Genomic DNA, 276200 nt, shown 5'->3' with positions numbered 1-276200 from the left:
TCCAGCTTTGTGTTTCCCAAGGTTTGGCTCTCTGAGGCTGAGACGTGGGGTTTTTGTTGTTTGCTTTGGGTTTCTTTTCCCCAGGACACTCTTTCTTGTGTTCCCACTGAGGAATTTCTTGCCTTGGTTCTGGTTCCTGGGGAAGTCTGAGGAGTTTCCCTTTCTGTTAAGGCAGCTGCAATGTCCGCATACAGGCGATGCTCTCAGCCCACCCCAAGATGTGCTGCAGCAGGGGGAGCCTTCATTCCATCTGCCTCAAACAGGAGGCAAAAAAGTAAGCAAGAGCCACATCAGCACCTGAAGGAGTGGGGCAGTTCCAGGATTATTCTAGCACATGTGATAACAAACTTAATTATTGCTCTATCAGCTGCAGGAGCTCTGTGCAATTCCTGTTGCAGCCACTGCTTACCCAGGTAATAAATAGAACCGCTCTGTCATGGAACTGTGGGGTGCTCGGATGTGTGCTGGGGAGCTGAGGGCTGCTCAGTGCCCACACTTTCCATCCTGGCACAGATACCCATGAGGACAGAGCCCGGCGTTCCTGGACGGGCTGGGTTTCTGCGGGAAGCCACACACCGCTGAGCTCTGTACACTGTGGGCAAAGCCACTTCCCATGGGCAGCCGGGCTGGACAACGCTGGTTTTACACCGAGATTGTAATTTCCCAACCACAGAGATGCTTGGGAGGGTGGAGATGGGAGTCCTGTGGTGGGAAGCCCCGGCTGCTTCGTTGCGTCTGGGATTCCTGGCCTGAGGTTCCCCAGCGCCGCCCGAGGGCTGGGCAGCATCAGGGCTTTCCAGCCCAGGAAGGCTCCTGGGATGCAGGGAAGTGGTCTGTTCCCAAAGCGACCTGGAAACTAAAACATGGTGCAAACAGGGGCTGACACACGAAAGTGAAAACTTGGGAGGAAACCATTGCTTTTTATATTTTCTATTTCATTTTGTTTTCTTTCGCTTTCTCTTATTATTTTCTGCTTTAAAAGAACAATAATAACTAAATAGACATTAAACAGACTCATTTTCATGAGGTCTCCCCAGTAAGAGATCCATCTGGGATTGACCCAAGCCAAGTACAACACCCCACACTGGGCCTTGCTCAGCCTCATCAAGTTCTCATGTGCCCACTTCTTGAGCCCCAGCAAACTGCTGGGGGTGCACCCAGTCCTACTGTCTGTGTCATCAATAAAGATTCTGAAGAGCATCAGACCCAGGATGGAGCCCTGGGGGACACCCTTCATGACCAACCTCCACCTAGACATGGAGCCATTGACCATAATGCTCTGGCTGTGACCATCCAGCCACTGGGATCCTCACCTGACAGCCATGACTTTTTGGATATGATGGAGACCAAACCCTAAACACGTGCTGCTGTGGTCCCATTTCCATTTGCTGGTGCAGATGGTAGCTGGGACACAAGCAGGACAGGTCTCCTGGAAGCCCATGGATAAAGTAAAGTAGAGGCAGAAGATGCTTTGGAGAGCCTCTAGGAAATAGCCATCTGGATAATGTTGTGGTCTTGTTTCCTCCCAGATGACTTTTCCAGCCATTGTGCTTTGCTAGGTTAACTCCAGGTCAAGCCTCAGCAACTCAATGGGGAGATGTTCTGGGCACCTGCAGGAACTGAAGTGGCCTTTTGCACGTTGCCAGTCATTGGACCCTCAGCAAGCACATGTACAGCATGTCCCTCACTGTGTGCCATGGCTTGGGTCCTGTTTTCTGATCTGGACTGCGATGGAAGGACACTCACTCGCTCCTTTCGCAGCCTTCTCCCATTCCATGTGTAGCTGGTAGAGGACAAGCCAAGACCTTTCTTAATTTGTCACCAATTGCAGGCAACTTCACAAAGCTGAGCTCTGTTGCGCTGTCATGCTCTGGCTGAAAACAGCTTTGATCTGGGTGTTTAATGAAGACGTTAATTGATAGCACGTGGGGAGAAATTTGAGCTGCTCAGAGCTGTCTTCCAGCCCCTCAGATCCCAGAGCCATCATCCCCTTCAAAACAAAACAGAAGAGTTATTACAAAACAAATCATGTTTGTATAGGCGCTTAAAAAAGTCCTCTCCAGCTCTGCTAAGCTCATATTCCTGGCAGTGCTGAGCCGGAGACACCATGTGCACCATCGAACACCTTCAGCCAATTAAACCAGCATCCACGTGAGGAGGAACAAGGCGCTGCTGTCCTGGTCCCATCCTGGCCAAGGCTGGCTGAGATGCGCCGTGGGGCCGTGGGGTTGCTCCTGGTAATGTGCATCCTCCACAGCCAGGATGCGGAGGAGCCCGCAGCCCCAGCACATTGAGGAGCTGGAGGCGTATCAGCGCTCGGCTCCATGCGTTCTGGCAGCCATGGCTCGCTGCAGATGCTGTCCTCCCTGCCCAGACGTGTGCAAACCCCAGGCAGCGCCAGGCCCCGCTCAGCTGGAGCGTGCACCCTTCCGGACACGCTGCTTCCCCAAGTGCACAGAGCATCCAGCTCTGGCCTTGGCTGGCGGATGTGCTCCTCGCAGCCGGCCTATGGGTTGCCTCGTGGCAGCCAAATGTGGCCCCACTTCCTGACTCTGTGATCTCGCCTGGAAGTTGCTCCAGTTCCCTGCTTCACAGAGGTACCTGCAGCCCGTCCAGCCATGGGAGAACACCAGGCTTCGAGACCTCTCCCCCCTATCAGATCGAGTTGGAATTGGCTGGTGGACTCAGAAGTTATTAGGAACAGACACCCCCAGACAATGTGATTGCACAAGCTTCATTTCCTTAGAAAAGCAGGCCAGCAGAGTAGGAGCCTGTCAGTAAACATGTTGATTCCAGGGGCTCTTCTGCAGCGTGCAGGGAAGAGCACAGCAATGGCACCCAGCCCACACCTGTGTGTGCTGCTGAGCGGTGGGGACATCAATGTGCAACAGGACTGGCCATGTTCGAGCCAAAGGTGCCCATGGCTCCTGGCAAATCCCAATAGCCTGCATACCCCAGGGCAAGCAGAGCAGGTGGCACAGTGAGCTGATAGTTCCTGTGGCACACGGTGTGTGAGAAGCACCACTGGGAGGGCTTGGTCCCATCCCACTTGGGCACTCCATCATGGCCTTGGGTGGCTGAAGTGCAGCAACTAAGCCACAACCCATGCTTGCACCCCAAGTCCTCCATGCTCCTCACTCAGCAAGGTGCAGGAGCAGCAGCTCCCAGCAGCTCTGCAGCCCAGCCCTGCTGCACAACCCGCTTCCACCCAGGGCTGGGAGCTGCAGGGATTTTCTGCCCATTGGGGCCGCGTGCCTCCTGGCCCGGCACTGCCGCCTCCCCTCCGCCGGGCTGGAGGACAATCTCTTGCAACACTGGAATGCTCTGAAGTCATTACCTCCCTCTCTAGAAATTTTTGGGGTCAGAGGACATGAGTCTCAGTAATTGTCCAACAACGTCAATGGAGCTCCGTTGATTTACACCAGCTGAGGATCAAACCCCTCCCTTTCCTCTCCCATATTTAAGATATTTTCCAGACTTCAGACACATTCAGAGGAGGGAGTTGATGACTCTTGGGTTGTTGAAGAGGTTCCAGCTTTGGTCCTGGCCTGCCTTAGCACGATGGTGGCTACCCACACTGTGCGTTGGCTGTCGTTTCCCCCACAGCCTGCTCAAGGACATCCCTGTGTGCCCTGGCACTGCTCTGTACCACACTTTGTACCCTCGTGGCTTCTCTGCCCATCCAGCCATGGTGAGGTCTGGCTGACCACAGCCCCGCAGGGACACCCTATCCCTCCATGAGCCCTTTCCCAGCAGGACTCTGTAGCCATGGAGGCAGTACCAGGAAGGGTCCCAGCCCCACACCAGCGCATGCCCAGCATCAGCAGTCCTGCACAGCACCACTGAGCTCAGGATGAGCCCAGAGAAGAAGCCCAAGCTGTGGGCCACCTGGTCACAGTGAGAGACAAAAGCACCCGAGAGCACTGCGGCAACATCAGCTTCAGCACACAGCAGTGAAAGTTTCCTCTGAGCCCAGTGTTTTGGTCTGGGCAGCTGAGCCAACGTTGAGGGGAAGCACAGTTAATATTGCTGATAGCTGGATCCAATTTATAAGGCGCTCAGCAGAGACAATCATCAGGGAAGGAGACAAATAATCTTCAGGCAATTAAATTTAATTGTTCCATCTGAAGATTATTTATCTCCTCGCCTGATGAATGTCTCCTCGAAGCGCCTAATAAATTGGATCCAGCTATCACTGATAGTGACTGCTTTCCCCTGGCAGAGGGGAAGGGTGTGGAGAGCAGAGCAGCGCTCAGCTCTGTGTGTTGCTTAAGATCTGTCACCTCTTTTTAGCAGACTTGAAAGTGTCCGCAGGCTTTATCAGTGCTCTGCCTTTGTGCAGAGAGCTTGGCAGCCCCGGGCTGGAGCGTGCAAAAGCTCCTGGACAAGGCGCGGGATGGAACGGGATCCCACAGGCTGGGTTTTAATGTCAGGCACCAGCAAGGACTTGGAAACCTTCTGTGTGTCTGTCTGTCTCCACTTCATTATCCTTGAGTCTGGCTGCTCACAAAGAGGGCTTCGAGGAAGCCTCAGCTCGCACCCTACCCTCCTATTTCCCCAAGTGGGATGCAGAGCTGGGTGCAGGTGGTCCCGCTGTGCCCTTCCCTCCCACCACCAGCACTCTGCTGCCCTCGCAGCAGCCCTTTCCCTTCTGGCTGTTGGCAGCCATTGGCTGTTGGCTTTTTGGAGATGCTCAGCTGACCCAACCTGCGCCGTGGGGCTGCCCAAGTGAGGAAAGACCGAAGGCAGCGCAGACAGGAGTTTTTGGAAAGGGCATCAGTGGGGGCGTAGAGCCCCATCCCAGGAGCTGCAGCACAGCACAAAGACCTTCTTTTGTCATCCTGTCATCACCTGGACCAGGAGCTCTCCAGGCTCATCTCCACCACTGCTGCACACAGGCTCGGGGCCGCAGCCTGTGGGTGTTCCGCGGGCGCGTGTAGCGTTCCACAATCAGGGCTCTATTCGCCATCCAACGGCTGAATAGTTCAGTAGTATTTAATTACCATACAATAACTGTCCCATTGAATTTGATGGAATACATCATTTTGGAATGCTATTTACAGTGCTAGTTTTCTTACAGAAATCCATGTGTCAGAGCTTTCACCATTATTATAGACTTTAAAATAGGCAGATGTGCCTTTCATGGCCAACTGCATGTTTTATTAATGGACTAGGACTATCAGATGTGCTGTAAATCATGGGACTTAGCCACCAGTCTGCTGCTCCTCTCCCCCAGAGCCTCAGGGTGAGTGAACTCAGCTCCCTGGAGGGCAGCAGTGGCCACTGGGTTCGTGCTCCCACCCTGATGGATTCCCAACCCTCCCGGAGCAGCCTGACCCAGTGCCAACGCTGCTCTCCTCCCCACCACCCTGCTCTCATCCGATCCCCCTCTGTCCCTCCCTGCCTTCTGTGGCAGAGGGCAGGTGAAGCAGAGCAGGGATGCTCCAGCATTCACATCCCAGAGCCTGTCCCAGCAAACCCAGCCAGGTGCCAGCATGGAGCCAGCATCTCCACGCTCCCACCTGAACCAAACGCCCTCCTGCCCCATGCAGCCTGGGCAGGGCTCCCTTAGGTGCCACTGCTGCTCCTAAGGCAGCAAAGTCACTGCTGGTGCTGTGATCTAAAGCCTGGCCCCGTGCTGGTAGGAGTTCCTGGAAGGTTTGTGCCCAGCTGATGACAGAAGTGCTCGGTTGCTGCTATCAGGGAGCACAGCCAGCAAACAGAACTGTTAAGGAGGGGTCAGGGTAGCCTGGGCTGTGGGTCAGAGGCAGGGATGAATTAGTTGGAGAAGGAAGAGAGGAAGATGCTGCTCAGTGCCACCCTGCAGAGAGAGCATGTTGGCTGCAGTGCTACACAAGCAGCGGATGGGAGGATGCTGCCTGCTGGACTGCTCAAAGGCAGCTGCAGAATGGCTGCACACTCCATGTATCACCGCAGCCCTCCTCCCTGGCTGGCTCCATGGAAATGTGAAGCCTTGGTCAGGCTGCTCCCAGAGCCATCAGTGTGCAGGAAAAGGGATGGAGAAAGAAGAAAAAGCAGTTGTGTGTACAGATGCCACCTTTGGAAAGTGCTCAAGGGCCTGGAGCTGCCACGGGCACGGGGAGCCATGGTGGTTGTGGGTGAGGACGGCAAGGGGAAGGAGTGCAGAGTGGTGCGTGGCCATCTCCGCTCCGTGCATCTGTAATGATAGCACTGGACGTGAGCACAATGCTAAAATCCTAGATCTGTGCGTAATGCTCCTCTGGGGACAGATGTCCTCTCTTGTTTTGTACACTGTAAATGCAACATCAGTCCCAAACCCAAATGATTCCCCCCATCCAGCACCGTCCCGTTCCCCCCCCCCTCCCATCAGCTGCAAATGGCACAGATGGCTGGAAAAAGAGAATAGCTATTTTTAAAAAACAACAACAACAAAAAAATCCCCAACCCTGTTATTTCTGCATTTTTTCTGCGTGAAGACACTTCCTTCCTTCCAGGAGAAATCAATCCAGAACCAAAGTGTTAACCACTTCCCAGCCGCTTCCTCCACACAAGGTGAAGCCACACCAGCCCTGGCAAACATCCCACCTCTCTGGGCACTCTTGGCTCTGCAGCACAGAGCTGCCCGGCCCCCCAGGGATGATGATGGAGGTGGGCAGCATGAGTGGAAGGAGATGCTGCTGGAGTGGGCTCTGGTTGTCTGGCGGGAGCACAGAGGAGCTCAGTCTGCAGTTGGCTTCCCAGAGGATCAGGAGGTGGATGCAGCCTGGGCAGGGACAGCCTGATTGCAGCACGAGGGGCTGGAGCGGATGGTGGCCTCACGGACGTGCCTCCCACACTTGCTGGTGTTGAGCATCGCCTGCTCCTGCACATGTCCTCCTGAGCCCAGCTCTGCTGTCCTGCAGATGCTTTGGGGTCTTGGTGAAGGCAATAGCCCTGCAGAAGGGCGGTCACCAAGGGCAACCTTCCCCTCACCAACCAAACCCACATTTCCATGTGGACAGAAGGGACAGGAGGGGCAGTGCCCAGGCTCTGCTGCAGGCCCTGAGGGCTGCGAGGTGATGAGGCTGCCCAGGAGCCTTGTGGGGGGCAGGAGAAGGCACAGAGGTGAAGGCAGAGGGATGTACATAGTCCTGGTGCAGAGGGACAGGTTGGGTGTGGGGTGATGCAGGGCAGAGGTGGATTGGATGATGGCTCGTAAAGGATTCTGCTCTCAGGATGGACAGAGGAGGCTCCAACAAAGCTGTGCTGAAACCCAAATCAAAATCCTGTGTCCACTCAACTGCACTTAAAGCACAGCTGCACCAAGAGCTCCCCCGGGTACTGAGCCTCATGTCTCGGTGTGGAGAGGAAAGGGAACCCCAGGTGATCCTTGTGCTGCAAGGGATGGCTGAAGGCTCACAGCCCCCGGGTCCTCCTCCTGCTGCTCCAGTGGGGACTTTCAACACCTGAATGGCAGCAGTTTGCACCACTGCTGGGCAAGAACATGGGGCAGCTCCACCACCCCTGCCCTGCACCCCGAGGTTCCCATGTTGAGTCCATAGGGACAGGCTTCGGGTGAGGGGGATTTAGTTGGGCTTTGGGGTGGGGGGGCTGTGAGGAATGGGGGACTGTGGGATTTGGTCCATGTAGGGACACAGGGGCCAGTGCTGGGGGGGATGGGAGCAGGACCTGCTGTGGGAGCCGGGGACAGACCGAGGTGCACCCGGGGCTTTGTGTGTGCAGCCCGCACAACAGCTGCCGGCAGTATGGTTGGCTCCAAAGCTGGTGTTGACAGTCCTTCACTTTTATGGGAACTAAATTTACCCAGACACACGCAAAATCAAAAAAAAAAAAAAAAAAAAAAAAGGAAAGAAAAAGATGGGGGATTGGAATTAAAATAAATTGCAGCAGTGCCAGCATCTGCTCCTTTGTGGTGCAGTCTGGGTTACGGAGAGGGGAGGAGAAGTCCCCGAAAGGGAGTAGCACTGGTGTTTACTGCAGCTCCGATCCCCCGTTTGCAAGCAGTGTGTTTGCACCGTGTTGCCTCAGGAATGCCAGACATCCAGGGTGCCAAGGAAATGTACCCTCAGGGTGGAAAATGAAAGCCCAACCATTTTCCATGGCTTGGTCAATGGGTGTGTGTGTTAGTGTATGGGGGCAAGGATGCACTGTGCTGTCATAGGAGAGGGGTCTGCTGGGAGCACAGGGGCTGTGATGGGAGGAGAATGTGACTGTGGGGGCCTTTCAGCTCCTCCTTCCTAAAGCTGCCCTAAAGGCTCTGCTGTTTGGGGTTTCCCTTGGGTTGATTCCTCGTGTTGCAGTGAGCTGCCCCCTGCACGTGCAATGCAGCGGACACACAAAGCAGGGCTGGCTGCTGCGCTGGCACCGACGTTTTGGCCCTGTGCTTCCAGGGGGCTTCGACTGGAGAAGATCCTGGAAAACATGAGCTGCCCTTCTCAAATGCAGCCGTGCCACATGGGCGCCTTGATCTGCTTGGGTACTCCAGGAGCGCGCACCTTCACCAGGCACCGCATGGGCATTGCCCTGCTGCTACCCCGCTGCCGCCATGCAGCTGATGGAAACACAGCATTGCTTTTAACTATCTCTGCCACACTCATGGCCACTTAGTGCTGTAAGCACACTTTGCAGCGGGACAGCAGAGTGTCAGCGCTCACCCGCAGCCCCCGGCGCTGCAGATGCGGAGCTCCCAGTGTTGCCAAAGCAAAACGGGGCCCAAACAGCAGCGGAGGGGAAAGTGGCGCTGGTTCCGTGTGCGGCTGCAGCGGGAGGCATTTGGGGTGAGTGGGCACAGCTCTGGGGACTTCAGCTGAGCTCTATTTTTAGCCGCCTGCCGTCTGATTTTTCCAGATGACAACAAGTGCTGCGCTCCTCCTAAACGCTGAATTCTTCTCGGGTGTTTTCGGTTTTGCCCCTAATTTTTTAATTGAAAGGAAGATGTTGAAAACAATTAGTCACTTTTACAAACTGTAGCCAGCATTTCTTTTGCTTCCTTCAGCTGTGATGTGACCGGGGCCAGCAGTTCTGCTCAGGGCGGAGGTGGGGAAGCTGGGTGACTGGCGCTGATTTGGCATTCAGTGGGTGTGTGAGATGGGTGTAAATGGCCCCAATGCGGCCGTTCCTCTCCCAGGAGCTGCAGCAGCTCTGGCACGAGCCACAAGGTCAGCGGGAAGAGCTCCCGTCCTATGGCAGGGTTGGGGCCACATCCGCAGACTTTTCCCATGGGGTTTGTGGGTGTTGGGTTCCAGCAGCTGGAAGGGGCCCAGCTGCCCTATTGATGTCTGCAGAGCAGCAGCCCCAGATGCACAGAGAGCGGGACAGGCACGGTGCGGGTCAACAGGCACCGGGTGCCCCTCTGTGCTGGATGGGAGTCCGTGTGCTGCACAGGAGGAAACCTGCCAGCAGAGTAGCTGTGGCCTGGTGCATAGAGTGTACCTGCAGATACATCCTATGTACAGACATGGAAATACAGAATCGTCATGCAATGTGTGTTTTTAGTTATAGTTGGTCTATGTATCAGTATAGGGACAGGTAAAGGTGTAGGTGTGTGCAGTTATAGCTCCAGTTTTGTGGTTATCATTGAGTTACATATATAGAGTCATAGAATTGCGGAATCATGGAAACACAGAATTGTTTGAGATGGAAGGGACCTTTAAAGGCCATCAGGTCCAACCTCCTGCAATGAACAGGTACATCTACAGCTTCATCAGTGCCCAGAGCCCACCCAGCCTGGCCTTGGATGTCTCCAGCAGGGAAGCATCCTCCACCTCTCTGGGCAACCTGTGCCAGGGCCTCACCACCACGTTATCGTAAAGAACTTCTTCCTTATGTCCAGCCTAAACCTTTCCTCTCTTAGTTCCCCCTTGTCCTGCCACAACGGTCCCTGCTAAAGAGTCTGACCACCTCTTTCTTACAGCCCCCTTTTAGATACTGAATGGCCCACTTCTCTCCTGCTCTGCAAGGAGCTGAGGGCTCTCATGCACCATGCTGGCTCACAGCAGCACTGTTCTCAGTGCACACAGCTCCCCAGTGGTGCTGTCCCACCCCATCCCAGCTCCCAGAGCCATGCAACGCTGCAGGAGTTTCATTTTCATTTGGCCGTCTCCCAGGCTTCCAACCTGGCCCAGAAATGGGAGGGACCTGAATGTGTTTAACACGTCTATGACGGGTCCAGTAGCTGAGCAGCACCACGGGCTGCCACCCCCGAGCATCCCCGGCACAGAGAGACTCCACAACCCCCCAGACACCGCCCTGCGTGTGTTTTCAGCCTGGACAAGTCGAGATGCCAAGGGCATCAGGAAGCAGCATCCCCATCCCTCTGCACGCCGTGAGGCGGGGGCTGCAGCCCTCCCGTCTGTTGGCCGCAGGGACGCGCAGGCTGCGGGCAGCAGGCACGCTCCCGTGCGGGACTTCAAAGCGGAGCCCTTTGTGTGCGTGCGTGTTGGCTGCTCTCCCCTCGGTGCGGCCGCTCTGATAGATGTGACATCACCTAGAGACGACGCGGAGGGATGGGACCCCGCCATTGTCCTCTGCTCCGGGCGGCGATGTCCGTCTCCTAGGAGGTGGGAGCCGGCTCTCGCAAGCATGCTTTCATCTCCCTGACCTGCCCCGCGCCGCGAGGGCGCTTCCCAAGGCTCCGGCCTGGGGACAGGCATCCTCACAGCACAGCAGAAGGGACACGAGTGAGAGACAGACACGCTCACAATGTTTAAAGACATCATTAAATGCCCCCAGCGCCCCACCCCGAGAGCCGGCACTTGCCAGCTACACCCATCTGTTGCTTTTCATCAAAGGGAGCTGCTCCTTCCCGAGGTGCAAACGGTGCCTCCGAGGTGCAGTGGTTGTGATGGGGACGTGGGACAGAGCACAGGGAGATGGGGCACACTGAGCCCTGCGGAACATGGACCTACACCCTCACAGTGCAGGGAAGGCTGGAGGGCAGGAGGAGGACGACTCTGCCTGGGGGGGTGATGGAGGAAGGTTAAGGAACTTCTTTCTTTCTGCAACCACCCAAATGCTGTGGCTGCTCTTTCTGCAGCTTTATGGGCACCTCAGGCAGTGGCTGGGCACTCCTTGACTTCCCTGTGCCACAGTGGGACCAAAGATGGAGGGCAGCGGGGGATGGTTCCCCACCACCCTGGACCTTTTCCCAGCTGCCATGGGGGAAATGAGCCCAATCCACCAATGGAGGAGAACCTCCCACCTCCTGCCTGCAGCCTGGGGGACCTGGAGGTCCAAGCAGAGGTAGCCCTATTGCATCCCTGCAGTGGGAGTGCAGAAGATGCACCTTTGCCCAGAGCATGGAGGAGGAGGTGTGGGCTGGTGGTGGGATCTCTGGGACCACCAGGAAGGTGGTGGGGCTGAGGCAGGACATGCATCCAAAATCATGTCTGCATGCACTCAAGAGGTAAAAGGAGAGGCAGAGAGGACTGGGACAGGGGTCTGAAATGAAAGGCAAAGGGATTGCTCCCATGATTTTGGACCATCCCTACAGACCTGCTGCTGCTGGGACCCTTCCCAGTCCCTGGGCATCATCACTGTGAACAGGCAGATACGGTCTGGGCTCTGTCGTGCTGTAAGTTGCATGAACAAGGACATGAGAAGTGATATCCAGCTCTGTGCCCACACTGCTGCACTCCGAGTCCCACAGCACATGGGGTGGCCAGAACCCCAACTGTGCTCACGTGTCCCCGAGGCATTTTGCACCTGGTCCCCAGCAGAAAGCCTGCAGAGCAGAGGGACCCCTTGGGGCAGAGAGCTGAGAGCTCATGGGACAGAGGTGTCAGGGCTGAGCAATGTCAATCTGCAGTGTTTGCTGTTGGGATTAGCTGGTAGGGGAAGTGTTTCTTGGAGAGGACTGGACTCAATTATCAGCACATTGTTAGCTAGCAAGGAATGCCCTAAGCTGGGAAGCTCTGAGTCGGTACCACAGCCACTGCTAACAAGGTGGGCTACAGCTTGCCCAGAAGATTCGTGGTTCCTGATGGTCAGTGCAGTTCTCTGCAGTATGAGGGAATTGAGCAATTGCTGCTATGTAACACCATGAACATCTGGCAAGAAGCAGAGGGCTGGTGCCTGCCTATGGCACTGGGGAGGCTGCTGTGCAGGCAGTGGGGAGGAGGGAGCCAGGCACAGTGCACAGACATCAGATGGGTTTGCTCAAGGGTACCAAGGAGCTCCAACCATGTTGATACTGAGCTGGGAACGGGGACTTTGCACGAGTCCCTTAGATGAAGAAAACGATAGCACAAAACGATAGCTGGGTGTGCTTCACAGAAGGAAACGTTTGGTTATGAAGCCGTGCTTCAGTGATGGAGAACACAAGCAGAAGCCTGAGTGAGATGGCCTAGGGTTGGACACTGCTGGTAGAGCGTGTAGGTGTTCCATAGCAGCAACGGGCAGCCAGATTCATCTGGAGCAAGGCAGGAGGAAGCCTCGCCAGCCAGGGTGAGCTCTCCAGGTTCAGCATGAATGGAATGGCTGTGGCTGGTCACTGAACTCCAGAGAAGGAGATGCAAAATGACACCTCAGAGACAAGGGCTCTCCCAGCTTGGCTAGAAATGGGTCTTATGGGATGTGACATCACTTTCCAGCCTCATGTATGGGCATTTGGTTCTGTGAAGATGCCAAGACCACGAGCTTTGTCCTTACAAGTCTGCACAGAGTTATGGGCGCTTCTGACATGGCTGCTGTGACAAAACTGCAGCTGATGAGTGATTTGTGTTTATTCCTGTCATGCCAAGAGAACTACGGGTCAGGGGAACCCCACCACCACCCCAGTGATGGGGCCTTCACAGCACTCACTGCCATGAGGATGCATGCAGTGATCCCTCTGTCTTTGGGAGGAAAGATCCAATGTTTTACATCACTTAAGTGTGGGATACTGGGGCAGGGAAGCAGCTGCTTGGGCAGCGCAGGGCTGCGGTGTGGGGCTGCGGTGCAGGAATGGCAGCTGCAGGAGCCACCCGTGCTGCAGCGGGCTGTAATGCAGTGAGGCTGAGGAGGCTGCAGCACGGCAGAGCTGGGAGAAGCCCTGGCAGAGCTGAGCTGCTGCCCTTTGAGGTGATGATGTCTCTGGGTTTTGATTCCCAGCAGGATCCCGAGCCCTGGCCCTGCCTGGAACAACCCGTGCAGCTCTTCCCTCCCGCTCCTCTCCATCTGGTCTCTCCTGAGCTTCTGTTTTGGACACTTCTGCACTTCCCGTTCCTCCCCAGCCCCTCGCCCTGCCCTCCAGGGACAGAGCTACAGCGCTGCAGGGGCGTGTGGGCAGGGAGGGGGGGATTAACCGGGGAGCAGCCCTAACACACGCCAGTGGCTCTCTGCAGTGCGGGTACTGCTGGCTGCTGCTGCCAGACTGAATTGTATCTGAGCTTCAGGGGAAAAAAAGGCCACGCTGCATCTAGAACTGGCTTTAAAAAGGATTACACATCAATACCAGCCACCCTGCTCACCCCCACCCTCCGCTGCCATTGTTCTCTCCAAGGCGCTGCTCTGACTTTGATGATGATCACTGGCAGAGTTTCAAAACGATGTATTATAAAATCTTCAAAAAAAAAAAAAAAAAAATCCAGTTGCCATAACGTAATGCAGATTTTTGTCACCACTCCACAGCTTCTGCTTTCAATTTCCAGTGAGGGGGAGAGACTCGGTCGCAGTCAGATGGAGACCAGCTCGCATCCCCACCCCGTGGGCCCCCAGGCAAAATCCCTGGAATTTGTTCCTTACTGTTTGAAGGCAAAGCCGAGGGAGGAGAGTGAGGAGAGGAGAGATGGGGAGCAAGAGGAGGTGCCAGCCCAGGATGGATGGCTGTGACCCCGGGCTTTGCTCCTGAGCTCCCAACCCAGGTGAAAGTGAAGCCTCTTTCCGGAGCCTGGCCAGCACAGCACACCTGAGCAGGGACAGGAGCACTGCAGAGGAGCCAATTTCTGCTGCTGTGGTTGTTCTTCAAGGTTCTGAGCAATGATGAAACATCTCAGCCCTGATTTAGGCTTTTGATGCTGTGTGTCTGTCTGTCTGTCCATGCTAAGGACATCTCCATCCTCAGACCCAGCATCCATCCTTGCACGCACCAAGCACCTGCCACACTGTGCATTCACTTCTGGACTTGCAGTGGACAAGCACAGCAGCTGCCTGCCCCATGCAGGCAAGGGACTGGGAATGTTGGCTTGGAGCAGGGCAGCTGCCCTCATTTTAGGGTGAAGGCTGCAGACAAGCCCTTCATCCTGCCCTACTGCTGCTGCAGGTGCCTGCAGCACAGCCTGGGTCCCCTGTGTAAGCTCCAACTTCAGCCAAAGTGGGACCCTGGTCTGTCTGCCTGCCCAGAGCCACTGTACCCAGGACCACAGGAAACTCCTCATTCTGGCTGCTGCTGGCCTCAGCTGGTGATCCTCACCCCTCTTTCCCTGCTTGGCTCCCAGAACCATCCTTGCTCTCTGATCCTAAAAGAGAGCATCTTTTCAGAAAGCTCCGAGCCTCTGCAAACAGGATTTTACAAGGCAGTGTCCCCAGCAGCGAACACAGCCTTCCTCCCCACAAACATCCCAGGAGCCTTTCTGGTGTGAGCTTCACTTTGTAAGCCAGGCCAATCTGATCGGGAAAATCCTGGGGAGAAAAAGGCACAGAGCCCTGGGAGGGGATGGAGGGATCTTCCCATAGTCAGCACTCAATGAGGACATGGCAGGTGTGCTGTGGCCAGCAGCTCTGCAGAGGACACCCCGTGTCACCCACAGCACCCCTTGTGCCATCACCAGCCATCGGGTGGCATTTCAGGGTCGGCTGCTTTTGCCCCTCCATTGGTGCCCAAGGCTGCAGGAAGCCCCCACACCCCTGGCCGTGTTCTGCTCCTCCCAGCCACCTCCTCTCCTGCTCCAGGCGGGGGAACGGGGCTCCTTTTGCTAAAATCTGATTCCCCTTCCCCTTCTCAGCGCTGCCGTGGCATCCCGTCCTCCCCCAGTAATGAGCTGTTGTCTTGTGCAGCATTGAGAGCTAAGTAAGCATGAAAAATTGGAACAATAAAGAAGCAGTTCTGGGACAGCAAAGCCCCTTGTTTGACAAGGCTAATTCCACACCCCCCAGCCTCATTTTCTTTCAGCCACCTTCCCCCTCCTCGCTCCTCCTTTATTAAATGAACTGGCTTTTATTGGGGTGGAAGCTGGGTTTCCTTTTCCCCTCTCGCCTCCCCCTCTGTTCACATGTAATTTGGAGAGTTAATCTCCTCAGGCAGGAAATGTTGTTTCTTTCACTCTTTTTCTCCGGTCCTTTCCTTTTGGCTCTTTTAATTGGGGCCCGGACCCAGGCACCATCCGCACCGTGCCACGCAGCACTGCTGCACCCCTGCACCCCTGCTGCATCCCCCTGCGGCCGCCTGTGGGCTGAGGACATTGGCTGATGATTCCCAGCAGCTGATGATGTATCCTGAAGGGTTCGAGATGGAACCACACCTCAGCATCTCCCCAGCTCTCCAGCAGCACTGAAGCGCTAAAGGTGCTCACCCATAATATCTCCTTGCAATCGCTCTGAAGGACACAACACTGTGAAAAGCTTGTGGAAAGTCTCCAGAATTTCCTTGATGCCTTTCCCTCCATTTCTTTCAAAGCAACTAATTCAGTTTCAATGAAAAATAGAGGGCTGGGTCTCTCCTCCCACCCTCTGCCCGTCTCGTTCCTCATGCTGACAGTGACTGAGGGTCAGCTCTGTGTGTGCGTGGGGCCCGCGGTGGGCACAGTCTGTGCTGGTGCTGATGAATGGGCTCTCAGTGCCTCTAACCATGACAGCGCAATGGGATCCGATTGCTCAGCATGTGCCAGATGAGGACTTCCTTTGGAAAAGACAAGTCAAACTGCCATCGGTGCTTCAGCTAAAGGCTGAGCAAGAGTAGAACTATAGAGAATTCTATGGACAAGGAAGCTGCAGGAAGCTTCACCTGCTGCTCCACCTGCAGCATCCCTTCGCCTGCACCCTACACCCAGCTTGGCTGAGCCCACTCCGTTGCTGGGTGTGACAGTTCCTGCTGACCAGAGCCAGTCCCAGCTTCCTCTGAGTCCTGCTGTGCTGCAGACAAGGGGTAGTGCCGGGGACAAGGCTCCCAGTGCTGCACTGTGGGGCAGGCAGCGGGGCAGCCCAACTTTGGAGGCTCCCCACTCCTCCTCCACTCTTCCTGGCCCCGGTGGCTTTCTGGCAGCCGAAGTTTTTGGATTGTCTCTTGGCACAATTTGTCACTCCCAACAGGGCAGCGGTTCATGCTGGGAGGATAACTGTCCTCCAGTTGACTCATCCCCTCTGGGTAACCTCTGGTTCCTGCTGCTGGAGGATGAGGATGTGAAGGGCTGCGTATCCTGGAGCTGCCATCCCTGCTCTGCCAGGCACACGTCCTGCAGCAGACGGGGTGCAGAGGGGGCCCTGCCTGCCCTCCTGGCTCCTGCCCCACATTCTGCCACGAGCACTTCATCATGGCAGCCCTATGCAGGGTGGGTTTTTGAACTAGACACTGTGTAGGATTAGGGGCTGGAGAGAGCAGCAGCACAGCCTGGTGTGACAGCGTGGCCTCGTGTGTTCTCTGCATGACATCTGTCATGGGGACACCACATGGGGACGCTTGAGGTGCTGCATGGGCTGATATGTCCCACCTCCAGAGCAAAATATGAGGCCAGCACACACAGGAGCAGCACAGTGGGGACATCCCACCCAGACACAGCCCTACAGCTGCCGGTGTGTGGGCAGGGCAGTGTCACAGGACACTCAGCATCACAGGACACTCAGCATCACAGGACGGGCTCAGAGGGTGACGCTGGGCACAAACCAGACCCACTGCAAGGAAATGAGAACACAGAAAGCGGCACTGGGGCTCCTCCTCGCAGCCCCGGCTGAGGACCGACAGGGTTAACCCGGCGGGCTCCGGCGATGCCACGCTCCCAGCTCACCGCCTGCCGCTCCCCCGGCCTCCCGCTGCCCAGCAGAGGGCTGAATGGGGAATTAGCCGTGCCGGCGCTGAGACCTCTTAATTAGCCATTCTTCTGGCTGCGCTGGGGCCGGGGGGGCACGGGGAGACCCTCAGCACCCCCAGCTGTGTCCTGGCCCCGCTGCTGGCGCAGCACAAAGGAGCCCAGCGGGCAGGGCCGTCAGAGGGCACTGGGGACGCCAGGACCTGTCAAAGCTTGTTTCCCACCTTCCAGAGCCAACCTTTTCTGTCCCGGCCTGGAGACAGCCTGCCTTAATTGGGCTGAAAATCTAATCATTTGTACCTCCGGGCCTGGGAAGGGGGCAGGGGGCTCGGCCTGGGAGGGAGGCTGGGAGAGATGAGAGAAGTGGGGAGAGGGAATGGTGCAGAAAGGGAGAGGTGGGTGGGGATGGGGGGAGATGGGGATCTTGGGGGGGGGGGGGGGGTGGGGTGGGGATGGGGATTGCATGGGGGTGGGATGGGGATGAGGGTGGAGATGGTGATGGGGATACGGATAGGGGTGGGGATACAGAGGAGGATTGGGGGTGAAATGAAGACAGCATGAGATGGGAATGGAACAGGAGTGAGATGGGGGTGGAAGTGGGAATAGGAGGGTGGGATGAGGAAGGGGTCAGATGGGGATGCAGTGACAATGAGGCAGGAGGGGTCTAATCTGAGTTCCAAGGAGTGCAGAGGTTTATGGTGAATTTGTGACCACAATATATATATATATATCATACATTAAATGTCATTACTTTCAACAGAATAAATAAATCAATGATTTTAGATAGATAGATGGATAGGTAGATAGGTAGATAGATAGACAGGTAGACAGACAGACGTAGATAGATAATACACCAAAACCCCACATAACTGAGTGACTGAAGGGGAAGAGAGCAGCAAAATAGGCACTGGTCACTTTCCTCTGTCTCTGTCTGCACTGATAGCTCAGCCCAGGCTGCAGCTCCCACCTCTCTCACCAGCACGCAGTTGGAGGTGCTCCATCTTGCAGTGGGGCAATGGCTGTGGCAGCTGCTCTGCCCTTCATCCCCTGGCTGTGCCAGGTACAGGAGCACTGCCATAGCCTTCCCTTTCTATCAGTGCAGGCTGTGGTGGCTCCCCGAGCCTCAGACTCTGATGTGCCGGCCGCCGCTCAGCCTCCCTCTGTAAATCTGACTGATCTCTGCTCAGAGCCGTGTGTGTTTCTGGCCCACACGGCATCCTGTGGCAGCGAGTCCCACCATGTAATTACCATCATGTCGGGCAGTGATGCCTTTGGCCTGCAAGGAACCTCGGGCAGCTCAGCTCATTCATTCACAGTTTCTCCCTGTAACCTCAGCTTCCTGATTCCAGTGGCACTCAGTGAAGCGCTGGGCTCCTGCAGGCTGTGCAGCACAGCTCTTGGTTTTACTGCATTATCTCATTCAACACGTTCTTTGTAAGCTGACTCGGATAATCCCGGGGCTGTCAGTGCTTTCCATGGCGAGGTGCACCCAGACGAGGCACATCCAGTTCATCACTCACCCACTGGGCAAAAGCTGCAGCCCGCAGAGATCGAAGCCCTGGTTTCACATCGTTGCACTGCAGAGTGCAGAGCTGTGTGAGCTCCCTCCATGTGCTCCCCTCTGCTCAGAGCATCCCTGCAGGCAGCAGGAAGGGCTGGATGGCCCTGAATGCAACGTTTGAGGTGAGCAGAGCGCTGCTTTTTGCTGTTGGATGTGGAGGCTTTGCCCGAATTTAGGTTGAATGGATGGCTGGTTCCACTCCAGGGAAAAGAGAATCGTCTGGGGAAGTTTCATTTCGACATCAAAAAATAAAAAAAGAAATCATTCATATTTCGGTTTCGAAACAATATTTTGAGAGCAGATCTCGCTACATTTTTTGTGTATATTTAAAAGAGAAAATTAAAACCAGAACCTTAATGGACCATTTCCATGTGAAAAGACCTTCTAGAGGAAAGAGAGGAAGTGCTCGTTTGGATGAGAAAACCCAGAGCTTTTCCACCCGTGACTTTGTGTCTCAGCCGCGGAGCCCGGAGCTCTCAGCAATGAAGGATGAGGCTGTAAGAGCTGCACTGTGCCTGGCTGTGCCTTTCAGTGCTGCTGTCTCCAATGCATCCATGCAGACAAAGGCCCCGCAGTGGCTGTGCTGTGTCCCCATGGCTCTGCTCTCAGGCTGGTGGCAGCCTGGCCCCGCTCTGCTCACACTGGAGGCAATGAGTGACAGAGGCTGCTGCTGCTCCGTGTGCCTGTAACCCAACCTCCAACAGGATCTGGGAAATCTTACAGTGCTTTAAAAAAATAAGCAGCCGACTGGATCCCGATTTATGGGTAAATATGGGCAAAATGCAAATGCCTTCCATAGGGCTGCCCATAGCAGCAGGGCTGGGTGTCCCTGGGTGGCTCTGGCAGCAGTGGGGGGCATGGAGTGAAAATCCCAGTGCTTCGGGCTGCTCACTTTGGTCAGAGCTGATGTGAATGTGGAGCTGTTGTTCAGTGCTGGGCTTTCTCAACCAGGAACTTGGGGAGAATTTGCCACCTACCCCCAGAGCTGCAGCTGGCTGGATGTGCTCACCTGTAGGGACTGCACCCACCTATAGGGACTGTATCCACCTGTAGGGACTGCACCTCCTGTAGGAGACCCAGCCTGTGCACAGAAGGACCTTTGTTGGACATACAGCCTCATCTTCCTCAGCTGAAGTAGATGGATTTTGCAGACTGGAGTGAGAATAACCAGGGAAGCACCTGCAGCAGTGAGGTTCCTGGTAGCAAGGCTATGAAGGAAAGTAGGAGGCAGGATCCTTATGGTGCTGCTTTCTTTATGCAGCAGACAGAGGCACAAGCCTGGCTGAGATGCTCTGCCATAGCACAAGGTTTAACTCATGCTGTTTAGGTAAGCCATCACACTTCACTTGTGGTGAGCTGGGGGGAAGAGCTGGACTTCGGATGCAGCGTGGCCATTCATCCTGTACCCTGTGACCGCAGCACAGAGGTCTCCCAAGTCAGCTGTGCATTAGGCAATGCCAACAAATCAGTCTGTGGAGCTGAGTGCAAGTGGCTGAGCTCTCCAAGCTCTCCCTGTGCACCACAGCACTGCTGGAGCTCTGTCCCACTGTGTCCTGGCTGTCACCAGAGCTGGAGCTCTCTCGGCTGCCTCTCCATTGCACAGTGGTAGCAGCCACAACCTGATGTTCCCAGGAGCATCACTCAGGAATGGTGGCCCACATCCCCCAGGTGTGCTCTGCCCCTTTTATTTGGGACATTTTCAATAGCAATCTGCCCTGAGCAGTTCTCTGCCTTGGAATAGTGCTGACAGCGACTGCCACGTACACCGTGACGTGGCAGCATTGCTCCGTGTCAACACATGTGGTGACAGATGTATGCCAAGCGGGTAGAAATCTCTGAGCTCCGTGGTGTTGTTGTTTTTTGCTGCTGGAGTCTGTCCAGGGGCCACCCCGGGTCCCTGCACAGAGGACTCTCCCCAAGGAAAGGAGGCTGAGTGCTGTGGACACATGCAAACAGCCCAGCTCCCGAGGGCTGCAGGGGAACAAAGCCATCCCACAGAGACTTGTGTGCTGGAATTGGCTCACTTGAGGGCAAAACCACAACGGTCCATAGCGACTGATGTGTGAACAGCAGGATATCAGCTGGGAGCCGCACAGAGCTGCCCCCTCTCCCCATTGCAATGTCCAGACCTGCCTGGAGCTGCACAGAGGCCACCAGCACGGCTGTCAGCTGGTGATGTGCTCGCTACTCATGGGCTGAGAGCGACAAGATACAGCCTCCTGCCCAGTGCAGCCTCCCAAATCACGCTGGGCGTTACCTGGTTTGGTTTTCCAGACTTTTGGCCCTAACAAATTGGACATAATCAACCCCAGGCTGTAAGGGAGGAGGGAGGCATACCCCCTTGGACTTCCTTGCATGTAACAGAGATACGGTCGGTTTTTCTGCAGCATTCAGTACATCTGGTGCAACTGGAAGTAGGCCAGGATCTGGGCAGCCCCTCAGCTGGGACCAGAGAATCAATTGCTGGGCTCTCAGGGACAGCGGGGCAATGGGGCTGCAATGGGGGACAGCAGCATGGGAGGGCACGATGCTATCACCAGCACTGCTACCACGGGTCTGTGATACAGCATTGCAGGGCTGTGATGAGATGGGCAGCCAAAGTGCTCACAGAAATGATACCTATGGATGGTGTGTCTGTGTGTCCCACCTGCTTCCCGTCCACTTGACGCTTACGGTGACATTTTTGCCCCAGGGTAATCTGGACAACTTGAGGCACCTGATTCTTGCTCCTGAGCTCTGGTACACAGCAGCACAGCAAGGCACGGCCCATTCCAGCAGGGCTCTGCTGTGTCCCCTGGCACTGGGCTCTGGCCACAGGGTCCCTGCTGCTGGTGGGGAGCTCTGTGGGTCCCTCGTGGCCCTCTGCCAACCACTTGCCATGGCAGACTGTGAGAGCCATTCCTTTAGACGCACTGAGGAGAGCAGGGTAATGTATTTCTACTGGAAAATAAACATATCTCTAATGAAAACCTGGTGCAACATCACTGAGTTCTTTTTTTAAGTGAAGATTAGGGCTTTCGTCCTGTCAGAACCAAGCCTTTCCCCATGCTTGCCATGACAGCACATCAGCATTATTTCTCAAGCATAAAGAGAGCCTGACAAACTTAAACAAGCACATAGAAAGCAACAGAAAACCCAAAGAAGATGAAGGACGTGACTGGGAGTTGGCTCCTCTCCTTCTCCTTCTCCTTCTCCTTCTCCTTCTCCTTCTCCTTCTCCTTCTCCTTCTCCTTCTCCTTCTCCTTCTCCTTCTCCTTCTCCTTNCTTCTCCTTCTCCTTCTCCTTCTCCTTCTCCTTCTCCTTCTCCTTCTCCTTCTCCTTCTCCTTCTCCTTCTCCTTCTCCTCCTCCTTCTCCTTCTCCTTCTCCTTCTCCTTCTCCTTCTCCTTCTCCTTCTCCTTCTCCTTCTCCTTCTCCTTCTCCTTCTCCTTCTCTTCTCCTTCTCCTTCTCCTTCTCTTCTCCTCTTTTCCTCACACTTGAAGCTTTCCTGTCCACAGCTGGAGCAGTAGGAACAATTTCTTGACAAAGACAAATTTGCTCTGCCTCTTTACCCCTGACATTTGAGTTCCAGTAATGCCACCTGAAACAAGCTAGAAGGTGAAACACCTTTTCAGTGGAAAAATGTAGTTGCCAAGACAGTATCTCTGGTGTTTTACACTTAGTAGGAATGCACGTCCTTGAGGAGCCTGTCAGAGGGCACTGCTTAAGTTCCAACTGGGAAACAAAAACGCTGTTCTTTTAACATCACGTCTTTCTTGCTATAAGGAATTGCTTTGATAAGGCTTCTCTGTGGGTGATATATGGCCTTTCCAACTTCAGATCCTTCAGTTAAAGGCTGAACTGTGAGCTGGACTGCACAGAGAGCAGCAGAAGGGAGCGGATAGGAAGTGACAGCACCACTCGGCCTGCCAGCCGTGCACACAGCCATGGACACGACTGTGCCCCAGCACCCTGCTCCCAAAGGGACAAGGATGGGCTGGAGCCTCAGCAGCCACCTGGGAGGGCAGAACAAACCCTTCCATGTCCTGTCCAGGGCTCTGTCATTAGTTCTGTCATTAGTTCTCCACCTTGAAAAGCTGCTGGTGGGAGGTAGGGGTGTGTGTGTGTGGCAGACCCAGCCCTGGCTCTCTCCCCGCACCTGAGATGTGCCAGGCATCACTTTCCCTTGGATTCTGCCTCCAAGAAGGGTAACTTTTCCAGCCTTTCCCCCCCCACCTCCACCCAAACCCCACGTGCTCCCCAGGGGATGTATCAGTGGGGCACAGCCATGCCCAGAATGAAGCCACCTTCCCCTGCTGCGAACGATGGAGATGCATGTTTATAAAAGTCCGGGAGACAGCTGAAGGAATTAAGTTACTCAAGTGCTTTGGGATCCTTCAGGATGAAAAATGCTGTATACATGTCGGATTTTACTCTTACAATTACAGTCAGATGTTAATCCCCTCACCGGGATTTGCTAACACGGCCATGCCAACAGCAGTACATCTCACTGAGTAATTGCCCCCTTCCTGGCGCTCCCCGGCGCTGCTTCTCAGGGCTGTTTGCTTTAATTCTGACACCGCTGAGACCCCCCCCCTTGGCGTTCCCAGCCCACAGCGGGCGGCAGAGCACACATCTGTGCTGCCAGGAGGGCTCGGGTTCAGCCACCACCTCGTGTTGGGCTCAGGGAGTTGGCAGTGGGAACACTTTGCTGGTCGCACTCTGTACTGAGGGTGGACGATAGCGACCACTTCTGTGAATTGTTTTACTGGAGATCTGCACTGTTTGGTCGCTCTAAGTGCATCTGTGTGATCTGAACGGGTGAGGGAAGGGGCAGAGTTCCACAAAGCAGGGCAGAGTGGGCAGGAAGGCTGAGCAGCTCCATACTGGAGGCTCTTGTACCCCATGCCGTGAACACCCCTGACCACCCCAGGTCTGTCTCCCATCACATCACTCGAATCTCTGGCTCAGAGCTGGGATTTTGAGCCGTTCTTTGGGGGTTTTGTTCTCTGCTCTCTCCCAATAGCCAAACTGGGCGTTTCTGGGATGACAAAGAGCCATGACCAGCTTGCGTGTGTTGGTTGGCACCGGCACGACCTCGGTGGCAGCTGCAGCCCCCAGCGCACCCAGTGGTGCCAAGCACGTCGTGGCGAGAAGCTCGTAGGGCAACGCGCCGTCCCGCTGCCCCCCGGCCCCACGGGTCTGTGGTTATCTCACGCCTCTGGGAGAGAGTGACTGGCACGGGCAGGAATGTTCTTACACTGTCAGCCTGGAGGAACCAGCTGTGTGTCCAATTTCTGGACGGGGTTCAAGCGTGAGCTCAGCGCCGAGCAACGTGGAGGTAAAGGAGGTAAGAAGGGTTTGGGGTTTTTGCCACCCTGACGCTCACCGGGCTCCCACCCCGCCCGTCAAACCTCGGAGGCCGCGGGCGCAGACCTCCCCGACAGGTCTCCATATCCCCCCACCCCCCCCCAGCGAGGAGAGAACCGGAGTGCTCGGAGTCGTGGGGGAGCGGTGGGATGGATGGAGGGATGGATGGAGGGAGGGATGGATGGATGCTGCGGGGCTCCCGGCGGGGTGCGCGCGGCTCCGGGATGGGAGGCGACCGCGGGGACGCTCCGTTCCGCTCCGCTCCGTCCGGCCGCTTCTCCCGGCGATGGGGCGGCGGCAGGTGGGGCGGGCGGGGGGCGGCGGGACCCGGCGGAGCGAGCGGGGCCGCGCTGTCACTCAGCGCGAGGCGAAAGTGACAGCGGGGGCGGAGCGGCCGAGAGCCGGGCGCGTATTTAACTTGGGCGGCGAGCGGAGAGCGGCAGAGCGCGGCGGGCGGGCGGCGGGACCGGGGCTGAGCGGCGGAACCGAGCGGAGCCCGAAGCGAAGCGGAGCGGGGAGGCGCCCGGAGCCGGATGCGCTGAGCGCGGCGGGGGCCGAACGGCGAGCGGCCATGGGCAGCAGGGCGTGCTGAGCCGAGACCAGAACGAGCCGGGAGCGCAACGCGCCGCCGCCGGGGAGCCCCCAGCCCAGGATGCCCCGGGGGGCCGCGGTCCGACCCGGCCGCCCGCTATGAGGAGGAGCCCCGGGGGGCCGCGGGCGCTGCCGCCGCCGCCCGCCGCCGCCTGAGCCCTTGTCCCGGCGGTGCCCGCGCAGGGGCCGCCCGAGCGGACCGCGCCGTCGTGACCCTCCTCCCCGCCCCCTCGGCCGGCTCGCCCGGCTATAAAGGAGGGTTTTATTCTCGGGCTCCGGTCTCACGCCAAACCCTGTCACACCGTCTAGACGAGCTGTCGTGGGGCTCAGCCCAGCTGTCACCATGGCGATGGAGACGAGTCCGCTGTGAATTTTGGGGGGAGAGCGAGAGCGAGCGAGAGCGGCGGCGGAGGAGAAGGAGGAGGAGGAGGAGGAGGCGCGGGAGGAGGAGGAGGAGGAGGAGGAGGAGGAGGAAGGCTCGGCCGCCGCCGTGCCCTGCCCTGCCCGCCGCCGCCGCCCGCGAGGGAGGCACGGACCCCCCGGCGCTCCGGGCCGCGGCTGGAGCCGGCCCAGCGGGGAGCCCCGGGGAGCCAGCGGCCGCCGAGCGCCTCAGATGCGTCTGTCACACAACGCCGGCCGAGCTATTTAAAGTAACGGGCCTCGCCGGACTTTGTCTCTGCCTATTTATGAGTCCCCGGGAGCTGGCCGGCGCCGCCGGGCATTGCTAGGAGCCGCGCCGCTGCGCCAACCCCGCGGGGCCGCCAGCGCCGAGCCGGGGGCCGGGCCCGCCCGGAGCATGACGGCCATCGGGGCGCTCCTGCTCTGCTCCTGCCTGGGGCTGCTGCGCCCGGGAGCCGGGCAGCCCTTCCTGCGGCTGCGGCCGTCGCCCAGCGACAACCTGCCGGTGAAGGACATCGTGGAGCACCCGGACCCCGAGTACGACCCGAAGGAGCAGGACCTGGACGAGCGGACTCTGCGCAAGAAGCTGGGCAGCCATTTCGACCCCGGCTTCATGGCCGTGGCCGTGCCGGGCCCCGTCAACGCCTCCGCGGGCGCCGAGGCGGCGGCGGGGCGGGCGAGGGCGGCGGAGCTGCGGCGGCTGGAGCGGGGCGGACCGCGGCTGCGGGTGGGCAAGAAGGCGCGGCGGAAGGTGCTGCAGTGGCTGTGGGCGTACACGTACTGCCCCGTGCTCTACACCTGGAAGGACCTGGGCGTCCGCTTCTGGCCGCGCTACATCAAGGAGGGCAACTGCTTCGCCGAGAAGTCCTGCTCGCTGCCCGAGGGCATGTTCTGCAAGCCCGTCAAGTCGGTCACCAAGACGTTCCTCCGCTGGCACTGCCAGGGCTGGTCCAGCCAGAAGTACTGCACATGGATCCCCGTGCAGTACCCGCTCATCTCCGAGTGCAAGTGCTCCTGTTAGCACGGCCCCGCTACGCCCCGGCCCTCGCGCTGCTCTTTTGCTCGGCCGCATCTTCCGAGGGGGGGGGGTCGTTCGTCCGCCCTCCCCCTCGGGGCGAGCGCGGGGCGTGATGGGGACGGGGGGTCGGGTCTGGGGGGAGGAACCGGGTCTGACTTATTTTAATGTTATTTTATTTGAAAGGGGGAGAAGCGAACCCAGGAACTGCAGGGCAGGCCAAAGGCACAGTAAAGCACTACAATCAGATGTCTATTTTTATACGTATATAGCCTTCTAACGAAAGGGAAATGAAATAATAATAATAATAAAAAAGAAAAAAAAAACCCTAAAAAAAAAATAAATAAATCCCAGCCGTGTAAATAGAGAGATTTTAAAGGAAAGGGGGAAATCGCAGCTGTCGTTGTTTTTTTTTTAATTATTATTATTATAATTATTGTTATTATTATTATTTTAAAAGCATAGGACCACGTTTTAAACCCGGCCCCACCGAACCCGAGCGCTCCCCCCGCCCTGGGTGGGAGGGGGACCGGGAGGGGGGCACAGATATCTTGTCAAGATGCTTTTAACGGTGGGAAAGGAGCAGCCCTGGCGGGGCGGCAGCGGCCCTGAAGGCGGCCGATCCTCCGGGCTGTGTTTTCCTCTTTTTTTTGTCTCCTTCAGACGTTGTCATTGGCGTTCCGGCTCCGGGGGGAGGGGGGGGGTTAGAAGAGGGGGGGATATGGGGGGTTAAGTGCATAACAATGAATTAAGGAGGGAGTTTTAAAGAGAAGTACGGATCTATGGCAGAGTGGAACCGTTGTTGTTGTGTGGGAATGCGTTTAGAGTCACGTAGGGATGCTACAGGGAACCTCTGTGTACAGTCTATTTATTTTTAACGTTTGTGTATAGGAAAAAAAAAAAAAAAAAAAAGACCTAGAGATTATGCCAGAAACTATTGGAAATGTTTACTTGAATATTCCTTTCAAACAAAACCAAACACATATCAATGTAAATAGGAGCTATCAGTGATGGAATCGTTTTTAGCAATAAACTTTATCTTTGAAGATCGGCGCCCGCAGCCCCACGGGGTCACGCAGGGAGTGAGGGCTGAGCCGAGCCCGTGGAGCTGCGTGGGGAGCACCGGGCTGAGCCGGGCTGCGGGAACCCCCAGCGGTCACAGCGGGGCAGCAGCGCAGCGCGTGGGGCAGGAGGTGCCGGCTGGAGCCGATGGGAGCTTCCCGTGTTGCTTCGCCATCCTGGGCTCCTGTGAGCGCTGTGGCTGGAGGATCCGGCTCTGGTTGAGGATCCCAGCCCAGCTCATCCGGCTGCACGGCCCTGAGCCTCACTACAGACCCGGCTGCAGCAGGGAGGGATGGACGGCAGCCCCGTGTCTGCTGGGTGCAGCCGTCACACCCACATCTCCCCATCGGCGCTGGGCTCCGAAGCAGCATCCATCCCAGCCGGGTGATGGCACCGCTCTGCCCGTGCTGCAGTGGGAGCTCCTGGAGGCCAGCAGGGAGCAGCCTGGACACTGCTGCCATGGGGGGGCTGTGATGCACCACCAGCTGTCTCCTTGTGTGCTCCATGGGGGCTGATGGTGGCGAGGGGAAGGTCTGCGCCGTTCTTTCCTTGTGTGTGATCTTCCCGATGTCCCTGAGGAACAAAACAACACCGAGGTGTCCCGTGCATGGAGCCCATGGGGAGGCAGTGGGATGCTGGCTGGGGTCCCTCCAAGGGGACTGGGGTCTGTTGAGCCCACCCAGGGCTGGCAAGGCCTGAGAGGTCACACTCAGAAGGAGAGAGGTCAGAACAGGAGGAAGGAGAGGGCTCTTCTGATGGGCAGGGGCGAGAGGTGCGTGGCTGCCCTGCAGCTGGTGTCCCAGAAGAGATGGTGCTGTCCCTATGGAGCATGTGACCGTCCCTATGGAGCAGGTCTGCCTTCCCACGGGGCTGCCAGCAAAGGAGCAGGGACGAGGGGACGTGGAGGGCAGGGTGGAAAGGAGACCTCGAGACAGCAATGTGCAAAACATCAGGGGCATTTGGGAGAGGAAGGGGAAAGCTCATTTTGCAAGAGGAACAACATCTGTGGTGTGGGGGCCGAACATCTGTAGGAGGGAGCATGGGGGAAGGGCATTCTGGGAAAATATTTCTGACATAATCCCAACAGTATCTGGTGTGTTGAGATTTGGTTACAAATGGCCCTCTAACGTCTTTGTGCGTTTTGTTCTGCTGGTTCCAGGGGCACACAGAGACCCCGGCTTTGTGCTAACCTGGGAAATAAACCATTCGCTGGACTCAATGGCTGAGTTCAGTTGTGTGGGGAAGGGGGGCGGGAGCGGGGAAGGAGAGATTTGTGTGAACGCCGGAGAAAACTGGCCTGAAAGCCTCAGTGCCATGTGCTGCTGGGAGGAGGGGGCTGCCCGCGTCCCGGGGGAGCGCATGGTGGTCCCGCTCGAAGCGGCGCGATGGCTGCGGGCAGAAGGGAGCGTGCCAAGCACCGAGGTGCCCCACGGCTCCCAGAGGGCACGGGAAGGGGCTGGGGGTGCGGGCGGCCGGGGGGGCCCACGTGGGGGTGCGGCGTCCTTTGCTGTCCGGGATGCGATGAGTCGGACGTGTGACAGCCGGGCTGTGGGCGCAATGGCTCACCCGTCCCTGAGCCTCAAAGGAGAGAAAGACAAAGGGGAACGAGCCCGGCTCTTTGGTGCGGTCGCTTCATTGTCTCATCAAGCTGCTTGTGATTAAGGGACGGGCTGGAGGGGAGAGGGGGCACAACAGGCCTCCGTGAGACCCGCGGTGCGGCGGGTGCTCGCTCTGCACACGTGGTTCTTTCCCCCCACACTGCGGGGTGGTGACCCGGAGGGAGAGGAGCCCTGAGCTCCAGGGCTTGTAGGCTGGGCCACCCCTGTCATCGTGTTGGCAAGAGGTGGCTGTGGCCACACACGTGCAGGCGTGCACACACTGGGTGCTCTGATGGCACCTCTGGCTGCACAGTGCCTCACTGTTGGGTTGATGCCGCCCTCGCCCTGCAGAGCTTTGCAGTCAGTGTCCTTCCGTGCTCCAGGCGACATTCCCACCTCTGGAATGGCCAGCCCTGCACTGCTCCCCATCTCTGCGCTCACCATCACGGACTGTGATTTCCAAGTCAGTTTCCAGTGCTGGTGACCACAGTGCAGCATCTGGGACACACAGCAGCTGAGCCCCATCCTCCTTTGGGCAGGGCAGGGCAGGACGCACAGGGGGGGACCCGGCAGCTGCCCTTTGTCACAGCAGGGAACCAAAGGCGCCTTTTCCCTGCTCAGCCAACACTGGCACCGTGGTGTTTACCTGCTCCAACCCCGTGTGCTGTGTTATGCAGTTCCTGTGGTTCCATCACCTCTGGGTCTTCCCCCCTTGCAGGGCTGGCTTGGAGCAGAGATCGCTTTGGGTTTGCTGAGGCTGCCATCACTGCTTTGTAGTGACCGGGTCCCCCTGACACTGAGCACGTGGCCTTTTTCCTGCTTCTTCCCCAGTTCCAGATGATCCCAGCTGCAGGCACGGTCTGGTTTGCTGGGTGAGAGACAGTGAGAGCTCAGGTTGTCTTCTGACATTTGAATCAGTGGCCTGGAGTACTTTCCTCTTTGCTTTTCACATCCCATTTGGCTTTGTCACCAGAGCAGGTTAACTCTTTTGTCTCATTTCCCAAGGCTGTCTCACCCCACTTACCTGTGCCAACTCACCCCCTTTAGCTCAGCTCTGGGCAGACCTAGGAACACCATCTCTGTCGGCACTCTGGCTTTGCCAAGCTGGCCTGAATTCACAGGGCTGGGGCTCCCAGGCATCTAATGCCAGCTCCTGAGATACCCGGCTCAGGCTGGGTGATGACCTAAGCCTACCATTCATCATTCCTAGAAGAGCAGGCAAGCAGTCTGCAGGCAGCAATTGGCCTCCTTTGAACTTTCAAGCTGAGGCTAAAGAGGGATTTTCCCAATTCCCACGACAGCAGGCAGCAGCCAGCACTGACACATCCCTGCCCCATGGGAGCAGGCAGCGGTGGCCTCTTGTACCACCATCTCCCCTTGTCTGTTGGGTTGAAGGGTGTGGGCTCTGCTCCTGCAGCTCAAGCCCCCTCGCAGGCTGTGTTCCTCCTCCCTGCTCCACAGTGCTCCATCACTCCCTGTGTCTCCACGTGCAGCAAACCCAACCATGTGCCCAGTTGCTTCTGGACAGAGCTGTGCACAGACCCCTCTACCAGCCAAGAGGTTCTCTGGGGCTTCACCATCGGTCACCCCAAAGGCACCAGTTCCTCTGCAGATGAGCCTCCCTTTCCTCTGACGACTGGAAGCAAATGCTAACAGCAAGGCCACCCAGGAGACATGGCTGCTCCTCAGTGTTCGCTGCCTGTTATTCTGCTTAAACATGTCAGATGTGCCATCAAGGAGAAGGGAGCCCATCACGTGGCCCCCAGGAGCCCAATCCAAGAGGCAGAGCGAGGCAGAGCAAATCACAGCTGGTGGGGAGGATGCGCTCGCAGGAAGACCATTGGCTTAAATGGCTCTTTCAGGCAGACGGTGAATGAATCCATTCACAAAAAGCAGGTCCAGTTTGCAAACAGCAAACCAGTCCACAGCTTTTTCTTCATGCGCCGGATGAGCCTGATGGGGAGACAATGGAGTCCTGGAGCAGCTGTGTGGGATGTGGCTGGTGCAGCCGTGCCCGAGCTGTGCATAGATGCAGGGATTTGGGGAAGGAGGATTGTGGCTCCCTCCTCCTGCAGGCCCTGCACTGCTCCTAAGGCAATGCTGTGCCCTGCTCTGAGCTACCTGGAATGGGGTGCACGTCTTTGAGAGTCGGGGACCACCACACAGCACCACCAGCACAGGCACAACCAGCCAGGAGTGGCAAGAGGTCTGTTCCCCACGGCCATCACGGGGCCCTGAGCAGGTTGGGTAGGAAACACTGGAACAAATGATGGGTAAGGCTCCTCCTGGGATCTGGAGGCTGGGGGTGAGTGGTGCCACACGTCCCATCACAGCACACAGCCCTGTCCAGCTGTCCCATGCACCAGACCAGAGGGCAGGTGACCAACTCAGTGCCCACCCCCGTTAATGAGGGTCCAGGTCTTTCTCGCCAGGAAATCCTCTCAACCCACTACAAAGTTTTCTGAATTCAACAACAACAACAAAACCCAACCATCCAGGGCTTTGGGTCTGGAGCTGCTGTGGGCATGCACTGAGGTCCTGGAGCCCCCACAACCAAGCAGCAAGTGCACCCAGTGCTTCCCAATCTGCAGAACTGGTTGTGCTGGAGATCCTGTGTGAGGTAAAGCTGCATCTCTGAGTGCCAGAGCAGGACAGGGAGCGGGCAATGGGCCTGGGGGGATCAGGGGGGGGCAGGGGGCAGCAGCAGCCCTGGAGAACTCTTTGTTGCAGATGCTGGGGGCTCGTTGGTGTCAGTGTGTTTCTGGGAGCGTTGTGCAAGAGCCACCGGATCCCTTTGAGGCTGTTGGTGTCCTCAGGCATCGCCTGGTCTGCTTCCACGCCATTAACTGCCAAAAGACAGTGGCTCTCCAGGAGGTGGTGCTCACAAAGGAGCGGGCAGCCAGCCCTGGCTCAGCTATGCGTTCTTGAGGCCGTGACCATATTTCATTCTAGGGCTGAGATGAAGCATTAGGCTGGACTCGGCGTTCTGCTCTTTTTGACCATATTTTAGGAAAGAACCTCCTTTGCCTCCTCCCTTCCCAACAGGAACCGCAGCCAACAGTCCTGGAGGACGCCTCTTCCACCCAGTGAAGGCGGGCAGCAGGTCAGCACACAGCAGTGATGCTGGGCACTGATGGCTGTGAAGTAACTCCTTTGTGAAGGGGAGCAGAGGGGATGCAGTTTTTCAGCACCCTGTGGGTACCAGGAGGTGCTTTCTCAGCCCAAGCTGCCACTGCTGAGCTGGGCTGCACTGCAGCTCAGGATTAGGGTTGGGGTTGTGCTGGGCTTGATCTTAGGGCTGGGATGAGAGTTAAGAGTTGCAGTTGGGGTTGGGGTTAGGGCTGGGTTTGGAATTAGGGTTAGGGTTGGGGTTAATGTTCAGGTTAGGCTTGGGGCTTGAGTTTGGGTTGGGGTTGGAATTTGGGTTAGGGTTGGTCTTGGGACTGGGATTAGAGTTGGGTCAGGTTTTGGTCTGAGGTTACACTTGGGGCTGGGATTAGAGTTTGGTTTGGGGTTGGAATTAGGGTTAGGGAAGGCTCTGCATCAGAAGGGTTGGATTTGGAGCACGGGGTCCCAGGTACTGCCCTGGCACAGGGCTCCTGCTGGACTAAAGGGCCGGCTCGGGCACACTGGGAAGGGTCTGCGTTAGAACTGGGAACCCCGACAGGGCTCCTCCTGCCCCAGACCTCTGCTGGGAGCTGGCCGGGCAGACAGACCGGGGAGAGGGGACGTTCCCTGCGGTTCCGAGGGCCCGGCAGCCCGGCACGGGGCAGCGGGCGGACGGACAGACAGACAGACAGCACCGGGCTCAGCGCGGACCGGGAGCCGCCGCGGGGTCCGTAACCGGGGGGCGAGCGCCACCTGGCGGTCACGGGTGGGGGGAGCGAACCTAGGGGGGCGGCCCCACGCTGAGCCGGGAGGGGGGTCGTTAGGAGGGATTTCTGCTCCCAAAGGCTGGTCTGGAAGTGGGGCTGCACGGGGAGCTGGTGGCGGCTGCCGACCCTGGAGGTATTTAAGAGCTCTGGACGTGGCGCTCAGGGATGTGGTTTCGTGGTGGAGCTGGTTGTGTTGGGTGATGCTTGGACCTGATCTCTTCCAACCTTTATGATCCCATGGTTCTGTAAAGCTTTGAGGCCGGGTTGGGCAATGGATGTTGGATACACGTTGGATCAGGGTTCATCTGGACGCTTTGCCTTCTGACCCACTGCCAGCATTCCAAGGGGGCCCATCTGGCCTGCCCAGCCTCGCTGGAGCCAATGCATCCCCTCCCTCTGGCCTCTGCAGCAGTCACTGGCCAACAGAGAGACCCAAGAAGCCCAAAGCACTGTTACAGCTTTCCTCTGAGCTGAAGCGAATTTGCTCATCATGGGGAGTTTTAGCGTGCCTCAAATATAAAGGCTTCCTGAGGGGTCTGAGCAGCCCTCCATCCTCCCAGTGGGAGTGGTAGAAGAAACACACCAAAGAAGCCCTACATAGAAGAAAGGAGATATCCACCATGAGTGCCCCGAGTGAACCGGGATACATCAGAGCCCTTCCATCTTTGTTGCCTGCGCTCCAAGTGTCTGCACACAGTTGTTGTCCTGGTCCAGGTCCAGCCCTGTTGTCCAGCTCAGTTACTTCAATAAGCCTTCAAATTGCTTAACAAATACCACACGATGTTTCAACCCTGAGAATTTGTACTTTGGGCTCAAAATGTGATTTATCTTCATCTGCGCCTGAAAGATTTATCAGCCCCAATTAAGGGAATGGTTGCGCTCTTTCAAGTGTGGTTCTAGTCAGAAAAACCAAGTGGAGTCTCCTTTCATTGAGGAGGACGTGGGGCCAAACCAGAAGGAAAAATTGAGAAACCTTTTTCTAAAAAAATCCTCGTGTTTTTTGGTCAAAAATTTGGAAGTGTTGCTGAATTTAGAAGCTTTTGACCAACTCTGGAGCGAGCCAGGAAAGAAAGCGTGAAAATCCAGTCAGGTTTTGTTGCTCTGTTCTTCATCAGAATTTCATCTTCTGATGCAGTTTTTCATTACAAAATGCCGGCTGGCTGGCAGGGTGCAGCACATCTGCTGCCCGACAAAGGCCATCTTGCACTGCAGGCTTCCAGCCCTTTGCAACAAGGTTTGGGGATGCTTCTGTAGATGCACATGTGCGTGAGAATGAGAGCTTGGCGTGCTCTGGGTAAACATGGTGAGACATGAAGGCACACCTGGGCATGAGGAGCCCTGGCAAGGATGGCAGTTTCTACCATAAAACCTAATGGGCCCACAGATCCAAGCAGCCCTGCCATGCACCTTCCTTTCCTCTTGCCATGGCACTGAGCTTTGAGGGGCAGACTGGCCCTGCTGTGCCCTGGGATCCATTGCTGCCCAGATAGGAAATCCCAATGCCATGGGTGGCTTTGGAGAACGTGGTGTCCGCTCTGCTCTCTAAACTGCCCTTCAGCTCGATCCCCAAAGACAGGGTCAGATAGGACCGAAGCTGTTTGATGCAGTTTGAACTTACAGGATCACTCTGGACATTCAGATTATGAAGCTGATGTGGCAGTGACCTGAGGCAACAAAAGGAACCACGAGGTCATTTCAGGACAGATGCGGATGCAATCCTTGCCCAGTAAGTGCAAGAATCCCTCATCATCTTGCATGTGTCAATATGTGTTGCTTTGTTTTCTTTACTTGTTTTCCTTTTCCAAAGGGTATTCTTTGTAATGAAGCACTTTCAGTGCAGAGTTTCAGGGTGAGTAATGAAGGAGTGCTGTGCTGTTCCAGCCATAGGTCTCACATCAGATGTTCACAACAAAACTCCAACCCTCTTTGAAGCCGAGAGGGTCCCAACCTCAAATTCAGCTGCCTCTGAGTGACCAGGTTGAACAAAAGCAGTGCTGTGGTATCTGCTGCCTCGAGCTTTCTCCTGGACAAATGGGGAGGATTAAAGTCACCTGTGAATGAAGTGATGAATGAAGTTTTCTTCTCACCAGATGCCCCTGTTTGGCTGTTCAGTGCACTCTGGGAACTTGGGTGGGAGTCCAAAGCCTGATCCCAAGCTCCAGCTCCTCAGGTCGGGGCTGCTGGGAGACATCTGCAGCCCAGGGCTGAGAAGAGGTTCCCAGGCCTGTTCGGAAGAAAACTGTCGCTGCCTGCTTGGCTCCAGAGCTTGGATGGGAATTCCCTTGTTTTTCATGAGCAGGCTGAGCGGTCAGCACATACCACGAGCAACAGTCAGAGGAGCAATAAATAGCCTGCCCAGACCAGAAGGAGACAACCTGTTCAGACTGGGCCGCTCATCCCTGCGCCGGGCAGAATGAGTCCAGCTCTGCGTCAAGGCGCCGTGTGTGCCGAGGGGAGGACGCCCAGTCTGCACCCAGCAGGTCGTGCAGGAGCAGCCATGGTCTGCACGTCTGTCTGCACGTCCCAAAGATGTGGTTGGCGGCTGCGACGGCTGCCTTTGTCCCAGCAGGACGTCTCCCTCCTGCAGCCCAAGCTGTGCCAAGAGGTGGAAGCCATCACAGCACGCTGCGCTTCCAGCCCTGCTTCCCATTTGGGAGCACCAGCAGAGCGTTCTCCTGTGTCCCAGCCGAGCTCCCAGCTTTGCTCATTTTGCTCATTCTCCAGGGAGAAGAGCACTTTGAAAATGTTGAGGTTCCATAACTCATCCCAGGAAGACCCTGTTTCCCCAGGTGATGTTTCTAATGCCACCCATAAGATCGTGGGGAACGGGAGAGGCCCCATACGCTCAGCAGGCCCATCGCTTCCTGCTTCCCCATTCTCCTCTTTGAGGTCTAAACCAGAAGCAGGCATGAAGGATGTTCCCAATGCTCCAGGCCAACGTTTCCTCCTAGTCACCTCGTGCCGAGCATCGAAAACAGCACAGCCAGGGGGTTGTGAAGTGCTCTGAACCTGAAAAGTGCTAACTAAGGAAATAAAGCACAAGAGAGTGTTATTAATAAATGCCAGCCGCCGTTATATAACTCCTAATCATGAGCTGTGTCTTTTGGCCCCCATTGTTCCATTGTCAGGCCCCATTATCTGGGAACTCGTACCCACCGACCACAAGAAATAGCCTGGGCTCTGCTGGTTTGCAAACTTTGTTGTTGGAAAGCTTTTCATGCAATTGTTTTTGCTATGTGCTATTGCCTTCCTTATTGTACAGATGTGGGTGTGTATCGCAGCCCACACCCTCTGTCTCTTGCCCCAGGAAAACTGAAAATGAGCTGATCAGTCTCAACGAGTGCTTTCCCTAAGAGTTATCCTTAAAAACAACTAAACTCAAACTAAAAAACCTCTCCTTTTCCTGAAGTTCAGCTTGTGCTGGGGGAAGATGCTGGCCTGCAATCCCAGTAGAATAAAGACTGCACTTTATCCTCAGAAGAGGTTCCCTGCAGGACTGGCAGTGCCCTAGTCCTGCCACAGGGTAGAAGGGAGCATGGGGTGGCAATGGCTCAGGGACTCATTCAGAGCAGGGCATCTCTGCCGCTGTAGGGCTGGGCTGACCATCTTTGGCCAGAGCTTGCTTTCTGCCCTGCTTCTTCAGAGACCAAAAGCACACTCTGGAGCGCAAGCCATGGGCTGAGATCCAGCAGTACCCAAAGAAGAGCAGGAGGGCTGCTCACACTCTCCAAGTCCAACCCATCTCCCCCACATGATGCTTTTCCTTTCCAGGCACCACTCGTCCTTCTGGATGGGGGGATAGAGTCCACCCTCAGCAAGTTTGCTGATGATATGAAGCCAAGAGGAGTGGCTGACACACCAGAAGGATGCACTGCCATCCAGCAAGACCTGGACAGGCTGAGAGCTGGGCAGAGGGGAACCATAGGAAGTTCAGCAAGGGCAAGTGTAGGGTCCTATATGGTGAGGAATAACAGGAGAGGAGAGGAGAGGAGAGGAGAGGAGAGGAGAGGCAGGAAGGTAGCGGAAGAGGAGAGGAGAGGAGAGGAGAGAGAGAGGAGAAGGAAGGAGAGGAGAGGAAGAGGAAGGAGAGGAGAGGAGAGGAGAGGAGAGGAGAGGAGAGGAGAGGAACAATCTGCACAGAGAGGTGGTGGAGTTTCCTTCTCTGGAGATATTCAAAACCCACCTGGATGATTTCCTGTGTGACCTGCTGTAGGGAACTGCTTTAGCAGGGGGTTGGATTGACAACCCCCAAAGGTTCCTCCCAACCCCTATGATCCTGAGATCCTGTGACTCTTCAGGCTCCACCCTCACACTTTCCAAAGACCTGAAACAGACCAACAGGGTTTCCATGCCCCAATGGGGATCACAGGGGCCTCAGCATCACCTTTGTGCTGGTCAGTACAGAGGGCACCAGCTTGGGAAGCTCTGCAGCCCTGGCGCTGGCTGTTAGTTGTGCTATGGCAGCTGGGGTTGGTAGCGCTGTTGCTTCCCCAGGCTCAGGTTAGAGCCGACCACACTGAAAAGTGGTTTTCTGGTCAACACAGAGTTTTTTTTCTGATCTTTTCCTGGGTTTGGGAGAGAAATTCTAAATCAGAACCAGAAAATGCTGGTCCAGCAGCTTTTGGTGTGCAGTTTCCGAGGCCTTTATTCCTCTATTTTCTCTACCAACAACATGTTTTAAAAATCAGTGCAGTTTTTTTCCCTCTCTTTTTGCTGGAAAACCTGAAATGACACAAGGAGCTAAAAATAGTAACAATGCCCAACCAAGTTTTTGGTGTTTTTCAATCAGCTCCAATGCAAACTTCGCTGTTGGCTGGGGAAGAATTTGTTATTTTTCTGACCAGGGTCTATATTAGGTTCATGAACACATCCAGCCAAAACGGCCGAGGAAAGCCACCGACCCATTGCTGAATGGTTTCCCCTGGAGCTCATCCAGCACCTCACACCTCCAGCAGCAATGGCCACCGAGCCCTGCAGTGCTGCAGGGATGGAGGCAGAAGTGAGGAGCACCACCCAGCACAGCAAAGGGACCACAGCACTACGCTGCAACCACGGAGAGGTTCCTGAGCTGAGTGTGTGACCAATGTCCCATGCAGCGCTTTGCAGCGATGCAATGGTGCAGAACATGCACGGCCACCACCTGGCAACTCCTCGCCTGCTCCTGTCCGGTCAGTCCCAGTGTTTTCTCTTTAAGGAGCAGGGCTGGAGGTTGTGTGTGCTGTGCGGATGGCTCAGCAGCCCAGGAGACCGCTCTCCTGGGACCTCTGCGTGGCACAGAGACGTCTACCTAACAATTGAGGGAATATTTTCCACCCAAAGAATCCATCTCGTGGTCCCCTCTTCATTTGTGACACAAGGGAAAATGTGAAGCAGCCAAGACGCTTGAATCACTGTCCCAAACAACATATAATGAACTCATAAAATCAAAGGCAGGGTTTGTTTCAACCCGTGCTGCCAGGGCTCCTTGGACATTGTCTGGAATGAATTTAAGTTGTTACAAAACTCTGTCTCTATGTGTGTGTCTCTCTTCCCCCCAGCCCGTCTTGCTTCTCTTCCCCCTCACGCTCTGCTTTCCTCTGATCTTTCCCCTTCTTCCCCTCCCACCTTTCCTCTCCCTCTCCTGACTCCCCTCCCCAATGTCCCCTCCCTCTCCATCTCCCCAGCCCCACTACTCCCAGCTCCCTTGGGTTGCTGGCAGGACACCCCCAGCACTGCCCAGCCTCCTTCCCAGGACAGACCTGAATGAAGCTCCAGAGCTGATGAGCAAGGATGGCTGCTCAGTGCCATACTGCCATGCCATGAGGCTCCTCGGGGCTGTACCACAGTGGATACTCAGCTCCATGCTCAGGGGTGGAGGCTGAGGGTCAGTGACCACCCCAGGCAGTGTCCCAGGGCAAAGCCCAGGTGCAAGAGCAGCACCAGCCCTTCTGTGAGCACTATCTGGTGCTGTGCTGGAATGGGAGCATGCTGAGGTGGGATATGCTGGGATGGGGCTCTGCAGGGCATGAGGCTGCTGCTCCTTCCAGCATGCCTGCGAGAGAGTTCTCATCCTCCTCCTGCATCCTCCTAGGGATTACTCTCAGCCCTACAGCCTACCTGTGTGCCAGTAGACCCAAAGAGGCCAACAAAGCAGGCACTTGGATCCCACCAGCACTTTAACACTCAGGGATTTGTTGACATCACGCTGCTGCTCACAACCATGTGGACTCAGTAGCCACAGGCTGCAAGCAGAGAGCACAGGGCTCTGCCAGAGGCAGCAGTGGAGAAGCCACTGGCCGTGATGCTTTGGAACATGAGCTGCCCTCTCCACAATGCCATGCATGGCAGTGCCACACTGTGCCTGAGTGCTTGAGGGTCTCTGGAATTCCAACCTCAGCCTGCCCAGCACTGAAGGTCGGATCGGTTTGGAGCAAATGGAACCAAACCTCATCCCTGGCCATGGCAGAGCCCTGCGTGAGCTGCTCCTGGCTCACATAGGACGGCTCCATCCACCAGGCTCAGGGACCAGCAGCACCGGACAGCAGGGCTTCTGTGAGGGGCTCTGCAGTGGGAGCTCTGGGAATGCCCCTGCAGCATGAGGAGCATGCCGTGCTCCAACGGCAGTGCCTGCAGCCACTATCGGTGTTGGACAGCCACTCTCCAGCACCATGACGAGCTCTCAGCACAACTCATGTGCCAGCAGGGTGCGAGGTAGGGGGACATCGCCCTGCTCCTGCAGATCTGGGGCTGATGGGCACTGCTTGGAGACCACAGGGGGTGTCCCCAGCCCCTGGGATGCTGAAATTCATTCATAGAGCTCTTGTTCTTCATTCCAGTGCCGAGGTTTGCTGACTGCTCCAGGCCTGTGGGCAGTTTCTGGGCCCCTGAAGAGCAGCGCTCATCCCTTGCAGCTCATTGAGGCGTCCCCCAGGAGCAGCCCTTGCTCTGCACCCACGCAGCCCCACTCAGCGATCACCCAGCTCTGCCCCCCGCTTAGAGCAGAGGTCCCGGGGACTCAGACAGCGGGGGAACAGCGGCAGCGCCGCGCCGGGCGGAGAGACCAGGGAGGCAGCCCGGAGCCGACAGCGGTGAGACGGCTCCATCTCCTGGCAGCGCCGGGGCTGGATCTGGCCTCGAAGCGCCTGCACCACTCGCCCAGGTGAGTTGGGGATGAGCCTGGGCTCGGCTGGAAAGAGGCAGATTGGCGGCTTGCTGCTCAGAGGGCGGCAGAGAGAAAGAATGAGGTATGAAAATAATCCTTTGTGCTCGCTGCTGATCCAAGCTGTTTCTTGCCAGGCCTGGGACTGGCCGCTGGGCAGGACAGGGCACACTCACTGCATTCAGAACACGTCTTCCCCATGGCTGTCAATGTGAGCAGAGACACACGGGTCCCTTTTGTCACATTGTGGCTCTGGAAGGGCTGCAGAGCTGTGGCTGCTGGGACGTGTGTTGGGGGGTCACAGGGCACTGCTCACCCACCTCTCTGAATGTCTGTCCCAGCCCATCACCCCCCTCCCTCATCAGTCTTCAGGACGCCCAACCTGTGCTTGTTTTTATGTACCTCTGAGCTGGGTGGGAAGGGAAGAAATCTGCTCTGCAGAGGTGATGCTGCACCTTGTTTCTTTTTTCCCCAGTGTTCATTGTACATTTTTCAGCCAACAGTCCCTGTCCCCATTGGGATCTGGTTCTCACTTCTGCTCATGCTTGAAAATGGGTATTTATGTCAGCAACAGCTTGTGGGTAAATGAGAGCTGGGCCCCAGCAGCTCAGTGCTCCCCTGGGAGGGCAGAGGCAAAGGCACGTTCCCCTCTGCAGAGCTCTCAGCTCTCTGCAGTGCCATGCTTCATTTCCCAGGGACCGCAGGGGTGACCTGCACACAGAAGAGACCAGGTGTGGGCACAGGCTCTGAGCACAGCATGGCAGGGAGATGTGTGTGCCAGGAGAACGGCAGCCTGGCAAGGGGGAGGCAGGTGAAGGGCAGAGCATCCTTCAGAGAGTAAATGGCACAGGGAGAAGGGAAATATGGCAACTGTGGAATCGCCCTGAGGACAACCTGGTGACTAAGGTAGGATGCTTTTCTCCCACTCACTGGGACAGCAGCCCGCTGGGAGAAGCAGCAGGACGGGTCTTCCTTTCTGGCAGCAAACCTCTCCTTGGGAAGAGAGGAAAGGAGCGCTCGGGAAAGGCGGAGAAAGGGGAGGCAGGACCCCGCCTGAGCCCGCACCGCGCGGAGCTTTTTCCCCGCACCTTCTTCCCCCGTCCTGGCCGGGGCCGCCCCGCAGCGCTGCTCGGGGGATGCGGGACCAGCAGAGGGCGAGCGAGCGCCGTACAGCACCGGGAACAAGCGGAGCGGCGCTCGGTGCGGGACCGCGGCCCCAGCGCTGCCGGCGGGGACCGGCCAGGGAGCTGACAGCTGGGGGAGCACCGAGGTGCCGGCCCTGGGCTCCCTGCTGCCCTCCTCAGCACCCCGTGTGCCAAGCCCAGATTCACATTTTTCTCTCGAGCCCTTGTCTATTCCTGGGAAGAGGGAATGTGCAGGGAGCGGTGGAAGTGGGGAACCAGCTTCTGACTCTTTCATCTGGGCTTTTGCTGATGTGAGGTCTGTGCACAGCAGCTCCAGGACTCCCCACACAGAGTCCAACCTCTCTCATGTCACCTGTGGGTCCCAGGACAAGGGAGTCGATGTTTTCCACTGACTGTGAGAACAGAGACTTTGGGAGGTCACCCAGCCTTGCTCAGCACCACACTGCATCAACCAGGCCAGGCTGGCTCAGCGTCATAGCTCATGTTTGTGATAGTCCTGGTGTCTTCTGTCGGGGAAAATGCCTTCAGATCAGTTGCTGGGATAAGTCCAGCTTTGTGTCTCGGAGCTGTGCTCCCTTCTGCCCCTTTTCTCAGCCATTCCACTCCATTTCCAGGCCCTTGCACAAAGTCCTTCACTTCCTCGACATCCTCCTGCACCACGCTCACATCTGGCTCACACACACTGGCCCCATGTTTGCCTCCCCTGTCGGTTTTTGCACTGCACTGCTGGGGCTTTGCAGCTTGCAGCCTCCTGGCTGCCCAGATCCCAAAGAGAGACAGCACAGAACACCTACAGCACCCTACTTTGGGAGTTCCGAGCTTCCCCTGTCCATCTCCTACTTCTCTTCGCGGTCACTTGGTGGCTTTGCCCTTGTTTATCCCTGTTCCCGCTGCTGGGGAAATACACTCTGTGCTACAAGGCTGCAAGCTGCAAACAGCCTTTCCCCTGGGCCTTGCGGCCAGCTGGGGTCTCCTCCTCCAGCATCTGCCAGCCCGGCGGGGGAGACCCCTCCCCTGCAACCTGCTTCCCCGAAGCAACAGGATGTGGCTAACCGGCTCCTTTGGGAGCGGGTGATGCGGGCTGGGGCCTGGCGCAGGTGGTGCAGCGGGTGGGCAGCTCCAGCCCCGCGCTAGCGCCGTGCCCTGCTCACTGTGCCCTCTTCGGTCCTCGCGTTCGTCGCAGCGACATCCGCGGGTGGGACGTGGGGGTGAGCCCGGAGACCACGCTGCCGTGAGCTCAGCCTCAGTGGGCTCAGGGAGCAGGGGGATCCAGATCCAGGTTTTCTGCTCCCCTCCACCGCCTCACACAAATGCTGATTAAATTAGTTTCACCCCCCCACACACACACACAGCCGGCACTCCTGGAGTCAGCTGGAACGCAGGTGGCCCGGGATGGCTGGGGGCAGGCAGCTGCTGGGGGGCCCGGGGCCGCCGCGCTGGGCAGCCCGTGCCAGCGGAGATGCCCACTTCCCTCCAACCTCCTGCCCGACCACCACGGGCCGAGCTCCGGTGCGGCAACACGTGAAGAGCCCCCGCGTCACGGGACGGAGCCGATCCTGTAAGGAACGGGAGGCTGCTCCTCGCCTGGTAAATCCCTCATTGCTTCTGCTCTGGGAAGCAGGGGAGGATTACGAGCCGCTTTCCTCGCAGGGCGGCTCGCAGAGCGCAACCCGCTGATGGGCGCACGTCGGGCAAAGCGCGCTGCCGGCGGGGGGAGAGCGGAGAGAGACCCGGGGCGCCGGGATTGGGGGGGTGCGGGGGGGGACAGCGCGGCCGGGCGGCAGGTGGGAGCCCCCCGACGGGGCCGGCTGTCCCTGCGGGGCGGCCCTTCGCTTCTCTTCTCCTCCTTCCCTTCTCCTCCGGGTCCGCCGCGCTCCGTTCCCAGCCCCCGTCCGGCCCCTTCCCGGCCCGCTGCGCTCCCGGCGGGGCGGCCGCGGCGGCGGGAGGGCGGAGGCAGGGCTGGCAGCGGCGCGGCGGGCGGCGCACACACGCACACACACCTCCCTGCATGTGATTAAATGGCTCGAAATCTGCTTCTGATTTCCTCGGGGAGGTGACTTTTCCCTTCTTTTCAACCCGGGATTTATTGGAGCCTTTTTACTCCGCTTCCAGGCAGCGGCCGGGACTCGGCTTCTCCGCTTCGTGCCTTTTGTTTTTTCTTTGGTGGATTTTCTTGTTTTTCCCCCTAAATTATTATTTTTCCTCTCCTCCTTCGCTCGTTCCCCGCCGCCCCCCGAGCGGACACGGTGGAGCGGGCGGGAGCTCGGCCGGCTGCGGGCACAGCGCTGGGGACCCGCCCGCAGCGCCGGAGCAGCGCTCCCGCTCCTCGCTATTTCGCCTTATTTTGCTTTCGCTCTTTTTTTTACTTTATTTTCTTTATTTCCTGGAAAATTCCTATTATTGCTTTTTTTATTTTTTTTTCCCTCTTTTTCTCTCTTTTTTTTTTATTTTCCTGTTGCCATCAGCCAAGGGAAGGGGAGCGGCCCCGCACTGCCGCCCGCGCTGCTGCGGCGGCCCCGGCTCCTCTCGCCTCCGCGGCCCCGGACCTTCCGGCGGACCGAGCCCGTTACCTGCCCGGCCGCGGTAAGCTGCTCCTCCAACTTCCCGGCGCGGGAAGCAGCTCCCCGCGTCCCTTCCCATCGCTCCCTCCCTCGCTGCCTTTTATTCCTCCCCTTTCGCCCCCATCCGCCCTTTTTTTTCCCTCCCCCGTTTCATCCTTTCTCTTCGGGCTCGTCGAAAAACGGGACTTTCTCCGCGGTGCCCGCGCGGGTCACGGCCGAACCCCCCGGCTCTGAGCTCCGCCGCTCCGCGCTTTGTCCCGGCCCGGCCCCGCGGAGGGGGAAGGGAGTGCCCGGCGCTGCGCGAAGCTCCGCGGCCTCGCTGCCCCCCGCGCTGCCGGGAGGGACCGCAGCGCCGACCCCCAACACGGGAGCGGTGCCCGGTTGCTGCGGCCACCGAACGCCGGCAGCTCGGCGGTGCGGCTCTGCCCTGCTCGGGGATCATCGTCCTGCACGGTGGAGGGGGGGTTCCCCTTGGGAGGGGGCTCCCGCGGGCTGCTCTCAGCTGTGGTGCGTTAGGGCTGGAGACCCCCCGATCCCCTCCCCCCTCGCCCCCACCGTGCCTTGGCCCCACATTGCAGCTGGGGGAAGAGCTGCCCCTGCACGGCGCAGTGTGTGAGCGGGCAGGGAGAAGGGGAGCCCGGCTGCGTTCGATGCTTTTCCTTTTGCCTTTCTGTCCCAGAGCTGCTGCTGAACCCTCATTTTTTCAAAGCTCCATCCCTCCCACGGCTTCCCCATGTCGCTGGAGGGTGGGTGGGTGGATGGATGGAAATACCTTTGCTGGGATAAGGACTGGCTGCTGCGCTGGGGATGTGGTGCTCGGCAGCCCCTTGCACGGCCTGGCCCTCACCATAATGTGAGCAGGGAGGTGAGGGAGGCCGAGGATGGAGCAGTGCGTGTCCTGCCAGGCAGCACTCGTGTGTGTTCAGCTCTGGTGTGAGCTCAGATGCGTATGGGCAGGAGGTGAGATATGAGCTGGGCTGAGCATCCCCACCTCTGGCCGTGCTGTCTGTGATGGACCCATGGTGGTGCTGCGGGTACCCCGGGGTGTGCAGCCTCCGGACAGCCAGGCACAATGCAGGTCCTTCTTCCCTCACTGGATCCACTGCTGCACACCCCCGAGGTGAGGAGGGGCCGCAGCTCCCTGTCATCGTGCAGCAGAGCCGGGGCCTGAGCCACACTGCAGACACCCTCTTCGAGGCGGTGTGATGGATGGTGGCACCTTTCCTTTCTGCAGTATTCCCGTTATAAAACAGAGGGAGCTGCTGTGCTTTTCTGACCGCCCGGTGGAGGTCCTGCTGTTCCAGCACTGGGTGTGCGGTGCCGTGGGATCCTCATTGCTCAGCGAGGTGCGCTGTGCAGCAGGAAGGCAGCAGGGCTGTGGCGATTGCAGGTGCCACTTTGGCTTTGGCAGGAACCAGAGTGAGCCTGGAGGGAAGGGTCTGTGTGTGGGGATGCAGCTTCTGCTGAGGAACCTCGCAGAATGCAAGGTGCCAAGGAGCCCACCTGGAGGGTGCTGGCGGCCAAGGGCTTTGGGCATGGCGTGCTGAGGGGCTCCTTTGGACAGTAGCTGAGGTGTAGGGCTGGGCAAGGGTCCTGGGAGGAGGCAAGCAGCAATGCAGGCCATGGATGTGCATTCCCAATGGGGCTGCCTCCATCTGCCCTCTCCAGGGAATCAGCACCCCTGCCTCCTGTTCCCCCACCTCCCAACCAGGCCCTGCTCCATAAGGAAGCAATTATTCTGTGCCCCCACAAGTCCCTCCCTGAGTCTGCGCAGGACATTTAGGCTCAGTATGGAAATGCGACAGATTTTCCATATTCCACTTTGCCCCGTGATGTTAAAAACGTACGTGACAGCCTCTTCCAAACGCTGCAGACTTGGCACTCGGTAAGAGCAGTGTGACACCAGGGCCATGAAACGTGGTACCCATAGCCAGAGAGAGAGACAACGAGAGGTCAGAGTGCAGCACGCTTCCGGCCCCGTTGTCGTGAGCCACCCCGTACCCAATGTGAGAGATCTTTCAAAGCTGGCCAAATGTTCTCATCTCCGAATACCATTTTAAATATTCATCCAGACTATTTTCAACATCTGTGCCCGGCATGTTGTGAAAAGGCAACAAGGGCCGTTATGGAAACCAGATCACTTTATTCCCATATGGAGTGGAAAGGGCAGGAGCTGTGAGGGCTCTGCGATGGGGCCGAGCGCCCGTGGGGAGCGATGGGAGGGTCCCCTCTGCCCGCAGTGTGTGACAGAGAGAGCTGAGTGGTAGCAGAGATGAACCAGCGGGGCAGCATAAAGGCAGCTGTGCTCTCTGCTCCCACAAGGCTGGGGCTCAGTGGGCTGCTGTTGAGTTGGGTGAGGAGGAGATCTGCGGCTGGTGCTGGTGGGAAGTGCTCAGCCCAGTTTGCGGTGAATTTAGTGTCACAGTGAAGTGGGCTCAGCCACATCATGCCACAAGGCTCCCCAAAGTGAGGGGACCAGCTCTGCCCAGGGCTGTGGGGGGCACCCCATGGTCCCAGCGGGTCCTCCCTGAGGGCAGCTCACCCAAAGCTCCCATCCCAGAGTCTCTGACACCTCCGTGCATGTCTGAGCGGCCTTGGGGTGGTTTGGGTGGACTCCTTTTTTTTTTTTGTTTTTGATAACCTAGGAAATCTGGGCTCCATTCCTCCCTTTTGTAACGTCAGACTGAAGCTAATTCAAGCCAGGCCAGATGCTGACCACAGGTATGCCAGTGTAAATTTGAATGGAGTCGCTTACGTCTTGCTTGGCCTGGTCTGAATGGAGCTGCTTCTGTCTGATGCCAGAGGGACTGAGGTCAGAATCTGGACCATCCTTTCCTGCGTGCGGGGTAATATGTATGCGTCTCTTGGCACTGCTGGGGTACCGTATGGCTTGTGTAATGCTGCCTCCGGCCTGCCAGAGAGCATTGCAACAACTATCGCCGAGCGCCTGCTGCGGGAGCACGCTGCCTTGCGTCGCCCACATGAGCCATGTGCACAGCATGGGGCACGGGAAGCCTGAGGGGCTGCAAGGAGTGAGCAGCTCTGCATGAGGGAGGTGGCTGTGGGTCTGTATGCATTGACAGCCCCCTGAAATCAGAAATGAAGGGGGAAGAGGGAGCTCGGCCAGGACTGTACTGTGCGGGAGCCACAGCCACGGTCCTGGTGGGCGGCTGCTCCAGTGCCCACAGCTCCAGCCTGTCCCGATGCCCACAGCCCTGCTGCGGCACGCTTGCCTCTGCCTCACTCCTTCCTACCCAAAAGCCAAGCCTGGTCCCAGTGCGTGGGGTTTTTCCTTTCCTTTTCAATATTTCTCCGTTGTGTTTTTGTCCTAACAACACATGGAATGATTTATCCGTGTCCAGAGCCCAATTTGGTCCTGGTGCATGCTTCTTGTTGGGGGCCCAGAGCCCCCAGCTGGCACTGGCTCAGCACATACAGAGGGGCCCCACGGCCCCCCAGCTCATGGAACTGGGCAGGTGCCCCATGGGTCTCTCCAGCAGCACATGTGGCCATGGGGCAGAACCCCTCATCTGTTCAAGTCCCCTGTGCCCTGATGGATGCTTCCATCCCTCACTGTGCTGTGCTGCAGGGAGCCTTGTGGGGCCGACTGCCCACATCTCTGCCCACACCCAGCAGGGACTGGGCACGGGGCTGCCGGGGATAGGGCTGGGTGAGCCCAATGTGCTTCCCCTGCCCTCTGTGGGCTCATTAGCCAACTGTGGCAGTTGTCGGCCATGTGTTAAATGGCATTTGCCAGTGCACAGCTCGGGCCTTCATTGCACCCTGTAGTGCTGCTATGGTGGCTGGGCTGCGGCGCGTGGTGTGGCCATTGCTCAGGCTGCTCACAGCTTCCCCGCTGCTTTAATTGGAGAAGGCTGCTCCAGCGCCGCAAAGGTCCTGGGATCAAATCTGGCTAATAACCGCCTTCCCTCCCCTCCCCATGTTGTTCCACTTAATCCTATAATTGCCTCTGCAAAGCTGCCGCGGCCTCGCTCTGCTCCCCAGTGACCCCAGGCCCGCTGCAGGCACCGGGGTCAGCGCTGGGAAGTGTGTTCTTCCCGTGCCGCTCACCTGCTGCACCTGCCTTCGTGCATCCGGGCTTTGCACTGAGGCTGATGAGCACCCAGCCAGCACTAGGAGCTGTTTTGCATCCAGGCCCAGTGCACCTGCAGTACAGTGCCCATGGGGGAGGATGGGGTGTCTGCATCTCCCCATTGAGCTCCCAGCATGGCTGCAGGCTGCGCAGAGCCACGGGTGCTCCTGGCAACGCTGCTCTGGGGCTCAGGGGTGTGGAGATGCCGTGCATAGCAGCTAATTTTCAAAGTGCAAAGCACTTCCGAGTGTGAAGGCATGAGGACTTCCATCCAAACCGCACTGCTGTTAGCATTCCCCATCCAGAGGAGTGAGGAAATCACCCACCTCAAAAATGCAACCGCCACTGGGGAGGAGCGTGGCCACGGCAGCAGCTGGGACAGAGGCTGCGGCCTCAGGGAGGGCAAACCTTGTGTCACGCTCCTGCTGGAGCTGGCGTCGTGTCCTCACCCAGCTGGAAGGCATGAGGGAACCTCAGTGTCGCCCTGGGGCCATGGAGGGCCAAATCCATCCTGATGCAGGGTCAGCATCTCTGCTTGGATGCTTTCTTCGGTGCTCAGCCGGCAGCGTCTCCATTAGGTTTGAAATGAGGGCACCGAAGATGGGAAATGGAAGGGGGGCAGGTGGAGCTAGGAGAGAAATACCCGCTGCCGGGCCTCCCTGGCAGCTTGCCGGCAGCCCAGGGGTCACGCTGAATATGCATAAAAGGGAGCAGATTGCAGCTGCCCTCCTCTCTGATGCAGAGGTGAGACCCGTGGAGACCACCGGCCCCGGCTCCCTTTCAGTGGGATAATGGGGTGAGCTGCGCATGGAGCGTGTGTGCGTGTGTGTGGTCTGGAGGATGATAATGATTTCCATTCACACGGTGCCTCTGCAGTGCCGACACGGCGCTCGGCAAGCGCCAGGGCCTGGCTCCCCTATGGCTGCTCCCCAGCTTAGCCCCACATTTTGGGCACCGGAGCACAGTGTAGGGCAGGAAGGTCTCTGCTGTGGGTGTCATCCCACGGGATATCCATCCTTTCAGAGCCGTCCCCATGTGACGTACAGGGTTGGGGGTCAGGGTGGTGGCTGCGCCCCATCCGTTCCCTCCCTGGGGCAGGAGGGGGAGTTCCCTGTTCACATGGGATGTGAGCAATGGGAGAGCTGGGAGCTGGTGGGAAGGATGGGGCTGTTCTGTGCTCTGCGGGTCTGTGTGCGGCTGGTGGGGCACCTCAGCAGCATGCACTGGGCAGGTGTGCTGCTGGGCGATGCAGGCCACCAAGCTGGCTGCAGACACTCCTCTCCCATCCGTGGTGGTGGAGCAGAGGGAAGGGCCCGTCCGCAGTGGGGAACTCCCTGGGCACCGGCCGTTGCCCTCTGCCAGCTGCTGGCTCAGGGGCTGCAGAGCTGGGCCTGGCCGGGCAGGGAGGAGCTTCCCTCATTAGTGGTTTGGCAGCCTGGCCGGGACAAGCTCCCTTCCACAGCAAAAGGAAAATAACAGAGAGCAATAGAAACAGGGCTGTCCCCAGCAGCAGGAGCGTGCTGCTGAGAGCAGCGCAGGGGCTGAGGACCAGCACTTAATTACTGGGAGTGCAGCACAGAGCCCCAGCCATCCTGCAACTCTGTGCTGGGGGCACAGGGGTTGTGGGGGCTCCTCCCCTGTTGGGTAGAGGCAGCAAGGCCAGAAGGAGCTCCTGGCAGTGGGAATGCTGTGGCTGTGGGGCAGTGGGATTTGCAGGGAGGTCGGCCACCGGCATGCAGCCAGCTCAGGGTCAGCAACAAGGGAGATGTGTGATGGTCCACCTCGCAGAGAGGCAGAGAGGGATGGGGTGCTGACCCCAGCAAGCTGTGACAGTGTTGTGGGGCTAAGTCCCATCCCCATGCTATTGCTGTTGAGAGCTTCAGCTCAGGGGCATCACCTCATGCATGCAGGGCTGTGCATGAAAGCCTGATGACATCCATGGGTGCGAACGTTCCCATCCTGCCTGAAACCTGCAGGATGTCTGTGTGGGAAGGGGCTTGTTCTGACCTCCTCCTTCCAATGCTGTCAGTAGGGCACCTTGAAATGATGCTGTGGCAGGGCACAGTGTGGGAGGACATTTGCAGCTCAATGCCCAGGTGTTGAGCTCATCCCTGCACCCTGTGCCCCCTGCAGGGGCTGTGCCATGCTATGAGTGCTCCATGCCATGCCATGCCATCCCTCACTCTGTGCTCTCACCCCAGGGAGGATGGAGGCCCCACAGCTCCTGCGCCTGCTGCTCACCACCAGCGTGCTGCGCCTGGCACAGACCGCAAACCCCTTCATGGCTCAGCAGACACCCCCAGACCCCTGCTACGATGAGAGCGGGGCTCCACGCCGCTGCATCCCCGAGTTTGTCAATGCCGCCTTCGGGAAGGAGGTCCAGGCTTCCAGCACCTGTGGGAAGCCCCCAACACGGCACTGCGACGCCTCGGACCCCCGCCGAGCCCACCCACCCGCCTACCTGACCGACCTCAACACCGCCGCCAACATGACGTGCTGGCGCTCCGAGACCCTGCACCACCTGCCCCACAACGTCACCCTCACCCTCTCCCTCGGCAAGAAGTTCGAGGTGGTCTACGTCAGCCTCCAGTTCTGCTCACCCCGGCCGGAGTCCACCGCCATCTTCAAGTCCATGGACTACGGCAAGACGTGGGTGCCCTTCCAGTTCTACTCCACGCAGTGCCGCAAGATGTACGGTAAGCCCAGCAAGGCCGCCATCACCAAGCAGAACGAGCAGGAGGCTCTGTGCACCGACGGCCTCACCGACCTCTACCCGCTCACCGGTGGGCTCATCGCATTCAGCACGCTGGACGGGCGGCCCTCGGCTCAGGACTTCGACAGCAGCCCCGTGCTGCAGGACTGGGTGACGGCCACCGACATCCGGGTGGTGTTCAGCCGCCCCCACCTCTTCCGGGAGCTGGGGGGCCGCGAGGCCGGCGAGGAGGACGGGGGGGCCGGGGCCACCCCCTACTACTACTCGGTGGGCGACCTGCAGGTCGGCGGGCGCTGCAAGTGCAACGGGCACGCGTCCCGCTGCGTCAAGGACAAGGAGCAGAAGCTGGTGTGCGACTGCAAACACAACACCGAGGGGCCCGAGTGCGACCGCTGCAAACCCTTCCACTACGACCGGCCGTGGCAGCGGGCCACCGCCCGAGAGGCCAACGAGTGCCTGGGTAAGTGCCCACCATGCTGCCCACGGGGCAAGGCCAGCGGGAGGGAGCACGGGGCCAAGCTGTGGGTGCAGTGGGGACAGGGGTGAGCATCTGCTGCTTGTGCCCCACAGGATGTGTGGGGTTGGCAGTGAGCACTCAGCCCCCGCTGAAGGCGTGAGGGTGTGTTTTGGGACATCAGCACATGAGGGGAGTGGTGCCTACTGGAGCTGCTTGTCCTTGGGGTAAGGCAGAGGTGGGCATTGGGTTTGATGCAAGCAGCTAAAACCTGGCAGGGGTTAAGCAAATGTCTGAGCTTTCCTATTTCAGCATGTTATTGTTCACAGTCGGTCTGACATGGTGCTGTGCTGTGGGCTTGGCTCATCTCTCCTTATAAAGCTTTGTGCAGGTTAAAGGTGGTGTATCCTGAAGGAAGCTTTTCACAAATATCGACCCCTTGTTGCTCTCCTGCTCTGCTCTTGTGTCTGTTTCTTTGGGGTTTCTGTGAGGCTTTTGCCTTTTGTCCATGCAGGTGGGGGATGCCAGAGCCCCACAAAGCCCTGGGAGAGGGAGGAACCAGCTCCTGCCCTGCCTGGACCCCCGCCCGGTCCCAGGGGGCCGCAGGATGGGGACAAGGGAACCGCGCCATCAATCAGCCCCCGAATGGCCCTCTGGATGTGCCAGAGGTCAGGGGACCTGTTAGTGTTGGTGATCGATGGCTTGTTGAGATCCCAGCTGCCAGCTTCAATATAAGTGTGTTAGCAAGGGGGAAAAAAAGAAGGCTAAAAAAGCTAAAAAAGTTTGCTGGTCCAAAGGGGCAGCCTGAGCCATTCTGCAAAACACCTCGCACCCTGTGAGAGTGAGTTAGCCTTGATGTTTCCCCACTTGCCCCAGAACATCACATTTTGGAGCAAAATTTGGAGGTGGACCAAAAGGAGGACTCCGGCCCAGCACCCCTCTGTCCCATGCTGCACCCTGCCCTTCATTCAGCCCTATGGGATGGGTGAGCAGAGGAATCCAAAGGGCCTCCCTCAGCCGGGTATCACTTCTGGCAGATGAGGCTGAAAAGATAAACGAGGGAGAGAAAAGAAGAGCAGGGAGGAGGCGGGGACACGGAGCGGTCCCTTCAAGACACCCTGACAAACCCCACACACAAAGGCTCGTAGCCAAGCTGCGTGTGAAAGTGGTTTTTCCTGTTGATTCGATCCCCTTCTTTCTCCCTTTTCCCTCTCGGGCTTTGTGCCCTCTCTGAAGGGACCTGAAAGAGCTCCTCCATCACACGCCTCCGAAGGGCTTAGCGGCTGAAAGCTGGATTAGCTCCCCGAGCCTTCCCCTCTGTGCCTTTCAACAATGACATCTCCCCAGCCAGCACGAACAGACGCAGCAATTAGCACCAATTAAAAGGAGAGGCCGCCCGGGAAGTTCCCTTTGCTCAGCCCAGGCTGTGGGGTTTCCGACTCCATCCCACGCCCCAGCCCTGTGCTGCCCTGTGGTGGAGGAGGAAGAGGAGGAGGAGGAAGATGGTCCAAGTGCCCCGGAGTGCTCTTCATCCCACGTGAGCAGCTGGGGATGGAGTCGAGGGGCTGGTGCAGTCTCTGTCCTGTGCTCCCTGGTGCTGCCCATCGCTGCCCCGAGTGGGGCTGTGGGCTCACCCAGCTCTGGATGGGGGATGAGGGGAAGTCCTGCCCTGCAGTGCAATATAGACATGGCCAAGTGTGCATGAAGGGCTGGGTCAAAACAAAGCTGGTACATCCATCCCACTGTCCTGGGAGCTTGTGCAGCAGCTGAGCTGGGCCATGGAGTGTGGAGAAGGATGGAGCTGTGGGCAGGTGTGCACTGTATTTAGGGGAGCACACGAGGGTTCCCATGGGTTCTGCTTTTCTCATGTCACAAGAATTTCCACTTCTCACCGGTGCTAAAGGCAGGGATGTGTGTGTCATGGGGGTGCTTTGGTGTCTGCAGGGAGCAGAGTTGCTGCCATAGCTGTGGGATCAGCTGCTGGGCTGACAACAGTGGTTTTGCCACACTGCCAGCTTGGCACGAGGGCAAAGCCAGCTCCACGCTGCACAGTGCATGGCCCCATGCCCACCGTGCTGGCTGCAGAGCGGTGCCATTGTACCCCGGGTACAGCCGGGCCCTCCCAGCCTCAGGGATGGGCTCAGGGAGGGGAGATCCCCACAGAGGTGCGGGCAGGAGCAGGGTCATGAGCCCCCCGCCCCCCCCGGGGGATGCATTAGCGCTGTTCTGGCAGCCCTGCCCTGCCCTGCCCTCCGTCCCTTCTGCTGCTCCCGCGGAGCTGCCACACAGAGCCCGGTGCCCCAGTCGGGGGGCTGTCCCCAAGGCAGGGGGGAGCGGATTAGTGCAAAGCAGCCACTGGAAGTAATTGATCCACTCGCTGGTAATGCTGGAGCTCTTGTTCCCATTGTCGCCGCCGCGGCTGGAGCGCCTTTCTGCCCGCGGCACAAAGGGGAGACCCTGCTCCGGGAGCAGAACCTGTCCCGTGGAGCACAAGGACAGCGCTTGGGGCTCGCTTTGATGCAGGCTCTGTGTGCTCCCAATGGGGCCGCTCTCCCTGCGCACCGGGCAGAGGAGCAACCAGGAGCTGAGGACATCAATCTGGGATGCCGGTGCATGGAGTGCTGATGGGATTTGCAGACCCCCCTCTCCTTCATTCATCCCTTCCGTCCCCCTCTTGTGTAAGCGTTCCTGGTTTTATCTCAGTGTTCCCGATGCAGAATTCCTTCAGAAATCCCCTTTTTAAGCCCAATGAGCTGACCTGGCTTCCTTTACACTGGTGCCAGGCAGGAGGTGGCTCTGGGAGGCGGTGAGCAGGGCAGCAGACACCCTCCCCCCACCAGCATCCTCCCTCTCCAGTGGCTGTGGGGCACTGGGTGAACTGGGGCCAGGGGTCTGCCTGCAACCGAGGGCATTAGCGCTCAGCTGGGAGCCCTGAGCCCTGCTCCTGGGATGGGCTGTGGCAGTTCAGCCTCATGCCACCCTCACTGTGTGCTCACAGACCCTGGGGTGCTTCCTGGCAGCCAGGTGTTGAGCCGTGCTGCTGTGCCATCCCAGTTGTGCCACCCCTTCCCTGTCCCCATCGCCATTCCACACAGGCAGGGAACAGCCCACGTGTTGGCACTGGGATCTGGGGCTCTCCTGCCCTGCTCCTCTCTGGGGCTGAGGTGCAGCCGTCCTGCCTCGCCTCCCGGCTGGGCTCCCCTCCAGCCAAAGCAGGGGCGTAGCTGAAATCCGCTGCGGGTTGGCAGCAGCAGCCGGTCTAGGGTTTCGCTGAGCCAGCTCCGTTAACTAATCGCTCCCAGGGAGCTCGTGGGGGCGGCGAACCCCCTCATGTCCTGCTGGCACCGGCATCTGTTGCACGTGTGCTTCCCACGCGTGACGCTGCCCATCCCGTGTCCCTCGGGGTGTCCCCAGCCCTGCACTTCTCCCACCATCACCTCGCTGCTGACCCGAGGGGAGCTGGGGGGGAGGAGGTGTTGGGGTAGCCAGAGTTCAGGCAGGGGTTCAAAGCCTTCAAAAGGGGGACAGAAGGAGGCCCCGTTTCAAGGTGTTGACATTTAATTAGTCTATTATCGCAAATTATTAGATCTTGTGATTGTTTAATTGATCATATGATTGTTTAATTGGGCATACTGTACAAGGGCAGAAGCAAACCACCACGTAATTAGCCCCAAACTGTGCAATTAAATTCTTATTAATACCCCAAACAGCGGGGAGCATTCAAGCCTTTAATTAGTGATTAACAGGAGACAGACAGAGCTTGCAACCAAGTCGGCTCTGAGAACAGCACAAGCATTTAGCACAGTGTGCGGGGGACCGTCCGCTCTGATTAGCACTGCATGCCCAGGAGTGCAGAGCCTCTCCTGTGCCACACTGTGACCCTGTCCCCATCCCAGCATGGCCAAGCCTGGCCAGATCCTCATACTGAGGTCCCCACAATGGCCAACATCACCCTGTTGCCCTCGGAGCAGCCCTCAGTGCTGGGGCAGTGCAGGGGTGGCCCTGGGGCTGTTGGGGACATAGCACACAGCAGCAGGGCAGCGAGCCAGCCCCTGGCCCTGCTTCAATGCCACAGAAAGGCCGGGCTAGTTACTCCATCACCAATTAAACTGGGGCAATGAGGGACCTGCGATGGCTGAGGTGAATCATTTACCTGATTTTCCTCCTCCACTGCACCCATGTCCCTTCTGTTTCCCAGAGGATGCAGGAGGTTGCAGGGGCCCACGATTTCTCCTTCTGAGTGAGCAAAGCAAAAACAGGGTCCATTTGCCCCAGAATCTCTTTCTTGCAGGTGCCTCTGATCGGCAGCACAAGCCACCCAGGCCAGCTTGTCCCCCAGCCTGGGGACAGAGCAGCAGCCTGTGCTCTGGTGCTGGCCCTGTGCAGAGCCTGGCAAAGCAGCTGCATCTCTGCTGCACCACATCCCCACTGTGCCCCCTGCATCACTGTAATCCTAGTTGGGAACTGGGAGTTGGTCCATGCCTGGTGCACCAAGTCAACAAGCACAGAGTCAGGGCCCACATGAAGGTCTTTGTTTAATTCTGCACAGAATCGGGTGCTTGCTTCTGAATGTCCCAGCTCCTGAGTGGGTAACAACTGGGGTAACATCCCCATCACACCAACACCACCCCCATCACGCCAGCACCATCCCCACTCTTCCAACACCATCCTCACCAGCAGCAAAATGTGCTGCTCTTCCTTCAGGCACCACATCCCACTGTCCAGCCAAGCACGAGAGTTCACCCCTCCGACACCAGTAACAAGTGAGCTGAGAAGGCACAGAGCCCAGGACGCACCCACTGCCCAATGGAGTGTCAGTGCTGTGCCTGTCCTGGGATTTTTACACTAATCTCATAATGTGAAGGAGCCAGGGGTGGGCTGTGTGGGGCCGTGCTGGGGCTGGAAGCAGGCTGGGCTGCTCCAAGGGGCTCCGGGTTCAGGGTGTGTTGCTGCTCTCCCCATGCGATGCCAGGACTGTTTGATCTGTGCAGGCTGAGGCTCCTGTGTGCTCCTGGGCAGCCCAGGGGGGGTGAGCGGGGGAAACTTCACACAAACGACCAGCAGGCCCAGCAGTTAAATCTGGGCTGACACGTTAATGAATTTCACAGTACGCCTGGAAAAACTCTCACCCAGCCTCAATTTACCAGCATGAGGAGGGGGCTGGGGGCGGGCGCTGTGTTTTGCCAAAGGAAATCTTGTTCCCATTATCTTTTTGTGAGAATGTTAAACAGGAACTGGCACTGCTTTCCCATTTTATCTCGCACACGTGGAATCGGGCGGGGGGGTCTTCACTGTTCCTGTGGCTAATGAAAGAAATAGCGTGCATGTTTGCATCGGTGTGCACGTGTGTGGGGGCACGTGCATGTGTCTCTGTGTGTGTGTGTGTACATATATGAACACACATGCTTGTGCACATGCTTATGACGTGACCATACGTGCCCACATGTGAGCGCACGTGAGAGTGCACACATACTTCTGCACATTTGTGCGTGCATGTGTCACTGTGGGCTTCTGAGTGTGTGTGTGTGCAGAGCAGAGCCTTAACTACGAGCAGTTTGGGGGCTGTGCTGCTGGTGCTGAGGCTGAGATCCTGTGGGGCAACAGGCTGCAGATGCCTGGATGGTGCTGCCTGGCCAGCACTGCCAGCCCCCCCTGCCTGGCTGCACCCCTCTGTCTTGCCTTTGGCTGAGCAGCCCCGTGCTCCGTGCCCACATGTGCCCATCCTCCTTCTCACTGACCTCCAGCCCTGGCCCCTTTGGGAGGCAGATGCTGCACATCTGGATGGCACTGGATGGCCCACACTTCTCCTCACCTCCATGAGGAGACCCCATGGGGTAAAAGCCATGCCTGCTGCCCCTGTTCCTGCTGACCCTCTTCTCCTTTGCAGCCTGCAACTGCAACCTGCACGCCCGGCGCTGCCGCTTCAACATGGAGCTGTACAAGCTGTCAGGAAGGAAAAGCGGCGGCGTTTGCCTCAACTGCCGGCACAACACGGCTGGGAGGCACTGCCACTACTGCAAGGAGGGCTTCTACCGGGACCTCAGCAAGTCCATCACGGACCGCAAGGCCTGCAAAGGTAAGATGGGAGCGATCTGCTGCCCCGAGGGAATGGTGGGGGATGGCCCCGAGCCCAGCATGGCTGTGGGTGCCCAGATCCAAGGGATGGGGAGGGAGACCCATGGGAGCAGGTGGCTGGGGGAGACCTCTCTGCCCTACGAGGAACTGCCCTCGGCCCTTGCACAACTGCAGGCACAGCCGTTGGTGTTGGGTGCCGGGGAGGCGTGGAGCTGTGCAGGTGCTGCAGAATTGGCAGCTTGCTGGGGATTAGGCTCTGACACCAACATAGTCTTGGCTGTAGATAAACTTGGAAGTCTTCACAGTGTGTCACAAAAGGATTTGTGGTGCTTCCTCACCTTGGGAGGGCTGGAGTGATGCTGGCAAGGATTCTCTTCTCCCTGCTGCGCTGCCATGGGCGCTGCTGATAGTGGCTCCATCTGTGGAGTGCTGAGCAGTGCCGCCCATGGGCAGGGTGCATTGCCCTGAGGCACCTGGGAGCCGTTCTGGCTCCAAACAGGGAGCAAAGCCCAGCCCCACAGGACCTGACTTGTGCCAAGCCTGAGGCTCTCCTCTCCCAGGGCTGCCCTGCCTTATCTCTCCTGTCCAGCCCTCTCCGTGCAGCCTCCATCCTCTGTGGAGCCTCCAAACAATGGTCCCATCAGCAGCTGTCAGATAACAAAAAGCCACCTTGACCATCCCGTTGGACTGCCGCTGCTGTGCTGACCCCACCAGCGGGGACGGGAGCTTTGCCGTGGTTTCTCCAAGGCCAGGAACTCACCTCTGATCCCATTTTTCCAGCTGAGATTGCAAGTATCTCCCGGAAGGGAGGACGGCTTCCCCTCTGGCAGTGGTACTGCACAGATAGCAGGGAAAGCTGCTTCCGCGTGCACTGGGGATGCGTTGGGGTGGCGGTGGAATGCTGCCCAACCCCCAGCCCATCAGATGCCCTCAAAGCAGGAGAGCACTTGGCGGGGTCTCTGTGTGTTTACATGGGACCTACAGCAGCTGCTGATGCTGGTGTTGTGCAGCAACTTTGTGGTCATAGAACTGAAGTATTTGGCTTGCAGGGCTCCACGGAGTGCTGGTTTCATGGGTAGGTTGGGCTTGTTTGGAGCCAGAATGCATCCAGTGTTGTCATAAGTAAAAACCCTTTGTGGTCCATGCTGGATGAGCCACCTTGGCTTCTCCTCATCCTCAAGGGCATTTGTATTGGCAGTAACTATGCTGGTACTAACAAGAATGGCAATTACAAGGAAAATGATGGAAATACAGAAGGTGTAAGGAAAAGGGAACTCACCAGAGCTGAGACAATCCTCCCTGGCAAGCAATCTCCAAGAGATGCTGCCTCAGTGAGGGTCAGCCCTTAAATGAGGTCTCAGAGGAGGTGGAGTTGAACTCCACCCCTCCAGGGAGCACAGCTACATAACTTTCACCTGTGCTCCCACAGCTGACCCCACACTTGCCTCAGCTGATTAATCAGTGGTTCACACTGTGATCTCCCATACAGCATTGGCAGAACAAAGCAAAGGGAAACCAGCTTTGGGCACAGCAGACCCACAGCTGAACCCCAGGACATGAGTGTTTCCCATTGGCAGAGCTCATGCATCATTGGGGTGACAGTGGGAGAGGAAGAGGAGGATGCAGGATGAGGAGCACATCCTGAGGGTCTGTACACCACATCATGGGTAGTGCTCTGGTCCTCAGGAGTGCCAGGCAGGCTCCAAGGATCCTTGCTGGGATGGCCCCGTTTCCCCACTGTTCGAGAGATTCCATGTCTTTGCACATAAGAAGGCTGAAGCAGAGGAAAAGCTGCTCCCTTCCCCTGCAGCGTGCAGCAATTCCCCCCAGCCTCTCCAGCCTCCTGGGACTGGAGACAGCCAGAGGTGGGGTCATAGCATAGACCGAGGCCATGACTGAGCAGCTGTGGGATGGGGTGGGATGGGGTGGGATGGGACAGCAGCAGCCCCAGCTCCTGCTGCAACACAGTCAGGCTAGAGCAGTGCAGCACAGTGGCCTTTTCCATAAGGATTTCCCCATGCTGGAGCTGTGCTCAGTCTCCCCTCATCCCCAGGGGTGCCCCCAGCCCCAGGCAAGAGCCCTCCATGTGCAGGAGCAGCCGGGCAGGCGGCAGCCTCATCAGCCTGCGGTTTCAGGGAAAGCCCTGAGTCATTTCCTCTGGAGGGCAGGCAGGGGGCTGCCTCAAATGGAGCTGCAGTGAAGCCCCCAGTCTGGCTGCTATCCCCACATCTGGCACACGTGCACACTCCCCCCACCTTGCATTCCCTCTCACCCTGCCGTCACCCAGTACTGGTCCATCCGGGGAAGAGTGCTTACAGGATGAAAGAAAAAAGAACCAAAGAAACAGGATTTTGTCAGATGCTGCAGACTCAGCGCAGCCTTGAGGCATGAGCGTGAGCTGGGTGTGGGTTTGTGGGACCACTTCCATTGCGCTGCCCTGTGCCAGGAGCTCTGGGGCAATGTCCCACTCATCCCACAATGCCTGGGGCTGCAGGGGCATCCTGGGGCCATGGGGCTGTGAGGTGAACATGTGCATGAGGTGCTGAGGGCCCAGCCAGTTTCTGGACACAGGCACTAAACTGCAGGAGAGGTTCAGTGTGTTTCTACCCTGGCAGAGGCTCAGATATCGTCATTGCTCTGGGGCTGCAGCACCCAGCTCAGCAAGTGAAGCCACTGACCCCAGTGCAGCATAGGAGCGGGGTGCTGCAGCACGGTCCCCCTGCACAGAAGAGCTCTCCTGCAGGTCCCCGTGCCATGCAGGGCCGTGGTGCCACTTCCTGAAGGCTGGCAGTGCCTGCGAGTGGTTTTGAAATGCTGCAAAGGCTCAGCCCAGCCAGATGAACATGTGCACAAAGCCTGTCCCCCGCTACGGGGCATATGTTGGAGAGGATCTTGCAGCAGAGCAGTGCCTGGTTCTGCAGAGCCAGCTCCTGGCTCTGTCCCAGGCATCCAAGTCAATAATAAAATCCTTCACGCTTCTGTTCCTCTGACCATCCCTCCCTCACAAAGCAGAGAGCATTTCCCCTTTCCTTGTGTGTATGCAGGAGTGGATCCATGTGGATCCATGCCCTCCAGACTGTGCCTGCCCCAGGACATGGAGATGCAATAGTTTGGGCTCATTTTTTCCAAAGCTATAACATGCACCTGCTGCTTTGAGTACCTGCACTTCTGCAAGGAAAAAGGAGAATAAAAAGCAAGGCCCATGGGAGCAGGTCTGGAGAGCATAGAGCAGGGCAAGCAGAGCTGCAGGCAACCAGTGAAGATCTTCATCCAGCGCTGGTCCAGGGCAGCCGTGGAGCAGCCTAACAAAGGGAAATGTTGGAAGAAAGCTCAGCTCATATTCAAGACTTGAAATGGTAGCCCAGAGGCCGGCATTATCACAGCGTGAGTTATTCAAACAAACCCAAACTGTTTTATTAAATAACAATTCAAGTATGGTTCAACTCTGCTGGGATTCGAAGATGGGCACAAAGATGCTCCCTGTGGATTACATCTGCCTGCATCTCCCATAACACCTGGTGGAGTAGGGGTGAACCCAGCAGTGGCCACCAGCAGCCAGCAACCAGCCTCACCACAGGGCACTGCAGCATGGAGGAGCTGGGAGAGTGAAACACACAGGACAGTGTGCAGGATTGATCCAACGGTGGTAATTGGAAAGTCAAATAAAGAAAGGCTGTGCATTAATCCCCGTGATTTAAAGAAAACTGTAAAACGTGAGCTTTCTCCAATGAAAACTGATGAAGCAGCAGCAGCTAAGCCTCAAGAAGCACAGCTACTCTCGATATTAGGCATTAGACATGATTCCTGGCAAGCACAGCTCCATAGGTTAAGCCTCGGGCTGGGTTCTCCTTCCCAGCACCCAGCGGGAGCTCAGGCATTGCGGGCAATGGGCACAGAGGTGGGGGCACATAGGGGTCAGCCCTGGGAAGAGAAGGGGCACAGTGAGACACAGCAACCTGCTGGGACTGACCTGTCTCTACTGGACATGGCATGAGCAAAGGCAGCTCACCTGCTGCTCCAGGTAAGGTGTCGAGTCTTTGGAAGCCTTCTTCACAGCACAAGGAGGATCCAGCTGGATGAACTGGATCCTGACCGAGCTGAGATTTATGGACCTGCTTAAACTTTACACCGGGAATACACAGCTGAGACCGGGGAGATTACGCACAGAGTGTGAAGCTGAGCACTTGCATAAATCTCGTCTGGACGTGAGCCTTCTGCCATAAATCTCCCAGGGCACAGACCAGCCCTCGCTGTGCACACAGCCTGTGTGCAGTGCCCATGACAGCCCACCTGGCACTGCGACCCTGCTTGGGCTCTGTGTGCAGCCTCATGCAGCAATTCAAGCCTTCCTGGTGGCAGAGACAAAGCGGTGGCCACTCTCCAGGAGCAGCCATACCTGCCAGCTCCTCAAGGGTACCTGTGCCCCCCCGAGCCTGCACTGAAAAGACACTGCGGCACATTGTTAGCCCCAGCCCCAAGGAAATGGCTGCAGGTGGTGCTCATGGCCACAACCGCCCTGGAAAGAGCAAGGCTATGGCTGGAGAAAGGGCCCTTGCTCCCCGCTTCATGCCAAGGCTCCCTCACTCACTGCCATTTGTTATCACAGCTGAGCCCCCAAAATATCCTTGTCAGAAACACGTCCGTTTCCAGCCCCAGCCAGGATCTGATAAGGAGTGCAGCATCTGGTCCCCATTAGAGGCTGCTTGCTCTTGTTTCTCGCCGTGTAGGAGAAGCCTGGGGAGCCGTGCCGTGGTGCTGCGACCAGTCCCATCTGGTGAAAATTAGGGAAGCGATAACATCGGGGGGCTGTGGGGATGGGTGGGGGGAGATGTTTTTGTTTTGCTTTGGAATCACGTTCAACTCTTACACCGATGGAGGCCAAGATAACCCCCTCCAGCTTGTAGCCAGGCCCAGCCTCGGGCCAGCAGAGGGAGGGTCCTTTCCTGACAAAGCATTGTCTCCTTCCTCCTGCATCCCTGGCTCCATCATCCAGTATGGGTATCTCCATGATGATGATCTGCTTCAGACCCATCCCAGGGTTGGAAACCAAATTTCCACTCAGCTCAGGTTTGGCTTGTCTCCTGGGGAGTCTGTGATGGAAGGCCATTAGAATAGCATTTTCCAGCATGGGCTTGCATGAGATTGGATGGGTGTTAGGGCTTATGAGCCAGGGCAGCATTGAGAATCATAGAATCCCTGTATGGTTGGGTTAGAAGGGACCTCGCAGCCCCCAGCCCCACCCTTACCATGGGCTGGCTGCCCCCACCATCTCATCTGCATAAGGCCCATCCATGACACCTCCAGGGATGAGAACCCAGAGCTCTGGGTAGCAGTGCCATGGCCTCACTGTCCTCCAGGTGAAGGATTCCTCCCAGCATCTGGCCTAACTCTCCTCTTTTAGTTTAAGACCATTCCCCCTTTTCCTATCTCTACCAGAAGACCCACTTCAGGCCATCCCAGAACAAAACAAGGCTCAGGTTGATGTACCAACTCCATATTGTCTCAGCATTATGGAGAGGAGGCTCAGAGGGCATTCCCCCATGGGCTCACCGCACTGTGCCCTACAACTGGCAGCAAGTGGCCAGCCCAAAGTACCACAGACAAGCTGTGGGCTTGTTCCATGTGTTGCCTCCCGTATAACCAAAGACTTTCCTCCCTTCCCTGTTCAGCCTGTGACTGCCACCCAGTCGGTGCTGCCGGCAAGACCTGCAACCAGACAACGGGGCAGTGCCCGTGCAAGGACGGCGTGACCGGCCTCACCTGCAACCGCTGCGCCAAGGGCTTCCAGCAGAGCCGCTCACCTGTGGCCCCCTGCATCAGTGAGTCCTGCACCAGATGAAGTGTCCCCAGGGGGACTTAATGACCTCTGTTATTCATGGCAGGCCCCCCCAGTCTGTGGTCTTTCTTAGTGGGCTCCTTAGAGGTGATGCACTAAATCCCCTGTGCACCCCATTTGAAGAGGGCTCTTGTCTGTCTGCCTCCCCCAGATCCCTCCCCAGCTTCAGGCAGACCCCAACACTCTTGGTAAAGCTGACAGGGCTGGGAGACCCCTCTGTCTGGAAAGAAAAGAATACCCATGGTGGGCTGGGAAGGGGAGCTGCCCAGGGCTGGGGACCCCTTTCCTTAAGGCATTTCCCCCTTTCTCTTCCAGAGATCCCTGCAATCAACCCAACTTCTCTCGTCACCAGCACGGAGGCACCTGCAGGTAAGTGAGAGCCCCAACCCTGCCTGGAGACACCACCTCCACCCTCTGCCCCACAGCACACCTATCAGGAGTGCCAAACCTCTCCAAACCCACATCAGCAGCCACAAGGCTGCCTATAGTGAAAGAATCAATAAGGGTGGAAATCCTCAGTGTTTCTGGAAAGGGACCAACAAGCCTGCAGAGCTGCTGACACAGGGAGCACCAGGGCTGGCAGTGCATGGGCTGTGCCTGGTTCTCATGGGACCAGGAGGTACATTCAGGGCCCTTAGGGTCTGCAGCAGGCCAGGGGCTGGGGTCAGGTGTCTTTCCTTGCTCTGGCTTGGGTATGTAGGGTGATGGGGGTGGGAGTCAAAGCTGCTCTCCAGCTCGCTTTGCTTTCTGGCCATGAAGCATCCAAGCTGGAAATGCCAGAGAAGGGGCTTAGTTGAAAGGAAAATGGAGTGGATTTGAGTGATTTTGTTGTAAACAGAGAGGGGCGCGTGGGGCAGAGTTAATCAGGGTGACTCCCTCCGGTGCTTCATAAATAGATGCATTCTTAGTATCCTGTCTGCAGGATTTTCAGCTGCATGAAAATAAATGGCACTCAATGGAGATCCTGGCATTCACTTTGTTTTGGTGGAGCAGGTCTGTGTTCAGCAGTCCAATGCTGTACCTGTGCCTTCCTTGTTGGAAGGTTTCTGGCTTATAGCTCCAGTATATTTAGTGCAACACAGCCCACCTCTGCCCACAGCCTGCACCAGGGACTGGGGCCCCTCTGGACCCTCTTGGGGTGACTGGGCATGACCAGGGGCTGTCCAGGGCTGTGCACTTCCCCCTACCCCCCTCCTGCTTCCTGCACCCCTGCTACCTGCCTGGAGCCCCAGAGCCCCCTCCCCTCCGCCCCACAGCAGGTGCACCTGCAGGAACAGGGGGACATTGTTCAGGGCTGCGGCTGCTCAGGTGCTTCCCCACCGCCACATCCCGGCCCTGTCTGCATCCGGGCTGTGTGCTGACATTGCCATCCCGTCCCCACGTTTTGCTCCCCAGCCCCTCACAGCCGCTGGGGTCCGGCTTTGATCCCTGCCCAAACGCTGGCCAGCTTTACAGCAAAGCGTCCTGCCCCCATTTCTTGTAATTTTTATTATTATTAGCCCCAAATATTTTCCACTTCGCAAAAAAATAATGGTAGTTTAAAAGAAAAAAACACCAACCTTGTTCCCCGTTAGTGGAATTAACAAAACGAGCAGAGTGCAAAAGAGGGCTTTAAAGGAATTCAAAGTCAGCAGTAAAAGACTTGCAGCCGTAACACCTAATTAAGTTACATCTCTCTTCAAACCAAATATTCCTTCTTTTTTTCTCGAGGCGCAGAGAAGTCAACCAGATGTGCAAACTCACCACCCCCTGCACCCCCTCATCCCCCAGCACTGGGCATCCCACAGCCCTGTTGGGGACATGGGGCTGGGAACAAGCCTGGCTCAGTCCTGCAGTGCATCGAGGCCCACGGGCAGACACGAGTCTTCTTCGTTTCTTTCTTTCCCCCAGGTTTCTTACATAAGTGGAGCAGGAATTGTTTGTATTTTTGAGGGACATTCCGCAGGAAAAGCTGAGGTTAAAAGCCCCCAAACGAATCCCAAATTGTTAATCCCAAATACCATTTCTGGCTTTTCGGAATCACAGTTTTAAGCTGTTAATCACGAGCAGGAGCCCAGGGCAGTCATTGTTTTTCCTCCTTCTTTTCTTCCCTTTCCTTGTTCCCAGGCACAGAGCTGGCGGAGGGCTGGGGCTGCCAGGTTGACTGGGGCTGCCCCACAGCTCAGCACCCCATAGCACATCGCTGCCCCATAGCCCGGCTGTGGCGGGGCTGAAGGCAGGAGGGTTTCCATGCAGCCTTCTCCTCCTGGCCCTGCATTGTGCAGTGCTGGCTGCTACTGCGGTGGCTTTGCTCTCAATCCCCGTCTCCAGCAGCGGAGGGGACCGCGAGCCCATATGGTCCTGTGTGTCCTTGTGAAATTGTAGCTTGGCTCTGGCCAGATTTGCAAGGAGCTGAAAGCGGCCCCAGCGGGGTTTTCCCTTCATAGGAGCCTAAAGCGTGGCCCGCTCCGAGGATGCTGCACACTGCCAGCTGCAGCGTGCCGTGCCCCCAGGCTCTGTCCCCACTGCCACCAGTGGCTCCATCCCTGTGCACAGCTCCCAGGAGGGGATGCGACCGCTGGGCACTCTGTCAAGCTGCAAGAAGAATGCAATTAATCACTGCGGCTGCTCCTCCTTCCCTTTATGATGCCTCCCCTCGTTTCCCCTGAGAGCATTCTGGTTTCTCCAAGAAAAATCACTCCAATCCACAAAACGTGTTTTCTGTCTCTGCAGATGACTCTATGGTACTTCAAAACCATTCTAGTCCAGAAAGGCTCAGCCCCACGGGGGTTGGGGGGTCGGTCCCTGGCAGTGCTCCTCAGTCCCTTCTGCCTCTCCATAGTCCCTCCTGTCCCTGTGTGGTGTCACAGCGTGGCTCAGTGGCACTGGGGATGGAGGAACCGCATGGGGACAAGGATGGGGATGGGGCGGTTATGGCAGCCCAGCCCAGGGGCAGCGCAGTGGGGCTGAGCCAAAAAGCAGAGCTCACCCCACTCTGCCAGGAATTGACTTTGTGCTGAGCAGCTTCTGTCAATGGCAAATTTGGAACAGGCAGCACCAAGTCCCCACTGAAAGGGAGCCGAGCAGAAAGGGCAGTGGCAGAGCTCAGGATGAGTTTGTGCTTCTGCGCTTCTTTCTTTCCTCTTTCTCCTTCCCCCCCTTGGCACAGAGTGCTGTTATTTCCCCACCATCCCCCTCCATCGCCAGCGATCGCTGTGGCAACCCGCAGACAAAGGCTGCTCAGTGGCTGCCCTCTGTCCTGGGACTGGTGAGGGCTCTGCCAACTGGACTGAGAACCTGGGAGAGGGAGAGAAAGGAAGAAGGATGGGCTTAGAAAAACATGCCATTTGGAAAGAGACAAATTGAGATGTTCAAAGGAAGGTGGCAGGGACAAAGAAAGGAGGAGAACCGGGCTGCTTCGGGCAATTGTTGGGATCAAAGCCTTTGGGGAGAAGGAGAGAGGCATTCCTGGCCTGCCCTCCCTCTGCTTGAGATGCAAATCTTAAGCCTTTAGAAATGCACAGAAAAAAAGCCTCCTTGAGGACATGAGCCTCTGCCCCAGCATGGGGAGGAATGGCAGGGAGGGATACTGTGAACAGGGAGGGATGCTGCGGGGAAGAATGGATGCTGCAAAGGAGAGGGGTGCTGCAGGGAAGGAGGGATGCTGTAGGGGGGGATGCTGCCTGTGTGGGTGTGTGCAGGAAGCTCAGAGTGGTGACCTCCCTGGCCGTGCTTGGTCAGTCCCAGCAGGACATGCTTGGGAAGCAGGGAGTGACTTCACCTGCTTCTCCTGTTCCTAAGCCCCCCTGAGGGCTTTGGGGTCCCACAGAGGACACTGGGACAAGGAAGCCCACTCTGGACATCATGACACCTTTGCCCACAGCAGGACAGGGCCCCACACACAGTGCTGTGCCACATGATAAACCCTCTGTTGCTCCTTTGCAGACTGTGACTCCTACTGCAAGCCAGCCAAAGGCAACTACAAGATTAACATGAAGAAGTACTGCAAGAAGGATTATGGTAAGGATACCCTGCATCCCCAGGGCCAGCAGTTCCATCAGGAGCTTGCAGAGCATCCCCATCACCTTCCTCTCCCTCTTTTCCCTCAGTGGTCCAAGTGAACATTTTGGAAATGGAGACAGTGGCCAACTGGGCCAAGTTCACCATCAACATCCTCTCCGTCTACAAGTGCCGCGACGAGCGGGTCAAGCGTGGAGACAACTTCTTGTGGATCCACCTCAAGGACCTGTCCTGCAAGTGCCCCAAAATCCAGATCAGCAAGAAGTACCTGGTGATGGGGATCAGCGAGAACTCCACCGACCGGCCGGGACTGATGGCTGACAAGAACAGCCTGGTCATCCAATGGAGGGACGCCTGGACTCGCCGCCTTCGGAAACTGCAGCGGAGGGAGAAGAAAGGAAAATGTGTGAAGCCCTGAGGGCCTCGTGCCCCACACAGATCCCAGCCCAGCTGCACACCCAGACCGTGCCCAGAGACTCTGTACATATATATCGTGTGAACGGACTCTTCTGTCTATAGTGTATATTTTGGCAATGGTTCCCCTTTGTGTGTGTGTGCGCACGCGCGCGCGTGTGTGTGTGTGTGTGTGTGTGTGTGTGTGTCTCCTTTGTCAATGTGTATTAAAAATAAGGCAGTAATGACAAACCTTTAACGAGGAGCAAAGCAGAGGGGGGTCTTGAAGGAGCTTGAGGGGCTGGTTTCTTGCTCTGGGCATGCTGCTCCTCACCCTTCTGTCCTAGTCTCTCTTTCCCCTTGAACAAAACCTTCAGCCCAGTGCTGCTGTCTGAGCTCACTGCTCTCCCTGCTGCGTGCTGAGGGCCTGGTCCCTCTCATGCGCTGCACATGTGCTGCTCTCAGCTCTCCGTGCCCCTTTTCTTGTGCAGCAGAGACAGGAGGTCAGTTTCCAGTGCACACACGGACTGGCTGGGTGGAGACCATCCAGCACTGCAGGACCAGCCCCAGGAGCTCTGCAGGGAGAACCAAGTGACCTTTCTGCAGGCCTGATCCTGCAGGACCTGAGCTTTACACAGACTGGTGCTGCCGCCCAGGGGCAGGACCCATGGAAATCTTGGGGACAGCCAGCGTTGTTGGCCAGCACCTCACAGAGCTGTGCCCAGCAGGGAGCAGGGGGCTGCCTGTCCTGGTGCGTGGTCCAGGTGACCCAACAGGAAAGACCTGCAGATACCCACGCTCTCCTCTCGTGCCAGCTCTGCGTGCTGCTGTGACCTTGGCCGTGCCAGGGATGCAGAGGTAGAGGTGGCAGGAAGACAGAAGAGCTTTCGCTGACCAACCTCCAGTCTTTTACTTCTTCTTCATACTGTATTAGTCTCCAGTTCAAACAGACATCAGTTTCTTCCCATGTTGAGGTTATAGTGGTCTCGGCACAATAAACATGAGTGGAAATAATAGTTGATCTGACAGTAGATATTCCTTTCCATACAAATCTTGCCTGTTTAGGAAGGCTGCAAGGCTCAGCAAGCTGTTGCAGCCTGCACTGCAGTGAAGATTCCATGCTCCCCCAAAATCCACTCTACACTTACTGCAGGACAGGAAGCCCCAGGTTTTCCTTTGGCACCTGTCCCCTCTTCACCTGAAGTCAGCTCCTAAAGCTCTGGGAGGACTTTGGTGTTGGCAGCTGCTGTTTGGGTCTTACCCTGCCCTCAGTTCAGCCCCCAGGACCAGTGATCCCAGCAGTGTCATTTGTGCATCCTGTTGGGGCCCTGCACTGTGCAGCTCAGCACCACTGCACAGCTGCCATCACATTAATCAGAGCTGAGCACCAGCTGCAGGCAGGGACCCACATCTGGGGGCCCAGAAGCACTGCCAGGGCTGCCCCGAGATGTGTAACTCCCATGTGTCTGCGTGCCTTTTTGTCACCTCTTCCCATTTGCTTTGTAACTGTAGCATAGCACCAGGTGGAGCAGACCCAGGAGGCCGACAGGATCATTTTGGGGACCCCTATGTGTGTTTGGGGGGCTCTGCTGGGCTTTCTGGCCTGCTGAGATGTGCAATATACGTACCACCTGGGGCACCCATGAAAACTGTGTCAAACATGTACAAAGAAAAGCCAGCAGATGCTATGGACCACAGTGTAACATATATATGTACGTTTGGTTTTTTATGATTATTTTATTGTTAATTTTTAATAACACAAGTCTAATAAGTATCGACTGCCTAATTCCATATCTTCTCTGTGGGTGATGGGAAGCCAAAGGGCTTCAGGGTGTTCTCGTGTCCAGCTCTGGGTGTTCTATGGGTGTCCCATGGGTGTCCCATAGGTGCTGCAAAGCCATCGCTTTGTGCTCTCCTGGAGCAGGCTTAGACCCCACGCAGAGTCTTCCAGCTCCAACTCCAAGAGCCGTAGCCGAGCAGAACAGGAACACTATTTCTTGTTGTTTATTTTATTTAGTTACTATTTTTATAGGATCATTAATAGTTGATGTCATTATTTCATCATTGTTCATAATGCTAATATTCAAACAAAGCCACAGTTAATGCAAGGCACAATCAAACTGAATTTCCAGTAGGCTTTGCTGCTATTAGAGGCAGAGTGATGGGGAAAGAAAGAGGGTAATAAGCAGCCGACTGAGCAGCTCCCACCCAGGTGTGAGGCAGAGCTGCACCAGGAGCAGCAAGACGGCCAGGCATGTTTCTTGGGATGGGTTCCCTGTGCAGCCCACAGGGGCTTCTCCTGGCCTTGTACAGTCAGCTGGGGCAAACTGTCTCTGGAACAGGCCAAGTCTGTGAGCTTCCCCCTGCTCTGGGACTGAATTGTGCAGCTGGTTGAAATTTTTCTCATTTTAAAACACTGATGGACATTTTTTGTCACGGAAAGCCGGAATTTGGCCAAGGAAAGAAGCAAAATGTGAGAATACTACAAGAGAATTTGATTCTCTTTTTTCCATATTCTCCAGCCAGCTCCAGTCATGAGAGATCATACGAGTGCTGACAGCTGAGCCCCGACCTGAGCAGACGGGCAGGCGGACAGCAGGACAGATGGATGCAGGCACAGCGTATTCCCATCCCTGCTCCCATGGCTCAGTGCTGTGCTCGGGGCATCACCGTCACCAAGCAGAGCTGCTCAGCCCCTTGTTGAGAGCCAGGTGAGCACTCAGGGATGCCCAGGCTCCTCCAGCACTGGGACACGCAGCTCACAGCCAAGCTGTGGGCACTGAGCACTTCACCTGCCTCCCACTTCCCAAAGGATGCTTTCCATGTGTATTCTCACACTCTTTCAGGGCATTTTTTACATCAGAGTTACTCACCATGTCACCAACACGTTTGTGTGCTCACTCATTCATCCCAGCTATCTGTTCATCTTTACCAGGGCGTATTTTGGTGTAGCACTCAGCATCCCATGCACTGTCTCCAACAGCAGCTCACCCACCCTGGGTGCAGGGAGCCAACCCCTAAGAGGGGACCCCCCTCTCCTGGAGCGGGGAGCAGGTCGGGCTTGGGGAGGCAGCTTCCCACGGCAGCCACATGGGGGGAACATGCGGAAACCATTATTGGATGGGCTGGCCCACACCGTGTTTTCCTAAGGAAGAGCTGAAGACGGAGAACGGCTGAGGTCAGCGGGGCACCATCTGGAGAAGCCCACTGGGCCCCTCCTGCTGGGGCTTCCCACCTCGACAGCGACGGTGAACAGCCACAAAGCAGAAGAGGGGTCCCTATGGTCCCCGTGATCCCTGTGGCCCCAATGAACAGGAGATCCCAGGCCTAGGGCACAGCTGCAATGTGCCAGTATACAAAGGCTGTACCACAGCCATGGTGGCACGAAGCAAAGGGACATGTGTCCTCCAGGGAGTGGGGCCAGGCCAGCACAGTTCCTACTTGAGCAGCAAGACCGGTGCTTGGTGACATGGGCTCGGTGACAAGGGCTTGGTGACAAGGGCTTGGTGATACAGACTCAGTGACACACTGTTTGGTGACATGGGCTCAGTGACATGGCTCAGTGATGGACTCAGCCTCACTTCTCTTCCAAGCTTCCTCTGCAGAACCCTGAAGCAGCCTCAGCCCTGGTCCATCCTCAGGCACGTGTAGCCCACGCAGTGCAGGGCTGGCTGTGCCATGTCCCAACCACGGTGCTGGCAGTCACAACACAGGACTGGCCCCTCTCTGCTGATCCGCCAGCCGGTGTCTGTTGTAGGGAGTCCTCTATTTACACATCCAATGTGAGACTCAAATAAACGGCCGATTTTTTTTCATCTTGGACAACTCTCAGTGCCCCAAACGCTCAGAGAACAGACCTCTCTGCTGTCCAAATAAACACCAGCCAGTGTTTCCCCCACGGAGGATCCGTGCAAGAGGAAATAATTGTCTTTTGTTTATGGTGAGAGGCGGGGAGGTGCAGCACTCCCAGAGAACGGCTGGAGCTGGGGAGAATGAGAGAGGGGTGCCTGGTGGAGAGCCGGGGTCCCAGGGCAGCGTTCAGCCCCACGGAGCCCAGGGGTGCCTGGGGTGGGTCCTTGCCCACAAAGCTGGACTGGGTGCCATCCCTACCCATCCCACTGCCTTCACCCAAAGCCTTTAGGCACGGCCACATCCCTTCCTCCCAACTTGCTCGGTGTCTGCAGAGAAACCCTACCCAACAACCTGCCGGCTCACGTGGGGAACTTCCCGCGCCCGTCCCTTCTGCCAAATCAGCTCTCGGGGAAACCGCGGGCCTTTGTCTGCTGCGGGCGATCCCAGACTTTTCCCTGGCATCCACTGGGACGGCCATAAATCTCTGCTACTGCCTCGGAGTCGAACATTTCCTCCGAGCCCCATTATTAATTTTCTGAAAGATCTCATAAACCCCCAGATGGAAAAATACGGAGATATTTGCACATGTGTCGTAAAACACATTGCCCATCTATTTCATATGGATGTGGCAATATATAAAACATACTTCGGGCATGAGCCAGGTTTCACGGTATTTAAACAAGGCAGCATGATGTAATTGGAATTTACAGTGTAGAAGCAGATTGAAGCTGGGACTCGGTTGCATACCATATATCTTCGACCTCCTGAAAATTTGGCCTGCTTTATGACGCCAAATGCCTTTTGTACTTGTCACCTACATTCTAAGCAGACGAACGGCTCCTTATGTGAAATATAATGGTTGAAAAAATATGTTTTTTTTTCCATCTGAGTCTCACGGCCTCTGAGATCTGCCCCATCCCAGCTGCCCAAAGGTGAGCTGGCAGGTGTCAGCCCTCCTCATCCCACCCCAGCCCACCATGGGGCTGTGGCATGGCCATCCCTGGGCTGTCCCTACTACAGGCAGCCCAAGCACAGGCAGGCCAGCACAGAGATGGGGCTGAGGTCCAGCAGCCTGGCTCCTTCATCAAGGCACGTTCCTTCAGGCATTTTGGGGCTGGGGATCTGCATTTGTTCTCCTCCTGGGGGAGGTCGCCCCAGGGCAGCACACACGGTGATGTAGGTGCTGCTTACGGCTGGGTGAAGCTTTCCATGGAGTTGTCCAAATTCAGAACTTCCCTTCCTCAGGAATTTTTGAGAAATAAATAAATCAAGTCATTCCCTTCCGGCAGAAGGAAAAGCCCTCCAAAAAACGTCAGTTAGAAATAATCCAAGTGATTTGTTTGGAAAATGTTGAAGCATAGGTCCTCCTGAGAGCCAGGATGGCCTCTCAGCCTCGCTCTCCAGAGCCAGGAGCCGGAAGCCAAGACCCCCGTGCAGGGCAGGAAGCCGGACACACTCCCAGCCCCATCCCCAGGACAGTGGCCACCTGCAGCCAGCACTGAGCCCACCTGGGGCCATCGCTGGGCTGGGCTCAGCCCTGGTGACACCAAACCTGGCAGGGACATGAGGTTTGATGTCATGGGACTGGTCCAGCCATGCTAACTTCCCTTCTCTGGAATGAGCTCCCCTGGGTTTGTTGGCGCAGCCTCACACTGGATGGAGGTATACCATCAGCCTGCTCCTCTTGGCTGAATGCAGTGCTCATCTAATATTTTAGCTCATTAATTCTAAGGGAAGGCAGCAAAATGAGATTTTCTTGCACTTGCCTCCACCCCCACTCCTCACCACACCTTTTGTCAGGGTAACTTTGCAGATGTGGAAAGAGAAGAAAGCAGATGGTTTAAGCCTCTTGGCTCTATCTAAGGAGTGCACAGAACCCCACTGGGAAGGGCTGAGCTTGCCAGGGAGCACTCAAACCCCAACAGCGCAGCTCTGACAAACGGCTGCAGCCAGACCTGACGGCTCAGGAGGGGACAGGGCAGCTAATGGGAGACAGGCACCATGCTCATGATTCTCTACATGAAGAGACTTTGGGCACTGCAGCTTTAGGACTTCAGAGGCACCTGAGGCCCCATCCTGCATGGCACATTACTGGTACTGATGCTGCAGGGCCAACCAGAACAGAACCTCAGCAGGAGTCAAGAAACGTGAGAGCGATCTGTGCCTCTGCATCTCTGGGTCTTCCTTTCACATTCTCACCACCCTCCTCCATCTTTCTGCTACTCATCCCTCTCACCTCTGACCTCCCCCTCCTCCCATCACACTTTCCCTTTTCCCAAGTCTCTTGCTGTTTGGCTGCTTGTTCTCCCATTCCCGTCAGTGATGATAAATCACCTCTTCGGATGAGCGTCATCGACATACCAGCCCCATCCTTCTCTTGACCTCCTTGGCTCTGAGCCACTTTCAGAAGGTAAGAACTGGACCCAATTATGCTGGAGAGGAGATCACCAGTTCACCCAGTGAAACAACCTGGCTCAGCTCCTATACCCCCAGACTCAGGCCCTGCCTTTGCCAGCCCTGCACACTCCTCACAGGCCACTCATCTCTCTGGCCATCATCATGCCATGGATCCAAGTGGGGCACCTCATGCTAAAGAGCTGGCCACATTCACGTACCCCCTCAGTCTCCTGCTCTGCCTTACCTTGCTCCTCCTCTCCCTCCCCCAGCACACATCTGCTCACACAGTTCCAGAGAATTCGTTTCATCTCACCATTGAGTTGTTCCAGAGAGTTAAAAGCCTGTCTCCCTTGATTTAGTGAGTCAAGAGTGGTTGAGAGGGAGGGGGGAGCAAAAAGAATGAAAGAAAGAAATAAAATAATGAAAAAAAGGTCTCGGGAACATCTGGAGTTGCTCTTAAGCAAGACGCAATATTCTCGGCCAGATGTTGAGTGACTGGACTCTACTTGGGAAACATCAACACGTCAGACGTGGAAATCCCACCCTACACCACCTTCCTTCCTTCCCTCCCTGCCCTCTGCTCTGCCTCCTGCTGCTGCCACAGAGGAGAAAGGGGTGGTTTGGGGACCAGGTGTCACCAGGAGGCATTGCTGATCTGCAGGCTGAGCTGGGTGGGATGGACATGCCCTGCACAGAGCATGTTTAGGGCACAGCTGCTGCTGGTCAGTCCGTGGGGGTGACACACAGGTTGGGGCTGGAGGCTCCATGCAGCAGTGCTGGTCTCTCCCGCTTGGTGAGCTGCCCACTTGTCGGCTCTCTGCATCCTCCCAGGGCTCCGCCTGCTCACTGCCTCCTGCCTGCAGACGCTGAGTAGTCAAAGCCAGAAAAAGCATCCTCTGCCTCTTCAGGGCAGGGACGAGCTTAGCCAACACGTGGATGAAAGACACGGGACCAAGAAGCACGTCTGGGTCTGTCTAGAGCCTTCACTGCACATTTTTCCATTTCCTGAACAAAAGAATGACAGCTGAAGGCACAGGAGTCACCCCAGCCTTGGGGCTCCCCATCCTCCCACGGTCCTGCAGCCACATTTGCAGAGAGATGGGGCAGACAGACCCCAATGGAGGCACCTGGCACAGTGCAGCCCTCAGCCCTGCGAGCCTCACTGGAGCTGGAGCTGCTCCTCATGGCCACATCTGTCCCAGCCGCCCAGCAGAGCCTGGTCCTTGCTGTGACACTGCATCACTGCTGCTCTGATATCAGCAATCCCTCCTGCAGTGCACACTCATTTCCAAACCTGAAGGAAGAGGGGATCACCAGGATGTGATCTGCATTGCGGAGCAGCACATCAGGTTTTCCCACCTCCCCCCCCTCCCACCAGCACTCCTTCTGCACTGCCCCAGGAAGCCTCTCCCCCACCTTTGGTGGCATGGGGCCAGCAGGGCACTGGGGACACACGAGTGGGGGGTCCCTGTGAGCCCTGGGGTGTGGGGATGGGGCTGGGGGTGCTGTGTCGGGGAGCAGCCGGCCCTGCAGTAATGACAACCAGGTGAGCGGGTGGCGATAAGCCCCCAGGAATGTGGCGGCGGCAGCTGTGGGCCCGCGGCTCGCTCAGACCTTGGATGGGCCAATTAAGTAAATAGAAAATTTGGAGTGCGGGATCAAAGCCGGAGCGCGAGGGCTTTATTTATTTGGAAAAGGTCAGATTATATTGGCAGATGTGTTAAAAGAGAGAGGATAAAAAAACGTTCAAAAACATTGGCCCTGATTTGAGGTTTCCTGACAGGCGGGACGGGGCTTTTCTTTCTTTTCGGGCCATGGGTGGGTATTGAGCTGGCAGCTTGCAGAGGGAAGGGCGCATCCGGCCACTGCGCCCACACTGCTGGGCTGCCTGCCCTGTGCCCTCAGCCCCCACCCCACGCACCCATCACAGCCCCAGCCCCATCCACCAGGTCCTTCTGCTGAAGCAGGTCCCACTGTGACACTGAGGACTTGGTGGTGGCCACCCAGGAGGAGCTGATGGGTTCTCCCCAGCAGCACCAACCTCAAGTGAGTGCCAGGATCAGTGCCCCAAGGTGACAGCCACCATGTCTGTCCTGAGTGACCTTCGCATGACGGCTCTGGGCTTTCCCAGCTCAGACAGTGGGAAGACAACCTGAGCAGTGCCACAGGCAGGGCAGCAGCCTGCCTTCAGGATCGCCCCACAGCTGCCAGCAGCTCTGTGCTGTTCACCACATCACCCTCCTGTGCCATGTGCAGGGGTAAATGGGGATGCTTGCCCATTGGAGAGCCAGGGGACATCTCAGTGCCATCAGCACTGCCAGTGGCACCCCTGAACAGCAGCGTGACCTGAACCGATGCCCAGCCTGCTCACTGGATCTGCCGCAGACCACACCAGCAGGGCAGATGGCACCTCCCACTACACCTCAAGCCCAGCCCACAGGACCCTGCATCCCCGAGCTCTGATTTGCTTCCCAAAAACACCGTGAGGTATCAGCCGGGGAAACTGAGGCAGGGCAGAGGGAGGGGAGGGGGGGCACGGGGTTGGGCTGCGCTCCCAAGGTGGGGAGGCGGTGGGAGGGACCTGCAACAGGGAAGAGGAATGCACTCGCCTGGGCAGGAAATTGTTGGGCTCGGTGAGCGCAGGAGCCGCCTTCTAAGAAAACAAGCGGAGGCCGAAAGGCAGCGGGGGCAAAACACAGGCAGGGGGAGGAGGAAGCAGGCTCAGGGGGCAGGAATGGCAGTGATGGGCAGGTGTGCTGACCCCATACTGGGCGTAGCAGCTCCTTGCCCCAGCACGGACAGGAGGGGAGCAGGGCAGTAGCCCAAAGGGACAGCAGCCCCTCTCCAGGCTTGGCCCATCTGTACCTCAGTTTGCCCAACCTTAAAACCCAGCAGCAGCCACACTGTGCCCAGTTCCCTGTGCTGAGGCTGTCACTGCCCAGCCAGTACAGTGCCCGCTCTGCTGCAGGTCCCCAGAGGTACCTGGTGGGACTCCAGTCAGGTGCATGGCCACAGGGGCACTGCTGGGTCCTTCCTGTTTCATTTATGGGCCGAAGGGATCTCAGCACCTCTTGGAAACTCCACTGGCATGTAATACAATATCTGGCAGGGGTGTCTACGGCTTTATCTGCAACAGATCAGGTTGGAGCGAAACCTTCTGAGACAGCATCTGGAAGTGGTTTAACCTTCGCCAAGTTTTGCATGAAATACCAATTTTCCACCCCTTTCATTTAGTTTATTGAAATTAGGAGGGGAAGCTCCCCCTCCCTCTTCCTACTGCTCCCCCACCCCCGGTTTCTCCTTGGGGGCAGCTCAGCTTCTCATGTTGTTGCTGGAAAATCCAACGACATCACGGTGCAGGGTCCCCAGCCATGGATGGGTGCAGGGCACGGGGCTGTCGGGTCATGCCATCCTCGTGCCAACATAGAGGTTACTGAAGATGGGTTGCAGCCAAACCTGGCTCTTCCCCCCTGCACTGTGTCCTTGGCTCTGTGTGCAGGTGTGCCAAGCTGTGAGCACTCACAACTGGGAGCTGGGAGATGTGAGCAGCTCTGCACACCACAGAGCTGGATTCTGTGCTTGGCTTCAGTCTTCTGGGGAAACAGATGAGCTCCCCGTGTGCTCACCCTGAAATCTTCCTTTAGGGTTTGTTACCTGGAACAAGGTGAAGGGAGGGGATGGATCAAGCACACAGTCTGAAGCTCTGCTCTGCCCAGCCACCCACCAGCCCAGTCCCGGATGCCCTGAGGCTGCAGCACATGTGTTGCATTTGCAGGGGACCAGCAGGTGTTTGTAGGATGAAGTTGGCACAGTGGCCATGGGAACACATTTGCATGTGTTTGCACACACAGGGTAGGGGTTGGTGGCAGGAGCTTCTCATCGCTGGCACAAGCAGCAGCAGTATGTTGTCCTTTGGGAGCATGGATGGGGACAGGCAACTGGCCATGCTGCCAGCAGGAGCAAGGCTCAGAGTGGCAATGAGTCCGTATCCTGTAGCAATGTGGGAAGTGCTGAAAGCTGGGAACCACAGTGTCCCAGCAAGAAACACACCAGCTCTCTGGGTGTCACATGCATCCCATGGTGTGCCTAGGGCTGGCTCAGCAAGAGGCAACCAGGCCATTTGCCAGCCTGCAGCTGCCCCCAGCGCAGGTGACCACAGCGCTGGGACAGCTTTCATGTCCTCTGCACGTCCGAACACCATCTGTCCCCTCCTGGCCACTGTGGAGCTGCTGCCAATGCTCAGCTCCTCATCCTGCAGCTCCACTCCTGCAGCAGTGGGTTTGGGGGAGCAGGAGCTCAGCAAGGGCTCAGCAGTGTCCCCATGTCAGGGCCATGCTGTCTCCTGGCCCCAGTACAGCACAGAGGCAGGAGCCTGTCCCACTGGACTGTGTGGTCCCAGTGTGACTTCAAGAGCCTCCTCTCCCTCTGCCATCACCTGGGTCCCAGCTTTGCCAACAGCCTCCTGCATCCCTGGAGAGGGACAGGAGGCCATTAGGTTTCAGCTGGCATGGGGCCACACGGAGCCCGGCTGCCAGGCAGAGAGAGGAGGGGAGGCTGAGCCAAGAGTGAGGGAAAAGGTGCAGGGGAGGAAGCATGTGTGTGCTCAGGGTGTATCCACCCATCCCCTGTCCATAAGAGATGCAGGATGGTGCTGTCCCCATGTGCCAGCAGGGCTGGGCTGGCCGGGATCAGGGCAGAGCAGGGGATGTACTGCACTGCATGCGGGTGGAAGGGGATTCAGGACCCATCCCAGACTCCACCACACACTGCAGCCTGTGTGTCCAGCTGTGCCCCTGCCAAGTGTGACTGGTCTGAGCCATGGTGAGGGATGTGACCCATGGGATGAGCCCTTGTATACCCAACCCAGACACTGTGCCAGGTGTTTCAGGTAGTGGGAATTGTCCATCACCACTGCCAATGTCAGGACAGTCTTCATGCTGCCAATATCCACCTGCCTGTGGGGGAGGATGTCCTCAGGGTCCCCCAGGAAACTGCTTCAGAGTGGGGATTTATAGTAAAAACCAGACTCACTTCAACTGGATTTCAGCTGATGCTCAAATCCCCAGCACGGGCTCCAGGCCCTGGCCTTCAGCATCTCCATGGTCCCTCCTACATCTCTGCAAAGGTAACACGTCCCGTTATGGACTTGATCAGGTACCACCCATGAGGGCCTTGGGACAACTCCTGCCCTTGCGTAGAGTCCATCTGTGCTGGCATGGAGGTTTGCAGGCAGGATATCCCCTCCATCCAGCCACCCCACCGTACTTTCTCCTGTCCACTCAGCAACAGATTGGTCCCTTGTCCCAGCATCATCACAGCAGCCAGCCCCAGTCCTCCACTGGGATCCTCCATCCCCATCTCCCCCAGTCCCAGTCACACCTATTTAATTAAAGATGTGATCTCATTAAATCAGTGCTGAGCTGTGTGTGCAAACTGCTCTGACAGTTTACAATTGGCTCATTTCCACCACGCTTCACCCCTTTCTTTTTTTTTCTTTCTTTTTTGGCTCGGTTTCCAAAGAAAACGAAGTTGGTGCAAACATGGTGTCTGTGGGTATGTCTCACTTTCCAGCTCTGTGGCTTGAAAACATCAACTGACTGCACCCAAATTCAGAGAGGGAAGGAGAATCTGAAGATGCTCTGTCCCCACGTGTGCCGTGTGAAGGAAGGAGCAGGATGCAGCAGGATGCATAAATGGTCGTTTTGTGGCTCACTGCTCACCAGCTCTGAGAACAATTCTTTCCTTTCTTCTATTCAAAGTTTTGCCCCGCTGGATGCTGCTGAGATGGATTCCCCACGGGAGCAATTCAGAACAAAACCCAAATTTTGAACATTCTTCCCACTCAGTAACAATAACCAAGAAAGAGGAAACAGCGACCACAGAGTGGCAGCACAAAACATGGCCAGTGCCAGGGAGATGAGCCACCTCTATGGATAACACATAAATCCTGCCAACGAATCAATAGTGCAGGTGTTTTCTAGTATGCATCTCTCCTATGGGACAGTTTCAACCAAACTCACATGGCAGATGACAGCTGCATGTGGATGCAGAAGACTTGGCCGCAGCCCCCAAGTCCTTTGTGCTCAGCATGGACCCAGTGGGGCTCAGTGTCCCAGCAGCACCAAGGGTGCAGCCAGCAGGAGCAGCCACAGCAATGCACCACCGTGTCCCTGCACCCAGCAGTGCTGCCAGGTGCCAGCACCCCCTGCTCACTGCTTGGCCGCCCTCCCCAGCCCCCCCAGCCCCTTCTTGGCCGTGTGTTTGCTGGAACAGGTGCGCACTGCTCCCCCCTTTTTTTTAATTAGCCGATAAAGAATGCGTCCTTTTGAAGCAGATAGGGGATTCCTCACATCCCTGGCATTGCTGGGCTGCCTGGCGGTAACCCTATTCCAGTTGAAAGCTTTCTGCACCGGCCCACGGCTGCGGGGCCCCCAGTTCTCACCACACCTGCAGGTCAGCCCTCACGCCCACCCGCCCGGCCACCCGCGCAATTACCCGACGTGATGATTAACGGGGATATCTCCCTGCCAGCAGCACATTGCCCTCGTCCCAACGTGCAGGTGGTGTGGGACCCCTCAGTCCCTCCCTGGCTGTGTCACAGTGCTGTGCTGTCTTGTCCCTGCCCTCCCCAGAAATGAAGCACTGGGGCAAAGCTCAAAGGCTCAGCTGTTTGTGGTTCTCCTTCCAGCCCTCAGGGTATGTTCTGGAGAGAGAAAACCTAAGCAAGGAGGTTGGTATCCTGCAGGAAGATGCTCAGCTCCCAGGTCACAGCAGCCTGGAAGCCCTTGGTCCACATCAGGACAAGGCTGCAAAGCCTGCATATCCCTACTGCATTCCTATGCATGTCCTACATCTCAGTGCATCCCCTCCCTGCATCCCAATGCATATCCCTCTTGCATCCCAGTGTACATTCTCCTGCACCCCAATACACATCCTCCTACATCCCAGTGCACGTGCTCACTGCATCCCACAGCACACACTTACTGCATCCCATCCTCCTGCATCCCTGCGTGTGTCCTCCTGCATCCCAATGCACATCTTCACCATATCCTGATGAACAGGCTCACTGCACCTTAATGCGTATCCTCCTGCATCCCAATGAACATCACCCCTGCATCCCGATGCCTGACCCTCTGCATCCCCATGCACTGGCAGCCCTGTGCACAGCGTGCCGGCGTGCTGAGGCAGCGTGTCAGCACAGCACGGCTCCCATCTCCATGTGCTGCACGTTATATTGCGGAACCAGTAAAAATTATTTCGGTGTGTGCCTGTGTGGTCTGAAGCAATGCCCCAGCCTGAGATAACCTAAGCACAGGAAGCCCTGGGCTGGGCTTTAAATCTTCCTCCCTTCACCATGTCCCAGACAGAGACCCCCAAGTGCCTCACCCCTCACGTGCCCTCCGTGCTGGGGAGGGGCTCAGGGACCCCAGCAGTGACCCCCGGCTGGGCTGAGCCCTCGCACCACCGCGGTGACGGCATTCAGAGCCCACTTTAAATCAATTGCTGCGCCCTGGCAGCTCTGTTTCCACGGTCCCATGTTATTCTTTCATTCAGTCATGGGCAGAATGACTCTGTTTTCCTTCGGCAGTTTTGGTTCTTTTTCCCTTTTCTTCCTTTCTTCCTTTCTTTCTCAGGGCGAAGGATGGCGTCAGAGCGAATATTCATTTCCACGGTTCCAGCTCATTGAGAACAATACCAGCAGTAAACAGAGGGCAGCATTCCTCAGGAATGTGAAGCACTCGCCTGTGGTTTAAAATTACTAATTTTTTTACAGTCAAGAATATATATTTTTAGAGGCTTTTAAGGACAAGCCAAGTTCTGCTCCCCCACATTGCAGCACCCCCAACCACAAATGCATGTTGGGTGTGACAGGCTCGGCAAGTCAGGGCTGATGAGCTCAGAGCTGAATGGGGAGACCCTGGTCACTACCTGAATCTGGAGCTTGGAGGAGTCAGAATTAGGGAAAACAAAGTGCTGCTTCATATGCATCAATCCCTGTCTCTTGCTGGGTAAAGCACAGTGAGGTGTGCCCGAGGGCTGCAGCACCTGGTGGCACAGGGATGGTGCAGGTGGCCCTTGCAGAGATGGCAGCCATCCCAGTGCTGTGCAGCAGGACCCTGAGCAGTCAGGTGCTGCTCTCCTGCTCCAGCCGAGACCTCCATGGCTGCTCCACTCCCCGAGCAGCCCACAGAGCCCCCCCTGAGGAGGCCGTGTACCACCAGAGTCAGCTGAGGACGTTCGGGCTCACAGCTCCACTTCGGAAAGAAGCAGAGGAGGGAAGCATTGTTTTATGAGAGAAATTGCTTTCACATCCCTGCCCCAGCAGGCATGCACACATCCTGCCCCTGGGCTGATTAGCTCCAGATCTGAGTGCTCTGGCTCAATGAAGACCCCGGTCTCTTGGCCCCACACCCCTCACACGGCCCTAAGCTGACCCCAACCTTCCCACAGGGCCACGCATCCCCAAAGCAAACACAGCACTGCTCGTGGGGAGCAGCTGCAGTTTCCCCATCTGGATCCTCTTTGCAGCTCTCTCCCCAGTATGTTGCCGATCATGAGGAGGCTGAGCAGAAACATCCTGGTCCTTTCTCTTTGCTCCATGTTTCCTCCACACTGAGACCCTGGATCTGGAGCCCACGCAGCCTCCTGAGGGTACAGTTTGCTTCTATGGTCCTTTTACAACAGTCAAACTGCTTGAAGAGTCACAAACCATGAAGGAATATGGCAGAATCCCCATAAATCAAGTAAAAGGCATAGACGTAAAACTAGGAAGACATTTGCCTTTTATTGTCTCCTTGGACAGGCTTCGCATTTAAAGGCTTTTGTCTCCTTTTTATGGCTTTTAGGGTGGGCTCCAAGCCAACAGGTACTTTGTGTCATTGCCCTGTGTTAAATTGTGTCATGTAAAATTGCACTGAGGCTTGGGAACAAATCATGAGCTGAGAGGACGGTTCCTTAGGTGGAGGCAGAAAGCTGCAATAGAGCCCATAGCCACACTGTGCAGGTGCAGCAGGAGCAGTGGGCAGGGATGTGGCAGGGGACACACAGCCACCAGAGCTGAGCATGCAGGGCCAGGGTCTGCCCAGGTTCCCCCAGGGATGGGGCAGCAGTGAGGGGTGTCCGTAGCAGCAAGGAGTGATCATAGAAATGAAGGATAAGCACAGCAGCAAGGGGTGTCCATAGCAGTGTGGGATGCTTGCAGCAGATTTGCCCACCCCCTTCGAGGGGTGAGCATTGCACTGCGATGACCCACAGCTTCAGGACAGGCTGTTCGTGACATGGGGCTGTTAGCTCCATAGCAGGCATTGAATTGAATGTGCTTTTTGTGATGCTTCCTGCTGACACCAGGCACAGGCTCTCCGGATGACACAGCTCTGCTCTCCCACCCAGCGTCCCGCTGCTCAACCCACATCTGCCCTGTGATGTTCCCTGCCCTCACCTGCCCCTGGGACTTCTCCCCACTGCAGATTACAGTGCTGCAGACAGGCCAGGAGCTGGACATGCAGCCATGGCACACAGCAGTGCTGTGGTCAGCCAGTTAGGAAGAGGACACTGTTTGAAGTCAGGAGGAACAACATTAAATATGTTCTCTGAAAGGCTGACAGCCCACTTCAGCATTATCCAGCCAACCTGGCCTCTCCTGTGGGGCTGGGAGCCCTGCAGAAACCCAGGGTTGCAAGCATTGCCGGGCATTCACAGAGGTTAAAACTGCAGCCTCTGCCTTCCCAGAGCCCATCCTGTGCTGGCAGCATCAGCTTCACATCTCCCAGCACTGCCCAGATATCATCTGGAGGGGGGGGCAGAGGGATGCAGAGCCTCTACCCCTCTGTGTGTACCCCCCTAATGCAGCTGGGGGCACAGGGATGGCCTGCAGAGGGGCAGCGGCAAGCGGAGGGTTAACAGCATCCTTCCCACCCAGCGAACGCTGTGTGCCAGTCCTCCAGCCATGTGTTTGAAATCCTTTCTGCTATCTCCTGAAAATATTTACAGTACATGCAGATAAATTAGCTGCAGCGCTTATTACGTCTCCCTGGAAATATATACAGCAGTTAAAGATGTTTAAAAAAATAGCCGAAAGCCGTCTCTTTACTATATCTGGAAGATATTTCACAGCGAGGGGAATTTACAGGGCCGGGTGGCAGGGAAATCGCATTTATTTTCACTCGAGTAGAGAAAGTTAAAGGACCCTTCAGTTGAGTTTATTTTCATCTCTGCTCGCAAGACGAGGGCCAAGCTGTGCTCGGGGAGGAGCTCAGCCCCACGGCTCAGTGCACAGGCTGAGCCTGCTTGCTTCCCAGCAACACAGCCCTCACTGCTCCCATGTGCTATCCCTGTGCCCAGGCTGCAGGCCTGCTCCTGCAGAAGTCCCCTGCTATAGGGTGCAGTGTTGTTGGGGAATGCATCTCCAGCCCATGCTGCACCCATGGCTCATTGCCTGGAGGTCACTGAAGCCCTGGGGATGGAATCCAAGGCTCTCAGCCCTTCTCTTTGCACTGCTTCCCCAGCTGAGGCACCTGCCTTAGAGGCACTGAAGGTCCAGCTTCTCCAAGTCACCCTCTGGCTCGAGGCTGCTGACCCGGCGTCGAGTGACAACATCTTCTGTGCCACTGGCATCGAGCTGCTGGCCTTGACGTAAAAGGCTTTGGGAAGCCATGAGCTGATTCCCCTGAGTCACCCGCTCCCTCCGGCTGTTTTGAAATTCATATCTAATGAGTGGTTTGGGTGAAGGAATTCTGCAAAGATGCAAACAATCACTTTGCCAAAACAAAGAGAGCCAGAGCTGGGCTTATAAACATATAAATCATTTCTAGTTTTTAGTTTGCAAACAAGATACTTGTTTCTTCATGTGGACTTTGAAGAGAGCAGGGAGAAAGTGCTGAACCGGGGGGGAGCGGGCAGTGACCACAGCCAGGGAGCAGCAGCCCCTGGGCCACCCCTGCCTCTCCCCAAGCCGGGCACTGGCACCACTGCACTCCTGAGCTCTCCATGGGAAGGAGTCCTCAGCAGTGACCTGCAGCAGAGTAACTCGTCCAACAGCTGGTGTTAGAGCAAGGGATGTGGTGCTCCAGGCAGAGCAGCAAAGTCCCTGCTCTGCAGGCAGGAGGGTGCCAGCCAGGCCAGCAGGCACCAGGAGGTGGTGGCAGGGCTGGGAGGGAGGTGAGTGATGCCAGCCAGCAGCATACAGCCCCACAGCTGGGCTCCGAACCATCGAGAGCACTCTGACAGCCTTCTCTCCAGCATCTGTTGGCGATTTCATTTCGTTGCTGGGTGCCCATCACAGCCAAGGAGCCGCCCAGCAGCCCCAGCTCCTGCTCCTGCCAACAGCTCTGTGCCTGTGGCAGTGATGGGGACAGAGAGTAGCGCATGGGGGGCAGCAGCAGAGGGGCCACACTCACAGTCTCTCCCTGCAGCACACTGGGCCTGGGTGGTTTGCACATCACTGCTGCAGCCATCAGTGCAGAGGACGGCTTCACTGCAGGGCTGGTTCAACTCTCTGCTTCATTGTACATGAGTGATCCAGGCTGGTTTGTTGAGGGACAAGAGGAAAAAAGCTGTGGAGCACTCAAAGTCACATTGAACACAGCACAGCAGAAGGGAGCCCACCTGTCTGCAGGCTGCCTCAGGGCAAACACTTGGGAAACCACGGCTTCCATCAGGTCCATTGGGCTCAGCGAGCACAGCCGCAGCCACACCATGCAACCATGAAGGTTAATTGTGGAAGCCAGCACTGCCATGCTGCTGTGGGAGCCGAGCAAAGAGCAGCACCAGGGAAGAAGCACCAACATCCCAAGATGTCCCCTGGTGCCACTGGGATGGGAAATGCAGGGGGGAACCTGAACCTCCAAGCAGGGCCCACTTCCATGGCCAGCGTGTGCTAAGTGCATTTTTTCCCAAATAAAGTGTTCTGACTTGGTCAAATTTGAGTATATTCCAGGGACACGAGACAAATCTCAGCCTCTCTCCCTTCCCTACTTGCCAAATTTCAAGCTCTTGCTTCAAAAGGCAGAATTTTGAAACAAAATAAGGACAAATGCTTTATCTCCTCGTACCCTCACTCCTGGAAACAGCCTGGCTCTCTGGATGAGATTTCCCCCTTTCCCCCTCAGATTTAATAAGAAGCCACAACCCACCCTGAAATATCAGCACCCAGCCTGGAATGGTTTGGCAAAGCCTCCAGCAGCCCAAGGCAGAGTTTGATACCAGGAAGCACCAGGGAACATCCTTAAAACTCGGGGGCATCTCCAGCTCCCACCGCAAGCACATGGATCCTGTCTGCAGCACACTCACAGCGCTCACTTTATTTATAGGACGCCGTGTAGGAGCCTCGGCCTTCCAGGGGCTCCTTCTCCTTTTTTTTTGGTTTGCGGAAGCCGGGCAGATAACTAAAGCTGTTCCTCACTTTCACAGCAGATAAGCTAATTGTCGGATGTGCCCTTTGAGATAAGCGGATCCCGGGTTTACGAGGGAACATGTGTTCTTGGGAAGCGCCGTCACCGAGCCCTGATGCAGGCGATAACCCACGGGTGTGCAGACTCCCTTCCTTGGGAAGCACAGGGCTCTGCTTCCAGCCTGCCCTTGGCCATGGCACGTGGGCTGGCCACAGGAACAGCTCCATGGCACATTTCTGGGACGTTCCCCTACCTCCCAGCTCTGCCACCCCTGAGCGAGGATTGGCCTTGGTACAGACCCTGCAGTTTGTCTGGTCAGCCTGGGGGGCACCTGAAGTGTGTGCCAAGCCATCCCCTGTGCACCAATGCCTCGTCTCTGCCTCATTTCTGCCTGGTGGTAGTGGGGGGAAATAAAGCCCCAAAAACTTTATAGCAAGGCAAAGGCAGAGCACTACAGCCTATTGAAACCCATGACAAAAACTCAGTGACTTTATGAGGGTCAGGCCAGGCCAGCAGCTCCAATGACTCCCTGATGGCACTGCAGGGTGTTGAGTTCATGCTGTGAAGCAGAGCCACATGGGCCCATCAGCAGTATGGCAGCAGTACCCAGCTCCCAGAGCCAGGGATGCTGGGTTCAGCCCCAGCATCATCGCTCATAGCCATGTCCACAGAAGAGGAGCTGTACACTGGAGGCACCCCACACCTTGCAACCTATCACCCCTATCCCCATCAGCTCCCCAGGCCATGGCGAGGACATGCTCCCTCACCCCCCAGCGGGACAGCCACCCTCCACTGTCCCTTCCCTCCCCCCGAACAGCCATCACTCACCAGGCTTTGATTATGGCCACAAAGGAGCCTTGGAGGAACCACGGGGAAGCTGGAGGGAGGCAGGCAGATGATGAAAGAGCTGTCAAATGGGATTAAACAGTAACCGTCTCCCCTACTGCTGGGCAGCGGGAAGGGGGACAGATTGTACTGGATTGTAATGCATGAGCCCTCCTGCTGCTGGAGCCTGCCAGGCCCGTCCCCTGCAGGCTGCCGGCCGGACCCTGCTGTGGGCAGCAGGACAGCAGGATCCATCCCTGGGGCTGAGGATGGAGAGCTGGGGCTGAGGGAGCAGGGTGCAGGAAGGGTCAGCGAGGAGCTGCTGGTGGAGCTGCCCTGGCCTTGGGCGAGCAAGGTGCAGGATGCACATCAGGGATGTTCTCTCTCCTCGTGTCCTCCTGCAGGTGCTGAGAACCCTGTCAGTGGGCCCCACAGCACCAGGAGCAGGGGGGGGATGTCACAGTGAGCAGAGCCATCCCACATACAGCCCTTGCTCTGATTGACCCATGTACATCTTGGCCTTCCCAGGGGGAGCAGCACAGCGGTTCCACCCTGTGCATCACGGTGCCACCAGCCCTGGACTTCATGCTGGTTCCTCAGTCTCTCTGCAAGATCAGACACATTCATGCATCAGGGGCTGCAGCAGCCACAGGGATATTGACACAGACCACACCATCCTGGCACAGGAGCTCATCACTCCTACAAGCCTTGGACAAGGAACCCTCAACCCAAAACCACCACAACCTCACCCTTGCACCTTCCCAAGCAGCTCCACCATCCCCTCCTGGGGCCATGTCTCATTGCATTAAGTGACACAGAAGGGCAGCCCTTCCCCGGTGGTCACACAGAGCCAGCAGTGTGGGTACAGGCTGAGCAGGGAGGGCCGGGTCCACACGGGCGGGGGGCACAGGGCACCTCTACCCCAGCATCACCACCCTCAGCTTCCCCGGGGCACAGAGTGAGGCCATGCACAGCCCCTGCCCCCCGCCGCCCCCCGCCCCACTCCGCGTGGAGCCCCCAGACCCCCCTCACCCCTCGCACCAAGTCCTCACCACCCACTCCGCCAGAGCAGCTCCAGTTTCTCACAGCACCCTCTTTTCTGAGCCATTCGTCACGGCCCCCTGCACAAAAGCCAGAGAGAGAAAGAAACAAGGAGTAGGAAAAGGAAGGAAGATAAAAAAGGGAGAGAGAGAGAGCGCGAGCAAGAACGAAAGAAAGAGGGAGGACAAAGCGTGAAAGGAGCCAGGTCTGTCGCTGAGCGGGAGCAAAAGGGGAGGAGGGGAAATTATTAAATAAATGAAGCACCTCGGCAGTTTGGGGGGCAATGGAAGACAGGCCGACCACAGCTGAATGTTAAATGCCTGCCACACAATCAGTCCCATTTTGTGAAGAGAGGAAGCTCTGTGCAAAGACCATCATGTTTATTCATGCGGAGCCCCGCTGGCCCCTCCCACCCTATTGTCTTTGGGTATCAATCACGGCGGCCTTTATTTGGGGGCATCTGTCTGGCCCGATGAATGGCCGGGTGACGAGCGGGACTGCGGGGCCGGGAGCAGCCGTGGGGCTGTCCCCTCTCCCTGCAATGGCAGCACACGAGGATCCATCCATCCCTCTGGGCTGGCGGCCCACCATGGAAACACGGCGTCCCATGTCCCCGCTGCGCCAGGCACAGTTGGGAAGGTGGAAATCCTCCTCCCCGTGGTGTACGGGAGCAGCAGGAGCCCCACGGTAGCCTGGCGAGGTCTCAGACCAACAGTCAGCCCAGCTGTGTGCAGAGCCACTTACAGCAGAGAATACTGGATGTCCCTCTGCAACTGGGGCCAGTGCAGGATGGGGACACAGGGCGGCTGGGCTGGCACAGAAGGGTTGGCTTTCCTTCACCTGGTGCTTGGGGCAGTCAGTGCACAGCACAACACACTGGGAATGGGAGGCAGGAGCAGGGCTGGTCTGCAGACAAAGCCACCACAAGATCACCTGATGGGAAATTGAAGCTCATCAAATTCAACCTTGAAACAGCAGCCACCAGGAAACAGAGAAAGAAAGCAGAACAGAACAGTCAGGCAAGGCAGGGGTCCCGTCCCAGGCACTGCTGTCACCCAGCTGAAGGGTCCAGGGTCCCTGACACAGGTCCCCATGGCACTCAGAACACCCAGTCCCCTCCTGCATGGTGTGGGGCAATGCTGAGCCCCACAGCTGGGAAGTGTTGAATCCATGCCTCCCCAACACAGCTCATGCCCAGCACTGGAAGAAGCTGGCTCAGCAAACTGCAAGTGAGTTCTATCCAAGAAAACATTTTTGGAAGGGCATTTTGTCATTGGTATGAAAGCTGCCTCGCAGCCATGTCACAGCTTACAGCACAGCTGCCAGCTGCACTCCCCTACCTCTCTGCCATTCCCAGACCTGAGCAGAAGACACCACCGTCATCCACCCCAGCTGCTCTACTCTACCTTGCCTGCCTCTAATGAGATGCTTCCTAGGTCGTCATTCGGACAAGTTGACTTTGGTTGAAAGAAAACCAGAAGGAAAATCCTTCCAATCCTTCCAGCTTCTGTAATTGAACTCAAATTGCTCAGCCTGCAGCCAAACACCCCCACGGCCACGGCCATGGAGCAGAGAAAGGATTGCCTTGCTCCAGCAGGGATGGTTCCACTACAGTCTGTTGCCCAGCATGCGCACTTAGCACCTCAGGGCTGCGATGGCAGGGTGGGCAGCACACGGGTAAGGGGTTGGGGTCCCCCTGCTCCCTGCAGGCAGAGGACCTGGGCTGCTCCCAGCTGCCCCATCGCTCCACTTGTCCCCATGGTGGAAGAAGTGTCATCGGCAGCGCAGAGTGACCCGTGTGTAAGCAAATGCCATCAGCTGTGAGCACCTCCACGTGCAGACACAGCCACATGTGATAAGATCCGCAGATACACAAACATGCTGCCGGGCAGACATTTAATCAAGTGAGGGGAAGAGCCCCAGATGCCCAAACTCGCTAACAGACAGATGCAAACACTGTGCGAGACACCCACAGCTGGGGACATGTGCATATACACAGTCAGACACATCTGTATACAATACCTCATTAAACATGGGCAGCGTACAGCCCCAGATTAGCTCTGGCTGGGCTGCGGGCAGCGGGCCAACCCGAGATCAGGGTTCAAACTCAGCTCTGACAGCCCCGAAGCCTCACGGGCGGCTCTCGTGGCATTCCCATCGCCCCACACCCTCACCGGGACGCAGCCTGGGGCCGAGCAGGGAGCGGGACGCTGAAGCACGGACGGCTCTTAAAGCAGATTTTGACCTTCTGATCCTATGACTCTAATTCCCCGTCGCTGCCCTGTGAGGGTTCCCGCAGCCGAGCCCGGCTCCCGACACGGTGAGCAGCGCACGCAGTGGGTGCCGGGTGCCCCGTCCGGCTGCCGCCCCGCTCCGCTCGCCCTGGGCGCGCCCCCGCCGCCCCGCTCCGCCGTCGTAGGGACTCTGCTGCCACCTCCCCGCGCGTCCGAGAAGCGCAGCCCCGCGGGGACCGGCCTCGGCGGGGAATCGCTCCGGCTCCGTGTCACCCCCGGCCCCTGAGAGCCCCGACGGGCGGCTGGGCAGCACTGGGCACGGGGGAGTTATGGGGCTGTTGGGGTGTCCGGAGGCCGGCGGGAGGATCGAATCACATCCAGGTGGATGCAGAGCGGCCGTCCTTCAAGCACACCCACTGCTGGGACAGGCTGCACCAAGGCGCGGTGCCCCAAGTAACGGTTCCTGCTCCCCATCAATCCCGAGTGCCACTGGTGGCTCCAAGCAGCGCTTCTCACTCACAGATGCCCGATGGGCAGCAAACCCCACACTGTGCACCAGGGAGAAGGGGGGATGGACAACCCCACGGAGCCAAGTATCAACGCCAGGCCTGGGAATGAGGAGTGTTTCCTATCTTCATTGTGTCACTGAGCCCTCGGTGGTACAGAGCAGCAGCGAGATGCAATTACTGAGACTAACTCAGCTGCCTCCCACATGAAGGAAATAGAACTGGTCAAAGCCGGGGAGCTCGGGAGGGGGCAAAGAGAAAATCTTCATTATTTGTCCTAACGACAGCGGGGCTCACACACACTGTGCACACACACACACACACACACAACAAACAAAGCCCAGATGCACACTGAGCTCCTCCAGCCATGCCTTGAACAGCTCTGGGGAGGCCCCCCTGCTGTGCCACCCCACCGGCACCCGCTCACACACCCGCAGGAGCCGATCCCAGCGCCAGGATCCCGGCCGGCCGCTGCCATCCCCATTGTTTCAATGTAATGAGTAGCTAACGAGGGGTGACCTTTCCTCCCAAACAAAGAAATAAATGCAGGGGTGGTGCTGCTGGACGTGCCATGGGCGAAGCTGTGGGGTGGGCGTGCAGCAGCACCGTGGTGGCAGCAGGAGGATGCTGGCTGTGCCTGAAGGTGCCAAGTGCTGCAGGACCCACACACGGTGTGTCCAGTGATGCCACGTGGGTAGGACCCCTCCTCCAGCACAAAGGGCACTCGTTCCTGTGCCAGAAAACTGGGGGGGGGGGATATCATAGGGATAGAGCCTGGCCTGCACCCACAGAAAGAGCTACAGCTTGGAGTCCAGAGACCTCTTCCCCATGTCTCCCCCCGTCCCCCAGTGCCTCCCTCAAGGACAGAAGCAAAGGGTCCTGAACAGCCTGGCTGAGCTCTCCCTGTGCCCCACGCCCCTGGTGGGAGAAGCCTGAGGCACATCCAGCCCAATGTGGGCATTTCAACCTGGGCTTCCCCTGCTCAGCACCCACCTCTCTGCAAACTGGGGAAGAAGAGCAGCCCCGATGACCTGGGACCAGAGGCAAGGACCCCCAGTCCCACAGAGCTGACCCACAGTGAGATTCTGCTCCTCAGTTTGGCACCCTGGGCTCACCATGTCCCCAGAGGGCAGTGATGGCCACAGAGCTCTGCCCTGCAGCTCTGAGCAGCAGCCAGGCAGCACACACATGCCAGGAACCAGAGCTGATCCTCTGCAAAGTGCAGACCTTTGCTGGCCAGCACACGACTGACTTGATGTTGAGTCTTAGGCACGAGTCCAAGCCCTGTGATGATACTAAGCAGTGTCTGATAATAAAATCAGCACTAGACAGCAGAGCCCATTTGTTTCAGATCAAGGGGATTACCAAGATTTTTACAGGTTTGCTAACAAACAGTGGATATCTGTGTGGAGTCGTCTGGACCAAACCCATCTTTCATCCAGAAGTCTCCCCACAGCTCTGACACCGGGAGCCAGGGGAGCTGAGTATCTCCTTCTCTTAGGAAAGCCTTTTGGTCATCCAAACAGGATTCAGGGCTTAAAAATACATGTAAATCTCTCTTCAAATGGTATCTAAAATGTACAGCTTTGTAGCACTTCTGAATGTTTGGATTTAACTCAGAGGACCGAAATTACTCCTTTCCAAAAGGAAGAGGTGTAGACAGGGAAATGGACCCAGGAGTGTATCCTGCTGCACAGCTCTGTGCTGCTCCTTCCACCGTCACAGCCCCAAGGCAGGTTTCCCACCTGCAACACCCACACTTGGCAGATGAACAGTTCGTAGGTGCAGAGGAAGAAGCTGCTCACGCAGCCAGTCTGGGGCGCTTTGGTTTGGGTTGGTTTGGGTTGATTTTCCTTTTTCCTTTTTTCTTTTTTTTGAGGGTTTCTTTTTATTACTTTAGAGTTTACGAGCCTTCAGGCCATGCTACTATCACGTTTTCAGGTTTCCACAGTCTTTAGGAGCTAAAACCTTCCTTTTCCTTGCCAAAACCCCCTCAAGCACCACAACCCCAAATGCCGAATCTCACCAAGTCTCTCGCATCCCTTTCGCCTTCCTGCTGCCTCACTGTCCATTTTACAGGCAGCAACCAAAGGCACAGCGAGACCCAAGGCTCTGGGGCACCTGGAGGAGCAATTCCTATGGGGACAGAGCATCCCCTCCCACTCACCCCCCAGGCCAGTGCCTACACTGACAGAGGCTGCTCCCAGCATGGCCCTGGGGGACCCCAGCAGCAGCAGGGAGCAGGGCAGAGCCAAGGCTGCCAACCACACGGCATCCAAGGGGTTAAGAAAACCAAACCTGCCACAAGAGATTTGAGCAGAAACTCCACCAGAGACCTTGAAATCCTGTTAATTGATGCCACACATGTGCTGCGTTTAACCTCTGCCCTTTGCTGTAATAGTTTACACAAGTGGCACGAAGGCCGATGCCTCCTGATGCTCACAGTGCTGGGGTGGGTGGGAAGGACCAGCTCCTGCCCACCCCCCCTGGATGGCACCATGCTGTGAGACCCTGCACTGAGCTCTTCCTCCTCCTCTTCCTCTTCCTCCTCCAGGACAGCTCTGTGGTGTTGAGGTCCTCCACCCCAACACTGCTCATGAAACCTCCATCAGGGATTCCAGCCCTCTGACGCTTGAGCAGGAAGGAGTCTGTCACAGTGTGCAGGCAAGTCCCAGGCAAAGAAGGAGTTCAAGTGTCATTATTGAGTTATTTGCAACAAAATCCACACCACGGTCTCCAGGGGAATGGAGCTCCCTCTGGGCATCGCCCGGGTGAGCAGCATCCCAGTTGTGCCGGGTTCTGCATGTGGTGGGAGTGTGGAGAGCTGCTGCTGCTTGTGGTTAGCAGCAGTGCTGTGGGACCAACCAGAGCGAGGTTTGCTCTTTATCACGTGGGAAAGAGACTCTGGAGTCAAGGCTGCAAAAAAAAAAAAAAAGATCAAAAAGAGTCATGAATGTTGTTAACCCCTATTATAGCCAGGGAAAGGACGGAGTAAAATGGTCCTCCCAGGTTTATCCATCCATCCAAGTGAAATCAGCCCAGTGAAGAGACCAAGGTCTCAGGTGAAGAAGGAGCTCTGACTCTGCTCTGTATATTCAAGTGCAATAGCAGCCCTCGACATGGAGCTTCTGGATGCAGGGAAGCAACGTGCTAGGAGGACACTCTGTTACCATATGACCCAGCAGCCAGGTTTGTCAGAGATGCTCTGAGCAATTTTTGGCCCTTCACCCCAATAAACACAGCTCCCCATGGGATCAGTGTTCAGCACGTGGAAACCTGGACCTTCCACAGCTCCTGCTTGGACAAGGAAACGAGATAAAAAGCAAAGAGGCCACGTCCCAACTGAGGCACAGCGGGAGATCCACCAGCAGGTGCAGAGCAGCAGCGGGATGGTGGGGCTGCTGGGTGCCATGGGCATGGGAACCCTCAGCAGGGATACGGCCGGGTAGGAAACCATCCACGAGCAGCTGCCAGCACTGCTCGAATGTGACATCATGAGAGGGAGACCAAGCAGAGAAACTCAGCCCCAAGACAATCAGCGAGGCCCTTATTTTATCTTCAAATGTTCCTGCATGCAGCCATTAAAGCTGCCCGGCCAAAATCCCAGAGACAATTCTCTTTGAACGGCCGCTTTGTCTGGTAACTTTATTTACACTTTTGATGCCAATGTTTATCCACTCTTTAAAAAGCTATTCAGAGCGTCTCCCAAATTAACTTCAGATGTGAGTGCAATGGGAACATTCCCTACATCATATTTCATACACTTTCGTGTTATTTAATTCTTGGAAACTCTTTTTCTTTTTTTTTTTTCTTTTTTTTTTTTTAATATAAAAATATTTTTTAAAAATTCTCCAAGGTTTTGGAGAGTGTAACCTCTCCCTGTGTGGTCTGCAACAACTGGCTGTAAAGCTCCCTCCTAAAGTTCACCAACTCCATTATAAATCGTCTCCTTATCTTACTTATTAGGTTTCTGTTTTCACCGACACACATCCTGGATAAGAAAGTTCTCCAAAGGACCTCCACCACCAATGGGTCTGCAGCAGCAAGGGGAGCTCTTCCAGGGGTGGTTGGCATGGTTGCCTGGGGGAGAAGGGATGGGGTGGGATGAGATGGGATGGGGTGGGATGGGGTGGGGTAGAGCAGGATGGGGTGGGATAGGGCTGGACGGGGTCAGATGAGATGGGACGGGATGTGGTATGACAGGGTGAGATGGGGTGAGTGGAATAGAACAGGATGGGGTGGGACAGATTTGAATGGGATGATACTGAATGGAGTGGGATGGGATAGGATGTGGTGAGGCGAGGTGATAACATCACTTGCTTTTCCCCTTTTTGCCACAAACCATCCCTCACTTTTCAACCTTTTTCCCCAGGATACCGTGAGAGAAGGAACCCAAACCTGGTAGGGCTGCCCAGAGACCCATGGCCAAGTCCCTGGGGATGAGTGGGCCATGGGCTCTACTCTGTACAGAGGCTGTGGCCCCGTGGTGCCCCATCAGCCCTCATGTTCATGAAGATTTGGGACAGGACAAGCAGGGGCTGGAGGAAGCTCCTCCAGGATGCACTCACAGCCAGGACAGTCTTTCCTACACCCACCCTGCATGTCTGACACAGATCAGGCCATAGCAAGCAGTTCCTCACTGGTGGAGGCCCCTCACAGCCACCACCATTCATGCTAAGGGCAGCCCTGCAATCTGCAGCAGAGCTGGCACCGGGACCCGCCACGGGTCGGGCCTTGAGCTGCGGCTTTGCAGCTGTGAGGCAAGTTAGAAAGCTTCTTCCCAGGGGAGTGATTTTCGGAAGAATCCAGTAGACAGCTTGAGACGGCCTCCAAAACCATCCAGCACAGCAAAAATCCTGTGCTAAGCCGCCTGCATGCAGATGTGACACCCGCTGCTGGCTGTGCCCCATGACTCTCCCTGCCCGCTGCCCCCAGGAGGGGTGCAGGCAGCCCATGGGCCACAGAGCACATCTGCAAACAGAGGCTGCTGAGCCAAGCCGGAGCAGTGTCCTGTGAAAACCACCCCATCTCCTGGGATGCTGCAGCTGTGAACAAACCTCTGGACAGGACTGAGAAGGACCTGATGACAGCAAAGGGCTTGGACAGGGAAGAGGGAATCTGAGACGTTGTATTATTTGGACTCATCAGCAAGGCTTCCATGCGGTTAACACCCGCCCCGCTCCAGCGTCAGGACCCCGTGTGCCAGACAACATCCATCCCTGACCTAAAAACCAGGGCTGGGAGAACAGAGTGTGGCTCTACCATTGTCCCTGCTGCATTGCAAGGGCTTTCCTGAGCCCACAGGGAGGAGGCATGGCGGTGAGCCCATGGCCATCACACACAGCTCACCTGGGTTGGACAAGGAGACATCCCCAGAGCAGCCAAGGCAGGAGCAGAGCCTGGAGGAAGGCAGGGGAGGTGCAGCCCAGCCCTGCTTACCCTGCAGGTGAGGCTGCAGGAAGGGTTTGTCACCTTCCCTCAGTGACAGGGACACCGAGAGGGTGGTGCTGCATCCTCCCAGCGGGCCCGGAGACATCCATTATTTATGGAGCACTTGGGGATGCTCAGAAGCGAGGCGCCACACAAGCATGAAATGTCATTACAAAGGATATGATTTAGGGCTGGGAAGGGCTGGGAGGGGAGGGGGATCCAGTTTGCATGGAAGACTATACAAAATAAATCCTGTCCGAAAGGCTTCCCGCCTCCGCAGCGGAGAGCGGAGCTGTATCAGCCGCCCTGTCTCTGCCGTGCTCTCCTTCTTCCTTTTAGAGGCATGAAGGGATTTTTTTGCTCATCTTTGTTGCAAGACTTGCTGGTTCCCGCCAGCTGATCCACAGCCAAGGAGAACGTCAAGGAAGGGGGCCGGGAGGGCTCCAGTTCTGCTCAGAGGTGGAACCTCACTGCCACCTCTGCCCTGTGCCGAGCCACCAGCAGGCACAGGGGCAGCACAGGGACACGGTGTGGGTGCTGCTGCCCACACACACTGGTTGGGCAGGCAAAGGCATCGCAGCACACACGTGTGAGCCCAGGTCTCTTCCACAGGGAGAGGACACTCCAGGAAAGCTATGAAAATCATGTTGCTCAAGCCCTTGGCTGCCACAGATGCACAGATGGGGACCACGCACGGCGCGAGCTGGCCGGGATTTGGCCATCCTAGAGCTACCCACAGCCATGGTCAGCAGTGGGGGGCAGGGCAGGGAGCTGGGCTGGTGGCTCAGGGTGCTCTGGGTTCACCCATGCACAATCTGGGGGTGCCCTGGGACAGGGCTTGGCCTCGCTCCAACACTAGAGCAGGAACAAATTGAAAGGAGGATCTGTGCGGCAGAAAAAGGTTCCTGGAGATGTCTGTCCCCGTCTGGCAATGGAAGAGGATGAAGCTGCAGTCTGAAGGCTTTGCCAAAATTATTACTTTTTAATTTTACAGGAAATTTCAAGGGGAAGATTTCTTTCTCAGCTTTCCCTTGACACCTTCCCTCTCCCCCCACAAGGCAGGTAAGCACTGAAATGATGTTTCCAAAGGAAATATCTTCTCCCCTCTGCCTTGCATTTTCTAGGAAGGAGAAGAAAGGAGAGATAAATCTACAGGAAGGGAAAACTCACTGAAATGAATTAGCCTGGAGCAAAGTCATTGGGAAACGGTCTGTTAAATGAACAAACAATAGTTTGCTGTTCTTCTTAAACTTCAACTCAAACCGGCCCTGCAGAGCCAGTGTTCCTGGGGAGAGCGCATCCTGCTCGCCCCTCTCCTCCCCATGCACCCTGCCCCATGTCCTCAGCTGACCCAGGCATCTGACCCGTGCCTTGTCCCAAAGAATGGATCCCCTGCTGCATTCTGGGCTGAAGGTGACCTCTGTGTGTCTCATTTTCAAACTTGAGGTCCTGTATAGGAGGGTGGATGGGGCTCTCACCAAAATTCAGATGGAGGAGCACATCCTTCTCAGCCTGTCCTGATGAGCTCAGCAATATTGCTCAGTCCCACAAAGGCTCCTTTGCTCTCCCCATGCCAGTTGATGGGTTGGCTGGCGTTCTCCACCAGATCTGAGGGCAGGCAAGGAGATACAGCCCTGAGCCCAAATACATCCGTGGTTTGGCCTCAAGTCAAACAAGACGAATCCCAACCCAAAGGTGGCTTTCATGATGAATGTGTGACCCAGGCTCACTAATCGGAAAAACAAGGGTATAATCCTCAACATGACAAATATAAAACAAAGGTTGAGTTTAAAGGTTCAGGGTCTACAGAGCAGCAAAACCGAGAGGCCCCAAAGTTTCCGAGTTCCTGTTGGCTTTGGAGAGAAGTCCATGTCTCGGCAAGTTCAGGCTTCTCCAGATCTTCTGGGTCTGCAAAACTTGTGTCAATGCTCTCCAGAGAGCAGCCTTGCTCCCACGATTTCCGGCATTTCCTGGTGCGGGAAGCTCTGGGAAACACTGCAAGAACAGCCTTTCAAGAAGTATTTTGGCACCTTTGCTTCCAGAAGGGATGTAGAAAGTACAAAGGCTGCAAAACCTAAAAAAAATATAAAAAACTAAAAGCGGAGGAGGGGAGTTAACCAAACGTTTTCAACTGTTAGCAAGTTTGCCTTGGGGGGTGGGGGAGTCAAACTGGAGGTGAAATCTGGGGAAGCTGCTGGTTCTCCAGGAATCTGAGCATCCATCCATGTGCAAAGCCATGCCGAGGCCCAAGGGGCAGTGAGGAGGGGTGGGATGTGAGCATTGCCAGCCCTCACCCACACAGGGCAGTGCGAGGCCAGGAGTCCAGCTTGCCCCATGCAGACGATGGATTCCTGACGGCCGTTGGGATGAATCCAGGATGATGTGGTTTCCATTAAACACCCAACTGTGTGTCCCCAGCCTTGCAGAACCCTTTGGCTCCCGCAGAGCTGGACAGAGGTGTGCCCTCGTGGCACTGTCCATTGAGGGCTGCTACCACAACTCACTGCTAATGGCAGCAGCACTGAGCAAAGCCCAGGAGCTGGCTATTAGGAAAGCAGTCCCAGCTGGCACTGTCGCCCTCCCAGAGGCTCTGGGGAGTTTTGAAATTCTACAACAATGGAAAATTCCTTCCTCTCTCCCTCCAAAAAGAAAAGAAATGAAAAGAAAAATAAAGCTTGTTTTGGGCAAACTGAAGCATTTTTGCTCCACTTCCGACTTTCCTTGATTTTTGACTTTCCCATTCTGCCTCAGACAACATGATGCAATGGCACATTGCAGCAGAGTGGCATTTCCTCTCAAACCTGTGCTGGAGATGTCCTGTCCCGAACCTGCTGAGTCGAGATATTCTGACACTGCCAGACAAAAATGGAAAGCAGGTTCCAAACCGAAACCCAGCCTGAGTTGCTTCCCAGAGCGCTCTGCTCACAGCCAAACCACCCCCTTCCCAGCATCATCCCATCAGCACTTTGCTGCCCTTGCAGCACTTCATTTCCACCGAGATACTCCATCAGCATCCATCATTTTGCTGATGAGCCATTCTATGCTCTGCTCTCCTCCAGATCCCTTAATTCTCATATTTGCTGTACCAAAGCTTGTGCTCACAGCAATTGGTGACATAGGCTTGTGTATGTGTAGGAGATGTGTGACAGAGCTTAAAGCCTTTGTAAAGGCAGCAAAACAGTCCTGAGAGCCCCAACTGGCAGGGAAGAAGCCAGGGAGGAAAGCTGCTCATAGTCAGAATGAAGGCTTCTCACCCCAGCAGCTCCTGCAGGAGACTGCCCATGCCCACATGGAGTCCTGCCTGCAGACCCCTGCTCTGCACTGCTGGGGAGCCTGCCTGATCCTCCCCTGGCTGGCCAGTAGCACCCACAGCTTCAGAACTCTTTTGTTGGAGGGGGGAAGTGACATACGTGATCCAAATTACGGACACAAAGCCCAAACAAAGGTCATAAAATTCAATAATTAACAGAGCAAATAAGCTGAACACACATTAGGTCGCACATATTAGGTAATGACAAGTAGTTCACAATAACCACTTCTGAATGGACCTCACCCAATATGCATTTAATTAGGCTTTAATAAAGCAACAGCATGTTCTTAAAGGCCAATTAGAAACATATTCACTGAGGTTTAGAAGCTATGTAATAGATGCCTGTAGGAACCAGATACGTGCTGATTACATAGCTATTAATCCTCAATAAAGGGCCTAATAATCATTTTGTGCTTCAGGAGCAGGCAGCTGCTTTATTAAATCTTAATGAAACACATACTTGGGAGCTTTCCTTCAAAGTCAGCCCACGCTATGAAGATGGGCTTAGAAGTGGCAGTCTGCTGAGAGAAAAGACCCCCTCCTCGCCACCACCCCTGCCATCACTGAGCCATGCAGGCCAGCTCTGCACAGCGGCTGCCCCGGAGCATCCAGGAAGGCAGCAGGGAACTCCTCACCCTGCAGCACTGAGAGCCTGGAAGAGCTCGGATGCATTTCTCCCTGTGCTGAACACTTGCTCACGCAGAGATCTGCACAGCTCACAGTAGTGCTTCAAGCACAGGAGCAAAGCCCCAGGCTTGGCAGGATGCATGCTGCTGCTTACAGCAGAGCACCAGCCCATGTGCCCAGAAACCAGGAGATGCAAGTCCCTTAGAAAATGCCACCAGCCCCAGCAGTGGTCGCATCTTTGGGATTCACAAGTGCCCAAAAAGAAGCCAGGCTGCAGCCATCTCCCACCACATCCCTTGGCAAAGGAGGAGGAGCCGCTCTGGTTGAGGGTCTCAGCCAGGCAGGCAGCGGCATCCTGCTGCATAACCTGTAGGATCTGGTGTCAAAGTTGGTCTAAAATTTGCCAAGCCATTAAAAAGTCCCCAAGGACACACCCAGACAAGACGTGCCCACGCCTTTCCGACAGAACTCCCTCGGAAAGCCAGAAAAACTACGAGATGGGCTTAAAAACTGAAAGATTGCAAAAATTTTTAATAAACACCCATCTGTTTCTTCACCTCCTGGTTTCTGAGCCCTCTGACTCATGATTTTGGGTTTTCCACAGCGGCTGGAAAATTTCCTTCTGCAGTCTGTGGCTCCTGTAAAGGCGGATGGTGTTTGGGAAGCACAGCGATACGGCCGCACCTCACTGCACTGTGCAGCCCCAGCCCAGCGCTGTGTGGGCATCACAGACAGTGTCCATCCACCTTTAGGGCATCTGTCTCACCAGGAGCAGAGCCCAGCACCCTTCATTCCATCCCAAGGCTCATCCCTGTGCAGCCAAATATGCCCAAATCCATGTTCCCCAAAATGGGAGCCCATCCTGCCCCATATCCTGGTACTTCATGCACCATTCCCATCAACGCTACCCCTGACCCACAGCCTAACCCTAAATCTAGCCCTAACCCTACCTAACCCAAGTTGCCGCAGCCCATCTCCAGCCCATTCACCACTGCCTCAGCTCAACACCCAGCTGGTTTGTGTTAGGTGCTGCCAGACCTCACTCCTCCACAGATGGACAAAATCACAGCATCTCCAGTGGTATTAATTAATGTGTTTTCACAGAAAAATGAGAACATCTTTCCAACCTCGGCAATGAGTGAATCTGCTGCACAAATTAGCCCTAATAACAACCCCAAGAGGCTGCAGGAAGCTGTAGAAACAGCAGCCCGGGGGGGAATCAAAGAGACAAGGTATTTTGCTCTGCTGTTTCTCCCAGTGAAGAAAAGCCAGACCTGGCCCCGGTGCAGAGCCCACCCTTCCCACAAAGGGATGGAGGGTGGCACCTGGTGGGAGCCCAGCTGTGTGAGCAGTGCTGGGAGCTATCTACCTCCTTCATTGGTAATGCCCTGGGTTAACCAGACACACTCCCTTGGAAGCATCACCTCTGCATGAGAAAACTGGGCAAGAGAGAGACCTGGTGTGACAGCGACCAATGTGGCTCCATCAGATGGGAGTGGAGCTGCTGCCCAGAGGCAGGTGGGTGGTTGGGCTCTGTGCTTTGCAGCCAAAGAGCTCAGGGTGGGAGCAGAGCCCCAGGGCTGGGCAGAGCCTCTCCCTACTTTTGGGGAGCCCTGCAGCCAACCCAGCCTCGCCTGCCCACCGCTCTGCTGCTCAGCAGCTTTCAGGAGGAAATCACAGCTTCTGCAGAAGTCCTGTTTTCCCCACAACAAAGTCCTGGTTTTCCTCCAACAGTTGCACCTCACGGAGCCAAACCAAGATGCTCTGAGGTCAGCTTGGCACTAACCCCCTCACAACCCATCTTGCCATCCCGCAGAGCACACAGTGGTGGCACAAGGCCCCTGACGTGCTGCTGGGATGCCCTACCGCAGGGCTGTGTCCAGCCTGACCATGGACTTAAGTGGAAATCACCAGAGCTGAAGTAAAGCCTTCCCAGCAGCAGTCAGCTGCCCAGGAGGCCCAAATCCCTGTGCTCAGCAGCCACCAACACAGCGCAGCTCATTGATCCCACTTTGAATCAAAGGCAGCATGCAGTGTGGTTCATTCAGGGCTGCTCAAACAGGAGCTGCATGGAGGTGTTGCGGACCACCACAGGGCAGCCCCAGGGTGGGGGTGGTGAGGAGGGGCGAGAAGAGTTTGTCAGATGGCAATTAGCTGCAAGGAATCCCCGAGCCCTCCACAGCTCCTGCTTGCTGCCTCTGGCCTTGCAATAAACCTGCTGCTGGTCTCCATTCCAGGTGGCCAGCTGTTCCTTATTTCTAAAGCCCTTTGCCTTTGACTAATTAATCAGCTCCAAATGTCTCAGTATGGCCTGCCTGAGCGGGCGGCCAGAAACACAGTGTTGGGATGGAGCCCTTGTGCCGTGGGGCCGGCAGCTGCCCCACCTCCAGTAGAGGAGCCACGAGCAGAGGTGCTGCCAACACACCGAGCTCTGCTGCATCCAGTTCAGGCTCTCTTCCCTTTGGAAAGCCTGAAAAGAACCAATTTTTACTTTTACGACCTTGGATCTGATCTTCACAGAGAAGGTGCTCCAAGGCCATCTGTGCCAAGACGCAGTTTCCCAGCAGAAGAATGAAGGAAAACAAGGGAAAGCTCTTTGATCTTTATGTGCCTGCTGCTTTGAGCTAAAGAAGCACTGAGCATGAAGCTGCACTTCACATCCAGGTTTGTGATCTCTGCTCCTGGCAGCGGCTCGTCTCCTCCCTCAGGGAGCAGCACAGAACCCCTCACCCTGCCAAACAGGTCCCCTTGTAGCAGGCTGGGGGCTGATCCCAATTACTGCCTACCTTAGGCAAGGGGATATGCCTCAGTGGTTTTCCTTCCCCCACACAAAACAGAAGGGACATCTCCTGGTGAGCCTCTTCCACGTCTCTGGGTGGGAAGCACTCAGCGTGGGGTTCCTGTGCTCACAGCGCAGCCCCTACAGATGGCACAGGGTCCTCCAGCAGCAGGGAGCTCAGAGGATGAGGGATGCCAACTGAACAACAGGCTTCTTGCCATCCGGCCCCTTCTGAACAACTGAGAATCGCTTGGGATGTTCAAATGGAAATCTGGGCTTTCAAGATTTCCTGGTACCCCGGAGGATGCTGGTGCTGTGTTTGCTCATCTCTGCTTTGAAGCCCTGGCTCGTCCAATGCCCAGTGGTGGCCAGCCTCCAGAAGGCAGGATTTCCCTACCCAGTCCGACATCTGGTTCCAGAGGTGATGAGCAAACTTGGAGCAAGACTGTCAGATGTGACATGCCTTGGGCTTCTGCACAGAAGGCAGGGCTGTCACCACAGCAGGAACACATGGAGTATTCAAATATCAGAATGACAATCCTGTGCTGCTGCATGGGATAGGCCATCTGAAAAACAGCAAGGGCCACAGCCCATAGAACCAGGAGCTCATTGCACAGCAGACATGTCTAAAGAGCTTCCTGCTGGGGTCAGCCTGCTCCTGGCCTTGCTGCACCGCAGCCGCTCACAGCTCTGCTCCAGCCTTGGCTGTATTCAGGGTTTTAAGGCTTCCTCCTGCAGAGCCATTTGTTTGTGCCAGCCAAGTTGCTCAATAGGATGACACACAGACCCCACGGAAGGGCTGTGCAAATGCTCTGCCAGTCCTCCTGGCAGGAAGAGCCCTCTTCTTCTTCAGGACATGAAAGGGCTGCCTTAAAGTTGGACCAAAAGGGTTCCCACATCGCAATTCCCCCATTTCCCCAGGGAAAGGGCTGAAATACTGATGAACACGAGGCCTGTGGGCTCATTGCAGCAGTGACAGCTGCGGAAATGGAGGGGATTTGGGAGCCCCGGGCGGAGGTGAGGGGCAGCTGATGGACGAGGTGATAACGCCTCGGCAGATGGCTCCAGGGGCTGTGCCACACTCACAGGGCGTAGACAAAACACAGAGGTGAAGCCCAGATGTTTAACTTCAGCATCTGGATGTGATTCCTAAACAGAGACGCTCACATCTGACTGTTCTGACTGAAAATAAATGGTTTGTTTGACCTTCCCTGTAGCCCACCCCAATATTTTCTGGGTCTCTCCTAAACATGCAGCAGCTGCTCCCCCCTCACCAGGACTGGTGAGTATCAGATGAGAGCTGTGCATTGTGCCACGGGAGGAGCATCGTGGTGTGCAGGGATACCCAACTCTGGGGCACCCCGCATCTCCCCTCCAAACCAGAGGTGCATCCCTGCAGCAGTTCCTAAGCCGAGGGGATGGAGCTGCTCAGCATCCTGTGAGCGCTGGGAGAACCCACTCAAGGAGCTGCTCTCTCAGAGTGTGTTTAAGCAAGGAAGTCCCTTTCAGATGGGATATCTGATCTTGGATCAGATGCAGCACGTGTCAGTGACTCCTCCACACTGCTAATAAGTGGAAATGGTAGGCGGTGGGTGGTGTTGAAGTTGACAATGAAGATAGTGATTAGTGATGACGGGCAGTATCAATTAAGGTTAATCTGCCTAATAGCCAAGCCTGAGAGTAGTGTGTGTGACTGATGGTGACAAGCTGGAGAGGCCACAGTGACCACAGAGATGTAAGACAATGCTGGTGGCACACAGAGCAAACAAGTGGTGACACAGTAATCTGTTACTTGGATTACTTGTAATACCGCAGGCACAGCTGGCACTGAGCACACTTTGCTTCTCCTGTAGGATCAAACAGGCAGCACTGATGGCCATGAGCAGAGCCATGGGGACCTCTCTCCAGTGGCTTCCATTAGAAATGGGGTGGTGACTCAGTTCTGACCACCCAGTCTGGGAGCTGGTGGCCATCCAGCAGCAATGAGCCGGGGCTGTGGGTGCACTGCAGCACCCAGCCTCATCCCCAGGGGTGCTGCAGGGGTCTCTGTCCCCCTGCCATGCTGGCCTTGGAGCTTTGCAGCACAGTGAAGCAGAAATGCTGGTGTGTCCCACTGCCAGGAAGGCGACGTGTGAGAGCCAGGCCAGCCCACAGGGACAAGGTGATACTTCACATGGGCAAAAATAAAGGGCAAAACATGTCAGCTCGCTGCGATAAGGGCAGTCACACAAAGCAGGCGCTGCTCACAGAGCAATATGTTAACTGTCATCAAGCCTGGGAGCGCGACAAGGGCCAGAGCCTCGTGCCCATCAGATTTACTCTGTTGAGGTCAAAGCAGGGCTCTGTGAGCAGGCTGCCAAGGCCCGAGCACACACAGGCGCCGTAGAGTTGGTCACATCAGCTGAAAGCCACCCAAGTGTGACCACAGCTTCACTAGTGCTGATACGTTGCGGCTGAGCTGCAGAACTGCTGCTAAGCCTGAAGCTCTGCACCCCAGGCACTGCTCCCCAAACCTGCTGGTCGGTGCTCTGTGGGTAACATCAGCAGGAGCTGACCCCACACCCAACCACCCCACAGAGATCCAGGGCAAGCTGTGACTGGGCTCCAGCCCCACAAGCTGCTCCATCAAGCCCCAAGTCTACAGCAGAGCCACAGCCCTGGGATACCGGTATATCCATGGGCATGGACAGCACAGCCAAGCTCGGAGCTGGAGCTGCTTGGGGCACTCCCACCATCCACACACACTGATCTTATCAGCAGCCTCGAGACTCCACCACAGCCTTGTCTTGGTTTTTAATTTGCTCTGGTTTTAATTTGGGGGGATTTTGTTGTCTCTGGTGCTGCAGCCCTTGATGAGCACGTGCACCGGCGCACACGCACACGCGGGATTGCCAGACTCAATCACACACACGTTTGCTCGCAACCTCTTGGAAATCTTTGGATTTGAACCAACTTTTCTTTTCTTACATGCGTTTGTTGTAGTCCAATATTTATAGTTTATTTAAAATAAACGGCTCCTTATGTTCCCTGCTTCCTGCTGCCGGGGGGGGGTAGGGGGTGGGTTCCCTGGGGTTGCTGTCTATCTGCTGAGCTGTCTTCTTCTTTCTTTCCTCCACCTTTTGATTTTTTTCTTCCTCTTCCATAAACATTTTTTAAGCAGATCCCACCCTCGCCAGGCACTGCTGAGTGAGCAGGGCTTCGTGGGGCAAAATGCTGGAGAGGGATGAGGAGGAGCAGCAGGAGAGCGGTCTCCGGACCACGAGAGCCATGTGTGAATCCAGGTATGAGGACATGGAGCAGGACACAGGGCTGCAGCCGGGCAGGTAGGGCTGGCAGCAGTCCCTGCACCCACCTACTCCTAACCACATCTGGGCTGTGAGTGTGGGGCAGCCCCCTCCAGGAGTACCCATACAGAGATGGTCAGGCTGTGAGTCCAAGCAGGATGCTCCCATTCTGCCCCAGCCAAGACCAAGTCTCTCTCTCTCTCCACGGAGAGACTCCCACCTCCCTCCCAGTCCTTATTCCCTTATTTGTCCCCACTGACATTGACCTTCCAAGGACCCCAAACACAGGACTGCAGACCAGTGGTGCAGCCTGAGGCCAAGCCTGTGTGGTTGACCAATGCTCTCCTCTCAGCCCAGATGCTCCCAGCTCCATCCCTGCATGAATGGACACATCACAGGGATGAGGGCTGCCCAGGAGCACTGAGCACCCCATGCTCCAACACAGCTGAGCAGGGGGGCAAGAGAGGAAGAGGAAAAGGGCCCCTGGCTTCACTGATGAGCCTGAGCAGGCTGCTCCCCTCCATAGGCATAAGCAGGGGTCAGGGAATCCACAAAGGAGCAGCCCCAGCAGCCCACAATAACCTGCAGCAGCTCAGGGCATGAGCTTGCAGGGATGTTGCTGGAGCATCCCTGTTGACAGCAGGAGGACAGAGGGATTAAACCAATGTTTGCATGGCCTTTTACTCCCAGCAACCTCTTGGCAGCTCTGTCTCCATCACTTGGGCCGACAAATCCCATTTGTTTTGGAAAAGCTGTTTGTTTTCTAAGCCTCTGCTGCAAACGGAACGTTGTAGCTGTGAGCGATCCGGCGCCTGCATGAGCTGACACAGCGTCCGCTCCGCAAGAAAAGGGCAGAGGAAACCATGGGGGATGAATGTTTCTAGGGAAGGACATCAGAGCTGATGTGAGTCCTGCCTGCACAGCAGGGCACTGGGGCTGCCCAGTGGTGAAGGGAAAGGGCTGATCCAGAGCAGGTGGTGGCTTTGAGCAGCAGGATGTCCCCTCTTCTGGTCAGCCCCTTGGGCTCCCCATGCACGCAGGATCCCACAGCCCATGTGTAGGATCATACCTTGCCATTTACATACAGTCCCCAAGCTTGCAGGCTTGCAAGAGCTCTTTCTTTTTTCCAGTTCCTTTTCTTTCTCTTTTCCTCTTTCCTTTCCCTTTTCTTCCTCTTCTTTTTCCACTTCATCTTCCTCCTCTTCTCATTCCCCCCCTCCTTTCTGGTCCAGATGTATGCAATCCACACAGAGCACATTCGACTTTCACACACACGTTAATCATTTGCTGGCACCATTTGGGATCAGGGCTACGGCACATGGGCAGAGCAGCTCATGGGGCTGTGCTGGGGCATAGGAAGGAGGGACAGCAGCACAACCCTCAGCCCCTGGTGCCTCATAGCACTGCAAGCAGTAGGGCTGGGAAATGGCTGCAGATGCTCCTTCTCCCAGCACAAGGAGCCCTCAGAATGGTGTGGGGCACCCATGTGGAGGGGAGCTGCAGCCAGAGGGTTGCTGGAGCCCTTATGAGGGCAGGGACAGCCAGTGGAGCCTGGCAGGCAATGAGGAGGAAGGACAATACAAGGACAATACAAAACACCATTTGTGCTCCTGGCTGCTGGCTCCCTTGACCTCCCCCATGCCACAGCAAGGCTGGTATTCAGGAATTAATTGGTGTAATTAAAGTGTGGCATGACTTTGCCATGGCCTCCAAATGAGGTGGCGGAGAGCCAGTGCCTGCAGGCAGAGGAGGAGCCCCTCGCATGCAATTCTCCATGTAGAAAAGGGCAGATCTTGGGCAGCTCCAGGGCATGAAATCAGCATAAAGAGATTGCTGGGAATAGTGCTGGCCCCATAACACACATCCAGTGAGATGCTGCATCCCATCCTGCCACAGCCACACCATGGGCAGGAGGTGCTGGCACTGCAGTGAATAGTGCCTGGGGTTGTGCCACACAACCAAATCTCTGGCAGCTGTGCCCGCAGGTTGAGGCCCCTCACCCCAAAGCAAACACTAGGCCAAGTGCTTGCCACCACGGTGCAGGAGGAGGGGAAGCAGCCACTGGAACCCAAAAGTCCACCAACAGTTGGGGCTGTCCTCATTCCTCCTTCCCAAACCCAGGGACTGCTTCTAAAGCCAGACACAGCCAAAGCCATGCACCAGTTCCTCTGCCTGCAGAAACCACAGCTCCCATGTCCTGCACGCTCCATCTCATCGCAGCAGCTCGCCAGACACTGCGGCTTGGCCTGTGCCCCATAAGCACGCCTGCGGCTCAGGGTAAACAAACAGCCCCTCCAGTGAGGCCACTTGCCACCGTGGCCACTTGGCTGGCACGGCCGTACTGAGAGGTGCCACAAGCCCTGGCCCTGCGGTCACTGCGGGCTCAGCTGCGTGCACTGTCTGCCATCACAGCTGGTGGAGATAGGGTTGAAACAACAAACAAACAAGAAACATGCACGGCTTGGCTAGGCCTACACATGGGAAACAGAGATAAGCAGCTCCGACAGTCGAGTCCCAGTGAGGCAGCAGAGCAAGGAAAGAGGGCAAAAGAACTGCTGTGTGCTGGCTGGGGGAGGAGAAAGGAGAAAGGAGAAAAGGAGAAGGAGGAGAAGGAGAAGGAGAAGGAGAAGGAGAAGGAGAAAGGAGAAGGAGAAGGAGAAGGAGAAGGAGAAGGAGAAGGAGAAGGAGAAGGAGAAGGAGAAGGAGAAGGAGAAGGAGAAGGAGAAGNAGGAGAAGGAGAAGGAGAAGGAGAAGGAGAAGGAGAAGGAGAAGGAGAAGGAGAAGGAGAAGGAGAAGGAGAAGGAGAAGGAGAAGGAGAAGAGAAGGAGAAGGAGAAGGGAGCACTATTCCTGCAGCAAATTTTCCTGAGCAGTGCTGGCTGCTGGGTCTCAGCCTTTAGCAGATCAGTGTTGCCAGCTCCTGGTCAGCAGATCAAGGCACACAGCTCGGGTGGCACAGCCGCAGTGTCTGCCCATGGGCAGGAGCAGCAGCATCCTGGTCACGGTTGTGCTGTGGGCCCTGGGGCACAGTGCCCAGCTGTGGTGTGAGGCTGAGCCAGGCAGCAGGGGCAGCCCCGTGCCCCACACCGCAGCCAGCTCCAGCGGGGGCCATGCAGCACACTGCACGCAGTGGTGAGAGGAAGGGCAGTGAATCATTAATGCGCTGCTAGAGCCTGCGATGGAAGCCCCCAGGCACCTCAGATTTGCATGAGACCGCACAGACTCTGGAGCCCGGGTCTGCACACCCGGCACACTGCGCTTTCCCCTGCCCAAATACCTTCGTGCTGTGCCCTGGCAGGAGCTGCAGCCTTGTTACTCGGGCTCACGATGTTTTTCTAAACAACTGATCTCACAAGTGCCGTTTGGAGCAGAGCTTCTGCTGTGGAGCTGGGACTGGGTTATTTCCACAGCCCCGATTCTTTGGAAACTGCTGAAGCAGGCGAGAGAATAGTTCACGGTCCCCTTGAACGCACCCGACCTCCCCGGAGGAGCTGGCTGAGTTCGTGGTTTGAGCAGGAGAAGACTTGCGCTTTATTCCCAGCTCTGCCACTAACTCACTGGGTGGCTTTGAGTGAATCACTTCCTCCGCCTGTATTTCCAGCTGGGAAGTGCCGGGTCAGCGGCCGCCCCCGGCCGTACCTGGCTGCCTGCAGCCCAGCACAGGGCACGGCACCCACGCAGGGCAAGACGTGGGCTGGCACCTCAGGCTGCACCAGCTGCACAAAGGACGCTGTGCCACCATCCCCTCCTGTCTGCGGGTCCCTGGGGCTCACCTTGTCTCAGGCACCCTCGCACTGTCCATTGAGGGCAGAGCAGCTCTCACATCCCCTCTGCACCATGTGCCTCCTTCAAGAGATTTGGGTCAGACTCAGCAGTGTCTGCAGATGCTGCAGGAAAGAGAGAGCTGGGCTAGAAATAAACTTGAAGCGTTCTGGATCACTGTGATGAGCACAAGTTGCTAAAGCTGCATAACTTCATCTTCTAGGCTTGCACACTCGGCACAGAGGCTCTGCCCACAGCCATTGGGGTGCTGCCCCTGTGCCCACTGTGCTGGGTGTGCAGCCCTCAGATGTTTGGGGTCAGGATCTTCTCACAGACCTTCTGAGGCGTTATAAGGGGACAATGTGAACTCCAGAAATGCTGATAACGCCGGGTAACGCCATAAGAAGGCACAGGGAGGCACCGGGAGCCTGGAGCCGGGCAGCACGGTTCCCATACACGACCTCCACCCGAGCACGGGGGAAGCACGAGGCTTTGCTCCCCTCCCGGCTCCAGGCACGAGGCGCTGCGTGGTTTTGCTCCGGGCAGGCGAAGAGCACCCTCTGCTGCTGCAAAGCGGCCGCCCAGCCGCCAGCCTGGGCAGCGAGACGTTGCAAGGCCCGGCCTCGCTGCTGCGTTCGTAGTCACAGCAAAAGGAAGCTGATAAATCCGCTCCCTAAACGGATTTGCATTTGGCATCTCTTTCAACAAGGGCAACGAAAACAGTCTTTGCTATCATATGCTATCATTTTACTAATAAAAACAGACCACGGTTGCCAAATACATCCAAGCATCTCAAAGTGTTCTTTCAATTAAAGAGACACTGCCAGATTCAAAGCGTGCGCTCTCAGCTCACACACCGGGCTGCGTCGAGCAGCGAAGGACGCGGGGTGCGCTCGGTCCCCACGCTCAGCTCCATGCACACACGGCTGCCTGCACACGGACGTGTCTGGCTCCTGCTCTGCTCCTCCTGCAGCATCCTCGGCACAGCGGCCGCTCCAGGCTCAGCTGCAGCGAGGAACCCCCAGGGCTCAGCCACGCACCTGCCTGGGAGAGCCGGGCTCTCACCGGAACCAGGACGGCTGTGGGGTCTGCGGCTGCAGCTGGCTGCGTGCAGGGCCAGGCATCTCGCAGCACAGCCCGCTCCTCGTGCTGCTCTCCCACGGCCACGTTCTCTTTCTGGGCTGCTCCCACCTGTGGAGAGTTCAGTGTGTGAGACTGAAGCATGGAGCTGAGTTTGGGAAAGAGGGAACCTGCACCTGGGGGTGCACAGCAGCCCCTCCAGAAGAGTTCTGGATGAGAGCAGCCCCACGTTGCTTGGGCTTCACCAGCCTGGCCTGGAGCTCTGAATCCCCTTGGGGTGCTGGGCAGAGTATGGGGGGTTCTGATCTTGAGGCAGAAGTGGGGACCAGCAGCATGGTCTGTTCCTGGGTCACTGCCTGGTGCCAGCTCACCATACAGGGAGTCATCAAAAAGCAGATGTTGAAAGGGCTCAGTCTGACTGTTCTTGTCCCTGTCTGCCTAAACCTGTCTGCATACCTTCACACTCTGCTGACACGATCTCTGAGACCTGGAAAAGCTCCCGCTTCCCAATGCCAGTGGCTCAGATGTCATTTGGAGGTGCCCCAGCCTCCGCTTGGCATCCAGGAGGACGTGGGGTCCCAGCTGCCACCTCCCCCCACTGTCCATGTTCCTGAGGAGACAGAACCCCCACAGACACCCTTCTGTGCACCCACAGAACCATAGAACAACAGCATGGTTGGGTTGGATGGAACCTCACAGCCCATCTGATTCCATTCCATGTGCAGGGACAGCTCCCACAGAGCAGGCTGCCCATCCACTGTCATGGGCATCTCCAGGGATGGGCACCCCCAGCTCTGGGCAGCAGTGCCAGCCCCTCACCACCCTCTGAATAAAGAATTTCCTCCTCACATCCCACCTAAATCATCCCTCTTTTAATTTAAAGCCATTCTCCTTGTCCTGTCAGGGCTCCCAGCCTCAGCTGCTCACAAACAGGCTGAATTTGGGGCAGGGGAAGGGGGATTGAATCCCCCACTTCTCACCCCTCGAGCAAATCTGGTCAGGAATTTTCTGTCACTGTTCTTTTCCTAAAGAAAAACGTGTTTGTGCCCAGCCATGCTTCTCAGCTCTGTGACCTTTAAGGCTGACTGTCTGCTGGGAAAGCAGGAAACAAACAGATTGGTTTGGTTCAGTTTGATCCGACTCAAAATATTTTTGGTCGTGGTCCTGATCCAAAGTGTTTCATCTCAGTTCAGTTCCACATTAATCCCTAATTCCCTGGCAGGCTGTGCTGCCAGCAGCGCTGTATGGGATGCTGCTCCCTCCCAGGGCCCTGCTCCTGCATGGAGCACAGCCTGGGCCAGGTGTGCTGAGAGATGCTGGGGTCCCCGAGCAGCCCTGTGCCCACATCAGGACACTGGCTGAGATCTCAGTCACTACACAGGCCCACAGCTCAGCAGGCTCCTCAAAAGCAGCTACTCACTGCTGTCTCTACCAGATTTCCTTTGCTTCTCTCTGCTCTGGGACTGCCTTCTTTCTGTCCAGCAATTTATCTGTCACCTTGTATCCCTGGCGCTGAACCCCTATGCAGATCATGTGTGCACACTGCAGGACCCCAAGCCCTGCGTGGTCAGATGCTGCCTGTCCTGAGGTCTCAAGGGGCTGGCAAACCCCCATGGAACATTAGGAGGGGGAGGCTCATGGTCTGACCCAGTGGTGATAGGAGGTCCATCCCTGCAGCTGACAGCATGGGAGGAACCCACACGGAAAGCTAAAGTGGGAGATCACCTTCTGTCAGACACCATCAAACACACCCAGCACAGAAAGCTCCCCCAGATATATACCTCCTCACACTGGAGTTTGGGGAGAATGTGTAATTTCCAGGGCTACAGAGGACATGACACAGAAGGCAGACCTGGCACAGCAGAACTCGTTGTGCTGCTTCTTGCTGCCTTTCTTTTGGTACTGCCACTGCACAAAGCAGAGGTTAACACCTGGCATCACAGTGACCAACACACCAGTACCTAATGCAAGGAAATAGCCTCTGTCTTGGGAGAGCAGCGTCCAAAATGGCCAGGTAGCATTTAGGATGCCCAGGCCCTGGAACTGCAGGAAGGACCACAGCTTTCTCACCCTCTGAGGCAAATTTTGGTGACGGCCTTTTCCCAACTTCACTAAATGCTCAGCACACAACCCAGGGAAAAGGACTGATGTCAGTGAGTGATGTGGCCACTATTGTGCTCAAGCCGCTCCTAGGAAGAAGCACCAAAATAATACAAGTTCTCTGTTTATCTGACACTGGCCAAGGGCAAAGTCAACAAACAGCCCTGGGATCTCTCGGGGGACTTGAAGCCGACAGCCCCGGTCTGCCCAGAATGGAGATGGGATGCATTGACTTTGGCAGCACTGGCTGCTCCACGCTGTCATGTCAATAAACATCCCCACAAAGACATCCAAAAGAGGTGAATGGTCGTGGGACGTGGAGGGGAATAGTGTTTGCTAGAAAGAGTCAAGAGTAGAACCAGCCTTATAAATAATAACACTTCACCCTACAGTGTGCTCATGAATAAAGAGAAGGAGGAACTCGCTGAGATTGGACGAGTCTGACACAACCTTCAGCTGCTTGTGTTGGGGAGGGAGGCTTGTTTCCAAAGAAAGGGGGTTGCCAAAATGCAGTCAAGAAGGAAATGAGCAGCATAGGCAGCAGGGAAAAGCCAGGCCATGGGCCTTAAAATGCACGTCACAGCACAAAACAGACGGCAGCTTGTGAAGGTCCCTCTGAATGGCAGCTGTGTCCGCTGCATATCAACTGTTTGCCTTTAGTCTGAGATCACCCACAAGTGTACTGAGAGTGCACTCTAAGTCATTCATAAAGACATGAAACACCACTGGTTCCAGCATTGTAAAAGCACTGAATTTCTTTGCCTCCTCCATGTCCTTTGTTTCTGGGCCCTCTACTACAGAAAGCAGCAAGTCCAGCCACTCCACAGTTTTCCTTTTGCTGCGGGGACACTTAAAGAGGCCCTTCTCTGCCACATCTGCTGAGCTTTGGCTCTTCTTACTCCATCCCTGGGAGCTCAGGCAATGCCCTGCTGGTCCCTGCAGACAGTTCTCCCCTGTGCCACCTTCCTGTGGGAGCTTCCCCTCAAGTTCACCCCCAAAGCCCCACTCCTGCACCAAGGAAGCCCAACCTTGCCTATGATGTGGCTATTTCAGTGGATCCAGTGAGGAGAGAAAGCCAAAGTTATGGCCCAGTCTATCTGAGGGGGATCAAAATATCTCAGCTGAACGTTTGCCACAGAACCATTTTAAGAGCAACAATGCCCCCTGCCTGTCTCCATCCCGGAGCTCTCTTTCCATCCATTTCTCATGCTGCAAATGAGTAGATTTAGGACTATCCCCTTTCTCATGCCACAGCCAAGACGTGTTACTCCTCATTTAGGGGAGACAGATCTTCCAGGACTGGATTCTGTTTTGACATGACATAGAAGAAAAGTAGCTTTACCAACGTCTCAGTGGCACAGACAGAGCCAGGCTCCGCTGCAGACAAGCCCTGCAGAGCCCGCATTCTCAGCAGCAGCCAGAAACTCAGCTCCTTCTGTTTTCAGTTGAATAATCCATACCAGTAACTTCTTGTCTCGGCTTTAAACTCATTCACCTTCCCAAACTCCCATAGTGCCAGAGAGAGGATTTTCCTATGAACGTGACCTGAGTGTTCAGCATCTCCTGGCTCTCTCAGGACTGCACCTTGTCTTGACTGACTGCTCTCCCCAAGAGGAAAGAACAAGTAAAGAGGGAGGAGAGGCAGGTCATGGCACAGAAAGCGGCCTGCTGAGTTGGAAAGAATCAGATATTTGTGGAGATACTGTGCGCTGTGCTCAGGCCACAGCCAGCATCCCCAAGCCAGGATGCTCGAGCGCCCTTGGCCGTGCTGAGGAGCAGGACAGCCTTCCCTGTGGGCAGCTGTGCCCCTGCAGAGCGGGGTGCAAGAGCTGCCAAAACCATTCTCTGGAGAGACAAGGGCTGGGTAGGACCGCAGACATCGCTGGCGCAGTGGAAGGCAGGAACTGGGAACCTGGAACAACGGACTGAGAAGCCCAGCAAGGGAAGAGCGTGGGGCGATGAGTCACAGACTGAGCGCGAGCACAGGAACAGGCTATCATGCGGTAACTGCGTCAGCGTTGCAGTCCATGTGCATTCGCTTAGTCCGTGCAAATAAGGTCACTCCAGCCAGCTTAGTGCGGTTCCGTCATGTTGGCTAACTCGAATTGACTCGCATGTGCCATGGATTAAGGGCGTGCACAAAGATGCCCCCCGCTGTCAGCTGATATATGGCAGAGATTCCTCCGTGGTAACTTGTCCGGTCTGTCTGCACCTCCAGCTCCATGACAAGCTTCATCAGTGGGATGGCAAAGCATGAACAGAAAGCTCTCTGGGCTATAATCATGTAGGTATGGAAGCCAGTGAGGTAATGCTCCACTATGATGAGGACCCATCCCATGGCATTCCTGCCTTCCATCTTGGGTGTGCCTCCTCCAGCAGCACAGCCTCCCATCTTCTCTTCCTAGGCTGGAGCCTGTTGGGCTTGGAGATGGCTGCTTGACAGAAGTGCCTCGTTAGGAGGTTTCGCAACAAGCTCCCTGTAACTGTGTTAAGCGGCCTGCATCATCTGTTTTGACTTTGCTGGATTTGTCTGTGTTCAATATATTTCTCACAAGGGTCCCAGTTCAGCCCTCATTGACGTCAATGGGAGTCAGTCCATTCCCTTCAGTGAGAGCAAGAGCTGTCCCTTGGTGCTTGTATCTCGGCTGTTTCATTTCAGTGCCCAGCTCCGTACACCCTCCTACACCAAGGGCTACCTTTCCCAGCCCTTAAGCATGGCTGGCAGCTCCAGCCTCTTCCTCCTGGCTGACAGATCCTGGCCTGGCTCACTCCTCATTCCCTGACGCTGTACCTCTCTCATTCATCCTACATGGCTTATCTTGATTTTCTGAACACCTCCATCTCCGCTGGACCCTCACCAACATTTCCACTTCTTAAACACTGACAAAGGAAGTTTTGTTGGTTGGTCTCTCCACCTGGGTGATTTCGTCATCCTACAGCTCTCTCATCCACCTGGGCAGTGAGGAAGGCTTTCACTCCATTTAGTTCCATTTCTGTATCATTGAGGAGACTCAATGAGCACTTCCCATCCTAGCTTAGATCTCTGCATGGGTGACTATCAAAGAGGGAGGCTGGACCATCACCAGGAGTCCAAGCATCCGGTTTCAACACCTCGCTCTGTTATGGGTTCCCACTGAGTCTTTGGTCAAACCACTCAAATTCTTTTCTCCTGTGAAACTGGGAATCGTGCTCTCCTCTCTCCAGTGGTTTTTCATGGTGTGATGTCCTCATGGTACTTCTGAGAGCACTACTAACATAGCACGCAGAGAACTACGCATCCCCGAGACTTCCCAAGTGAGCACCACCACAGCTTCTAAAACACTTCAAAAATGGGCAAACAAAGTCACAAAATATTAGCTGATCACCCACTAGATAAACCTTTCAACACATCTGGGGACTGCCAGGAAAGAGCAGGAGAAAGCACGCCATGCATGCATTGTTTCAAGCCTTTTCCTAGAGCATTCACTCCAGCAATGCCGGGGAGAGGATCCTGCGCAGGGCAGCCCCGTGCTGTGACTCAGTGTAGCCTTGCTTACATTCCCACGTTCACCCTGGAGCTAAACTGTCTGTCTGATTGACGTTATCCCAAGGAAGATCTAGAGTTAACGGCAGTAAAGTTCTTCAGAGAAGACGTAGCTCATGGAAGAGGGAAAAAGACAAGGAAAGAGGGAACAACGGGAACACTTCTCTGTCCCCATGACAGCTGGGCTTGGCTGTGGCTGGCTCCAGCTGTGGTGGTGGAACAGACACTGCGTGTGCTTCTGAAGCTGCCACAAAGCATCCCAGTGCCAAAGATGCGCCCCAGGGCAGAGCGGGAAGCGGGAGGGCTGGGCCCCATCGCCTGGTGTGGCTTCGAGGGTGGGAGATGGGTTTTATCCATAACAGAGATGCTTCTAGAAGGGGACCAGCTGCCTGTGGGCTTCTGCAGAGAGGAGGGAGTACGGCAAATCATCCACACAGCACTCAGTGCCAGGGGAATGGCTGCAGGATGTGGCTCTGTCCCACTGATGGGCAATCCCTGAGCATTCAGCCCCAGGAGCAACACCGTATCCCATTATATTTAGGGACAAGTAGAATAAGAGACGGTGTTTGAGAGCTGGTAGTGCGCAGGTAACCCCACATCATCTCCCTTTGGAGTTGCAGAGACTGGAGCACTCACACAGCCCCGGACAGAGGGCAAAGCATGGGGAATGGCTGCCAGGGCCAAGGGCAGCTAGCAATGCCCTTCCTCTGCACTCTGTCAGCACAGCCACCCTGGCAGGGACGAGCAGGGGACAAAGATGTGCTGCATCACTGCTGTCAGCCACAGAGGAGGTGGGGACGTGAGGGGGAGAGAGGAGGAGGGATGGAAAAGGTGAACGGTGGCTGCCAGAGCCTGGTTCAGGTGGAGCAGGGCAGAAATGGCAGCGAATCCACTATTTACGAGGAGCAAAGTGTTACAGAGCACAGCTGGGCCTGGACTACCTTCCCCAACACCACGGCCTGCCAAGCTCCTAATAAAACCCAACACAGGTTGACTGGGGTTCTCCCACTGCTCCCCCTCCCAGCTGGGGCTCGCACCCCCCAGCACCCCGCAGGGCTCCCACCCACCCCACAGCCTAGGGCATCCATGCCCATGCTCTGCCTGCCCTCTGCGGCCCCACCTCACCGCACGCGCCCCGGCCGGGCTGGAGCACGCCCACAGCCTGTTGTTGTTGGTTTTGGCTCGGCGGTAGCAGGCTGCTTCCAGCAAGAGTGGTATGAATAATTGCCCAATTAACTGGAGGAACTTCCAGATGTGTGTTTGCTTTCATACCCGTCCAGCCCCCCTCTATCCCACGTGCCTAATGCCGTGGAGAGCAGTGGGAGTGGGAGAGCCAAGGCTGCGCGGGCAGGTCGAGCCCGCTGCCTGGCTCTGCTCTGCTTTCCATCCCCACCTCCCGCTCTTTAAATGGGGAAATGGTCCTTTTTAACGACCCTGGGGAGAAAGAAACTCGCTCTGCCTTCCAGAGCTTGGCTGTGCACGCCAAAAGCCGAGCAAGCAGAGAAGAAAGCTGATCCCATGTTGTGATTTTTATCAGGTGCACATACAGTGAACCCTCTCAAGACAGGTATTTCTGCATCTCCCCGCCTCCCTTCCTGCTGAATACCCTCATGCTCCACAGAGGTTTGCTATCAGCCAAGCTGCTTTAACCCAGCAGACACGCTCGAAACATTTTGGGATAGCAGCTCTCTGCTGCTATGGGATCCTGCCCAGCACTGCCGCCCATCCCCTTGGCACTACCTGAGCCAGGGGTCTCCCTCCAGAACCTGGGTGGAGATTTGACCCAGGCGTGGGTTGTCTGTACCTGGGTGAGCAGACAAAGGCCAAGAGGGGGCTCAGATCCCACTGGTGATGTGAACTCCCCACCATCCCTCACTTGCACAAAGTGCCCAGGGGGCGGCTTTGCCCTTCCTCTAATTTCAGCACTCAGATTGGCACCTGAATAGTTCTGCTGCTTCAGAAACAGAACCAGCTCCAGCACTCAGGTCCAACGAGCCAGTCCACTTGAGAGGCTGTGGTCTCTCCCTGCTGCACAGCACAGATGGAGCTTAAAGGACAAAATTACACCAGATGGCAAACTTTGAGACAGTTACTGTTTGGGGAAATGAATGCCATCCAAAACACGTCTCTGCCCAACTGTGGCATGAGTGAAGCAACTCCAGCTCAAGGCAACTTCCCAGACCAAAACCTCAGCCCTGGGACCCTCGAGACAGGATGGCCAGAAACCACAGCAGGAGGGTGACATACATATTTGAAAGTGGCATTAGCTTGGCACTGTGGGCATCATGCAGACTCAAACTCCCAAGGCTCAGTCTTGCAAAGCTTCCAACACAGCAAGCAGAGAGCACCAAAAATGTGTAGCCCCATGGCCCTGGCCAGAATTCCACCTCAACATCAGCACATGGGTGCATGCACTGCACAATTGAAGCTGAAGGTTCTTAAAAGCTGTCCATAAGAGCCCAGAGCATCAGAGCCTAGAGGCAGGGGAAGGTGGCACATGCATGAGGAAGGCCAGGTATGAGATGTGAGGGGTGAGACAGCACCAGAGATACAAAAATGGAGAAGCAGATAAGAGCCCAGATGCAGACAAAAGTGTTTATCCTAAGAACAGCAGGGTCTTGCAGCTGTACCCACTGCAGTGCTGAGCCTGCTGCCCACCTCGCTGCCCTCAGGAGGCGGGGGAAGCTCTCGGGCTGCACTCTGTGCTGTAAGGGTGGAACAACTGGCTTCCCCTCCACGGCCATCTCCCACCCGCCGCCCCGCAGGGCTCTAAGTGGGCTGTAAATGTTTTCAGCATGGCACTTTACCAAGCACAGGCCATAAATTACAGTCCCGTGCCGATAATAAGTCAGGTAATAGCAGCACTTTTTTGTCCTGCCAACCGCACAAAAGGTTGGCAGAGGGGAGGAGGAAGGCGAGGGAGACGCCTATTAGCACCAGGCTGGATTTTATGCGAGATGGAAAGTGTTTGTTCAGCTGGAAGCAAGAGCAGCCCTTAACCCAAGAGTGTACGGTAATGAAAACAGCGCACGGAGGGGAGAGGGCAGCGGCACAGAGCAACGATTCACCACCAGCACAGGTGTGAGGGCTGCACGGAGCAGAGCCAGGTCACAGCACCCACACAGCCTGCCTGCACTCTGTCTCTGTTTCACACCTTTGGGAAGCACTAACTGTGGGATCTGCTCTGCCTTGTGGGGGAAAAGAGACAGATCCCAGAGCACACAGAGCTACAGGTTTGAGTGTGGAGCTGCCTGCCCTGGGAAACCGAGAAAACAGACAAGTTTGCCTGGAGACCCCGCAGGTCAGCAGGCAGCAGCTGCATGGGCAGCAGTGAATCGCCATGTGCAAGGTCTCTCTGCAATGAGCTTTCCTTCTCCAGATGCTGCAGAGGTGATCAGGAGTGTCCCAAAGGCACCCAGCATCCAGAGGTATCTGCATGGATCCAACACTGTACAGTATCCAATGCAACAGCAAGACCTGCAGCCAGAGCCAGATGTTTAAGAAGCAACCATCATGCATTTCAGAATCCTTGACATGAAACTACTTGTCACCCACAGCTACACCCCTCTCATGAAGGGCAATTATAGTCATCCAAAAGGAAGGACCTGAGTCTCTCCCAAGGAACCCCTGTGTGTGGCAAGAGAATCACCTGTGACCTACCAGCTACCAGGAAGCACAGTGCTCACAGATCTCTTCTTGGAGCCACAGGAACGGGTGCTGCCCATACAAGCAGTGCTCCTGACTCCATGCTGTCACAGCCTCTGGCACACTCCCAGTTGAGCAGGTTTGAATCCATGCTGGAAGGAATATCGACTGCTCTCCCATGGGAGGGCTGCAGCTCTGACTGCTGCAGGTGGACAAGAATGTGATCTACACCACTGGGCAAGCATCCCGTCAAGATGCCAGCATGCGATAGAAAAGGATTTGCTTAATTGTCCCACGGTAATTCCCAGTTTTACCCACAGGAGGTCACACTTTGTCGGCCTTATCAGCTTTCAGTGAGATCAGCCCCGTGCAAACCGCGCTGCTGAGGACCAACCAGCTCAGGGCTTGGCTGCTGTCCCCATCCGAAGGGTGCCAGCCCCTCTCCCAGGCTGACAGACACCCATAGGGACAGCTTTCCTGCACCATGATCCAAATAAATGGCTCAGCATGAGCTCATCTGTTATGTCTTCAGAAATACAGAACGAAGCCATCTTCAGGACACAAACCCAGAGGAAAACAGGCTTTGCTAAATGCTGCATTTGTGAAACTGTTTATTTCATGCCATGTGAAAGTCTGAATCACAGTTCACACTTTAGCTGACACGTTCCTGCAGTCTGCTGTGTCTCTGCATGCTTTGTCTTCCCCACAGCCCATCACTCCCCTGATCCATGCACACACCACGCCAACATCTTCACCCTGCCTCAGTTCCCCTTGAGAAGCTCAGGAACTCTTGCCCTGCCTGTCCTGCCTCAGGACTGCCACCTGCCCACACAGCACACAGAGTATGAGTACAACAGGGAGAAGATGCTATAAATACTGAGGACAGATGGAAGGCTTTCATCCTCCTGCAGAACCTTTTCTAGCACTGCCCACATCTCTCTCTGTTCCTGCAGCTCTCTGTCTGCTCTCACCCTTTTCTATCACCACTTCCCTTACTATCTCAACTTACTTTGCCCTCAGCTCTGGGCAGCAGTGCCAGCACCTCAACAACTTTTTACTCATTTTTTAATGAAGATTTTCCTCCTGACATCTGATTTACTTTTCCCTTCTTTTGGTTTAAAACCATCCCCTTGTCCTATCACTGTCTTCCCATGTAAAAGGTTGGTTTCCCTTCTGTTCATACACTCCTGTCAAGTACTGGAAGGCTGCCATGAGGTCTTCTCAGAGCCTTCTCTTCTCCACGCTAAACAAGCTCAGCTCCCTCAGCCCTTCTTCATAAGGGGCCACCAAATCCTCCTGCTTATTTCCCATGCTGAAACAGAAAGCAATGCATGCAACATAAAAAAACCCCATTTTGCACTAAAAAGTAAAGTATCCTGAGATGGCCTCAGCACTAAAAGAGATCCTGGGGTGGGCAGGCTGCTCCATGACAGCTTCAGAGCTTCCAGAAAGCAAACAGGACCTCACTGGTATCCAGCAAAGGGCGCACAGAGCTCTGTTGCAGCAGCAGGAGCACTGAGTGTGACACACCACACAGCTCTGCCACATTGCTGCTCCCTGCCATGGGAACAAAGCTGGCTGATGGGGGAAGCACAGAGGAATGAGAGAAGCCCCCCATGCCCTGCTTATACCCGAGCTGCCAGCAGCTCAGCTCCCCAATGCTTCCCATTCTGTTATCGCTCCTTGTTTCCTCGCAGCCTTTGCGGTTTCTGCCAGACTATAAACCTTCTGGGAAAGGATTCCTTATCTGTTTGGCAATGGCCCGCACCACCACGCTGTGTACATTATGGCGCATATAAAAGATTACAGCTTTATTGGCCACTTCAGCGTCCTGCACCAATAACCTCAGAGCAGCAGTGAGCAGCACACTGCCACCAAGCCAGGGCAAACAAACAGTGCAAAGCCACCGCTCTGCGAAAAGAGCTGATTTCCAGCCTGATTGCAGGCTTTGCAAGAAAACAATCACATGGACACTGAGCACCAAACAACTCAAACCTATAAGTGTCCATAAAGCAGATATTATACACAGCAGCCATCACACCCAACAGCCATCAACCAAACAACCACCACAAACACAACAGTTGTTGCACCCAACAGTCATTGCATCCAATATGGCCAGCAAACATCACAGCCAATAACAAGCACTATACACAACAACCATCACACAACAACCATCACACAACAACCGTCACTCAACAACCATCACACAACAACCGTCACACAACAACCATCACACAACAACCACTCACATACAAACACACACAAGCCACACAAAACCCATCAACAACAACCATCACACAACAACCATCACACAACAACCGTCACTCAACAACCATCACACAACAACCATCAGACAACAACCATCACACCACAACCATCACACCCCACAACCATCACACCCCACAACCATCACACCCCACAACCATCACAACAACCATCACACAACAACCATCACACACAAGTTGTTGCACCAAACAGCCATTGCATCCAATAGTTATCCCGACCAGCAAATATCACACCCAACAACTACTGTACACAACAACCATCACATCCAACAACCATCACATCCAACAGCCATTGCATCCAATAGTTATCACAGCCAGCAAACATCGCACCCAACAACAACCACTGTACACAACAGCCATGGCACCCAACAACCATCACATCCAACAGCCATCACACCACAACCGTCACACCCAACAGCCACAGCAATGAACACCCATCACACCGAACACCCATCGCACCTCACACCCCCCATCCATCCCCCCCACCCAGCCCACCCGTTTCCCGGACCCGCATGCGCACTCCCGGCCCGATGCTTGGGCAACTCGTGCGCATGCGCGCGGCGCCCCCGTGGCTGTGATCGGGTGGGTGCGGGTCCGTCCGTGCGGCGCTGCCGGGAGCGGCGGCGATAGGGGAGGTAAGGGCGGTGATAAGGGCGGTGATAAGGGCGGGGGGTCCTGCCGGTCCCGCTGTCCTGCCGGGCAGCTCTAAACCCGACCCACTGCGTGGGGCTGAGACACGGGCCCGGGGCCGGGCTGGGGCTCGTAGGGCGCCTCGCGGGGTCCCGGTGCGGGGTCGCCCCCCGGGCTCCGTAGTTCTCGCTGTACAGCGCCGCCTTCATGGTCCGGCCGTAGCGCGGTTGTGCTGCTCTGAGCCCGGCCATAAGCTGGATGCTCGGAGCTGTCTCAGCAACACGGCTCTGCTGCCCGCTGGTGTCGGTGTCCGTGTCCATCCCGGAGCCGCTCACCCAGGCGGGGATGCAGCTCCTCGGTTCGGGGGTGGCGGTGGGTTGGGCTGGAACAACGCGGCGATGGGGACCGTGACCCGAAACCGGCAGCGTTTGTGGCCGGGTCCTGCTGCAACTGCGGCGTCTAAAAGCAACTGTGGCTTAACTGCAGGCCGAGCTGATGGCTGCAGTGTGCGGGATGCTCCGAGCACAGAAATGATGCAGATATTAGCAGGAAAAGGGATTCCCTGCTGGAACACTCTGCTTCTCGCAGTGGCCGCCAGGCATCCCGTGTAGATGGTTGCTTTGCAGAAGCAGCGCTGCTCAGCGGTGTCTGAGCGCTGGGGCAGGGCGCTGTGTCAGCTCCTTGTTGCTCCCGAGCAATGTGTGGTGCTTACATCATTGATCATTAGTGAAATGGCTGTGGGTTTTGTTGCACAGCAGGCAGGAATCCTGCTGCCCAATGGCTTTTCTTTCATTAATATTTGAAAATTTGCAGGTGTTTGTGCAGCTCAGGTTTGAAGGCGAGGCAGAGCGCTTTCTGCTTCTCTTTCTCACTGTTAATAATTAAATGCTGCCAAGTAAATGTTTGTAACTGGCTGCCCATGAACCTTGCACATCTTTAAGCACCTCTGCACATCCCGGCCCTCTCTTTCTGTTGCAGCCTTTGATTACTTCCCTTGGTTGGGTTTTTCTTCATGCTGTAAACTTGAAGCCCTGGCACAGCCCCCCTCTCCATCAGTGCTGTTATTTGGATTGTAAACTGGTGAAAGCTATGGCTGCACTAAATTAACGAGCCCATAAATTCAGGACAAGCAAGCAGGTAAAGCGAACCAGTCCACGCTGCTTATGTCTCTCAGTGTCTCCAAGAACAAGGTTACTGCAATCTGATAACACTGCCCTGGCGTTTGTTTAGATCACGGGTGCTTTTGCTTCAGTGACGAAGCTGCTGGTGACAAACAAATTACAGACCATAGATTCAGTCCTTGCTGTTCTTGTGGCTCTTCAGAATGCATCCTGCTCTGTTAGGTTGGAGGAGCTGCTAAAGCTGCTCGTGTTTTGCTGTGAATGCCTGCTCAGAAGTAGATGTGGTAGAACTTGAATTAAGCTGTGTTCATTGTCTGGAAGAAAAGTGGCCATTTTCCATTTCTATAAAGCCTCAAATTGTGGCTGAGGACTGAAGTTTCTCTTAGAAATCCAATGCAAATATTCAGCTTTGTGTGCTGTGTCATTTAGAATGGTGGTTTGCAGGAGGGTTTATGTAGGTATTGCTGGCCTTTGGCCGCTGCGTCCCCTTGTACTTGACCAGGCAGTCACACGACCTGTCCGATATAAAAATAGAGCTAATTGAGCTGTATTAATGATTGACTTGTGTGGGTGGCTGGAATTATGAGCTGAAGGCATCCAGCTGTGGACTCAGCTGTTTGGAGTTCTCTGAACTAATACACGAATGTGCTGTTATCTGTGTTGCACCTGCACTTAGGCTTCACCTTATCTCATTTATTCTCCTCTTGCTTAAACTTTCTGAGTTTGAAGACGGCTTCCTGAGCTCTCTAATGTGTTGCAAAGCACCACGAGTTGTTGAGGGAAGGAAGTCCATAGGCTGGGTGTATTAGTGAGCGTGTTGAGTTGTGCTTGGTGTGTATGCTGGCAATAGGTGCATCTTGCATGTGGCTGCACTGGTTCTGGATTGCCTTGTTAGAATGTGTTCAGGAGGAAACAACATAAGGAAGAAGTGACTTGTCCAGAATGTGGCTCCTTTCTCAAAGCTGCCCATTTCACACAGAATTAGTGCCATTCCTGTAGTTTCATGGATCAAAACATGGGGCAGCACTGGAGAGAACCAGCAATAAACTACAAAGAGAATGTTGGCTAAAGGCATTTATTACAAAGGTGCACCAACAGTAATCCTGCTTGTGGTCTGAGAGACTGGATAATGTGGTTAATTAGCTGCTCTTCTGAATTGTTAGGGTATCTGTCCCCTTGTTCTCTGTTCTGTGAAGGCTGGGAGCCATGCAGAGGTTTGGGCAGATGCCTTTTAAAGGTTACAGAGGCCACTGAGGCACTTAATGCATGTGGATGCTGCCCACTGCATCACTGGTCCAGTTTTAACTTCTGTTTCCATACCAACAGATCCAGCAGATGGGTGGAAGTTGTAAGATCAATACAAGGACAAGCTCTAAGGTGAGGGGTAGTAAGATCCTTGCTTATTGGGGTTCATTTGGGACAAAGACTATTTGAACCCCAAAGAGTATGAGAAACCAGTGGGGTTTTGTTACTGATAGACATTGGCCAGGGCTGTGCTCCTGAAGCTGGAGCCCAGCTCATGCTGTACACGGTGCCTGGGGCGATGCACGAAGAGATCGAACTGCATTTAACTCATCAAAGCAATCCATCAAACTCACATCCTCTGCTGAAAAGGATCGTTGCTCCAAAGTGCATCGGCATGGTGCAAATTGCTTTGCTGTGCGTGCAATTAGCTGGTTGTGTTCGGCTTGTTTTGTTGCTAAGTGGTGTGTTTAGTTTTGTCTGATATCTTCCTAGCTAATCTGTGGAATGGGAAATCACTGAAGCTGTAAATACAACCAGATGGGAGGTGCTGGGGGAAGGAAGGATAGCACTGTGACATCCAGTCTTGCTTCCAGACCCGTGTAGCAGAGATGTCAAGGTACACTGCTGTAGGCCTGGACTCGGGGAACCAAAAGACGCACCCAAGTATTGGGTAGGAAAGACTTAAGAGTGTGCTAGTCACTTTTCCTCAGCAGCTTTACCAGCTTAATGTACTGCTTTGTTCTTTGGTGTATGAAGTGAAAACCTCAGGTGTGATTCAGTGTTGCCCAGGGATGGCAGAGCACGCTGTAGAAAGCATGCAGAAATGTTTATTGCGCGTTTCTACACGTAGCAAAAGGTGCTGGGAAAGTGGTCTTTGTTAAGAGCAGTGTAGCAGTGCATGCTTAGAATGGGATCATAGGATCACAGGATGGCTTGGGAGGGACCTTAAAGGTCATCCACTGCCAGTTCAAACCTTTTCTATACTGAATGATGTGTTTCTAACTGGTCCCTGATTGCCACACTTCATTGCTCAACATTTTATACAACTGCACTTTTCAGACATCTTCTGAAAGTAGCCCACATAACAACAGGAAGAAAGAGGGGAATGGAATGAAAATGTGGCTGGGCTGGGAAGCCAAATGTTTCCTGACAGTGCAGTCACTGACTTGAAATTAGGCCAGCTCCAGTTCCATGGCCAGTGTTCGGTTTTGAGTGATGATCTTTATTTCTCTGCTTCACTGCTCTGATCTGAACTTGGAAAATCTTTTGTCTGTGCTGCAGCCATTTTGGGTGTATTTTCACTTCTTCTGTTTCCCTCTTGCTGTTGGAGCTGGTAGCTCCATTAGGGGTTCATAGATTCAGCAACATCAAAATTGTGTGGCAGCTACTGATAGCAAAGTTTGCTCTTTTCTGTGCTGGTTCCTGTCTTGGAGAAGACAGTCTGATTAGAAGGGAGAATGGGGTCTTTCCCATAAAGAGGCACGTTCAGCTTTCAGGCTGTGCCAGTTTTTTTGTTAATATTTTGAATCTCCTCCGAGGTTCTTCACAGTGTCCCAATTCTCTGCAGCTCAGCACTGAGCCCTTCTGTTACCCAGGGGTCACCTTAGAGGACACTCACTGCAACATGTTGCTGGCTTCTCTAAAGTTATTTCAGCAAGGGGCAGAGACATTTGTTGTGTTGCAGAGGTATCAATCTCAGTGCCTTGTCTGTGTATTTATGCCTATATTTCATTCTGAACTGTCTAATCCCCTACTCTGTGTGTGACAGCTAAGTGGAGTGGAGGGTAAATGAAGGTTGGGAAGGAGTGGGAGAAGGGAAGGAGTGGGAGAAGGGAAGGAGTGGGAGAAGGGCACCACAAAGGTTGGCTAGAATTCCTCTAAAGTTTCAGTCTCTTCTCAGGCAAGTAAATGCTCCCATTTGGAGTCCTGCTGGCTTGTAGCTGTTGGCACAGGGTCAGGAGCTATGCACCATTACACTGGAGCACACTAATTCTGTTGGCTTTGCTAGCGGTTAAGAGCTGCTTTAGTGACCTTGACAAAGCCTGTTTGCTTTGCTGCCTTCTTTTAATTCAGGTCTTTGAAAAACACGAGCTGACGGACGTACAGGAACAGCCAGCAGGTTTATCCCAGCCAAAGTGTGTGTGAGAATGAAAGCTCTGATCAGAACTTCTGTTAGTCTCGTTTCTGACCCTGTGCCACTGACCTCAGTGAGCTTCCTGAGGAGCTCATCACATTCAGTAGATTCTGGAATGGGAAGAAACTTCCAGAGGGGAAAGTGTTTGTTTGTTGCAACCTCTAAACATGCCTTTGACTTTGAGTGATAGAAAGGAGGAAAAAGAACAGCCCAGGTGTCACGCTGACTGCCTCATGCATTGACTCATAGAGGTTTTGCTCAGCTCTTTCTAATAGAAGTACAAATGGCTCCCAAGGGATGATGGCAGTTGCAATGGAGATTCCATCAAGTATGGGATTGCAAGTGTTTCTACACTGAAGTGACCATGAACTGTGTGGTTCAACCTTCTGTGCTTTATTCACTGCCAATTGTCATTTAATTTCTTTTCTCCACAAGGATGTTATGTAAAATGAAAGATAAATTCAATTAAAGATAATTAATTTCCCTTGCGATTCCCAGGTGAAGAGTGATGGAAAAGCCTGAACTCTCTCAGAGCTGACATGGACTCTGCATCAGACTGATGTCCTACCATCACTGCCTCTGAGTGCCCTGTAGACATGCTCATGGACAGACAGTGCTTCCAAACACTGTAATACGCCCTGCTTGCAGAAGTGAATCAAGGACTACACGTTACCTCTTCAAGAATTAACTTTAAATAAGAGTACAACACACAGAAATGGTGAGCGCTTCTCTATTGCTCTTACATTTTGTGATGTAGATTTTTTATTAAAACAGATCCTTTGGGGGTAACCTGAGAAATATTTCCAAGAACAAGAGCCACCCCTCAGCTGTCTGTGAGAGGCTCCTGTGTGCGGCTGGCAGCCTTCTGACTAACTTAATTAAACATAATTCAAATGTGGGTATTACTGGGTGCAGTCACCCTGTTTTTGGGGTCCCAGGTATACTTCAAAGCAGGAGTCAACTAGTAGATCATGTCATTGTGTGGTCTGAGGAACTAGGAGCTGGTGCCTGATCTTTCTGCTCCCGTTCATGTTTCACGTTCTCTAACGGTGGTAGCAGGCCCTCTAGAGGGTGATTTGCTCATCGACATTTGTATAAGATCAGAACCATGTGTCCAGTGCAGTGCTCAGGAGGTTTAAGAGGTGGTTTCCTTAATCTGTTCTAAGCTGACGTGAGCCTGTATTGCTATTACAAGGATGGTTCTGCCTTGCGGTCATCTCTGCACTGGCACACTGATGTTGAGCTGGCTGCACACCTTGCGTATCCAATGGAAAGGAAAAGAGGACCAGATCAACAAACCAATCTTGGTGATCGTGTGGCTGCATGAGAACCAGTTGCAAATGTGGAGAAGCAGCTGCGAGTTACATGGTTGTGTCTAGCACGAGTTCAGCATCTCTTTTCACGAGCTGCAGAGTATTGGAACAGTTTAAGCTGCTCGTGAAACTGCTTACTGTTAGTATAAGTGGTGTTTACTTCCCCAGCAACTTAGGAATAGAGACTGCAAATGGAATAAACTTTGCAGTGTGTATTTCTGAGTTGAATGCATCTGTTCTCTTCAGTGAGAAGTTACTGTAAAAGCCCATGCCTCTGCTCGGGTCTGCCATTAGGGAACTCACTTCATGTGCAGGTGTGCTTAGAATCCATCAGTGAGTTATTGACAAGCACTTAATGAGAATGGAAGTGAAGTTTAGCTTAAAAATAACAAAAATGATTTTTAAAAGAGAAGAGCGAGTCAAATGTATTCTTGTGTTCCTAAAGAAAACAGGACATCGTCTCTTATTCAAACATGTTTTTAATTATTTTTTTCAGAAAAAGCCACAAGTCATTTAATGATCACTTCTCATAGTTTTTCTCCTGTTCTTCCCTTGGAGTCATGGATGAATACAACCGCTTTGTGGACTGGGACAAAATGGATGTTACTGTCCAGAGCCAGGATATAAAGGAGCTGACCTGCACAGAGTTCCAGGAGCTGAAGCAGCTGGCCCGGCAGGGCTACTGGGCCAAGAACCATTCCCTGAGAGCCAAGGTGTACCACAAGCTGATTAACAACATCCCGTGTCGCACAGTGACCCCAGATGCAAATGTTTATCGGGACATTGTGGTGAAGATAGTTGGAAAACGTAACAGTAGTTCCCTTCCACTGCCAGAGTTTGTGGACGACAGCCTTGTCCCCACGTACTGCTTGAATGCAGAAGGCATCGGGGCCGTTAGGAAGATTATACTGTGTATTGCAAATCAGTTCCCAGACATATCGTTTTGCCCTGCTCTGCCTTCTGTGATAGCTTTGCTCCTCCACTACAGCAAGGATGAGGCAGAGTGCTTCGAACAGGTTTGTCGCATCCTTGCTTGCAACGACCCATCCAAGCGTCTCATCGATCAGACGTTCCTGGCTTTTGAGTCCTCCTGCATGACTTTTGGGGACCTGGTGAACAAGTACTGCCAGGCAGCACACAAGCTGATGGTGGCCGTGTCTGAGGACGTGTTGGAGGTGTACTCTGACTGGCAGAGGTGGCTCTTTGGAGAGCTGCCCATGGTTTACATTGCTCGGGTCTTTGATGTGTTTCTGGTGGAGGGTTACAAAGTTCTCTATCGTGTCGCGTTGGCTATTCTGAAGTTCTTTCACAAAGTCAGAGCTGGGCAGCCCATGGAGTCTGACAGCGTGCAGCGGGATATTCGGGCTTTTGTGAGAGACATTGCTAAGTCGGTGTCCCCAGAGAGGCTCCTGGAAAAAGCCTTTGCCATCCGCCTTTTCTCACGGAAGGAGATCCAGCTGCTGCAGATGGCCAATGAGAAAGCCTTACAGCAGAAGGGCATCACAGTCAAACAGAAAAGGTAGGGGGCTCTCCACAGGCAGTTCGAGTGAGCTCCTCAAACATGAGATCCTGAGGATTCCTCACTGATGCGTGGTCAGCCTGCCCTGGGTTGACTGATGGGGAAGGAGAGCTCTACTGGTGCACTTTCTCTGCTGACTTTCTCTCTGTGCACTTGATTAGAAAAAGTCAGCAGCACCAAATTAAGTCTTGCTGGGGTTCTAGCTGGAAGTGTGGTGTATTTATGGTTATTTTTTTAGAGATTTCCTTCATGTGCTGAAATTCAGAAGAGCTGTCGTATCCTTTCTGAGAATATTAGTATGTCGTTCAGCAACAGGATGAAAGTTAAGCAAGAGCTCCCATTGCAATGAAGGCTGGGCTTAAGTTGGAAGGGACCTTGAAGATTATCTATGTCCACTCCCCTACCCTGGGTTGACATCCACGAGATCAGGCTGCTCAGGGCCCCATCCAGCTTGGCCTTGAAAGGTGATGTAGGGCTATTCTTGCTCGTAACAGAGGTACATTCCAAGCAAAACTGATTTAGTTGGTAACCATGTTACTGATGAAAACCTTGTATCCTCTCTCAGCTACTTTTGTAAACATATCAGAGCTTCCCACCATCCCTCGGCTTGGCAGCGCTGTGAGCTGGGCTCACTTTGGATCCTGCTGTGGGTTGATGTGGTTTATGGAGAAGTGAGCTTTCCTCCAGTGCTCAATAGGACGTCAGCTTTCTTGTCCAGATACGCACTTGGCCTCTGCAAACAGATGAGGGATTATTTTCCAATCCAACAACTGAGCGGGTAGCGAAAAGGGGAAAAAACAGAAGGGAGAATGTAGAAAATGTGTTAACAGAGCTTGTCTTTGTATTTCCTCTTACTTGGTGATTCAAATCAAACTGTACTTTTGTTTCTTTCTAGGCTCCTTACGTTCACTTTGTCAAGGCTGTAGAAAATCACTGATCTTTTTCTGTCTTTTTTTGTCTTCCTCCTCATCCATTCTCCTTCTGTCAATCCCATCCCCACTGCACCCCTCCTGTCTGCAGTGTTACATCTCCAAGAAGGTAGGTTCCAACACTTGGATCTCTGCGCTCTGCTCGCTTCTTCTATCCTTGCCTGGCTTTTACTCCAGAGCTGTCACTATTGCTAATGCTGGGGCAAGAAAAGCAAGGCAGCAATTACAGCATCAGATTGCTGCGTAACAACTGCATACGCTCTTACAAAGTTGGTTCAAAGCACCTGCAAAGTCGTGAGACTGGGGGGTTGTGGATGCAGCTGCTCAGCATGGTGGTTTGCATGTGGCAGCGCACATCTTTATGGCCCAGGATGGAAAAGCTTGGTGTTAACATTCAAACCAAAGTCATCCCAGTGCTGGAAGAAAAACTGGTACATGGTTGGTTGGTTTGGTTTGGGGGCTGTGGGTTTTTGTTGTGGGGTTTTCTTTTTGTCGTCCCTGTTGCTTTTTATACTGTCAGGTATTGCCCATGTTCAGACCCAGCGTGTGCTGGTGCAAATTTATGCAAGGCATGCTTGATTTATTTTTTCTTTGCAAGCTTTCTGCAACTGATTGAAGGGCTGTTGGACTGAACCCAACTTGGCACACTCCTGAAAGAAACTCGTCTCGTTTTATACCACTTTATACTTATTTCTAAGTGGAAATTCTTCTGTGTCAAGAAGGTCAGAGCTACTCAGCCATGCAGCACTGTTGGGTAATTAAGGCATTCATCAAGTCTTGATCCAAAAAGCATTTCTCCCAGAACAAAAACCAGTGATTGTAAGACCCGATAAGCAGAGAACTTGCAAAGAAGGGACTGTCCTGTGAGCATTGAGTCCCACAGATGTACGGCTCCAAATGAACGCCACTGGGACAATGTTGGGCCTTGTTGCAGGTGCCCTGGGTTAACTTCAGTGAGAGATACATGCTAATATTTGTACTAACTTATAAAATCAAAGTGGGACTAATTTCCATGTGTTTTCATGTCTGAAAGAGCACCTTGAGGGCAAATTCATCAAAGCGTGTTTCATTTCATATACGGCGTGTGGAGGATTTTGTGTCCGATCAGTCAGAGTGCTTTTAATTCCAGCCAAGCAGACCTGTGAATTCCACTTGTTATTGTACCACCGTTACAAGATTCTGAAGGCAGCAAAAAGCAGAAATCAATCTGTGCTGGGAAGTGGGGAGTTCAGGGCTGAAGGGGCCGGTGTGGATGAGAGCAGTGCCAGCAGCCAGCCTGCAATGCTGGCTTATGTTTCAACCTTCAACACCTGCAGCTGACAGTTAATGACTGAAAGGAAATGTATCACCTCCACCAGGCCTTTACACACTTAAATTGTGCTGCTTTCTAATTCGGTAGTATCTGGTGGTACTTGGATTTAGAACAGTTGTCTTCAGAACAGATGTCTTCCCAGCATCCCAATAAGAAACAGACTGCTATGAGCACTAAGGGTGAGGGCTCAGTTAACTTGTTCAGTTCTGATGGTAGTTTCAGGGCTCATCTCCATGCTTTGCCAGTCCAAATCCAGTGTGCTCGGCTTTGTTTTCCACTGGATGACTTTGAAAGGGCTGTGGTAGCAATGGCAGCTAAGCTTCATTGTCAGCATCTGGCACGAAGTGGAACCTCTCATTTTGTGTGCTGTTCATTTTCACTCATGTACTGCTTGAAACGCAGCTGCCCAGCTGAAGCAGATGGTTTTCAGTGTTAATAATATTTTCTAAGGTTAACAGAAATGTTGCCAATAAGGAGAGGAGGAATGAAGGTCGGGTACTTGTAACCCTAGTGGCAGTTTTCTGAAAGCCATCAGATTTATGGAGCAGTGCAGAATTTGTTTTGGAGAGGACTGATGTCAAGGGGGCTGGTTTCAACACTGGATTACATTTCCAGTCTTAGGCACCTATGGCTGTGATTTATGATGGGGAAATAAGTCATTTCATACAGAACCCTGCAGCCGAGCTGTGACCCAGGTTTCACTCACTGAATGGTGTTCCATGAATCTGGGAGGAAGGAAATGCAAAACTATCCCCCAAAAATGCATGAGACCCTGAATTGGAATATTCTTGCAATTCTTCCACGAGCTGAACTGCATGCACAGCAAACTGCACAAACCTTGGTGCAACTAATTGCTGCTCGGTAACGTAATATCTTGTGCGAGTCCATCTGTCACTTATCCCATGTTCTTGGCTGTCACATTTGCATTTTAAAAGTCTTTAACATCACTCATGAATTCAATAATGCTCGTTTAATCCCCAGGCTCCAAGTCTGTGTGTTTATTGAAGCTGAGAACCGAAGGCTGGTTGAGATGTTCTGCTCTTATTGCTACTTTTATTACTTTTTGAAAGCCACGAGTCAGTTTTCATAGCCATGTCAGGTCCCCTTTGGGGATGGGGGTGATTTGCAGGGTGAGTCCCTGGGGTTCCTTCACTTCACCTGCTCAGATTTTGTCTGCATCCGTAGGGCTGGGAACTTCTTCACTTCTTAATTAAGTGAAGTTTTAAGGTGAATACTGCAGACTCACCAGGGTGAGTCTTAATTAAGTGAAGTCATTCATAAGAAAGTGCTTCCAGTTGGAGAGACTTTGCAAAAGCTTCAAATATTTGGCTTGGATTAGCATTGCTTAGCATAATGGTGCTGATTCCTCTAAGATTTCCGAGGGTTTTTCCCATTCCATAATACAGGCAGCACCGCAGAGGGGAAAAGATGCTCTTTCTCTTATATTTTCTGTCTGTTTCTACAGGTCTGTTGTTCTTTGCACTTAAGTACCAGCACTGGTAAGACCAGCTCACACAGCACATTCAGGTTGCTCTGTTCAGTGTCAGGGTCAAGCCAGCTGCCTCACTGTTATGCCCTCCGTATATACAGATGCAGGCCACAGCTGCCATGCAGAGGTGTTGCTTCAGGTGTTCCAGTAAGGATGGGTCACTTCTTCCCAAAGACCTTGTTAAACTGCTGTATTTTATATTCTTCACTAAATCGCGGCCTTCTAATCCCGTGGGTCGGAGCTTTGGGTACTGACATATCTGCCTTTAGGTCTTTAGGTGTTCAGCCCTTGTTGCCATCCAGTAACTGGTCTGCTGCTTGGGTTCATTCATTGTGTCTCAATGTTTTGTGCTGTGTTTCTCAGGCAGAATGTGCACTTGGCCGTCCACGCAGAGAACTTCAAGTCTGAAATTGTCAGTGTGAAAGAGATGCGAGATATCTGGTCGTGGATCCCAGAGCGCTTTGCTCTGTGCCAGCCCCTCTTGCTCTTCACCACCTTGGAGCACGGCTGTAGTCTGAGCAGGTAATGGCAGCTTCCCCTGCCCTTCTTTAGGGCAAAAAAGCTCCTGTAGCCTCAGATGATTTTTTTTGCCATGCCATCAGCTGAAGGAGGGGGCGGTGCCTGAAGTGAAGGTGCAAATGTGCTGCAGTCGGTGTTGGTTGTTGAGAGCTTATTTTTGTGTGCTTTGCACTTCAGGTTCTATTCTCACAGTGAGGGACATGAACCTACTCTTCTTCTCATTAAGACCACAGCAAAAGAGGTGAGTGAGGTAAAAGGCGACTGAAGAAGGTGGGTTCTGAGCAGTTGTGTTGCAATACAACCTTACATGCAGCAGTTCTGAACAAGCTGGAGTGGCTCCAGTGTTGTTTTTCTCTTTGTTTTTTAATAATTGCATGCTTTAATTTATTCTGCTTGTTGATTATGGGACTATATGTTCTTTGGTAAGTCTTGTAAACTAGATTTTGGCCTGCTGTTCTTCTTAAGTAATGGGGGGTGATGGACTGTAGCCACACACTGAGCTCTTGGACAGAATCTTAGTTACAGAATCGGGAGATGCTGTGGAAATGTATAAACTTGTGGTTCACAGTAGCTCAAGGCTACTGTGTGCTAGCACAGAATGGTCAGCCAGAACTGCTTATACTGTGACTTTGGATGCTAAAAAGAGGAAGTAATGTCAACGCTTGCAGCGTTTCTCCTTTAAGGCCTCAGAGATGTAAAATAATTTATGAAACGCTTGGTATTTGCAAGGTGCTCCCCAGCAGATTAAAGCAGTTTAAATCTATCTTTAGCTATAAGTACTTGTGCTGCCTTAATCCACTGATGCAGAGCTTTTGAAAATCGACGCTTCAGTTCTGGACTCTGCAGCGTTGCTCTCAATTGTTGAGACACACTTTGCTCTTCCATGGAGCTTCCATGGCATCCTGACTTTGCTGTTCACTCCAGGTCTGCGGTGCTTTTCTGTCCACGGACTGGAGCGAGCGCAGGCGAGGTGGGAACAAGCTGAGTTTCTTTGGGACGGGGGAGTGCTTTGTGTTCAGGGTGAGTATGGTTTCCTTGTTCCTGCCCTGCAGTGAGGCATGTGCTGTGCTGGTGGGAATAACTCACGCTTCCCTTCCAATGGAGGAGGCTGGATTAATGTACTTCTAGTTCCTGAAGCCTGCCGAGCACTTTGGATTGGATGGAGGAAATGTTACTTTTCAGTTTTGTGCTGAGCCTTTTTTGCCCGGTGCTCAGAGTTCTTTCTTACAAGTTTTGTTACAGTAACTTGGGAACCACTGTGCTGTTTTTTCAGTCACTTAAAAAGCAAAGATATGAAGAAAAGACAATATCCAACCTTAGCAGCAGTTTGGTCCGATCTTCACCCCAGTGGTGTGGGTGGAATCTCGAGGGGTTCGGGTGTTGTTTTCCCTGCAGAGCTCTCTGCACTGTTATTATTTGCTGACAGAAAGTTCTGTTTTTCTCCTCACCTGCACAGCTGCAACCAGAAGTGGAACGCTACGAGTGGGTGATCATAAAGCACCCAGAATTGGCTGCAAGTGGTTCTGAGCCAGAAAATCATGCCTCGCCAGCTTCCAACACCTTGTCCTTTAGAGGCACCCCCTCAGACCCATCAGATCGCCTTTCTCCCTTCTTATCAGCTCGGCACTTCAACTTACCATCCAAAACAGCTTCCATGTTCATGGCTGGCAGCAGTGAATGCATCATTATAGGTAAGTCAGTGTGAGAATCTGAGGGTCCATTCCACACCAGCTCCTGTCACTCCTATTAGATGAGAGAGTCCCATTTAATTACCATATATGCATTTCAGTATTAGTAGTACTATTTGTGTTATTATTTAGAGAGAAGAGTTGGCAAAGCCTGGTATTACTCAACAAGAGCTTTCCTTGGGAATGTGCATTTTAAGTAAGATTTTTGATAGTAACTCGTAGCTTTAAGCACAGCAATACCTTCATCCTGCATAGTGGTGAGAAGTGGTTCTTGAAGAGGAACTTAGTTTGCACTGAGGACTTCGTTCATAGGGTAGAACGTGAAGCACATTCATTCTTCGGAGCTGTATTAGATCTGTGATGATACTGACTTTGGTGAAAGCCTGCTTAGTGAAGTTGTCATTTAAATGGTGGCAGATATAGAACTGTAGTTGTCCTTGTGCCAGAAAGCTGGACTTGACACACGTTAGGAGTGCAGCCAGCCCAGTGATTTTATCAGCACCATCAGATGCCTGATGATTTTCCACTTAGCAGCACATGCAGTGATCAGCCATGAGTTGGGCAGAGTCTGTCTGAGTTTTCACTTTAAAAAGATGCTGAGATAAGACTTGTGTTCATTTCTGCTATTCTGGCCTCATGAAGCGTTCCTTGATATCCATTGAATTTGGCAGCATGTTTTTGCATATAATGTCTTTTCAAACTGTAATCTTTGAAAACTGACATGATTTCCTTGCAAATCATGCCTAGTGACTTATTTGTCTGAACAAAGCAGTGCCCATCTGTCTGGTTTTTGTTCAACTCTCGCCTGTTGGACATGCCTGATTTAGGGCTTCTGGTGTTGAAATCAGCTTGTATAACAGTTTCTCATCCTAAAACATGCAAAGACAGCTTTAAACTCGGGATTTTCTCTTCCCAGGAGGTGGTGATGGCCAGGCTCTGTACCTCGATGCAGACCTGAACCACGGAAGGACCAGCCACTGCAACACTTTCAACAATCAACCGCTGTGTTCCGAAAGCTTCCAGATCTCTGTCTTGGAGGTGTGGGGCTTCAGGGACACCGTGAATGGCTGACAGGACTATCGTTATTCAGCTAAACTTTCAGTCGTCGTAGGATTCCCAAGGCAAATCGTAATGCAGGAGCCAAGTTAGAACGTAATTCCCACTGGACTCAGTGTTCCTTAGTAATTACTAAGCAGTGCACTTGGATGCAGGGCTTAGTTGTTTACTCTTATTTAAGACAGGTGAAAGTGATGTACCCTCTTAGCTCCTTAGATTGGTACCTCTAGAGACCCAGTGTGGCTGGCTTCAGGTGTTGATATTAGGTAAAAGTGAAAACAATGTTATTTCAAACAATCCTAAATGTATATAAGTCCGTATCAGGGGACAGTTTTGCAGTTCACCACAGTTCCTCAGAGGTGCTGAGCTGCCTGAGTTGTACTGTAGAGCATCTGGCCCAAGCCAGAAATATCAAATGTCCATTTACAACAACACTGGAGACCTCAGATTTGACATAGGGCAGTAGTTCTTAAACCACTGCCCCAATGTGAACAGATATTGTGCAGACAAATCGTGAGTGCCACTGGTGTACCATCAGTATCGTTCTGGGAGTCAACTATGAAGGAACTGTGATTGCTTGTTCCCCTCCTGCTCGTACCCGAGTCCTTGATACATTCCAGTTGCATCTCTGAGAGGAGGGTGTCCAGACTGGGCAGTGATATCTCAGAGGCTTGATTTTGTTTACATTCCTATTTCATATCAGTATAATAGCTTCAGACTGACTCAAGTTTCAGACAGCTGGAAGCACAAGATTATGGAACAGTGCTTAGATACATTTCTTTGTCTTTTGTGGAAGCTGAAATGAAACATTAAAAGTATGATTAACTGTGCGGATATCACTGAATGTTTAGGGAATTAAGCACTGGGGTTCAGGAGCTTTGTGCACCCTCCTCAAGTAAATGGAGGTATGTAGGAGGGGGATCTTCTGTGCAGCATTACTCTGGGAGTAATGAGTTTCCCAGGAGAACTCTAGGTGACTTTTGTTCCATATCACAAGGAGGGAATAAAGTGCTGGTGGTTTTTTTGGCTGTTTAATCCAACGTCTATTGCAGCGGGGAAAACAAGATTACTGCTTACAACTGAAGCCCATGGAGGGTAACACTAAAAATTTACAGTGATAGAATATCAGTTGGGCTGGACAGGGTCACGTTAACATTCAGAGGTCACAAGTCAGACAGGTTAATAGTGCTGGCTTGTACAGCTTGACAGCAAAGAAAACACCATGTGTCTTTGCTTCATGCAAAGAGGGTCAGCAAACTTGTCAAAAATGTGAGTTGCTTTTTAAGGTGCCATTCTGAATGTGTTTGTTTTCTGAATAACTCCTTGGAATACCTGATTGTGTCTGCAAATCCAAGATGTCACCTTGTGCCCCACATGTATTTTCCAATTATGTTCTTTCTCATACAGCTGCTGTAGGTTTACTGGAAGCTCGACTGAACTGGAAGGGTTGGTATTGTTCAGTTGTGGATGTTAATGGGGGGGAGCCTTACAGTCAGACCTGGTTTTGATGAATGCTGGCTCCTGCCTTTTTTCCAAAGCTGGCAGTGTCATTTTGCACTTGGCAGCATCCCATCATCTTCCTGTGGCAAATCAGCTGGAAAACATACCACATTTAGCAGGATCTCTTAAACAGAGCTGGGATTTCTTAACTGTGTCCATATCCACCTGCAGCAGTGATTTTAGTCTATTGTAGCATTCTCCTCTTGCAGTCATCCTGCAATGCTGGTGTTGTCTTCCAATAGCCTAAATAAGCTGCAATAGTCTGGCAAGATACATTGTACAGAGCTCTGTTATCGTCACACATTCCTTAGGTCCAGTAAAAATGGTTTGTTTTCCAGTGTAGATATTATGTTTCCTTGTGCAGATATTACAGTTGTGAGGTGTCCTTGAGGAGCTGGACTGTGAAGTGACTTTCTTTGCAGTAGCAGAGAGGCGTTTTTTGTCCCTGCAGATAATGGTTGTTGCTGACCAAGTGTCTATCAGCAGTCCGAGTCGTTGGGCCAACAGTTGATGTGTTCACGTGCAAAACCCTCGAGATAGGCTGCAAACAAACAGCCCTTGGAGAAAATGGGTACAGTGGGTGCCTTCCCAGAAGGTCTGAGCTATCTGAAGTGCCCCAGCTGAAAAGTGCTTTGGATTCTGTTACAGCTGCCTCCATGTGCCCTCCATGTGCCCTCCTGCCTGCTTGCAGTCCTGCTGGTTTCAGTGTCAGCAGGAGCGTGGCTGTCCCTGCAGGAGCTGCTTGATGTGAAGATGCAGAGCTGAAGGCTGAGCATTGGCGGCCACGGTTCTCCAGGAGCAATTTGCTTTCCTGAGGAGCTGGTTTTGTTTTGTAATGCTCTCTTGAAGGCAGAAAAGAAGAAAAACTCCTGACGCTGGCAACTTGCATGTATTTATAAGAGGCATCAAAGTTGCTTCCAGGCCACAGGAACAGGCTGCACAGGTTTCCCCACTAGGTTCACAAGCTGCCATCCCTGCACTTGGGCATGATCTGTGTTCTCATGGAGGGTGTTTAAGGCAGGAAAGGGGGAAAAACTTCAACTTCTGTGTTGGGATAACTGAAGGCAGATCGGAGGGGCAGGCAGTGCTGCTCTCTGAGGAGTTGAACATGAATGCCAATAAGAAAGCTGTGTTTTGCCATGGGAGGAGTGGGACTTACATATCAATCAGCTGCTGTCTGTGTGTGTGCTCTGAAGTTTTTGCTCTTTCTTCTTTGAAATACATCCACGTTTTTGATGGGGAGTGAGCTGACCACGCTGCCCATGCAGTCACTGTCACCATGATGATGCTGCAGTGAGTGGGGACCGGAGCTCAGCTGCTGCAGCCAACACCTGGGGCACAGCTGTGGGGCAGATGGGAGGCTCAGGACCCCCACTCACAGCCCAGGGTTCCCTCCTGCCAGCTCTGCTGTCGTGGGTGTTGTACTGAGCTGTTCAGAGCTGAGATGAGTGTGTTATTGGGTGATGTGCTGCCAAAGTGCCGCCCTGTGTCGGTGATGTTTTGTCTTGTATTGGATTGCATTAAAAGGCGTTGGACTGCAGAAGCCACCGACCTCATCCTTCAGCAAAGCTGTCTCTGGGTTTGTCCTTCCTGTAAACCTCCTAACAAAGTGATCTGCTAAAGCTGAGAAATAAACCATTGGTGAAAAAGAGTTTGCTGAATTTGCAGAACCCATTCGTGCCGTTTCTGTGCCTGGTGTTCACTGCAGGGAAAGCCCGCGGCCAGCAGAGGTTCCCCTTGGATTCATCATGGTTAGGAAAAGCCATTCCTGCTCCTTCCATCACAAACAGAACCAATTCTACAGCCCCAGAATTGAGTAAACGGAGACCATTGGAGTACCTTTTTCCTACCATAGACACAGGGGCAGGGCAAGGGGACAAGCAGGAGGCTTCTTCTAGACAGTCTCACTCTTGGAAATCACATTTAAGCATTAAGGTCTGTAACTCACCATTTGACAACTGCATTAAAGGCCCAGTGCCTGCAGAGCTGAGGGGGTGAGCTGAGCAGCGTGGGTTGCTGGCTCAGGACTCTGCATCTGCTTCGAAGTATGTGACCGTGGACCTGAGAGGAGAATGGGATGCTCGGCTGCAAGGAGCAGTGGCAGGGCTTGGTGGGGTGGCAATGGCTGTTCATCGCTCCTGGGCCCCTCAGCTCTGCTGTCTGAGGCTGCTTGTCTCTCCATTGCAGAATGTGTGATGGTCTGATCAGTGAAACGGCCCATCCTTCAGCTGGGTGATGGCTGAGGGCGTTCAGCCTCTGTTCTGCTTGTACCTCTTGGGCAAACACAGATAAGGCTCCAGGAGTGTCTGCCCTGACCCTGCCTGCATTGCTTCCTGTTGCTGACTCAGCTCTGGTTCTGTTTGTTGGTGATTCACGTCCCTCTTTATGGCTGAGGTGTCCTCCCAGAGCTGTGCCCTTCATCTGCCATTGACAGTTTCTTTGGTGGTCTTGGAGCCCTTCTGATCCCTCACAGCCACACCAGGTAAGGAACCAGCCTGGGGAAGCCCTGTGGCAGAGGGGAACCAGCGCTTGGTCCATGTTGCCTTCCCAGCCCACAGAACTTGGGCTCTATGTGCTACAGAAGCTCAAAGCCTGACCTCTGCCTGTCCCTGTCTGTGTCTGGCCCCACATGGCCCTGCCAGCCATGACTCGTGCTGTCCCGCTGGCACTGGCTGGTGCAGGGCGTTCCTCTTCTTCAAGTGCTTCTCATTGCACTGAAATTCTGCTTCCTTCCAGGCCCTTTGTACTAATGTGAATACCCACATCTGCTTCTGTGATTCCCCACACGGAGAAGCCCCGTGCTGTGCTGCAGGAATTGCTTCAGGCCCCTTTCAAGAACCAGCACGTGGGCTCTGAGCACGCCATGGCTTGATGGACTCCTCATCCTGCTGGTGCTCTGAATGTCAGCCCTCCACAGACCACAGTGCAGCCAGTTTGCTTAATGTGAGCCTTGCAGAGCACCCACCTGTCCTCCCTTCAGGAAAGCTTTGGGGCTGAGACTTCCTAAGTCCCTTCAGCATCCATTTGCTGGGCTCTGCAGGGCAGGATGTGCAGGTTGGCACTGCGTTCTGTGGGCTCCTGCATGCAGAGCTGGGAGTGCCCCATAGAGCAGCTACTGGGCAGCACCAGGGCAGCCCTGCCTGCCCAAGCAGCACCACGCTGGCAGCTCTGGGTTTTGCTGAGACAACGCCTGCAGGTTTCCTACTGTCTTTACCAGGTTCCAGCAGTTCCAGGTGCTGCCTTACACTGCACCTATAAGAATCTGCCATACTTTTACCAGCTGTCCATATCCCATATCCTGGCTGCTCAGCTGTAGCTCCTAAGTAACAGTGCCATTGTTTGGGGCAGAAACAGGAGGACAACCCCTTAAAGCTGGAGCTGCACCTGAGCCATGCTAGGGCTGTGCTGCTGTTTCCCAGCCAGTGCTGGCTGCAGGAGGAGCAGTTCAGCCTCCAGCACTGCACACACTGCTCGGGGATGGCTGCAGGTGCTGCTGAAGGTGTGGGTCCTCTTGGGCCAGCTTCCTTCTCTAAAGGGCCCCATCACTGTGGTGTGCAGAAATTGCAGAAGTGGAAACCATGGAGGGGAATAAGTGACAGACAGGAAGTGTGATGGTGATGTGTGTTTGACACAGCCTGGAGGGAAGTACGGACAAGCACAAAGGTTTCTGAAGGGAGAGGAAAAGCCCTTCTACCCCCCGGACAGCCCCGATGGGTCTGGAGCTCTGATGGATGTTCTGTGCAGGGTGCTGGTCTGTATGGGAAAGGAGCTGTGCCCTCCTTGGGCTCCTGCCCTGCCCATGGGGGTCTCCAGCTGCTGCCCCCTTTGCCCAGGGTCTGGGGCAGCCCAGAAGGAAAGGGAAGGGCAGACCTTGGCAGTAAGTCAGTGTAAACAAGTTCCTTTGGCCTGAATTGCGCCTTATGACCTCTGCTGCCATCCGTCTCTGGAACAGCCAGAACATGCTTGCAGGGGCTGGATCCGTGTTTCCTTGTACACAAGGGACGGGGACACTGAGCAGCAGCAGCACCAGCCAGCTCCCCTCCACCGTGCTGGTTTTGGAGGCGAAGGATGCATATAAGGCTTAATGGTTAATCTGCATCGCGTGAGCTCAAGGAACACGTGAAGGTTAAGAGAGGCTGGGAGCTCATCTGTGCTCGTCGTCCTTCCCCCAGCACGGAGCCGTGAGGCCGCAGCCCTGCACTGGGCAGGGACTGAAATCTCAGCGCAGGAGCAGGGAGGGATGTGAGCTGGGAGCCACCCCCGGCACGGGGAAATGCTGCAGGCTCAGGGAACAGGGAGGAAGAACCGCGGAGCGTCCGCACAGCGCGGCTGTGGGTTCAGGTTGTGCCTTCCCCTGCTGGTGAGGATACATCGCATGGTGTGAATGCATCGCATTGAGCACCGAGCTGCTGCTGCCCTGCATCCCTCAGCATCACGCAGCCCTCCGGGCCGTGCCGGCTGTGCTGTGCCGTGGGGACAGGCAGCAGACTGCGCCAGCCCGGTGTCAGCGCATCAGTTACTGATTCACGTGGAGCCACGGGGGCGTTCCGACAGAACGAGCTATTCCTGCAGGGCTCCATGTGACCCTGACTGTGCCGGCTGATGGGAAAAAACCCTGTATGGAAGAAGCAGCGCACACCTGACGTGGGCCTCAGGCCCTGCGTGTCGCCCCGGTGCCTGCCCAGCTCAGCCCAGCTGTGCACGATGCAGTGATGAGCACGAACTGTGCAAGTCCCAATGAGGGAGGAGGAGGAACCAGGCCTGGATTCTGCTTCAGGCAGCCCTAGTGTGGCTGTGGCAAAGGGGCTCAGAGCTGCAGTGCTGTGTGCAGCCTGGAGCATCATCATGGCCATTTCCCAGCTGAGGACACGAGGACCAGCCCAGCACGGGGCTCCTGGGGAGGCCCATGGGTGCAGGGCTGGGCACTGCCCCACGCTGCAGAGTCCTGCTGGCACAGCACTGGGACCCCCTGCCTGCTCCTCACACAGCAGGGACACTGTGACAGCCCCAGGGTTTGTAGCCCTCTGGTGCTGCCATGTTTATGGGATGTGGTAAGAGGAAGAACTGAGTGTTGTCACACACATCCCATATTTCCACTGAGTCTCCTCCAACCAACCCTTCCCCTTTTCTGGCCAGCTCTTCCTGTGTGATCCTTTGTCATCCACAAATGGCTTTTGCCCTTTTCACCCGCATCCCCTGAGCTGTGCCATGTGGGCTGCACACTGTTGAACACTCCAGGAACGTGGGGAGGCAGCTGTGCCCATCCCCATGTGAGCCAACCTTACAGCACAGCGCCCACAATCTCCATTGGGCATTAGAGGAGACACCCAGCTCACAGCACTCTGCCTCTTCCAGCAGTGAAGGCACTTGGCCATCCTCTTCCAAAGCCCCCGTTCTGAGCTCTGCACAGCCCTGTGGTCAGCACTTGGTGGGATCCTGCCCTGATGTGGCCTTGGGCTCCCCTAGGAAACCACAAAGCAGCACGAGGCCAAGAGAAATAACAAAACCAAACAGCTCCTGCTCTGTTTCAGTTTCTCTTTGCTGAATGAGGTGATAACCCAGTGCTGTTTATCTTGGCTCCCTGCATTGCTTCCTTTGGGAGCTCTGGAGGCGTGGATGCAGTGCAGAGCTGGGAGCTGCAGCTGGGGCAGAGCCGTATCCACAGGAGGGGAATGGGGCTGGGGGTGATCTCTGGGAATAAAGCAGCAGGGGTGGTGATTCCCATCCACGGGGAAGCAAAGAAAAACTGTGATATGGAAAACAGAGAGAAGAGAGGAGCAGGGAAGCTCTGAGCAGCAATGAGATGGTGGTGCAGTTGCATGAGATGGGATTGGATTCGATTAGAGGCATCAGTGCACCTCGTGGGGATGAGCAGGAGGGGACAGCCCAGGATGGAAATCAGCTCTTGTGCACAAGGTGCCCAACCCAGGGAGCAGAGCAGCGCTGTGTCCCTGGAGCTGTATGGATGGCACTGTGTGACTGCAGCACCACGGGGCTGGGCTGGGCACCCTCATGCCTGCAGCCCTGGCAGCAGTGCCTGTGTCCCCTCCTGCAGGAAGCAGCACAGGGAAGCTGTCTGTTTGTTTTTAACCAGCGATGGCCCAGGAAGGATTTGTCAGTGCCAACAGCCCCCCGGGCACCGTGCAGCCAGAGCCAGGACAGGCCATAAGTGTTTCCCCCATTCAGTGCTTCCATAACCCAGGGATGAGCAGTGCAGAGTGGGGCTGGATACACTCAATTTACACTCCCAGTGCTGTGGGAGTGTAAATTGAAACGTTTGGGGGGGAAGTACATTTAAAAGAGCAGCAAACATCCCTTCAATGAATCAGCACTTTGTACTTTCTCCCCACAGCAGGGGCTGCCTGAAAGGCACAGGGGGAAGAGCAGCACACAGCCCTGCTGCCCCCACCCCACACAGCATCACCCCCAGCACCCAAATAACGGGAACCAACCCACTACCAACCGCTCAGACAGAGCAAGGCCTGTCCCTGCCGTAGCTCTGGCACCACTGCGAGGCTCCTGCTGCTCATTGGGGCTGCTGGAAGCTCTCAGCAGCGATGGCAACCAGTGCCATGGCAACAGAGCAAGGGCTGGGCTGCCAAACTACAGCTCCCAGAGCACAGTGCTCAGGGACAGCAGGGGGGAGGCAGAGGGATGAGGGGATGGAGGAGCACATGTGGGTGCTGCGCCCTGGGTGATGCTCTGTGCCATCAGTTCTCTGCTCTGAGCGGGCTGAGAGGTGGCTGGGGAGTAGCAACGAGGCACGGAGGTCCTCGGGGGGGCAGGGCAGGGGACGTGGTACAGCGGGTGGGATGCGATAAGGGATGAGATAAGGGATAAGGGACGCAGTACTGGTGCTGCGGGCACCGCCGGGCACGTGGCTCCGAGCTCCAGCTGGGCGCGCCGTGAGGCCACGCCCCCTTCGCGATGATGGGCGTGGTCACGTGAGGACACGCCTCTTATGCAAATGAGCGCTGAATCACGCTCGGTGGGACGCGGCGGGACCGAACCATCGCCGGGGCGGGGGGGGGAGACCGAGCGGAACGGGGCCGGGGAGCGGCCGAGCTCCGTGATGGCGGCCGGGATTCGATGCCCGTCAGTCCTCTGTGCACAACCTGCCGTGTGACAGCGGGGCACAACCCGCACTGTGACAGCGGGGCGGGGAGCGGAGGGGCCGACCCCCCCCCCAAAGCGTGACCCGTGGGAGCGGCCGGCGGTGGGCGGTGCTCGGTCACGTGCCGGCCGCCATTTTGTGCTGCGGTCCATCCGTATATAGGGCGGCTCGTCCCGCTCCGCGCTGTGCCGGGATCCAGCTCCGGCCGCTCGTCCCGCTCCGCCCATCGCCGCTCCCCGCCCGCCGCTCTGCCTCCCTCCCTCCCTCCCGCCCACCCTCCCTCCTCTCCTCCGCCATTTTGTGGCCGGCCGCTGCCTGCGGAGGACGGCGCCGCGGCGGAGCCCCGTTCCCTGCCTGCCCGCTCCGTGCCCCGCTCCGGTCCGCCCGGTCCCGCAGCCATGTCGTCCGGCAGCACCCCCGAGTACGCGTCCTTCTTCGCCGTCATGGGCGCCTCGGCCGCCATGGTGTTCAGCGGTGAGCGGGGACGGGGGGGCACGGCCGGGCTGTGCAGTGCGGTGCGGGTGGGGGGGGTCGGGGTCCGGGCGGGGGCGGATGGAGGGGCCGGTTCATCCCCCCCATGATCATCATCATCATCATCATCATCCGGGCACCGGCAGAGGGTCCGCGCGGTGACGTCACCGCCGGCGGCGGAGCCCCCGCTGCCACGTGACTGCGGCGCCGGCGGGGATCGGGGCTGCGCTGTGCCGGTACCGCCCGTAACACCGGTACCGCCCGTACCGCTCCGTCCCGATGGTAACACCGGTACCGCTCCGTCCCGATGGTAACACCGGTACCGCCCGTAACACCGGTACCGCCCGTACCGCTCCATCCCGATGGTACCACCGGTACCGCTCCGTCCTGCCGGTACCGCTCCGTCCCGGGCGGAGCCGCGTTGCGCTGCGCTGACGTTTCCCTGGGGCTGCAGCGGAGCCGCCCAGTGTTACGGTGCCGGTGGTGCTGGATGATGCTGCCGTTGTTCCACCTTCCCGTCACGGTGCCATAAAGCTCCGCCGGGGGATGCTCTGACCCCGCCGTGTGTGGGCTCAGCCCCATTGCAGGCAGCGCTGTGGGTCACAGCCCCGTGCTCTGCGAGGTGCTTCTCCCCCCCGATATGGCCCGGTATGGAAAGCACCGATATGACCCGGTATGGAACCTGCAGGGAGCAGCTTCTGCCCCAAAGCCTTGGCGTGCTCTGCACACACACACACAGTGACCTGCTTTCCCATGGGCTGCTCTGTCCGTGATCCACCCGGCGCAGTGAGGAGGAGCCCATGCGCTCATTGAGCAGCAGCTGCGGCTCCAGTTGCATCAGCGCTGCTCTCACACCCAGCTTTGATGCTAAGGTTGCCTCTGAGATGGTATCTAGGTCTTAAAGGCAGGCTGCTGGAGGCTGCTCTTGGTTAGAGCAGCAGGTCGAGCTGTGAATGTGCAGGAGATGTAAAACATTTAAGGGCAGCTGCAGCTCTAATGCTGTGAGCACTGCGGGCTGGGCTCAGTGCTGCTCTGAGCTCACAGCTCAGCATGAAATAGCTGTGCCCGATGCTGATGGCACATGGTGGCAGCTGCAGAGCTCAGCCATCAGACGTGAGCTTGACGCTGCCTGGGATGTGGCTCACGCAGTGCAGGCTCCGTGCCCACCCTCCTGCCCACCAGGAGCAGGAGAGGGAGACAAAATGGAGCTGGCAGATGAACGCCTTTGGCAATAGCACTGATTAAAACCTTCAGTGTCTGCTTCCCCAAGGAAGCACGGCGTCTCGTTCTTCCTGCAGAATCCTGCTTAAAGCAGAAGAGCACTGTATGGCATTTCAGTCTTTTGTGCAGGTTTGCTTCAGTGGAAACCTTGGTGAGGGCTGCAATGTTGAGTCAACCAAATGAGATATTTCCTAGGAGCTGCAGGTCTGGTAGTGCTGTATTGTGGGGCTGCAGGTCTGGTAGTGCTGTATTGTGGGGCTGCAGGTGACGGGGGGTGGTTTGGGATGGGTAACTGAGCACCCAAGCTGTACCAATGAGGGTTTGGTCACTGTGCTGCTGCTGGGGCAGGGCTGGGTTCAGGTGGCCAGCAGCCTGTTGGGCCTGAGCACATGTGAATACAGCAACATGTCTGAAAACAGCTTGGGAGCAGAGAGCTGAGGCTGCACGGACAAGCAGTGTGCGAGGACCTGATCTTGCTGTGGATGGGTGTTGAGCAGCACAGCAGTCATGGCTGACTCATGCTGTGTCTAAAGATCAGCGTCGTGCGAGGCTGCTGATTGTATTACAGACATGTTTCTAGTAAACATGGTCAGGTTTGACACTGTCCAGGCTAGTTTGATGTGAAAACAGGCGACTTCAAGCAGTTCTGTTTGGTATTGGAACATTAACAGCTGATGTAGAATAGATAGCAGAACTCGTTCTGGTCAGCTTGTGCTGAGGGCAGCGAGGAGCACAGCAGGTTGTGTGACCTTGGCTGTCCCTGGCCTGTCACTGATCACAGCCTGCTGTGGGAGAGAAGATTCCTCTATTTCTTATGTCTAAAACATGTGGCTGGCTCAGTGTCAGATGCTGCTGAGTGATTCAGTGAGAGACTTTCCCATGTGATTTCTGCATGCCAGAAATGGAGAAGCACAGCATTGAGCAAAGCTGCCCGTCAGCATACAAGGCAGCTTGCCCAGAAGGGTGGGATGAACTGGGCTGCCCATCAGGTCCCCACAGTGTGATAGGAGCCTCACTGGGGCAGGTGATGTGATGCTGCTGTGCTGTTGGCATTGGGAAGACTGCTAATGAGGAGGACTCCAGCCAGCAGTGCGAAGGCAGCCCTGTGTCCTACTTCTCATCACTGCTGTGGAGCTAAGAAAACTCGTATTTGGAGCTGGGGCCATGGGTGTGCTGTGGCTGTGGTTTATCTGCTGTGGCCCCTGTATATACACATCCTGCCCCATGGAACTGCTGGCTCAGTGTGAGCTTGGTGCAGCACTGCACACTGATTCCTGGCTGCAAACAGCTCCTACCCCCGAGGGCAGATGATTCCTGTGCTTCCTGAAATACTGTTCATGGTGAGCGTGGGGTTGGTAGAGGAGGGTGTGAAGGGCTCTTCGCATTGCTCTGCTGTCTGCAGTAGAGAGCAGTATAAAATAATGGTTAGCTAACAGCAGGTAAAATGGTGGACTCCCAACACAAGTGTTGGAACAGGAGCACAACAAGCAGTGCTGCTGCAGGTGAGTTAAATGAATGGAAGGCATAAATAAGGGCGTGATTTCTGTGCTGTAAATACCAGTGTCTGGAACATCCAAAATCAGATTCAGAGTCGTCATAAGCAGAATCTTCACCATTAGCTCTGTGGAGCTGGGCTGAAGCTGCTGTGCTGCTGCTTGTGTGGTGGCTTCCAGCTGTATCAGCTGGGATTCCCATCTGGCCCCAGAGTCATTGTAGACTATGGAATCTTTGGGCACTTTCCCTGTGATAGAACTTCAGTGCAGTTGTAGTTAAGCCGAACGCTGGTTGCCTTGGGACCTCTTAATCAACTTCTTTCTTTCAGTTCCTAAAATGAACCTCTTTCATCTCTCCGGAGCCTGGCTAATTGCAAATGGTGGTTGCCAATTAGAAAATTCTAGAGCTCCATCAGGCTGTTCTGTGGTACTGGAAACCATGGGACCACAGAACTGTGCTTCTCCCTGCAGCTGCCCTGCCGAGACAGTAAGGCAAGACCTGCTGACATTGCTTCCTTTGAGTGGTGAAACTTGTGAGCACAAGGAAGGCTTCAGTCTTATCACATGGGTCTGAATGAGATGACCTTGGTTTCCCCAGGGGCTTCATAGCTATGGCTGCTGTCTGCTGAGCACTGTAAGCTGTTTGGCCAACCAGCTGGCATGAGAAACAACAGCTCTGCTAATCTGTATTTGTGGTGGAGTGGTCCGTCTGCATGTGAAATGAGTGGTCTGAGCAGTGGGAGGGAGAATGATGAGGATAAGGAGCAATAGGGCTGGCTTGTGGTGGGACCAGTATATGTTGCTGCTTGCTGAGAAGTACTTGTATGGCAAGACCTATTCCCTTTGTCACAGCTTATTAAAAAATATACCTGGCTTGTGCACTACACCATACACTGCATGCAGGGTGCAGCTGCAGCCATCTCAGCTGCTTGGACAGCTGACTTACAGTCTCTTTGGGCTGTCTGTTCTGGAACGTAACCACAAGGAGCTGGTATCTGCGAGCTCAGAGTTCTCACACTGACTGAAGAGGAGCACGTTGCTCATTAGCCCCTTATTTGATATTCTCATGTCTTCTCATACAGTCAAGGGAGAACAAAGAAGATGCTGTGCCCAATGCTGTAGTAGGTAATGCAAATCAAGGACTGCAGTGTCTGCTACCTGGAGATGGGCTGCAGCTGCTCTTCAGCTCTGCTTTCTGATGCTGTGTGGGTTCCAGGTTCTTCTGCACTCATGTGGCTGCCCTGTGAAGGGGCAGTTGTGCACCACGGGGTTTTGCCAGAACAGCTGTGGAGCATCTGTGACCATGACCTGAGCTGGGGCAGTGTTCACTGAGCCTGGCATGGCAGGGCAGGGGCTGTGCTTGACCCAGCTGTCACCTCGAGCAGGATCCTGCAGAGGCGAGCAGCCTGCTCGAGGATTAGCTTCAGGTGAACTGCTTCCTGCTGTCTGGTAGAAGGCGATGCTGCCTATTGCACAGGACAGCTCATTTGGTGCCGGATTAATTAGAAAAGGCTCAGGGTGCACGTTCTTATCCTGAGTGGTCTTTCAGTCTTGCCATGATAGTGAACCACATTCTGTCTCTCCGGAAGTTTGACTTGTATCACTAATCCAAGGAAGTTTGGCTTATTAAGTGCTATGGGAATTTTTCCTCTGCCACTGTTGGGTGGAGATTCATCACAGCTGCTTGGACTGCAAGACATCAACATACACCATCATCCTCTATGAGAGTGGTTCTTTGACTTGAAGGCTCCTGGTGCTCAGTGTCAGTGCCCATTGCTCTGCAGAGATTGTCCATGTGTATCTGCAGAGTTGCACAGAAACAGTGTAAGGCTTTTGGTAACACACTCTTTGTGCATGGAGGGGTGTTGGATGAGGTGACTTGCAGCTGGCCTTGCAGGGTTAGTGTGCTTGGTGTGTGACCTGAGCACTGCAGCTGTAGGTTGGTGCTGACACTTGTGCTAGCACTGGCCTACACCACAGTTGATCTGAGTCCTTATGGTGCTGGAGTTCCAGTGGAAGCCCTGGCTGTGCTAAGTCTGGTCTTCAGTCCTTCCTGCAGCCACTGCCTGCATGGCATGTTGCTTTCTGGTCTGTGCTTCATTTCAGAGCTGTGCTGTTACGCTGCTTCTGCTCCTACCTTTGGTTAATGGAAGTGTCACTTTGCACATCTGTGGTCTCATGAGAGTGTGTTTTGTCCTTGGAGCAGTACTAAAGCAGCTCTAGCATGATTTCAAGGCATTACCCTACAGAAATCCTTCAGGTCTGAATTACCTTTGAAGCAGGTGTATTGGGAGTAAGCATTGAATGATGTGTGAACCTGTGTTGCACACCTCTGAGCTTCTGAATGGCGCAGTCTCTGGTTATGGGCAGCATGGCTTCTTCCCCAGGTAAAGTGAGGTGGCAAAGTGCAGTTCCTTCTGCATCATCACTGAGGTGTCTTGATAGCTGCTATAAAGGCAGTGTTTGCTCTGGAAGTAATGTTCCAGCCTAATTGGCCTGTGTGTTACAGGAGACTGAGCTGTGTGACTTGAGAGCTTAGTGGAGGTGCAGGGATCTCTGGTGTGAGGCTGCCGGGCCGAGTGCTGATAAACGCCAATGGGGGACAACCAGCTGTTCAGTGCCATCTGTAAGTGCACGCTGTGCAGCAGCTCAGTGCCACAGTATGGGCTGATGTTACTGATAAATGGCCTGGACAAAGTCAGATGTGCTGACAGTGTCTGTTGCCCAGGTTTTTGGAATAGATAACTAGAAAGTGACAGCTGAGCTCCACCTCCCCAAAAACTGAGTCAGGCTGGCTTTCTGTAAGTGGTATTGTGAAATCCATTCCTGTAATCCGCTGCCATGTTAATTGCAACACCTCCAAGGAACCTCAGATTTGGAGGAAGTAATGACGGATGCAGTTTCGAACAGTGAACTTCGCTCCCTTTGCAGGGCTCCCTTTGCAGGCCTCCTTAGGGAGAACTGTGGGAGCTTGGGCAGAACTGGCTTCAACTAAAAGCCTTGGCTGGAAGAAGGTAACCTGGATGTTGATTCCACTCACCCATTCCTGGGTTATTCCATTTAATCTGAAAGGTTCCTAATTCAAGCCAGAGTAATCTAGATGTACCGAGGGGTAGACATGTACAACTGGCTTCACTGATATTGTAGTTAAGTGTCTGCACTGAATTCCAGGCTTCACCTACCCAGGCAAGTGAAACCTGTCTCCTGGTTGCAAGAAGGCTGCAGAACTGATGGAGCAGGCTACTTGTGAACTGCATTGAGCAGTTCTTTACGTGTCTCTTTATAGGAAAGACTTGAAAAGGATCCAGGTTATGGGAGGTTAAAGAGCTTTGTTAATGCAGCACTAATTTGTAGTTGATGAGGCTTTCCTTTCCAGTCTTTAACTAAAACCACTTCTGGGAGGGAGTCTTATGTGATTGTAGCACTATAACCCTTACTCTGATGAACTTTGGGTGTGCAGAGCTGGGAGGATTACCATTCAGTTCTGGGCTGCTTGAAGTTGGCTTTAACTAGATAGGGGAAAATGGGAGAGTGGGGAGCCTAAACCTATTCCTTGCTGGTTCTGTCTCAGCTGCTCATCATCTCCCAGTGGTGCAAACTGCAGTCCAAAGGTAGACTTCCTAGTGTACTCCAGAGTAGGGCTGAAACAAAATGGGTCTTTCTAAATACTTCAGAATCACAGGGTGAGCTTTTATGAGGCTGTTGGAAAGCTTTCAGGTCAGAAGTAGCTTTTTGAGGCAGTTCTGTGGGGGTTTTTTAAGCCATACTCTGTTAAAGGCGATGAGCCCATGTGCTGCTTTGGGTTTGTGTGCTGCAGGCTGCATGTTCAATGCCTCCCTGGGTGGTGTGAAGACTTTTAAGGGTGGGGGGTGGTTGTGGCTGTCTGTGAACTGCAAGCTGTGCTGCTCTTCCTGATTCCAGTGGTTGGGTTAGCAAGTGTTTGGACCTGAGTGCTTCATTGGATGGAGGTTCTGCATGGAAGGAGGGAGTTCTTTCTCCAGGAAACAACGTGTAGTGATAATATGATCAGCCATTGCTATCTCAGAATATATCTGATGAAGCTGTGTGCTTCATTCTGAGTCAGAGCATGGGGCAGATACCTTTTTGTGGTAGAGAAGGCCTCATGTGGGATGACACAGAGCAACTTGTTAAACACTGGGTTTGTTTAAGAACTCAAAGTTCAGTAGCATTAAGAGCTATGGCTTTCAATCAGGCTACATCCTGACGTACCCAGAGCATGCTTTGCTACATTTCTCCTAAATTCCACTGAGTAGAGCCTCTGCATTCTTGGCTGTTGGAAGGCACAGATGCCAAGATAACAAGTTCAAATGCAGACCTAAATGGGGAATGTATTTGTGCCGCAGTGCTTGCCCTGCTGTGCAGCTGGCTGCTCAGGGATGTTCTATGGCCAGCAGTGCTTGAACAGCAGTGGCTTCGTTTCAGGGCTATGGGTAAGTCCCCATATTTCCCCCATGCTTTAAGGGAATATGCCTGCCTGACAAACCAAGGAGTCAAGTGACCGTGTTAGGCCTGCACAGTTCTTCCCTGTGCTGACTCAGCTGTTCTAGTGCTGCAGTCTGACAAAGGCGGTATTATTTGGGGAACTTCCTCATGTGTCTTTTCTCTTGCAGCCTTGGGAGCCGCTTATGGAACTGCGAAGAGTGGCACGGGTATTGCAGCCATGTCTGTCATGAGGCCTGAGCTCATCATGAAGTCAATTATTCCTGTGGTCATGGCGGGTATTATAGCTATCTATGGCCTCGTAGTGGCGGTCCTCATTGCCAATGCTCTTTCACCAACTATCACACTATTCAAGTAAGTTCTGTGCCTGTGGGTTTTGTTGAAATTGGATGCTGTGGAATGGGTAGATTTTGCATTAAGCTCTCTAGAAAGTATGGGATCCCATAAGTGCTGAATGTTCCTAAGTTGCCCTCATGAATACCAACTGGATTTCAGCTGTCCTGCCTTGTGCCTTAGCATCAGCAACAGGGATGTGTTAGCTGATGAGTCAGAAGCAATATTGTGAGATACAGTGTCATGGTTTCTGGCTCCAGAGAAGTCGTGCAGTCAGGGGTGGGGACCTGGGTATATTCAGTGGTGTCACATTTTGGAGATGGAGTGTGCAGGTCTTCTCAAGAGTTAATCAAGCTATCTGAATAGCTTTCCTGTTGCCTGGGAGATGCAAGTGAATAATTAATGTTGCTTGCTTCTTTACATGCTGGTAAATCAATCCTCAGGCTATGCGTTGTACCTCTATACCAGCTATAGTCTGAAACTTCATCTGCTCAGCTTCTGAGAATAGCTGGAACTGGCTTGACTGATGTCAGAATAAAACAATGCTTCTGAGGCCTAACAGAGCAGGCAGCCGTGCTGCTGTACAAGTGATAGCAGATGAGCATTGTGATTGGCTGAGCTGTAAGCCTTTATCTAAGAAATAGCAGATGGATGGAGGTGTTCCTTTGCAGTTACCAGGTGGTCAGACCCCAAGGACTAAGCCAGAGCATCCCTGACTGACCTGTCCATATTAACTGCATGTGCAACTCTTGTACTGCAGGAGAATTTCTCGCTAGTAAGTTCATCCTGAAGATGGAAGGTGGTGTCCTGTTGCTTGCCACTGAAACTCTTTTTCATCTGTCCTACAGGAGCTTTCTTCAGCTGGGTGCTGGCTTGAGCGTGGGCCTGAGCGGTCTGGCTGCTGGCTTTGCCATTGGCATCGTGGGTGATGCAGGTGTACGGGGAACGGCACAGCAGCCCAGGTTATTTGTGGGCATGATCCTCATCTTGATCTTCGCTGAAGTCTTGGGTCTGTACGGCCTCATTGTTGCCCTTATCCTCTCCACAAAGTAAACGTCGCAGTATGATGTAAAGAGATGTAACAAATCAACATTTAAAACAAAACGAAGCTCCAGAATGGAAATGGTCTCTCCAATGTGTACAGTTGTCCCAATTTGGTAGTTGATCTCTTGTAAATGCGCGATGTACGTTAGTGACTTGTCCGTCATGTGTGTAATTCAATATTAAATTGGTTGGGCAGCCCCAAGCCTGCTGCGTGGCTTGGGGTGGCCTGCGTGCAATTTTCCACCCATCGCTGTTAGTACTTTATGTATAAATATGAACTAGAAATGTAATTTTTCTCTTCACTGGATGTTTATTTATAAAAGACTTGACATGTTCATACATCTATGGAGCAAAGATTTTCAATTTCCCATGCTATATATATTAACCTTATATATAGGTAGATTACACTGTGGGGTCAATTGTAAGTGCAGAGAATTCCTTGGATGTAACTTTGATTCTAAAGATTGCTGTAGTGTCATGGTATTGGAGTATGAGAATCTTGTGTTTTATTACAGCAATTGTCCGAAACACTCCCGTGTTTCAGTAGTAACTGCGTATGCTCTGGCATCAGAGTTGTGCACCCACTGTTGGGTTACAAACTTATACGATGTTTCCAAATAAAACTTCCTCACTACATTGCTGTGACGGCTCCTCTGCCTCTGATTTAACGCTTCTGCTGCTCCTCTGGGGAGAGGAGGGATCTGGGGGGGGATAGGGGGCAGGGATGGTCTTTGAAGTGACTGAGTGCTGTGTTGCTGCCTGCTTAAAGCATTCTTTTTTCTTCCTGGGCAAAGAGTGTTAGATGCTGCTGCTGCCTGGACTGTGCTTTGTGAGCAGGATGCTGGGCTGCTGCAGTGCTGTCAGCTCAACCTCTGCCTGTTCAAGTGGTGATTTGCTGTGCATCACAGCTGTCTGCAGTGGGTAAGGGCACAAACTGCTGTGTGACAAGGAATAGGAGCTGCTGAGCGACCTGGAGGCAGTGTGTCCTTCTGATTGCTCTGCAGGAGCTCGGCTGGAGGGGAGGCTGCACTGTTAGCATGAATTGCTGTTAGAGTGCTTGAACGACTCATCAACAGAATGGATTCACTTAGGGACTCATACTTCTAACTCAAAAATCAGGAGCCTTCAAGCTGAGAAGTGAAGTCAGACTTCTGTGAAGTCTGCTCTCGCAGCTGGAAAGCACTGAAGCAATATTTTCCTGGGGTTTGTGGGGTCACGAAGCAATGCTGGAGCTCACATGGGAGCTGTGTGTCAGACCTTTATGAAGCTGGTATTTGCACATGTTATCCAGAGTGCATTTGGGCAATACATGGCCTTAATTTAAAATAGAGAACAGAAAAAAAGCTTTTCCTGATTCAAGCAAAAGTGTTTTTGTGATATGCTTAGATATGTAGTGGCATCTTGGTAATCAGATTAAGCTGGGAGGTCTGGAATGATTTACCTGCCTGACTGGGAGCGCTGGTATGGCAGAGCTGTATCTCAGGTACAGCCGTGCAATAGGCAGCTCTGCACAACATGGAGAGCAGTGGTCAGAGCTCTGCAAGCTACTGAGCATCACCACCCTCAGCTTCTAACCTGGTAGGAGCGCTCACCAGCCTAGGCCTGGTACAAACCCCTGCACCTTCAGAGCAGCTTCTCTAAACTAGGGACCACTCAGCAGCATTATCAACAAATGAACTGGTTTGTTGGCTAAAAGATGTCTGCCTGGGTTCATGTGATGGGCTGTCAGCTGCTTGGCTCCGAGCTGGAGTGAACTGTGGCTTTTGTGTTTCAAGCACATTGACTGCAGGGCACTCAGCGATGCTGTGGTGCTTGGGGGTACAGAGATGTGAGCTGGGTCATGGGAAGCCCTGCCTGTCTGCGGCAGGATTGGATGGGAAGGAATTCACTGACGATTCTTTTGCTAGATCTGAGCGCAGTCCCATCCACCAGGGCTTGCCTTTGCTTTGGCAGAGCAGAGCAGGCAGCCCCAGCCCATGGAATGACAGCCTCGTAGAGAGCCTGACTGAAAAGAGGTGGCGTCTGCTGGCGCATAAATAGTTCTGTGTAATGTGGCAGATTGCGCGCACTGCAGAGTGAGTCAGCCCTGCAGAGAGAACAGAACAGAATGGCTCTGCAGCAGCAGCAGCAGCAGAGGGTGATGTCCATTAGCAGTCAGTTCAAGCTAGGTGAGGGCGAGGGATGCCCGCTCTCCAATGCTGTCAGCGTAGGCAATGCTCTGGAAGAGCGTGCTGACCTTTCTTTGTCAGTTTTCATATCTCTGGGTTTTTTTCCTCACCGATTGCTGTGCTTTTTAAAATTATCTAATGCTCTGTTGTAGAAGCAGAACCCACCCAGGTTGGTCAGAGGCTGCTTTGTAGGGCTGCTTTAGTAAATCCAAATGCATCTGAAAATTAATTTCAATAAAGCAACTCCTGTTTGGAGAATCGTAGAATCACAGAATGGCCTGGGTTGAAAAGGACCCCAATGCTCATCCAGCTCCAACCCCCTGCTGTGTGCAGGGTCACCAACCAGCAGCCCAGGCTGCCCAGAGCCACATCCAGCCTGGCCTTGAATGCCTGCAGGGATGGGGCATCCACAGCCTCCTTGGGCAACATGTTCCAATGAAGCTCCTGCTCCTCTCCCCTGGGTACCTGGTTGATTGGGATTGAGCAACACCAAGCAGAATAGCATGAGCCAAACCAAGCAGTAAGAGCTGCAGAAAGGTGTGTACATAAGGAAAAGCTGGATATGCCCTTGAACATCTGGATCCCATTTCCAGCTTTCCTCCAGTTTGGATGTGATGCTGCACAGTCTCTGCTGCAGTTTTGTAGTGAAATGGAGGCGGCACTTTATGTCGGTGATGTGGATTGAGCTGTTTGTGCAGTGTCCAGCTTCATTCTGAGAGGACGGGGTGACAGGATGGCAGCAGAGGGTGATGACCGCCTTGGTCCGATGGTTTTGTCTCTCTGGGGCTGAGGACTAAGCAGAAAATCCCGAGTACCCAGGGTCAGCCCAGATTCCAGCCCACAGGTATGAGCAGCATCTCTGGTCCCTGTTCATCAGAACAATTTTGGGGCCTCTTTGGGAATAGAAAAATGAGAAACCAAATCTGCATCTCCAGAAGCATTTCTTTTGGCAGCAGAGCTGGCCCGAGCCCTCCTTGCTCTGGTACCTGTACCTCCATTCACCTCCATGGTGAGTGCTCCCCCACTGCTCCAAACGTGCTGCTACAGCCCTTCCTACAGCGAGGCAGTGAATCTGATTTGGGAATTGAGCCAGGTTAAAAATAACTTGACCTGAAAAAGAAATGATTTGCTAAGGGAAAAGCGAGTGAAGCTACAGCTTGTGTTTCCCTCAGCCTGTTACTGGGGCAGTGGGGAGAAAGAGCATGCAGCTATTATAGGAGAGTGAGATTCTTGGTGTGACAAGGCGGGGTTGGTTTAATTCTGTGAAATAAAGCATCCAAAGGGATAATCCTTAAGTGGGGCAGATGGGTCACATGAAGTTGGGCTGGGTGACGCACCCGCAGCACTGATGAGGCAGATTCCCACACCTGATGTCTCAGAACAGGCTGTTCTGTCTGTTCATCCCGCAGTACGGGGGGAGGTCAGGGCCAGCTTCCAGTGTTAGCATTCAGTGTTTCACTTCTGGCTCTCATCGTAGGTGTTTTGCATCCCTTTGTAGCCAGAGGGTTGGTGAAGCTGTAGGCAGGGCGGACCCCATGGCAAGATCCTTTACAGTGGACATTACCACATATAAATACCTGGATGATTCTTCCACTGCCAAGGAAAAGTGCCATCACAGGCCTGTCAGCATGTACGTGCATGTGGAAATGCCCTGTTTGGCTGTGGCCATTTGGGTGCTCTCTGTGCCTTTTGACATCTGAATTCAGCTGCTTGGAAGGGCGCTTCTCCCCTTAGAAAGTAATTGGCCTGAATAAACAGGCCTGAGATACATTTTTAAGATTCACTTTCTAATCTTCTGGTTTTGGGGTCTCTTCAGCCATATTAAAGCCACAATCCATTCTCACTGCCGTGCTGCTGGGTGCCCTGAGGGTGGATAACTCAACTACCTGCCTAAAACCCACCTGGAGCCATTCCTAACCTCACGTTCCCAAACCAGGCTGTGTGTTTATCTCGGGATAAACCAACATCATCCTCCATTGGAATCCACTGGAATCCTGCTGGCACTAAAAGGCAGCTTTGTTGCACAGACAAGCACTGACATATGGAATAAGTACAGTATTAAATGCTGATCTCTACATTAACTTCCTGGCCAGAAGGGGATGTTCCATTCACAGACCATTGCATCTCACTGCATTTTTCTTTTCTCAGCGTGATTCATCAGAGCAGCTCCCATCAGCAGCCTGCTCACACAGGGTCCTTGGGAGGTAATGAACTGCATAGACACAAGAGTGTTGGTCAGACACTGCTGCAGCAACACGGAGCAAAGCAGACATGGAGGAGTGAACACAGGGTTTGGTGGGGATGCTGCTGTGATTAGAACCAAGCACTTTAACATGATGGTGGGCAGATCTGCCCGCAGTGATGCACACATAGAAGGTGGTTGGTGAGCACAGCCCAGGGCTGCAGTTACAGCACACGATGCGCTTTGTGTTCTGTGCTGCTGCAGAGCTGCCCGATGGCTGCAGGGCAACGGCTGCAGCACTGCACTGCACTGCACTAGCAATGGCTGCAATGGCTGCAGCACTGCACTGCACTGCAATGGCTGCAGCACTGCACTGCACTGCAATGGCTGCAGCACTGCACTGCAGGGCAATGGCTGCAGCACTGCACTGCACTGCGATGGGTGCAGCACTGCACTGCACTGCAATGGCTGCAGCACTGCGGGCAGGTCACAAGGACGTTCAACACACAGTTATTTATTCACAAACCCAAAGGCCATTAGGAGCCGCTGCTCCCTCCGTCCGACCTGCAGCCCTTTGAACTCTGACACAACACGATGTGTGTATCACCGCCGTGCCGTGTCGCTGTGGGCTCAGTGCTGCCGGTGGTTACACACGGACCCGGCGGTACCGGACCGGGGGGCTGCAGCGTGCGGAACAGCGACCTCCCCAACATGGCGGCACCGCGCCGCCACCTCCCCAACATGGCGGCGCCCCGGGGCCTGTCACGTGAGGTGGAGGTCACGTGAGCGGCGCGGCGTTTCTCCGCATCCCGCTGCCCTTTACCGGCGGTTCCGGTCGCTGCTCCCGGCTGCGGCCTTTGGTCCGCGCGTGGTTCCGGGGCCGGGAGGAGCCCGAGCTCGGCCCGGCCTCCACCCCGCGGTGCTGTTCTGTGCCGTGCCGTTCTGTGCCGTGCCGTGCTGTGCTGTTCTGTGCCGTGCCGTGCTGTGCCGTGCCGTGTCCGCCCCGCTGCAGTTCCGCTCCCCGGGCCCGGCGATGCCGTCCAACAAATCGGTGTCGGATTCTCCCATCGTACAATTCACCAACTGCCGCATCCTGCGGGGCCGCCGCCTGCAGCGGTGAGTGGGACCGAGTGGGACCGAGAGGGACCGAGTGCGGCCCAATGGGACCGAGTGGGGCCGGGGGGCGGGGTGTGAGCGTGGGATCCCCGCAGGGACGATCTGTGGGTGCGGGACGGGACGATCCTCAACCCCGAGAAACTCTTCTTCGACGAGAAGGGCTCCGCCGACGAGCGGCTGGACTGTCACGGCTGCATCATCGCCCCGGGATTCATCGACGTGCAGATCAACGGTCAGTGAGCTGCAAACCGCGGCCCCTTCCCCTGTGCCGGGGGGATGGATGGTGTCGGTTGGGTTTGCAATCACAGAACGTCGGGGATACGGGCTGGAGGTGCTGCTGGAGCCTTTGTGCTTCCAGGTTGTGCCATGTTGGATTGCTCTGCTCACCCCAAGTGCTTGTGCAGTGTTTTGGGGTTGGGAATCATCAGGTGCAGCCCTGGCTGGACATGGGGCTGTTTCACAGTCTGCAGCTTCACCTTTGCTTTGTCCGTGGCACAGGAGGCTTTGGGGTGGATTTCTCCCTGGCTACAGATGATTTCAGATCAGGGATCGACCTGGTCAGTCAGAAGATCCTCTCCCATGGAGTGACCTCCTTCTGTCCCACCCTGGTGACGTCCCCTCCATCCGTGTACCACCAGGTGAGCGACTCTCTGCCCCTTATCCTTAGGGTGATAAAGAGCTGAAGGCTGATGCTGGTACAAGAGGCCAAGGCTGGTTCTGCAGCCTCATCTTCAGACAATGAGACATCTCCCATAGCGGATGAGTTGTGGACAAAAGGAGCTGAACAGCCCCATGTTTCTTGCCCTTAAGCTTTAGAGCACTGAGGCAGCAGTGTTTCCCAGGCCAGCAGGTAGCTGCCTTGCACAGTGGGGTTGCAGTTTGCTTTTCCTTTGTGAGCTGCTTGGCTTGTTGTCCTGGTGGTGCAGCAGCTCTGTGTGAGCCCAAGGTTTGAGTTGCTTTGGCAGTGCTGTGTATGTGAGGTGTCTGACAAACCTCTTTCTATAGATTCTTCCCCAGATCGATGTAAGAAATGGTGGAGCTCACGGAGCTGGTGTCCTGGGTAAGTGATTTTGCCACCGTTCTGCGTGGTGCCTGATCATCCTTCTCCTTCTTAAGGAAAAGAAGCTGTTTTAGGAGCAGCATGGTTGGGAGCTGAAGCTCTCGTGGTGGCAGGGATACATTGGTGGGCACAGACCTGCTGTCTCCCTGAACCTGCCCACAGCTTTTGCTGTGCGCTCTACCATCAGCCCTATGGGGCTTGAAGGAATGATGGCTGTGGGGCTGGCCGGTGCTGCTGTACTGAGCTCTGAGTTACCTGAACTCTTCTTTGCTGTGGGAGAATGGCAAGAGTGTAGCTGGAGCAGGATGGACATGGCGGGTTTCTTGTTCCTTGGTTGGGAGAGGAAGAAAGATGACTCTGTTCCCCTTTGAGCAGGGGCTCACCTGGAAGGGCCATTCATCAGCAAGGAGAAAAAGGGGGCACACCCGGAGCACTGCATCCGCACCTTCGAGGAAAATGCCTTCCAGGATTTGGTTGCCACCTATGGGTCCCTGGACTGTGTCCGGATTGTCACCCTGGCCCCAGAGATCAAGAGGAGCAGTGAGGTGATCCGGGAACTCACCAAGCGAGGCATCTGTGTCTCACTCGGTAAGGGCTGGGGAGGCAGCTCAGTCTGTCTGTGTCACATGCAGCATGGCTCAGGGCTGTGATATCTTTAATGGTGTCTCTGTGGTTGGGCTGGGTGGGATTTCCTCTAGTCACCACTTTCCTGGCCTCACTTGGTGCTGTGAATCTGTCACCCTGCCTGCAAACAGCAGGTTGGTGGAAGGGCTCCTGTAGCTTTGCACAAGGTAGTTCCCGCTGGTGCTGGGAAAACACAGGAAAGACCAGCAGTCATCATTTTCTTTCCTTCTTTCCTCCTGTTTTTTTCAAACATTCAGTTTAATAAGGATGTAATTCCAGGCTGACTGCTGGGAAAGGTTCAAACTCTGAAGTTCAGCTGCTTTAGGCCTTACAGGTGATGTTGTTTTCCAAAGGTTGCTGTTAAGTCTTGATAACTCCATTATTCAATGGAGCAACTGCAAGAGCAGTTGAACCTCTGCCCTTTCTTCAGGTGAAACTGAACCCAAATTCAGCAGGCTATTTGTGCAGCAGAGGTCTCTTTTCTCACAGTCACATAAAGGCAATCAAAGAAATGCAAAAGATCTGCTGTCCCTGTTAGGGAAAACAATGTTTTCTTTCTGGATCGTGTTTTATCAACATAGCATGTCTTGGAAACGTGCCCGCTGTCTCCCTGCTCCTTTGACACCTCTCTTATAAAGCCTTGAAATGGCTGAGGGCAGCAGAAAGGCACGTCCTGGGACTTATAGCCCAGCCAGAAGGCAGCTCTCCCCAACGCCTCTGGGAACCGGGCAGCTGTTGTGACTTGTGTGACTCTGGGAAAATAAATGCGGAGGTGGGCAGGAGAATGATGCAGTGGTCTCTGTTCCAGGTCACTCGGTGGCTAATCTCTCCCAGGCTGAGGAGGCTGTGCAGCACGGTGCTACCTTCATCACTCACCTCTTCAATGCCATGTTGCCGGTGAGTTGCCAAGGCTGTTTGTCCTGTGCAGGCATTCCTTTCAGTGATTCCTTTCAGTGCTTTCTCTCTTGCTCCCCACAAATGCTTATTGGCATCGTCAACTTGTTTTGTACCAGGCCTTGCAGTGGGATTTCAGCACACAACCTCTGTCTTCATGTTTGTACTGCCTGACTTAGAGTCAGAGCTGTAGCAGTCTCTTGAAATTGGAGGGGTTGCCTGGTTACATTGATAATGGATGAGGTGCCCAGCTGCCAGGCACTGTTTGATAGTGATGACAGCAGGAAGGGTCTCAGTCTGCAAGTCCTGGTGTGACACCCATCATCTTTTCCTCTCCCACTTTGGGTAGTTCCACCATCGTGACCCCGGGATCGTGGGGCTTCTGACAAGTGATAAGATTCCTGCTGGGCGGAGGGTCTTCTACGGCATGATCTCAGATGGCATCCACACCAACCCTGCTGCCCTGCGCATCGCCCATCGAGCCCACCCCAAAGGTAAGCCATACTGCACCAGCGTGGTGTCACCAGCATCACAAATGCTCATCTCCCATGGCTCCCATGGCATGCAATCTTGATGTCTGAAAGAAGTCCTATTCCACAGCCTGTCACCTCAGCTGGATGTGGCTGGAGATGTCTTGGGACCTCTCAGGGAGGGTTGGCATGGCACAGTGCTCAGAGCTGCAGTGGGGTTAGTTGCAAAGCTGCTGCAGCCTGTTCCCTTGCATTCCTCAGGCATGGTGCTGGTGACGGATGCTATTGCTGGCATGGGGCTGGCATCGGGTCGGCATACACTGGGCCAGCAGGTGGTGGAGATCGATGGGCTGAACACCTACATTGCAGGTAAGTGCCTCTTGCAAAAGAGCTGGACAAGGTGCTACCACTCGTGCTTGTTCCTGCAGAGCTCAGCACACCCTGCAGTGCTTGTCAGCGTGAAGCAGCGTTTGTGCTGCATCTGAATGTGTCTCCCTTCAATGCCAGCACAAACACTCCTGCCTCTTTGTTACTTCTCAGCAGTGGCTGAGAGCCCTTCAACTTGCTCCTCCCGTGACCCAGGATTTCTGCCCCTTTGGGGTTCTGCTCACTGCTGTCCTGTTCTCTCCCAGGCACAAAGACCCTGAGCGGTAGTGTGGCAACCATGGACACGTGTGTGCGACACTTCCTGGAAGCCACAGGTGGGTGAGCATTGCCCATGAGCTGTTCCTCCCTGAGAACAAGTCTTGTTCTTGCCAGCTGTGTCTGCCCAGCCAGAGGTGTCCCCTCTTGTCCACGATATGAGGAGGAGGGTTGACATCAGTGATACTGGCCTTGGAGACAAACACCTTTAGGAGGGATGCTTCATTTTAACCTGCAGCACTAATTAGGGTTGAACTGTTCTGCTCTTTTCTCATACCTAAAGGTGAACGACTTTCCCCTCCCCATACCTTAAGTAGGTTCTCCTTTTCCTACTGTCTCCCTTAGAGATGTTTCCCCTCCCAAGCTCCAGCCAGCTGTGACTGGGTCTCCCAGCTCCTCCTGCCCTTGTAGTGTTCAGGGCAGTAGCAGTCAGATCTGTGTTAGTGCTGTGCTGTACCAGGACAGGACATAGGCAGTGCTGACAAAGACACTGGGGCCCTGGGCATGGGTTTGGTTGTCAAAAAGGTCCCTGCAGTGCTACTAATTGCCTTAGCCAGGGACTGGGGCTGCTCTGCTGATGGGGCTGTTTGCTGCACTAGCGCCTCTTCCTCTTCTGTCTAAGGGTGCTCAGTAGAGACTGCACTGGAGGCAGCATCTCTGCATCCTGCCCAGCTCTTGGGGATTGAAGACAGGAAGGGGACCCTGAATTATGATTCTGATGCAGGTACTGTTATGGGGATGGTGGGAGGGAGAGATTCTGCATGCTGGGGCAAAGCAGGGCCTGCTGCAAATGCAGGTTGCATCTGCTGCTTCAGTGGGAGCTCTGGGGATCCTCGCTCTGCCCAGGATCTGCTTTGGACTTTTTGCTCTGGTGATTTTTTTTCCTGTGGTGCTGGTGGTATTTCATGAGCCTTTTGGAGAAGCTCTCACGTCTCAGATGAGCGGAGCAAGGATGGTTCTACACTGCAGTCCTGCCCTGTTTCTGGAGTGGGGAGAAACTCCTCTGTGTGGAGGCAGCCATAGAGCCCAGCTCCTCTGAGTCAGCTTTAGCTGCCCCAGTTGCTCTTCCTCTGTTCCTCTGATGGCTGTTCCTTTTCTCTCCTATCTGGTGCAGATTTCCTGATGCTGGATGATAGTCTGCATGTACAAGCCACGTACATTGCAGGAGAGGAAGTCTGGAGACGGGAAGCCTTAGGCATGTGACACTGGGCTCCTCGTGCCTTCCTCGGCATCCTGGCACTGTGATTAGCAGCTTTGGTAACCACCCCACTTCTCTTTTCTTGTTTTGTTTTCCTTTCCTTCCTGCAACTCCCCTGAAGGAGCCTCATACCAAAGAATTGTGTTTTCCAGCGCAACTACTGCTTCCAGTTACAGCCATGCCCGCAATGACTCTGTTGGTGCTCAGTTGGTGGAGTGGGGAGAGCAGGCAGATCTGTGTCAGGAAGGATTTTCAGTCTCTGGAGAGACCTGAAAGACTGCGCAGCTGTCCTGTGTGGAGTCCCCAGACAGAGGTGCTTACGTGTCCATCTCACAGCAGTGTGAAGCTGTCCCAGCCTTTGCACTGTGATGCAGCACACGACCTGCCTGTGCCTAAGGCAGACTCAAGCCATGTCCATCCCTCTCCGTGCTGTCTTGCTCCTGGGCAGCTGCAGCTGGCAGGACGTCAGCAGCCACCAGTTCAGCTGGCAGGTCTTCCCATTACAAAGATTCTGTTGTGGAAGCTGATGACCACGTTCTGACTGACCGACTCTCCCTCTTGTGTTCTCTGGATTGAGGCTGGTACAGCTCACTGACTCGGTGCCATTTTGGGGCTGTGAATCAGTGTGGGCTGAATCCTCAGGGCAGAGATCAACCCCAGGGAAACGAGGCATTGCTGCTCCTTTGTGCCTTTTTCTCTGCACGGGTGTTGAGCCCACAGTGCGTGATGTCTGCAGACATTTGCCATCGTCCCCCAGCAATCAATGTTCCTCTCGGCTCTGGGTGCTGCCTGCCTGGGCTCTGCAGGCTCAGGGCAGCCGCTGCCTCCTCCAGCCGTGGGTGCAGCCCTTGGGCTGCAGAGGACACTTGTTTCTGATGGGCAGCTCATGGCTGGGGGGAGCCCTATGGCTCATGGGGAGCTGCAGACACGTTCCGGCCTTTCAGTGCCGTTGCTGGTGGCTCGTTACTCCTGTGCTCGTTATTGTCTTCGTTATCTGGATGTCATTTGGGATCGCCGTCGTACATCACACCTGCAGCCCCGTGGACGGGGCGATGCGGGAGCGGCACCCGGGGCCGCGCTGCTGCGCTGCGCCTCTGGGCTGTTGGTGGGGGGAAAAAGCAACGTGAATAAAAAGTGTTTGAAAAAATAAAAGGGAATCAAAGCAGGACGGGATACGGGGGGGGACCGGGCTGAGGGTGCGGGCGGAACCGACGTGAGGGCGGAACGGAGGCGCAGGGCGGAGCGGGGGCGCCTTTAGGCGGCGGACAGCGGTGCGGCGTGGTTTGATGCCCGGGCTCAGGCGGTGGGAGCGGCGCAGGCCGCACCGTCGTGCCGGGGGAACGTGCTCGGTTCCCGTTCACTCGCGTTGTGAGGCTCGTCCCGGCCATTCACCAACAGGACGGTGCCGTGAGCCGCAGCTGGAGGCGGATCCAGGCCCCAGCCCCAGGTGCGCGGCCTCTTCCACCACCTGCAGCCACTTCCCGGCCTTATTCCCTTTGCTATCTCTAAAGAACACCGTCCTTTGGGCCCGTTAGTTCCAGCCAACATGGAGCGTGCTGAGTTCGGTGTGGTGCAGGTTCCAGCCTTGGAGAAGCCAGAATCGGCTCAAACTGCAAGTTGTGCATCCATAGAGGATGGAAGCCGTGATACATTGAACATCTCCAAACCAGAAAGTGCCCCTGGAGGTAACACAGCGATAGAGAAACCAGCGTCAGATGGAGCTGCACAGAAGAAGAAGAAAAAGAAGAAACAAAATGCATCTGTCAGTAAAAAGAGCACGGAGGAAACTGAGATCAAGGGGAAGGCAAAGGTGGAAGCGAATGGATGCCAGAGTAAAGATGCAGCCCAGCAGGATGAGAGCTCTCAGGTATTGAAGTATCGGTGGGGCCCCATAATTTAAATCCTTCAGGGAAAAAGGAACAATGTCAGTGCACAGATGGGCAGTTAATGTTAGTGAGCTCTTGACTTGCACGTTTACCAGGTATGATGAGTTACTCATGTAATGCAGGTGATGCAAATCCCATCCCATTCATTGGAAAGGAGACTGCTGTAAGGAAAAGGAAAAGGGAGCATGAGAGCTTTTGTGCTTTAGCTGTAGGATGCAGCTCTTTTGCTTTCCTTCCCACTGGCCGGTTTTGTTTGTTAGGACCCATCTCCTTCCATCTTTGTAGGCTTTGTCTCCTTCATCTTCATGCATTTCTGGTTGAGCAAGCACTGGGCTGAGACACCAGGGCTCAGCTTCTGATTTTGCCCGTTGCTCCCCCTTGGATTCTGGGCAGGTTTTTGGGTAGCATTTTGTTAATGATTCCTCTCATCCATAGGTTGAATTGACAGCTTCTGTCTTATGTTCCTGACCAGCTTTCCACTGTGTGATCTGAATGACAGCCAGCTGTTAAATCCATCAAACAAAGACATTGAATTGCAGCTAAACATTTGTCCAGTGTTTTAAGTTTACGCAGTGAAAATACAGGCAATAGGGAAGTTGTATTGAAGCCTGGAATCTCCAGAGCCTGAAATTCTGGATAGTCCTTTATCCTTTTACAGATGGATTTTCTCCTGTGTAGCAATTGCTGCTCTAATTTTGGGGTGGTTTATTCATTCATGCTCCCTTTGTTTCATCGCAGTCAGATGACCAGCTGCAGAAAGAGGTGGATTGGTGTGTGGAGCAACTGGAAATTGGCCTGAAGACACAGAAATCCACTCCCAAGCAGGGTGAGTATTTCTGATAAGTGATATCTCCCTTGCTGGAGGGTTCAGGTAATCATAAACTGGGGTGTTTCTGCTTTGTACTGCTTCAGTCGAGGAGGCTCTCCGTGCAATCAAGACGCTGCGCAGTGACAAGGCTCCACTGGTAAAGAAACGTCAGATCATGAGAACCATATTTGGAGACTACAGGAAGAAGATGGAGGAGGAGCTGTGCAAACAGCTGAAGCTCATGCTATCAGGTAAGAAAACTTTGCATGCAGGGGGAAATTAAAGAGGAAGGGACTTTGCTCCTGGCCTACTCACAGCTCTGCAGTGTGGGAGCTTGCTGTGTGAGGTGCCTAAAATCCTTTCTTGCTATTTTCTCCCCTCTTTAAGATGCAAAATCTGCCAAGATTGTGGAAGTGCAGAACAAGAAATGCCAGGTCATCAGGAAGCGCTCCGGAGCGTGCAGGAAAAGCCAAGGATCAGCAGGATCCCCTCCGGAGTCACCCAGCACACCTGACACAGGCACAGTCAGATTCACAGTTTCTCAAGAAGAGTTTCGCTTTAATTTCTTCTAGGACAGCCTTTTAGATTGAAACCATGGTACAGACTCTTCCAGAGCTCCTATAAACTTAAGAAGAATGCTTTGCAATGGAAAATGTTATTGAGGAATCTCTGTTTTTCTCCTAAGGAAAGGATTTGCCTTCTGAGTGCCTTCGGAGGTGCAAAACAGGTCTGTCAACCTGGCATGTGAGCCCAAGACTCAATCTACTACAGTAATCCTCTGTGCTCACACTGTTACAATGTCACTTTGCAGCATGGAGTCTGGAAGGCCCTGGTTTTTTTGTTAACTTAAGAATGTCTTTTATACTGGGAGCTTCTCCCACTCTCCTATTGCCTTTAAATAGAGCAGGCTTTTTTAGCAAGTGAGGACTTGCTAAAACATGCATGAAAAGGAACGCTCTGTAAAGAAGACCCAGCTTCTGCAAAGGGACAAGAGGGGAGGCAGTGTAAGCACACTGGCTGTCTGGGTGTATCCATTCCACCTGACAGCTGTGCAAATGCAGCTTCTGGTGTCAAGGAAGCACAGGGCAGTGTGTGTAATAGAGTAAAAAATTTCAGAATCTGGGAGGAAAATGAGTGAGAATCATCTTTGCTCTTTCATCTGTTTAATTGGCAGGCACTGATTTAGAAGAGAACAGCAAATGCTGATGCATTCCAGCCTAGGGATGTTAGAGCAATTGTTTCCAGTCAGGAAAAGATTTATGTTCCTGAAATCAGCTCACTTTGAAATAGCTCAGTTACAACCAGCAGCGACTCAGAGGGTAACTCAGCTGTATGCTAAACTTCGGGTGGTGCTGAACGGCGAGAGCCCAAAGGTTCTCTTGCATTTGATTTGTATTAAATCTTTGCTTTCTGATCAGCTGAATGTTTCTCTCCTCTGTCTCTGGTCTGTGTCAGCCTGTCAGCCCATCTCCTGTGTTCATGCAGAAGTTTTTCCCCACTCAGCCTAAAAAAGCTGGAGGAACAGAAGTCCTTTAAAAGGAAACAGGGTATTGGATGGCCCTGCAGTGCAGTGCTTTCCTTCCTTTTTATAGTCCAGTCAGTCATCCTGTATGAGGAGCAAGAAATGGAAGGGTTGGCAGATTCCAGTGTGTGCTGAGAGCAGCTGAGAGTTGGTGGGAAACACTTACAGAGAAAGACTTGGAAAAAAAGCCCCAAACCTCGTGCTGCCTACAAACAGAAACGGATTTTATTACTAAGAGGCCTTTTGCATCTGCCAGGGTATTTTTTTTGTTTAAAATATGTTAAATTGGGACTGTCAAGGCAGAACGAGAAACGGAACATGAGTAGCGTGTGCAGTGAGTAGGACTATGGAGAGGAGACAGATCTGGAAGCCAGTAGTTCAGCTGATCCTCGTGGTTTGCTGGGAAGCACTGCAGGCATTTTGATGCTGGAACAACCGGTGTTCATTTTACTTCCAGGATTAAGCATACGAAAGCTGCATTTTTCTCAAACTTATAATGTTTTCATGCCATTTTCTAAGGTCAGCAGTGTGTTGTATATGACCTCAGGACTGCAGTTCTTTCCTTACCTTGCTGGCTATGCAGAATATGCCCAGGAAATAGTTGTGGCTGTTTTTCCTTCTCTTTTTCCAGAGGAGAGCTGGTGAGGTGTGGTGCCTTCCTGTGCTGTGCGAGGCTGCAGGAGCATTCTAGGAAGCATTCTCACACATTCTTGCTTTGGGCTCTTTTATGCCCGTATTCACTATTAGAACAGTGATACCAGTGAGATGAGTGTTCAGTGTGACAACCAGCCATGTTATCTGCGAGGAAAGAGGGGAAAAAAAGCTATTTTCATAGGTGAGAGACTGCTGTGGTTTTTCAGAGGTTTTCATATAATGACTTGCAAAGCCTACACATATTCCTTTTGCAGGACTTCTTTACTGCCATGCTTGACCTGGGTTACTGTTATTAGGGTCAGGGACCTCGGTTCTGGGAATGAAGTGAGGAATTTTGGAGTTGTTTCAGTGGCAGAAGAATGAGACCGAGTGCATTAACACACAGTGGCAGCAGCGGGATGGCTGCAATCTCTGCTCCTTTTAGGCTTGGCAGCCCCATCTGTAAAAGGATCCCCTAGCAAAGGTTAGGAAACGCAATCCCATTCCATGCAGACCCTGACTCTGAGGGGAGAGCGGTGCTGATGGCTGATGGCTGCCCTCCCACCTCACAGGCTGGCCCTGTCCTGGCAGCTTTTTGTCCGTTTCCCTTTTGGCTGTTAGCTTTGGTTGGTAAGTTCTTCCAATCCCCTCTCAGGCTCAGTCAGTGGAAATGCATTTATTGGTCCCTGGGCTGCCTGTCCTCTGCATTGAGCAGCTGGGGGGCAGAGCCGCTGCAGAGCAGCCTACAAAGGCTCTCCAAGGGATCCCCACTGAGTGCAGCTGGAACCACCTCCCGAGGCCTGGGAGCCCCTCTCCCAACAAAACCCGGCCTGCTGAATCTGTAACTCAAGGAACTGATATCCCCTTCTGACAGTTGTTTGTGGAGTGCTGGGTGTGCACTGTGGAGGTGGCATCTCATGACCCCCAAAGGATAAAGCAATCAATGATCTTCCACAGGGGAGGAAAAATCCAATCCTATCTTATATTCTCTTTGAATTAGAAAGAAGAAAACCTTACCACCTCAAGCAAGAGAAGAACTCAAATCCCACGTAAGGAGAAAAGATTTCTGACGAGTAGTAAGCATTGTACCTGCAGTGTCTTAACAAACCCAAGGAGGAATACTTCTGTTTTCAGATATCTGGGGTATGACGGATGATCCTCTGTCTTCCTGCTGAAGTGATTTTACTCCAAGGACAAAACTGTTCTTTTTTCTTTGCTTAAATTTACTTCTGCTGTCCAGCGCTGCTTTCATTCTTGGAACCGAAGGAAAGTCTGCAAGCCACATTGCTTTAGAAAACTGAACTTTGACATTACGTTATTGCGGTGCTTTGATTACTGGCAGCAGCCCTTTCCCGTGGATACTGACACACCTGCAGCGTTTGGCACATCTGCCTTTTTCCCTCTGAGTACATTGACAAGCATTAGCCGCCGAGATGGAAGAAGTCTGGGTTGTGTATCTGTGCCTGATCTTGTTTGTCATTGTGGTTTTTCTAATGAAGCGTAACCCGCACGTGGAGGAGGTCAAGAAAGAGCTGGAAAGCAAAAGCCCTCCACCTTCCTCTTCCTTCTTTCCCAGTAATGTTGGCAAACAACTGGAGCACACCCAGGAGGAGCTGGAGCACTACCTGGAGAGGTTAACCCACGTCTTCTTCGAAACAGACGCCAGGAAAAGGGAGGGTCACCATGACCAGAAGTCCCACCATCACCAGCACAAAAGTGACGATGCTACATCTGAAGCTGTGGAGCATTCAGGAAAGGAAGCAGCTTATTCTCCACATCTGGCAAGCCACACAAGGGTTCAGGTACGAGGCCAGTCCAAACCTTCAGGCCCCAGCAGACCTACAGCTTCTGCCTGGGAGCTGAGCCTGTGGAAATGCACAGCCCATAAATTTGGATGGGGAAGAGGTGGGGGGAAAGCCTCACTATTTTGAAGAATAACAGGACTTCCATATCCATATTTCTGCAACACTGAGCAGTCATTGAGAGGAGTCTGTGTGTGACATTACTTTTATATACATTGCAAGTGTAAGAGGTTAACATTCACATTAGTATCTATGCATGTGTGTGTATCTACCTAAATAACATTCCATCCTGTGTGAACAGAAACGGGTTTCATTCCTTATCTGCAGAAGTGATCAGGCAAATTTTTATCTATGAACATCTCCCACCTTTCCCACCGGCCATTTTGCTCAGGCCAGGATATGGCCCAGCTGGGTACGGGAGCTCTGCTGACAGCTGACCTAGCCCAGACTGATCACACGCTATTGAGCCATGAGAGAGACTTGGGTAATTTTCTGCTTTGCATGAAGGTGGTGCACACTGTACTCTGAAAACATGAGAGTTGCTATTGGCAACCTGCAAAATTCTCTTGCTTGGCCGAGGCACTAATTTAGGGAATGGAACAAGATGCATGCCTTTATATTTTTATCGTTATCCTCATTGCAATACATCAGATTGTGCCCTTGAGATGACTGAGTTGCACGGCAGCTATGCAAGGCTGTGTTACTTTATGCCAGCAGCTGTTTATGGTCTTCATTCTTGAGACACGTATCTTGCAGTGCCAACACTGCGCTGTGTCAGTGAGCACGTTCTGGGCCCAGGTGGGAACTGCGGGACGAAGCCGTCCCCTTAGAGGAGAGATGGACCTTGATGTGGGTAACCACAGCCTGCCAAAGAAACAAGAGACAGGTTTGTTCTCATAGCATTGAAGGTGCTGCTATAAACAGCCTTTCTGGGGAGCCAGGCAGCTCCCCGTGAGTCCATCAGACCTTCGTCAAGAGCTGCCTGAGCTATTTGGAGGAATCAATGCATCCACTTGGAGGGAGAGAGGCAAACATACGAAATGTGAGACTGTAGTGCAGAACGCATGAGTGGAGGCAGTAATTCCAGTGGTTATTTATTTACTGGCACCTTTCATTTACTCGAGCCAATGCTATTAGTTTCATTAGATCCCCGGCAGATCAAAAATAGCAATGCTTTTTCATATGAAAACACATCGTTGCAGAGTAACATCTTCCTACTTAAGTACGATGGAAAGCTTTTTGACGTCGCTTGGAACAGCATTAATGTTGGGAAGGCAGTTCTTAATTATGGCCATGCAAAGTGTGCTGGGATGGTTCTGGAGCAGTATTTGAGTGCACATGGTTCCCCAGGTGCGTGGTGTGATGGAGGTGTCATTTCTGTGCCACACCAGAGCTGGGCCTGGTTGGACTTATGAGGGCTTTCCCCTCTCCTGGGCCAAGGAAGGACCTGCTCAGGGAAGGAGCAGCATTCTTTTCCTTCCGAGCATTTCTTTTCTCTTTCAATGTGAGTGTAGGTTGGTGGGAGGTGCCAAGTGAGGATCTCTGGAAAATGAAATCCTCAGTGTTGTCTAGCAGAGGTAGGATGGCTTGCAAAAAGCTCCTTTAGGCATCGCATCAGCCTTAAGCAGCCACATCCAGAATTACTGCTGGCTTTCCTGCCCGGTTCTGAGAAAGCAGGCAGCTGGTGCTGCTGGAAGTGGCACAAAACCTGCTTTGACAGAGAGAGAAAACACCACCCAAGCAGGCTGGGCAGGCATTCAGGTGCAGACCTGATTGAGAATAACAGAAGTGGTGCCAGCAGGAGACCTTGCAGATTCTTTAGAGGTACTGAACTTATTAAATAGATGCTGATCAAGTTGTGGTTGGTCACTCAGTGCAGACACCTTCTGGTATCCACTGGAGAAAGCTCTCCTGTTTTTTAAACAGGTGTTCAAAAGGATCTAGGGGTGTCTGCCCTTCATTGCGCTCATCCAGCCCTTTGCCTAGTAAGATAGAACCCGTTTTCTCATGAATTTCTATTTGGTTTTGCACGTGACTGTACTAAATGAACTAAAAACCATTTCCAGAGACTCCTTGTTCTCATGGAGAACTTATGGCAGCCAAAACAGAGCGAGTGAAGAGTCAGAATTAATGCCATAACGTGCAGGAGGGTGGGATGGGTGAAGGTGGGACAGAGCAGATTGTGCAGGAAGAATGTATTCCAAGGGCTTCCTGCTTCATCGAGCTAAATCAGAGCGGGGTCAGGCTCAGGTTGTTTTCAGAAGCAATGAAAAATGAATGGTAACAGATGGCAAAGAGGCGTGGGCCTCCTACTTGCTGGTAAAATAGATCGCCAGCCAAGCTGGTGCTGTGAATGGGAGTGAATGTGTTCCTGTTAGGACAAGGCAGAATCTGGAAGTCTTTCAACACAGCCACAGGTTTTAGAAAACCCTTGGTGGGGAGCAACTTGTTACATAGTCTGATAATTATAGGACATAGGAGATGGCTTTAAACTGAAAGAGATGAGATGTGAGGAGAAAATTGTTTACCCAGAGGGCGGTGAGGCATTGGCACTGCAGCCCAGAGCTGTGGGTGCCCACTCCTGGAGGTGCCCATGGCCACAGATGGGCTCTGGGCAGCTGAGCTGGGGGGCACAGCCCATGGTGGGGGGGGGCAGGGGCTGTGAAGGATGGTTTTGAGGACTTTGTGTAAGTAAATTTCAGCCTTGGTATTAGCTGTAAGCTGATTGTATTGTAAATATTGTAAATGCTATCATTTGGTATCACCATCACATTTTGTGGTGGGGCGTCTTCAGTCGTGTGATGTGTGATAAGATGATGAAAGAATACGTGGCCAAATCAGGAAATAATTCAGTTATTTAAGGAAAGGTTAGAAAGAGTGGATATTATTTGATGGAAAACCAATGTATGTTTGATAGATCTGGTTGTTTGGACGAGGTATTGGTGAGATCAGGCAGGCAAGGTGGCAGCAACAGCAGAAAATGACCATAAACAGGCAAGCAAGGTCTTACTATCATACCAATAATAATATCAGCATGGCTTTATCCTACTGGCATGTCAGTTTGTCCTCCATGCTCCTTCCCCTCTGTGGCACAGCACTGTGTAGTAGGGATGCCTGAGCTCCTGATGGAAGCAGGCAGTGCAACTCATTTGGAGCAGCACTCCGCTCACACTAATTAGCTCAGCATTCTCCTTGCCAGTTATTTTGGATTGCTTCCGAATTGCTGCCATAGATTTTTCTCATGTTTTCATGAGAGGGGCAAAAGTGGCCCATATATCTCCCTAATTGCTGTGGCCAATGTGCCAGCAAAAGAAAAAGGGCCTTTCCACTAAACTCAGGGTTGTCAGGACATAGTTGTGTCCCAGAGAGAATGCATCCCCTTTAACCCCAGATCAGTAAATACACCTCCTTTCCATCTGATACCTGCTGGAGTCCTGGCATGGCTGTCCATGCCATACCTTTTTTGCAGACGTGTGTGGGATCATGTGCTCGGATAGTGTTGGTCTTTGTGCCTTTGGACAAACGTCCAGTTCAGTGTCAGTTCAGAAAGCATCAATCTAAATCTCAAGTGCATCTGGGGGAAAGCCAGATGAAGAGAATAAGGCCAAGGCTCTTCAACCTGAAGGACGCAGGGCAGTGAGCTGGGGATGATGGTGTGCTAGCTCTGTTTCCTTGCAAAACTGTAAGCATTCAGCAGCCCAGCCTGAAGGGATGGGTTTCTCCAGCCCTGGCAAACACACAAAGTGAGCTCACAGATAAACCAGCAGCGCCATTTGTTCCAGCCTGCATCACTTCTGATAAACCAGGTTTTAAAATCTTCTGGTCATCAGAAGGGAATCCAGCATGGTTGCTAGCTATCCAAATCACCGGAATGAGCAACGGTACCAGAATGTGTAATGACAGATTTACAGTCGATCGTGTATCAGTCCTCGGGTCAGGGACAGCTGAAGGGCTTTGAGAGAAATGCTGGTGCATTGCAGGGGGCTCTAAAGGAGCACGTGGGTCTACAGCAAGATGTGGAGCCAGGTTGGGTTAAGCCCCTTGAGGAACCACCATAAGCCCAAAGGTCGTTTCCTAGACAGGATAAAGACTTCTTCTGCCAGCGGGACAAAGATGCCACTTTCTTGGGATGGATCAATCTGAGCCTCCCCATAGTGAACAAAGAGGGCTGACAGCAGGCAACTGGGCATAGGAAGATCTGTATGTTAGTTTAAATCACTCTTAAGTTGTTCTAAGTCATTTTTGCTTTGCCACCAGCCATATGCCTTAGCCCAACTGACTGTGGTGTGTTGAGATGTGGTCGTTTGTTCTCTTGTAGTGAGTCTGAGGAAGGATGGAGCAAAAAACCTCTTGTGTTTGGCACAAGGCACATCTGTGGGTGGCAGCTCCTTGACAGGCCTGAGCTTGATTCTATAATGTCTGCTCTGCATCAGACGCCCTTTGGGATTTAGGAAGCACAAGCTGCTGGGAGCCGGGGCAGCCATAACCACATAACACCACATCGAGTGTGAGGGAAGCGCTAATCCTGTGTGTAATTGCTTGGCAGGAGGAGTTGCTGTGGTTTCCCTATAAACTGTTTGTGCCCAGGGGAGCCAGCAGGTTTGAGTCCTACAGCAGCAGCTCGTCTGGCCCTGTGCTCTGCTCCTCCTGCTGCTCTTGTTCAGGCTCTGCTCTCTGGGCATCCTGGTGTTCCTGTGAGGCTGTGTCAGGGGGCAACGTTTTGTGGAGCAGCTGGAAAACCCACAGCTCTTGAAAGCTGCCTTGTTTCAAACCAGCCTTAGTTCCAGCATCCCCTCTGCCCTCAGCCACTGCCTGCCCCTCCACCTGGTGGTGCAGGGCTGCTGTGGGCAGGGTGCTGGTGTATGGGCAGCCCGGCCAGCACAGCATTGAGTTACAGTCAGGCCCCCGCAGGAATGCAGGGCCCTGCCAGCGTGACCCGTTCAGATATCCCAACCAACATTAGGAGCCATTGGCCATCTTTAAACCAGATAGGTCAAGTTAATGTCACAGCACAGCTTTGCCAGTAGGAAGGTTTCTGGAGTGCTTCCTGGGGGAGATAGCCGGGTTTGCTTTTCCTGTTTGTCCTGTATTTTTCCATTCCTTTGTTCAGCCGCTCCTTCCCTCAGTTCAGCACTGATTGGAGTTGGGAAGGCACCAGGTTTGGGATATTGGAGGGCAGTGGGGAAGCCCCAGTGGGCCAACTTTTCCCTGGGCTGCTCAGATGGCCTCTAGGGGTTGTTTGAAGACCCTGCCTGCTACAGGATGAGCCAGTGAATAGAAAGAGACCTCTGGAGAGCAGGCAGCGCTCGATGAAAAGCCTGAGCAGCAGCAGCAACTTGTCTGGGCACCCAGCAAGTCTTCTCAGCCTAAAGATCTGGTTCTGATCAAGCTGCTTGTGCCTGCCATGCGAGTAAAGAACATGACTCCTTGCACCAGCTCCCTGCAAGGAAACTCAGTAAGCCACGGCTGTGCTTGGAGACAAGAGAAGCAGATTCAGGAGTGGAGCACAGAGATTTATTTTACAAGCCTATGAGGAGTGACCCCAAAGGGCGCCCGCCTGTGAGCTGACCCGAAATGCAAACCCGCTGTTCACAGCATCAGCAGGCAGGCGCTGGGCTCGCAGCTGATCCGCTGTAATCCATAGGCTCTAGGAAAACAATCTAACACATCCTTATCATTAAATACTCGTGTGAGAGCTCGGGAGCCACTTGTATCCCTGTTCCTGCTTTGTAGCTGCAGCAGAGTTTTGCTGGCAGCACTCAGTGCTGTTTGCTGAGGGAGAGCAAAGCGTGGCAGCTGGCTGCAGCCCTGCATGTTTGTGCCTCCCTTGCTCCTATGCAGCCCTCTTCCTTAAGACACATTCATTTCCAAGCTGCCATAAGCAGGATGAGCACAGAACATGCAAGGCACAGTCGAGAGCCCAGAAGGTATTTTGGGGTTGGTTAAAAGGTGATTTCTGTGTTCAGCTGCTCTGTGCCCAAGGGTGAATCTGAGCTGCTGCAGTGGGGCTGCAGTGTAACGAGGGGCTGTCAGCAGCAGAGGGCACTGACAGTGACAGCAGCATGTGGCTGACATGGATGGGACCAAAAATGATACTTGCGTGTAGAGTAAAGCAACTTAGAGATGTGTTCTTTTCTCCCTGGATAAAGGAAGGGATTCTTTGTTCTGATCTTTTGAAGTCAGTGGGACGGTTTCTTTTATTATCCCAAACTACAAAGCCCCAAACGCTCACCACCTGGGGATCAGTGTCTGTGTTTCCAAGTTCTGTGAAGCTTCAAATGCCATTTGGCCTCATTTCTTTTCCCAGTTCATCTTCTTCTCTCTATGCTGTGGCTGCTGAGTTTGTCGTCGTTCCTCCGTGTGCATGTCAGCCATGCCAGTGGTGTCTTTTGGAAGGATGAGCAGTGGCTGTTCTTTGCACTTTCACCCAAACTCTGGAGCATGCAGTGCCAATTTTTGGGTCTCTGAATGTTGCTTTTTTAAGGAAAAAAAGATCTGAGAAGGACTTTGCTCGGGATGTGGTTGCACAGCAGCATAACTGAAGGACTCACTCTGGATGGGATGGAGACCACTTTGCTGGGTGCAGCAGCTGAAGGCAACTGAGAGCAAAAGGGCTCCAGCTCTGCTCCTGTGGTGCCCGTGGTCTTGATTGAAGTGATGGGGGAAAGCCCCAGGGCTTCCTGCTCTTCTCTCAGAGCAAAGGGACAGGTGAAGGAGGCACCCACCTGAGGTTGTTATTCTTTTTTGTTTGTTTTGTTTTGTTTCTGAACAGGAGAGAACCACTCCTCCTGGAAGCACTGAGAATATTGTGGAAGAGATTGGTGAGTTGGGCCAAACTCTGAGATTGTGCTTTTGCCATTTCAACCAGAAGTGATGGGGTGAAACACTCCTGGCTTTGCCCTCTCGTGCATGAACATCTGTACTTCCAGCCAACTGTTCAGGCTCCTTCCTCGTTAGTGCTCAGAGTCCAGTTGTGAGTGCTGTGCAGTATCTGGTAGGCACAGGGGGTGTTGCTGATTTCTAAACCAAAGTTTATCTTGTCCCCATACAAAGAGGCCCTTCCTTCCTGTGGAAGTGGTGAGATCACAAGTTGAGTCCTCAGTGGGCAGATCTGGTTAAATGAAGGAGGGCTTCCCACAATGGGCCGCGTGGGGTTCGTGCTTGTCTCAGCCCTTCAACAACCTGTGGGTTCCCAACCAGCCCTCAAAAACATGCAGTCGACACCTACCTTTGGTGGCAGCTTCTGGAAGCTTTAGATGTTTTGCTACTATCATCCACAAAAATGTTTTGTTGTTTGTTTTTTAACAACATGAAATAACTAAATCCATGTTTTGTTTTAGAAGAAATCTTATGTCGCTGAGAGAAAAGCATTTATCAGTACCAATATATTATTAGTGCAGATGCTGTTCTTACAAGGAAAATATTGAAACCTTTTCACCTCCAAACCTACTTTGGCCTCCTTCACCTCCCCCTGGGTTTGGTTGTTCCCCCTTTAGCGTTAGTAGGAAAACACAGTGGGTGATTCGCACTGGACGCCTGCACTTGGCATCCCACCTGTTTGTGTTCTAGAAAGATGCAGTCACTTGTGAATACCAGCGTTGCCTGTTGAACCATTTAAATACTTAAATAGGTATACTAGTCCTATTGTGAGCATCCTTGCAAACGCTTACCTTTGGTCTGCAGCATCTCTAGAGATGGATCCTCATATCCCAAGGAGCCCCTCACCAAAAGCTTACTGCAAAGCCGGCTCTCCAACCAGCTGGGCCATGTGTTGAATGACTTGAGCAGCTTGCCAGCAATTTAGTATTGTGTGTGTTAAAGGGAAGGAAGCCCTCATAATTTTAATTTCCTCTGCTTTATCGCACACGGGTGAAGCCACTTCACCCACTTCCTTCCTCCTCATGTAAACCCTGCAGATTTATGTTTGGAAAGCTCAGCTTATTTATATACAGACTTAAGTCACCTGCACACGCATTTAACACAGTAACTGTGTGTGCACCATCTGACAGTGGTGAAATGTGTGTGCGACACACAAAGCACAGGCACAGATTTGCAGCTCACCAGTGAGCCAGGAGGAGACAGAACAGCAACGCACTGATGGCAGCTCTCCAAAAAGGGGCCCATTTCTGGCCATTCTGTTTTGTGCTTTTCTGTTCTGCCTGAACCGATGTGAGAAACAGAGCAGGTGAGGCACTTCCCAGGAAAGCAGGAAAGACAACTTCAGGTGCTGGAGGAGGGTGTGCTGCACTCATCAAGCCAGATGTATTGGCCAGCATGAAGAAGAAGAGAGGCCAGTGATGTGGCCATGGAGCCATTTGGTGACCATTCCTCTGTGCGCACATAAGGACAGTGAGCGTGCTGGAAGCCAATGAGTCCCCAGCTCTGCCTGCGTGGGGCCAGATAAAATATGGCTGCAGAAACCCCTTCTGGTTCTTGGAGAGGGTGTGGGATGTGATCTCCCTGTGCTGTGCAGTGATTGTGATTTCAGGAGGTCAATGTGCTGGGTTTCCAAATGTACCACCCCACTGGAAAATCATAATCAAGCTGGAGAGGATAGAGGTATTTTCAGCCAAGGATAAGGGTCAGTACAGCATTTACATGGGATGCAGCACTAGAGTCAGCCATTCTTAACCTCCTTAGCCCCACCAGCAGCTATTGCCACACAAACCTCTGCAGGGCCTGCTGAAGACTTCAAGGAGCTTATCAACAGAGCTGTGTCTCTCTTTGTCCTGCTTCCAGAACAAGCGGTTCAGGAGACGGTAGACACAGATCCCTATGCGAGGAGAAGACAGCACCCGACTGCTTCCAGGAGATACCGTGAGGGTCACTGGTAAAGACAGCTCTCCGTGCGCACCCCTGTTTTGGTTGTAGCATTCCTTGCAACCTCCTTCCTTTGTTTTCTTGCTCTCCTGGGCTCTGTTTCTGCTAAGCTCAGATGTGTCCTCGAGGGGTTGGGGTGACAGGAGAGCTGCTGGCATCTCCTGGTGTTGTTGGTGGCTCCTATTGCAGGAGAGGAGCTGCAGGAGTGGGCGAGGGAAAGGTGATGTTGTGAGAATGGGGGATGTGGGGGAACACAGAATAGTCCTGGGATATTTCTCCTCCTTTGATGTGTGGCAGGAGCCCAGGCCACACAGGAGGAGAAGAACTGAAGGGCAGGTGGCACCATTTCCTTCCTTGATGTGGGCCAGTGAAGAAAGGTTTTCATGAGTGACCTGAATTGCTTGGCATGTCAGCAAGGGTTCCCATCACTCACTCTGTGTCCTGTCTGGGGAAATGCAGTGGAAATGGAGGGGTCTTTCCCAGTGCAATGCCTCTGGGTGGCAGCTGAGCCCCTGATGGCACCCAGCATCTGGCCAGCATCCTGCTGGGCTGCAATGGCCATGCAAGGCACTGCAGCTTGGTCTGCCTTGTCTGAGCTGTCCTCCGTTGCTGTGCAGACATGCTGGGAGTTGTGCTCTGGGTACAAATAGGAAAGGCTTCATTACTGTGGCAGAGCCACTGCACGCAGGCTCATCCCTCAGTGTCTGCCATGCAGATGGACCAGAGCTGAATGGACTGAGAGTGGGCTCAGCCCTAAATTTGCCATGACCCAGGTGGTGGGATGGGGAGTAATCACACCTATGGGAGCCCCAGGTGTGCTCTCACTGTCTGTACAGCTTCCTGGCCACTTTGGGTAAAATAGGAGAGCAATGTGGATAATAGCTTTGTGCAAACAAGAGAAGAGTGTGACCTTGTACTGTTCAGCCACTAAAAAGCACCTGCTTGGGTTTCTTTTTTTCTCCTCTGTTTCATTACTCAACATTTAGATGCACTCAGAGAACACTTCTGTCATCCACAGCTTGGGGGAGCTCGGTTTTGCACAGCCACACTCCATTGTCGTGCAGTTTGTGGTGCACTACCTGTATGCAATATATTGTATCATATGCAGCATGTGTGTATGGTATGCATGTGTAATGATACAGTTTAGCCTTGTTTTGGCTCTGCAAAGTAAGCCACCCCAAATCCTCTGTCAGGGCAATTTAGAGCTGACATAGAGCCCCTGAGCATCAGGTTATCTTGACAGCTGAAGTAACCTTCCTTAGGCACACCAAGTATCTGCCAGTTTATAATTAGAGCTTTCCTTGGCAGCTGCACCAGTGCAACGTCAGCTCAGAGGAAGGTGGGGAGAGTGGAGGAGGCTCTTGGTGCCTCCCAGCACACTGCAGAAAAGGCATTCAGAGAGCCCACCTCCAGGAGGCAGTGAGCTGGGAAGAGGACGTCTCTTTCTATCAGGGCTTCTGATTTGCTCATTCAGGTTGCTGATTTGCTCATCTGCACTGCCACAGCTCAGCCCTTGTCTTATTCATTCAGGTGTTAAGTCCAGCTTGGGACACTGAAGCCATTTGGGTTTTACACCCATGCAAATAAGATGAGAGTTCAGGCTGGAGCTGTCAGTGTACAAAGAGCTGTGCAACCAAGCAGGCAAAGAGCAACCCAGTGGGGTTCTGGCTCTGTCCCCTTCCCATCCCCAGTATGGCAGTCAGGACAGAGCACTACCCCAGCCAAGCAGTGGGATGCTGCCAGCAGGTTCTCACTTTGCTCCCCATGATCTGAGCTGCCACGTCCTTAGGCTATGATATATCAGTAGGTCTCACCTGCAATCTCTGGGCTAAGGACCATTGCTCTGCTCTAGCAAGCATCCTCCCTGCAAGGGTGGTTCCATTGGTTTGTTTCTGCTTTCACTTCAGGATGCAATTGTTTTCCCCTCAGTAACTGCATGTTTTTTTTCTGTTCCTTTCCTGCAGGCGTGAAACAGCCAGCCAGCCTGAGACCGACAGCACTTAGAGCAGTTGCTGGTACGTGTCCCTCCCCTCGCTGCCCATTGCCTACAGCTCCATTGTGGGGTTAGGTGGCCACAGCTTGTGACACCCCTCTGCTGTGGTCATTACATGTGAATGTAACAGAAACAGAAATTTACCTCTATAGCCATTGCTGTCATCTGCCTTGAAGTGAATCTAGCCCTGCAGTGGGGGTTTGCTCCTGGGGAGCAGTTTAAGTGCCCACCAGCAGTGCCTGGTCCCATCAGAGCTGCCCCTGAGAAGAAGCAGAGCCCACCCTCAGCAGTGGCCTTGCTGGGTTTGCCTTCCCACCAGGACGTGGCCCACCAGCACGTGCTCCTGCTCCTCCTCCTGCAGTCTCTGTGTGCTTCCTCTGTTTCTGGGTACCAACTTAAGTCCAGCCTCACTCTCTCTCCTTCTGTTCCCCAACAGCTCCGGTTTCCATGGCGTGTGGTGGCAGCTTGCAGAACTTAGCAGCATTGCAGCCTTCCTGGAGGAGACCTGGAGTGAATCAAGGGGTTTGGTGGGGGAGGGAGGGGTCAGGGCATCTTTATGGCATACCCGGGTGAGGGGAGGAGGAATACTCAACATTGCAGTTCCACTTTAGATAGGGCAAAGAGCTTGCCCTGTGCTGAGGCCAGGTCAGGTACGTTTGTTGTTTCTTGAGAATAAACACTCCATCTTGTTTGTAGAGCTGCAGTGTTGATCTAATCAGGAATTCACTGGCAGCATCCAGCACAGCTGCTGGGGCTGGCAGGCATTGCCCTGCACCAAGAGAAAAAAGCAATGCCTAAAAACAGAAGGCAGAATCTCAAGAAGCACCAAATGATTTGGCCTGGCCAGTTTCTTTTTGACTTAGGCACTGCAATAAGTGCCTGTTTCGGGTACCTTGCAGAATGCAAAGCTATTCCAGGACCTGAGGACATCGATAGCTGGCAGCTGCCTGGCTTGACCCTTCTGGCTGAACTGAGATGGGGTTTGCACACACACTGACACCGGGGGCTGGCAGCACGTAGCTCCATCAGGGGGTGCCGGGCAGAAGCTGTTGCCTGCTGCTTCAGTTCAATATCTGCAGATTCAGAGAGGAGCCAGTGAGTGTTGGGGCTTTGGAGGGTTTTCCCTCTCCAAAGCCCTCTCCCATATGGCAGAACTTGAAAGTCAGAGAAGTTGGATGTGACCAGTGACACTGGGAGACAATGACAGAGGCTCAGTGGGGAAGAAGAGTAAACAGTAGGTAGAAATGCTTTGGGTGCTGATCTGTAACCCACTAAACCCCATCCACTGGCTTTTCAGTCCCTTCTTTGCAATGTAAAGGCTGCCCCGAAGGCCTTGCAGCGCTCCCTCATCTGCTGCGAGTGCTTAACATCCTTGTGCTTCAGTCCCTGTGATATTTAGTAATTTAGTCTGCCAGGAAAAATAGAAAAAAACACCCCTACAGATCTCACAGTTGACAGCCATTCCAGCCAGCAATGGGGGAAGGAAAAAAGCTGAAGTGGACAAATAGTGAGGATTTCCTCGGGATTCATCTAGAATGGATGCAGATGAGCAGCATAAAGGTGCTGGAAATAGCCTCTAAGCAGACAATGGCTGCCAGGGTCGCCCTGTGAGTGGTGCTGCCCTTCCAGGCAGACTCCTGGCAGCACACACAGCCTGCAGCTCCTGTAGCTCTGCCCCAGCTCACCCAGTCTTCCTAAGGCCCAACATTTAATCCTAAGGGTGGGAAGCGTGTCCTCACTGGGGCTGCAAACTCCAGCCTGAATACTTCACCTTGCCCCTCGGATGAGCACATAACCCCTCACCCAAGCAGCAAATGCCTGACATCTCTCAGCCTACAAGGGACAGGCCAGCAGCCCTGAAAGCGCTTTGCTGGAAGCAGCACGGAAGTCTCCAGCTTCAGGAGGGCAGTGCATGTTAGACTTGCTTGCGGAAGTAGCTTTAGAAGCAGCACACGCAGCAGCCTGCGCTGTAGAAGTAGCAGTAAAATGAAAAGATCCTGTGAACACAGGGAGGAGCTCAGAGATGCCTCTGCTGCAGCACATACACGGCTGAGCACAGCTCAGCACAGCTGGGTGCTGGCACAGGCTGGGGACAGCCAACAACCTCACACCTCCCATGGCCATCCAGGCACCGGCAGTTGGGTACCCTGGCCTTGCTTCAGGGTGCCTGGAAGTCTTCCCAAGGCAGCCTCCAGCAGCACGTGTCTGTGTGCACAGCAGAGTCAGCCCGTTCCTTGTATGAACCATGCGTGATCGGAGCAAAACCAATAAACACTGAGCTCTTAGTGCCTCCTGCCTGCTGGAACTGCTGACCTGAGCCTCTGTGCTTCACCTCCCCACGTCCCCTCCCACTCATTCCATGTCCCTGGTGGCACCTTGGCCGCCTCCACGCAGCCTTGGCTGCGCACAGTGCCCATGTCACCAGTGGGACGTGGTGCAGTGTCTGTCACCTCAGCCATGATGTGGAATTACCAACAGCAACAAGTACAAAACCACGACACCCCCCAAAGCAGTGGGAGCTCAAAGCTTTCCCCTCGTGCTGTGGCCCATTAAACATCATTAACTATGAGCGTAAATCCGCTTCTCCCACCCCAGTGTCATCCCCAGAAGCGCTGGCACTTGGTCTGCTGTCCCATGCAGCATCTCAGCTGAACCTCCATCTGTTGTATTCTCTGGGGGGCTGGTGGCCATTCCAAAGCTGCACCCACACCCACTGAGATCTTATTTCCTTTAAGAGCCAGTTCAGCCCTTGCTGTGCTCTGCTGGAGCAATAGGGAAAGGCTCACGTCCAGCTGCTGACACTGAGAGCCAGCTATGCATTGGGAAGGTCACCATTCGTCAGGAGCCATCACGGACATGATGAGGCGGACATGGCGGTGCCCATAACGGCACGGGCCGCCCACAGACCGTGACAGCAGGACAACATGGATCCCCTGCCCGGCCCCTTTAAGGCGCCCACCTCCCCTCCTCCCCCCTGGTGACGTCATCACTGCTCGCCACACGTTCGCTCTTCCCGCTCGTTCTGCGCCAATCGCGCGCGCCGGGCCCGGAGCGCTGAGAGCGCCGAGGATGTGAGTGTGTTGGGGCTGAGCGCCGTGCGGCCATCGGCCGCCATCGGCCTTTCATCCGCCTCCATCCGCCTCCATCCGCCCCGCCGCCGCTTCGGGGCGGCACCGCCGCATCTCGGGGCTGCCCAGGGGAGCGGGCGGGAGCCGACGGAGGGGATATGGATGGACGCGGGGGATAGGGATGGCGCCGCGGCCTACCGGGGGCGGGGAGGAAGGCGGGAGGCCGGGCCGGGGCGGAGCCGGGGCTGAGGCCTGCAGCGGAGTTGGGGCCTGGTGGTCCCGGCGCCCGGCAGCGGCAGAGCAGCGAGTCGGGAGCGACCCGCGGGTCTCGCTGTGCCCGGCGTCGTTCCGCAGCCTGAGAGCGGCTGAGCCCCGGCCGCTCTGGGCCCCGCGCTGCCATGAGCTGGGCCGGGGGCGTTGAGAGGAGCTGCCGAGCGGGCTGACCTTAAATCACGCGAGGAAAACTTTGCTATAGTTGTTGTTCATATAACTATAAACAAGCTGCCGTTGCAGGGCGCGCCTGCCCTGCAGGAAGGCTGAGGGAGAGCCCAGGTCGTTGCCTTGGCTGCAGCTCTCTGTAAGAATAGGTCTCATAGCTGACTGTGTGCAGGGAATGGGCAGCTTAATAGAGTGCCCCGAGGCCGGCTGGGCTGGGCTGGGTGCTGCACAGACACTGAGATGTTGGGGATGTCGGGTTTGGTTTCCATTCTTGGAAGGGTGGATGTTGCTTAGAAGTTCCTTGTGTTGTTTTAATGTGCTCATGCTGCGGTGTTATTCTTTATGGAGGTGTGTTTTAGTGAATGCCTGAGCACCTACAAGTGAAAGTGCCCAGAGGCTGCATCTCCCAGGCTGATCTTTCCAACTAAAACTGTCCTGGGAAAGGTCTGTGTTCATTGGGTGAAAGAAGAACACTGGTTACCTTAAGGGCTGCCTAAAAGCAGCCTTTCACAGGAGGTTGCTGGATGTGTAAGCAGCATTTGGCTGTTTAGTCTGGTAAGTGCCAGCCCTGTGGGTGCACACAGGAGTGCTGCTGATGGTGCTGTTTACATGCAGCTCTTCCCAGCTCTCCAGCAGCAGGCAGGACATTAGCAAAGCACTTGTTGGGCTTCTGAGCTCTCACTTCCCATCTTGCAGAGAGGTGGAACTGGGTGATCATTAGAGTATGTGATAGATGCAGCCCTCTCATAGGAAATGTTTGGAATTGAGCTGTCAGAGTTCAGGTTTTACATGTAAACAGTTAATAGTTACACATGCAGCACACTGGCACACACGTTCATTCTCTTCCAATAACTCATTAATGTATGTTCGTGTTCCTCTGGGCATGCACAGTTACACTGAGGGTGGTTGCTGGTTGTATGCCCACTTACTTTGTCCCCATTTTTCCACCATCAGTTCCATCACTGACATTTTTGATTCACCTGGAGCTGGTTTTCCCCAATTTTGCAAACGTCCATTGCTTCTTAGGCCATAATGGGCAACTTCCAAAACAACGTGTGTGGAAATCCAAGGAAAGCGTCCTTGCCCCTGGTGAAATACAATGACCAGTGGTCTGTCGTGACTCCAGTGCTGCTTATGAAGGGGAATTGAGAGAAAACAAGGCTGATCACACACCAGGCAAAGCAGAAGTGGAGAGTTTTAGGACTAGTGCTCATTGATTCCTTTTGCTGAATTAATATATTGCTCCTCAAACTAATATACTGATCTCTGTTGCTCAATGAACCAGCCTATATTGTTACTCAGCAGCCATCTCTTCCTGCCAAGCATGTGCTTTGCTGCACAGGGTGACTATGGAAGAAACCAGAGCTTCCTCTGGAGATGAGGATGTTGTCAAGAGGCAGGAGCTGCATGTGTGCCGTGTGTAGGAGATGAATGTCCTCTGTGTGCCTTCAAGGGGAGCACATAGCGAGGGTCTTTTGTACTTCTGTGAATATCACAATTTGTAACTTTAAACACGCATACAGGTCTGTATTCCATGAAGGTTGAGCTGGCCCAGGGGCTGGATGTAACTGCCATGCAGTGCTGTGCCTGGCTGCAGTGCCCTGGAGAACACACTTGTCCTCTGGTGTGCTGCCACTGGTGCACAGCAGCTCTGCTCTTCTGTGTCTGTTCATCTTGTTTCTGAACACTCTTACCTTGTCACTTGGCTGCTCTGTTGCTTTCAATTAGGGGTCACTTCTCAGAAGCAAGGGGTTAGAACTGAGATTTGGCACAAGTGAGGCCTGTTTTGCTTTGGATACCTCTGAAGGGGAAACAGAGTTAATGGGAATTAAAAAGAAGAGTTTGCTGGGTCTTAAAGAAAATAACAAAAAATCCAGCACTAGGTAATCATTCCAGATTTTCAAGGCCTGCTGGAAGCGGGGATGCTGTAGGGTACTGGGGCTTTCCCAGTGAGGGTAAGGAGTTGAAAATATCTCTGTGGGTGAACTTACACATGACAGTAAGTTCTGTGTGCTGGACCTGCTGTCCGCAAAGCTGCTACTCTGCAATGTAACACATTTTCCTTTTTCCTAAAAAGCTCGAACTTACCTAATGCTTTAACTCTGCTCTTTTGGTGTCTTCAATTACATTTAAAGTTCAGTGTTTTGTGTTGCTGTTCTGTTCCTTGTTTGAGTGTGTTTTCCATATTAAACAATCCCTTCTGCCATGTATTCTTGAAGGGCTCCCTCACCAACCAAACGCAAGGATAGGTCTGAAGAGAAATCAAAGGACCGATCCAAGGACAAAGCAGCCACTAAGGAATCGGGTGAAAAGGATCGTGGTCGGGACAAGACGCGCAAAAGGCGCAGTGCTTCCAGTGGGAGTAGCAGCACCAGGTAGCTACCATTACAGGCAGTAACAAATACATGTTTTCAGAGCCACCTTTTGCTGACTTCCACACGGCTCAGATTTACACAACCTTTGAATTGCATTGGTCACAATGGAAAGATTAAAGGAAGGGGTTTTGACCGTTGTGAAGTATGGTGGAATTAGTGAGCTATGGAGAGTCGGTTTTCATTGCTGTAACTTGCAGTTGCTTTCTGTCTACCAGGAGAAGAGCTTCAGCCATTCTTTTTCTGGGTATTCCACTCATGTTTTGCTTCCTTTACCAGGTCCCGCTCCAGCTCCACTTCCAGCTCAGGATCCAGTTCCAGCACTGGTTCCAGCAGTGGCTCGAGCTCCTCTTCTGCCTCAAGCCGCTCTGGGAGCTCCAGCACCTCACGCAGTTCAAGTTCCAGCAGCTCCTCTGGATCCCCCAGTCCGTCCCGACGGAGACATGACAACAGGAGGCGGTCCCGCTCCAAGTGAGTTCATGTTGTCTTTAGGAATTCCTACAGAGCAGGTTCCTTGTGCAATACAAGGTTGTGATCAAACAGATTTTTACCAAGGATGGTCTGCATTCTCCGTAACTTAGAGATGTGAATTTTGTTAGAACAGGCATGTTTCTATTAATGGCAGTCAAAATGGATGCCAGCTTCTAGTTCTTGTCGTCTTGTTTCCCCTGAAAACTGTGAATGTTTTCATGTCCAAATCAGGTCCAAGCCACCGAAGAGAGATGAAAAGGAGCGGAAGCGGCGCAGCCCATCACCCAGACCTACAAAAGTGCACGTTGGGAGGCTCACTAGAAACGTCACCAAGGTAATGGCATGTTCTCCTGTAATGCCACGCAGGTGCACCCCTGTGGGCGTGTGTTGGTGGCTTTTTTTAAAGCCTTCAAGGTTTGTTTTGTTGCTGGTGTACTGCCAGCACATTGCTGTTGGAAATGCTTGCTTTGTGTCCAAACTGATGAGCGTGGAATGCTTCAGTAGAACTTCCTCAAGTCAAATTAACTGTGGGCTTGTGTAATTCAGTAGTGTTAAAAGTTCTGTCTGCCTTATTGGTACCCGAGAGCTCCACCTTCCTAGGAAGAAAGCTGTAGAAGTCAGTACAGCAGTAGAAATCACCTGGGAGGCATTAAGGACACCTGGGGGGTTCACCAAAAGGAGCTTCAGGAGAGCTGGACTGGCTGGAGTTGTCTTTGCTAGAATGTAGTTTAAAGGTCTGCAGAAATACAAGTTTAGGGTGCTGAAAAAATGCTATTTAAAAACACAATATTAAGAATTGCACCTTAAGACTTTCTAAGTGAGGACACAACTTCACTTTCCTAAGGTCCCCAGGAAGGTTTTTACACTAGTGCAGCTTTTGTAGCCTGTGGTGGTGTTCAGCCAGTAATTCTGTTAAGGATTAGAGTGATCTGAAGTGAAACAGACATAGATGTCAGTAGAGGATGTGGTAATCTCAGTGTCCTTTCCACACCTGATCAGTGGAATATATCTCCTGCAGGTGGCATTGATTCAAAGCTGATGTGGTGCTGTGTGCTCTGTACCAGCCAGAGCTGCTCAGTGATAGTGCTGTACATCCTTAAGTTCTGCTCTTTTTTGGCAGGATCACATCATGGAAATTTTTTCCACTTATGGAAAGATTAAAATGATTGACATGCCAGTTGACAGGCTAAATCCACACCTCTCTAAAGGCTACGCTTATGTGGAGTTTGAGAACCCAGATGATGCTGAGAAAGCCCTGAAACACATGGATGGAGGTAGGTGTCAAATGCTGCAAGGAGGCTGAGTGCTTTGAAAGAAGTTTTTGGATTTGATGTGAAAATGAGATGGAGATGATGGGCTGCCTTTTGGGGAACTGATCTGACGTGCTGTCATTCTGTTTTCAGCCCAGAGGGGCTTTTGTATGGTCTCAGGACAGGTTGAAAAGAAAATACAGAACTATTAAAATGATAGTTTTGTTTTTTTTTTCCAAACAAAATATCATTTAAATCTTTGTGAAAATCCTTCCTGATCCATGTCTGGTGGGATACTTGGTGAAGAAGTCTGGTGTGTGTGTGGTTTGGTCAGTATAACTTCAGAGTGTAGTGGAAATAGGAGCACGGGGTCGTGCTGCTTGTGTCAGAGCTGTGAATCGCTGTCACTTGGTTTGTTGGTGCTGGCAAACACTAACTTTATTTTTGTGACTTTCTGAACAGGGCAGATCGATGGGCAGGAGATCACTGCCACAGCTGTACTGGCACCACGGCCCAGACCGCCGCCTCGGCGCTTCAGCCCCCCCAGGAGGATGCTGCCCCCACCCCCCATGTGGCGCAGGTCACCCCCTCGCATGAGGAGAAGGTGAGAGCTGTGGCATTTCTTATTTCCTTCTTGTTGTAACAAGAATTTGTCATGAAGTCCCAGTGCCAGGACAGCTTCGTCTCATTGGAGTTGATTGTCCACTCCAAATGACAGTTCAAAACAAAGCAGTCACCTTCTGGGTGTCAGTTGAACTCAGATTGTTCTTAATATTCCATTCCTGGGACCTTGGTGTCACACTGGTGGCTGTACAGACTAATTGTAGCACTTTATCTTTAGAGCTGAGCTTCCTGTGAGAAGTGTCTGTGGTGCTGTGTGAGCTGTGTCAATACTGAACAATATTTCAGGAGCCAAAGTCTCAGATGAACCTTTCAGATCGAGGAGAGTCTGACTTAGAACAAACTTGTTTGTTTTGTGTGAAGCAGAAAATAAGATTCTTGTCTATTCTTTGGATATGAAGCAGCCTTTCAAGCTGTGAAGCAGAGGGTGGTAGCTAGAAAATCCCTGCTGGGATCTTGCTGTTTAAGTTGCCCTTTTGCTTCCTGCGGTTTGCTGTCTGTCGGATCTTTCACAGTGGTTTATAAGGGGGCGAAAGGAATCAATGAGCAGAGGTGGCAGGTGAGGTGACCTTCCTGGAGCTGCTCCCTGTGCCCTGACAGGAACTTTCTCCTCCTCCTGCCAGGTCTCGCTCCCCGCGCCGCAGGTCTCCTGTTCGCCGGCGCTCGCGGTCCAGGTCTCCGGGACGAAGGCGCCACCGCAGCCGCTCCAGCTCCAACTCGTCACGATAAAGCAAAAAAAGAATGGACAGCTTTTTATTTTTTAACTTAAATTCCGCGAAAATAAATATTGTACCTTTTTTATAATGGGTCTAGGAGAGGAAGGGAGAGAGGGGGAGAGAGAGGATGCAGTGGAGGTAACAGAGAGGAGACGGCAGCAGCTCCCGGCCATTGGGCAGCCTCTGCTGCGGGGCTTGGAAGTTTCCTGGCATTGAATTGGCATTATTGACAAACAGCCTCGATTTTTATGTTTTAGTTTTGTTTTTTCCCGGCTATAAACCCACCGTGTCCTGTGCTGGTTGTGCGGGGCTGCTCTGGCCCCTTTGTCCAGTGAGTTCACAATGCTTTGTGTGCTGTAAGGGTGAGCGTATCGATCTCGAGCTGTTTGGAAACGCTGCAGAACGGGACAGGGAGCCTCAGGGCTGGGACTGAGCGGCTCGAACAGATCACAAACCTGATCACAGACCTGATCCTTGAGCTGCTGCTTTATTCCCAGTCCCAAATAATGAGTCGTTTGTGCCCATTGATGTCCTGCAGTGCTCCTGGTTGATGCTGCACCCTGCTGAACGCTGCGAATCTTACCAGCGGGTTTGTAGCTGCTGCCCCACTCGGTCCCATAAGGAAACAATGCGATTGTTCTGCTTTACAAATCCCATTAGCAACTGATGGGCAACCACTGCAAGGCAGAGGGGGGGCTTGAGGCCGTGCTGCTGCCTGGGGAAAGGCAGAGAACCAACCACCTGTTGTACAGTCGATCCTATAAAGTCTTTTTGTTGTTTTTTCTTTATTTTCGTGTCGTTTTGTATGACTTTGTAGCCTTCGGGGCCGCGTTGTGTTTGTACTTGTGTAGGACGAGCGACTCGAATAAAGCAGTAGGGTTGAGAAATCGGGGCTCCTGCGCCTTTAAGAGCACAGTGGGCGGGGCTTCTTGCGGCTCCGCCATTGGTCCCCGCACGGCGGCGGCCGGAAGTGGGCGTGCCGTCCATCATGGCGGCGGCCTTGCAGAGCGCTCTGCAGTCGGCCGGGCCGTGCCCCGCGGTGGAGGCGGTGAGCGCCGTGCGGGCCGCGCTGCGTGAGATGGGGGATAAGGCGGAGATCGGGGACAGGGAGCGGGCACGGCTCGGAGCCTTCATGAGGAACATGGCGGCGGGGCCGGAGGAACCGGCTGGGCCGTGGAGGAGCCTGTTCCTGGAGGGGCCGCCCGACCTCGCTCTGTGTGCGCTGACAGACGGGATGGACGGAGCGCGGTCAGTGCCGGGACACGGGGCGGGGAGCGGGGACACGGAGCGGGTTGGAGTGAGGGGATGGCGGGATCCATGGCAGGCGGGGCCGGGGCGATGCCGAAGCACCAACACTGTGTGAGCTGCTGCCCCCAACCACGGCCGGGAGCACGGCCGGGGTCGGGCTGTCTCGGGGCAGCGGTGATACCTCAGCAGCCGCACGCCCGGCTCCGTACGGTGGGGCAGTGTTAGCACAGCTCCGTACCGCGGGGCAGTAATAACACAGCTCCGTACCGCGGGCCGGGCTCTCACCGCCTCTCTCCTCCTGTAGCCCCCGCTGGCAGCTGACGGCGCTGCCCGACGTTCTGGAGCAGTTCCTGCGGCGGGGCCGCCTGGCTGCGCTCATATGGGAGCTGTGCCAGCCTCACACCCGGCCCGGCTCGGCCGAGCGGCAGGACGCGCTGCTGGCTCGGATCGTGTGTCTGCCCGACCTGGTCGGTAACAGCCTCCAGGGCCGCAGCCCCGCCGTGTTCTTCCCGCAGCGCTATTTCCCTCTGCTGGGCAGCGCTGTTCTCCAGGTGCTGCACAACGTCTCCGCTTCGCTCAGAGGTGAGACTGCAGGACTGGGCCGTAGAGGCGGCTCCTCTGGAGTGTTTTGTGCCTGGACCCCTCGGTTGGTGCTCGAGATGTAGATAACGGGTGTTGTGGGGCCTTAAGGTCATTTTCTATTGTGAAGTACGTTGTGCTTAAAAGAATAAAATACCAGGAATGAGACCAAGTCCATTAAAAGTCCATTCAAAGTCCTGCTGAAAGCCACAGTCCTGGGAGCTGTAAAATATCCCCATCCCTTGCCAGCATTTAGCAGTGAGCTGTGCTGAATGAAGCATGTGGAAGACCAGCACTGAACCTACCAGTAGTTCACTCACTGTTGTGCTGAAGCAGGACTGAGCTACTTCAGTGCTCTCACTCCAACTCAACATGGATAATGTTGGGTTGGTTTGTACCTGAAGTCGGGTTAAGGTGGGGGGAGATTGAAGTCATATCTCCAAAGAAGAAATTTTTGAGACTTTTCAGACTTCTGGCCTTGTAGGTGTGTGTGCTGCCTTTGGTTGATGCTGGTGATGATCTTGTTAAGCTTCCATCTGCTTCATTCCAGGTGGCTCGGATTGCTCCGTCTCTTTCATTTCACATATTCTGGGAAAGGTCTGCGTTCATGGGAGACAAAGTGAGTGTTCTACCTGCCCTGGGAGTTCTGAGGGTTTTCTGTGGGTCAGGCTGCAGCACAGGCTGCTCTCTGCTTTCTGAGGCCACTCAGCTGCAGATCTGATAGGTGGTGATGCTCCTTTATCATCTCATACAGGTGTGATGTGTTCATATCTCAAAAATACGTGACCTTTCTGCCCTTCCCCTCAGCTTTCCACTTGGGCCATAACTATTAAGTGTGTAAAGATCTTTATGTCTGCAGCTGACCTCGAGTGCCATTGCAGCAGTTCTGCCCAGCTGATGTATTTCTCTCTTTTCTCTTCTGCTTCAGAGGAAATTCTGAGCGTTTTGGTGCCCCCCCTCACAGATCTCACCAAGTCTGACTGCATCTGGCAGAGAATATGCTGGCGGTTGGTTGAATGTGTGCCAGACCGCTGGATGGAGGCAGTGGTCCTTGGTTTTGTCCAGAGAGCACCGGGGTAAGAACTCTGTTTTCCTCCCTGAGGCAGAGCAGAGGCTGGAACTTTGCCACGGATACTCAGAAAAGATGCTGGCACACACAGGCATGTGGTCAGTTTCTTACAGTGCTATTTCCTGAGAGATCCAGGGGCAGAATTGCTGATTGTTCCCCCTCAGCTGTTCCTGCACTGTTCCTTACAGACCTGAGCCAGGACATGCAATGAAAAAAACCTTATTTGCAACCACTGCCTGGCTCTTAACATTTAGAGGTGTTTGCTTCATTGCAAATAGCTGCTCGAAGAATCCCACGTAATGATAGGCAGTGTGACAATGACTCCGTAGATTCCTGATGTTTTGCTGTTGTTTTGCTAGGGCAGATGTCTTGTCTCGGTTGCTGGGGAACCTGGTTGTGAAAAATAAGAAAGCTCAGTTTGTTGTGACGCAGAAGATGCTGCTGTTGCAATATGGCTACACGGTAAGGGCTCTGTGCTGAACAGCAGCGTAGCAGTGCCAGTCTTTCCCACAGTACCAATTTGCTGTTGTTGGGTTATGTTTTATTTAGTTGAGCTCCAAATCTGTTCTGTATTTGTCTGGTCTTGGTGGTACAGGTACTGTATTCCTGTCCTGATTTTCCATATGTTTCATCAGCAATTGCATGAGTTGCTTTTTAGTTCTTCTTTATTTTTACTTTTATTTTTAATTAGCTTTTCTGTTTGAATGTTGCCAACCAGTCCTTCATGTTGGGAAGTTGAACACGATAAACATACATGTTCAGCACTGCTGGATGCTGACTTTGTGCCCAGCTAAAGCAAGACCTGTGGTTCTCATTACAGACTGCAGTGCTGCAGAATCTTCTTGGCTATCTGGCCCTGGATGGTCTTCGTCGTGCCTTATTGATCAAGGTGAGGTTAAGTCGTGGTTTTGGTGAGGTGTCTGGTTGGAAAAAATTCTGCCCTATGAGTGTGTCCACGTGGTGGGGAGTTTTGGGGCTTCCTTCAGTCCCTCTTGTTGCTCTTCTGACTTACATGTATAAAAGATCTGTTTCAAGCTGGTTTGGATAAACAAAGCTATTTATACTTTGAATCAGGTGCTGCAGGAGCTGTTGGAGACCTGGGGCAGCAGCAGTGCAGTGAAACACTCCCCAGTGGAGCAGCAGCAGTATATTAGTAAGGCCATCCTTATCTGCCTTTCTCACCTGAAGGAACCCGAAATAGAGAGCTGCAGACAAGGTGAGCTGGCAGCAAAGAGGAGCAGATGTGTTTAACAGAAAGTCTGACTGGGAAGAGATGATGATCTTGTTTCGGTGTGTGGGTAAACAAGATGTGTGGCCTTGTTTTTCACTTGTAGGAAGGTTGACTTGGATGACCTGTTTTGTCCATTTCAGGCTGGAGTTCGTTCTACTCCATGAGGCCTCTTATTGCCTCGTGATGCTGGAGTTATAACCTGTTTTCTCTTTGGCAGCTGCTGGCTTAGGCCCTTCTTACCTTTCTGCCCTTCACTGGATGACCTCTAAGGCACACATGTAGCTCTGGCGTTGTTTATGTGCTGTCTGTGTTCTGCAGAACTTCTCACGAGCATGATGGAGGGTGTGAAGTGCCACCTGGACAGCAGCCTGCCACAGATACGGCGTCTGGGGATGATAGTGGCAGAGAGCATTAGTTCAAAGATAAACACGGATGGGCCCGTCCTGAAGTTTCAGGTAAAGGTTATGGTGAAACTTATCTTTGTATGTGGGGCACAGAGGAAATACAAGTTTAAAGCCAGATGAGCTGGAACATTATCACAGACTCATAGAATGGCCTGGGTTGATAAGGCCCTCGATGCTCATCCTTTTCCAAATCCCATTTGTTCTTTAAAAGCCTGATTCATTCACCTTGTTGCATTGCTGCTTATTAAATGTTTTAAAGATTATAAATAACATTGAGACAAGGTCTGACCGAGTGCTACCATGAAATACAGGGGGGAAGATTACACATGGCACAGATCTCATTGCAGCTTAGTACATTATTGCTGGTAGTGATTGAAACAAAAGGGATTGATGTGTGTTCAGCTGATGATCCGGACCCCATCTGCACAGTGCAGAGCTCTGGGTCAGGTGTTGCATGCTGGGTTTGCCTGCCGTCTTACAGTGCAGTAACGCTTGTTCTCAATGTCTAGTATGAAGAAGATGATGAAGCAAGAGAACTGAAGTCCCTCCTGGTACAAACCGCACCGCTCGGTGTCCTCCCAGGTCTTCCAGACAATGAGTAAGATGTTGCTACTCTTCCTTTCCATGTAGCAAATACAGAAAATGTACTGAGTAACTGGAAAAGTTATGTTTGATTTTATGTCTTTTTTCCCTTGATCATCTTTAGGGTCTGTGGCTGGAAATGATGAGGTGTTTGATAGTGAACTTTTTAGTTCTCATTCCTTTTTTGTTGATCATTGTCCTCCCCTTCCACACAAGCCATTTTGCTGCACTACTGAGGCTTCAGGGCTCTGATGGCACTGATAGCTTTTTGCTGAAGAATACAGACTGTCACTGTATTGCTTTTATTGTTTCTCATTGCTTACAGCAGGAATGAGAACACAGATGCTGCACTGCCACCAGTATTGGAAAGTGACAGGAAATCACCTACAGCAACAACTCAGGTGATGCCGGATGAAGAGTCAGATGCTGAGCTTGACAGGTATGGGGCAAGAAGCTGGTAGGAAATGGAAAAGAAATAGTGGGTTCTTAAGAGCAGACTTGGAGAGAAGGGAGCAAATTTTGTTCTTAGCAGAACGAGGGAGCAGACCTTGTTCAGCTGAGTGGTATTCAGACATCATGTAGGAAACTGTATGCAAGAATGCTTGTCAATAGCTGGAGCAAAGCCACTGTCAGGTACAGCCATTGTACTCATTCGGATTGATTGGCTTATGAGACATTTCTGGGATTTATTGATATTTTATCATTTTATCATTGGACTTGTCTTATCCTGGCTTTTTACAAGTATATAAAGGAATCTCAAGGATCAGCTTTGTGCCTCTGGGTCACCTGATCCCTACCTGCACTTGGCCAGGAGATCCACTTAGAAGTGCTCCTTCATTGAGCTTTGAGTCATTCATGCAGCTTCCCAGGGTGGGCTTCAGCCATGCTGATCTGCATTGCAGTAGTAGTGGTGTAACAGTGGTGTTTGTGCTGCTTCTTTACTTCCTTGAGGTTAGCTGGGCAAAGAATTGCCTTCCCACATGGGCTAACTCCTGCCTTTAATTTGCTTACAGCGATGATGACCTTATACCTTATGACATGTCAGAGGATAAAGAACTGAAGAAGACTAAAGCTCCAGTGTATATTCGAGACTGTATTGAAGGTGTGAGATTTGGGGCTGAGTCTTCATCTTGTTCTTACTGTTTTGGGGAGAGTGCTCTCATTAGGTTTGTTTTTATCAGAGCCAATCCAGAGAAGTTGTATTTTTCAGTTATCTGGGCTCAAGTGCTGAACTGTTGCTCATAAAGAGCTGCAGTCTGGCTCCTAGAGCTGGTTGTGTGCTGGGTCAGCTCTGCCTTCCTATAAAAAGACAAACTGCTGTCACAGGAAGGTTGGGGTATATACCTGAGCAGAACCATTCCATTAATATCTTACCTGCCCTCTGTTTGCCTGCAGCCCTGACAGGTTCTGAAGATCTGGACAAATGGGAAGAAGCTGTCAAGGCTCTTGAGAGCTTGGTTCGAAAGAATCCAGCAGCAGCAAGAGAGGTGAAGCAGTGTGAGCTAATAATTACCAGGGGACTCTGGTACAGGGTTATCTTTTTGCCTTTGTGAGGAGATTAGTTTCCCCAGCAGAGCAACCCGTGTTGCTACTGTGTGTCTGAATTGTGAGCTTTCAGCTTGGGAAGGGAAATGGAAAGCAATAGTTTCTTTTGAGCTGAGGCTACAGGGCACAAAGAAGCAGGCAAAGGTGAAGGCAGCAGTGTGGCACTGAGCAGCTCCAGCACTGAGATACAAATGTTTGCAAGTAGACCTTGCCAGTCACACAAATGTAGCTCACTAATGAGGGAGCAGGTAGGATTGTACTGTCAGGATTAAAAGCCTGAGTGAAAGGAACTTAGGACAGAGAGGCTGAGATGATGACTGCTCACAATGACCTGGCAGAGAACACCTGAAATGGGATTTAAGCCATGAATTGTAGTGACATGTCTTCCTATCTCATGATGTTAGCATTGTCCAAAAAGCCAAAGTGGAAAGCGAACGTAGATAGAGAAATCAGCTTAGGGTTTTGTTCTGTGTTTTGAGAATTCCATCTTGATGATATTGTTCTTAATGTGTTATTTCTGCCTTGTGAGTAAAGGGTGTGTTGTGGCCTATGTTATTCCCCCTGTGCTAAAGCATTAGAAGTGGAAGTGGATGGTACTGTAAAACCTGTGAGAAGGATAACACCTGCAGTGACGGGATTCCCTTTGTCTCATTTTGAGCAGGTCAGTGTGGAGCTGGCAAAGATCCTGTTGCATCTGGAGGAGAAGACCTGCCTGGAAGGCTTTGCAGAGCTCCGTCAGAAGGCACAAGTGGCTGTTTTAACCACTGATCCAATTCCTGTTAGTCCCTCTTACTGCTTCCTTTTCTCCAGTTTGAGGCACAGGCAGAAATTGAAGGAGGTGGAGTCTTTTGCTGGTTTGGTAAAAGCAGCTTCACAGAGTGTGATGAGCTGGTTCAGGTCTGGCTGTGCCTCAGGGGTGGGCTGTGCACTGAAGGGTCTGGAATGGATAACAAACAACAGAAAAGCAGAAGCTAGTTTAAGAGCTGTAACAGGCTAAAGGACATTGTGTGCATGGGTGTACCTGGTGAGGCAAATTCAATGAGGACTTTTTGCACTAAAGAAAGATGGCTTTATGTAGGAGGAAGCTGAGGCATGCTGGGCTTCTCTAAAAGAAGCCTGGTGTTTGTAGTCAGCTGCCATGATGGTTGTTTGGATTCCTCTGTGTCGGGGGGAGAGAAGAACGGCAAAGTCCCATTAATTGTTTGCTTCCATTGGGAGAATTGAGATGTGGAAGTATTTGATTTCCCCTACTCATAGAGAGCTCTTCTTCCCTCATCTCAGGGTCCTGCTGTTAGCTGTCAGGAAACCGGGCATTGCCTCAGATGAAGAATTTAGAATGTTTAGAATGAGTAGAAGGGCTGTTCGCAGGCTGGGCTCACTGCTCCTCCATCTTTCTGCACAGGTTGCACAGTACTTGACCTCCCAGTTCTATTCTCTGAACTACAGCCTACGTCAGCGCATGGACATTCTCGATGTAAGTGCTCTCCTCTCTTCGCTTCCCACTTCTGTTATGTCTTTGTTGCACCAGTGCAGTGTCCCTAAGATGTAATGGGATGCCTTTTATTCCTTGTAGGAGAGGTGAGGAGGAAGCAAGGGTGTGGGAATCTCTTAGTTACTATTTGTGCCCGCCATTCCTCTCTTGATCTTAACTCTGTTGTATTTGAATTAGCAGCAATTGTTGCCCACAGAGTGGAAGATGCGTGATGATCTTTAGCCATTAAGCAGCCGCTTTCTCCTGATGTGTTGTCATTCTGGGATCTCTTTGCTTTTTCTAAGTCTGTGCCTGTGGCTCTTTGTGTGTCATGTTACTGTGTCTGAAAAAGGAGCTGCTGTTCTGTTTCAGGGCAGAGTGACTGACTGGACCATTACCTCAGTATCCTCTGACTGGGTTTCAATTACTTGCTTTGCAGTTAATTCTAAACTTGTGCCTTTCTCCCTTGCTGTTCCTGTTGGTTTGGGTGCAGGTTGACTTGTTTCCTTAGTACAGAGATTATCCCTGTTTTAACACATCCCTCCTTTTCTTCTAGGTGTTGGTTTTAGCAGCTCAGGAACTGTCCCGTCCCAAAGGCCATGGGAAGACCAAACATTCTGTTGCCCCAACCCCTTGTATCCAGCTCCTGCCTGAGAGTGGCAGCTCCAAGGACTGGAGAAGAATTGTTGATGAGAGAATCAAAAGCAAGACAAGGAGGTTTGCTAAGGTGAGGCCATGGCAAAAACAAATATCAAATCCAGCAGAAACTGGGACAGTAGAGGTTGCTGTAGTTTTATCTGGAAAGAGCAAAATAGACGTGAAACTGAACCCAACCAAAGGCAGGACTGGATAACTTAAAATTTCAGTTTCACTTTAGCATTTTGCTCAACTTTTTTCCATAGGAAGTACCAAACCCTGTATTCCTGTAGGAAGAGAATGAAAATAAATGTTGGTCTCCTTGTCTCTCATTGAAGGAGAGCTCTGGCTGTTCTTTGCATGTTCTGAGCTTGTCTGGCCACTGCAGGGAGCTGTGGCTGCACCTCAGAGATCCCAGAGCATCCTCCTTCAGTGCAGCTGCATCTGGAGTGGACTGTCAGCCTTCCTCTCTCTTTCAGGGAGATGAATTATTGCCAGTTTCCCAGGTCCCGTAACTCCCTGCTGGTTCATTGTGGAGGACTTGCTTTCCAAAACTCCATTCTTGTTTCTTATACATAACCCAGCAGAACTGAGATACACTCTAGTGAAATATTTGGATGTGTGAGAGGATCTGAAGTGGGGAGTGAGGTGACTGGCCTGGAAACCAGCAGCCATAGGTGTTCAGTGAGCAGTAGCTGCCAGTGGGATGGCAGCAGTAGATGAACGTAGAACTGTGGGTGCTGCATCCTGTGTCTAGACTTTATTTTTCTTTTGGACAGGGTCAGTCTCAGGCGGAACAGCCTTCTGGTCCAAATGAGTTCAGTTCTCTTGCTGGACACTTCTTTTTTCCATTGATCCAAAACTTTGACAGGTGAGTGAACACCTTGGGATGTGGACTTGACAACTCAAGAGCAAGTAACCTCTGAGCAAGCAGCTGTGGTCTGTGTTGGGGTCTGTGTGGGACAGTTTGCTCCTCACAACCACCCCAACCATTCCAGAGATCATCCCTGTCGCTGTTTCAGAGCTGTATCTTGCACTTGCAGGCCTTTGTCAACGTTTGATCTCCTGGGGGAAGATCACTTTGTCCTCGGAAGACTGGTCCACACGTTAGCAGTCCTGATGTACCTGGCTGTCAACACCATGGTAAGAAAGGTGGTGTGGAATGAGTTCCAGCCTAGGAGCTCACAGGTGCTGTTGGACACAGCAGTGGGCTCTGAGGCCTGCACTGAGTTTGGGTCACTGTGCTGAGGAGTCCTTGAAGGGCTGAGAGAAGATGATCAGGAGGGAGGTGTAGGATTCAGGCTTCCCTGCACTTCCTTCTGCTTCTATGGGAAGTTGAGCACATCAGTTCTTTTGGCTGCCTCAGTTTTCTCTTCTGTAAAATAATTGTTAACCCTGGCATTCACAGCTCTGTGTATTGAGATCCAGTTCTTCGAAGTGATGTGACTGTGAAGGCATTCAGTGTTTGTCATTATCCTGTTTTACAGGCAGCCACTGCAATGGGAAAGGCACTGCTGGAGTTTGTCTGGGCTCTGCGTTTCCACACTGACTCGTGAGTTGTAGCTGTATACATTTGTTCTTAATGATCCCCTGTGAGCTGGTGGCACGGCCTGGCTTCATCCCAGTCTAACACCTGGCTGGGAATGCCAATGACTTCACCCATTCTTGTCAATGCTGACCTCAGGGCTTGTGCTCCTTTGAGCATTTGTAGAGCATGTAATGAAAGGATGGCTTTAATGTTAAGCAAACAGGTATTTAATTGGCATCTTCTAGTGTGGAGGTACAGTCATTACCTATAAGAAGCATGGCATGTTTCTCCAGCTATCCTTGTGATGTTTTCAGCTGAAGAAGCTCAGGGAACTCCAGCATTCGACTTAGAAAGAGATTAAGACACGTAGGAATTGTAAACACCCAATTTCTGTTTGAACCTCAGACTTTCCCAGGTCTCTGCGCTGTGCTGTGCACACTGAGCCCCAGTGTGGCAGGGGCTGCCCATGTGAGCAGCATCCCAGCTGGTTCATAATTACACTCCTAAGTAGTAGGAAGGCAGCAGTGGTTACTGTAATCACAAACAGTAGAAACTGGAGAAGCCTTGAGGGGAGCCATAAGAAGCAGCTCAAGGTAGAGCAGGAAGCTGCAGTTCTGACTGGTTTGCCTTTCTCCATCAGGTATGTGCGCCAGGGGCTTCTGTCCTGTGTCTCCTCCATTCTCCTCAGTGTCCCCGTGGAGCATCTGCTGCAAGATGTGACAGAGGAACTTTTGGAGACTCGGTCCTGGCTGGAAGGTGAGATGTGATGGGCAACGTCAGCGTCTTCCTGGTCATGCTGCAGTTTGCATCTCTTTAAAAGTGTGGCTGCAGCAGTAAGTGTGTTTGTGTCGTGCACCACACTCACGTGACAAACACTCACTGTTTGTCTGTAAGTCTGGGGCAGGTAGCAGAGCACACCATGTATTGTAGGGGTATCTAAAGCATAAACGTGTGTGAGGCATCTCCAAGTGCAACTGTCCTCACACTTTAGAACAGTTGGCACACAAATATCCCAGGACATGCTGTGCACTCCCTTCTCTGCCTGAGCCTCCATGCACTCCTTGTGGAGCTGCAGAACACTGTCACGTTGCACATTACAGCCAGGCTGTGACGTACAAGGCTTACGTGGCTGTTTGATGCTATGTGCAGGTTCTATAGGAGGAGGAAGAGCCCCATCTCCTGACATCCTATTGCTGAAGGAAATAACAGCCCGTGAAAGAGAGCAGCTTGTGCTGAACAATGTGTGCAGCCTCCAGTTAAATGGGTAGTGCGCAGCTTGAACTGCACAAGTGCGTGGTTGCGTATTGCAGTGTGCTGCGAGCACGAGAGGAAATGATGCTGTGTGATCTGTGCTCCTGGAGCCTGCACTGTTTTCTGCGTGGCCCTTGTGTGACTCCCTGCCTTGATTTCCTTCACCATTCCCCCTCTTGGTGAGCTGGCTTCCCACGGGGAGCAGGCAGGAAGCAGCACTGACACAGGCAGCCTCTGATCCTCACAGGTTGCAGCTCTGTGGCCTTTAAGAGAAAGAGCTGCCTGGTGGGGCCAAAAGCTTTAACTGTCCCCATGACATGGTGTGCTCTGAAGAATCTGCTCATCTCTGCTGTTAACCTCCATTTCCAAGTAAAGCCTTTCCAGGCATGCTGTGCCCTCTTTTCAGAATGAGGGCAGTGTGTAGCCTGGTTTCAATGAGTTGGAAGGAAGAGAACAGGGTTAGCAGCATCTTTTATGCCTGTAGGCAGCGTAACGGGCTTTTCATGTGGTTCTGATGCCTAGAAATAGTGCGATAGATGCTGGTGGGAATGCATGAGCTCACATGGTGTATCCAGAAAGCTTAAAGAACACAGCTCTGCTCCACGTGCAGCCAGGTGTCATTTAAGTGCCATTTAAAACCTGTGTCCTTCTGGAGCCTCCTCCTGAAGCACAAATTCCTGGGCTGTGGTTTTGCAGTTTGTTGTTGGACTGTTGGTAGGAGTTTTCCCTGGTTGGTTCTGGGCTCCTCTTTGCTGCTCCTGCAGATGAGGGCAGGCTTTGGGGAGGGACCTGCCGTTGTGCCAGTCAGGTCTGAGTGGATACCTGAGCATTTCTAGGAAACTCCAAAGGCAGCTGCTGAGGAACTGAGGGAATTTCCCCCCCCCAGCCTTGCAAATGCTGCGGAGCTGACCTGGGTAAGTTTATTGAGCTGGGTGTATCCTGGTGCCAGCCCGTTCAATGGCAGCAATTCAAGGTTTGTGCTCGTGCATTTAGCAGCAGTGCCAACATCAGTGTCTTAGCTTATGAGCTTGCAGTAAGGTGTCTTGTAGCCTTCCCATTTTCTCTTTCTATAGAGGGAGTGTGGAAACACCGCAGTGAAGCCCTCCCGGAGTTTATAAATAGCTCCGCTCAATCTGAATGAGTCATGTGTTTGGGCTGACAGTGCTGGGCTCTGAGCACACTGCTTGTGCGTACAGGATATCCTTGCACAGGCTCTCTGCTCTTCCAGGCTCCCCCTGCTCAGACATCCTGCGCGCATCCTGGTTTGTACTTTGCAGGCTCGGGAAGGGCCCCTGAAATAACAGCTGCTTGAAGCAGCTTCATCCCCTCCCTTTCGTTCTCCATAAAGCATAAAAATGTACCAGTTTAGCAGAAAGAAAATGGTGGTAAAGGAGGAGGCCTTGAGGTTCCTTTCCTCCAGTGCTGTATCTGCGTTTCAGGAGGGAGCACTGAGCAGTTTAGCAATTGCAGAATGGAGACACTGGGCTTCTGAATGTGTGTGTTTAACTGCAGCCCGTGTTTGTGCTGGTTGGTGGACGGGCTGCAGAACCTTCTGGATGGCTCAGGGGGAGAAGATTGAATTCTGGCATGGCAGATGTTTTGCTGCTGCATTGATGCTGCTCTGTGATGGTCTGTGAAATGTTACAGAGAAGTTGGGAGAAGAGCAGCACGTTTTAAGCTTCCAACTTAACCTTGGTTTGTTCCTTCGCAGATGTGGTGGAGAAAGATCCAGATGGGGACTGCAGGAGGTCGGCCTTACAGAACTTGCTACTAATGGAGAACCTGAAGAAGAAACTGGAAGCTGCCCCTTCGTAGCTGAAGGGTGAGAGAAATGACCTTAACCTCATCCTATTGCCAGCTGGATGTGTGTAGGCACTGCTGGGGCCTCTTCAGCGGTCACCTGGCTGGAGAAGAGGAAGAAGGGGGAAGGGTGCAGTGCTGTGAGCCAGCGAACCCGACTTGACATCTGGACTTTGTAGTGGAGGCCAATTTAGTGAGCTATTGCTATCCGGTACGGGGTGTACAGATGCAGGAAGGTAGGAGCGCGCTGCCATCCTCCCCCCGCCCCCAGCCCCCACCCCAGCTATTTATAACCTTGGCAGGTTTGAATGCTCTGCTAAAAATACAGGGAAGATCTCATAGCAGACTTCTTGTCAGAAAAACAGGAGGGCTGGAAGCAGCCACTTACCTCCCAGGACTGTCTGTGACATCCCCTGACAGCGGCTGGTCCCATCTGTGCCAGAAGGAAACTTCAGTTCTAAAATGCAACTTGTACAGAGCAGTGAGGAGCTCTGCTGGCTGTAGGTGACCCTGCTCAGAGACAGGTGGGCTGCAGGACCAGATGACATCCAGGGGTCTCTTCCAAACTCAGCCCCTCTACAATTCGGAGGCATATCCAGCTTTCTTGTCTGGATGGCCCTATAATATTTAAATAAAGCTTTGAGGGGGGAGCCTGCAGGACAAGGGCAGTAGTTTGACTCTTGCCCAAGTTCCTGGCCCCTTTTGCTGTCTAAGGAAAGAGAAGTAACGTTGGCACCTGCAGCCGAGAATTCAGGCTGACAAACCCTCAGCTCCTCAAACAAGACCTGAACTGACACTGCGCAGCTTTTTTTCTTTCTTTATTAAAATACAAAAGCTGAGGTTGATTCCAGGCTGGGTTCAGTCTGCTACTTGTACGCAGCGTTTAAAATCATCCACCACTTGGACACTGTTGCTTGTAGAGTCAAGCAGAAAAAAATAAATGTCTTGGTAATAACCAAAAAGTTTGTGGCAGCAGCTGCCTGATCTGTGAGCCCTGAAGAGCACAGAGTAAAGGAGCAGCGCTCAGGTCAGTCGTGTTGCCGTTGTGAGGTGTCAGGGGCCTTCCACTTCATCAACCACTTCTTCTTCCACATCCTTGTTCTCCACATCGCTGTACTGACTTTGCTCTGGAACCAAGGCCTGGCTGATGGGAATGCCTGCTCCTCGGTGAACCGCCTCAATCGTCTGCTGCTTGATGTAGTAAGTCAGGTTTGTGCATGGAATTATCTTCCGCATCTGCTCCAGGTACTGGTAAGCCTAAAGGAAAGCACAGAAATCACCTACAGCGCTTCCAGAGCTCCCAGCAAAAGGGGGACAAGCTTCCATCCTCAATGCCTGGCTGAGATCTTCAGTTGACAGAGTGTTCTGGTGTACATAAAGGTGTACATAAAGTTTGGGCTCTTCAGCATGTAAGAACTGAAATGTAACTTACCACATGGAATTCCTGCACCTGTAAATAATGTTCAACCAGGAATCCCAGGATGTCCCCCTGCCGGATGGTGCTGTCAAGGTCCTGTTCAGCCAGGAGCAGTTCGCACTGTCTGATGGCTTCTTTGGGATCCTCAGAGTAAACCCTGGCAAAAGAGCAAACAGAAAAATCACATGTTGGAGGACATTTAGTTTTGCCATGAGAAGCACGGGAAGGATTTTTGTGCTGTGCATGTCTCAGAATCATCCAACAAAAGATGGCTGTGCTTCCCAGGCCAACAGTTACTCATATTTCAGTCTATACTTTGGTCTCGAAAGCCAACATCACTTTTAAAATCACCTGTGGTTCCCTGCTACAAAAATATAACAAACACTTATAGAAGTGAGACTTCTGCATGTGATTTATTGAACTGTGAATGTCTTCCTCGTGCATGATATCTTTGTCATTAGTCTGCATGCTCCAAACACTGCAACTCACCTCCGAGCGTGGATGAATCGCTTTATCAGGGCCATCTTGCTTTGCAGATGTGCTAGTTTGCTTTCCTGTTCCAGAGGGCTTTTGGTCTTTGCTTTTGAAAGACACTTATATGCTTCTGTCAGTGCTCCCTGTGCTTTCTCATAATTCTGATACTCATCAATTTCCACCTGCAGGAAGAGAGATTCAGATGAGGCTCTTAGTCCATAGCAAACAACTGAACACCTTGAGGGATCACAGAAGCTGGTTGTACCTGAGCGCACACATCATAGAATCCCGCCAACAGATCCAGGGCTCTCCCTTTGGTATAGAAGCTGATGATGTTCTTCATAATCTCTGGGTCTTTACGCCAATCCAGTGACTGCAGGTAGTTGGCTGCCATGATGTAAATCTCTCTCTGTCTGGAGACTCCCGCAAAGAAGACGATTTTCTCTGTGTCTCCAGATCTCAGCAGTGCCTTCATAGCCTAACAGTGGATGGGGGTGGGAGGACAGAGAGAGGAAATATTGTGAATGCAAAAATCAAATGATGCTGAAATGGTTGGAAAGCCTCATCTGGGCAATGTACTGACTGTTCCAAGACCTCCCTCAAACCACTCTAGGGGAAAAACCATATAGAGTTAAGTGGCTCAGCCTCTTTAGCTGTTTTTTCTACCTCTCCCAGCTGACCTTTAACTTGTTTCCAGCTTGCGTGTACTTCTTGGTTGCCATGTGGTAGTTGCCTTGTCTCATGCAGCAATCTGCTATTTGCTCCAGGAGTTCCCTCCGGGACTCCTCAGAAAGGTCCTTGGAGTCCTTGCAGACCGTCATCCGCTCAGCCATCTCCTCTGTGATGGTCAGGTTCTGCTTCAGGCAAAGCTGCAGAGCTTCATGGTACTAATGGAAATGAGAAAGCAATGAGCAGTTGCATGCATTGCAGTGTGATGTCACGTTGTCTGTGGTGTAACTTTTAGAACTTAGCTGCCACCCTGTCATTCTGAAAAGAAACCTTAAAGCTTACAAATGTTTTTGTGTAGGTGCTTATGAACAAAGAGAGATGTGAGTGTATTTATGTGCACACCTGTTGTGCTCCTCTCTGTTGGTGCACACGGGGAGCAGGAAGGCAGAACTCACCTTTTTGGCTGTGAGCAGCAGCTCCACTGCCTTCTCATACTGAGCATGTTCAATAAAAAAATCAGAGCAGCGAGCCAGCAGAGCTGGGTCTGACTTCTCATCGAGGTCTTCAGCAATGAGCTGTAAGGCTCCAAACTGCTGCGTGGCAAAGGCCAGCTCCAGTGCTTTGGAGAAGTGTCCTGCCTGTAAAATTAAGGACGAGGCTTTAAGGACTGGAATAAGCATTGCAGAATGAATTTCCCAGACACCCCAGTGTGGGTTCACAGAGTGTTACTGTGAAGAAATGACTGATAATTGTACATAATCAAACCACACCGTTAATTAAATGCTCCTCTGCCGTAGAAACAGCGTCAGTTTAAAGTTTGCTATTCTTACTAATGAGGCATTTACCTTGTGGTACAACATGACAGCTCGGTCCATTTGCTCCCCCTTCTCCTCATAATAGCAGGCTGCCTCTATCATGTCTTCTGGAGAGCTCAGGAGAGCCAGGTTCATCAGCTGATCATCTAAATTGTTCTCCTGTTGAAAAGCAAAGATTTGGGTTGAGGTCTGCAGCAAACTGACCTGACGAGCTTGCCTCCTTTCAAGCTTTCGGCTTTGTGCTGTCACATAGTAGCCCATCAACCACCTCCTATGGAAAACCCATAGCAACTCCTAGGGCTTTGAGCTGCAACAGTGACTGTTTTAGGCAGTTTTCTGTTGACATGTAGGAAAAGGAAATACTCAGTTCCATGCAACCCCTTGTAATGATCAATCCTTGTAGAAGATGTGGGCAGAAACTGGACCGTCTTCATGAACAAGCAATATCTCACAAAGAGAACGAGAACGGATCTCTTGTACCTGTTTCACTCTGTACGCTGCCTAAGGGCAGAATCCTGCTTCAGGTTTGGATGTAGCAATGTGTGTCTTTCCATACCTTACACAGGCGAATGGCGTTGTTAAATGCCTGGGCCCTGGTGTAGAAGTGCACGGCCTGCTTGATTTCATCCTGACTCTCGTACTGACGGGCCAAGTGGTACGAAGCCGCCCAGTTTCCTGTTTCATTTGCTATTTCAGCAGCCTGGAAAGGAAATGGCATATCTTTACACTGTGACCAAACTCATCCTAGGAATGAGAACTCTGCAAACAAATGGCAGCAGGCTGCGTTACCTTCTGAATGTTGCCCTGAAAACAGTGGACACGGACTAGGGAAAAATAATCCTGAGCCAGTGCATAGTATTGTAATGCAGATTCCAAATCTGACTGGCTCTCCAGGTATTGTGCCCACCATTTCCACAGGCTCCTAGAAAAGCAACAGTATTAATTGCAGCAGCTGGAATTACCAGAGAATGCATTTCTCAGCCCTGGAGATCTTGAACTCAAGACCAGATGTATTTTCTTGGAACGTAGACAGGTTTTACCTAAACACAAGGGTGATATTCAAAGACCTGCACTATGAGCTCAACCTAAATATCCAATATGGCAATTTTGAGTGAATTGTGCCATGATCCTGAAAAGCTGAGGGGGGATGAAAAGGCATTAGGCAAGTGTTGAACTCAGAGGAGAGGATCACTACTTCTCCTTCCCTGCCCTCCTCACAGCCTGTATCTCAACCTGAAAGTCCCACTCAGAAGGAATGAGCACAGCACTGACTTGTCTTTCATCTTGTTGACGTAGTTCTCCAGAGCCTGTAGGTCATCAGACAGCATTCGGGGTACCTCAAACCTGTGTGTATCTGACTTCTCATAGCTGTGGACAAACAGAACATATCAGATGTGAAATGACTGACTTAAATCTCACTTCATTGTCTAAAAAATCCCCCCCCCCAAACACAGTTCTGCCATAAGCTGATGCTTACTGGCTGAGTGCAAGAGCGTGATCCCCCACTGCCTCCAGGTGCTTGGCGTAGCTGTAGTAAGTGGTGCGCAGGTGAACCCGGTCATGAGCCTCGGCTGTTTCAATGGCTTTTTGCCACTGGTTTGTGGCCTGATAGAACTTATTCAGAAGGTCGTAGCGCTTGCAAGCCTTGTACAGTTGCTCTGCATCCTCCTGAAAGGAGAGGATACAAGCAGCTCGTTGGCTCCACTGGTTTTATAGGTGTCCATCCAAGCAGGTCACAGCAGGCACTGCACTAATGAGTATTTTAGTTATGCAGGTAATGCAATTAGTGTAACAATAATTCAGGCAGGAGGGTTAACCAACTAATACACTTAACCTGGAATTGCACGTTACTGGGAAGCAGGATGTTTATGTGAAAATAAGGAAAGCATTCAGATCCTGCATTTACTGTACAGTATCAACCGGGGGGTGACACAAGCAAGACATCAACAATTAAACACTGTCACCACGAGCGTGAATCACTTCAGAAAGGGGAGGTATCCTCGTATGGGGCTGCACTGAATGGCCACACAGCCCAGAAGTGATGTGAGGTCGGAGGGACCTCAGAGCAGGTCTCAGACGTAGGAACTCTTCCTCGGATAACTGAGAGCCAGTCCTGGCAATGACACTATTCATGTCAGACAGAAGCAGATCAGGAGGATTTTGCCTGTATTGACGCAAGGATAAGCAAATTTGGAACTATTATTTTTGAGAGGTTCTCCTGTGGAAGGAGCATTTTCCTGCCCCACCCAACTGCTGTCCAGATGAACACTATATTTAGTAAATGGAGATTATCCGTCCAGGATAGAAAAATAGTTTCTGTCTCTTTCAAATTCTAAAAGCATAGAAAGGGAAGATGGAAATTGTTGGCACTGCGAGTGAATAAACCCACAGAGCAGCATCTGCCTTGTACAGCTCCCCTCCACCTCTCCAAACAGATGCCAGTATCCAGAGGATGGAGCATTGCCACTTCTCAGCCTCACAGCTGCCTCTGCCAGGAAGCTTCTCCAAACATCTAGTTCAAACGTTCCCTTTTTCCCCTCTTACTTTAATTAAGGATAGTTCCACTACCTCTCTGGCATTTAGACTCTTAAAATGGCTGCAGATTGCTGAATTCTAGCCCTTCCAGCCTTGAAAATCCTTCCAAGAGCTGAACAGTTTGCCCTGATTCTCTGAACTTCCAGTTCATCAACATTTTTTTCTGGTAATGAGAAGAGGTGGAAGGCAACGTTCCAGCTGCAGCTGCAACAAACACACAGATGAAAGCCATCACAGCCCCGGGATGCAGCGTCTCCTCAGAGGCCCCAGCAGATTTTCTGCTGTCACAGCACTTTGTGTCTAATTGGTGATCTGTGAACTGTGGGGTGTGTCACCATTTCTGTCCTCATTTGCCTGGGACTAAGAACTATAGATCCTAGTTCTAGGATGCAGATGATTGACAGGCTTACCAGCATGCCCAGCTGAACTGCCAGCACAGCCACTCTGGCTTCCTGCTCAGGTTCCTGTTCTGCCTCCCTTAATGCTCTGGCTCCTCTGGCATGACCCATGTTTCCGAGGCAAATTTTGGCAACATCAAGTCTCTGAGTCTTCACACACATGCGAGCCATGTTCTCCCAGACAGCCTCACTGTGATAAAGCAGAAAGAAGGGGAGAGCTGTTATGGTATCAGCATCAAGGAGTGGGTATTGAGCAGGTAAGAGGCAAGGAGCAAGAAAGGACAATGCATTAGCAAGTTCCACACTTATCAGACATAAACAGACTCTGGTTGTTCCATGAAGATTTAAGGAGAATAGAAGCAGTTCTCAGACATAAAGGTAGCACTGGAGCTGAAGATCCACATGTTTGGTTAACAAAACATTTGCATTCAAAATAGGGCTCAGTGGAGGCCCACGCAGCTCCCAGGCACCAACATGACGCAAATTAAGGACCCAGATGATGAAAGCAGGGAAAAAAAAAAAAAGTTTTCTATTTTTCTTCTTTTTTGAAGAGTGGAATGACACCTCAGGTCCTGCACCTGCAAACAAATCCCCTTCCACTTTGGGGGTGGGGGGCTGACAATCATGTTTTCCTATGATTAAAATGTTTTTCTCTTCCCAGTGGCTGTGGGAAAGACCTGCACAAACAGGGGAAACTGACTAACCGGGAAGCAGCAAAAGGAGATGAGACGCAACGTGCTGTCAAGCACATCCAGTCAGTACAGGAGGGAAAAACATGCTGACTGCAGTTCAAACATGGCCTCCTCAGGTTCTGTGCTGATATATCCGAGTCCCTTCCAGACACAAATGCCAAAAGGAACATGGAAACAGAACGCAGGAATGTCAGAACTGGAAATTCAGTGCTACATCCTGAGCGTAAACCTACGATGCACCTCCATGCAGCATGAAATGCCCATTTCCACCAGCACAAGATGGAGCCATTTTCATTTTCATAAAGCACTAATTGTTCTTTTTCCTTTTAAGCGAGCCACTGCCTATACCCAGAACAGGGGACAGCAGGAAAAGCACCTTTAAGGGACATTTAGGTCACATTAGATACTGTCACCTGGCTTTGATGAACAAAGACAGACACTTCTATCACTAGCCTTGGTCCAGCTGCAGCAGAAGCTGGTTATTACCCATAGACATGTCCCTCACACAAAGGACACTGCTCTGATAAAGGTATATACATGCATTATCATAGAATCATCATAGAATCACAGAACGGCCTGGGTTGAAAAGGCCCATGATGCTTCCAACCCCCTGCCATGTGCAAGGTCACCAACCAGCAGCCCAGGCTGCCCAGAGCCACATCCAGCCTGGCCCTGGATGGATACACAAAGGTATACACACAGCTGCTGAGCACCACAGAGCACACAACCAGGTGGAGGTCGGGAAGCAGCACAGATCACATCATACCGACACCACAGCAAGATGCTGCAGCAGATTGAGGTCACACACTGATGGCAGCCAGGGCCAGAGCACTGGGGTTCAGAGCTCCTGCACAAAGACCAGACGACCTCCAGCAACCAAAATGCAGCCAGAACCTTGTTCCACCTTTGCCCTGAAAGTGAGCAGGGAGACATCTCCAGCATCAGAACACCAGGGACAGCTGTGCTGCAGTTTTGCTGTCTCAAGATACGTACAAAACAGTGCAAACTGGGTTAAGAAACAAGAAACACCAGAAGCTGAAAGTTCTCACGTCATCCAAAGCAAGAACAGTTTCTTTTTTGACAGTTGGTGGGTCAGGGAGAAAGACACGTCTGTCTCTACATCCTTAAAAGGCAGCAGCTCTTCTCCCAGGGCCGGCCTTGCTGTCACACAACCCAAGGAACAGTTCACCCTTCCCCCCAGCCACATTCTGAGAACTTCCTGTTCTTCCCCTCCTCCTTTTCTTCCCTCTGGAAAGCAGCTCACATCTGTGCTCCATTAGCCAATGTGGGGATCTTAACGCAGAGCAGATGCAGCCACAGCAGAGCCATAGGAATGCACTCCCTGCTTGTCTCAGGGAGCTGTGCCTGCCCGTGCAGCAAACTGTGCTGCACCCCGAGCTTCGGGCCATGCCAGGAGCACGCCAGATTCCAAACAGAACCTGGGAGCCCCTTTAGACACAAGTTATTCCACGTAGTTGATGAAACAGCTTTTCTTACAGCATTCTCACCTTTCTGGATCTATTTTCCTGTGCTGGGTATTCACGTGTCTGAAGCACCTTACGACTCTGCCCTCCTCCCTTCAATGGGGTACAATGTACAGTGGGGTACAATTGAAAATGGCACATACTTGCATCCCATCTCACCTCTAAGTATCTTGACCAGGAGAAGAAAGAACCTCTCATTTCAACTCGGGCCCCACTTTGCTAACAGGACACTAAGGACTGTGCTCTAAATATCAGACATAGCATCTGCAATGCTACGTTATTAGTGCAATACTGTAATGCACTAATAAAAGGGAGATTTTCCTGCTGCCATCACTGAAGGACACGCAGCACAACGCTCCCATTTAAACAAGTGACAACAACAGTGTGTGGATTCATCCCAGTGTCAGCCGCCCTCCCCCAGTGACTCCAGCACGTCCCAGCACAGCACCCGAGTGTCCCTTGTGCTCAGACACAGCCTGCACCACCAGAGAGGGAAATGCAGCTGTCAGTGCTGAGCAATGGCAGAGCTGGTCTTGAGCAAAGAGCAAAGGACAGAGATTGCCAGCAGTTCGACTGGCACACAGAGGATGTGCTGTTCTGGTGCTAAGTGTTCACTGTGAGCCTCACCATAATGTAAACCACGTCTGGGCTGTCCTGGACAAACACTGGGCACCACCCTGTCCCTGTCCTCCGCCCATTGCCTACATGCTGCTCTTGGGTGTTTTCCATGCAAAGGAAAAGGACAGGACAAAGCAGGTGCTGCTTCCTTAGGAAAATTAACAGCATCTATTACTATCTTCCAGATGATAATTACGTGCAACCTCACTTGGATTTCAGTAACTTGAAATTGCACCTGACTAGCCCTGAAAGAAGCATTAGAATAATGCAATCTGTCTTAAATACAGCATAGAATCACAGAATGGCCTGGGTTCAAAAGGACCAAACAAAGACCATCCAGTTCCAACCCCCTGCTGTGTGCAGGGTCACCAACCAGCAGCCCAGGCTGCCCAGAGCCACATCCAGCCTGGCCTTGAATGCCTGCAGGGATGGGGCACCCACAGCCTCCTTGGGCAACCTGTTCCAGTGCGTCACCACCCTCTGGGTGAACAGCAGGTGATTCTGATCAGCTAATTCACTTACAAGCAGCTGCACAGTATATGGTTTGATGGACTGATTACAGGACAAAAGCATCACGCCATGGACCATAGGGGCTACTGAGGGCTTGGACATGGGCACATCAGACACACTACTGGACACCTAAGGTTAATGGGGATTCCTTCTCTTTTACAGGATGGGGAGGATTCCTGACTGTTCTGTACTAGAAGCATAAGATTTCTGTGTGAACAGAATAGCACTAAGTGCCAACAAGAACCTGAATGAGTCAGCGAGGAGCTAATAACTATAGCAATAATAATAGTAGTAGTAATAATAACAGAGCTGTTTTGGTAAGAGGAAGCCAAGAAAACTTACTGGACCTTTTCAGAACTCATTTGCTTTTCATTTGGTCCATCCTACGCCTCTCAGGAATGCCCCAAACAAAATAGGGAAGGAGCAGAGACAAGTTTACTGCCGGGTAGAAGAGCTTTACCTTTAGAATCATCTACAATGGCTACAACAGCTGCCCTGCTGCAGGCTTAGAGCAACAGAAAACCTCATGGTGTCTCAATACAAAAATACGGCCATTGCTGCTTGGAAGAATGAATATAGACGTCTGCCAATAGCAGTGCTTGCCAAATTTCTAAGAACACGGATGTATGGCAGTATGAGCAGCCACAGGAAAGATGAACACAAACGATGCTGCACTGACAGTGCACAAAGTGCCTCATGCTTCACCTGTTTAAGGACTGGAATGAACGGAGCACACAGAGGGGAGGGGGATTTACTGCTCAGTGCAGGTGATGGCGCTCAGCTGACACGCAGGAGCTGCTTCCAATCAAACACCTTTCACTCCCGTTATCTGCATCCATGTGAACTGCTGACACCTCAGGTGCACTGAGCACTGCACCCAGCTCCGTCCTGACCCCTCACTCCTCATTCTTCAGGCTGACGACAACACCAGCCGCTTTACAAGGCACAAACGGCACCAAACGTTACAGCTGATGCAGCTGTGGGGTTTTTTGTTTGTTCAGCTTAGAAACTTCTGCCGGGCTCAGAGCGGGACGTGGGGCTCAGGGCCGCGTCTGCCCCACAGCCCCCAGCTTCCATCACAGCAGCTCATGACTTTGTTCAGGCAGCCCCGGCTCTTCTCCCGGCTTTACTTTCTGTCTGGCTGCCCGGTTCCTCTCCATGGCTGTAATGAGAACCTCCATCCCGCTGCCCGACCCGCATGGAGCCGTATCGGACCCCGCTGTCCCACCGCCCCCCCCGGCCCACGCTGAGGGGAGGAGTGAGGCGGGAAGGGGACGCTCCGAGGGGAGGAGGGACAACTTTAGAAGTCTCCATATGTCTTTTCCTTTCAGGAAACACATCCTGTTCATGTTTGACTGCCGTGGCAGCGGCTCTGTTTGTTGCAGTCGACTACGCCCTGAGGCTCACCAAAAACAGCCACAAAAACAGCCATTTCCTCTGTGTGGAGCTGGGGGGGCGGAGGGGGAGCCCTCTTCCTCACGGCAGCCCGCGCCACTCGCAGTTGTGGAGCTCGGACAGACGCAGCGGAGCACATTCCTCGGGATACTCCAAGCTTTCCCGTCTCCTCTGGGATGACAACATTGGTCTGAGTCCATTGGGCTTTAAGAATGCCGTCTGTTGGTTATTGCGGGGTATTCTGAACCGTGCGTCCAAACGAGGATCCCGCACCGTGGGTGTGTTGGGCGCCCTGCCTGCAGCCTGGATCCACACAGCCTCGGCTCACAGGGAATGGACCCCACCGGGCTGGCACTGCTCATCAAGGTGCAAGAAGGTGGATAAGCCAACGCTGGGAAGGACCGAGTCTTAAACAAGCTTCTTGGTGTTCGTATTTTATGGAATTATCCTGCCTACCTCACGGAATTCTCATTTGCTTCATCAGAAACGCCTCTGGAGTTGACTTTGAGAATGAACGGTGATGTCCTCTAGCCACTTCTAACATCCCATCCGAGCCGCCTCCATTTCAAGCCCCATTTCAATGTGCTGCAGCTGACTGAGACCTCGCGTCTTCTGCTCATAGAGACTGGTGGCGAGCTGACAGTCAGATATGACTGTCCAGAAACTGGTAGCCACAGCCGTGTTGGTAGCCTTGGTCTCGCTTATTCTAAACAATGCGGCTGCCTTTACTCCTAACTGGGTGTACCAGACCCTGGAAGATGGGCGTAAGCGCAGCGTGGGGCTCTGGAAGATGTGCTGGCTGGCAGAGAGGAGCAAGGCAGGAACCAGCACGAGCAGCAGGCACGGGCAAGGGGAGGAGCGCGAGTGTGAAGCCCTGGGCTGGGGCTCGGAGTCAGCTGGGTTCCAGGAGTCTCGCAGCACTGTCAAACGTAAGTTCCATCTCTTCTCTGCTTATGCTGGGTGGTCATAGATACGATGTACCAGGTCCTGGGGAACGTACAGCTCAGCAGCATGCCCACATAGCTCTGACATCAGTGTTAGCCATTTGAATCTGAACATTTCTTAAAGTTAACAGTCAAATAAAATCAGGAAAATGAGAACCATTATGTCCACCCTCTGGCAATGAACTGATTCCTCCTCCCTGCCCAAAAGAATTAATCTGCACTGTCCTGTTTTATAGCACACAGAACCACACACTTTGAATAATCCATCCATGTTTCAGAGGTTTAAAAGTTGGGGGTAGGACCAAACCTGTAGGTTGATTTATAGAACTGAGCAATGAAAAATCTGCACCTTGTGTTCACAGTGTGGAGTTCCAAAGCACCCTCTCACTGAGCTATAGCAGTAAGGCTGTGCTTAGGATACCTGTGGTCACCTGGCACATCTGTGCTGAATCACAGCTCACAGCTCCCAAGGCACTCAATGGGAGAGCCCCTGATTCCAGCAGCTCCCAGGGGCCTTCAAACAAGCAGCCAGCAGAGGAGGGCTCTGAGCAGCGCTGCCTCGGGGTTTGTTTGTCAGGGAGACTCAACCAACACTAAATGGATCCTTCAAGGAAATGAATTCAAAGCATTAAAGGTCTATAAAGTTCATGCCTTGGCAGACGCTAGGATTTTTTTCTAGAGATTTTAATACTGCTTCTGAAGACTCATAACAGTAACGTTAGTAAGAAAAAAGGCTTTTTTTTCATGGTTTGAAATATGGAGAAAAGGAAAAATGCTCCTAAAATCTTTTCTATCCCTCTTGAGACCAAACGAAAATAGGGGAGGAATTTCTTTTCAAAATATCCTTTCACGTGGGCCCACACAACATCATGTTTTCCAGAAAGCAGCCATTGCCTTCTATGCACACACTAACATCATCACTTGAATGATGCTCTGATTATCATCTATCAGTCAGGTTCTGATTTAACAACCTGCTTACCATTCACAAACTTTACAAGTACCTGGTCTCAGTGGAACAGATGGAATAAGTTCCTGTGCACTGACTTGGGCTTCTGCAGCTTTTTAAGCCTGCTGCCTTGTATTTCCTGCTGTGCCCAGTTCAGAAGATGGGTGGTGCTCTAAAGATAGTCATACAACTGGTTTCATAGCAGAACGGTGTGGCAGCAAGTTCTTACGTGAAACAGAAGCAAAATGTGATAGAACTCTTAAAAACATAATAACCACAGCACAGTCATCCCCCCCTCTGATTCTCTAACACCAAAAAACTTCTGACCACACTGCACAGTACAGCAATGCCCCTAAGCCCCACAGCACTAACAGCCCTGTGGACAGATGGAGCTCATTTATTTGTTAGTAAAGGTCACATTCTGTTCCTTTTTGTCTGAAGAACACTATGAACAATTTGAACTACAGCAATAGAAGTATTTTTAAGGCTCTGCTTGGTTCTTCAGGGTTGCAGAGGGACTGAATGGCAGGATGCTTATTTCTACTCCAGATGCCAAGAGCAAGATAGCCATAGTTCTTACAAGTAGCATAACCACTGACAGGGAGAGGCACAGCATCACAAGTGACTACGTGACTCCAGAAGGACTAAATATAAACACCTGCCAGCCTCAGAGCATGATTTATGCAGACACTTGCACTGTGAGGAGCAGTGCTAGGCCAGGCTGCTGCTCTGCGTGGGAACTGCGCCGGCTTTTGTTTGCAGAGGTAACAATTCAGAGTGACACTGGCTGCTGGTGTTTGGCTGGACTGAAGCCATGCCATGGCAAGCACTGAGCATCACATTTGTTTTCCTACATGGACAGATCAAGAACGGAGGGCCGCTGCACTTGGAAGAGACAGCTACCAAGGGATTCAATACAGCCAGGTGCTTACTGTGCCCATAGGTGCCTGTCCACAGATGTAACCTGCTGAGGCTATTGCACAGTCAGTTCACAGTGCAAGCTCCAAGCTTGTGATTTCCCTTCCTAGCACCTGCAATGTTATCAGCATTTCAATTAGTGAAATGACTAATTGCAGCAGCAGAGGTGAACGTGCAGTCTTTCTGGAGGTAAAATTTAAGAGGTCTGCTCTTCAAATTGGAGTCAATGCTCATTTTAGCATGGATTTTACTTTTACTTAAGATTTCACTGAGCTGTCATAGTTCAGTCTCCAGAGCATCCCTTCAACAGTTTTCCTTTGCACTGTGCCTTTGTGCTGATCCAATCAATGCTGCCATGAAAAACCAGTATAAGCACACTTACACAGAGTGTACTGTTCTGGCTTTTCCTGACATTTGGATATAATGTGGATTGTAAAAGTAATTTGAAAAGGCTGAAAAGGTACAACTTCATTGTAAAGGACCACACACTACTCCCAGCCTGAACCGTGGGCAGCTAAAAGCTTGGGCATAACCAGCTGTTCCTTTCTAACTGCCTGTCACTGTGAGGGGGATGGCTCTCATTTGAGGCTTTAGGAAGACTTGTCAGCTATGCTTCTGCTAAGGAAATGTGTGCAAAGACTTCTCAGACTATTTAATGAAGTAGATTTGTTAGGAGCAACAAGATGCATCCCTTCCTAGGCCAAGGCCTTAGCAAAGCGTCAGGTTCCGGATGAAAACCATGCGCTCAGAATGTCTTCATTGTGTTAGAGAAAATCTAATTACTTTGCCAATTCAGATAAATTGTATCAGAAGCAGCAGATGATCTCAGCCTGCAGACACAGCTTGTAAACAGATACCAAGCAGTGTAACTTTGGAGATGAAGAGAACTGAAGTTAGAGGTAACCATTTTAACACTAATGCTATTAGCACGAACAAGCAGGTTTCCTGAAGTACTGACAAACTCACAGCTGCAATTCAATTAGCAGCAGCTTAAGGTGGTGCTGTCCTTCAGTGCGACGAATTCCTAAGAGCTGACTGAAATTTACATTGATTTTTCAGATTTAATCACGCTGTGCCAAAGCAGAGGTAGGTTAGCAGCACACTCACAGACAGACCCTCCAGCTGTGAAGCCATGGTGAGATGTGCAGGTTCTGTACTGTTCTTACAGGGTGAGGGAAGCTGTGCTGTCCCACGGCTGGTAACTGCATTACAGAAGCTGGATTGAAGTTCACACAAACAATTTTGGAAGTGCTGTTTCTCAAGGGAAGTTGTAGATAAGTTTTGGGGCATCTCAGGCTGCTTAATATGAATACATACATCGTGATGTAATCTATCAACAGCTTGAATTCTCACCTATCACTGTTTTTTCCTATATGCAAACAAAATAGGGAAAGAAAACTTGAGACTTGCAGCAATTAGCACCATCTGATCTATTCAGTGAGATCATCCTTCCCAACAATTCTGAGACACTGTGAATTACTCTCTATTATGACTAATCTGCTTTTGCAAAGCACGAATAACCCTGGGGCTATCATGTAACATTGAATCGCTGCTTGCAAATAAGCAAATCAAATCAACATTTCTAATCCAGATGGATAGTTCTGGTCTAGGAAATGAGCAATGCAATGGGGAATTTGAACTGGTGTCTCTGGTGTTAGAATGAAACAGCTTCATCCCAGTAGGAAGCGTGGAAGGGCACTCAGTTATTGTCCTACCTGATTCCACAAAAATAATTGCTTTCATGTTTCATAAGATCACACCAGCTGTGATCTTATGTGAGGTCTGGAGACACCGAGATCCAGAAACCTGCTGCCGAAATAGGAACAGGCCTTAGGCAAAGCTCTCCAGCTGGCAACGAATCTTTTGTTAACTGTTTCTCAGAATATAAAATTTGGGTGGTTAGTGCATCCAAATTCAATCAGATCAGCTAAGGCACTTCTGAAAACCTGATGAAAATTAATGTCTGGAGCCTTTCTGTTTGTGATACTCTGTGCACTGAGCTGCTTGTATTTCAGAATAGCAGTGACATATTGGCAAGAGATGTTGAACTGGCACAGGGATATTTACAAAGCCCACCTTTTTGCTAGAGAGGAAGGAAAAGGATGAAAACAGGACATCCACCAGGTTAACAGGAAAAGTAGGAAAAGAAGCCTCACTGAAAGGACTGAGCTTTGCACTGAGTGTATTCTATCCAGCAGCCGGCTGAATCGGGTCTCTATCCAAGACTTGAGATATAAATATCTGTAATTATTTCTGAATTTGTTCTTTATCTTCAGTGTGTACAAACATATAAGGTCATATAACTTTTCTTTTACATGTATACGATGGCAGAGCACCCAGCTGAGAACTGTCAAGCACTGACATCATTACAGAAATACAAGAGTCTTCTCAGAGAGTCCAAAAAATCAATAAATGTTAAAAGAAGGAAGATTTAAGAATTCTCTATTTAATGCTCTGTTATCAACATCTCTTAAACCAGTAATATACTGGCACTGGCCCACAGAATGCTTAAGGACAAGAGAGCTACAGATTCCTTTTGCTGTGAGATGGTTGTTTTGGGGCCTTGAAAACCCAAGCCATGAACCAAGGTTCCATTTCAATCAGTGCCATACAAATACAGAACAAAAGGACAGTTCCTGCAGCACACAGCTCTGATGGCTGATTACACTGAGAATCTTTGCAGGGCAGAAGCCCAGAGCTTTTCGTGGGCTGTCCTTGAAAATGGGCTACTTGCTTCAGCCCAGACTGTTTGGCACTGAAGCAAAAGTGACAGGATTTTCATTAACTAAAGGAAAGATTTCCTAAAGAAAATCTGTTCCTAATCAGACCACAGCAAATGCAATTAAGAAGGTTAAGACTGTGGGATTGTCAGGAGTGGGAAAGATACACAAGAATCATTTGCTATGGTCTGAGAAGCTTTACACACCTGCTTAGCCAGGTTTTTTAATTTCCTTTTCAACCTCAACACCCCCTCCTCCTTTTTTTTTAAATCTTATTTTAACTGGAGGCTTCTTTCTCATGTTTCCCTAGTGCAGTTTGACATGATGCGCGCCTGTAACCTCATCGCTACTGTTGCTCTGACTGCTGGCCAGCTCATCTTCGTCCTGGGCCTGGTGGAGATCCCGCTCATCTCTCAGGATACCCAGTGGTGGGAGGAGGCCATCGCTGCCGTGTTCCAGCTTGCCAGTAAGTGCACTTCTGTTTTCAAGGACAAATTCATTCATCCCTACTAAATCCAGGTGGCAAAGATGGTTACTTGGAGAAACTTTCAAGTGATGAGGCATAGCGTAAAGGCTCAAATGTCAAAGTAAACACACAGTGATTTTGCAGTATATGGCTAGAAGCTTTCATGCTGGAAATATCAGAATGTTTCTTCTCAGTTGGCAGCAGACTAAGCCATTCCTATTTCCAATGGAAGCTGAAAGCAACAAAACCATTGCAGTGTATTCCCACCATTTAGCAGGACAGAATATACCCCAGCAGCTGTTTGAATGCAGAACGACAGAAAAGATTTCTGACATCTTGATGGAACACGAACGTTTTGCTTTCAGTTAACAGGGTTTTGCACTGTGAAGATCAGCTGCACTTTGATACACAAACGTGTCTTGCAATCTTGCAAAGAAAGCTGCAGTCCAATTTTAACAGGGACAGTTGTAACTGAAATTCCCACAGTGATTCTCATAGACAAAAATTGTATATAGAAACGAGTGAGGGAAGGAGGAAATGGTTTTATCACAGTATCATATTGAGAGTTTTGCAGTAATGCCTTTCTTTACATAAAGCCACTCAGTATTTATTATACTGATCCTATAAAAATCCATGTCATTAATGGAATATTACATTCAGATCGCCTACAAGTCCATATTAAAAGCATATCATTATTATTAATGTACCCAGTAGGTTATAATCACTGTTGTTATTCTTTAAACACTGAATATCTGAAATGGTATAAATGTGAGATCTCCAGTTCACACTGCTACAGGACCAGCATCTAGCCCAGCTTATTTAAATATGGTCCCCATAGCAATAACCACCCACACTGAACTTCAAACAAGAGGAGACTGCAGTAACAGGTTCTGTATCTCTCAGAGCATCCCATCCAGCTTCCAGGTGCACTGGCTCAGTGCAGAGAAGAGCCAGACATACAGACTCACCACAGACCAGCCTCCCTACAGCCTTACGTACACCACCGTCTTTTGCATAACTCTCTCTGATCTTTATATGCAGTGCTGGCCTTACTCTCACTCCTTCTCCTCCTCCCCCAAAACTCCACATGTCTGTTTTTCACAGAGGAAATGCATTCTGGCCCTGTTTAGATTTGTTGTTTCATTGACAAGCAGCGCAGTGGACAGCCCTGGGCCTTTATTCTATCAAGGCTGCTAATTTTAGACTTTTTTTTTTCCTGTGCTGGAGTCAGTTTTAAACACAGTCAGAGAGAGACTGAAGGGCGCCAGGATATCCCGACACAGGAGGAGGAAATGCCTGCTATTACCTGTTATGCAAGCTGAACCTTGAAATCCCCAGTGCTGGGAGGGGAGAAGGGAAGAAAGCCAGAGTCAGAATGATTAACAAAACACTAATGAGAATGGCTGAAGAAGCTGCTGAATCAAGGAGTTCATCTGCTTGTCTGCATTCAAAAGGTGTGAGGAGATGGATCCGGCTGCTCATGACAGCTACACAGAAAGACGTCATGCTGCATGAACCCAAGCTCTCCCATTCGCACAAATGATGACTTTGGTGGCTATTCCCCCCAGCCACCCTCCTTCACAATTACACCATGCTGTCAGATGGTTGCCTGTCTTGCAGTCAGTGCCACAGCACCCATTTTACACCTCATTTGCTTAATGCAAATTTTACATTAAACAAATTCCCTGAACACCCATCCTACATGATCACATCCAGTCGTCAGGCTGGTCGGTTCAAGGTCAAACAATGACAAAGACTCCTCAAATAAGCCACTGGGGAGATTCCCATGCTCTGGGGAGATTCCCTCTAACTCTGGTGTATGTCTGGTATCTACCTTTTGTCTCAATAGTAGGTAAAAACAAAACCAGCAGTCACTGAGACTGAAATCCAGCATTATGGAGGAAGATTTAAGTATGCAGCTCAGAATCAATGTGAACCTGCCATTTACTTATTTTCGTTCACAGCATATAGCTAAAGCATTGTGTGGGTTTCAATACAGCCTCCTGATCTCCAAAAGAAGTCATTTTTGCTTTAAAAAAAACTAAGCATACTAAATACCATCTTCCAAACCCTATTGCAAGTCCAAACCAACCATCTCTGGTCCCATGAGAGACTCCAGGCTTCATTCTGCCACCTGCACAAGTGTTTGACTGCCATTCAGAAAGGATGGACCTCTGACAGAAAATAAAGCCCCAGGAAGCAACGAGGAAGGAAAGAAGAGAGCAAACAGCGTTGCTCCTGGGCCAGCAACGGGATTCACACAGCTCCAAAGCCCTGCAACCTCACACCTCCCAGTTAACAGGAAGGCAAACTGTTTGCTTTGGAAAAAGAATGTGGTGAAGATGGAACCAGTGTTGGATGTGGAATTTTGTGTCACTGCTCAGAAATTTCTCTCCAGAGGGCTCTTCTTTGCTGTTTCTTTTCCCAAGGAAATGTTACAAACTCAACACGCTGAGCATACGATGGGTAACAGAGTAACCCAAGCAGTTGTAAAGGGAAATCCATACTAACAGGATAGGAAAAAAAGAGCACTTAGAAAATATTGATCTACTGAAATCAGAAACCTGCCAGACTAGAACCCAGCTAATGGATTCCAGCCAAGACTGGAATTCTGTACAATGGTGAATATTAGGCAGTAGAGGGAAATGTTAGGAACAGAGGAGGAGAGCAACTCTAAAATATCCTTTATAGTAGATCTCATCCTGGTTTCAGAAAGCCCAAGATTGAAATAAACCTGAATAATAACAGTTAATATTCAAACTACTTATCAGCATTAAATTACTTTAATATTGAATATCCTGAAGATTAAAATGTTTTGTCCCCCACTGAGCTTGTCACCTACAGCCAAATAATTTCAATTTTACGTCTTCTGAATTTCAAGCCTTGCATTCCAACTTCTCCTACTGTGTTTTTCAGCTGACAGAATTATTTCACTCCATATCCTGACACAGCTGGGGAAACCTGAGTTCAGACATACTCATGTCTGTGCTATTAAGCCTTAAAAAACAGAAGAGCATTAGATCACTTACCCACTCTCTTCCTTCTCAGTATTATAACTTTAGATCTGTTGATAGCCAGAAAAATGTTAATGCAGAACAGAACAGTAGAGCAGCCACTGGAGAACACAGCTGACTGAAATAATGTCAGCAACGTGATCCTGATTTCTGTATAACTTCCTTCCACCTTTTGCCTTCGCAGCACCCACAATCACGGTCTGCTTTAAAAGGAGATTCTATGGAGCTCTAGACTAATACTTCCTGAAAAAAGAAAGCAAATTAATGACTCTAAGTCTAAAAATTGTATGAGAAAGAAAGGATTTGGCTGCTTGACTTGTGCTAAATGTTCTTATTATTTCTCACTTATTTTACTGCAGCACCAAAACTTGCATGTTCTTTACGTGGACTGCAAACCTCAGTGATCTGGCTTTCAATGCCTGCAGAATTAACCAGAAAGATCTTAACATATGGAAGACTGTCCTGCTTATTTGGACTGAAATGCTTCACCTGAGCAGCTGAACCAGCAAATGGGAAGGGCAGGAGCTCAGAAGTGCTCCTGCCTTATATACTTATAAGTATATATATACTTATAAGTACTTATATACTTATATACTTATAAGTACTTATAAGTACTCTTATATACACTTAAAATTCATTTAAATAAACAAAAAATATTTGAGCTGGAAGTTACAGCCTGTGCCCTTAAGCAAAATTAATATATAAATATATATTATATTTTTTAAAGTAGATTTCTAAGATTCGAAGTTTCTAAGATTTCTAAGCATTGGCACAGGCTGCCCGGAGATGTGGTTTAGTGGGCAGTGCTGGTGGTAGGCAGGCGATGGGACTGGATGGTCTTAGAGGTCTTTTCCAACCTCAATGATTCTGTGATTCTATGAATCCAAGAAGGCAGCATCAGAGCACTGAGAAGATTTATACAATGCAACATGTGTCTGGGGAAAAAAAAACCCACAGAAGGACGAGGTGACTATGGAAGTTCTTTTAAAATGCTAGAAGTCTGCAGCTGGCTAACGGCCAGCCACGGTCAAACAGGAAGTTCAGTACACAGATCTAAAACACAAGTTCAAAAAGTAGCATTCTCCCAAACCCACCCCCACCAGCAGTCAAATACTGTCCCAACCAAAAGTCTTCCTAGTGAATTTGTTATCTGTTTCCTTCCCCAGCGGAAAAGCCCCCCCCCATTCAGGCTTGTTTTGCTACAGATGGGAAACAACTAGAGATAAACAGCAGCTCTATGGGAAAATAAAGTACTTTAAGTAATCTCACCAGGATTTTTAATAAAGATCTGGCCTCTGTGCAGACTTTCAGACAATACACAATAAGTGACCTGAAACTGATTGAAATACGTTTCTTCCCAGTGAAATTAATCCAGGGAGATTCAGCTTTGCATCTGAAAGTTGCATGAATTTTCAGGAATATTCTAGACAACACAATAAAATGCTGATTTAAATTCCTACCACCAGTAACAACCACAGGGAAGGCTGTAAAAAAGCAGGAGACGATAACTCCATGAAAATACTTTAGCTACGGCAGTAAAGCATCAGCCACATCTCAGTTTAACTCTCTTTCATTACAGAAATTAGTTCCTATTGCACCAGCACACCAGGATCTGCAACCATGTGCTACACATGATAACTTGCAAGGCTTTACCCATTAGCCTGACAGAACAGGCAACTTGGATGTAACCATATAAAAGAGGCCTACCAAAATTACACACACACATATATTTATATATCTACTTTCCCTGATTAATTGTGGAAACTGTAGAGTAATGTGCTTCCAACTCTCCCACTTCTGTCATGCCTTTTTCTCCCTTAGATGTCAGTTCCTGTCTAGCCCATTGCAAAGATTTCTGCACAGATGCTGTTTGTCGCTGAAGAGCTGCAGTGACTCACTCCTGCTATCTGCCAAGTCAGGGAGCTCTGCAACTCATTATCTCCCAGTTCCCTCTCGTTCAGACACTGGCACAAAACTGCAAAAGAAGAGAAAGCCTGTTGCATGATTGGCTGCTCATCTGAGCTAGGGTTCAGGCAAAGGGCCTGTGAAGGGAAATAGTCTTGCTAACATAAATAGTTTTATTTTGAGCCCTTAAGGAAGCCTTAGCTCTTTTTCCTGGCAGCTAATTTCTCCATCAGATAGAAGGATGCTCGTGAAATCAGCCCATCTAGCACAGAGATTTGCAGCCACTCGGGACAGTAATTGGCCATAAGTGATAGATAAGCAAGAAATAAAAGGATAACCAATATAATTAAAAGCTGTGCTCTTCCATGGGAAAACCAAGGTGCAGAGCCAGGTGCCTCGGACCATCTCAGAGCACTGTGGTGTATCTGTGAGAACAGTTTCCAAGTGCAGCTAATTGAGAAAACAGAGCATGCAGACACTGCTGGTGCTTCCTAAAGAAAGGCTTACCCTGCACTTGTCCTTGCCCACGCACTTCAGGAGATAATATCTACAAACCCTTCTGGCTGCTTATGGGTCTCTGTTTGTTCTCATCTTCCTTTGTGAAGGGGTCCCTCTGTCAGTGCAGCTTAATGAGATATGGTGGTTAAGGTATGAGAACTAAGAGAAAGCCTTTTTTTTCTGTTAGACATATTTGACTCTGATGCAATCTGAATTGTCTCAGACAGTTGAAAAGCAGTTTTACTTGGGAATAGGGTTAGAAAAACAAACACAGTGAACAGGGAGTAGAAAACTAACTGTGCTCACTGCTGCATTCTTCAAGGAAAGGGCATTCTTATTAACATTAGAAAGTGGGAGTCGAGGAACATGGATTCTTCCTGTTCTAACGTGCCTGTCCTGCATGACTGGAAAAGTCCCCTCACCTCATCTCTGCAATACGACAGCTATTTATCAGTGGTGCTCACGCACAAAAAAAGAGGGAAATCTTTTTTCCTTCTCCCATGTTTTTGCAAGTGACGTTGTGACATCAGTGGATGGAAATACGAGATAAGTGTGCTGTTGTTATTCCTGTATCAACTGCCTTTAAAGGAATTTAATACTGTGCTCACTGTTGGAAAAGGAACAGAAGCTTCTGGCAGCCTCTGTTGGCACATTAAAGAAGCAGGACCGTACCCAGGGATTCCACCCACTTTTGTTTGCTTTCATGCACACACACAGAACATATGTTCTTTCATTTCTGCAACACAGAAGGATAAAACATGAAATACAACAAAGTAGGAGCAAGAAATTTAGACCGGAGTCAACAGATGTGAGCTGCACGTTAAGGCACCTCGTTCTGCACATATGATCGTGTTTAAACGTGAGTTAAAGAACACGTGCAGCACAGTGTAACAGGAAGGGAAAGGCTTCACAGATTCAGGAATATCAGGCTTGTAGCATCTCGCCACTAAAGAAATTCAAGAGTAACTGAAAAATTCTCGCACTCTTTGCAGGTTTTGTTCTGGTCATTGGATTGGTGACTTTCTACCGCATCGGACCATACACCAACCTCTCATGGTCCTGTTACCTGAACATTGGAGCCTGTCTTTTGGCCACACTGGCAGCTGCCATCCTCATATGGAACATCCTCCACAGGCGGGAGGACTGCATGGCGCCGCGGGTCATCGTCATTAGCCGTACCCTGACTGCTCGGTTCCGCCGGGGCCTGGAAAATGACTACGTGGAGTCACCGTGCTGAAAGCATGGACTGGAAAGGGGAAAGATCTCCGAGGAGATCTGTGTTGGATTTTCTATAAATATATGCTATAATTTAAAACTAAGGGTTGAAGGACATCACAAAGCTCACTCTTGTGGGCAGAGGCCCTCGATTATTATTTGGATGGGCTCCATCTATATACATATGTATAAAACATATAATTTTATATATATTATATTGCCCTCTTCCTCTACTGTACAGCTCAGGATATTGGGCTGTCAGAATCCCGACAGCATCACAGCGACGTGTCAGCAGGTGCAGCCGGAGCAGGTAGATCAGATGAGAATACAGAAGAGACAACCTAACGTTTTCTGCCTGGATAAAGTTGTGTTGCTCCCTTACTAACATCGAAAGCTTTGGGAAACCAGTGATGACCAGTTAGTTTTCCTTTGGAGCTGACAGGCAGCCTGAGAAGGCAGAAAACTCACTGTAGAATAAGTGATGATTAAGTGATGATTTTTAACAGCTGTTAAGATTTCATGGCTTTTTAGTCTTCCATCCCCATCCCATTCATCCATTTCAAGGAACTTCTCATTAGCTGCAACACCTTCTCTTTTCAAGCCACAGCATAAAGCAAGTGCTGCAACTCTAATAGTTCTAAATGGTAAGGGACTGCAGAAGAATTCAGTTCAATTTTCTCCAGATACTGCTTTTTTCACCCTAAGAGAGAGGTTTAGGTTTATCCTATATGTAAATAGATACCATTAAAAATGGCAAGGGCGTGGAACAGGCCTTACATGGTGCTGAACATCTCCTTCAGTGTTACACTGCGGGCAGATCTACAGAAGGTGATCACCTGGATTCTCTCATAATCATAGATACTACTGATTTGCTTCACAGGAAATTATTAGTAATAATTGATATTTCAGCCCACAGAAGTTTCTTCCTGGCTTGCTTTAACATTTGCCAGGCAACTTCCAGATTAGAGTGCTACGTTAGGACACCCAGCTCTGCCCAGCAATGCTCAGAGGCACCTAACAGAATATTGGAGACTGCACCTGATACACCAACTGGAGAATAGGACAAAGACTTTGCCATGAGATAAAACATCTGTCCATTAACTTCATATGGTAATGAAATGAACATAATTGCCTTCAGAATTAGGCACGATGCCTGTTAGCCTCACAAGGGCTCACAAGGTGTTGCACGCAGCCTTTAGGAAGAGAAAACAACCGGTCAAAAACTGTTGTGCAAAAATACTTCAGACGCAGGGAGTATCACAGTGACAGGTGTCCAGTAGCTGTCAGCAGAGGCTCCTCAGCACTAACTGACAGATCTGAAGGGCTGAGCTGTGAATACGAGCTGTGACTGCCACAAACTGCTGTTGTGTTGCTCCCAGCCGATGCGCTGCTCCTCTTTACTGCTATTTTCACCATACTTTGCCACACTTAGAACGTGATCATCAAGCTGGCTCTTGAATTCTGTTCTCAAACTCATTTCTGATGCAATAAGAAACTCAACCCCAACTGCTACTTTGCATTGTGTTTATAGTCAGCAACCCTGCGCAGGACAGAACACCTTAATGCTGACAAAGAGTTTCTTCTCACAGTAGGTTTGTAAAAACCAACTAAAATTTGTACTCACTCTTCTGCATTACCTCCTGGAAAAGCTCTATCTTTCCTAGAAGCAACGTGCTATGGTTAATTGTGGGGGTTTTTAAGATTAAACTATTTGAATATTTAAAAGACATTATATTATTTCTTCTAATATTGCAATATCCGTATTATAATAATGTACATTTCAATTTAAAAATCAGCTACGTGGTCAGTAAATTCGTAATACTTGGTATGACTGTGATTATGTCAGATGTATAAATAAAACTACGAATGTTCACCCTCTTCCAGCGATGATAACGTGGACTTTGTGCCAGACAAGGGGGAAGGTTGCTCATTTTCCCCCAGACTGTGATCAAAACCTGCAGTTCGTAATGCCTCGTGGACAAAGAGTAAGCAGAGTTTACATTGAAAATCAGTAAAATAAAGATTTCGTCTTTCTGAGAATGAGGGGGAAAATGGAATAAAAGAAAAAGTAGCAAGTGAGATGGAGAGGATGGGAACAGCATGTCAGCTTTCACTGAAAATCTGCTCTACTCATAAGGAAATGTATAGAAACATGCTGTACCTTTTTATCAGCTTGATGGATTTGAACGCCTCATCCATGTCTCCAGCAGTCAGATAGAAGCTGAAGTTCAGCATGGCATCCCGGGTAGCCTTATCACAGTCTCCTAATCCAATGAAATCTCTCATGGGTCGTCTGGAAGCCATCTGCAAGACCGTGGAGCCTGACTCCGCTTGTCCTTTCCCAGCTTCCCCTGGCTAAAATGAGCACATTACCATTTAGGTATCACAGAGGATGAAGCCTACTCCTTTTGGTGTCTCAATGGTAAATTTCCATTGCAGTCCCAAGTTTCCTATTCCAATCACAATTTTCCAGCATTGGCAGTTCAGGGACTTTTAGAACGCCTTTTTGAACGCAGTTAACAACATAGACCTACTTCATTTATTCTTGCCTTCCCATGAAGCTTGTAAATACTCAACCTCAGATTCAAGACATTCCCCATACAACACACACGTTCTGGAGCCCCTAAACCATCATTAATACCCTCACTGGTCACTGAAAACCACCCCAAAGGAATTTAACCACTACTGAGACACAGAATAAGATGGAAGTCAATCATCAGTATCATATGATCTGTCTAGAGTGTAATATGGTAATTTTCATAACCCAACAGCAGAAAATCATCTGAGTCATGAACACCAAATTTCACATGTACCCTGTACCAACCTTATAGCAGACAGCTGAGAAAAGTATTAAGAGTTGCAGAAGCTACCGCAACATAACATCTTAACTATACTATTTTACAAGTTATTAGGTAAAGTAGATGATAAACCCAAAGCACACATTGGCTACGGGCACCTCCAGGGATGGGCACCCCCAGCTCAGGGCAGCAGTGCCAGCACCTCGCCGCCCTCTGAGTGAAGGATTTCCCCCTCACATCTCACCTAAAGCATCCCTCTTCTAGTTGAAAACTGTTCCCCTTTGTCCTAGCATTATCAGCCTATCGCCACCAGCTGTTGCATCGACTGGATTTGCTGTATTTAAAGGAGACTGCTCTTGTAGTAAAACACGGTTCCAAAATGAATTACTACATAATGATTAATGAAGTCGCAAAGATGCATGTAATCCTACTGCAAGAGAAAAGCAGTCAATGAAGCAGAGCTGAATATTAGAGTTACAGATACTTACAGGTTTATGGACAAACTCCCTCCAAAAAATTAACTAATGGCAGCAATAATCCACACCGATGGGAAGGAAAAAAACACAAGAGATGTGGTATGAAAGTAAAATAGCACAAGTCATGATGAGGGAGGTGTTAACAGAGGGAAAATGAGCAAATCTTAGACGTTTCAAATGGATGGGAAACAGAAAGAGCAGCTCTAACAGCTAAATACATTTAAAGTGGAAAAATATCCAGACAAAAGTCTCCTTGTTTAAATTAACTCAGTATATTAAGTTAGGTTCACATAATTGCACTACTCTGTTATTCAGAAGAAAATCATGGGATCAGAAGTCACATTGAGTTCCTAAAATGCCTTGGCAGAATAAACAAAAGAAGGCAGCAGGATATTTCATTACCATCACAGATCTTAACTAAGATACTCAGATCAGATCTGTAGAGGATAGGCTTAACTTTCTCCATTACACACGGCATTAAGATACAGACAATTCTGTCTCTATAGTTGAATTTCCAAGATGTTACAGCACGCGTTTCTAGTGTTTGCAGCAAGTGTGCACTAAGTGTCAGTGCACAGTGGGCATTCTTGCTCTGTGCTATTCTGTGGGCAGTAAGCTCCATTCCAACAGTTAGCAGGCTGCTCTGCTGAAGCCAGCAGGAACTGTCAGCTGTTTGGGGATATGCAAGCCTGACACACACCTCAAATGCAAAAGATTGGTGACTGCATAACAATGGGGTTTTGTTGATTTTGAACACCTCCTGAGCTTCAATGTCTGGTAACTACTCCTGTGTCTGTACATCACACCCAGCTCATGGTACCCAGGAAGAGACAAGTCAGTAGCCACAACCATGTCAAGTACACCCACATTAGAATTAACTTCATGTGGCTGTTACAGCTGCCCCTGGGTGTGCCCTGCCTACTGCAGGCTCAGTTTGGTGACACTGGAACCCCAGTGAATGAAAATCCTGAACCCACAGGAGGGGAAGGAATCGTGAAAGATGCCCTCACCTTTTTTGCAAAGTAATAATGTGGTACATCGACACCCAGAAGAACCTCGTACAGTGATGGCAGTGGGAAGCTGTCCTGAAGCAAAAGGCCGTGTTCTTCAGTACTGAAGAATGACACGACCCAAACATCCAGCTGGAAAAGAAAGTCGAGCACCATTTTGTTTTCGTGATGCAATATCCTGCTCTCGTTTTGTTTTTATTTTCCATATTCAGTTGGCAAAACCTCTCAAAAATAACGACAGCCATTCACCCACATGCGCACACACCTGTTGGAAAGAGCAGAGCCACACACTTCCTCCCTGCAGAAAGCTGCCAAAGATTCACTCTGCATTTCAGACTGTTCCTACTGCAAAGGGCCCTCGAGTTCTGCATCTCAGGAACCAGCCTCATCAGACATATCAGGGAATGCACCAACCACTTAAACACAGTTTGTGTAACGGCTGACTTATCCAAGTCAAGATACAAGCATTTATTTCCAACTGAAGTCTTTCAGACTTCTCATTTCTTAAACAGTAACCACAGCAAACACTCCTGTGGAATAAGGGCTAAAAATCCAGTTGCATTCCTTTCACATCCTTCTCTTCTTTATGTAGCAACATTTTTGCTTCTTTACGTAAGGAATAGTAGGTTGAAGTGTTTTTTTTTTGCTGGAAGACCCTACCAAGGTATTTTGAGCCATCCCTATTCCATTCTTCATAGCATCACTTTCTATGTTGACCTTCCCAGAACCCTTTTTTACAGTCAGTTCAGCCAGCAAAAGAAACAAAGCTTTCCATCTCTAAATGGAAAAGATTAAACTAATATTATGCACTATACACAAATTTTTAAGGGCCACTGCAGGCTCATTAGCAGGTTAAACAGAAACACTGGACTGATGAAAGCTCTTTGCTTAGATTGTTTCTGATCAATAAAAACTTCCAATTTTTCTACAAGATATTGGAATAAACTATGGGTTAGAAAAAGTACCAATGATTTTCTGCTTGGGTAGGGAAAACATCATGTAGAGCAAAGAGGAACAAAAAGACCCATACCGTGCTCTCAGTCTGGTTGCTCTTCTGACTTGGGGATCGTGCACCTGGCTCCAGAATTGTCTCACATACAAAAAGTCTCGGTTCATTGCAGTCCCAGAAATGGCAAACAGGGACGTGATTGTGCAGCTCTGGATGCTCCACAACAGGCCTATCAAAACCAAGAAACGTGCAATCACAGAATCACAGGTTGGAAAAGACCTCCGAGATCATCCAGTGTAGATTATCCTCTGGTGAGTTTACTAATTTTGATGCTCTAAAATGAAGCAGCGATAAATGCATCGCTCACGCAGACACTATTCGCTATTCACAAGTCAGTGAAGCCGTCATACTAGTTTGTAGTGGCCTCTTATGGGCTGCACGAGACACTACACTTGAGAACAACTCTTGTTACTCCCATTTGCCGAACTGGCAAGGAAAAATTTGTAAGGACCCTGCTTTATAGGGGAGTTGGATTTGTCAATCTTTAGAGGTCCCTTCTCACCCCTACAAGCTGTGATTCTTGGGAAAACAATTTAAATGGCATAAATTCCCACCTAAATTATACATAGAGTAATGCCAGTATCGAGATGTTGCTCACCTTCACAGGGCAAATTATCTTAATGCCTCAAGTAATAATTCCCAGAGTCGTAACTTACCTGTCAATACCACTCCCAGAAGAAAGCTTTTCCCTACCAATTCCTTGCTCAGCTTTGAAATCAAACACTGTAACTTTGTCCATTTCAACGTCATAGAAACAGATCTTGGAATCAGTGCCCCCGTCTGCCTACAAGAAGGCAAAAAGTACTGATGAAGCACACAGAAAAAGGCTGGAAGTTTGGATAGCATGTTTATCTCAACTGATTCATATTCTTATAGTTTTGTGTACTTGTAATCACACAGGAGCATTCTTTAGAAGAAGTATCAGAAAATTCCTTGGGGTTCTTCTATTCCAGCGAGTTTGCTTTGGCCTTCTTTGAAATGTTACAGAACAGATTTGTGCTGAACTACTGCCTTCATTGCTGCGCTGCTCTCAGCAAACATACAAAACCTGAACACAGCTTAACTTAAATGCAGCATTTAGCTGCGTGCTTGGATGTGCACCTTGCAGTCCCAGTACAGCGCATAGAGGCTAAAGGTGTATTTCTGTGAGGTTAATCTTGAACCTTCAATAATCATCTTGACCCGCACACCGCTCTATTAACCGGTGTTGAGGCCACAGGGTGCTAAATGAAGTTTTGCCTCACCTTGCTGACAAGGATGCTGACTTTATTGCCGCTAGCATTGCACTTGACAGATGCAATATTTCCAAGGCCAGGAAACAGCTCGGAGAAATTCTTACTATTGCAGTGCACTTTTGCCTCTCTGTCAATAGGAACAGACTCAAGTCATTTAGTGTCAAACATGCGACAGCAGCCATTGGCCAAAACATTTTTCAAGTTAAAAACAAAACAAAACACCTCCCCCCCTGCCCCAGAAATGAACAGATTGTTTTTAAAGATTTATTAATACCTGCGAGAGAGATCAAAGATTTTAAAGTGAGACAAATCGGTTCCCACAGCCAAGAAGTTCCCACAGACATCCAAGAGACACGGATTCCCCTCTGCTTCAGAAAACACCAGAAGCTGTTTAACTGTTCCCTGAGAAGAAAGGTATAACACCAGGTTGGAACGTTCGGGTTTAACTAGGAGGGATTTTATGTTGTCACGAAGTTAGCCCATGGATCTCTGTGTTAGACAAAGCACCATCAGCAAAATGGGAGAAACCTGCTTCAGGTTAAAAACTAGATACGTTGTCTCCTAAAGAGTTTGAAGTTTTTCTTCTGTAAAAATTGGCCCTTTGGTAAAGGACACATGAATACAGCTCCCTAAATGTTCATTAATATGAAGCTGGAAAAATCAATAATACATATACATAAATGAAATGATTCCTTAATCTGACAAGGCCCAGCTCTTCTTGACTATTAAATAAAATCATAAGGATTGTAAGGATTGTATTTCTCCCTTTGGTTGTGGTGGACACAAATAAGCTACAAACCTTAAGCAGTACTCCGTAGGAGTACACAATATACAGGGGGTATTTCTGTCCTCTCAAAACACACTCTATTTTCTATTGATAACATATACTCATATGCTAATGATTTAGATAATCATAAGCCGTCTGGTCCTTAAGAATTCTGTTTTCTATTATAAATACTTACTACTGTTAGCTGAAGTGTAGTAGCTGTTAAATGTGACAGACCAAAGGACTCAAAATGTAAAAGAACTCAACTTGTTTTTCCTATGACAACGTACAGTCAACAGGTTTACAGAACCTCCTTTTATCTTTTAAACTGCAACATCAGTCTCTGAAAAACAGTGAGATGTATTCCTTGCTCTGTGTTTTCATCAGCTCTTACCTGCCAGGTACGGACTTGGACCCGATTCGGCTCAACCGTGTACAGATTTTCTCCATGCATCGACAGAACTGGAGAGTCACAAAGGAAAGAGCCTGGGACAATCACAATGAAACCATCATTACAACAAGCAGTTGGCTGGGACGTGTGTGTGTGTGTTGGTGTTTTAAACAGACTAAAAGGAAATGACTACCCCCATCTTGCACCAGCTGCATTTTACAACCCATGACTCCCACTGGTTCTCAAGCTTCTTGGTGTTCTGGTCATGATTTAGCAGAGGGCTGATATGGGTATGATATGATGTGATATGATGTGATATGATGTGATATGATATGATATGATATGATATGATATGATATGATATGATATGATATATGATATGATATGATATGGCAGTATGGGTGGGTTGTGGTAGGACTTGATGATCTTCAAGGCCTTTTCAAACCTGAGCAATTCTATGATTCTATGGTTCTACAATTCAGGAACACAAATATTTCAACTCTGAACAATCAGCTTATTGCTAATTCCAAATCCTACCTGCATTTCTTAAGGTATCTTCTGAGCACTCAAAGACAGTAACTTGCTTCCCATTCCAGAACACCACAGCATCCTAAAGAAACGTAAAAAGATGCACTCAGTATCGCCAGGACTCGTGCAGTAATTTAAGCAGAAACACTGAGATTTCCCACACAACTGCCACCTTTCACTTGTTCCCCTGTATAATGGGTTGGAAGGACTGGGAATGGAAAAAAACTGAAGTCAGTATCCAGAGAACTGCCAAGCCAGTGCACCACCTGAAAACAAGCACAGTATGATCACTAGAAGCCGCAAGAGTACTTCTATTATACAAATGGAATAGCAAAGAATTACATTAAGGACTTGGAAAGCCCAGTCTCTATACTCCTAGCTAGGCAAACAATTGAGCAAACAAACAAAAAGATCAACGTGACCTTAGTAGTGAAGACTCCGTTCACAGTCATATCAACATGAAGATTGTGTGTGGTTCCTGTGCTGAAGAAGGTCACATTAAACAGGCTGGGAGACACCTGCACAGCAGCCACTTGCTGATTGTAGTGACATGACATGGCCTGCTCACTGAGGATGACCACAGAGCTGATGCTGTTCACTGCCAGGAGGTTCTTTCGCGAGCCCCACTGCATATGGGAGCAAGAAAAGAAAGCACAGTGAGTAATCCCATCTGAGACCTCAGCAGTCACAACATCCCAAGAGAGATGAGAAGGGTTAGGATGGAATAAACATTTGGGGTATATATGTACATATACTCAAGCACACACACAGGATAAATTCCAACTTATGTTTTTGTTTTGTTCATTTGTTTTAAAACTATTAGAGACAAATTAGCAAGCCAACCCGTTCTGACAAAAGCAGACAAAAGGTCACTTTATACATAACCTGTCTGTAACACGGTAGCAGTTAATACTGTTAATACTTCAGTTTTGAAAGTTGCTTTACTCGAGGGTTTTCCTCCTTCAGGACGCTGACTGCTCTCTTGGCACTGTGTGCACCCATGGGTTAGCAGGCACAGTTGTCTATTTCACAAAGATGGTATAATCAGCTGATGGTTCTGAAGTCTCTTTCTTGCCTTACCTTTATCTGAGTGATATTTCCTTCAAGTTCTGTAGATGCGTGGAGTTTCCACTTCTCCTTGCCCTCCCCTGTGCTCTGACTGGATACTGACGTGTTCCTCCACATGGCCACTCTCCCTTTGTTAGTACCAGCTGCTAGGAGACCTGCCATTCACAGACATTTTAGACACTTCCTATCTTATCAAGCTTCAGAAAAACAAACAGGGCACAGAGCACTAGGCAGCCTGGCTAGTTCTGGAGCCATGGGAAGCCAATTTGAAAAGGGTTCGGAAGCAGAGATGACAGCTGCCCTGGTATTCCTCACCTTTAGCACTGCAGTAAGAAACACAGTTCATACACTCCCCAGCCTCAAAGCCAAACTGCACATCTGGGGAGAGCACATAGTTCTCACCTCGGTCCAAATCCCAGAACCTAAAGGTACACAAAACAAGAGTTAATAACTCTTCTCCTTCCAGCTATCTTGCTAACCTGTCAAGAGGACTTGTACATGGCACTGTTCTGCTATTTCCTTAATCACGGAATGACCCAGATTGGACGAGATTTCAAAGGTGATCCATTTCCAACCCTCCTGACACAGTCAGAGTTGGCCAACCAGTAGGTCAGGCTGCCCAGGGCCCCATCCAGACAGGCCTTGAGCACCTTCAGGGCTGGAGCATCCACAACCTCTGGATGGAAAGAGCAGCAAAGTGGTTTTCTCATGCCAGTAAAGAAAAAAAGCCCAAAGGCCCACACAACCCAAAAAGCTCAAGAGACCAGAAACTGCTCGGCCAGATTTCTCACGTGCATTAAGAGCAGCTTAAAAACAGGATTCTTACCTGAGTACCGTCTCACCCATTGCTGTAACAACAAGGCTATGGTCTATTAAAATGATGTCTGCAGAATTACCAGTCTTCCCACTCAACTTCACCTGTTAACGAAAGTGAATACAGTCAATGCCAGAAGGTAAAATCAACATATTGAATGCTGAAGCATCTAAATTGTTTCGCATGACCCCAGAGTTCAAATGTAAACCCTGAACTGTGTGATAACTAAGAGAGACCAAGGAGTGACCTGCAGAGCACATCATCACAATGTGACAACAAAGCCATCCTTCAGACTTACAGAGAAAGAGCACATTGCAACAAGGAGGGTGCTGCTCCTGCTGACCTGAAATAGGCAACTGAGCAACTGATGGGGATGAAGACACATAACATGTCACTATTTCTCCATGAAATGTTTTAACAAACATTCGATTGCACCCAAATTACAGATGGATTTTAAGAGCATCACCTTTTAATTCAATAAGACAAATTAAGGAGGGTCTCAATGAACAAAACACAAGAGCAAGACGAAAACCATCTTCCCAAGTTCAGTAGCACACTTCTATTTCACCTTTAAATGTGCACATTTGATCACTGAGGCATTAAAGGAGAAAAAAAGCTGATTCATTTCTGAATGAAGGAAATAAAAGAGATTAAATATTGCAACTCTACTTTGTTGTTCGATGCACACCTTCATGAGCTCCTTGGCATCTCCCTCGAGAGTAATTGTATGCAAGGACAGCAGCAGGTTCTCTGTTATCACAACTAACGCATCTTTTTTCTCCATGAACAGAAGCTTCTGTACACGGTTGTCGGCTGACAATACGTGGTTTGTCTTTCCTTTCTCATTCACGTAGTGCACAGAACCTGTAGTACACATAAACAAGTCACACAGCTCTTAGTTAACAGCTCTTGTAGCCACAGAAATCAAATATGCTCCTTGTTCCTTCAATGAAATAGTCCTCGAGTGCTAAAAGAAAAAGGGCCACAACTGCTGCCTCACAGTTTGTCTCTGGCTGTGGACAATTACAGCAGCTTTTGCTGTCACTCATCTGGAAAATCCAAATGCAAACAACTCAAGTTGTTTCTGTGGTGTTGTAAACACCACAAATATTTCTCAATTAAAAGTACACTTTCTGCATACATGTGCAGGTATGCAAAGGGCAAACGATGGCTTTTAAAATCCTCAGTGCCCCCACTTGCAGGACTCCCAGTCCGTCTCTAGATGGGGATGTCTACCAACAGATGCTCCCTTTCAAAGCTGCTACTGACAGGAAGTACCCATAAAATAGAATGGCTTTGGAAGGCGCAAATAGTACCAAAGACCTGTGGCCTACTTCTACCTTGGGGGAGATTATTAGTTTAGAGATTATTATGGAACTGATGAAATGTGAGTCGAACCTTCCCTGGTCCAAGCAACCATGTGCCTCCAGAAGAACCATTGAGTACTGGCCCACAAAGGAACATGAATTTCAGCCACAACCCAATTATCAGCCGTATCATATTTTGTCCATCTACGCCATTACGGGCAAACTGTACAAAGTGTTGTGGTGTACTGGATCACCATAATGGAAAGGGCTTACCTTTAACCTGCTCAGTCATTGGTTCACACTATGAAGGGGTGGAATGTAGCAGAAATGCTGTCATTAGACTGTTTTGAACCACTAATAGGCGAGTTTACAGCAGCTGAGAAAAGTGGTTTTGCTCTCACCGTCAGTCAAGGTGATAAAGAAGGACAGTCCTTCCTGGAGTCCCATTTTCAGAGGTGCTTCTGTTCCAGCTTTTCTCCAGTTAAACATATCCAAGGCTTTCTCATCACCGCTCACAGCAGCTTTTGCCAGCTGTAGGAAGTCTCTGCAAACAAGAGATACTTCATTTCCAACTCCCTACATAACTGAGTGCATTCCGTCCTAAAGAAAGGAATGAATACTTCATAGTATTGTAAAGAGAGAAGAAAGATGTTTCATACGCTGGTTGGAAACCAACTAACCCCCAAAAGATATAAAGCTCATTTAGTACCAGTTTTCACTTGTATTGCTTCACCCTTTTTTCCCCCCTTTAAAGAGATACGTGAAACAAAGAAATGCCCCAGACTGAACACAGCACTCGAGGTGAGGCCTCATCAATGCTGAGTACAGGGCAGGATGACTTCCCTGGTCCTGCTCACTGATACAGGCCAGGATGTCCTCATCGAGATCATTAAGAAAGATGTGAAATAGAAATGGTCTGTGAAAAGGTTTTTCTTTCTGTGGCACAAGTGAGAGCTGATCCGCCTGCACTCGGGCAGGACGCAGCACTTACTCTCCAGGAGGGGGTGGTCGGAAGATGCAGTGTGACACACATTGTCCATACTCATGTTTCAGCAAGGGAGGGCCTTGCACTCGACCTCGCTGATCCATTCTCCATAGAAACAAGATGCCGTGCTAAAAAAAAAGGCAAATTGAAAGAACTGTAGAAAAGTTAAAACAATTACATTTGTTTCCTCCCTGACCTTTTCAATTTGTACCTAAAGCAAGGAAATGAATCCCCCCCCGGCTCCTACAGCTATTCCATCCCATAGCGATCCATCCATGACCCTTCCCATCACGAGGTGTGTGTTGTATTCCAGACCCAAGGTCTGACACTGGAGCTGCTCACCCCATCCCCAGACACCAGGCGGGATCCGCTGCTGCTCCAGTTCAGGACGGTGATCCTGGCGCTGTGGTTTGTCGGCGCAGCGTGAAGCTCCTTGTCGTGTTTGTTAAGTACAACAACTTCTCCATTGTCCCACCCAGCCGCCAGGATCAGCCTGCAGGGCTGCCAGGACAGCGACGTGACCTGGGAGCTCCTCTCGATGTGAGCGTCAGGAACGTGTTCTCCCTGCAAACAGCAGCAAGGTGCAGGATCAGCACAAGGATGAAGATACACCTTCACTTTTACTCAAAGCATGTGGCCATCCTATTGCTAAGCCTAACAAGCAGCTGAGCATCACCAGGAACACTTGGAACTGCAGATGAATGAAATGCAGAAGCTCAGTTTCAAAGCAGCAAAGCTATGAAACTCACCTGCTCCAGGTAGATGTCCACGCAGCCTCCCGATGCTGTGCTGATAGAAGCGACTGCCAGGAGGGGCTGAACGGAGTGCCACGATATAACACAAGGGGACGCGACTGAATCCGGAGCCTCCGTTCGGTGATCCACGTACACGGCCATGGCAGGAGCCGCCACCGACTGCGAGTTTGCACGAGGGATTGAACGGGGAAGGAGGAAAAAACGGGGACACAAATAGGACGATGGTCCCGTAACGCGGAACGAGGAGCGCTCCCACCCGCCGCTCGGCGCTGCGGGGACAAGGCCCGGCCGCGGTTCGATGCTCCGCGTTACCCCGGGCAACGGGGCGGGGCACAGAGCGGAAACTCCCGGAGCGAAACCGAAGAGCGACGGAAACGGCCGGGACGGAGCGGGGGGGGAGAACCGAGCTGAGCCGGTGTGAGCGGGGTGAGGGGCTGCACAGCGTGTACAGGGTTAACGGGGCATTGTACAGTGTGTATTGACACCGGGATGTACAGGGTTAACGGGACATTGCACAGCGTGTATTGACACCGGGATGTACAGGGTTAACGGGACATTGTACAGTGTGTATTGATACCGGGATGGACGGGGATAACGGGACATTGCCCAGCACGTCCCCAGCCGTGCAGACAGAGGCTGGTTGCGGTCACACGGTGCATCCCATCACTCCATCCCTTCCCCTTATGGCCTGACCGCGGCTGCTGGGAATAGAGCTGTGCCATTAGGGCTCCCTGTTGGTGAGAAGATGAACAGCAGCTTTGGTGTGAATCCTCGGACCTGGGTGGGGAAGCACTGCGTTAGGAACACCCCAATTGTCCAGCCCTGTGTGCAGATCCTCACTTGGAGGGTCCTTTAAGGCCGGCTGTGCTCATAACGCTGATATAAGTTATAGGTTATTGAACTCTGTGTGAGGCGATGGGGCTCCATACAGTTATTGACGAACATGGAGAACGTTGATGCCGCACTGTTTAATGCACATTTCTGCGCTACAGCTGGGAATGGTGGGGGCGATCAAATAAAAGCCCCGTAAGATCAGCAGGTCCAACCAGCAGCCCGGGATACTGGGAGTCCTGGAAGCGACCGACCTTCGCAAAGGGCCGCAGGGCTGTCAGTCAGCTCATGTCCTTCATTGCAGCGCTAATGAACGAGCTCATTAAGGCCGTTAATTACAGGAACAGCCCGGCATCGGGCAGCAATACAACCCCGCCAGCCAATGGCATTCGAGAGCGTGCCCAAGAGCTCCAATGATAGAGCTCTCCATTGGTTCCCTTCTAGCCAATCAACAGCCAGATCTCGACGATCGTCCCGCCCCCTGTCGGACGCCGGCTGCCGCCTCTTCCTGTACGTGCAGATGACGTCACCCGCCCCGCGCCGCGCTCTCATTGGTCCGCGTCCGGCCCGAGTCCCCGCCCCCCGCCTCGTTCCCGCGTGCCGTCAGCCAATGGGACGCTTTGTTTGGGGTCGCGGGAAGGGGCGTGTCGTGGCGCGCCCAGCGGAGCCCGCGCTGTGCGCCCCGCCCCCACGGCCCGGAGCGACTGACGAGGAAGCGGAGCCGGGCGGACACAGCGCGGCACCGGGAACGGCCCGGCCCGGACACAGCGCGGCCATAGGGGCGGCCCGGCCCGGCCCGGCCCGGCCCGGCGGTGCGGGGCTGCGGCTCCGGCCGGGGCTGCGGGGGACACGGGGCCGACAGGGCGCCGCTCCCGCCGGGAAGCGCTGCCGCCGCCGGCAGCGTCGTTAGGGCCGCTGGAGGCCGCGGGGGTCGCGGGGCGATCCGGCCTCCAACCCGAGCTGGAGGCTGCGAGGAGCGGCCGGGGGGACACTGCGGCCGGGGGACAACGAGCGGCCGCCGCCGGGACTGACGGAGTGAGGAGGGTGATCGGAGGCGTTGATGCGGCAGGTAACGGTGCGGGACGGGCGGGGAACGCGGGTCCCTGGGGCTGAGAGACGGTAACTGTGTGCGGGGGGAGCGGGCGGGACGGGAACCGTGACGGGAGTGAAACCGGGGAGAGAGAGAGAGAGAGAGAAAGGGAGAGCGGGGCTGGGTGAGACGGGCCGGGATACAGCGGGGGAGACCGGCGGGATGGGGGCAGCGGGTGTGGCTGCATTGCCCCACACTAAAGGGGGGAACCCTACTGACCTGGCTCCATGGAGCCACGGGTGGGGGCAGGTTCAGCCCCGCTGAACTGAGCACGGGCTGACAGAGCTGCGAGGTTTCTGTCATCGGAACAGCTGGAAACGTCGCGGTTTGGTTGTTTGGAGAAGCCTTTGTGTGGGTAACAGGGCTCTGACAGGGTTTGACGTGAAGCTGCAGTATGGGAGTTTTAATACGGGTTTAGGTTTGTGGTTCACAGCAGCGAATGGCGCCGTCTGTGAAGAGCAGGACGTTGTCCTGCATCCTGCTGGGCTGCTGGGCCCGGAGCTGTCACAGGGCAGAGCGTCACTGCGGGCACAGCAGCGTGTGCCGGGACCTGCAGGTCCGTGTGCTCCCATGTTACAGGCAGGGGATGCACCTGGGGCACTTTGAAGCACTTCTGCTGTCGGCCCAACATACACTGACCCCATCGCTCCATGGATTCTGAGTTTCGTGAGCATCTCTTGGCCCATGCTTGGAGTTGGCTGTGGCCGCACTTTGCAATGTGTGTATATCCCAGTGTTGCGGGATGTCCTGCCTTCCATGCGGGCTGTGCAGGTGCCCGCAGTGCCCTCATTGGGTTTTATAGGCAGTGAGGCCAAACGCCTTTAGCCCCGTGTGTGCCCAGGCCGGTGCCGTGCTCCGGGTGCCCGCAGTGCACTGGGCACGTTGTGATGCTCGTTCCCACCTGGGCGCCCCTCGCAGCCCCATCCCCGGGCAGACGCCGCCGCACAGCTCCCAGAGGCCGCGGTACCGAGTGGAGGCTGCGGGGGCTCCGTGCGGTGCGACCCCCCGGGTGGGGTGCAGCGATGCGGGGCTCCGTCCGCCGCCGCCGTGGAGCTCGGGCAGACGCGGGCGAGGCGGCCTCGGGCCCGGCCCGGTGCTGCTGACAGGAGCCGCTCCCGGGCGATGCTCCCCGCCGAGCGGTGGGACCGGCCGTGCCCGGAGCCCCCCGTGTGGAGCGCGGCCCCGGGGAGGTGCGGGGTGGGGGCGGAGGGGAGCTGGAAATCTTGGTCGCCGCGGCCAGTCCCAGCCCCAGCCGCACACACACACACACACACAGGGAGGAGGAGAAGCCGCCGCCGCCGCATCGAGGAGCATGGAGCCCCCCCCCGCGGCGGGCCGGGCCGGCTCGGCCCCACGGTGAGGAGGGCGAGGAGACCCCCCCCCAAAGCTCCCGGAGCCGCCGTTGGGCTGGGATGGGGCCGAGCCTCGGGGCCGGCCCGACCGCGCTGCCCCGCTCCGCCGGGCCCGGCGCTGCCTCCCTCGCCGCCTGCCGAGCGCTTCCAGCGCCCGAGTTCGCCTCGGCGGTTTGTGCTCTGCGGGCGGCCCGGAGCCCAACGGGGGGGACCGGGGGCATCGCCGGGGGAGCCCCGCCGCCTTTGGGGCCGGTTCGGAGCGGGTTCCCGCGGAGCTCTCCCCTCCCGCCCTCGGCACAGGTTGTTGGGTCGGGACAGCAAACGAAAGGGGATTTAGTAACAAACAACGGCGGCCATGTTGAGAGGAATTTCTGCAGCTAAACTTCTCCCCTCTCAGCCCAGGGGTTTCTCCCCCTCTCTGGGGGGCTCCCCGGCCTGACTTGATGTCTCTCTCCTTTCTTTCTCTCCTCCCCGACAGGATGACAGTGAAACTGGGCGAGAGCGGCGGGGAGGAAGGGGTGAAAAAGCTGGGCAAGAGAGCAGGAGGAGATGAGGAGTCCCTGGAAGAAGAAGGGGCAGGAGGAGGAGGAGAGGCAGCTCCAGGCAGCAGCAGCACAAAGAAAGAAGAGAAGATCATCAACAGCAGCTCTACCAGCAGCCCCCCGCCCAACCCCAGCTTAGCCCAGGCCTCGGCTGCCCTCCAGCCCTCCCACAGCCAGGACCAGCATCATTTTCTCAGGTCCAGTGTCAGACCTCAGAGCAAGAGGCTGAAGAAGGATTCCCAGGCATCATCCTCAGTTGGCAGCAGCGCTGCTGTGAAAGGCAAAGGTACCGTGTTTTGGTACCGTGTTTTGGCAGCCCCGGAGCCCACGGGGGGGTGGGGTGTGGATGGGCCACCTGTGTCTATGGGGGGTTGTCATTCTGTTCCTGCTGATGCCATCTTTTGTTTGGGTTTGGGGAAGGAGCAGCGGGGCCTGTTTCTCACAGCAGCTGAAATCTTCTTTGTGTCCCAAGGCTTCAACTTCTCCGCTGCCCTCTCTCCTGTTCCCAAAAATGGGGGCTGATGGGGGGGGCTTAAAGGGGGGGGGTTGTGTGTGGAAGAGGAGAATAAGAATTCTGTTATTGGAGCAGACCTTCCATCCCTGCATTTCAGCCATGGAGTTTTAGGAGATCTCTGTGTTTTGATTAGGAAATCAGACTTTACCAAGCTGTGTGATCAGGTGGCTGCACCCTGAGCTCCGGCGTGGAATAATACGGAATTCAATGGGTGGCAGTTTAACAAAAGGGGGGGTAAAACAAACCTGGAAATGGTGTTGATTTCCCCCAACAATTTCTGTGACTCTTTGAACCACGGAGCTGTTTTGAGGCACGTTTTGAACTGTTTGTTCCCAAAGGTTTGTGGGTCGCCCTGGCTGCGTTATGGATCAGGGCAGCTGGGGGGGCAGCTCCATGCGGTTGATGGGGGGTTGTTGGTTGGTTGGTTTGTTGTTGTTGTTTTTCTCTTTTAAGGTTTCATCACACTCATCTACACGTACGTGTGTGTCTGCATGCACACGTACACACCTATATATGCTCCTACCTCAGCACTGAGGGTGACAATGTGACTTGTATCAGAGCTGCTTCTTTCTGCAGTATCTGGAAGGAATTTTGGCCGTGTGAGTTTTGGTGCCATTGTGTGTGTATTGTATTGTATTATCGGCCCTTCCCAGCCAACACCTGGCGCTGCATCTGCTCTGTGCTCCAGGTTCATGTTGGCTACAAAAGTCCTCAGGTAGTGATTGAATTTTGAGGGGAAAAAAGATTTCGAGATTGGAAACAGCCAAGTTTTACTTTGTTTCAGCAGACGAGAATAAACTCTGCAGCTTCAATGCACACTGGGCATTGCCTCGCTGTTTCCGTGCACTGCAGTGGTAGGTGCGTGCTGGGCAGTAGGTGAGCATTAAGAATTGTTACGGTGAGGAGGCAGCTCTTGGCACCTGGTGCTGTTTTACTTATTGCCATCTAAACCCTGAGCTCAGTTATCTCAGTTCATGTCATGGACTGAAGGATTCTTGGTCCACGTTGGGACATCAGACTCTTTTTAAGTGAAGGCCGCCCATGTGTGCTGGTGGAAGATGGAGCAGAAAGGGCTGCATTAAACCTCATAAACCAACAGATGGGGGGTACCTGGGGGTGTTCAGCACAGACAGTGATCGCAAGGGTTGTAAAGGAGGAGGAGGAATCAGCTGTGGTGTGTGTTGTCCACCATGGATGAGTTTATTGCGTGCGTCTGAAATCCTCTCCTGGCTCTGAAGGTGAACGCAGACATGGACAAATGATGTCGTCTTCGTGCACGTGTGCGTTTATTTTTGTGCATTAATACTCATGATTTCAGAGGAGTGGAGTTAATTCTTCCTGGGTTAAAACACGGCTGAGAAGCGAAGTGAGTTTATTTTGCAGTTCAGATTCCATTAGAGCTGTAATAAAGCTATTTACTAAGCAGACGGTGCTATCAGTGACTGGTCACAGTGGTGGTTGTTGTACCTGATGGCGCTGTCAGGTCTGGGGGCGCTTCCTTCAGTCCCTGGGGGTGGCGGTCGTTGCTAGAACGCAATTGGAGTTTCACTCCTTTGCCTGGTTGGCTTAGATGTGAATGAATTAAAGCTGATTTCCCTCTTATGGGTAGGACTGGAACCGCCAGGTGTTGGAGAACAGACCTGTGCGGTGGGGTCCTTTCCATGTAGGTTGCTCCAAAAGTAATGCCTCCTAATGATTCCTGTGGAAGCTGCAGCAGATCCAAGGAGCATGATGATGCTGTTTGGAAGAGCAGGTTCTCAGCTAACAACCAAGCACCATTTTTCAGCACAGTTACTTCCATTAGCGGTGCACTTTTGGCTGTGATGAACAAGAGCTGCTTGTTGTGCTCATACAGATGGCAGCAGCAGAGCTGCCCCACTGTCCCTGCTGCTGAAATGCATTGAAGTGCTGAATGAAGTGTCTCTCTAAGGTAACTTCCAGTAGAAAACCAGATGAACATTGAACGTTTCCAACCAGATTGAGACTTCAATCCCTGCACTTGCTGTCCCACCAACTTTCTCTTCCCCTCTAAGTATAGATAGGATAAAAAGCTTGAATGCCTTCAGCAACCTTTTCTATCAGCCCTGGGAATTTGAATCTAATTTATGATGTGCTTGTTACAAGCAGCGTGATAACTGCAAGGATAACATTGATCTTGGTCAGGAGTGTTCAGAGCACACTTAGGTCTGGTCCACTGAAACCAGGAGCTTGTTTCTGCTGTGATCTTTCAGTAACACTTGGTAAGCCTTAAAGTGGCCCAAATATTCCATGCTGTTCCTGAGCATGGGTTTTAGATTGAGTATGGGGTCATCTTTCTGTGAAGCAGTGAGTGGTGAAAATAAGGACATGAATGTGGTCACCACGTTAGTAAAAGTCATTGCAGAACGTTGCTGTTGTGTACTATAGCTTTACTATGAGCTCACGTAGGGTGCTCTCGGTTCTGTGGTTCTTATCTGTTTGGTGAATGCAGTCAGGAGGAAGCAGTAACAACGTGGTGGTGATGAGCTGAAGATTGAAGGCGCCTGTCGTGCAGTTGCTCCAGATTTATTCAGCAGTTTTCTTAGAAACAACAACAAAACTCCTAATATTCTTAACTCTGTCCATCTCATTTACCACCAATGCTTCTCCTTCCATCCCACCCTGATGTATCTGTTTATTCTTTGCTCTCCCTCCCTTCCTCTGGAGGTGACTTAGGACCAGAACTCCGTGGTGTCTCATCTCAGGCCACAACAGGAGGATTTTGTTTCTTATGCCTTGTTCTGTAGGTTTGAAAGGTGCCTGCCTGCAAGGTACAGGTGCAGATGGAACCTTGCACCAGGCTTTGTGCCTGGTAGATGTGCTTACAGTGCATTGTTCAGAACCTTCAGATGGTTCCTGGAAATGAAAGAAAAATTAACTTTAAAATGGCCAATTTATTTTGAGATAAACCACAGGACGTAAGGGATGGTGACTGCGCAAGTGGAAACAGTAATGAGTTCCTTTGTTATGATAGGGAATGGATGGTTAATGTTGGAGGAGTGCTATCTCTATGGAGCACACTGCTGCGCTGGGCTGCGTGGCCCAATGTGAGATGCTGTTTCTTAGCAAAATAGGGGAAATGTGTTTTGGGAGCAGAACTTAGTGTGAATGCTCAGGTTGTCCTGGAGGCAAAACAGGGTCCTCTGGGGCAGAACTCTCTGGTTTCTGGATTCTGATCGCTGTTAGAACGTTACAGATGCTTGGTTTGGTTTCTGCTGTGGATGAATAACACACTTGAAGCTGGTTGATAACGCTTTTAATGGTATCTTCACAAGAACTTCGTTTTAGGAGTGATTCAAAAGAAAAATAAAAAGGGTTTTCCTTCTCAGTGAGGGCTGGTGGAGTGTGATCTGCTGCGTCACACACAGCTATTGCCTTCCTGCCACGTCTCCTCCCTGTTTCCTTCAGTCCCTTTTGATCTTTCTGCTACTCGCAGAGCTGGTGATTCCTCACAGTTGCATCAGGGGTTTTTATCACCCTCATCCCACTGTTTCTGATCTCTGCTTTTTGGTGTTCCCTCACCCCCAGATCGTGTCTTTTGGGTGCCAACAACAGGTTTGCTCTGCTGTGCCCTGTTACAAGTGTTGCACCAGAATCTGGGGAAGGAGGAAGTGCTGGGACTTGTCACTGGGATATCTTGGCTTGTTTCTGTACTTTCCTAGGTAGGATGAATTCCTGTCTTGTCCGTGGATCCTCCTGTGGGTTTAACGTTCCCTGTGTTGTTTTGGGGTTCTTTAGGGGCAGATAATGGAGGGGCTGCATCTGGTGGCACATCAGGAATTCCTCCCAGCAATCCTACCGGGAACTCCAAGGCAGCAGCAAGGAACCTGGGCTCCTCAGCTGGAGAGAAGGAGGAAGGGAAGAAGGTGCGGCGGCAGTGGGAGTCGTGGAGCACGGAGGACAAAAACACGTTCTTCGAGGGACTGTATGAGGTACAGTACAGGAAGATAACCAGGTTACATGGCTCCATTGTTACTTTTTAGAAATGACCCAATAAAAAGGTGGCATCCATAATTGGCATCCATTTTACATAAAGGAAAACGCTGCCATTCTCATGCTGTTGAGTTTTGACATTGAAACCTGTTTTCCCACAAAGACCCCCCAAATCCTTCACGTCATTTCAGTTTTCTTACATTAGATTTTGACTGTTTGGATTTGTTTGATTTTTTTTCTTCAGCACGGGAAGGACTTTGAGGCTATCCAGAACAACATTGCCCTGAAGTACAAGAAGAAAGGCAAACCAGCGAGCATGGTGAAGAATAAGGAGCAGGTCCGCCATTTCTACTACCGCACATGGCACAAGATCTCAAAGTACATTGACTTTGATAATGGTTAGTATGCAGGGAAGTGGGCTTAGTGCAGAACTCCCAGGCTTATGAGTGTGGGAGTCCAACATTTTGGAGTCATCTTGGAAAGTAGGAATGATGGGAATGAGAAAATAAGTACTGGATAGGGTCTGTTGTGAATATGTTGTATGTTTATGAAGGTAACCACAGTGAGGCTCATCCTCTTTGCAAAATGCTTCTCTTTATATCAGTTCACACTTCAGTAACTGCTGATCCCAGTGCTGGGGAAAAGGCAGGTTTGAGGAAGTTTCTGTTCTCAGGAACACATCCCAGAGAACAGCTCCTAAATGACGACTAGTCAGCCGTGACTTCATCAAGCAAATTCACTTCTGCACTTCTTGGTGGAAGTAGCCTGATACAAATCTGAATGGTGAAATGTTTATTTAGACTTGAAATGAGCCTGAAATTGTGACATAAATTGTGTTAGTCAGGAATTCCTGTGCCCTGTTTCCTACTTAATGTTTTTTTCTTTCCTTCCCGCGTGTGATAAATGGGAAGGAAATTGGGAAGTTGTATGAACTGCTCGTGGTGTTTTATAACACTGTGTGGTCATTGATTTTTGTCAGATGCTTACTCTCCAGTAATGGGCAGTGAGGATTCAGGTCAATTTGTGGATAGTCTGCTTTGAAAAGTGGTTAAAGAAATCCAGAGTGAATAGACTGTACTCACACACAGCTCTGTTGTCTGTTTTAAAGTATCATTATGAAGATTGTTAGTTCTCCTGTTAACTTTTGTTTCAGTGAAGATTTCCAGGGCCTTCCTGTCACTTTGGTGCCATATTCTGAGTTGTGCAGATCGTGACAGTATCATCATTGTTCAAAGTTTTGGTCTTGAAACAACTGTTTTTAACTTCAGCAAGTCTGGACAGCAAATTCATCTTTACAGTTTGTGGCCAGAACCTCTCACATTAAAAATCACTCAGTGAGAAACGGCTGGGACTTTAAGTGCTAATAACTTGTAAGGTCTATTAGGGCACTGTCTGTTAGAAATAGTAAAGTTTCTGTGATTTGTGTTGATCAGGAAGAGGGGTGTTTGCAAAAGCTCCTTCAGCTGAATGAGTGCAATACTTTAGATAAAATATAGAATCTGGAGTGTACCTTAAATCTCCAGTTTGCTCTCCTGTACAGCGTGCAGCTTCTGGAGAACTCAGACCGACTTCTTAAAGAGTTGTATATAATTCCTGGGGAGCGTATGGATGTGTTGTTCAGGAATTGTAAGCAGTGTCATGGTAGTAAAGTCAATGGAGCTGAATTAGCTCTGTTTTGTATATTGAACAATTGGATGTTTGTTTAAATCCTGCAAAAGCTGCTTGGTGTCCCCTTCAGTATTGAGGTGTTTGCCTCATTGCTAAAAATGTGTCATTCATCTGCTCACAGAATGCTCCTTTTCAGCGTTGAAATGAGTATCTGCATGTTGGATGATGTCATCTCACTTGTACCTGTTCTGTTTTTTCAGTGTTCTCTCAAGGGCTGAAAAAATCATCCCTGGAGCTTTATGGCCTAATCTGCTATGGAGAACTGAGGAAAAAGATTGGGGGATGTGAGTATAAATTGTTCCAGATGACTGGAAATTACTTTTATATGGTAGAATCAAAGTGTCTGCTCTTGAAGTTACTGATATCTGGTGCAGTTACTCCTTGTTTTGTGTTTCATTACCCAGTCCTGTCTGCCCAGAAACTGAGAAAACTTTTGTAGAGCTACTAAGAAACTAAAGCATATCAGGGCTACTTCCATCATTGCCACAGAGAGGTTAATTGTACAGTAAATAGATTTGGGCATAAATAATTCTAGAGAATACAAAACAAGTTATCGTAATGCCTACTTTAAAACATTCGGTGCAGTGAATGGAGGAAAGGTGTGATTTATGCATGTGTTTTATTGTTTTTATTTCCTTTCCTCTCCTTACGAAAGCTCAGAGCTCTTCATTATGCTGTGCTGCCTTAGCAACAGAGATGGAGCAGGCAGATGAGGAAGCTTTCTTTCTAATACTGCGGTGTCAGATTAATGCACAATGCGTAGCACCTAAGCTGTGGTCATTTAATTGTAGAGTAAAAAGTGATTTTCATTGCAAGGACCACAGAAAGCTTGTGTGCTATGGAAACATTTTGTAAAACTAAAGCCCATTTCTGCACCATCATCTTTCATAAGAATAAAACATAATATTATTGGAAGCCAAACAGCACAGAAATAAAGGTCAGGACTGCATCACTTCAAACTCTAATTTACTGTTTTGTCCTTTTGCATGTCAAGGTATGGATGACAAGAATGCAGCCAAACTTAATGAGCTCATTCAGGCCGGGTAAGTAAAAACTTATTCCTTAAATTCATAGAACAGATTGTTGGATGGGTCATTTATTTTTTCATAAATGGATTTTTACAACAAGTGTCTTGTGGTTGTCTGGAGGAGGAATGTTACAGTCTCTGTTCCTGCAGAGGTGATTGTGTCTGTACCACTGCTATGTACATACAGTCTTTAGTGAACGATACCTGTAAATACTTCTCTTCCGATACATTCAGGGCTACGACTGTTCGATACAAAGGCAGAAACCTTCGTATCAAAGCTCCAATGTGCAGGGCTTTGAAGAAGCTTTGTGACCCAGACGGTAAGTAGGAGATGCTGAGATGTGACAGTTCTAAGAGTTGGAAGAATATGAGAGTGGGCCTGTTCAAATGTGTGTGTTGCTGGTGGGGAAATCTATGTTATTTTGCATTTGTGTTGGGCACAGATACATCCCTGTTTGTTTGTAGAATCTGCTAACTTTAAGATCCACCTCGCTCTCTTAAGTCTTGAGCATATAACATTCTGCTTGAGCTTTCTTGCTTTGATCCATTCCCTTTGTGCTTCGTCTCCCTGCAGGCATTAGTGATGAAGAGGACCAGAAGCCAGTACGCCTTCCTCTCAAGGTCCCTGTTGAGTTGCAGCCACGAAATAACCACGCGTGGGCTCGAGTGCAGAGTCTTGCCCAGAATCCACGGCTCAGGTAACAGAGACCTGATTTTGGTGCTTAGTACAGAGCAGAGAAGCATGTGGGCAGCATTCCAGCCTATTGCTGTCTCTTCAGAGATCTCTTATGATCCAGGTGGTGTGTAATTGATAATCACGCTGTGCCTTGCTTGAACTACTCAGCTTTAGCCAAATCTTGCCATCTTCTCAATGTTGTTTGGTTGTCTTTCTGTTTCTGGTACAATATCTTGAGTGATGGCGGTCAGATTTATCGGGTGGGCTTCTAGATCTTTCACAGCTGCAAGTTACTTAGGTATTAATGTTGCCATTTTTGGCCAGCTGTTGTTGTGTTGTTTGGGAATGGTGGCTGTGTTCTCTGCGCTGTGTTACAGGATGCCAGTTTGTTCCCATCATTCCCATGCTTGCGCTGAGGCTTTGATTGGAATTTCTGCTGACATTTTTTTCACTATTTATTGCTTCATCTTGTATACAGGATGATTGTGGAGTTACATCGGAAGGTTTCCAGCCTTATTGAATTCCTGAAGCAGAAGTGGGCTCTCCATGAAGTGCGCATTGTATCCTTTTCTTCCTTGGTCTGTTCTGTATGCCTTGGCTTGGGACCAATTCTCTTCTAATAAGTTCGTCTAAGAAATGTAAGTCTGCTTAATAAAGTTATCAGCCAATGCTTGATGAAGATGGAGGTGGTGCCTCAGCATCACTAACGTACGTGAAGGAGCCCTTTGTGGGAAATCCTGTAGCATTTCATTAATTTCTACCTCAGTTCTTCTGTGGTGCGATCCCCACAAAAGCTAATTAATAATAAGTGAAGTCCCCAGAAATTTAGTTTGTGCTTGTAGCAGATCTTTGGTATAGTTTTAATCAGCACAGGACAAACTTCTGACCATAGAGCCTTCATATCTATGCTGAATAGAGGACACGCACCCATGGTTAGCTATTAATTTTGTTCATTTGCAGGGCTGGCCATCAAGTGCTTGTTTTGAAGGGCCAGATAGAGGTTATAATCTTTAACACATCTTTTTTAGCGTAAAACACTAGAGGAAAGGCAGCTGCAGGACTCCGGAGATTCAGAAACAAGAAACAGTCTCTCAGAGGAGAAGGTGATGCTCCATCTCTTTCCAGGAGAGAACTGTACACTCACCCCCCTGCCTGGGGTAGCCCGAGTGGTCCACTCCAAGGCTTTCTGCACAGTGCATTGGCAGGAAACTGGCAAATGCAAACAGAACACAAAAGACTCTCATTTATTGCCACCCGCACAAATTTTGGGCATACAGAGCGGTCAGGGGACAGCTAGGGGACAAGTGAAATACCCGCGGGGAACAGAAGGCAAAAGTGTTGGAAGGGTTGAGAGCACTACAGAATCGAGCAGAACCTCTCAGCCCACAGCTGAAGTTTCTGCAAGCACTGAAGATGGCTCTGCAGATTCTGGTGTGGTGGAAGGAGCAGCCTCAAACCTCGGCATCACCACTAACTCTCTCAGCAAACTGCCGCCTGGACTTCAAGATCCAGAAGGGAATCACGAGAAGCAGAGCTCAGCAGCCTTCAATGTGGAAGGCGGGGAGGCCTTGGCTAGTGACCAAGCAACTGTTGTAGCATCGTGCAGCACAGCTTGTGCTTGCAGTAAGATCCCTGATGTGGAAGAGCTCTCTCTGCTCGATCCATTCCCGCGGTACATGAAGTCCTGTCAGGATCTGATTGTCCCAGAGAAATGTTCCTGCACAGACAAACCGCATGGGAAGGACTCGACTCCGGCAGCTGGTGAAACTTCTCCTGTGGCTTTCCCAAGTGGGAGGAGCACGGAGACTTCAGACTCCTATTCTCAGCTACTGAGAGGTGGCGTGGCTTCACCCAGCAGTGGCACAGCCAGATGTGAAGCTCAGACTGGCCACAGCCAGAGCCAGCAGCTCGATGCGTGTACCAAGGAGATAACAGATGCAGTAATGGAGGATTCTCAAGAGAAGCTGAGCTCCTCGTTTCCACCTCAGGGACAATCTAACACGAAGTCTCTCAAGGATGACCCGAGCCGGCTCTCTCAACAAGTTAGAGAAGAAGGATGGAGCCTGCGAACTTCTGAGAGCCTTACACTGGCTGAAGTCTACCTCATGATGGGCAAACCGAACAAGCTGCAGCTGGAATATGACTGGCTGGCTGTCTTGGAGCCAGAAACCCAGGATGCCAGGGAGCAAACATCTGAATCGGGCGCTGTTCCTACGTGTGCTACCTTTCACAAGCAGAGACTCCTAAACTGCCTTCTGAAACTCATCTCTACTGAAGTCAATCCCAAACCAGTAAGTGGTTCTTCTTTACCCCTCAGATGCTGAACTCGTATTTGAAGTGGGGAATAATTCCTGGTCCTATTCCATTCCCAGTAAATCAGTAACCAGCTCTGTTGAGGTTGTGGAAGTTCCTCTGTTGTTTATAAAGTCCAGCCTTGTTGCTGTGGGGTGGGTTTGACCTCACTGTGCTTGTATTATGTTGGTAGGCAGACAACTGGGAGTGAACGTGCTTTCCTTGTTGTGTGCTGTAACCAGATCTGCCACTGTGACAACTTGGCTGCTCTTCCTTCCTAGTGTAATTAATTGGAACTTAATAAAACATGCTTTTCAAGATCAAAAGAAGCCAAATTCAGCAGATCTGACCGAATTCCTGCAGTGAAGATACGATGAGCTGAAGATACTGTTTGCATCATATTCCAGCATAGGATGCAAATGTGTCTCTCCTCCCTGACACCTGTAGTCTTTGATCTGTGTTGTTTGGTGCAGGCTTTGTAACAGCACAACCTCCTTTTGTTTCTGATTTTACAGTCTTACATTCTGAGACTTTCCAAGTGTAGACCCACCTTCACTCAGCTGCAGCTCCTGGCTTAGACTCTGAACTCTGAAACCTTCTGGTGCAGCATCAGGCAGATGTGGGACAATGGCACGGGTCTCTTCTGGCATCTCCTGTGGGTGGCATGTGTGACAGTCAGGGAAGATGTTGAACAACTGCAGATAGGAGGAAGGGCACCTCACATCTCAATACACATGAGGGACAAGGCAAAGGAAAAACCACAACATGAGACTGTTTTTATTTACAAGTGTTTTCTTGTCTTTTTGGCATTCTTTGTCTTAATCAGAGCAAGCTAACGCACCTGAAAAGCAACGGAGCTCTTTCAAAGCTGTACCTTGTAACGCGTTCCTATAGAAAGTAATGTAACCTTTATCTTCTTCTGAAACATGACGAACTAAAGCTCCTTGTGGCAGTGAGAGTCACAGAACAATGTGCACGTTCAGTCAAGGATGGTACCTGCTGCCTGACTGAAGGTACCAGGTCCTGATTCCAGCTTATGCAAACATCTCCTAAAGTAAAAGCAGCCCCTCTTCTGTTACTGTGCCAAATCTTTGTCATTGCCTCTACTTTTAAATTCATACGGGAAGAATTTCAGCCTTCTACCGCGTGCTCATAGAGGTGTTGGTTGTAAAATGCTTACAGGTGTTTTAGTACGTCAGGATTTTTTAGTGTTTCCTAAGTAGAATGAGTTTAACATGTGTTTGCTGTAACAATGGCTGATATTCTTTTAATGTGCTTGTGCTTTTAGACCCCTGAGATGAGCTCTGTTGCCACGTCACCTATAAAGCCAACTCAGGAGGAGCAGTCGCTGACTCCCCCAGGGAAGGTGATCACCATCAGCACCAGAAGTCCAGGCTGCACTCGGAATCAATCAGCACTTCGCAACAACAAGACGTTTTCTCCTGCTGCTGCTTCCAGCTCCTCAGGTGAGTGTTCACAGAGATCTACTTCAGGGGATCAGACGATGAATACCTCATACCATGATGGGCAGTTGTGTGACCCTGGCAGAGTGAGTGTTCCTACCATTAGGAACTTCATTGCTTAAGCACATGGGGTATATTTGCTTTAGGGTTGTCCTAAGTTCAGTTCTTTGAATCTTGCAAAGCAATCTGTCAACAATGCAGCTTTCAGTCCAGATGTCTCAGCAGTCAGTCTTGGAGAAGATGCTGGCGTCTGCTAGGAGAGGAGATGGGAGGAGGTATGGGATCTCCAGAGAGTGAAGGCTTCCAGAGCTGGGAAGTAAACACATGGCATAAAGGCTGCTGGTAAAATTAGCACTGAAAAATGGGTCTCATTCTCTTGTACAGTACCAGTTAAAGACAGTCTGAGTGACTTCAGCTGATCTGTTTGGCTTGAACAGAGGAGCATGAAGTGCTGAATACAGCATTCTACCTAGTTTGTTTATATCCCTAACAGCTCTGCTTGAGATATTACATTCAGCATCTGCCTCAGGTGTGGGAATGAAGAGCTGTATACTGCACTTGTACAAATAGGTACCAGTGGAGCTGCCCCACTGTTGTTGCCACAGCTGAAATGCGTCTCTTACTGAGTCGCTGTGCCAGCACTCACTGTTTGTGCTCCATAAACATTCAGCAATTGTCAGTGGTACCATTTTTCCACACAGAGGAATTCAGTTCCACCCCTTTGTTTCATCTGCTCTCCCATGTCAGATGCTGCTCTGTCAATGTGCCCCTTTGCTGCCATCTGACACAGCAACAAAACGTAACGGGCTGTTGGTGGGAAGGTTCACCTCTGCTGCCACCTACCAACATCCACCTCTTTTGTGGGCCAATTCAGTGAAATAGGAGGCATTACTTTTGGAACAGCCCCCATATTTCGATTTCAGAACCCAGACAGATAATGGCAGGGCCAGAGACTGTAAGTCTGACCTCTCTGTATGATGCTTCAGTTACCAAATAGTTATTTTCATCATCGTTTCATTTAAATTACACTAAAATCTTCCAGGTTTGAGAAACCTCCCCAGACCTCTGCTGGTGGCTGGGCCTTCAAGCTCTGGAAATGCTGATGCTGATGGTGGACTCTTTGCAGTTCCTACAACTCTGCCCCCCAACAGCCGCCACGGGAAGCTGTTCTTGCCCAGCAAGGAAGCAGAACTGACCTTCCGGCAGCACTTAGACACTATCAGTGTAAGTGAGATCAGTGCGTGAGGGTGGACTGTTCTGTGCCTGAGCCGGCTGGTTGATCACAACTGGATAAAGATGTGGTGAATTATAGCACAAGTCCATTTGCTGTACTGAATTGAAATATTTAAGCAGTCTCAATAATGGCTTCATACCAGGCTGTGGTTATTAAGCAGTGAAATGACTTTTTGTGGGGCGAAATCTTTGTTCCCATAAAATAAGAAGAAAAACACCGCACTGCTATGGAGAACTTCACTGTTCCAGCAGAAGGTTGGGGGAGGTTGGATGCTTTTCCTAAGTGTTTCTTTTTGAGTTAAGGAAATGGGATTTTCTTACTCGTGAGGTTTATCTTTTATTGGACTGCGTGTTTGAGGAGCTTTCAGGTAAATCATAAATATGTGGGTATTAGAGCATCAAAATCAAAGGAGATGTGCTGAACTTAAAGAGAGTCTGGGAGAGACTGTTAGACAGTATGAAACAAAGCAACATTTTAATAAAAGCTGCAGTTTTATTGAGAAAGAGCTGAGGGATGTCATTTATTGTGTGTGTGCTCAAAAGACTTTCTAATGTTCTTCTCTAGATGCAGTCCGACTTCTTCTTGCCAAAGCCAAGGAAGCTGAGGAACAGGCACCTGCGAAAGCCGTTAGTAGTACAGGTGAGAAGAATGTGCAGAGTGTGAAGCGGGACCACAGACGTGTTGGAGGGTCTTGTGGCAGGTGGAGGAGATAGAAAAATAAATCACAGAAGAGCAGACACGTGTTTGGGGAAAAGGAAGAAGTTACCAAGCATCAATGAACCCTTTGGTCTCTTCTGCTCTGTGGAAGAGCGGGAGACCTTGAAAATGAATACAATTAAGGTTTCGGTAGGGAGATACTCTAGTTTGTGCAATTCCGTTTGTTTTTAAGCCTCACAAATGATACAGCTGCTTCTTTAATTCATTCTTCTTCAGTTGGAGATCAGTTTCTCTAGAGCCAGCCCTTAAGCTCCAGATACTGCAGTACCTTGGGAAAGTTAAAAATGATCACACGAATAACCAGAAAGGAGTTCAGTTCTAATCCATGTGAACTTCTGTGCCATAGAGGAGCAGTTTACACTCAGTGTTTAATAAAATGTGGTTTGATTTGTTGCTGTGTCTGTCACACAGAGAACGTTGCTCCCCAGGCCATCTGGAAATCCGTCCCAGCACGTGTGTTCCTTTTCTATCTTATCCAACTCGTCTATTACAGGTGAGTTCCAGGTATATTCTTCCACTTTGCTGCTATGAGGCATCTGATTACTTGGCGTAAAGGAATCACTTTTAAGAAGAGGAAAAGATCTTTTCAAAACCAAGATACTTTTTTTTCTATAGGATGTAATCACTGCTCAGGGTCATATAACAAACTTTTCCTAGTACCTGGGTTGCTGTTTGTTTCATGTGATGGAAACAGTGTGCTGCCCGCTTGTCCCTTCTTGCTGATGTGCATCTCTGGATGCACATACAGGTGATCTCAGCTTTAATCTCAACATCAGCATCCAAGCTTAGAGGTTATCCTCATTCAAAATGATGAAGGCAGCGTCAGTTACAGAGCAGCATTTGTTTGCTGCTTGTGTTACTGCTTCAGTCTGTTTCTACGTCTGCTGTTTGCATTCATGGAAGCTGGCTGCTGCTTGGGATGAGTTCATTTTCTTCTTCCACTCAACTGTGTTGTGCCCTGCTTTAAAGATGTTGGATTTCATCTGCTTGATCAGTATTCACTCTTTCACTTAGGGAGGGGCTCATTTCGGCCAATCCAGTCCTCACTGACTAAAGCTGCTGTCTCTCGTCCCATCGTGCCCAAAGTTCTTCCAACGCAGGCTACCAACCATCTGTCCAGTAAGTCATTTGTTAAGCCATGAAAAATAATGTCTGTCGTGGTGTTTGTGGTGTTACATTGGTGGTTTCTTCTTCATGGGTAAAAATGGTTTGTGCCTTTTGAAGTTCAGGAAGCCTTTAAATATTGTAGATGGTCCTATAATTATAGTGCATGGGGACATCATGCAGCGAGTTCCTCTTAGAGGCTCAGAGAACCCTCTGTGATGGGAAGACATTCAGATGTATAGGAGATTCACATTCAGATGTATAGGAGATTCACATTCAGGTGTATAGGAGATTCAGATTAGGAGAGTCACAGGTCCTTCCTTCACACACTTACCTTGTTGTAATGTGTCTTTTTTTTGTTGTTTTTTGTTTTGCTTGTTTCACCAAAGGTGCTATTGACTTGGCAGCTAAAAGTGCTGGTATTATCCCTGGGAGCCCTGTGCCTGTCCTGGATGCAGATGGTTTGTCAGGTGTATCTCCACTGTCACCCGACAGAGTGAGCACAGTGGTAACAGGGCAGGAGTCGACGGCTGCACATCAGAATGGAAGCATCACCACTGTGGAGGTCAGAGACTCTTGAGTTTGCTCTTCTGTTGTGTGGAAAGCTGTAGTAATGATGAGTTTTCTCTTGTAGCTCAGCATTAAAAATGACTTACCATGGCAAGCCTACGCTGTGCTGCATGGTGTGAATTCAGGGGCTGAAGGATCAAATCACCATTGCATTGAATGGATTTCCATCCCATAGAGTAGCTTTCATTGTGAGAGTACAAGTTGTCCATCCAAAAATCTGGGCTTAAAAAGAAGAAAGTAGCATTTCAAGAGTCAGTGACTCAAAAAGGAACATGGGGACAAAGCATGGACTTGTGTGGTGCATTTGGAATGGAAACAGTTTCTCACTGCTGGTTCCCTTTGCTGAGATCCTTGATGCACATCAGTCCTTACCATTTTCTCAGGGAGTTGATGGACCATTTTGAAAGGCAGAGTATGTAGAAGGAACGTGCCTAACTGGTGGTACACACTTCTCTTATCTCCCCAGATATATTTCCATCATGTTATGTGAAAGTGTGACTTATGTGATTCCTGCTGTTCCTTTTAGGGATCAGGCCCTGGATGTCGAGTTCCATTTATCAGCCTACCAACACGTCACGAGCAGGAGGCAGTTCCTGATGGTTTTCAGGTAGTGTGTGTTGAAAGAGCAGCTGTATGAGATGAGTAATGTTTTAAGAACACCGCTGGTCTTACTGGCTACATACCCTTGTTCTCAGATGTTTGTAATCCATCATTGTTTTGTAGAAATGAAAATATAGCATCCTACATCTAGTCTAAATCTACCCTCTTCCAGTTTAAAACCATTTCCCCTTGTCTGGTTGTTGCACACCCTTATAGGAGTGCCTCCTTGGCTTTCATGTATGGGAGGGATGTTTATAGGATGCTTCAGTTCTTCCTCTGGACTCTCTTTCATATATCTGTGTCTCTTATTAATGAGGAGTCCAGAAGTAGATGCAGCACTTCAGGTGTGACTTCACCAGCGCTGAGGGGAAGGAACTCCTTCCTTGATGTGCTGTCGGTGCTTTTCCTAATGCAGCCCAGAACACCATTAGCCTTCTTTGTGGTGAGGGCGTATTGCTGACTCGTTCAGCTTGGTTTCTACCAGAAAACCGCGTCCTTCTCTGCAGAGCTGCTTTCCTGCTGGTGAGCCCTTGGCATATATTGGTGCATGAGTTTGCTCCTGCCCAGGTGCAGGACTTGGCCCTTCCCACAGAACTCTATTAATGGTGGGAACATGGGTATGTAACTGGTAACACCTAAGAGCTTAAGGTTATGGGCTGAGAAATATTTGTTAGTGCTTACAGATATTTTTCTATACTAAAAAAAGTGAGTTGTACTTAATGATGAATACCCAAAATATGGAAACAGTCTTCTGTAGTTGAGTGAGGAGAATATTTTGGGGTATTTTTGAGCATTAAAAGAAATACAAAGATTATATTCTGTTAGATGATGAGTCATCTTGTTGTTCTGTATTTTAAACTCTATAATTTTATCTGTTGTTTAGAAGCTAAGCTGATTTTTCTCAGAGCGTATGTGGGACTTCCATAAATGCACGAACATTGAGCTCTGTTTCTTCTGACAGGGCACGTCAGTCCTTTCTCTGTCCGAGCTGTCCAAGACTCCCCTCCAGAACGGCCTTTCCACTCCTCCACTTCCTTCATTAGAGGCTTCCAGCACCCGGCTCTCTCCTCCCAACGTTTCAGCTCTCCTGGATATTTCTCTGCCTGGACCACCTGAAGATGTACTTTCTCAAGGAGAACCTGCCACTCAAATCAGTGATTCTATCATCGAAATAGCTATAAGCTCTGGTCAATACAGTAAGTCTGCGCTTAGCAAAGTCTTACTGTTAACGTTAAAATTAATAATAATTATAAATATAAAATCCTTGTTGTTTTGAATATCAGCAGAAATTTTTTGGGAAGCTGTTTTTGAACTTTGCAAAGATGTGTTGGAAATTCGTTGCGTGGCTGACCTGTCTGTTCTGATGTATGTGGGTGGTTTGTTGTTGTTTTCAGTGTAAATTGCTGTGGTGACTTTACCACATTGACTGAACCGGTGACTCCTGTTGTTGTCTCACAGGTGAAGGTGTTTCTCTTTCTCCTGCAAAGCTGAATGGCAGCGACAGCTCCAAAAGTCTTCCGTCCCCATCCAGTAGTCCTCAGCAGAACTGGATTGCCTCCCCCAGCCACGACCCGCAGTGGTACCCCAACGACTCCACAGACTCGTCCCTCAGCAGCTTATTTTGTAAGTGTTGCTGTATGAGGAAATGGGGGTGTGCAAAAAATCAAAATACACAAAACCTCTGTTTGTTATAGTGGCCCTTTGGGAAATAAGATAAGTAGGACCCTTGTGGAATTTTACATTAGTTTTTTTATTCTTTTTTTGCCTTGGATGCATCTTCTTACTCTTCACAAATCTGTTCTTCAAACAATCCTGTTGCTAAACTGGGGCATAAATTGAAGCCCGTACCTTTGGGTGAATAATCCATTGGTAAATCTTTGGAGTCTGCTTGGAGCCTGACTCATCAGCTGGTTCAGACACTTTGGGTGCTCTGCCAAAGTGAAAAGGTGCCCTTGGCTCTGCTGCTGGAAAATAGGCCTCGCTCAGATCTCAGTGAGCCTCGCCTCGGAGATGAGATCATTGAGTTTATTTGTTGGGGAAGGTGGGTTTTTTATTTGTTTGCCCTGGGTTTTGTTGTTGGTTTGTTTTTTTTTAGTTAAACTTAATGAGCCTGCACTTTGCTGATGGTGTTCATACTGGCAACATATAATTATAGGAGATAGAAGAAACAGTCATCCTTCATTTGCAGTTTCCTTGTCTTCTTTGTCCTCACGTGGCAAACTCTCCAGTGCAGTGTCTTACTGATGTGCCTGTTCTTTATAGCGAGTTTCATATCCCCTGAAAAGGGACGAAAGATGTTGCCAACTCCTGTTGGGGCTGCCAGTGGCACCTCCTTACTGGGACCCAGCCTTCTGGATGGCAACTCACGGGACTCTTTTGTATCACGGTCTCTGGCAGACGTAGCAGAGGTATGTAATCAAATCGCTTCCAGCTGGTTTTGCTTCCTTTTTTAGTACCTTGTTATTACATTTTGTCCATCATATTTTCCTGCAGTACTTCAGACAAAGGTGCTTTAATATCTTCACTGTAGCTTAACAGAATAAGTTTACAGCCTTGAATGAATGATGCAAAGTGATCTCAGATGAGAGCTGCTGTGTGAAGCTGCTTTGGATTACTTTGACACGGGCTCTTTTGGCTGGAGGAGGTCATATTTCATATTTGCCTTGTTGGATGTAACCCTGTTTTGCCAGGAGGAGTTTTAATCTTCCCATTAATTCTTCTGTTTTGTGTGTCCTACTTTATAGAACAGGAGTTGAAAAGACAAAGAATTAGAGAAGGATTAAATATTGATGCAACTACATTACAGATGGAGGACTGGTAGACAAAATAAATAGGCCCAGAAGGAAGCAGCGTGAAATGACTGACACTGAGTTACTGAAAATGTAGTTATCCTCTCTCTTGGTAGAATTCAGTTTGTTTGGAGGAGGCAGAGATAGGCTATAAAGGAAAGCTTTATCACCTTGAGGATAATCAGACAATGGAACAGGTCACTCTGAGATGTTGTGCAATCTCAGTCCTGAGACTAATGAGGGTAAAACCCCAAATAAGGTCATCTGTCCTCCTAGGTGGCCTCACTTTGGGCAGTCTACAAACACTTCTTCAGGTCCCTTCCAATTGTAATTAACCTGTGATTTACAGTTACTGGTTCAGTGTAACAACATGCACAGAGTAACTTTGCAAGTGCTTGTCCCAAGGGAAGGAAAATGTCATTCCTCTGTTGGATTTGGATAAAGAAGTTCTACATAAACTTTATAACCAGAAAGCTGGTGTTGTTCCATTGTTTCTTGGAGCTTCAGAGCCTGTGCACAGCTCCACTTCCTGGTGTAAATACAAAGATTCTGCAAACTGAGCATCTGCAGGGTAGCGCATGCACGTATCTGCGTTGCTTAGCATACGTGCCTTTAATTTCTGTGTGGTTTTGAAGTGGCAGTGCAGCCCTTGATCTTACAAAGTGCCTTCAGAGGAAAATGGGTTAAGCCTTAATTTTAGGTGTGCCAGAGCTGCTGCAGTGTTTTGTTGCTCTTGTGGCAGATGCAGGCTTGTATGGGAGTCTTCAGAGGAAGCAAATGTCATTAAAAATAGCTTTAATGATGAGAGGATTCTGCAAGGCCTATTATTAAGTGTCCCGCAGAATCAAGTTTTGTTCACAAAAAATGCAGATATTAAATAAGATGCAATATTGTATATATATTGTATATATGTATGTATATATATATGTATGTATATATACACATACAGGACATGATCCTGGGCGACTTGTTCCTGTTGACCTGGCTTGAGCAGGGGGTTGGACAGGGTGATCACAAGACCTCCAATGCAACTCAAGCTATTCTGTGAAACATCCACTGACACATTGCTCTTCTTTTCTGTCCCGTCTCTTACAGGTGGTGGATTCCCAGCTGGCTTGCATGATGAATGAAAACAGCATCGATTACATATCTCGTTTTAATGACCTTGCCCAGGAATTATCAATACCTGAGCCAACGCGCAGGGAAATTCTGTTTGATGGAGGAGGTGGTGGTCCCCCTATTGGGGATCTCTCACAGTGAGTGTATGAGACCAGCAGGCTGGTGTAGACTGTTCAGCTTAATTTGGAGCTTGCAGTGCTGGATCATGGCAAGAGCGGATTGCAGCAGCTCAGTTGTCCCTGTCTTGGTGCACTTCTTTCTGGAAAGGAGGCATTGTCTTCAAAGGTCTGAAGAACTACTTGCAGGTCCTGGAATGTGCAATATCCTGGGAACAACACAATGTGGAATGATAGTACAGAACATGGTGTGTCCCCTGCATCAGTGATGTAAGATGGCAGGTATGTGAGACAGTCCTGGACTTGTACTTTGGAACGGCCGAGGCAAGAAGCTCAAGCAGGAAAGGGGTATTGCCAGAAGCTCCCCTATGTGAATTGTTTTTGCATAGTACTCAAATTATCATGATTTGGATTCCACACTGAAGTTGTGGAGAATGAAGGGTGTGGGTAGGTATGGAAACTGTTGTGCGTCACGACATGTCCTGGTTGGCACTCTTTGTATGAATTCAGTCAAACTGAAATTTGTTGCACTCTCTTCAAAGATGCTGCAACTCTCTGATGCTTCGTAGACCTTTGTTTCTTCGGCTCTTTCTTTGACCATTCCAGCAGGGGCACAGCCTGCTTGCTTGTTTCATAGGGGAGCTCAGCTTTACCCTCCCCCTGGATTGCATGGATCCCTGGGGAGTTCACTCTAGTTTGAAACCCCTCCACACATCCCAGTCATCCTCCTGACTGCACTCATGTCCTTCACCTTTGAGATTCTTCACCCCATGAGTTGGGGAGTGCTTTTCCACTTTCCATGAGGAACAGTTGCTTTTCACGTCAGGAAACACTGCAAAAAGAGCTTATCACTAGGAAAGCTTTGTCCTTAGTTTTGGCTGTGCTGGAAACCTGTATATATTGCTCTCTTTCTCAAAAAAAAAAAAAAAGGCAAAAAAAAAATAAAAAAAGCTCTTGAGAAATTTCCCAGGAGAGGAAATAGGAAAGAATAACGTAACCTATAGGTAACAAACACGTTAATGCTCATGTTGTTGAAATCTTGTCTTGTGTCACAAAGAGAAGCGGTGCCAAGTCCCAGCTGGATGCCTTCACTGCTCATTCTGTGAGTTCCAGGTGCTCTGTGGTACCTCAGGGCGTCACTTTCCGTTATCATCCCCCAAGCACTGATGGATCTGCAGCTCCCTCTGCTAAATCCCAATGCTTTTAATGGTAGCGTTTCAGTATCTGAAAGACCCAGATCCTGATTCCAGCTGGTTGAAAAGAATCTGCAGTTATTTTCTTTGCAGTTGGTTTTTACTTCAATTCTACCTTTATAACTCAGGAAACTTCCTATTTCCTTTCCTTCTGATTTTGAGAGAGACTCCTTACTGTGCCCCTTCATTTAGCACTTGTCTGCTCCTCCTCGGGCTGTTTTAAGTCACTCTGAAATAATCCAAGGGGCCAGTCCTATATAAACCTCAGCTTTATATTATTACTGGACAAACAAAGCTTCCCCATCTCTTAGGCACTTACCAGGGGTTCGCTCTCCCAACTTGCACTATACCCGGTGGATGGAGTCCTGCCTGCCTGCCTTTAGATGCATTTACAAGGCGTTTGACTGAGACCTCCTGCTTGTAACCTTGCTCACGATGCACTGATGGCATTTGCTGTTTCACCCTGCTTACACAGATCTTGGTTTGCTGCTATATAGTTTGCCTTCTGCTCTTATCACTTAGGGAAGATGTGAGTTTTCTGATGCACCCTTAGTGCAGCCCAGAGCGACTTTACTGATGTCAGCCCGAAAGTTGTGAGATCAGTGTTTCATTCCAAGATATCCCATATAAGATTGCTGCATTCTTTGGCATAGGAACACTTGTATGGTTAGAAACGTGTTTGGCAGCAGCTCCTCTTAGAGGTTCTGATGGCAGAACAGAGTTTGTCACCCTTCCTTCCTCCAGAATCTCAGCATCCTCCTGGCTCTGCAGACTGGAAGCTCCTCAAGTCTCCTGCCTTTAATATTTGGCTTCTGGGTTCAGAAGCTCAGTGCTCTGCAAACAGCATTTTAATATCTAAACCCATTCAGGACAGTAAAGCTTTATTGGGGAGAAACGTGGCAGTAACGTAAATCAATGTGGAACTTTTGGATTGATTGTGTGTGTGAATGATAATCTGTGTGTGTGTGTGTGCATGTACCCTAAACTTTTGTTTGAGTTTGTTCAGCTTCCCTGACTGAAATAACAGGGTTTGTAACAAACGTTGTTTGTAACGATGTCAGCTTCTCCTTAGCAAACATCCAAGCAGGCTGTGCAGAACTTTGGGTAGGATTGGAACAAGCCGTGACTTCGCAGGTTGAACAGCTGCCTGCTGCACCGGGGGCAGCTGAGGAGGACAAAGGGACACTAAGAACCTCCAGTTCTGGTATAAATCGCTGTAAGGCTTTAGTTTTTCACTAGATCTATTTGTAAACCTCTGCTCGGCTTCCCCGTGACTGTGTATGAAGCAGGAGCTCCGAGTGGCAGAGAGCTGAGTGCTGGTTGTTGTCACAGCTCAGTGCTGGTTGTTATCACAGCTCAGTGCTGGTTGTTATAGCAGCTCAGTGCTGGTTGTTATAGCAGCTCAGTGCTGGTTGTTATAACAGCCACATGGTTCATTTTCTCCTTGATCACTAAACCTACTAAGCATAGGAATACTAATAGTTGGTAGTGTGGCTGTGTTAAGCCTCCCTTGGCACCCATTTATATTTACATTGAATTAAGTAGCTCGGATCGAACCTCCCAGACCATCTCACGACTCGCAGATCCCAGCATGGACATTAGAATTGCATTTGGGTTTTGACTCAAACTCGGGATGCATCGATAAGGAAAGAACCTTTTGTTGGATAAGGAAAGAACCGCACTTTTGTTACTGACTTTTCAGCCCTTTGGATCTCATACACTCAGAGCAGTTGATGAGCATTAACTGAGGGAGGCACTGCTGGGTTATGGGACCTGTGGAACGTGGGAGCTGCTTTAGAGCTTCAGGTCCCGGCAGCAGAACCCGCTGCTGTTTCCTTTACTAATAGTTAAGCCATATCAGCCGAGGTTTCCAGCTTGTTTGAGATGTGAATTTGTTTTATAGACTATAAATATACCGATATAGTGTATGTATAAAGCAGAATGCTTGTCCTTACCGATTATTTTTTTGTACCATATTGTAAATTATATTATTTATTCTTTACCGATTTTGGAGGAAAAAAAAAAGGTAAAAAAAAAAAAAAAGGTGTTTTGGTTATTTAATATAATATCCAGGAGCTGTTCGATTTCCTCTGTTTGGATTTCCAACTCAACTTGTAAAGCTGTTTTTATTCTTGTGCATAAATACATACTAATACTTGGTCTAACATGTCGCTGTGTTCGCTGCCCTCCCTTTGCACTGGGAGCCATTGACGTTCCCATCTCCCACACCAGCATTCCCTGTATTTTCAGCGCTGTTTGGGGCCGTAGTTCCTTTAATACCCCCCAGCTCCATCCCAGCAGTGACCCTAATTGCCGGCATCACAAATCAGTCACTGCATCACCCTGCACTGGCCCTTTAAATCTCCTCGCCCCGCCCTCCCTCCTCTCCCCTTGTTTTTTGACTGACAGGCGGAGCAGCCAATAGGAGCCGGTCGAGACAGGCGCCGGCGTCTCGTGTTCAACCTTCCCTCCCGCCGCGAGGCCCTCTGGGTGGGCGGGACGCCGAGCTGGGCGGAACGCCTCCGATAGGCTACTGGCTTTGACGGACAGCTACAGTCACCAACAGCAGATCGGGGCGGGTGCTACCTGCTCCACAGGCGGCCGAGGCGGAGCGCGGCGCTGCTCGAGCTGCAGCACCATGTTCCAGGGAGCCGAGGCCGAGAGCAGCAAACCCAGCTCCAGGTCAGCGGGACGGGGCCGTGTGGGGCCTATGGGGCCCTATGGGGCCCTATGGGGCCGTGTGGGCCCTATGGGGCCGTGTGGGTTCCTCGGGGCCGTGTGGGCTCCGTTCGGGGCTCAGCCCGGGGCGTGGCGCTGAGGGGCGGAGGCCGGGGGGGATCCGGGCAGCGGGGCCTCCCGTGGAGGTGGGGTGGGCTGTGGGTTCATTGTTCCCTTACGGAGCCGCCCGGTGCTGCCCGGCCGGTCTTTGTCCCGCTTCCAGCTCGGGAATCCCCGCAGCCGGGACAGGCGCGGAGCCCCGTGAGCTTTGATGTCCCGCTGCTTTGTTTTCGTGGCTCCTCGGCTCATTGAATCGTTGCAGTTGGACCCTCAGAGCCGTGAGCTCCCACTGCCCCGCTATGAACAGGGACCCCACGGCTCCAGCAGCTGCTCAGAGCCCGCCCAGCCCGACCTCGTGTGTGTCCAGGGATGGGGCAGCACCCACCGCCTCTATGGGCAGCCTCTGCTTCACTGCCCATATAATGAGCTTCTTCCTTATTGCCGATCTAAATCCTCCCTCTCTTGGTCTGAAATCGTTTCTTGCCCTGTCACATCAGTCCCTGCCAAAGGCTCTGTCCCCTTCTCTCTTACAGCCCCCCTTTACCTACTGAAGGCTGCTCTCAGCTCTCCCTGCAGCCCTCTGTGTGCTGCACAGCCCCGGCTCTCAGCCTGCCCCATAGGGCTGGTGTTTGATCCCTGCCCCATAGGGCTGGTGTTTGATCCCTGCCCCATAGAGGAGCAGGAGGTGTTTGATCCCTTGGATCACTTTTTACTTCTTATCATTTCTGGTGTGTGAGCAGCTTCCAGACCGCTGTGCCAGGATTGTTGAATGTTGGCCTTGAAAATCCAGCAGTGACCCACGTGCTGCCCTCCTCCCCAGCAGCATCGCTGCAGTGCTGCAGAGCCTTCAGGTCCATAGCACAGCAGCTGTGAAGTTTGCTGTTTGTTTGCAGGGAGCCTGCAGTGACCAGCAGCAGGAGCTGATCAGCAGCTTTCTGGTCTTTGCTTCAGAGCTCACTGCTGGCATCTGCCTTCTGCCCAGCAGTGCAGCTGTGGTCTCTGATGTGGAAAGCAGCTCTTCTCTTCTACCTGCTTTAATGGAACTGTCTGAGAACCAAGCAGGGCTTCGGTTGTTCCACTTCCATATGTGTGTAGTTGTAGATGTGTGGTTTATATAAATGTATGGGCAGGTAACAGTGCCTTGGAGTAATGGGTAAGTCCTGGCTCTCCTTCCATAGCCGGGCTGAAAGGCTTAATTGGGAAAGAACATTCAAATTCAGTGTTTGGGTGCAGGAAAAAAGCCCACAAAACCTGATTAAAATTCTTCCAGCCTGCCAGGAGAGAACAAAGCAATTAGAGGTTTTATATGTACAGGGTAGGTTCATAGTTTGGCTGCCTGAGATGAACTGACGGACTTCCAGTTAACTGGGGGTGCTTAATTTCCATCTGCTTAAACTGCTTTTCCTTTCAGCCTCTGTGGTCACATACTTAGGTTAGTGCACCTGGAGCTCAGATAAGGGTAAATGCATTAAAATAGCTGGAGTGGTGGCAAGTCAGAGATGGCTCCAGTTCTGTGGGGTCACAGCTTTAACAAGAGCCCCTTCCCTGTCTCTTATTTGTTCTTGTCCCCTTAGTTCTCCATCCCATCTCCCAGCTTTAAGTACTTCAGGTGCCTCTTACATTTTTTAGAGCATTTTAATGATGGAAATGTGCAACTTGCCCACGTGATGGAAGGGAGGCCTCAAAGATCTTGTAACTGCCCTCTTTGTATAAAAGGGGAGGTTTGTTGGGCTGCACATCAGGTGTTTGCATTAGAAGAGGTGTAATGGAGCTGCTGGTTTTACTCAGCTGTGAAGATTGCAGGCAGTTGATCAGGTAGCTGCAGTTATCAAGGTGGGTTTCAATGCCTCCGTTGGCATTACATTGCTGTGCTTTGTCTGGACTGTCTGCAGTCTCCACTGAATGTGGAGGAAGGCATCAAACACGTTTCCAAACAGACGTTCATCTATTGCTTCCCTCCTCCTGTGCTGCAGGGTCCTGAAGCCCCCTGGAGGAGGGTCCAGTGATCTCTTTGGAAGTGCAGAAGTTTCTTCTCCCAGCAAACCTCACCGAATGGCGTCCAACATCTTTGGAGCATCAGAAGAACCACAGAACCTTCCAAAAAGAACAAACCCTCCAGGTAAGGGCAGCCACCCCATGGCACAGCTGGACCCTGATCTGCAGAGCAGAGCTGGGTTTGTGCTGCTGCTGTGCAATGCTGTTGCCTTATGTCAGGTTTGTACAGCGTGAGTGAGCCTGAGCACTGAATCTATTCACATACATGGAGATATGAATAAGTAAAGTCACTGAAATATTCATAGGGTTTTGAGCACATCAAGGCCGATTCTTTCTGAGTTGAGGCCTAGGAAGTGATGAAAGGAAGCTGCTTCTATTCTAGAGCTCTGTTGCCAGCCAGCTGCAATGAGCACAGCTGTGAATCAGAGCTCGGCTGAGTTCCTGTAATAAAGGATTTCAGACAGTATCTCCAGGCAGGAGCAAGTCAGTCAGGTGCCAGAAGTCTTTGAATTGTTACGTGCTTTTATAGCTTGGTAAAATTAAGTCATCTGAAAATCAAACAAAAAACCAAAAAGAACCCAAAACCTGTTTTGCAGGGGGAAAAGAAAGTGGTATTTTTGAGGATTCTGGCACTGCTCAGCCTCGTCCACGTCTGAATCCGCCTGGTGGGAAGACAAGTGACATCTTTGGCTCTCCAGTATCTGCCAGTGTTGTGCGAGCGCATCCCAACAAGCCAAAGGTATCGGAATGGTACTTACTGGACCAGGGAGCTCATGAGTCACCCTGCAGTCTGCTCAGCCATACAGTGCCTGTCCTTGAGATGACAAACTTAAATGATGCTTGGGGTAACTCCAGGTTGGACAGTTGGTCCTGGGATCTCTTCTGATAGTTGATCCGTGGTGGTATTAGCTGTTTGTCAAGTGTGGTAAATGGAATCGCAGCATCATAGAATCATTTGAGTTGGGAGGGACCCTTGAAGGCCATCTCGTCTGATGCTCCTGCAGTGAACAAGGGCAATTCTCGGCCTTTGGGCTGAGCGGTCTGTCAGCAGGCTTTAAGCATCTGAAGAGTTAATGAAATGCTTTCACTCATCTCAGCGCCTGAACATAAGGTAGAAGTTACCTTTGAGAGTTTAATTCCAGTAGTGCTTTAGGGATTACGGGGAGGTGGGGGAGATGAAGGGCTGTGCAGTGGCTGTGGCTGTTGGCTCTTACCGTGATAAACGAGTGAACTTTGGTCAGAAACAAAGCAAAACCTCCTGAAGATTCTGTGGCAGGGTTCCTGTTTGAGAGCAGTGCTATACTGAGGTTGGTTTTGGTTTCGTTGCAGGATCACATCGTCTTGAAGGAAGATGAAACACCAAAGAAGCCGGAAGGTCAGCAAGACAAACTCTTGTTTTTGGGAATGTACGCTCAGGGGGATGATTCCTTGTTCTTCCTCTTGAAAACTTAAGTCTGACACCAGACATTAGTGTGAGGGAGCAGACAGGTTTTCCTTCTCAGTCAGAAACTGAGTCGTATGACTTCAGGGAAGTTGTCCTCTTCTTCTTACTGAGGAGATCACCACGTGCAGAAGTCTTGATAATGTGTATAGTGTGCATATATACTTTTCTTGGCACTATGTTGGTGCTACAGACAGAGACACATCTGCATATTTATAAAACACCCCATTAGAGTCTCTTTCTCCCTTGCCATCTCCCACAAGTGTGTCATCTAGGCATCCTCAAGCTGTAAACAACAAATAGCTGACTGACAAAACTTGCTTTGCCCTGCTAATTATAGTGAAGGGATGATGAGTGCGTGGTTTTCAAGCTTGATATGACAGAACTGCCTGAAAGTGCCAAAGTAATTGAGAAGGTACATTGCTCAGCCTGCAGATCTTTCCTAGAGAGAGAGAAACTGCTTAAGGGAGGAAACTACTGCAAAAGTGCAATTCTTTCCTGGCGTGTGTTTCCTTCAGCACGTCTTTAGTGTGTTGTGGATGGGAGACGTTGGGAAGAGTTTTGTGTACTTGGGATGGCACGTGCAAAAAGTGCTTCATTCACTCAGTGTGTGAGTTGGTCTCATCCTTTTCTTCTTATTATTCAGCTGCAGAAAATAACAAACCACGGCTGGAAGATGGCGGTGAGAAAAAAGATGTGGGCAAAGAGGAGCGATGCAAGGAGCCAGAACCCAAGATAGACAATCACGAGCCCAGGTTGGGGCCAAGGCCACGCTCACACAACAAAGTCCTCAATCCCCCGGGTGGAAAATCCAGCATTGCGTTCTATTAGGGTCATCTGTTCCCTTTCACTTACGGAGTCTGCACAGAAACTCTGGTCTGTGATTGTGAGGTCAGTTTTCAGGGTATTGTTTGTGGGTAGATCCTTAGGCTGATGGATGAGAGTTGTGCTAATGTGTATGGAAAAGAAACCCGGTGATTTGGGGTTGATGAGGGAGGGAGGGATGAGGGGGGGGAAGGGATGAGCGCTGTGGAAGACAGGAGTGTGGGACTGCCGAGGTGGGTGGTGGAGGGGAACATTAATGTAACTTAGTGAAAGAGCAGTGCTGCTTTGTGGTGAGTTCATTGGGCTGGGAAGCGGCTCAGGACGCACTGGTGGAACTGGGCTCCTCTGTACAGTCAACATGTGAAATGTGAATGGGTCAGGACCTGGAGGTCACATCGGGAATATCTTGAAGCAAAGCAGGTAGGCTGTGCTTTTTTTCTTGGCAGTAGGAGAGACGGCTTCACAGTGCGAGTTGACTTGCAGTTGCTTTAATGTAAATAGTTCCACTGGAACAACTAGTGCTGCCGTGTTCTTGAGAGTCTTTAATCTTTAGTTCTCTTTTCTTTCTTCCTTCACAGCATGTGATTGCTGATACGAGGGCAAACACTCTGAAGGTCTCTTATACTCTCATAAATCACCATATGTTGATAGATACCTTGATTTATTCTTTTTTCCCCTCCCCAAAGCATTCAGGCCTTTCTTCTGCCTTCAGCAATCTGCTGGTTGCTATGAGTAGCTCTAGATAAATGATAACACCAGTCCATTTTACCGTTTCTTGTAGGTGCTTCTAGAAGACATTGAGGAAAGTATCATGGTTGAGTGCTTGCACACTTTATGGATAAGATGCGAGTGCAAGCAGTGGCTTAATAGTACTCTTTGAACAGAAACATTTGGTCTACGGTTACTGTAGATTATATGCTGAGATGTCCAGCCAGCTGGCTTTGATAACCCAACCTGTATAGAAATGCCTTAGTTTCTGCAGTGGTGGTTTACTTTTATATGCTGTGGAAACCAGAACTGTTATACTGTCTTCACCACAGTGCATTGTTTCATTTGCCTGTGCTGACTGGTAATGAATTCTCAGCCTCAGTCAGCCTTGCTTTTGCCTTTGACTGCTCAGATTTTTGTTGCTAAGGATGAAAGCTACTTGAATTCTTCCCAAACCATGACTGTAGTTGTTTGAGTCATACTGTAGACTATCCTAGTTGGAGAAGCAAAGACAATACAGCCCTTTTGTTGATGCTGGCTTTCTTAAATCATGTTTGGAAGATGTGCATTTATTGAACAAGAGTATGTGGGGAGGGCAGCTCCCACCATTAATGCTCTGAATGGGCTTTCTGATCATATTCATTGCTTTCATATTTGAATGTCAACATGAAGTGCTTAGGCAGCTCGGTGTATTTAGTAGTGACTCTTTACATTTGCCATATCAAAGCAGGAGTTGTTCAGGTACACCAAAGAACAAGTGGCCTTATCTGCGTATATTCACTGCTGTTCTAACCCAGGTTCCCTGAGAACTGCTGCTGTTTAGAGGGAACTTCCTCTGGGTCAGGTGCTAAAAACACTCGGATTGTGGTGCTTATTAGTCTGTTCTGTTTATAGACCGCTCTGTTTAGTTTGTCAGAAGTGGTGGATGACTGTGTTGCAAGACTTAGTTGCCTTTTCAGATTGTGAAAGTGAAGTGTATGGGGCAATACTAAGGGTCTAAATAGCTGTGGGATTCTAACTTAAACCTCAGATTACGTTTATGCTACTTCCAAACATGTATTTCCCAGCAGCTTTTCTCAAGTCTGTGCTGCTGTGCCTCTGGCTGAGCTTCAGACCCTTCTGTTTCAATACCTCTCAGACAGGATTTTACCAGGTAACTAGATTTAAAAGAACAGCACAAACCTCAACCAGAAGCTGCTTTCTGCATTGAAGGATCCGGTACCGTTGATGTCTCTAATGCTGAGCTTAGGTTTGTCATCTCTTAGTGCATTGGCTGCAGTGCCTGTCTTTTAAACAAACTTCAAACTGGGCCTTTATGTTGGTTAAACTGTTTGTTTTCATGCTTCTTTTTGTTCGGTATCTAAACCACATCTCAGTTCTTCAAGTCAGCTTGATTAGAACCTTTCTCTGCCACAGAAAATGAACTGAAATCAAATGCTGGACCATGCACTTGTCAATAAACGTCTGTATTTTGCTACTTCACCGCGTGCTGTAGATGTGTGCTGTTATCAATTAATGGTCCAGCTGGATAACCCCGAGTTTTATCTGTAATGGGAAGCATTGCACACAGCAGCGGTGCTGATGCCCTCTCCTGGCCAGTGCCGGTACTTGGTGCTGCATCCCAGCCTGTCATAGAGAAATGGAGCACTGCGAAATGTCGGTGAGCACAAGGAGGTGCTGCGCTTGGGATGGTGCTGGTCAAGTTGAACCTCTTCACTTGTTTGACCAGCTGCAGGTTCCACATCAGTTTCAGCTGTTTGCACACTCAGCTCCATGGACTTGAGTCAGGTTACGTGCCACAAGCAGCCTTGGCAATGGGTGTGAGCTGCATGTGCTGTAAGCCCTGAGGGCTCAGTCCTTGTCTGTGCTGAGTGGTGGAGTCACCAGGGGGGACACCCACAGCCAAGCACTGCCAGCTCTCCATCGGGTGAAGGGGATGGGGCTGTCGCTGCTGCCATGTCCTGTCCCTGCTCCAGCCCTGCTGCCCTGGCACATCCCAGCTGTGAGCTGAGTCACCGCCATGTCGCCCTGTGTTACGACATCCCTCATCTTCTGCTCCAGGAGCAACGAGGAGCCTATAAGTACTTTGGCAAACCTCGTGTTCTGATCTCATCGCTCCACTTCCTTCACAGCAAGGAGCTGAATGAGGCCATAGGGCAGGTCGGGGAGAAGGTGTCATTGGGAAGGATCGCCCCCCGCCCGCTCCCTTTGCTGCAGAGCCGTGGCTCCGTGGCTCCGTGGCTCCGCTCTGGGCCGGGCTGTTTCCCCCCCGGTGCTCGGTGCGGTCGTGGAGTCGC

At 52.0% G+C, this 276200-nt stretch overlaps 12 protein-coding genes and 1 long non-coding RNA gene across 30 annotated transcripts; 11 read left to right on the top strand and 2 right to left on the bottom strand.

Moving 5' to 3' along the window:
• Positions 1-24900: 24900 nt before the first annotated feature.
• Positions 24901-26181, top strand: LOC107320998 (noggin-2-like). Its single transcript, XM_015877457.2, has one exon. The coding sequence runs from the start codon at positions 25216-25218 to the stop codon at positions 25837-25839; it is 624 nt and encodes a 207-aa protein (XP_015732943.1). The 5' UTR covers positions 24901-25215; the 3' UTR covers positions 25840-26181.
• Positions 26182-42609: 16428 nt separating this feature from the next.
• On the top strand, positions 42610-68551 carry NTN3 (netrin 3). Of its 2 annotated transcripts, XM_015877439.2 has the most exons (7): positions 42610-43234; positions 49507-50478; positions 56360-56548; positions 62217-62366; positions 62699-62752; positions 66308-66382; positions 66472-68551. In XM_015877439.2, the coding sequence occupies exons 2-7, from the start codon at positions 49512-49514 to the stop codon at positions 66798-66800; spliced, it is 1764 nt and encodes a 587-aa protein (XP_015732925.1). In that variant the 5' UTR covers positions 42610-43234; positions 49507-49511; the 3' UTR covers positions 66801-68551. The 2 variants fall into 2 exon arrangements, with proteins under 2 accessions (XP_015732925.1, XP_015732924.1); XM_015877438.2 differs by lacking the exon at positions 42610-43234 and having other exon boundaries at positions 47730-50478.
• A 15074-nt stretch (positions 68552-83625) lies between these two features.
• LOC107320999 lies at positions 83626-87671 on the bottom strand. 6 transcript variants are annotated; one of them, XR_004308984.1, is made up of 4 exons: positions 87544-87671; positions 87280-87359; positions 86242-86843; positions 83626-85972 (listed from the first exon to the last, which is right to left on the bottom strand). It is a non-coding gene; the product is annotated as an uncharacterized LOC107320999 (long non-coding RNA). The 6 variants fall into 6 exon arrangements; XR_004308981.1 differs by having other exon boundaries at positions 87291-87359; XR_004308982.1 differs by lacking the exon at positions 87544-87671 and having other exon boundaries at positions 83626-84265; positions 84421-85972; positions 87291-87528.
• A 34710-nt stretch (positions 87672-122381) lies between these two features.
• On the top strand, positions 122382-137833 carry TBC1D24 (TBC1 domain family member 24). Of its 3 annotated transcripts, XM_015877399.2 has the most exons (10): positions 122416-122478; positions 124921-124971; positions 127472-127691; positions 128783-129805; positions 130826-130843; positions 133899-134057; positions 134232-134295; positions 134979-135074; positions 135511-135745; positions 136659-137833. In XM_015877399.2, the coding sequence occupies exons 4-10, from the start codon at positions 128847-128849 to the stop codon at positions 136811-136813; spliced, it is 1686 nt and encodes a 561-aa protein (XP_015732885.1). In that variant the 5' UTR covers positions 122416-122478; positions 124921-124971; positions 127472-127691; positions 128783-128846; the 3' UTR covers positions 136814-137833. The 3 variants fall into 3 exon arrangements, with proteins under 3 accessions (XP_015732884.1, XP_015732886.1, XP_015732885.1); XM_015877398.2 differs by lacking the exon at positions 124921-124971 and having other exon boundaries at positions 122382-122478; XM_015877400.2 differs by lacking the exons at positions 124921-124971; positions 130826-130843 and having other exon boundaries at positions 122382-122478.
• Positions 137834-145569: 7736 nt separating this feature from the next.
• ATP6V0C (ATPase H+ transporting V0 subunit c) lies at positions 145570-155075 on the top strand. The gene is made up of 3 exons (XM_015877397.1): positions 145570-145886; positions 153229-153412; positions 154240-155075. The coding sequence occupies exons 1-3, from the start codon at positions 145811-145813 to the stop codon at positions 154442-154444; spliced, it is 465 nt and encodes a 154-aa protein (XP_015732883.1). The 5' UTR covers positions 145570-145810; the 3' UTR covers positions 154445-155075.
• Positions 155076-159577: 4502 nt separating this feature from the next.
• Positions 159578-165941, top strand: AMDHD2 (amidohydrolase domain containing 2). 4 transcript variants are annotated; one of them, XR_001558415.2, is made up of 12 exons: positions 159580-159901; positions 159997-160133; positions 160400-160539; positions 160907-160961; positions 161337-161549; positions 162394-162482; positions 162829-162973; positions 163211-163318; positions 163582-163650; positions 164214-164315; positions 164706-164848; positions 164960-165075. XR_001558415.2 is itself a non-coding variant. In XM_015877250.2 (11 exons), exons 1-11 carry the CDS (start codon positions 159819-159821, stop codon positions 165060-165062), a joined length of 1293 nt encoding a protein of 430 aa, XP_015732736.1. In that variant the 5' UTR covers positions 159578-159818; the 3' UTR covers positions 165063-165941. The 4 variants fall into 4 exon arrangements, 2 of the variants coding, with proteins under 2 accessions (XP_015732736.1, XP_015732737.1); XR_001558414.2 differs by having other exon boundaries at positions 159581-159901; positions 164942-165057; XM_015877250.2 differs by lacking the exon at positions 164706-164848 and having other exon boundaries at positions 159578-159901; positions 164911-165941.
• A 90-nt stretch (positions 165942-166031) lies between these two features.
• Positions 166032-184558, top strand: LOC107320921 (UPF0488 protein C8orf33 homolog). 2 transcript variants are annotated; one of them, XM_015877252.2, is made up of 6 exons: positions 166032-166656; positions 167414-167501; positions 167588-167734; positions 167871-171440; positions 182225-182275; positions 182690-184558. In XM_015877252.2, the coding sequence occupies exons 1-4, from the start codon at positions 166336-166338 to the stop codon at positions 168053-168055; spliced, it is 741 nt and encodes a 246-aa protein (XP_015732738.1). In that variant the 5' UTR covers positions 166032-166335; the 3' UTR covers positions 168056-171440; positions 182225-182275; positions 182690-184558. The 2 variants fall into 2 exon arrangements, with proteins under 2 accessions (XP_015732738.1, XP_015732740.1); XM_015877254.2 differs by lacking the exons at positions 166032-166656; positions 167414-167501; positions 167588-167734 and adding an exon at positions 178213-178261 and having other exon boundaries at positions 170401-171440.
• Positions 184559-185139: 581 nt separating this feature from the next.
• RNPS1 (RNA binding protein with serine rich domain 1) lies at positions 185140-191630 on the top strand. Its single transcript, XM_015877257.2, has 7 exons — positions 185140-185324; positions 187979-188134; positions 188411-188602; positions 188834-188936; positions 189723-189876; positions 190315-190456; positions 191097-191630. Coding segments are annotated over exons 1-7 (855 nt in total). The 5' UTR covers positions 185140-185322; the 3' UTR covers positions 191203-191630.
• A 509-nt stretch (positions 191631-192139) lies between these two features.
• Positions 192140-205378, top strand: TELO2 (telomere maintenance 2). 2 transcript variants are annotated; one of them, XM_015877249.2, is made up of 20 exons: positions 192140-192437; positions 192742-193019; positions 193567-193635; positions 193945-194092; positions 194445-194547; positions 194906-194974; positions 195160-195301; positions 195635-195771; positions 196230-196318; positions 196631-196741; positions 197316-197404; positions 197698-197789; positions 198509-198625; positions 199250-199321; positions 199875-200045; positions 200734-200825; positions 200998-201097; positions 201442-201506; positions 202123-202238; positions 204445-205378. In XM_015877249.2, exons 1-20 carry the CDS (start codon positions 192178-192180, stop codon positions 204546-204548), a joined length of 2424 nt encoding a protein of 807 aa, XP_015732735.1. In that variant the 5' UTR covers positions 192140-192177; the 3' UTR covers positions 204549-205378. The 2 variants fall into 2 exon arrangements, with proteins under 2 accessions (XP_015732735.1, XP_015732732.1); XM_015877246.2 differs by having other exon boundaries at positions 196628-196741.
• Positions 205347-241643, bottom strand: IFT140 (intraflagellar transport 140). Its single transcript, XM_015877245.2, has 29 exons — positions 241303-241643; positions 240896-241117; positions 240560-240681; positions 239970-240112; positions 238950-239125; positions 238274-238365; positions 237763-237869; positions 237460-237602; positions 236802-237005; positions 236389-236461; positions 235855-235946; positions 234969-235096; positions 234704-234821; positions 234116-234243; positions 233481-233628; positions 232451-232582; positions 230328-230521; positions 210854-211031; positions 209386-209576; positions 209181-209276; positions 208698-208830; positions 208465-208608; positions 207939-208067; positions 207549-207731; positions 207105-207311; positions 206690-206902; positions 206440-206606; positions 205966-206107; positions 205347-205790 (listed from the first exon to the last, which is right to left on the bottom strand). The coding sequence occupies exons 1-29, from the start codon at positions 241447-241449 to the stop codon at positions 205587-205589; spliced, it is 4356 nt and encodes a 1451-aa protein (XP_015732731.1). The 5' UTR covers positions 241450-241643; the 3' UTR covers positions 205347-205586.
• On the top strand, positions 214068-230045 carry TMEM204 (transmembrane protein 204). Its single transcript, XM_015877256.2, has 3 exons — positions 214068-216469; positions 221379-221534; positions 227944-230045. The coding sequence occupies exons 1-3, from the start codon at positions 216190-216192 to the stop codon at positions 228186-228188; spliced, it is 681 nt and encodes a 226-aa protein (XP_015732742.1). The 5' UTR covers positions 214068-216189; the 3' UTR covers positions 228189-230045.
• Positions 241644-242982: 1339 nt separating the features above from the next.
• On the top strand, positions 242983-268323 carry CRAMP1 (cramped chromatin regulator homolog 1). Of its 4 annotated transcripts, none has more exons than XM_015877241.2 (21): positions 242983-243208; positions 245060-245409; positions 249394-249587; positions 249833-249986; positions 251457-251540; positions 252251-252299; positions 252518-252603; positions 252858-252981; positions 253438-253519; positions 253988-255250; positions 256540-256717; positions 257757-257938; positions 258513-258587; positions 259077-259158; positions 259680-259784; positions 260159-260334; positions 260866-260946; positions 261901-262135; positions 262398-262562; positions 263202-263347; positions 264824-268323. In XM_015877241.2, the coding sequence occupies exons 2-21, from the start codon at positions 245061-245063 to the stop codon at positions 264986-264988; spliced, it is 3975 nt and encodes a 1324-aa protein (XP_015732727.1). In that variant the 5' UTR covers positions 242983-243208; position 245060; the 3' UTR covers positions 264989-268323. The 4 variants fall into 4 exon arrangements, with proteins under 4 accessions (XP_015732727.1, XP_015732724.1, XP_015732728.1 ...); XM_015877238.2 differs by lacking the exon at positions 242983-243208 and adding an exon at positions 244551-244585; XM_015877242.2 differs by lacking the exon at positions 242983-243208 and adding an exon at positions 244753-244881.
• Positions 268324-268706: 383 nt separating this feature from the next.
• Positions 268707-275385, top strand: JPT2 (Jupiter microtubule associated homolog 2). 2 transcript variants are annotated; one of them, XM_015877243.1, is made up of 5 exons: positions 268707-268838; positions 270908-271053; positions 271526-271668; positions 272259-272304; positions 273017-275385. In XM_015877243.1, the coding sequence occupies exons 1-5, from the start codon at positions 268795-268797 to the stop codon at positions 273199-273201; spliced, it is 564 nt and encodes a 187-aa protein (XP_015732729.1). In that variant the 5' UTR covers positions 268707-268794; the 3' UTR covers positions 273202-275385. The 2 variants fall into 2 exon arrangements, with proteins under 2 accessions (XP_015732729.1, XP_015732730.1); XM_015877244.2 differs by lacking the exon at positions 268707-268838 and adding an exon at positions 270658-270767.
• Positions 275386-276200: the final 815 nt, after the last annotated feature.

The sequence above is a fragment of the Coturnix japonica genome, chromosome 14, assembly GCF_001577835.2.
Source record: "Coturnix japonica isolate 7356 chromosome 14, Coturnix japonica 2.1, whole genome shotgun sequence".
Classification (NCBI taxonomy): Eukaryota; Metazoa; Chordata; class Aves; order Galliformes; family Phasianidae; genus Coturnix; species Coturnix japonica.
Note: the sequence above shows the minus strand (reverse complement) of the source record. Positions and strands in the feature narration are given on the sequence as shown.

Coding starts and splice junctions, on each gene's coding strand:
- LOC107320998 (XM_015877457.2), top strand. CDS start 25,216: ATGACGGCCATCGGGGCGCTCCTGCTCTGCTCCTGCCTGGGGCTGCTG.
- NTN3 (XM_015877438.2), top strand. CDS start 49,470: ATGCCATGCCATCCCTCACTCTGTGCTCTCACCCCAGGGAGGATGGAG. Junction 62,367..62,698: donor ACCTGTGGCCCCCTGCATCA/GTGAGTCCTGCA, acceptor TTTCTCTTCCAG/AGATCCCTGCAATCAACCCA. Junction 66,383..66,471: donor GTACTGCAAGAAGGATTATG/GTAAGGATACCC, acceptor CTTTTCCCTCAG/TGGTCCAAGTGAACATTTTG.
- TBC1D24 (XM_015877398.2), top strand. CDS start 128,847: ATGGATGAATACAACCGCTTTGTGGACTGGGACAAAATGGATGTTACT. Junction 134,058..134,231: donor CACGGCTGTAGTCTGAGCAG/GTAATGGCAGCT, acceptor TTTGCACTTCAG/GTTCTATTCTCACAGTGAGG. Junction 135,746..136,658: donor CAGTGAATGCATCATTATAG/GTAAGTCAGTGT, acceptor TTCTCTTCCCAG/GAGGTGGTGATGGCCAGGCT.
- ATP6V0C (XM_015877397.1), top strand. CDS start 145,811: ATGTCGTCCGGCAGCACCCCCGAGTACGCGTCCTTCTTCGCCGTCATG. Junction 145,887..153,228: donor GGCCGCCATGGTGTTCAGCG/GTGAGCGGGGAC, acceptor TTTCTCTTGCAG/CCTTGGGAGCCGCTTATGGA. Junction 153,413..154,239: donor CCAACTATCACACTATTCAA/GTAAGTTCTGTG, acceptor TCTGTCCTACAG/GAGCTTTCTTCAGCTGGGTG.
- AMDHD2 (XM_015877250.2), top strand. CDS start 159,819: ATGCCGTCCAACAAATCGGTGTCGGATTCTCCCATCGTACAATTCACC. Junction 162,974..163,210: donor CCATCGAGCCCACCCCAAAG/GTAAGCCATACT, acceptor TGCATTCCTCAG/GCATGGTGCTGGTGACGGAT. Junction 163,319..163,581: donor GCTGAACACCTACATTGCAG/GTAAGTGCCTCT, acceptor GTTCTCTCCCAG/GCACAAAGACCCTGAGCGGT.
- LOC107320921 (XM_015877252.2), top strand. CDS start 166,336: ATGGAGCGTGCTGAGTTCGGTGTGGTGCAGGTTCCAGCCTTGGAGAAG. Junction 166,657..167,413: donor AGCAGGATGAGAGCTCTCAG/GTATTGAAGTAT, acceptor GTTTCATCGCAG/TCAGATGACCAGCTGCAGAA. Junction 167,502..167,587: donor GAAATCCACTCCCAAGCAGG/GTGAGTATTTCT, acceptor GTACTGCTTCAG/TCGAGGAGGCTCTCCGTGCA.
- RNPS1 (XM_015877257.2), top strand. Junction 188,135..188,410: donor AGTGGGAGTAGCAGCACCAG/GTAGCTACCATT, acceptor TTCCTTTACCAG/GTCCCGCTCCAGCTCCACTT. Junction 189,877..190,314: donor CCTGAAACACATGGATGGAG/GTAGGTGTCAAA, acceptor CTTTCTGAACAG/GGCAGATCGATGGGCAGGAG.
- TELO2 (XM_015877246.2), top strand. CDS start 192,178: ATGGCGGCGGCCTTGCAGAGCGCTCTGCAGTCGGCCGGGCCGTGCCCC. Junction 192,438..192,741: donor GACGGGATGGACGGAGCGCG/GTCAGTGCCGGG, acceptor CTCCTCCTGTAG/CCCCCGCTGGCAGCTGACGG. Junction 194,975..195,159: donor GTCGTGCCTTATTGATCAAG/GTGAGGTTAAGT, acceptor ACTTTGAATCAG/GTGCTGCAGGAGCTGTTGGA.
- TMEM204 (XM_015877256.2), top strand. CDS start 216,190: ATGACTGTCCAGAAACTGGTAGCCACAGCCGTGTTGGTAGCCTTGGTC. Junction 216,470..221,378: donor GTCTCGCAGCACTGTCAAAC/GTAAGTTCCATC, acceptor ATGTTTCCCTAG/TGCAGTTTGACATGATGCGC. Junction 221,535..227,943: donor TGCCGTGTTCCAGCTTGCCA/GTAAGTGCACTT, acceptor CACTCTTTGCAG/GTTTTGTTCTGGTCATTGGA.
- IFT140 (XM_015877245.2), bottom strand. CDS start 241,449: ATGGCCGTGTACGTGGATCACCGAACGGAGGCTCCGGATTCAGTCGCG. Junction 235,097..235,854: donor TCCAAGTCCGTACCTGGCAG/GTAAGAGCTGAT, acceptor CTTTCTTCTCAG/GGAACAGTTAAACAGCTTCT. Junction 232,583..233,480: donor GCAACCAGACTGAGAGCACG/GTATGGGTCTTT, acceptor TTTCTTTTCCAG/CTGGATGTTTGGGTCGTGTC.
- CRAMP1 (XM_015877239.2), top strand. CDS start 245,025: ATGTCTCTCTCCTTTCTTTCTCTCCTCCCCGACAGGATGACAGTGAAA. Junction 245,410..249,393: donor CGCTGCTGTGAAAGGCAAAG/GTACCGTGTTTT, acceptor GGGGTTCTTTAG/GGGCAGATAATGGAGGGGCT. Junction 256,718..257,756: donor TGCTGCTTCCAGCTCCTCAG/GTGAGTGTTCAC, acceptor AAAATCTTCCAG/GTTTGAGAAACCTCCCCAGA.
- JPT2 (XM_015877243.1), top strand. CDS start 268,795: ATGTTCCAGGGAGCCGAGGCCGAGAGCAGCAAACCCAGCTCCAG. Junction 271,054..271,525: donor AAAAAGAACAAACCCTCCAG/GTAAGGGCAGCC, acceptor CCTGTTTTGCAG/GGGGAAAAGAAAGTGGTATT. Junction 271,669..272,258: donor CGCATCCCAACAAGCCAAAG/GTATCGGAATGG, acceptor GTTTCGTTGCAG/GATCACATCGTCTTGAAGGA.